This window comes from Erythrolamprus reginae, chromosome 11, assembly GCF_031021105.1.
Source record: "Erythrolamprus reginae isolate rEryReg1 chromosome 11, rEryReg1.hap1, whole genome shotgun sequence".
In the NCBI taxonomy this organism is placed as follows: domain Eukaryota; kingdom Metazoa; phylum Chordata; class Lepidosauria; order Squamata; family Dipsadidae; genus Erythrolamprus; species Erythrolamprus reginae.
Window position 1 is genome coordinate 19,501,043 of NC_091960.1, and position 288,358 is coordinate 19,789,400.

The 288,358-nt window shown below is 42.2% G+C and overlaps 1 protein-coding gene across 1 annotated transcript; it reads right to left on the minus strand.

The window, feature by feature from the left end:
* Positions 1-35,318: 35,318 nt before the first annotated feature.
* LOC139174261 (tubulointerstitial nephritis antigen-like) lies at positions 35,319-234,645 on the minus strand. The gene is made up of 12 exons (XM_070764525.1): positions 234,543-234,645; positions 226,903-227,235; positions 177,518-177,581; positions 143,202-143,294; positions 138,445-138,559; positions 123,990-124,113; positions 119,743-119,893; positions 95,140-95,329; positions 93,530-93,575; positions 79,758-79,881; positions 48,633-48,678; positions 35,319-38,806 (listed from the first exon to the last, which is right to left on the minus strand). Exons 2-12 carry the CDS (start codon positions 227,201-227,203, stop codon positions 38,663-38,665), a joined length of 1,398 nt encoding a protein of 465 aa, XP_070620626.1. The 5' UTR covers positions 227,204-227,235; positions 234,543-234,645; the 3' UTR covers positions 35,319-38,662.
* Between the last annotated feature and the right edge of the window lie 53,713 nt (positions 234,646-288,358).

A 288,358-nucleotide genomic window follows, 5' to 3' on the forward strand; every position in this document is an offset into this window, starting at 1 on the left:
CTCCCTGAGAAGTTAACCCAAGCTGTATGAGTGATTTTGCATCTGCGATTCAACCAAACAGGAAGTGGTACTACAGAAATCAAATGAACAGCTATAGATAACTCTGGATGGAGGGCTCAGAAACGAAAAGTGGTGACACTTTTGTTTTCTACAGGGGTGGGGCCAGTCGTAATCCGACTGTTCTTTGTGATCCGATTGGTCCCTGAGGAGTTAACCCGATCCGTATAGGAGAATTTGCCTCTGGGACTCCATGTAAGAGGAAAAGCTAAAACGAACGGCGACAGCTAACTTAGGGTGGAGGGCTCAGAAACGAAAAGCGGTGACACCTTTGCGTTCTACAGTGGTGCGGCCGGTTGTAATCGGACCACCCTTTCCGATCCGAGTGCTCCCCGAGGAGTTAACACAATCTGTATGAGAGATTTTGCCTCTGGGATTTAACATAACAGGAATAGCTACCATAGCAATCAAACGGCGACAGCTAACTCTGGATGGCGGGCTCAGAAACAAAAAGCGGTGATGCTTTTGGGTTCTACAGTGGTGGGGACAGTGGGATTTGGACCGCACCTTGAGATCCGCGCGCTCCCCAGGAGTTTACCCAAACCGTATAAGAGATTTTGCCTCTGGAATTCAACATAACAGGAAAAGCTACTACAGCAACTAAACGAACGGGGACAGCTAACTCTCTATGGAGGGCTCAGAAACGAAAATCGGTTTCCTTTGGATTCTACAGTGGTGGGGCCAGTCATAATCCAGACGTCCCACTGCAATCTGACTGCTACCCAAGGAGTTAAACTAAGCCGTATAAGAGATTTTGCCTCTGGGATTTAATGTACCAGGAAAATCTACAACAGCAATGAAATGAACGGAGACAGCTAACTCTGGAAGAAGGGCTCAGAAACAAAAAGTGGTGATACCTTTGTGTTCCTCAGGGGTGCGGCCAGTCATAATCAGACATTCCTATGTGACCCGAGCGCTCCCCGAGGAGTTAACCCAAGCCGTATAGGACAATTTGCCTCTGGGACTCCACGTAACAGGAAAAGATAAAACGAACGGCGACAGCTAACTCAGGATGGAAGGCTCAGAAACAAAAAGCGGTGACACCCTTGTATTCTACAGGGGTGCGGCTAGTCATAATCGGACATCCCTTTGCGACCCAAGCACTCCCTGAGGAGTTAACCCAAACCATATAGGAGAATTTGCCTCTGGGACTCCACGTACCAGGAAAAGCTAAAAAGAACGGCGACAGTTAACTCAGGACGGAGGGCTAAGAAACGAAAAGCGGTGACACCTTTGCGTTTTACAGTGGTGCAGCCAATCGTATTCGGATGTCCCTATTCGACTCGAGCACTCCCTGAGGAGTTAACCCAAGCCATATAGGATAATTTGCCTCTGGGTTTACCCAAGTCATATAAGAGATTTTCTCTCTGGGACTCAATGTAAGAGGAAAAGCTACCATAGCAGCCAAACAAACGGGGACAGCTCACGATGGACGGGGGGCTCAGAAATGAAAAGCAGAGACACTTAGGTACCTATGTAATAAATGTATAATAATGTATAATAAATGTGAATAGGAAGATTTTCCTTTGCAAATTAGACATAAGCTGCATACAAATTACACTATTCTTTGAGTAGTCTCAATTGTAAATAATGATACCAAATATGTTATATATAAAGTAGAATGCTTTATTTTTTCTTTCATTTTCTTATTCTCTTTCTTTCTCTCTTTTTTCCTCTTTTTTCATTTTATGTGTATATATTGTTGTCTTTTGTTGTGTAATTTTAATGTAAATACTTAATAATTTTTTTTCAAAAAAAAAAGAAAAGCAGTGACACTTTTGGGTTCTACAGGGGAGGGGCCAGATGTAATCAGACCCCCCTATGTGATCCGAGCGCACTCCCCGAGGAGTTAACCCAAGCCGCATAAGAGAATTTGCCTCTGGGAATCAACATAACAGGAAAAGCTAAAACAGCAATTAAACAAACGGCGAGAGCTAACTCTGGATGGAGGTCTCAGAAATGAAAAGCGGTGACAACTTTGGGTTCTACAGGGGTGGGGCCAGTCATAATTGGACCACCCTTTGCGATCCGAGTGCTCCCCGCAGAGTTAACCCAAACCATATCTGAGATTTTCTCTGTGGGATTCAACCTAACAGGAAAAGCTACCACAGCAACCATACGAACAGAGACAGCTAACTCTAGACGGAGGGCTCAGAAATGAAAAGCGGTGACATTTTTGTGTTCTACAGGGGTAGGGCCAGTCACAATCGGACTGCCCTTTGTGATCCAAGCACTCCCCTAGGAGTTAACCCAAGCCGAATAAGAGATTTTGCCTCTGGAATTCAACGTAACAGGAAAATCTACCACAGCAATCAAACGGCGACAGCTAACTCTGCACAGAGGGCTCAGAGACGAAAAGTGGTGAAACCTTTAGGTTTTATAGGGGTGGGGCCATTATAATTGGATGGCCCTTTGTGATCTGAGCACTTCCCCAGGAGTTAACTCAAGCCATATAAGAGATTTTGCCTCTAGGACTCAACGTAACAGAAAAAGCTAAAACAGCAATCAAATGAACGGCGACAGCTAAATCTGGAAGGAGCGCTGAGAAACGAAAATCGGTGACACCTTTCGGTTCTACAGGGGTGGGGCCTGTCATAATCGGACTGCCGTTTGCGATCCGAGAGCTCCCCGAGGAGTTAACCCAATCTGAATGAAAGATTTTGCCTCTGGGATTCAATGTAACAGGAAAAGCTACCACAGCAATCAAACGAACTGAGACAGCTAACTCTGGAAGGAGGGTTCAGAAACAAAAAGCGGTGACACCTTTGGGTTCTTCAGGGGTGGGGCCAGTTATACTCGGACGCCCTTTGAGATCCGAGCACTCCCCGGGAAGTTAACCCAAGCCGTATAAAAGATTTTGCCTTGGGGATTCAAAGTAACAGGAAAAGCTAAAACAGCGATCAAACAAACGGTGACAGCTAACTCTGGATGGAGGACTCAGAAATGAAAAGCTGTGACACCTTTGGGTTCTACAGGGGTCAGGTCAGTGATCATCAGACGCCCTTTGAGATCCGAGCGGTCCCGAGAAGTTAACCCAAGCCGTATAAGAGATTTTGCCTCTGGGAGTCAACCCAACAGGAAAAACTACTACAGCAATCAAACAAACGGCGACAGATAATTCTGGACGGGGGACTTAGAATTGAAAAGCGGCAACACGTTTGGGTTCTACTGGGGTGGGGCCAGTTGTAATCGCACCGTCCTTTGCGATCCAATAACTCCCCGAAGAGTTAACCCAAGCCGAATAAGATATTTTGCCACTGGGATTTAATGTAACAGGAAAATTAACACACCAATCAAACGAACGGCGACAGCTAACTCTGGACGGAAGGCTCAGAAACGAAAAGCGGTAACACCTTTGGGTTCTATAGGGGTGGGGCCAATCATAATCGGACTGCCCTTTGCGATCCGAGCACTCCCTGAGGAGTTAACCCAAGCCGTATCAGAGAATCCGGGACTCAACCTAACAGTAAAAGCTAAAACAGCGATCAAATGAACGGCAACAACTAACTCTGGATTGAGGTTTCAGAAATGAAAAGCGTTGACCCTTTTGGGTTCTACAGGGGTTGGGCCAGTCATAATCGGATTGCCCTATACTATCCGAGTGCTCCCCAAGTGTTGTGGTTAGCTCTGGCCCAGCTCCTACCCCAAGGAATGTGGAGGTGGATGTCGGGGAGACATCGACAACCTGCAGGCCTGTTTTGCTTCCAGTGGAATCTGCCGACGAAGTCTCCTCTAACCAAGGTGGCATGAGGAGGGAAGTTTGGCAGACAGCCCAGGAGAAGATCAATCATCTGTAACATCCTTGGATTCTGAACAAGAATTAATGACACATCCAAGCATGCGTAGAAGAAGCATGGGAAGCAGCAACTGAAGGATTATTACAAGAGAAAATGAGGCCACCTGTGGTTGGGTGGGGCTCCAGTAATTAGTGCTGCTGCTATAAGTAGAAGTGTATGGGTTTGTCCTTTTTGGAAGATTATCTGATCGTTGTGTTTCAGGACTGCCTTGCTGACTCCGGACTTTGTTTGTTGATTTTTCATGCCTTTGAAACCAAAGCAGAGCAAAGTGTGTGTGTTTTTCAGTTCATGGAAGAGGAAGAAGCGCTGTGACTTATCTTCACAGCTACAAGCTAACTATTTAATGACTGATTAAGGTTGTTTTGAGATGAGTGCTCTGCAATACAAAAAGAGTGATTAGTTTATTTTGAATTTTGTGATAAAGAACATTGTTTTGAATTTTCAAACGTGTGTGTTTCTGAAATATGTACCTTTGAATTTTCGGGAGGCTCATAACAGAGAGCTCAGCAGAAAACCGAGGAGTTAACCAAAGCCATATAAGAGATTTTGCCTCTGGGATTCAACCAACAGGAAAAGCTACCACAGCAATGAAATCCCAGAGGCAAAATCTCTTATTTGGTTTGGGTTAACTCCTAGGGGAGTGCTCGGAGCACAAAGGCAATCAAACGAACGGCGACAGCTAACTCTGGACGGAGGGCAGATACCTTTGAGTTCTAGAGGGGTGGGGCCAGTTGTAATCAGACCACACTTTGCGATCCGAGCGCTCCCCGAGGAGTTAACCCAAGCCGTATCAGAGATTTTGCCTCTGGGATTCAACGTAACAGGAAAAGCTACCACAGCAATCAAATGAACGGCGACAGATAACTCTGGACAGAGGGCTCAGAAACGAAAAGCGGTGAAACCTTTGGGTTCTACAGGGGGTGGAGTTTGAAAGGCATACTCTCACATATGCCTGTGGCTAGCTCCTCATGGAGAGCTCAGGTCCCCAAATGCTGCAAGTTTCCGTCTTCCCCACCCCCTGTGGAATGTAATGAGGCTACTCTTTTCCGTGTCTGAGTTCTCCGTCCAAAGCTAGCTGTCCCCATTCGGTTGAGTTATAAAGTAGCTTTTCCAGCTCAATGGAGTTTGTAAGGCAAAGTCTCAAATCTGAATGGGGCTACCTCCTCAGGGAAAGCTCTGATCCCGAAATGCTTCCAGATTCCATCTTTCCCACTGTCCGTGGAATGTAATGAGGGTTCTCTTTTCCATGTCTGAGCTCTCAATCCAAAGTTAGCTGTCCCCGTTTGGTTGAGGTGTAAAGAAACTTTTCCAGCTCAATGGAGTTTGTAAGGCAAACTCTCATGCGTGGAGCGAGCTTCTCAGAGAAAACTCAGATCCCCAAATGATGCCAGATTCTGTCTTCCCCACCACCCATGGAAAATAATGAGGCTACTCTTTTCAATGTCTGAGCTCTCTGTGCAAAGCTAGCTGTCCCCGTTCGGTTCATTTGTAATGTAGCTTTTTGGGCTTAATGGAGTTTGTAAGGAAAACTCTGACCTATGTCTGGGGCTAGCTCCTCAGGGAAAGCTCAGATCTAGAAATGCAGCCAGGTTCCATCTTCCTCACCCCCCCCCCGTGGAACGTAATGAGGCTACCTTTTTCTGTGTCTGAGCTCTCCATCGAAAGCTAGCTGTCCACATTCCGATTGAGTTGTAAGGTAGCATTTTGGCTCAATGGAGTTTGTAAGGCAAAGTCTCAATTTTGTCTGGGGCTAGCTCCTCAGGGAAAGCTCAGGTCCCCAAATAATAATAATAATAATAATAATAATAATAATAATAATAATAATAATAATAAATTGGACTTGTATGCCGCCCCTCTCCATAGACTTGGGGCTGCCAGATTCCATCTTCCCCATCCCCCGTGGAATGTAACGAGGCTTCTCTTTTCCATGTATGAGCTCTCCGTCCAAAGCTAGCCGTTCCCATTCGGTTGAGTTGTAAGGTAGTTTTTCTGGATCAATGGAGTTTGTAAGGCAAAGCCTCACATCTGCCTGGGTCTAGCTCCTCAGGGAAAGCTCAGGTCCCCAAATGCTGATAGATACCGTCTTCCCCACCCCCCGTGGAACGTAATGAGGCTTCTCTTTTCCGTGTATGAGCTCTCCGTCCAAAGCTAGCTGTCCCCATTCGGTTGAGTTGTAAGGTAGCTTTTCCGGCTCAATGGAGTTTGTAAGGTGAAGTCTCACCTAGGCCTGGGGCTAGATCCTCAGGGAAAGCTGAGATCCCCAAATGCTGCCAGATTCTGCCTACCCCACCCTCCGTGGAACGTAATGAGTCTAATCTTTTCCGTGTCTTAGCTCTTTGTCCAAAGGTAGCTGTCCTCGTTCGGTTGAGTTGTAAGTTAGCTCTTCTGACTCAATGGAGTTTGTAAGGCAAAGTCTCAACTATGCCTGGGGCCAGCTCCTCAGGGAAAGATCAGATTCTCAATTGCTGCCAGATTCCGTTCCCCCACCCATGGAATGTAATGACGCTACTCTTTTCCATGTCTGAGCTCTCCGTTCAAAGCTAGCTGTCCCCGTTTGGTTGAGTTGTAAGGTAGCTTTTCCGGCTCAATGGAGTTTGTAAGGTGAAGTCTCACCTATGCCTGGGGCTAGCTCCTCAGGGAAAGCTCAGATCCCCAAATGCTGCCAGATTCCGTCTCTCCCCCCACTGTGGAACGTAATGAGGCTACTTTTTTCCCTGTCTGAGCTCTCCGTCCAAAGCTAGCTGTCCCCGTTCGGTTTAGGTGTAAGGAGGCTTTTCCAGTTCAATGGAGTTTGTAAGGCTATATCCTCAGGGAAAGCTCAAATCCCCAAATGCTGCCAGATTCCGTCTTCCCCACCCCCCCATGGAACGTAATGATTCTACTCTTTTCTGTGTGAGCTCTCCATCCAAAGCTAGCTGTCCCCATTCAGTTGAGTTGTAAGTTAGCTTTTCTGACTGAATTGAGTTTGTAAGGCAAACTCTCACCTATGCCTGGGGCTAGATCATCAGGGAAAGCTCAGATCTACAAATGCAGACAGATTCCGTCTTCCCCACCCCCCGTGGAACATAATGAGGCTACTTTTTTCTGTTTCTGAGCTCTCCGTCCAAAGCCAGCTGTTGCCGTTCGGTTGAGTTGTAATTTAGCTTTTCCAGCTCAATGGAATTTGTAAGGCAAAGTCTCGCCTCTGCCTTGGTCTAGCTCCTTAGGGAAAGCTCAGATCTCCAAATGCTGCCAGATTCCATTCTCCCCACCCCCCATGGAATGTAATGAGGCTACTATTTTCCATGTATGTGCTCTCCATTCAAAGCTAGCTGTCCCTGTTAAATTGAGTGGTAAGGTAGCTTTTCTGGCTCAATGGAATTTGTAAGGCAAAGTCTTGCCTCTGCCTGGGTCCTGCTCCTTAGGGAAAGCTCAGATCCCCAAAGGCTGCCAGATTCTGTCTTCCCCACCCTCCTTGGAATGTAATGAGGCTACTCTTTTAAGTGTCTGAGCTCTCCATCGAAAACTAGCTGTCCCCATCCAGTTGAGTTGTAAGGTAGCTTTTCTGGTTCAATGGAGTTTGTAAGGCAAACTCTCACCTATGCCTGGGGCTAGATCCTCAGGGAAAGCTCAGATCTCCAAATGCTGCCAGATTCCATTCTCCCCACCCCCCATGGAATGTAATGAGGCTACTATTTTCCATGTATGTGCTCTCCATTCAAAGCTAGCTGTCCCTGTTAAATTGAGTGGTAAGGTAGCTTTTCTGGCTCAATGGAATTTGTAAGGCAAAGTCTTGCCTCTGCCTGGGTCCTGCTCCTTAGGGAAAGCTCAGATCCCCAAAGGCTGCCAGATTCTGTCTTCCCCACCCTCCTTGGAATGTAATGAGGCTACTCTTTTAAGTGTCTGAGCTCTCCATCGAAAACTAGCTGTCCCCATCCAGTTGAGTTGTAAGGTAGCTTTTCTGGTTCAATGGAGTTTGTAAGGCAAACTCTCACCTATGCCTGGGGCTAGATCCTCAGGGAAAGCTGAGATCCCCAAATGCTGCCAGATTCCATCATCCCCACCCGCTGTGGAACGTAATGAGGCTACTCTTTTCGGTGTCTGAGCTCTCCGTCCAAAGCTAGCTGTTCCCATTCGGTTGAGTTGTAAGGTAGCTTTTCTGGCTCAATGGAGTTTGTAAGGTGAAGTCTCACCTATGCCTGGGGCTAGCTCCTCAGGGAAAGCTCAGATCCCCAAATGCTCCCCCCCACCGTGGAACGTAATGAGGCTACTTTTTTCCCTGTCTGAGCTCTCCATCCAAAGCTAGCTGTCCCCGTTCGGTTTAGGTGTAAGGAGGCTTTTCCAGCTCAATGGAGTTTGTAAGGCTATATCCTCAGGGAAAGCTCAGGTCCCCAAATGCTGCCAGATTCCGTCTTCCCCACCTCTCGTGGAATGTAATGAGGCTCCTTTTTTCCATGTCTGAGCTCTCCGTCCAAAGCCAACTGTACCCGTTCGGTTGAGTTGCAATTTAGCTTTTCCAGCTCAATGGAATTTGTAAGGCAAAGTCTCACCTCTGCCTTGGTCTAGCTCCTTAGGGAAAGCTCAGATCCCCAAATGCTGCCAGATTCCATTCTCCCCACCACCCATGGAAAGTAATGGGGCTACTATTTTCCATGTATGTGCTCTCCATTCAAAGCTAGCTGTCCCTGTTAAATTGAGTTGTAAGGTAGCTTTTCTGGCTCAATGGAATTTGTAAGGCAAAGTCTTGCCTCTGCCTGGGTCTAGCTCCTTAGGGAAAGGTGAGATCCCCAAATGCTGCCAGATTCTGTCTTCCCCACCCTCCTTAGAATGTAATGAGGCTACTCTTTTCAGTGTCTGAGCTCTCTGTCCAAAGCTAGCGGTCCCCGTCCAGTTGAGTTGTAAGGTAGCTTTTCTGTCTCAATGGAGTTTGTAAGGCAAAGTCTCACCTCTGCCTGGGGCTAGCTCTTCAGGGAAAGCTCAGATCCCTAAATGTTGCCAGATTCCATCCTCCCCACCCCACATGGAATGTAATGAGCAGACTCTTTTCCATTTCAGAGCTCTCCGTCCAAAGCTGGCTGTCCCCGTTCGGTTGAGTTGTAAGGTAGCTTTTCCGGCTCAATGGAGTTTGTAAGGCAAGCTCTGCCTGGGGCTAGCTCCTCAGGGAAACCTCAGATCTCCAAATGCTGCCAGATTCCATCCTCCTCACCCCTCATGGAATGTAATGAGCAAACTCTTTTCCGTTTCAGAGCTCTCCGTCCAAAGCTATCTGTCCCCATTCGGTTGAGTTATAAGGTAGTTTTTCCGGTTCAATGGAGTTTGTAAGGCAAACTCTCACCTATGCCTGGGGCTAGCTCCTCAGGGAAAATTTAGATCCTCAATTGCTGCCAGAGGAGGTAGAAGGTTTTGGAAGCAGTACTGCCCTGATGCTTTACTATATTGTTCCAGGAGATGGGGGTTTGGGGAAGAGGTCCGCCTGTCAGGCCACCTGACATAGTAACAGCGATAGGGATATGGGAGGAGTGAGAGCGAGCGAGAGAGAGAGAGAGAGAGAGAGAGAGTGGCACCATGGCACATTCCTTGTGCAGAGCCCTAGATCGACTGAAAAAGGAAAGAAGCCCGCATTCCCGTCCCCAGATTGGTACATGTGATGCACTTGTGGTTGTGGTGTTCTGAAAATGAACTTTAACCTCAATAATTACGGAAGTGAATTCCAGTGTTGGTATTCACGGCGACGAATCAAGACATCGCTGTGAAAATAAATGAATCTTTCTTTGTTTACACAGCAGTGGATTGGGATTTATTTCTCAGATGCTAGTTGGTTCATTGACCCTGAATACAAGGAGTTGAGAGAGAGAGAGAGAGAGTGAGAGAGATTTATACCCTCTCTTGGCCTTTGCCCATGTCCTTTCTTTTCCTTGCAAGAAATGTATTTTTGGCTGCTGTCAGACTCCCAGGGGGCTATGCAGAGGTCATAGCTAACATTTTAGGGTGTCTGAATTAAGTTACATTGAAGCCTGGTGTCAGGCCAAAGTCTTCATGTGGAGTTATAGAATTCAGCCGGACATAACACAAGCGGGGATGGTAGAGATAGTGAGTAGTCAAAGGGGAAAGTTACTAGATACAACCAAAGATTCCTTTCTTCAAGCCAAGGTCACCATTTGTTCTGCCACAACTGAAGAGGAGAGGAAGTTGATAAGCCTCTGCACATGGACTGGCTCTCGTGATGAACTTGTGGGTGTGGGGGATGTAAGATGAATCTTAACCTAGATGGGATTCTGGGAACTATTCAGAATCAGAAGGACAATGGCGTAGCCAACATGGTTCTGTTAATAAATCGAGCTCTGATTGAGAGAATTGGACTGGGATTGATATATTTCTCAGGTGCTATTTGGAACGCTGACAGCAAATTCCGATTCCCATCTTCTTCAGGGGGCCTGAGCTCCCCTCCCTCTGCTACCAGCTACCAGCATAGGAGTAAACTCAGGAGAAATGCAAAAGAAGGAGTTAACCGAAGTCCCTAAGGAAGGAGGGCTTGGAATTTCCAGAACCTCTCCTCCAGATGTAACAAAAAGAGACTAAGGCACGGGAGGGGCAAGGCAGAAGAGAGCTGCTGCTGATATTACCCCCCCCTCAGGATTTGTCTCTTCTTGGAGCCGTGGGAGGCCAGGACCCTCTGACCAAGAGAATTGAGACACAATTCAGTGCCAACTGGTCGCCCCCCGCAGATTGGAGATAGTTGAGAAGCCAAGATGTCGACCAGCCTGAATTTGAGAGCCTGCAATTGGTGTCCAGGAGCCAGTATTTAGTCGATCTCCCTGACTATTTTGGACGTCTGACTGTAAGTGGAACAACCCCTAAACAGAGCCCCCAGTCCCACAGATGGGTCTTGAAAGCCCCAGGGGATTATAATGCTGGGTTAGGGAAGGAGACCCGGTGAAGTGAAGAAACCCTTTATTTCCACATGGCTGTGAGTGAAACCCCTAAAGGTGCTCCAGCAGAATTAAAACGACCTTGGTGACCCTTCCTTCTGAGCCCAGGCTGGCACCCAGATCTGATGTGGGAGGCCCCAAGCAGGGGAGACAAGAGCTTGGGCAATGCCTTGAGATGAAGACGCTTCGGGCTGTGTATATTCCGGGGATAGGATGGGCCCAGTGCTAGTGGGGCCCTTACCTCCCCCCTGCTCAGAAATTCCAGCAGCCAAGCCTTTTTCAGTGAAACTTTGAGAACAACTGCCATTTCTTTTCCTCCCCCTGTGCCTCCCCCTGCCAGCGGAATGAGACTGAGACAGGAGCCCCCTCCTCAGTGCGGGTGGGGGGTAAACCAGTGAGGGGGATGTGATGAACTTGTGGGTGTCGGGGATGTAAGATGAATCTTAACCTAGGTGGGATTCTGGGAACTATTCAGAATTGGAAAGACAATGGCCTAGCCAACATGGTTCTGTTAATAAATCAAGCTCTGATTGAGAGAATTGGAATCAGGTGCTATTTGGAATGCTGACACCTGGACCGTTATGTATGTATGTATGTTGGACATATTTGCATAGCCACCACTGATTTTTTAGCACAGCGATGGGAAATTTAAATGACTGTCAGTGGCCGGCCGACTTCAGGGAAGCCTTTAAAATTGACTTCCCTGAAGTCTTCGTGCAGTTGCATAGTACATACAGCTAGGAGAATTAAAGTGCTGAATTGTTGCTGTGACTCGTTTCCTCATTTACAGGCAAATCTAACATGTTCTATCTTGATGTAATGAGGAGGCTTGTGTTCTAAAAGGATGTCTTACTGGCTTTCCTTATTTGGATATTGACTGAGGGCTGATCCTACCATTCTCTCTTTGTTCAAAATATCTTGTCTTGAATGGATTTTCAAATCTACATTTCTAAAAGCTGACCTCAGCTTAGTATCTGACTGAAAGCAGGGAACGGTGGCTCTGAATTTCTGTTTCCATTAATATTTCTATTTCTTTTAGGGGAAAAACAATATTCTGCCTTTTTAAATGTTTCTCAGAGTAATTCATTCTTTTAAGAAAGGGTTGGGTGCTAACTTTCTACAGGAGTTTAGGTTATTAGAAAGGGACGACAAAATTTTGGAAGAATATATTGCAAAAACATCATTGGGTAAAAGGTCTTTTGTAGTCCTTCAGAATTTTAAAAAATGAGGAGTTCTGAGAGCAAAACCTTTAAGAAGCACCATTTTTAAAAAGTAGAAGTAGATGATAGCAGAATAGGGAAGAACAAAAAATACACTGCACAGAGTGAATACAGTGTTGTCAGGGGTGGGCTACGGCCTGGACGGGGGGAGGGGATGCAGTGGGGTAGCGAAAATGGAACTCCACCCAAGAGCAGATGTTGAAAGAAAATGCAGGGCATTCTGCATAAGCCATGGCCACCGTGTTGTAGTAAAAATTTTGGTAGCCCTTCACTGAGTGTTGTGCATGTCAACTGGAGAAAGGTTTTCTTTAAATGGCTTTAGGCAGGGTGGAAAACACCAACCCTTGGAATGTCATGCATAAAAACTATAGGTACAATCCAGTGAGGGGCCACACTTACCTCCGTTTACCAGGACACCTCCAGGCGGGCGGTGGTTGTGGTTGCGCAGGCAGGGATCAGGCGCGCGCATCAGTGCGAGATTTGCTTCCAGTGCATGTGCGGAAGCAAAAAAATCACCAAAAATTGCTGAAATCTCATGGTCGCACATGTCCTTGTGCAAGATTTCACTTCCTGCACATGCGCGGGAAGCGAATCTCATACCCGGTATACACGCTCGACCACCGTTCAGCTGAAGCTGTGCGCACAGCTCCATTTCCGTTACAACTGGAATGACATCCCCCGTCTGGGGAGCAGCCACCCCTGGTACAATCCCTTTCCAAGCAGGCAGAGTCAGCCAGGACAATGGTATATCAGAATGACCCTGTGGGGTGATGGAAGAAGAAAATAAGTTGCCTAGGTTGCCCACCCCAAGATTTAAGCTGGATGATAGCAGTGTTACAATATTTGAGGGGCTGCCAGTAGTTCTGAGAGATTTAAAGTCCACAAGTCTTAAAGTTGTCAAGTTGCCAAGTTTGAAGACCTCTGCCCTAGGACATTGTAAAAATCATAAATATATGCTGTTTCTCAAATGATCCAATTTTTATAATGTGATCATGGGATGCTGTAATTGTTATAAGTGTGAGAACCAATCATAAGTCATTTGTTTTCCAGTGCTGATGTCACTTTGAATGGTTCTTAAACAAATGGTTTGTAAATCAAGATTGTAAAGAAATGGGAAATAGTGTCCGCCTAAGAAAAATATGAAGTTTCTCTTTGAAATATGGTTTAATGCTAGAGTATGGGAATGCGGCCAACTTTGAAAAAGAGAACTATTTTAAAAAAAAGTTGGCCTGGAGTAAACTAAATTGCTCCTAGATGGGAGTACAGATAGTTCTCGACTTGTGACAATTCATTTAGTCACCATTCAAAGCAGGGGTGGTGGATTCCATTTACCTTTCGCTCCTGGTGTGCATCATGACGCATGATTCTACTTCTGTGCATGCACAGAAGGACATTTCAAGCCAAAATACAACTGAGAAGCCATCTGAACTAGGAAAAAAGCACCAATTTTTTTTTTTGTAAAGATGGTTGTGCACATGGACTGGGAAAGACAGCACCAGAGCCATCATGCCTACATTGTGTAGCAATGCGCTTGCTACCAGAGTGCCCATACTGCACTGCACCGGTAGGAACCCACCTGTGGTTCAAAGTTACATCATTGCTGAAATATGTGACTTATGAACATTTTTCATGTTTATGACCATTGGAGCATTCCCGATGGTCACACGATCAAAATTCAGAGGCATGGCATCTGATGGGGTAGTCCTGGGGCTTTGTGACTTTCTGACAAACCAAATCAAATAGGGAAGGCAGAGTCACTTAAGAAGCATGTTACTAATTACTGCATGTTACTAATGTAAACATGCAGTAATTCCCTTCACAAGTGTGGCAAGAAAAGTCGTAAAATGGGCCAAATTTCACTTAACAAATGTCCCACTTAACAACAGCAATTCTGGGCTCATTTGTGGCCATAAGCCAAGGACTACTGGCAAAAGAATGGGAATTTTCTGAAAGTTTAAGTGCTTCTTCATTTTTGAGAATATTTATTTATTATGTATAACACACATTATTTATTTATTTATTTATTATTTATTATTTATTATTTGTTTATTTATTTATTTGATTGATTGATTGATTGATTGATTTTTATGCCGCCCTTCTCCTTTGACTCAGGGCGGCTTACAACATGTTAGCAATAGCACTTTTTAACAGAGCTAGCATATTGCCTCCACCTCGGAAGGATGGAAGGCTGAGTTAACCTTGAGCCGGTGATGAGATTTGAACCGCTGACCGCTGACCTTCAGATCTACAGTCTTTATTATATAAAGATTATATTATATAAACTTTATTATATAAAGTTTACTATAGGTATGTTATGATAATGTAAAGTTGCATTACATATAATGTGATAGCAATAGTTTGTTTAGTTCCAAATTCCAACTTAACTTCCGTTTGTTTAGTGGCCACTGAAAGTTGCCATGGCACAGGAAACTGATTTACAACCAGTCCTCATGCAACTGTCACAGCATTTGTTAGAATATTCATGAACTGGGAGAGCCCATGGTAACAAGGTCAGCCAATGACAGGTATAGCAACTGAGTCAGTCAATGGGAGATAAACATTTCTGAGTCTGTGCAGAGAATTGAAACTGAACTTAGGAAGGCTGGGCATAGCTCTGTCCACTCTGCTCTCAGATCCACTCTGTACTCTCTGTGCTTGTCTGCTCTGTTAAATGAAACTAACTTTCCTGCTTGTGTTTACTTTAGCTACATTGAAGAACTCTGCTAATGGTATTTTAAATTCATCTGTTAAATTCATCATAAATTCAGTTAATCTGTTAAATTCATCATAAATTCAGTTAATGAATCCAGCTGAATCAGTCATCGGTGTGTGCTTCTGGTTTTGTTTTTTGGAACAAACGCTGACAGCATTCCCATAGTTGCATGGTCAAAATTTGGTCCTGGCAGGTGTGGCCGAGACACTTGTAGCATCAGGTGACCACTATTTGTCATCTTCTCAGCCAGTTTCTGACCCATGAAGTCAAAAGGAAAAGCCAGGGCCACTTAAAAAGGCCAGTGATCCTCTTAACAACCAGCGATCAGGGATGACTCGCTTAGCAACCATCTTGCTTAGCAACTAAAATTCAGCTCCCAATTGTAGTTTAAAGTCCAGGACTACGTGTGTTTGTATGTGTATATGTGATTGTGATAGAGTGGTGGAACAAACAGAATGTAACTCCTTGCCTATTTGTGTTGGCTTCGTGTGCCCTGATGAAGTGGTGAGCATTCAAAACAATGCTCAAGGACAAAACAGATCCTTCTTTGTAGCTTGAAAGAGCCAAACAAAGTGGACAGGAAGAAGAGGCCTCTGAGCAAACCAGTACACATGTAGACACATGTTCACACACAGAGAAACATGCACACACACACACACACACACACACACACACACACCTGGATGTGTATTTGCACACACACACATACAGAGATACACACTGCCCCTACAGCCAATGCTCTGGGTTGCCCTCTTTTATGGCATTAAGGACTGCACAGGAGGATTTCCAAGGTGACAACATCCCAGCACAACAGGAAGCAAGACAAAGGCAGGAGACCTTATCTCAACTTCCCAGGCTTGGCCTTTCCATCCATGAAAGTATTCCAATGGAGAGGAAGGGAGCCAAGTTTGCAAGTCTCCTTCCTAAGTGAGGAGTTTTGCAGGGGACACAGGAGACAAAGATGCTGTTTCTGAGCCTTCCTTGTCAGTAATCCTTCCAATATGGCTTTATTTTACGGTGCTTAATGTGCAATTTGGAGGTCCCCCTAAGACATTGAGATATACTCTAATTCAGATGTAACAGTGGCATTTTCAGCTATTTCATTTGTATTCCCCCCCCAAGCCAAACAATTTCAATCTGGATAAAAACAGATATATATTTAGATTTTCAGGTTTTCTTTCCACTCGCAGCCAAAGAAAATGTACCCTTACAGCAGCAGTCCCCAAACTATGGCCTGCGGGATGGATGCGGCCCACTGAGGCCATTTATCCAGCCCGCGCGTGACTTCCAGCGCCATTAACCGTCTATTGCTGGGGGGCGGGGACCACGGCGGTCAGGAGATTGCTGTCGGGGCAGCAGGGGCCCGCTGACATCAAGCTCTGCTCCTGCCAGCAAAGCCAGTCGCCCAGGGAAGCAGCGCGCTTTTCAAATGCACGCTTTTCAAACATGCTGCTTTCCCGGGCAGCTAGCTTTGCTCAGCGTCGCCAGGCTTGACATCAGCGGGCCCCTGCTGCCACGACAGCAATCCCCTGACCGTTGGGGCCGCTTCTAGGCTGGTCCTTCCTGTTAATTAAAACAAAGCAAGCTGGCGGGGGGAGGGGACGGACGCCGGGGAAGCCTTTCCTCCCCTCCTCCTTCATGCCTTTACGGCTGGGGAGATGGGCAAAAGATGGACAAAGCCAACGAGCTGCCAGGGCAGCGCCGCCTGCGGAGGGAGCCCCCTGGTGGTCAGCCACAACCACAACCACAGCAGCCCCCCTTGCGAGCCTGAGGCAAGAGAGACGTGCCTTTTCCCCTTCTGTGTCCAGAAAGGAAGGGAGAGAGGGAGGATGAGAGAGAGAAAGAGAGGGGGGGAAGAAAGAGGGAGAGAGAAAGGAAGGCAGGGAGGGAAGGAAGGAAGGAAGGGAAAGAGAGAGAGAGAAGTGACTCTTGATTTAAAGATATGGTAAAAAGCACCCAAGTAATAACAGGAAAAAACCCCCAGCCCTCACCTGTTTTTGTAAATGGTTCAAGAGTTCACAGACACACACACACACATGAGGGAAGGAGACAGGGATGGAAAAAGAGAGAAGTGAGAGAGGGAGAAATGAGAAACAAATGAGAGAGAAAAGGGGAAGAGACAGGAGAGGTACCCAGAAATGAGAACAGTGGTAGAAATTTGAGGAGGGATGATTGATTATTAAATATGGATTGACTATGGAATATTGGTAAAAGATATATTTAAGTGTTGTTTAATATTAGGAAGATACATATGATAAACAAGAATGCAGCTGCGAGAGCAATCATGGGCTTCCCCAAATATGCCCATGTTACTCCAACACTCCGCAGTCTGCATTGGTTGCCGATCAGTTTCCGGTCACAATTCAAAGTGTTGGTCATCACCTATAAAGCCATTCATGGCACCGGACCAGGGTATCTGCGAGACCGCCTTCTGCCGCATGAATCCCAGCGACCGGTTAGGTCCCACAGAGATGGTCTCCTCCGGGTCCCATCAACTAAACAATTTCACTTGGCGGGACCCAGGGAAAGAGCCTTCTCTGTGGCGGCTCCGACCCTCTGAAATCAGCTCCCTCCAGAGATTAGAACTGCCCCCACCCTGCTGTCAAGCTTGGGGGAACTGAAACATCTCCCCCTATGTAGTTATTTGTGTATGATATGACTGTATGTATGTTTTTATATATTGGGGTTTCTTGTTTTTTAGACTTTTTAAATGTATTATTTTTATTTTAGATTCTAACTATTAGATTTGTTATTATATATTGTTTTTATCATTGCTGTAAGCTGCCCCGAGTCTACGGAGAGGGGCGGCATACAAATCTAAATAATAATAATAATAATAATAATAATAATAATAATAATAATAATAATGTACTGTATGATTTTATGAGTTTGCATTATGCATTTAAAATATACATGGAAATGTAGAAGATTGATGAAAGTTAATAATAGTAAATGCTAAGTGCCTGAAAATTAATTGAGCTTGGAAATATTGAATGAAATTATAGAAAAGTATAATTTATGGAAATATATTAATTGATGCATTATTGTTCTATTGGTATTTTACTTTTTCATAGGTATTTTTTTATACTCCGGCCCTCCAACAGTCTGATGGACAGTAAACTGGCCCCCTGTGTAAAAGGTTTGGGGACCCCTGCCTTACAGTTTGCTGCTGTTTGCTGTAAGGAGCCCTTACGTGATGGGAAAACTAGAAATTAGGTATCCTCATCGCACATTTATTGCACCCCTGGGGGACAAGCAAAATATGAACAAAATGTCAATTTTCTTACCAGCAAAGCTCTCTTTAAGTCTCCCCTTTTCAATCCCTTCATACTTTTTATTTACAGCAGGTGGCAGCATTAAGTCAAAGCAGACTGAGGTCTAAGCAGGGAAACCTGTACCATGCAGTTTCTTATACAAACTGTACAAAAAATTGAAAAGCATCTTAAAAAGAGGCCCCAGCAAAGCATATCAAAGAGCCGAGGTGGCACAGTGGGTAGAATGCAGTACTGCAGGCCACTAAAGATGACTGCTAGATCTACAGGTCAGCGGTTCAAATCTCATCACCGGCTCAAGGTTGACTCAGCCTTCCATCTTTCCGAAGTGGGTAAAATGAGGACCTGGATTGTGGGGGCAATATGCTGGCTCTGTTAAAAAGTGCTATTGCTAACATGTTTTAAGCTGCCCTGAGTCTAAGGAGAAAGGCAGCATATAAAAAATGAATAAATAAAATAAAATAAATAAATATCTGAATTATCAAGATATTTAACCAGAAACCAGCCCATTTCATAGAGGCTTTATCTTTCATTGTGTCCATGATCTATCTCTATTTATCTGTCATCTTTGCCTCTCATTGTCTCTCTCTCCCTCCTATCTATCTATCTATCTATCTATCTATCTATCTATCTATCTATCTATCTATCTATCTATCTATCTATCTATCTATCTATCTATCTATCTGTTGTGGTTAGCTCTGGCCCAGCTCCTGCCCCAAGGACTGTGGATGTGGGGGAGACATCCACATGCTGCAGGCCTGTTTTGCCCCTGGTGGAATCTGATCATGAAGGCTCCTCTGACCAAGAAGACATGAGTGACAGGAAGGAGGAGAGTGTGGCAGACAGCTCAGGAGATCAATTATCTAGCTCCTCCTTGGATTCAGAACAAGAGTTAATGATACAGCCAGGCATGCGGAGAGCGATGCATAGGCAAAAACAACTGAGAGATTATTATCAAAGAAAATGAGGCCACCTGTGGTTGGGTGGGGCTGTGGTAATTAGTGAGGCTGCTATAAATAGCAGCCTGTGGGTTTGGCCATTGTGGAGGATTATCTGATCGTTGTGTTTCATGACTGCTTTACTGACTTTGACCTTTTGTGTGCTGATTTTTCCCCGCTTTGAAACTAAACCAGGGCAAAGTGTGTTTCACTTTGTGAAAAAAGGACTGTGAATTGTCTCACAGCTGCAAGCTAAGTATCACAGAACTGATAAGGGACTTGTACAAATTACCAGTTTGTTTGGAGACGAGTGCTCTTTGCTATCCCAAAACAGGGCTTAGGTTAAGTGAATTTTCATTATAAAGAACATTGTTTTGACTTTTCAAATGTGTGTGTGTCTGAAATTGCATTTTTGGGAGGATTCTACCAGAGAGCTCGACAGAACACTATCTATCTATCAAACTTATCTTTAATATCTCTCTCACTTTCTTTCATTTAATATTTCTATTTCCAGTACCTATTGTTAATCTATATCCATCACATATTCAGGCTTTGATGCCTTTTTGAAAATTCTGCAGTTCTTCATTGAGAAAAGGGAGAAAAAGGGGGGAAACCCTCTCTGCAGCTCATCAACTACTAATTCTACAAGCTTTAACATTTTAACCTATCCATCACATTTAATTCAGGAAGGGACCTAAATAAAACTTAGCTGGGAATCTAGGACAAGGCTGATAAATTTATTTTATTTATTGATTTATTGATTTTGTCCAATACACAAAGAGGGTTTTAGTGGGTATACACATAGTAAAATACATGATGAAGGTTATAGAGGATATACTCATAGTAAAATATATCTAAGAAAGAATAGAAGAGAAGATATAGAAACATATCAATGAAAGAATAGAAGAAGAGATATAGGAATAGAAGAAAGGTATAGGAGATATAGGAGAGCAATAGGACAGGGGACGGAAGGCACTCTAGTGCACTTGTACTTGCCCCTTACTGACCTCTTAGAAATCTGGATAGGTCAACCATGGATAAACTAAGGGTAAAGTGTTGGGGGTTTGGGGATGACACTATGGAGCCCGGTAATGAGTTCCACGCTTTGACAACTCGGTTACTGAAGTCATATTTTTTACAGTCATGTTTGGAGTGGTTAATATTAAGTGTAAATCTGTTGTGTGCTCTTGTGTTGTTGTGGTTGAAGCTGAAGTAGTCACCGACAGGCAGGACGTTGCAGCATATGATCTTGTGGGCAATACTTAGATCTTGTTTAAGGCGTCTTAGTTGTAAACTTTCTACGCCCAGGATTGAAAGTCTAGTCTCATAGGGTATTCTATTTCGAGTGGAGGAGTGAAGGGCTCTTCTGGTGAAGTATCTTTGGACATTTTCAAGGTTGTTAATGTCTGAGATGCGATATGGGTTCCAAACAGATGAGCTGTATTCGAGGATGGGTCTGGCGAAGGTTTTGTAAGCTCTGGTAAGTAGTGTGAGATTGCCAGAGCAGAAGCTACGTAGGGTTAGGTTTACAACTGTTGAAGCCTTCTTGGCTATGTTGTTGCAGTGGGATTTGGCACTTAAATCTTTTATTAGTGTACTGAGGTCTTTAACTGAGTGGGGGTTGTCTGTGATAATTTGATTATTCAGTTCATATTTGGAGTTCAGATTCTTTTTCCCAATGTGTAGAACAGAGCATTTGCTAGTTGAGATTTGGAGTTGCCATGTGTTAGACCAGTGTTTCCCAACCTTTTTTGAGTCGCGGCACATTATTGATATTTTCAAAATCCTGGGGAACATTGAAAGGGGGGGGGGCTAAAGAAAAGTTTGGACAAAAAACCCCTCTCTCTTCCTCCCTTTCGCTCTATTTCTCCCTCTTTGTCTCTTTCCCTTCCTTCCCTTCCCTTCTTTCTCTCTCTCCATCCCTCTTTCTTTCTTTCTTTCTTTCTTTCTTTCTTCCTCTCTTTTTTGCTCTCTTTCTCTCTCCCTCCTTCCCTTCCTCTATGTCTTTCTCTCTTTCTTGCTCTCTCTCTCTCTTTCACTGTCTCTTGCTATATTTCTTTTTCTTTCTCTTTGCCTCTCTTGCTATCTCTCTTTCTTTCTTTCTCTTTCTTTCTCTTTCTCTCTCTCTCTCTTTCTTTCTCTCTCTCTCTGCCTCTCTTGCTATGTCTCTCTTTCTCTCTTCCTATGTCTCTCTTTCTTTCTCTCTCTCTCTCTGCCTCTCTTGCTATGTCTCTCTTTCTCTGCCTCTCTTGCTATGTCTCTCTTTCTCTCTCTCTCTCTGCCTCTCTTATATGTCTCTCTTTCTTTCTCTCTCTCTCAGCTGACTGCAAGCGGTAGCCCTGACGGCGGCAGCTGGACGTGCTGCTGGACGCCGTATATGCCAGGCCCGCAGCGCCCCGCTCCCACCGCCAGTGCCCTCCCGCCGGGCCCCAAAGGACACTTGCCGCCGACGCCAGGGAAGCTCCAGGTGGGCGGGGCGCTGCCAGTGCCTCCGACCTCCTGGTTCCTGCTCGATGCCGCGGTTTCTGGTGCTCTCCTGCTGGGCCCCAAAGAAGGAAGGCGGGAAAAAGGCGCAAAGAATGAAGCTCTCCTTCTTCCTGCCTTCCTTCTTTGGGGCCCAGCAGGAGAGCGCCAGAAACTGTGGCATCGGGCAGGAGCCGGGAGGTCGGAGGCACCGGCAGCGCCCCGCCCAGCTGGAGCTTCCCTAGCTTCGCGGCACACTTGGCCGTGTCTCGCGGCACACTAGTGTGCCGCGGCACACCGGTTGGGAAACGCTGTGTTAGACCACTCAGAAACAGACTTCAGGTCTTTTTGGAGAGTAGATCTGTTATTGGTGGTGTTGAAGAGTTTTACATCGTCTGCGAAGAGGACACAGTTGCTTGTGATGTAATTGCAAAGGTCATTGAGAATGAAGAGCGTTGGTCCCAGTACACTACCTTGGGGAACACCGCTTTTAACTGGGACAGGGGTGGATATGGTGCTTCCTATTTTGACCACTTCTTGTCTATTTGATAGGAATGCTGTAATCCAGCTGTGGAGGGATCCTGAGATGCCATAGGATTTGAGTTTTAGGAGTACTTTGTCATGGACCACTGAATCAAAAGCTTTGCAGAAGTCGATATAAATTGCATCTATAGATTTTCCTTGATCTAGATGAGTTGTCAATATATTTTTGCAGTGGAGGAGCTGCAGGTTGCAGGATAGTTTTTTTCTGAATCCAAATTGTTTGTTAGAGAGCAAATTATTAGTTTCTAGATGGAGAGTAATTGATTTGTTTATAATTGATTCCATGACTTTGCATGGGATGCAGCATAATGATATTGGTCTGTAGTTATCAACAAGAGAGGGGCCTCCGTTTTTGAAGATGGGGATGACCATTGCTTTTGATCATAGCTTAGGAAGTGTGCTGGTTCTGAAGGATTTTTCGAAAATTATGCTTAGTGGTTCAGCTATGGCAGAAGAGAGCTTTTTTAGGAAGTAAGCACATAAGACCATCTAGTCCGACTGATAGAGAAGGTTTAAGGTCACGTAATGCTTTTTCAACTCAGTCTTCAGTGAAGTCTACTTGGGTTAGGTCGTTGAGGGAGTTTGAGGTGCAATTGATGAAATTGGGGGATGAGCCCTTGCTGTTAACAAAGACAGAGCCAAGGAAAGAGTTGAGGGGGTTAGCTTTGGATGAATTATCATGATATTCTTTGTTGTTGGGTCCTTTGAGAGGTGGGATAGGTCTAGAGTCTTTGAGTTTATTGTTGACAAAGTTGTAGAAAGCTCTATTAGATTTGGTGCGGAGGAGATTTTCCTCTTGTTTGCTGTAGTAATTAAGGCATTCTGCTTTTATTTGATTGCAAATGCTTTTATATCGGCTTTTGAAGTTGGAAACTTGCCCTTTTTTGTTTTTCCTCCAGAGTGATTTTTTTATTGTTTGTAATTTTCTTATTGAAATGGGGGTTGTTGTTTTTTTTTTTGTGGTACATGTTAGAGGTACATGAAGTCTGATAATAATTTTCATTTCAATTAGGAATGTGTTGTAGAGGTCATCAGGAGTGTAGCATTCAGAGAATAGAGTTTTCCAGTTTAATGTTGAGAGGTGGGCTTCAATGAGTTCATAGTTCGCTTTTTTGAAATTGAATTTTGGTGTTGTATTATTTTGGTGGATCATAGTGTGGCTTAGGTTGAGACTGAAGTTTATCATGCTGTGGTTACTGTTGGAAAATGGTTCTGTTATTTGTAAGCGATATATTGCACTTTTGCTATTGCAGAAGATGAGATTCAGACAATTATCAAGTCTGGTATTGTTAGGTACTAATTGGTCGAGTCCCAGATAGGTGACAGTATTATATATAGTAGAATGGATGGGTTCCGTGCTGCTTTCATTTAAGGACCAGTTAATGTGTGGTAGGTTGGGGTCTCCGAGGAAGATAATGGGGTATGGGCAGTTGGTTGCCCATGTTAGTAATGTGGATAATTTGTTTGCATGTTTGATGTCGTAGTCCGGGGCTCTGTAGCAGAGTAAGAAGCGAATTGTGGTATTTAGGGATAAATCACAGACAATAGTTTCAGGTACCAATAAATCCTGTGCAACTTTGAGGATTTTTAGGTTCAGCGATTTTTTGTAGAATATAGCTACTCCGCCTCCTATGCGGGATTCACGGTCTGAGCGGAAAACATGGTAGTTTTTTGATGTGATAATGGAGTCTGGGTAGGAAGCATTAGGTCATGTTTCGCATATAAGAATTATATCGAAGTTGGAGGTTTCAAGTAGAAGGAGGCATTCAGATGTCAGCGTTCTAAATAGCATCTGATAAATAAACCAAGTCCCAGTCCAATTCTCTCAATCAGAGCTTGATTTATTAACAGAACCATGTTAGCTACGCCATTGTCATTCCGATTCTGAATCCTTCCCAGAATCCCACCTAGGTTAAGGTTCATCTTACATCCCCCACACCCACAAGTTCATCATGAGATCCAGTCTGTGTGCAGGGGCTTATCAACTTCCTCTTCTCTTCAGTTGAGGCAGAACAAACGGTGACCTTGGCTTGGAGAAAGGAATCTTTGGTTGTGTCTAGTAACTTTCCCCTTTGACTACTCACTACCCCTCCCATCCCCCCTTGTGTTATGTCAGGCTAACCTCTAACTCCATATGAAGATTTTGGCCTGACAGGCGGCCCTCCTTCGCAAAAAACTATCTCCTGAAAAATTTGAATAAACACATAGGGGTTAATATCAGTTAAATCAATTAAGACATTTCAGTTTAGTTGCGTAAGTTTCATGAAATCATTTAATTAATCTATCAGCTTTGACATCCCCGCTCTTAACCCAGGTTGCTTCCGACTGGGGGTACCTTTTCCAATGAATCAGGTACTGCAGTTTGCCTCGGAAAATGCGGGAATCTATTTTTTTTTTTTACTTCATAGTGAGTCTCCCCCTGAATCACTTGGGGGGAGGAGGTGGCTGTGCACATGGCCTAATGTTGGACCCGATCACAGGCTTTAGCAGGCTGCAGTGAAATACGGGGTGAATCCTCCCTAGGATTCTAGGCAACGTGAACTGCATTGTGACCGGGTTGATTACTTTCACAATTGGGAAAGGGCTTAAAAATTTTGGACCTAGTTTTTTGCTAGGCAGCTTTAGCCGGATGTATTTTGTTGACAGGAAAACTTTATCTCCCACTTTAAAAGGGGGTTGAGGAGATTGGTGTTTGTCTGCTTGATTCTTGTAAGCTTTTGCGGCCTCTGTTAGCACCTTCTTGGTGTCCTCCCATTATCTCTTCAGTTTCTCCATCCACTCCGCCAACATGATGGACGAAGGAGGTTCAATAGGTAATGCCGGCATGGGAATGAAATCTTGTCCACTGGTGACCTGGAAAGGAGTTAGTCCCGTACTACTGTGTACAGAGTTGTTGTACGCTACTTCCACAAAGGGCAGTAGTTCAGCCCAATTGGTTCGTTGGTAACTCACATAACATCTAAGGTACTGTTCCACTAGAGCGTTAGCTCTTTCTGCTGCTCCATTTGTGGAAGGGTGGAATGCAGAACTGAGTCCTTGGGTGGAACCAATGGTATGGACGTATTCTCTCCAGAACTTGGTGGTGAATTGGATCTGATATAATCCTACAGGGAACTCCATGCAATCTGTAAATGTGTTTTAAGAATAACTTAGCCAGATGTCTGGCTGTGGGCAGTCCTGAACAAGCGATGAAATGAGCTTGTTTGGAGAACAAATTGACAACAGTCCAAATAACAGTGTTTCCCTTGCTCTCAGGGAGTTCCACAATAAAATCCATTGCTATCTCTTCCCAGGGCCTGCTAGGGTTAGCGACTTGCTGCAACAACCCTGAGGTTTTACCAAGCCTGTTTCCTGGTGGCGCAGATGGCACAACTTTTCACATAATCTTCAACATCCTAGGCCACCAGAATTGTCTCCGCATTAGGTGCAATGTTTTCAGGAACTTGAAGTGACCCCCAAGTCTGGAGTCATGACTCCGTTGGAGAACTTCTTTTCGCAGGCTGACAGGCACATATAATTTGGCTCCCTTCCAAGCTCAAGTGTGTCAGGATTTCCTTGTGGTTGTTGAACCACTGGTCAGTCGTTAAGACAGACTTCAATTTGGTTTCCCACTCCTTGTCTTTGGGTAATGATTGGCTCCTCATCTGGCCTCAAGTGTGGACAGGAGCAGCTTTCTCCTTAGGTTCCGAAGATGAAGGGGAACATGGGATGATTGGGAGGATTTCTTCTTCTCTTCGGCTGTTATACTGGGGTTTACGCGATAAGGCGTCCACAAGAAGATTCTTCCCGGCCAAGATGTGCTTCAGTGTGAAGTCGCATCATTTGAAGTATTGAGTCTATCATACTTCCTTAGGAGAAAGCTTTTGGTTTTTTTTTAATGCCTCAAGGTTTTTATGATCAATCCACACCTCAAAAGGAATTGGTCCACCCTCTAAGAAATGTCGCCACACCTCCAATGCCACTCGAATAGCAAAAGTTTCCTTTCCCCATATGGCCCATCTCCTTTTGGTGGGGTTCAGCTTTTTGGACAGGTATGCACATGGCAACAGCTGTCCTTCACCATTCTCTTGTAGCAACAGAGCCGCTACTGTTACATCACTGGCATTTGACTGAATCACAAACTTTCATGTTGGGTCCGGATGTTGCAGGATTGGTTCCTTTGCAAAAAGTCTTTTTAGGCCTTCAAAAGCCTTTTGGCATTCCCTTGTCCACCTAATTGGCTGAGAAGGTTTGGGCTTAGTAGAAGTGGAACCGGTTTTTAGGAGTTCAGTTAAAGGCAAAGCAATTTCATCGAAAGCTGGAATGATCTGTCAATAGAGGTTTGCGAATCCTAAGAAACTCTGCAGTTGCTTGCACGTGTGGGGAGCTTGCCAGTCAAGCACAGCCTTCACCTTGGCTGGGTCCATCTCTATGCCTTTGTTTGAGATGCGATATCCCACATAGTCTACTGAAGTTTTGTGAAATTCGCATTTGGAAAGTTTCACATAGAGCTTAGCAGCCAAAAGGATTTTTCAAGACTTGCCTCACCAATTTGACATGGTCAGGCAGGTTCTGACTATAGATAAGAACATCATCTAGATACACAAGGATACCCTCGTAAAGGTGGGCATGTAATACTTCATTGATGTACTGCATGAATACCGCGTGGGCTCCTTTTAGGCCAAATGGCATGACACGGAATTGGAAACTCCCCAATGGGCAGTTAAATGCTGTCTGCCACTCGTCCCCTTCCTTTATTCTGATGCAATAATAAGCCTCTCTTAAATCCAGCTTGGTGAATATTTTCCCCTTTGCTAGATGATTGAGTAGATCCTTCATAAGGGGGAGGAGATAAGTGTTCTGTATGCACACTGCATTTAGATTGCGAAAATCTGCTACCAGGCGAATGCTGCCATCTTTTTTCTCCTTAAAGAGCTCTGGGGCTGCTATCTTGGAATTTGCAGGCTGAATGAATCCCCTTCTCAGGTTGGTGTCTATGTACTTTCTCAGCTCTTCCATCTCCCTTGGTGACATTGCATACATTCTAGGTCTTGGGAAAGCTGCCCCTGGCTCAAGTTCTGTTGCACAGTCTGTGGGTTTGTGAGGTGGCAATTCATTGCAATCTTCCTCACTGAAAACTCTCTCCAAGTCTCTGTATTCAAGGGGTACGTTTTGGAGACCTGGCAGTGTCCTTTCCTTCATCATTGCTGCTACTGAGGGCCCATCTGCTCTCTCTTGGGGGAAAGGACTTTTCCTGACAATTTCTGTGGGAGGAGTAGGCCCAATGCAGAGGAAAAGCTTGCAATGTCCATCCTTCCACTTTATAGTAGAACAAACGGTGAACTTGGCTTGGAGAAAGGAATCTTTGGTTGTGTCTAGTAACTTTCCCCTCTGACTATTCACTACCCCTCCCATCCCTCCTTGTGTTGTGTCAGGCTGAACTCTAACTCCACATGAAGACTTCGACCTGACTTCAGATATCTTATGGACTAAACTTCTAGCATTTAATAGTTTACATTTGAGATTGGTCTTATGTTGGGGATTGGTTTTGGCGTGGTTAGAGGAAGTAAGGGGAACGCTTTCCTATTCTTTGTTTGAGGTGGTAGGGATGTCCATTTGTTGTGGGATGGTGGTCTGGCAGGTGTCAGTTTGATGTTGTGAGATGGTAGGTTGGAAGAAGTTAGACTGGAAGATGTAGGGAGGATTATGGGTTTTGGGTTTGATGCATTCTGTGCGGTAATCTATGTAAAGGTTTGTTTCACCAAGTTCATAGCGTCTCTTGAGTTCTGCCCGTAGTTCGCGAGAGCAAATACGTTGGAGGAAAGAAAGATCTGGTCTGGATCTGAGTTTGTTGAAAGACTTGTTATTTCTGGCAATGTGGTTAATGGTCTTGATAATTGCTGTTTTATCTGTTCATTTTTGCATACCACTCTGCAGAAGCGGGGGGCTATTGAGCCATCGTTATACCTGTGCTCAGATCCATTTCTGGTAACTTCCAAAATGTCTTTTGGGGCGATTGTTTGTGCATGTGAGTGATGGAAGTGGATGATGTTTCTTATTTTTGTTATATCTGATTCATGGCTTTCTTCAAGACCAAAGAGGATAGTATTCTGGCGTTTTTGTTCACGTTCCATGGCATCCTTGACTAGGGTAGAGATATAAGTGGTAGATTTAGTGGGTTTTGGGAGTATTGGAAGTGGTTGAGTTTGGGGTGGTCCTGATAGAGTGTAAACAGGTGGTGGTGAAGTGGTGAGTGGTATTTTGTTGGGTGGATTTGGATTAATATGTGTTTGGATATTTTTCTCCATGGATGAAAGTCTTGATTCAATACTTTCTATGAATGCTTGTTGGGTTTTGATGGCTTCTTTTAAGGTGTTAATCTCATCAGACAAACAGCTGAGTATATTTACACACACAATTCCTGCTGGCATCTTTGATGCATTTTATGCATAAGAAAAAATAAACAAAAGCAAAATGATAAATACTGAAATTGAACTGCAAATGTTTCAAGCTTAAAATGACATTTATGACCTGGGGAATTATATTGGATTTTTGCTTATTCATTCAGGTGTAATCTTTGATTAAGGAAGAGGAAATTTCAGAAGTTAAGTGTAGTTAGTCCTGGGAGATGGGAGACTTCTAAAACATCCCAGGGTTGCAGACCTAGACTGGGGAGTTTAAAAGAAATCTGAAAAAGGTCAATTGTCAACTACTTCCATAGCATAGCCAAAGAAATTGCCCAAGTATATCTTAAAGGTCAGATCAGATCAAAGCTCAACTGAAAGATTTTACCCTTTGGACAACTTTCTTAATCTTAACTTCTAGAGCACAGGCCCTAAACAATGGATAGAATAGAGTCCAGGGGTCCCCAAACTTGGCAACTTTAAGATTTGTGGACTTTTAACTCCCAGAATTCAACAGACAGCATAGCTGGCTGGAAAATTCTGGGAGTTGAAGTCATCAAGTCTTAAAGTTGCCAAGTTTGAAGACCTCTAGAATAGACAGATAGACTAGCATTCAGTCCTTGCCAAACTGAGTGGCTGCAAAACCTACCCAAAATGGAATTACGGCTACCTGTGGATGGTGGTTGCATGTCTACAGCCCTGTTTTAATTAATTTGAAGGAAATATATCTTTGTTTGGCCTGGGTTTTCAAGTTTAAATAGTCATAAAAATGCCCCTCACTGGACTTTCAGGTTTGATAACAAGCAGCCAATGAGCAGCTCTCTCATGCTGCTTCAGATCTTTTTTTTTTTTTTACCCGTGGCTGTTTTTGGCAAGGTCCTTTCAAGGAAGAAGGACCAGTGGTGAGGGGAAGTTGTTGGGCATCGGAGGGAGAAAGGCGATCTCCCACAGGACGCCCAGAACATCCTCAGATTGGGTTGGAAAGAAATCGGTCTTTCAATGGCAATCAGCGTTTTCATTTGGAAGTGAAAACAAGTGCGGTTTTTAGATCAAACCTAATGAAGATACTGTCAATCCACTTTGTGGAAAAAAAAATCAAGTTTTAAAATTTAAAATCAAACCTGATAGCGGTGACTATTTTTAGGAGTTTATTGATTGGAGCTAGAAAGGGACGTGGCTGTCAAAATCTAACAGATCGGAGGCGAGCGTCCTTAAGTGTGTATGAAAGAAAGGAGACATTTTGTTTTCCCTTTCTTTCCTCCTTCCTGAAGAGGACTTCTTGCGAACCAGCGTTAAAATGATTAAAATATTAAAGAACTTTTTAAACTTCCCAAACAATGGAACTTTTGACAGGACTGTTTCAATCTTTTTGAGGGAATTGGATTGAATGGGACCAAATAAAACAAATTTAAAGTATTTAAGTAACTTTTTTGGTGAGGGTAAAGCTTCAGTTGTGAACATTTGAATTTGGATTGCAATCTTCAGACTTTGAACTTTTGAACATAAGACTTTGGACATTTTGATTCCGGACTTTGGACTCTGTTTCAAGTGTGTTTGCTTGACTTCTTTTGCCTGCTGGAGGTTTTTTGTGTGTGTGTGCGCTGTGGCACTGGAAAAACACTGATGTAATTATTTAAACTACTACCTTCGGTTCCTGCCTCCTCCAGATGACAAAAGGGAAGAAAGAAAATATTTGATCTGGACTTTTGATTGTGTCATTTACTTAAAACTGTCTCTTCAGGTGTTTGTTTTCTTAAATTAAAAGTCTGATAGGCAACATATTTTTGGATGAATTAACTCTAGTGATCGTTAAATTAGATTGTCCTAGATACTGATCAATTTAATTAGTTGATTATTTGATTTATTAATTGACATTAATACATTAATAATAATAATAATAATAATAATAATAATAATAATAATTTATTAGATTTGTATGCCGCCCCTTTCCGAAGACTCGGGGCGGCTCACAACAACGATAAAAACAATATTATACTGGCACAAATCTAATATTAAAAAAAAACTAAAAAACTAAAAACCCTATCATAATTAAAAACCAAACAGCACATACATACCAAACATAAATTATAATAAGCCTGGGGGAAAGGTGTCTCAAATCCCCCATGCCTGGCGGTATAGGTGGGTCTTAAGTAGTTTACGGAAGACAAGGAGGGTGGGAGCAGTTCTAATCTCCGGGGGGAGTTGATTCCAGAGGGCCGGGGCCACCACAGAGAAGGCTCTTCCCCTGGGGCCCGCCAGACGACATTGTTTAGTCGACGGGACCCGGAGAAGGCCAACTCTATGGGACCTTATCGGCCGCTGGGATTCGTGCGGTAGCAGGCGGTTCCGGAGGTACTCTGGTCCAATGCCATGTAGGGCTTTAAAGGTCATGACCAACACTTAATATATATCTTTAAATAATTAGGTAATTAATTTAGAGTATTTATTAATTATTTATAGTATTAATTATTCATAGTATTTATATTAAAGTGTTTATATTATTAATAACACATAAAGTATTTATTGTACTAACAAACATACACAGTATTTAAAGTATATAAAGTATTTAAGTATCTATAGGATCGGGTAGCTTTATAAGATCAATTTCTCAATATATTTTTCTGGAAAATAAAATTTAGTTATTAGTTTAAATAATAAGCATTAGTAACCTATATTAAAACACAGAGTTCTAAAGTAACATTTCCATTAGGCTAGATAATTGTGTAACAATGGCCTCCAGAACCTTTACCCAAAACAAAGGAATGAAAAAACAAACTCTGCTACTTACTATCCCTACAAGACAAAATTTAAAGACGAAAATCTCCCAGATCTTATGTCAGAAATTTTGGGTCTAGTATTGTTGTGATTCAGCCAGCTGTGTCTCTGCTGGCTCCATGCCCAGAGGAGGATGACAGCGCAGAGGAGGGGGCTGAACAGTCGGACGGGGGAGAGGAGAGTCAGGAATGGGATGAAGGAGAACAGCATGAGAGCCCCGGGGGGGGGGGGCTCTCCCCAGCCAGTAGCTTGGAGTCATTAGGTGATGACGCACAAGCTGTCATTGACATGAGACAGAGACGTTCAGAGCAACGAAAGGAGCAGTTAAAGAAATATTTCACCATTGAATTAGAAACAGCTGGGTTTGGGTGTGGTCCTCATTAGCAGGGTTTAAAAGGCAGGCAAGGCCTTGAAGCCATGTGGAGTGTTATCAATTGGAGTTGCGGTGACCTGCTTTGATTCTCAGCGTCTCTGATCTTGGCTTGGGGCTTCGCAGTCTGGAACACTCGTGGGAGGCGTCTGTTTGCTATCTACAGCTTCGTCTTGGCAGCAAGAATCTGGTATTGCTTCATGGACTATTCCTTTCATATATATATTTGCAGTTCCAGCGTTTTTCCTGTTTGGAAGGACATTTTCTGTTACCTGTGTTTTCCTTGAATTATATAAACTGGCTTTGCCTTTTACCAGTGTGTCTGGCTTCTCTTTTTGGGTTGGTATTGGCTTCTGGAGTGACCCAGACAGAACAAGTGTTAGATAGACCCAAAGAAGAAATGATGAAAGAAATTGATGAAGTATATCGAATTAACGCAAGCTACTCAAGACGATTCCACTATCCTAGAGAAATCCATGTTAGACTCCTGAAGAGACAATTAAGAGATGAGATCTTGAACACCATCAGAGGAGAATCCCTGAGCTATAAAGGAACCGAGATTCTGATTTTAAAACAAATTCCCTGCAGAATCAGAGACAAAAGAAGAAGAAGGAAATACCAATTTCTATCCACACAATTAAATAGAAATAATATTCCCTTCAGGTGGCTTCTCCCGAAGGGAATGTTTATGTTCTGCCAGGCTTCTCAACACGAGCTCCCAATTAAGTTCAAAAGTAGGAATTCAGACACACACAGTTGTAAAGTCTAAAGTAAAGTCAATAGCACTGTTTTATTGAAAGGAAAATACGAGCCAAACACACTTTTAGTCAGTCAAAGTGCTCACCTTCAAAGCGACAGCCTTGAAGGCTGTGAAGAACAATAAACAAACAAACACAAAGCAGATAAAAGGCAGCTGTAAAGATGTCACAGCCACCCTCCTTCAAGAGTTCTCAAGTCACAAACTTAACTATGAAGTAATCCAAACGTCCTGGAAACAGTTCAAAGAGTCCTTGTAAAATCCTGATGCAAAGTATACTTCTCTCCTTCACTGAATGGATAAACTTCCATGCCCAGAGGCAAGAACCCTGACAATTTAACAGCAGCCCCATTAGCCTAATTACCCCCAGCCACAGGTGATCTCCCTTATTTCCTGTAGTATTTACGCAGTTACTTTTTCAGTTACATTGCCCTGCATCTGCACACATCAATGAATGTCTCCTCTTCTGAATCCTGTGATGGTAATGATGATGAATCACTCATGGGCTGCCTGCAATTACCTCCTCTGAGGATCCCACTTCACTTTCACTATCTTCTACAGACACTTCGCTGTTGGAAGCAGTCGGAAGCAAAACTGGCCTCTGACAATGGGAGGATTCACCCACATCAACCCCCACAGTCCTTGAAGCAAGAGCTGGCCCAGAGCCAACCACAACAGTTTATTACCTGGAAGGAGAAGAAATTTAAGATGGGATTCTCTCGAAAAAGCACAAGAAGTCTATGAGATGTTGCTAGCAGAAAATGAACCCTTTAATAAAGAAGAAATTGGAAGCCAAAATATAGAAGGGATCACAATAGAACCTAGAATGGAGGAAGGGGAGGTCAGAGAGTCCGGGGAGATTATGAGAAATGAAAGAGAAGGAGCAAGGGCTAGGATACCAATTGAGACAATGTTTAGAGGTGCCCTCAAATCAAATATCCAGTAACTATGCCAAAAGTTGTGAAATAAAAATTTTGTCCATTAAAATTAATGTTTTAAATTATTTGATTAAAATAAAACGTGTATTATTAGATTTAAGTAAACAGAAATTAGATGTTGTAGGTATGCAAGAAACCCATATAAAAGAGAATTACAATAAACTGTTGGAATGTCCAAAACTGGGAAAAATGTTTTGTGCTTCAGCACAAGTAAGAAAAAAAGGAATTGTCATGTACATTAGAAAGTATTTAAATCCCAGAATAGTTTACAAAGATAAAGAAGGAAGAATATTAATGGTGGAAATTTCGATGGAAAAAGGTAAAGTTTTGCTAGTAGGAATCTGAAACAAAAGGAAATCTATTTAAAATTGCATAAAAATAAATGAAATTGAATGGCAAAATATCTGTATATTACGGGATTTCAACACAATTGCTGACTTAAATTTGGATTATAAAGGGAAAAGCAAAAATCATATTAGATGAAAATTACCAAATTGCTATGATTAAAGAATTTGACTTATATGATGTTTGGAGAAAATTGTACCCTAAAAGTCAGCAATTCACATTACTCACACCCACATAGATCATGGTCCTGCATAGATATGGCATGGTCTAATCTAGCTCTCCTCTTACAGACAACCAAGGTTGAGATACAAAATAATGGGTGGACAGACCACTACTCAATTCTAATGAATATTAAATATAGGTCATACAATCGATTTGGATAAGTGGGAAAATCTCTGGAGTTATAACTTGAAAGTAACTATCTCTGCTGCCTATAAAGAAAACCTTTATAAAATTTTCTATCGATGGTACCTAACTCCTATAAGATTAGCGAAAATCTATCTGGATTTCTTTCCAAGCTGCTGGAAATGTAAAAGGGAGCCAGGTACTTTTTTCCACATGTGGTGGACATGTGTAAGGGCCAGAAACTATTGGAGAAAAATTTGGAAGTGGATAAAAGAAATTTTACTAATTGAGATTAAATCTGAACCAGAATTATTATTATTGGGAATGGTCAATATAAACATGAAAAAGGATGACAAATATTTAATTATACATTTATACATTTATACATTTAATTACGTCTGGTAGAATTTGTCATGCACAAAACTGGAAAAAAGACTCCACACTTACCAACGTACACATCAAGAACAAAATAATGGAATTGGCAAAATGAATAGATTAACGATGCTGTTAAAGGAAAAGAAGACTCTATCTTCTATAAAACCTGGGATAAATGATATAATTGGTTACAAAAAAGAACAAGAAAAGGGAACAATGAATTTACTTATGCCACAAAGAGGAAATATGATAAAAACCTATTTGGAGAGCTTTACCATTTTTCATTGATGTCAGACTTGCAAAAATATGCATAATTTATAATCAGATAAATTCCAAGACTTTTTAAAGATCTGGCAAACTTTTAAAAATTGATTAGGATATTAAATTGTTGATTACATTTTCTTTATATTTTCTCTTCCTTCCTTTTCTTAATATAAATCATGTATTTGGTTTTTATTTGATTTTGTCCTTTTGGAAGCTTAGTATATGGTACAAGTCCAGGTTGTGGGATTTCCACCAATTGTTCCAATCCATAAAATGGGTGTTTTCAGTAACCAAGTTGAAAGCATCAAGAGAAGTTCCACTTCTTTCAAATTCACACACCTAAGCAACCCATTAGACTTCTAATTGCATCCTGAAGGCTAACCTTGATTTGTCCCTGTCCATCCCACCCAGGGCCGCCGATAGGGCAGTACTACTGGTAGTGGCGTCAGGGGCCCGGCCAAATTGACAAATAGGGGGGGGCCCGGATGGTTTTGCTGGCCCCCTGGCGCCCGCAGTAATTTGTGCCCAGTGAGCAGCGCCGACGCCAAGCTCCAGCTCCTCGCAGTACCGGCCCTCTCTTGGAGCGCACGGCGAAGGTAGGAGCCCCTTCGGGGTGGCGGCGTTGGGGAACGAGGCTTGGGCGGCTGGGGCGTTCCCTGTAGCTGTAGGCTGCGCATGCCTTAGCCAGCGCACCCCAAAACGCCCTCCCCGGCCCCGCACACCCTTTTCCAAGGGCGTGCACGCCACGGCCGCCCCCAGCCCCTCTGCTCCTCTAGCCCCCTCGCGCCCCTGGCTACTCGCCGCTGCCCCCCGCATGCCCGCCCGCCCACCCGATCCACCTCTCTTTCTCCTCCGCCGGCCAAGGTTTTTCTTGCCGAAAAAAAAAGAAAGAAAACCTTTGCCGGCTTTCCCCCCCCTTAATTTGAATGTTCCGGGCGGGCTGGCAGGGACATTGAAAATCACTTTCGCCAGCGTCTGGAGAACAAGAGAGAGTGAGAGCGATAGAGCAAGATAGAGAGAAAGTGAGAAAGAGAGAGAGAGAGAAAGAGGGGGGGAGAGAAAGAGATAGCAAGAGAGAGAGAACGAGAGAGAGAAAGGGAGAGAAAGAAAACAAGAGAGAGAAAGTGAGAAAAAGAGAGAGAGAGCAAGAGGGGAGAGATAGAAAAAGAGGGGGAAGAGAGAGAAAGAGAAAGAAAGAAAAAGAGAGAGAGATGAGAGAGGAAGAAAGAGAGTGAGAGAGAGGAAGAAAGCAAGATAGAGAAAGAGAAAGAAAGAAAGAGATGAGAGGGGAAGGAAGAGAGTGAGAGAGAGGAAGAAAGCAAGATAGAGAAAGAGGAAGAGAGAAAGAAAGAAAGAGATGAGAGAGGAAGGAAGAGAGTGAGAGAGGGCTGTGTTTGACCTCAGAGGGCTGGGGGGAGGGCTTGCCCAGGGTGTGTGGCCATGGTGGGCATGGCACGGGATTTGGGGGCAGTAGTTTTAAAATGGCGGGGGGGCAGACACTTAGGCTGTATGGGGCCCCAAAATTCTTGATGGTGGCCCTGATCCCACCTCTCCACCAGGACAACTAGGCTGAGATTCCCCTTAATCTCTGCTTTGATCGGGTATTAGAAGAGGAAGCTCTACTTTCTCCCTTCATCCTCACATAAAAGGGTTTTCCGGCTCCATGGAAGGACTGCTAACACAGGCACTTCTTTCAAAGTTCCCTGCCTCAGTCATGTGTGAAGATGTGCCTTTTAATGTGCTTTTTTCCGCTTCTTTCACACCAATGGCAGCTGCTCAGTGTTTACATTGGCGCTTGCAAATCTTGCAGAATGTAACAAAACCAACCTGCCTAGCTGACTGAAGGCCTCCCCTTTCAACAGCCTTAAGTTCTCAACAAAGGGAGGCTTAGCCATGAGACACTCTCACGCCAGCACAGAAGGTGCAGAGACAGCCATCAAAAGCCAAAATGATTTTTAAAAAGAAAGAAAAAAAGAGGAAAGGTAAAGGGGTAAACTAAGAGTGGCTTCAGGCAGGAGGATCAACGTTTTCACTAGGGCTCAGAGCCAGGATAGTACACCAAGTTGTCAGACTGAGCAAAAGCTGGTGTTTGGCTATGCGGCAGGGAAATGAAAAAAAAAATCCATGGGAGTTGAAACCAGGCAGAGGAGACAGGAGAATTTCCTCCTATTTTTCAATTTAGATGGACCTAAAACAGATGGCCTGGGGCTGATTTTAGCTTGGCTTTGAAAGTCAACCGAAGGATTTTGGCAAAACATTCAGCTGCTGAAGCTGTGATGGAATTGTATTGTCTTTGGAGCAGCAATACCTCGTGGTGGGCTGAACAAGGAAGCTTAAGAACAGAGGAAGTCCTCCTTCCATTGTAGTAGATACACAAGGTAGTTTGACCACATCCTGGTGCTCTCCAGAGATTTGGGCCTTGATGACCATAGATGGCCATGTTAGAGGTTGTGGGGCTTGGAAGTCCAACATAGCTGAGAAGGACTGTTTGAGAAAGGTTAATGTTGTTTAAAGCAGCAGTCACCAACCTTTCGGATCTCAGGGACCGCTAAAGTCATAATTTTAAATCCTGCGGATATGATCTACCTAATGACCAGTTAGATTGGTATGGCTAGATGGTCATGTGATTGGCTGGGTGTGGCCAATTCAATGTCATTCACATTGAGGGGCGCCTTACCAGTCTCTACTCACCCCTCCCTTCTTAGCTCTTCCTCGCATGCTGGCCCAGGCCCCTTAATGCCCCAAAAGGAAGCAGTTGTTGGAGCTAAGCAATTAACATAAGAAAGAGTTGGAAAAACAACTCAGTTTAAATTGGATTTGACCAAGAAGGAGGCTCAATAGAAGCACCTCAGTGAGGACTACAAGCATAGGCTTTCCAAGCAGATGGAAGACCTGCAGGAGTGCAAGGCCAGGTGCCAGTGCCTGGAAGCTCAGCAGGTTGAGATGGTCAACCAGGTTCAGGCCATGATACAGTCCTACTGGAACAATGCCCTCAGCGGCACTTCCCCCCAGCCTTTGCCCAAAGTTCCACACTAGGAGACTAAAGCAGACCCCAAGTTATAATTTCTGCCCCCCTCCAACCTACACAAAAAGACCATGAAGGGGGAGACTCTCTGAAGCAACACAAATGCTCATTGCACACATCTGTCCCAAGGACCATAGTTTGGGAAGCCCTGATTTAGTGCAATATAAAAACTAGATTTTCTGTGGACTGCCAAAATTTTCTCATGGCTCACCAGTGGTCCATAGATCACCAGTTGGTGACTGCTGGTCTAAAGGGTATTACTTATTTCACTTTTATTATTTTGATTACTGCCATGAGTAGGGGTTAAATTAGGGGACCTCTGAGGTCTCTTCCAGTCCTGCGATTCCATGTTGTAAGATAGGATGGGCAGGAAAGCACCACTGCTGCTACCGGTTCATTCGAACTGGTAGCAACCTATCACCTATATAGCTATTCTTGAAAATCTTAGGATATGTTGCAGGTACATAAAATGAGGCAGTTTTTTTCATCTAGTTCATCTGCCATTGATGCAAATATGTCTGCTAGGACTAAAACTCCACTCATCTGTAGATGTACTACCTGAAATGCTTGAAAATTTGGCCCAAGAGGATGACAACTTTTTATTTTACCATGGTTGCCTCTGGGGAAAGTCAAGCCAGAGATGTCATCGCTTCCAAAAAGGTTCTGTAAGGTACATCACAGAAAGGACTAAAAGAAAAAAAAGAGAGAGATGCCGGTTGGTCTCCCAGTCAGCAGGTTTCTTCAGATTATTTATAACTTTCCATCCTTAGGGAATCCTGTCAAGGTTTGCTTCTGATATCTCTAGGTCCCTTTGGTTGTGAATATGTGAGCTATACATAACAAAATGTCAGATTGGATATCTTCTCTTGGTCCTTTTCAAGAAACTGTAGCACTTGGGTAGCCATTTCAGAGGTTTTCAGGTTCCCCCACCCCATCCCAACATCTGAGGAAGAATACTCCAAAGACTTTCCAGGTCCAAAAAATTCACATGATGGTTCTAGGCTTTCCCCAGAACAGAGACAAAGGCTGCTATCTTTGGAGGCCAAACCCATATTAGTTATGTCCTGTGACTGTTCTAGATACTGGATGCTTTGAGGAGAAGAAAACATAGGGCCAACAGGAGGAAAGAAGTTCTTTCTGTTATCACAATGCAAGGCTGAAGAGTCCAATCTCTTCATTTCTTGTAGCGCATATCTTCCATTTCAATCCGGCCCCAGACACCCACTACAAAAGATTCAATCTCACACTCATTGGTTCCTCTGGCAATGCGGAAGTAGCCATGTTCACCCCATGCCTTGCCCCAGGAGTTGGCTGCAATCTGAAGACAAAGATAGAATAGGCTATGAAATGGGTATTGATGAAATGAAAATAGGATTTTGGATGTTTTTTATTAATCACTTATATAAGAAGATTACACAAGCAAATTGTTAGGCATTGATGATATACCATTATTTTGGTGTATAACACGGGAGTGGGACTTTTTGTCTCCGCCAGTTGGATGAAGCTGTTTCCTCCGCAGCAGCTCCTCGGCCGCTGCCTTCACTCCCTCACCCAAAGGCCCCTAGCTCTTGGCCCCAGCCCTTTGGCCACTAAAATCCAAATTCAGCCACAGCCTTTTGGCCACATGGGACACTTCGCCACTATCCAATCAGAACGGTTGTTACAAAATGCTACTTTTGGAAGGAAAGAATGGGACAGTTTGCTCTTTCATACACAAACACATTGAATGATAGAGAGGGAAGGGACCTCGGTGGCCATCTAGTCTGGCCCCTTCTCATTCAGGAGACTTACAGAATGATAGAGAGGGAAGGGACCTTGGTGGCCATCTAATCTGACCTGACCCACCTTCTCATTCAGGAGACTTACAGAATGATAGAGAGGAAAGGGAACTCAGTGGCCATCTAGTCTGACCCACTTTCTCATTCAGGAGACTTACAGAATGATAGAGAGGAAAGGGAACTCAGTGGCCATCTAGTCTGACCCCACATTCTCATTCAGGAGACTTGCAGAGTGATAGAGAGGGAAGGGACCTTGGTGGCCATCTAGTCTGACTTGACCCACCTTCTCATTCAGGAGACTTACAGAATGATAGAGAGGAAAGGGAATTCAGTGGCCATCTAGTCTGACCCCACATTCTCATTCAGGAGACTTGCAGAGTGATAGAGAGGGAAGGGACCTTGGTGGCCATCTAGTCTGACTTGACCCACCTTCTCATTCAGGAGACTTACAGAATGATAGAGAGGAAAGGGAACTCAGTGGCCATCTAGTCTGACCCACCTTCTCATTCAGGAGACTTAAAGAATGATGGAGAGGAAAGGGAACTCAGTGGCCATCTAGTCTGACCCCACATTCTCATTCAGGAGACTTGCAGAGTGATAGAGAGGGAAGGGACCTTGGTGGCCATCTAGTCTGACTTGACCCACCTTCTCATTCAGGAGACTTACAGAATGATAGAGAGGAAAGGGAATTCAGTGGCCATCTAGTCTGACCCCACATTCTCATTCAGGAGACTTACAGAATGATAGAGAGGAAAGGGAACTCAGTGGCCATCTAGTCTGACCCACTTTCTCATTCAGGAGACTTACAGAATGATAGAGAGGAAAGGGAACTCAGTGGCCATCTAGTCTGACCCCACATTCTCATTCAGGAGACTTGCAGAGTGATAGAGAGGGAAGGGACCTTGGTGGCCATCTAGTCTGACTTGACCCACCTTCTCATTCAGGAGACTTACAGAATGATAGAGAGGAAAGGGAATTCAGTGGCCATCTAGTCTGACCCCACATTCTCATTCAGGAGACTTGCAGAGTGATAGAGAGGGAAGGGACCTTGGTGGCCATCTAGTCTGACTTGACCCACCTTCTCATTCAGGAGACTTACAGAATGATAGAGAGGAAAGGGAACTCAGTGGCCATCTAGTCTGACCCCCCCTTCTCATTCAGGAGACTTAAAGAATGATGGAGAGGAAAGGGAACTCAGTGGCCATCTAGTCTGACCCCACATTCTCATTCAGGAGACTTGCAGAGTGATAGAGAGGGAAGGGACCTTGGTGGCCATCTAGTCTGACTTGACCCACCTTCTCATTCAGGAGACTTACAGAATGATAGAGAGGAAAGGGAATTCAGTGGCCATCTAGTCTGACCCCACATTCTCATTCAGGAGACTTGCAGAGTGATAGAGAGGGAAGGGACCTTGGTGGCCATCTAGTCTGACTTGACCCACCTTCTCATTCAGGAGACTTACAGAATGATAGAGAGGAAAGGGAACTCAGTGGCCATCTAATCTGACCCCCCTTCTCATTCAGGAGACTTAAAGAATGATGGAGAGGAAAGGGAACTCAGTGGCCATCTAGTCTGACCCCCTTCTCATTCAGGAGACTTGCAGAGTGATAGAGAGGCTATGGTGGCCATCTACTCTGACCTCACCCACCTTCTCATTCAGGAGACTTACAGAATGATAGAGAGGGAAGGGACCTTGGTTGCCATCTAGTCTGACCTGACCCCCCTTCTCATTCAGGAGACTTAAAGAATGATGGAGAGGAAAGGGAACTCAGTGGCCATCTAGTCTGACCCCCTTCTCATTCAGGAGACTTACAGAATGATAGAGAGGGAAGGGACCTCAGTGGCCATCTAGTCTGACTTGACCCACCTTCTCAGTCAGGAGACTTACAGAATGATAGAGAGGGAAGGGACCTTGGTGGCCATCTCATCTGACCCCTCTTCTCATTCAGGAGACTTACAGAATGATAGAGAGGGAAGGGACCTTGGTGGCCATCTAGTCTGACCCCCTTCTCATTCAGGAGACTTACAGAATGATAGAGAGGGAAGGGACCTTGGTGGCCATCTAGTCTGACCTGACCCCCCTTCTCATTCAGGAGACTTACAGAATGATAGAGAGGGAAGGGACCTTGGTGGCCATCTAGTCTGACTTGACCCACCTTCTCATTCAGAAGACTTACAGAATGATAGAAAGGGAAGGGACCTTGGTGGCCATCTAGTCTGACCCCACATTCTCATTCAGGAGACTTGCAGAGTGATAGAGAGGCAAGGGACCTTGGTGGCCATCTAGTCTGACCCCCTTCTCATTCAGGAGACGTACAGAGTGATAGAGAGGGAAGGGACCTCAGTGGCCATCTCATCTGACCCTCCTTCTCATTCAGGAGACTTACAGAATGATAGAGAGGGAAGGGACCTTGGTGGCCATCTAGTCTGACCCCCTTTCTCATTCAGGAGACTTACAGAATGATAGAGAGGGAAGGGACCTTGGTGGCCATCTAGTCTGACCTGACCCCCCTTCTCATTCAGGAGACTTACACAATGATAGAGAGGGAAGGGACCTCGGTAGCCATCTAGTCTGACCCCCAGCTCAAGCAGGAGAATGAAATGGAATGACAGAGATGGAGGGGACCTTAGAGACCATCTAGTCCAACCCTCTTCGCAAGTAGGAGAATTGGTCTTCCGGTCAAATTCTGGGGCTGCTAAATTGGCTGGTGGAACTCCTTGCCTCACAACAAGCTAATCCTTTAAAAACTAATTTGGGAACCCAATCAGAGCAGTCCTCTCAAAAGAGGTTTGGGAGAGACTGCTAGGTAGCAAAGACAGAAGTGAAGGCTGGTTGCTGTCTGGGGCCCCTTTATGACCTGCTCCTCCTGCTAATCTTTGGAATTTTTACGATGCGTGGAGCATTTGTGATAAAAGAAAGTGTCAAGAGAGGCAAAAAATTGGGGCCCCGAGATGTGGGGGTAGGGTCCACCCCCACTCTTCACCCATACACATTTAACAAGAGTTGGAAGGGACCTTGGTGGTCATCCAGTCCCACCCTCTCCTTCCACCCATACACATTTGACAAATTCTGACCTGCTAAATTGGCAGGGGTAACATACTGCTCCCAATGCCCCCTCCCTCTCCCACTTCTGGGGACCCTCAATACGAATGAAGGAGGGGTGAAAAGAGGCATGGGTCCCCAAAGGGGGGGCAGTGGGCTTTGTGGGGAAAAATTGGGAAGGCTAATGATCCTTTCCTTTTTGCAGAGAGAGAGAGAGGTCTGTTCATACTCTGGGCATCTAGACGATCCCATGCCTTCTTCTCCGTTCATGTGTGGAGTCCCCAAAGTGTGTGGGGGGCTTTGGGAGCTCTTTCACACACACACACACACACACACACACACACACACACACGATCAGCAGCAATGAACTTTTGTTTTCAACAAAGCTAAACTCCAATGGTTATCCCATCAATAGATATGGAATCAAAATCACCAAGTACAGAATTTAGTTATAAAAAAAGGAGCATGTGGTAAGCTGTTCCTATATCTCCTTGAAATGCTAATTGTTTTAGGAAACTCCTGTTTCTTTGGTGTGATATACACACCCACACCCACACATACCAATTCTACTCAGGACCTCTCTTCAAGCAGGAAACTGACACAGAGTCATAGAGATGGATGGTACCTCAGAGGCCATCTAGTCCAGCCCTCTTCACAAGCAGGAGAATTGGTCTCCCGGTCAAATTTCTGGGGTGCTAAATTGGCTGGTGGAACTCCCTGCCTCACAACAAGCTAATTTGGGAAGCCAATCAGATTGATCCTCACAAAAGACTGGTGGGTGGGAGAGGTAGGTAGGATTCTATTAGCAAACGACAGAAGTGAAGGCTGGTTGCTGTCTGGGGCCCCTTTATGACCTGCTTGTCATGATTATCTGTGGAATGTTTACGATGCCTCGAGGCAGATGTAAAAGGAACATTGGCTGGGGGAACACACAACTACATGCTCCTCTATAAAACTCCCTTTGCATTTCTCTCTCTCTCTCTTTTTCTTCAGGGTCCCTTCCAACACTCTCCCCCCCCCACACTTTGTGGACTGTCCACATGGACAGAGGAGGGGGTGAAAAGGGCATGGGATCGTCTAGATGCCCACAGCATGAATGGACCTCTTTCTCTCTCTGCAAACAGGGGGGGATCATTAGCACTCCAATCTTTCCCCCCCACACATACACATTTTGTGGACTGTCCACATGGAGAGAGGAGGGGGTGAAAAGGGCATGGGATCATCTAGATGCCCACAGCATGAACGGACCTCTCTCTCTGCAAACAGGGAGGGATCTTCGGAGAGGGGCGGCATACAAATCGAATAAATAAAATCATTAGCCGAGAAGGGAGTCAGACTAGATGGCCACCGAGGTCCCTTTCCTCGCTATTCTTCTGTGAGTCTCCTGAATGAGAAAGTGGGTCAGACTAGATGGCCACTGAGTTCCCTTCCCTCTCTATCATTCTGTAAGTCTCCTGAATGAGAAGGTGGGTCAGGTCAGACTAGATGGCCACCGACTTCCCTTCCCTCTCTATCATTCTGTAAGTCTCCTGAATGAGAAGGTGGGTCAGGTCAGACTAGATGGCCAACAAGGTCCCTTCCCTCTCTATCATTCTGCAAGTCTCCTGAATGAGAAGGGGGGTCAGAATAGATGGCCACCGAGGTCCCTTCCATCTCTATCATTCTGCAAGTCTCCTTACTGAGAAGAGGGGTCAGACTAGATGGCCACTGAGGTCCCTTCCATCTCTATCATTCTGTAAGTCTCCTGACTGAGAAGAGGGGTCATACTAGATGGCCACCCGAGGTCCCTTCCATCTCTATCATTCTGTAAGTCTCCTGACTGAGAAGAGGGGTCAGACTAGATGCCCACCGAGGTACCTTCCCTCTCTATCCTTCTGTAAGTCTCCTGACTGAGAAGAGGGGTCAGTCTAGATGGCCACCGAGGTCCCTTCCATCTCTATCATTCTGTAAGTCTCCTGACTGAGAAGAGGGGTCATACTAGATGGCCACCCGAGGTCCCTTCCATCTCTATCATTCTGTAAGTCTCCTGACTGAGAAGAGGGGTCAGACTAGATCGCCACCGAGGTCCCTTCCCTCTCTATCATTCTGTAAGTCTCCTGACTGAGAAGAGGGGTTAGACTAGATGGCCACCGAGGTCCCTTCCATCTCTATCATTCTGTAAGTCTCCTGACTGAGAAGAGGGGTCATACTAGATGGCCACCGAGGTCCCATCTCTATCATTCTTTAAGTCTCCTGAATGAGAAGAAAGGTCATACTAGATGGCCACCAAGGTCCCTTCCATCTCTATCATTCTGTAAGTCTCCTGACTGAGAAGAGGGGTCATACTAGATGGCCACTGAGGTCCCTTCCCTCTCTATCCTTCTGTGAGTCTCCTGAATGAGAAAGTGGGTCAGACTAGATGGCCACTGAGTTCCCTTTCTTCTCTATCATTCTGTAAGTCTCCTGAATGAGAAGGTGGGTCAGGTCAGACTAGATGGACACCAAGGTCCCTTCCCTCTCTTATCATTCTGTAAGTCTCCTGAATGAGAATGTGGGGTCAGACTAGATGGCCACTGAATTCCCTTTCCTCTCTATCATTCTGTAAGTCTCCTGAATGAGAAGGTGGGTCAGGTCAGACTAGATGGACACCAAGGTCCCTTCCCTCTCTTATCATTCTGTAAGTCTCCCGAATGAGAAGGGGATCAGACTAGATGGCCACCGATGTCCCTTCCATCTCTATCATTCAATGTGTTTGTGTATGAAAGAGCAAACTGTCCCATTCTTTCCTTCCAAAAGTAGCATTTTGTAACAACCGTTCTGATTGGATGGTGACGAAGTGTCCCATGTGGCCAAAAGGCTGTGGCTGAATTTGGATTTTTGTGGCCAAAGGGCTGGGGCCAAGAGCTAGGCGCCTTTGGGCGAGGGAGTGAAGGCAGCGGCCGATCAGCTGCTGCGGAGGAAAGAGCTTCATCCAACTGGTACTGGTGGATGTCCTAAACCCATAAGACACACCTTTTTCCCCCCTAAAAGAGGCTGATAATTTGGATGCATGTTATATACTCTGAATGTAGCTTTTAACGATTTCCCCAGCTATTACCTTGCAGGTTCTTGTTTCTCTCTGCGAAGAATGTTTTCCAAGCCCTAAGTCTTTGGGTTTTTTTCCCCATTGCTCTACACTTTCCAGGTGTTAATGATGTTCCTAGCTCTTTACTGGCTTGCAAGCTCTTTCTTTGTTACTCTCTCTGAATAAGGTTTTTTTGAAACCTTAACCAGGGGATAAAATAATGTGCTGCAGCTCACCAGGCTAAGGACACTAGCCAGAGGAAAACCTGGTAAGCAGATTCTTTCCCCTATTTTCTTTCCCAGAATCTAAGGTGCGTCTTATACTCCGGTGCATCTTATACTCTGAAAAATATGGTATGTGTTTTCGTGTATGTATGTTTTTTATGCTGGAGAAAAAAATAAAATTATACCCAGAAAGGGGTTTCCAACAGAAAAGCATTGGTGTTTGTCTAATACTTGAGTTTTACATTTGTATACTTTAAAAAAATGCTTATAACAACCCTCAAGCATAGGTCAATAGGGAACCATCGATCAATAGTGAGAGACAGTTTGATAACTAATCATCTGAACTGGTCTCTCCACACGTCATCCTTAGTGAAGCATGCAAACCAGTCTGCATTTCTGTGTCGGATGAGGAGAGCACATCTTTCTCCATCTCTCCTGGCCACTTTCTACAGAGACACAATTGGAGAGCATGTTAACAAACTGTTAAATGACTGTTTGTTTTGGTGGCAGCAGTGCCTTGGAGAGAAAGTCAATACAGTGGACTGCATGGTGGTGAGTGGTAGCCAAGAAGAGTATAGGAAGCTTGTTTCCCATTATTCAGGATACTCTTATAAGCACCATTTGTTTAGTCTTCAAAGCATTGTTAGAAAACCCACTCGCCCATTTTAGGGTCTGTTTCTGTTGCTTCCCTCTGGGAGGAGGTTTTGAAACATTTCAATTTTATAACTCCTTTGTTCCCTATGCCATCCATCTGGTAAACTCACAAGATTTTTTTTCTCTTGCCATGCACATGTATACATCCGAACTAGACTGTGTTGTTTTTCTGTGTCACGTAATGTAATGTGCAGTCAGGCTGTAGGGAAAGCAAGTAGAATGCTTGGCTGCATAGCTAGAGGTATAACAAGCAGGAAGAGGGAGATTGTGATCCCGCTGTATAGAGCACTGGTGAGACCACATTTGGAATACTATGTTCAGTTCTGGAGACCTCACCTACAAAAAGATATTGATAAAATTGAACGGGTCCTAAGCAGGCTATAAAAATGGTGGAAGATCTTAAGCATAAAATATCAGGAAAGACTTAATGAGCTCAATATGTATAGTCTGGAGGACAGAAGGGAAAGGGGGGACATGATTGAAACATTTAAATACGTTAGAGGGTTAGATAAGGTTCAGGAGGGAAATGTTTTTAATATGAAAGTGAACACAAGAACAAGGGGGCACAATCTGAGGTTAGTTGTGGGAAAGATCAGAAGCAATGTGAAAAAATATTATTTTACTGAAAGAGTAGTAGATGCTTGGAACAAACTTCCAGCAGACGTGGTTGGTAAATCCACAGTAACTGAATTTAAACATGCCTGGGATAAAAATCCATCCTAAGATAAAATACAGGAAATAGTATAAGGGCAGACTAGATGGACCATGAGGTTCTTTTCTGCCATCAATCTTCTATGTTTCTATGTGAGTACATGCAGATTGACTGACTCATGTTTATGTAGTGTATATTGGTGGTGGTGAAGCTTTGAGAGCTGTATGCAATTAAATTTCATTTTAATGTATGCCAATTAATGTGCATTCAAAGTGACAATAAAGTTACTCTAAGTCTAAATCTAGTGTTTAAGGAAGCAGGATAGAAAATGGTGTCTGTGAGTTCTAAGCCCACTTTAGCTATGGAGTTCAGTTGAGTGTCTTCCCCTCTCTCTTAGCTCAATAATATCTTGAGTTATTTGTAAAAGCAATACAGTAAAGGCAATACATAAATAAAATTAATAAATACATTAGTGTAGCCCTGTGTTTATGAGCATGAATTTGGGCAACTCCAGGAGACAGGGAAGCCTGACATGTTATGGTCTACGGGATCACAAAGAGTTGAACATGCCTTACTTGATTGAACAACAAGAATTAGGTCAAAGGCATTGGCAGTCATCTCAAATGGGGGATCTTGAGTAAGAGGAGAGGGGGGAAAAACAATAATAGCATCAGAATGATAATATCATCATGACATTACTTTGATTTGTAGACCCTGGGACCAATAGTGACATTTCATGATGATATCACTACACACCTGAATTGTTTTGACAATACTGTAGAGGCTGAAAACATGAGTGCATCTTATACATCTTATACACTGAATGTAGCCCCACAAATCCACCCCCACACTTTGGCCTCTGCCTCCCAGCAATTTACCTCCTTGCAGCAAACAGAACAGAGCCTGTTAAGCCAAGCAACTGATTATCAGTTTCCCATCTCTCAGCTGATTTGAGACCACCTGCTAAACTGAAAGTGAAACTAGCTGCAAGGAGGCAAATTGCTGGGAGAGAGACATAGATTTTTATTTTCTGCTGAACTGGATGCAAGGGGGTGAATCAATAACTATAAATGTTTGTAGAATGTTAAAATTATTAGACTTATTTTTTTAAAGATTGCTTTATTATTGTTCTAGACAAAATGAAGAAGCTTTTTAAAATAAATGCTTGATCTGAGAGTCCCAGTGCTATTGTATCTTCTTTTAAATAGCAGAGAATAACGATACTTCCAGAAACCCACATCAATTTTAACAGCATCTGTACAATTATAATCTGAAATGTAACAGTGTCCTGTTTATTATTAAGATAAGGCAGCTGAGTTAAACACTGATATAGTCACGTTTGGAGTAGATCTATTTAAATAATTGGGAGGAGTTAGTGTAACTACATTTAAGAAAACTTTCTGGCTTTAATATACAGTACTGTACTGCCATATTTTCTCCAATTCTTTGCTATTTCTACGGGTCAGACACACATGCACAGAAATACACAGCAAGCAGGATAATAGACCAATTTTTTTCAAAAGTGTAGTAATTTCCAGAGGTATGTCCCCCAACTCCTAGAATTATTAGCACTGCCTGTGCTGGCTAAGGATTCTGGGAGTTGAAGTCCACATGGCTTAAACCAAGATTGAAAAATACTGATCTAGATGGAAATTCTGGTTGACCTGGTTAAGTGAATTGTGTTGAATCATGCTATTGTGAAATTGACAGAAAGAATATATTTACTATCGTCCTTGCTGGTGACACTCACCCAATATTTCCATTTTGATCCATCCAGCTTCCATTCTTCTCCCCATCTGTGGTTAAAAAAATAAGAGTTTGTTCAACAGCTAACATATCTGTAATGTTGCAAGATGGAGAAGACAACCATGGAAAAAAAGGAAATAGGCAATCTAATATTTTCAAGATAGATATTAGGATTTTTCAAAACTATACATGAAATCATGGAAAAGAAACTGGAATGAACATGGAATAGAAAAATTAAAAATAAATGCTGACTGAATGGACGATATTGATAATGTGCCATCATTACAGCTTCAAATTTTAGCAGCTACATGGATTTTCTTCATGACAATCTGTCCCTAATCTGGTCTTTAGATCTTGTACCCATCAGGCCTATAATAAAGTCCATCCAACTTGCTGCCGACCATCAATTTTCTCCTCTTTCCTTCTGCCTTGAATAACTGACTCCACCAGAGAGCTAGAACTATTCACACAATGTGTTCAAACAAGGAAAATTTGAGCCTAGACACTTGAGCTTCAAGTGAGAATTCTGCAATAATTTTACTATATCCCCTTAAAATGTAGTTATTTCCAGCAAGTTCAGCTACATATACCATATTTTTCAGAGTATAAGACACACCGGAGTATAAGACAAACCTTAATTTTGGGTGAGGAAAATAGGGAAAAATAATCTGCCTACCAGGTATTCATGTCTAGTTTTTAGGCTGGTCAGCTTCAGCACATTAGTTTACTGGTTTTGAACCCACATGCTTGCTTTTTATCCCCTAGTTATCCCCTAGTTCAGAGAGAAATTCAGGCAAAGGGACAATTGGTTTGCTAGCAAAGCACAGAAGATTGTTTCATTGCTAGCACTCGTTAGGGCTGAAAAAAGGCTCAGCTGATTGTTGGAGAGAGCAGCAAGGAGAGAACTAGAAAAATATAGCTTAGCTAGTAAAACACGGAAGGTCACATTAGCACCATGTTAGGGCTTTAAAAAAGCTTAGTAAAGCTACATTCAGAGTATAAGATGCACCCAAATTTTCAGCCTCTTTTGGGGTGGAAAAAAGTGTGTCTTATACTCTGAAAAATATGGTAAATTCTAGTAATAAGCACAGGTAATCCTTAGTTTATGATGGATGGTTAAGAAATAGGAAAAATAAATACATAAATAAAACTATTGGTCATTTAGCAATCATTCAAAGTTTTGACAGATCCACTGGGTGGGGGGGTACAACAGTCAGCCTCAACTCCCCCTTACCCATAGTCATGTGATTGCACTTTGAGGTGTCTAGTAACCGGACTGCATTTATGGCCATTTGCAACGTCCCAGGGTCATGGGGTCACATTTTACAATTGTTTTGCTAAAAACTAACATTTACTTCCAGTTTTTGGCCAAACTGTGCCCATAAGCAAACCCTGGGCTTTCACTTCATGAGTGCAGTCATTTGCTTAACAACCACAGTGAGTCACTTCATGACTATCACATAAAGATTATAAAATCGGGCGGGTCACGTGACATGCCTGCTTTACAACTGCCATGAGTTACAATCGTGATTGGCAAGCTCCATTACGGTAATAACTCAAGAACTACCTGTAAACCCTAAATCAGAGGTCTTCAAACTTAGTGTTCTGTCGGGCTCTCTGCAAGACTTCTCCCAAAAATTCACAGGTAGAAATTTCAGACACACACACGTTTGAAAATTCAAAACAATGTTCTTTATAATGAAAATTCACTTAACCTAAGCCCTGTTTTGGGATAGCAAAGAGCACTCGTCTCCAAACAAACTGGTAATTTGTACAAGTCCCTTATCAGTTCTGTGATACTTAGCTTGCAGGTGTGGGGCAATTCACAGTCCTTCTTCTTTCACAAAGTGAAACACACTTTACTCTGGTTTAGTTTCAAAGTGGGGAAAAATCAGCACACAAAAGGTCAAACTCAGTAAAGCAGTCACGAAACACAACGATCAGATAATCCTCCACAATGGCCAAACCCACAGGCTGCTCTTTATAGCAGCCTCACTAATTACCACAGCCCCACCCAACCACAGGTGGCCTCATTTTCTTTGATAATAATTTCTCAGTTGTTGTTGCCTATGCATCGCTCTCCGCATGCCTGGCTGTATCATTAACTCTTGTTCTGAATCCAAGGAGGAGCTAGATAATTGATCTCCTTCTGAGCTGTCTGCCACACTCTCCTCCTCCCTGTCACTCATGTCTTCTTGGTCAGAGGAGGCTTCATCAGCAGATTCCACCGGGGCAAAACAGGCTTGCAGCATGTGGATGTCTCCCCCACATCCACAGTCCTTGGGGCAGGAGCTGGGCCAGAGCTAACCACAACACTTAGTAACTTTAAGACTTGTGGACCTCAACTCTCAGCTATGCTGGCTGGAGAATTCTGGGAATTGAAGTCCACAAATCTTCAAATTGCCAAGTTTGGTGACGCATGCCTATGATTATCACAGGTAGTGTTGTGGTTTACTCACATCCTGCACAAATAATCATGGTGCCAGGCCAAAAGCTGTCTTGTGGGGTTAGAGGCTTTGGCCTGCCACAATACCACAATATTAGGGGAATTGAGAGGGGTAGTTGAATGAGAGGAAAGTTACTAGCCACAACAAATTCATTTCTTAGAGTCCAAGGACATTTTTTTTGTTCTGCATCAACTGAAGAAAAGAAGAATTCAATGGAATCCCTACACTTGGACTGGTTCTTGTGATGAACTTGTGGGTGTGGGGATGTGGGCTGAACCTTAACCTAGGTGGGATACTGGAAGGAAGTTAATATCAACATGGCTCTGATAATAAATTGAACCTTATGAGAGAGAATTGGACTGGAATCTGACTTATTTCTCAGATGCTATTTGGGGCGTTGATACATGGACAGAGGATGAAGAGACTGTGGAGGTGTGGCACAGGCATCCTATGTTCTTGGCATCTGAGATTCATAGTGAAGAAGATGTGGGGTCAGGGTCAAAATAACAGCCAGGGTCTGCTGCACTTCCTGGGATGAGTGTATCAGCACTTTCTGTGGGGAATGATGTTGAAGTTCCTGTGCTGAGGGACTCAGGAGAAGAGAAGGAGCCTTTTCTGGATGCCAGAGTGCGAAGGGCATCTAAGAGACATGAATGGTTGGCTAAGAGGAGATTCACTCAGGAGTAGGACTGCTGATTATTGGGTCATGCCCTCAGGGTATTTAAGAGTGAGCAGAGCCATGCTTTATTGCAGAGAACAACATGCTCCATTCTGGCTTCTAGTTTCATGATCATCCATCTTACATTTGAAAAAACATTCTTGGCTTTCAGAAAAACTCTGAGCTTCAAGATTATTCCTGTGCATCTCTGTTTCTATTTACAGTTGGGTAAATTATTATTGTGCTTATCTCTCTTTCTGGGACTCTTACCAGCTGATAATACTCGCCCTGCTCATTCCAGCAAAGACATTTAGACACTTTTACTTCGTTCAAAAAACTTTACTTGTAAATATTATTATTATTATTATTATTTTTTATTATTATTAATTCATTTTGTATGACACCCCTTTCCGAGGTCTCGGGGCAGCTCACAACAACATATATAATTCTTGTACAAAGTAAACCCTGGTGGTCTGCATTTGATTCCTGAGTGGCTCAGTACTAGAACATAACAGGTAGGCTCCTCCTCTATAATTCACATTGACTTCCCACTGTGCAAATGGTCTGCTGCAAATCAGAGTTGATCAAGAACCTTTGGGGAAAATACATAATCCTCACACACACAACTTATTTCTTCACTTCAGAAATGAATAAAAGCCAAAGTGAAGTCTTGGCACTTGATTGAGGGATTTCCCATTTCATTGCTGTCTGATAAGCTTAAAGAATAGCCTGATTTTTTTCCTTTAGCAATCAGCATGAGACAATAAAGTTAAATGGAAAATACAGCACTGACTTTCTGACCGAGGGCCACAACTCTCCCTGTGCTTCATTGTAGCAGCAAATGAGCAGCACAGCAGGATTTTGATATTCTTGCTAAAATTAGTAACTGGGACAAACCGGTGATTACTCCAACTCAGAAATCAGGATAAAATGAAGCACATGGGGTGCCCGAAGCTAAGGTTTCCCTGGAGCACTCCATTTCAAACATGACTGGGGAATTCTAGAAGTTGAAGTCCACCAACTTCAAGTAGCTAAGTTTGGGAAACGCTGCCCTAAACTCATCCAGGTAGCGTGGTGGTACAAGTGGCTCAGTTCTCCAGATTAGAACATAGAATCATAGAGTTGGAAGGGACTTCAGAAGTCTTCTATTCCAATCCTGTGTTCAATCAACACCACCCCAGTCAAATGGTTCTGTAGTACAGCATATATTTTTTGAGAACTCCAGTGACGGAGCACCCACAATTCTAAGATGTAAACTGTTCCACTTATTAATTGTTGTCCTGGTCAGGAAATTTCTTCTTACTTCAAAGTTGGATCTCCCTTTAACAAGCCTCCATCCATTACATTTGTGCAAATGCTGAGTGTTTTCCTGGATGGCCTCTGTGATCACCAATGGAGACAATGTAGCTCTGTTTGGGATATTCAGGGAATTGAAATCCACACATCTTAAAAGTTTCCAGATTTGGGGTAAAAACCCTCTGGCTTACCACTTTGCAGCTTTCCTGATCTGCTGCAATTCAGTTCTTGCCCAAATGGTTCTGAAGCTGAGATGCAAAGATTGCCTTTAAAAGACAACTTGGTGTGTGTGTGTGTGTAGCAGGCATCACTGGAGGAAATTTGGCTGACTTGTGAGGAATCCAGCTGCCAAGAATGTACTCTTGGCAGAGATCCAGAAGGTTTAATCATCTGCACTTCACAGCACAAAAGATTCAAAAAAATTTCCACCACACAGATAAAAACAAAGCCAACTCTTCCATCCATGCCCAGCACCAAAACAGAGCTAATACCAGCTTTGGGTAATCCTGCCTGCTTCATTTTCATGACCCACATTTGATCTAGTTCTAGCCAGAGAAATTCTCATTTGTGTGGGTTTTTCCCCCTAATGCTCCTCGAAGACCGATTTCAATCAATTAATAATATTTATTCAGAAAATGACCAGCAAAATTTAAAAGAATCAAACAAACAAAATCAAAGTGAAGCAAATAAATATAATAAATCAGCAGCTAGCAAAGACCAATTATATATTGCTTGCACTGAGGCAATAGAACATTTAGCTATTCCACACATAAAAATTGTTTTAGATCCTAAAGGAGAAAGTTCATCTAAAATTGATCTGGCCACCCAGATTATTTATCTATGATGGGTACAATGTAGATTGATCTAATGTCTCTGTAAAAAGTACAATGTTGTAATATATACGAGGTGGTTTCAATCTCCTTATCATCACATGGGCTAATAGGATCAGCCACAGGAATTGTACTATATCTGTTCTGATCAGTGGTGGGTTGCTCCCGGTTCGGACCAGTTCTTAGAACTGGTAGTGCCAGTGGCAGGAGACTCTGCCCACCCACCTGGGACGCTTCTGTGCATGCAAGTGAGCACATTAACTGGTAGCAAAATCATTTACAATCCACCACTGGTTTTGATGAAGTGCAGAGGGAAGAATGTTAAAGCTGACTTTAAAGAATGTGATTCTCAGCTTAGGGAAGGTTAGTTTTACCAAGTAATTTTCTGCTTTTCATGAGCTCCTGTTGATCATATTGAGGGAACCTATTAACTTCAATCTGAAATTCCACATCACTTCTTTTTTAAATAATTAATGCCTTAGCTTGGGGTGTTCCAGGGGCGGGCTACTACCCGGATGGGGTAGCAAAAATGGAGCTCTACCCCAGAGCACCCAATTTGCACTGAAATCTGTTGAAAGAAAATGCATAAGCCAGTGTGGCAGTAAGAATTTTGGTAGCCCTTCACTGGTTGTAACCTAAATGATTTTAAGAATTCTGGAAAAAGCCCAGATGAAGCCAGGCTATGCTCTACTGCCTGCTTACAGGATGAGGTAAAATTATGTTAGAACTAGACAGGGTCAAATGAAATGGCAAAAATGCATTTTCAACCCTTGAAGAAGAAACCTGCAAGCTTGGTGATAGCCTTTGTTTCTTACATGTACCAGCCACATGCCTCTAAAGCCCTTACACATATTTTCTGGTTATTGATGCTTTGCAAATAGGTTTTGGAGACTTCTGTCCCTGAACCAGAGGTGACTTTGAGTCTTCAAGAGTGTTAGTTAGTTAGTTAGTTAGTTAGTTAGTTAGTTGGTTGGTTGGTTGGTTGGTTGGTTGGTTGGTTGGTTGGTTGGTTGGTTGGCTAGTTAGTTATAGTTAGTTAGTTAAAATAAGAGAAGAGCCGGGATGGCACAGCAGGTAGAATGCTGTAATGCAGGCCATTGAAGCTGACTGTAGATCTGCAGGTCAGCGGTTCAAATCTCATCACCGACTCAAAGTTGACTCAGCCTTCCATCCTTCTGAGGTGGGTAAAATGAGGACCCAAATTATGGGGGCAATAGGCTGGCTCTTTTCAAAAGTGCTATTGCTAACATGTTGTAAGCCGCCCTGAGTTTAAGGAGAAGGGCTGCATAAAAATTGAATAAATAAAAATAAATAAAGAAATAAGCAAACAAAAATATTAAGAGAACACCTCTCTGATCTTGATGAATACAAATCACCAGGACCAGATGGATTTGTTTGTTTGTTTGTTTGTTTATTAGAGTTAAAAGGGACCTTACAGGTCATCAAGTCCAACCCTCTGCTCAAGCAGGAACCCCTACACCTCCCCAGCCAGATGGCAGTCCAATCTCCTCTTGAAAATATCCAGAGTTGGGGTATTCACAACCTCCGCTGGCAGGCTGTTCCACTGGTTGATAGCTCTGACAGTCAGAATGTTCTTCTTATCTCCAGGTTGAATCTCTACTTGGTCAGCTTCCATCCGTTGTTCCTCGTCTGGCCCTCTGGTGCCCTGGAAAATAGTGTGACCTCCCTCCTCTGTGTGGCAGCCTATCGAGTACCTGTATACTGCTATCATGTCCCCCCTGGCCCTTCTTTTCACTAGGCTATCCATGCCCAGTTTCAGCAACTTCTCTTTGTATGGCTTGGTCTCTAGTCCCCTTATTATTTTAGTTGCTCTTTTCTGCAACCTTTCCAGAGTCTCTATGTCTCTTTTGAAGTGTGGTGACCAGAACTGGATGCAATACTCCGGCTGCGGTCTGACCAGGGCATTATAGAGTGGGATTATTACCTCTCTAGTCTTGGAGTATATCCCTCTGTTCATGCAGTTTAGGATTGTGTTGGCTTTTTTACTGCTGCTGCACATTGCTGGCTCATGTTTAGTTGGTTATCCACCAGGACTCCAAGATCCCTTTCACAGTCACTTGTGGTGACTGTAGTTTTGCCCAGTTTGTATGTATGTTTTGGGGTTTTTTTTACCTAGGTGCAGGATTTTACTTTTCTATAAATTGAACTTCATTTTGTTTGTTTGGGCCCACTGTACAAGTCTGTCTAGATATTTGTGTATCCCAAGTCTATCATCTGGGGTGTTGGCCACTTCCGCCAGCTTGGTGTCATCTGCGAATTTAATTAATTCCCCCTCTATCCACTCATCTAGGTTGTTGATAACTATGTTAAAAAGTACCGGGCCTAGGACTGATCCCTGTGGTACCTCACTGCCTACCTCTCTCCATGTTGACATAGACCCATTGAGGACTACTCGTTGGGTGCGATTCATCAGCCAGTTTCCAATCCATCTTGTGTTACTGTCAATCCCACTTTTCTTTACTTTGCAGAGTAGTAGGTTGTGGTCCACCTTGTTGAATGCTTTGCTGAATTCTAGGTATATTAAGTCCACTGCGCTTCTCTGGTCATTTGATTTGGTCACAGTGTCAAAGAATGAGATGAGGTTGGTTTGGCATGATTTGTTTCTGACAAATCTATGTTGGCTGGTGGTTATTACATTATTTGACTTAAGATGGTGACAGATCTGTTTCTTGATTATTTTTTCTAATATTTTCCCAGGAATAGATGTTAGGCTGATCACTCTGTAGTTTCCTGGGTCTGGTTTTTTTGGTCTTTTTTGTAAATAGGGACCATGTCAGCTCATTTCCAATCATTTGGTAGTTTTCCTGTGATCCAGGATTTTTGAAAGATGTGGTACGGAGGTTCTATGATGACATCAGCTAGTTCCTTTTGGACTCTGGGATGCAGTCCATCTGGTCCTGGTGATTTGTACTCATTGACTTCCAATAGGTGGTCTCTTACTGTATTTTTATTAAAGTAGAGTTTTGTTCCAGTTTTGATTTCTGCAGCTGTGATACAAACTCGTTGTTTTGTTGTTTCTTTGTTTCTTTGTGAGTGAAAACAGATGCAAAGAAAGAGTTGAGCAGTTCTGCTTTCCCTTTGTTGTCCATTACTTCTTTGCCATCTTCTCTTTTTAGTGGACCGACTGTTTCCTTGGGGGTTTTTTTGGTTGTTTAAGTTTGGAAGAAGCTTTTTTTATTGTCTTGTACTTTTGTCACTAGGCTTTGTTCGTACTGGGCTTTTGCTGTCCTGATTTTTTCTTTGCAGATTCTGGCTGTTTGTTGGAAATCTGCCTGGGTTATGTGTCCTTCTTTCCATTTTTTGTATCTGTCTTTTTTCCCCATTCAATTTGTTTGTTAGGTGTTTGTGTAGCCAAGCTGGTTTCTTTTTGGATTTCGTGTGTTTATTTTTCATTGGGATAGCATTTCACCGGGATTACATCCCAGAATTCTAAAGGAACTGGCAGATGTCATCTTTGAACCACTGTACTACATCTTTAAAAATCCTGGAACACTGGGGAACTACCAGAAGACAGGAAAAGAGCTGATGTGGTTCCTATCTTCAAAAAAGGAACAAAAACTGATCCAGGAAACTACAGACTAATCACCCCGACATCAATGCCCAGGAAGATACTGGAAAAGATAATTTAAAAACATCTGCCAACACCTAGAAACAAGTAAATTAATAACTAGCAGCCAACATGAATTTATTAAAAACAAATCATGTCAAACCAATTTCCTTTCATTCTTCAACACAATCACTAAATTAGTAGACCAGAGTGCCTTCAGCAAGGCACTCGACTAAGTAGACGACAACCTATTTCTTTGTAAGATAGAAAAAGTGGGATAGACAGCTTCATCGCCAGATGGAGTCACAACTGGCTGACAAACCATACTCAATGAGACTAAGTCTACATGGAGAGAAATAAGCAGCGGGGTACTACAAGGTTCCGTCTTAGGCTCAGTACTTTTCAATATCTTCATAAATGATTTATATGAGGGAATAGAAGGTGAACATACCAAATTTGCAGATGACACTAAGCTGGCAGGGATAGCTAATACTTAGAAGATAAGCTCAAGATCCAAATGGATCTTGACAGATTTGAACACTGGGTCCCATCTAACAAAATGAAATTCAATGTAGAGAAAAGTAAAGTTGTACATTTACATAAGAATAGCTCAAAAGATAAAACCAGCAAGACAAAATCAATTTGAACATGCGAATAAGCCAGGAAGATGGTTGTCATATATATTAAAAAAGGAAAATGAAAAGAAATATATCCAGCAATTAGAGGACGAAATGGGAGAGAAACAAGTGGAAATAGAGGCGGGGGGGGGGGAAAGATAATTAAAAATTATTTTCAAGGTCTATACAAAAAAGACAAGATAGGAGAAGAAGATATAGAACTATATTTAAACGAGTCTGAACTACCACAGATGTCTGAAATTAATATAGACAGAATGGAAAAAGATATTTCAATGATAGAGCTTGAGAGAGCAATTAAAAAACAAAATAGTATCAAAACACCTGGAACAGATGGGATCCCATCGGAACTATACAAACAAATGCAAGAACCCACAAAAAACTGATGTTAGTAATGTTAAATGAGGTGTTAAATAAAGGGAAAATCCCTCAATCATGGAAGGACAGCTTAATTACTCTAATACCTAAAGACATAAATCAAAGACATTTGATAAAACAATACAGACCAATAGCACTATTGAATTCGGATTATAAAATTTTCGCAACGATTTTAGCAGAAAGATTCAAAATAATTACAAATGAAATAATACACCCAGACCAAAACGGCTTCCTGCCAAATAGAAATATTAAAGATAATCTAAGAAATATAATAAATATATTAGAATATGAGATAAACCCTGGGAAAACCATGGCTTTGATATTTTTGGATGCAGAAAAAGCATTTAATAATTTAAATTGAATTTTTTAAATAAATCAATTAGTAAAGATGAAATGGGGATCTACGCATGCGTCGCCTGGACTGACGCACCAAGGGAAAGCTCTCCCACATGAAGAAAAAGAAATAAAGTTTAACCCTTAACTACCCTCTCTAGCTTACTAAAAGTGGACTGAGAGGAGAGTGAACTGAATAAACTGTCGAAAAACTTTACCAGAAGGAGTTAAAAGTTGAAGTGAATAACTCTTTTTGACGCGGTTGGGTGAAGAAGTAAGAACAAAGCGAAGATGGCGTCTGCTGTGGAGCTGGAGGAGAAGATGGACTCGCTGCTTAAAGGTTTTGCTGATATGGGCAAATTGCTCCAAGAGATGAAAAAAGATTTATCGGCACTGGGAACTGGAATGGCGGAACTGAAACAACAAACAAAAACTCAAGACCAAAGGATTGGAAAGCTGGAAGCGGGGAAATCTCGCCAGGAAATTCGCATAATAAATCTTGAAGATAGACAGCGTCGTGCTAACATACACTTGAGAGGCTTTCCCAAAGATTTCGGGGGGGGGGGGCAAACAACTTATTCAAGAAATCCTCCAGTGGTTTATCGAGAACAAAGTTACATGTGAGTTGCAAGAATTTGAAAGAGCGCATTGGGCTTTTGGACCTCGTAAGGGTGAGTCAAAAGACATTGTTATTAGATTTGCTTCAGAAAGAAGAGCTGCAGAGATTTTTAAAGAACTGAAACAGATTTTAAATTTACGTTACAAAGCTTTTCCAATACATGTTTTAAAAGATTTATCTGCCGAGACTCTCAAGATGAGAAATCAGATGAGAGAGGTCTCTTCTCAGCTGTATGAAAATGGAATCAAATTTTCTTGGAGATACCCTGCCACCATTATTGTGTTTAAAGATACCAAGTTTTTTCAGGCAAGATCATTAGAAGAAGGAAGAAAGCTGCTTTTTCAATTGGGATTAAATCCAGAGGGAGCAATTCAGAGCAAGGCATCGATCGACCGGCCAGATGCAGCAGAACCGTTTCGCAAGCCAGAACAGAGCAAAGAGGAGAAAATTGCCGAGCTTCAAAGAGAGTTAGCTTCACTTCAATCGGAGAAGCGAGATGAGCCCAGAATCACCCGACAAAAGAAAAAAATAATAAACTGAACTGAGTTGACATGCTAATATGGTATTAAGTTTTTCAATTAATTAACCTTTTTTCTGTACTTTTGTACTTTTTGTTGGGAGTTCATGCTAGTTAACAAGGGGAGAGGAGGGAGGGGGGAATCTTTTATTGTCTTGTAAAATGGGGAAGAAGGGAGGGCTTTCAGAGGGAACGTAGATCTAAGAGTGCCTCTCAGTAACGGAAGGTTTTTTTCGTTGCCTTCCCCTGGGGGGGGGGTCAAGTTAGAGGCACCAGGGTGTGGATTCATTGGGAAAATAAACAATTCTCCGGCAGGCTCTGTTTTGTTGAAAGAGGAAATGCATTTAGTTTATGTAAATGGGTGATTTAGGCCTTCTATCTCTCAATGTAAACGGGCTTTCATCACAGAAAAAGCGATGTAGAATCATGAAGCTGGCTAAAGACTGTAAGGCAGATATTTTATTCCTTTCAGAGACTCATAAGGGAAGGGAAAAAACAGACAAATTAGTATCAAATATAGAATGGGAAAAAGTTTATGAGTCCAAAGGAACGAACAAAGCAAGAGGAGTAGCTATTTTGATTCACAGAAGAGTGGATTTTCAGTTAAGCAATATTAAGAGGGACAAGGATGGTAGAATGTTATTTATTAAGGGGAAAATAAGAAATAATTTAGTAACTCTAGCGGTTATTTATGCCCCTAACGTAAATGCAAAACAATTCATAATAAATGTAAAACGGAAATTAGATAACTTTGCGGAAGGCATAGTGATTTTAGCAGGTGATTTTAATTTGGAATTAACAACAGGGAAGGGGGAAAAGAAAAAGTTACATCTAAATAAAATTAATATGATGGACCTTCATCAAAACGTAGTTAATAGAGAGACTTTCTACTCTGCAAGACATAACAAATTTAGCTGTATAGATTATATGTTAATTAATAAAACACATAAGGTAAAGTTGAAGAAAGCAGAAGTGAAAGCTATCTGGCTATCAGATCATGCTCCTTTGTCAGCTGTGTTAGAAATAGAGGCTTGTAATAAACAAAGAATTTGGAGGTATAACCCCATTGTCTCAGCAAATGAGGAGAGTAGAATTAAATTACAAAAGGAACTCAATGGATTCTTTAGTATTAATGCAACAGGCGAGATTAAAGAAACAATAGTTTGGGATACACATAAAGCAGTGATGAGGGGCAATTGCATTAGTACCGAAGCTTTCCTTAGGAAATCCTGGAATGTTAAGAGAAATAATTTATTAAAAGAGATAGATTTAATCCAAGAAACCTTAAAAATTACAAGAAACAGAGAATGGAATTTATTATTATCATTTAAGAAAAAGCAATTATAATTACTTGATGAGGAAAATTGGAATAAAATGAAGATGATTATGAAACATAGAATTAGAAGTTGGAACAATAAATCTATGAAGCAAATGGCACACTATTTAAAAAAAGAAAAGAAAAATCTTATATCTCTGCTTTAAAAGATAAGGATGGTTTAATAAAATGCAATACTGTAGAAATGGAAAAAATAATGAGAGATTTTTATGGGGAATTATATAAAAAAGAGTATGTTGTTTCACAAACTTCAGAGGTTAAAAAGCAATTAAAGGAATAGGACAGTCAAATGTTAAATGCAAAAATTACAAGTGAGGAGATATCTAGAGTTATTAAGGGATTGAAACCTGCTAAAGCTCCAGGTCCAGATGGTTTTACAGCTGAATATTATAAAGTGTATATGAATGAATTACTACCGCATATGGAAAAATTGTTTAATAATGTAATGGAGACCTTTGAAACTCCACAGACGTGGAAAATGTCAGAAATTATAACGGTCCCAAAACCAGATCGTGATTTAATGGATCCTAGTTCCTATCGCCCCATTAGCCTGTTAAATCAGGACTACAAGATATTCATGAAAATATTGGCAAATAGGGTGGAGAATATATTACCAAAAATAATTGGAGAAGATCAATATGGATTTGTGAAAGGAAGGAAAATCTTTGAACCAATAAGAAACGTGATCAATGTTTTACATCATGCTACCAGTACCAAAAGGAAATTAAGCATTTTAAAATTAGATGTTTATAAGGCTTTCGACAAAGTTAATCATGAATACCTATTCCAACTATGTAAAGATTTAAATATGGGAAATAAATTTTGTAAAGTTATAGAAACAATATATAAGGATAATGTAGTTCAAATTAGAGTAAATGGCAATAGAACAGAAATGATTAAAATTCAAAATGGAACTAAACAGGGTTGCCCATTATCCCCAATGCTATTTGCATTAGCAATTGAGACCTTAGCAAATAAAATTAGAAACGATAAGGAATGGAGAGGCTATCAAATAGGGGAACTTGAACTGAAATTAAATTTATTTGCAGATGATGCTATAGTAATGTCTGAAACCCCAATTGAAATGATGAAAAAAATAATGATATTACTTCAGCAATTTAAAGATCAATCTGGGCTTAAGGTTAATATAGAAAAATCAGAGATAATATGTTTAAATACTGGCCCTAAAGAGCAAATTGAGATTCAAAAAATCTCAGGATTGAAATTAGGTTGTAAAAAAATGAAATATTTGAGAATTTGGTTATTTAAAAATCCATCAAAAATAACAACGGCCAATTACAACTTAATATGGAAAAAAATCCAGAAGCAGATCAAAAATTGGAAGGGTAAAAATTTAGGAAGAATGGCTAAGATTAGGGCCCTTAAGATGATGATAATACCAAAGATGATGTATTTGTTTCAAGTTTTACCGGGGCGCTTTCCTGAGGCAAAATTAAGAGAATGGGATAATAGACTAAACTTTTGGATTGAAGGAGAGAAAAAATCCAGAATAAGGAAGCATTGGCAGTTTGCACAAGAAAAAGAAGGAGGTTGGGGAAGCCCATGCCTAGTATTATATAGAAATGCATTTCAAATCGAAAGGTTAATTGAACTACAGTTATGGGGGGAAAAGAAATGGGTAGAATTAGAAAGAGAAATTAATAATATAAATAACAAAGAACTATTATTTAAAAATTGGAGTAGAATTGAAACCAGTACCCTAAGCGATCCTTTTAAAGCATGTTTAGAAATATGGCTTAAATGGCAGAGGACAAGGGGAATAAAGATATCCAAGCTAGCAACGTTACATGTATTGAATATAGGGGACGATGCTAATTTAACTAGAATTATTAAAATATTAAATAGTAAAGGGATAATGAGAATTGAACAGTTATATGAGAAAGATGGAAGAGTTAGTAGAACTAGATTGGAATGGTGGATCGGTAAACAGAAATGGTTGCAGATTAATGCAATATGTACATATTTAAATAAAAGTGAGAATAAAGAAGCCTTTTTATGAGAAGATAAATGAAAGTAAAGCACAAGCCAGTAATATATATAGAATGCTATTGCAGAGGGAAGAAGAAGTAGTTAAAAGCTTAACAAGATGTTGGCAAGACGATTTAGAAATAGACGAAAGAGAAATGGAAGAAATAATAGAAAATATATACAAGATTAAAAATACGAGAGTTAAAGAGATGAGAAGAAAAATCTTACATAAGTGGTACTATACACCTGTACAAATTGCACACTTCCAGGGGAAAGAGAAGAGTAAATGTTGGCATGGGTGCCAGAAAAAAGGAATTTTTATGCATATGATCTGGGAATGTGCAGAAATACAGAAATTCTGGAAAGTAGTCCAGAATGAAATTAACAAAATGTTAAACATCAACTGGATAATTACAAAAGAAACAGCAATTTTAATTAAATATAGGGCACTAGGAGAATCTAAAGAAATTATAACTGTAGCATTGGAAAGCGCTCAAGCGGTGATAGTATTAGGATGGAAAGACTCTACAAAATGGACACTACAGAATTGGTACTGGTACATGGTGGATCACATACATTTTGAAATTATGGAAATAAGATTAAATAATTTTGATGAGAATAAACTAGAGAAGCTGATGGTGCGATGGAACAAGGTAAAAGATTATATGTTAAGTAGAATCTGTGATGTAAATACGAAAAATAAATTACAATCACTCTTTTAGTAAAAATCGTTCAAGATAGAGCCAAGGATCAATAGATAGATAAATAACTTAAAATTCTTTGAATCCTTCTATAGGGGTGATGGGGGTGACGGTGTGTGTGTGTTGTTTGGTGATGGGCACATGCACTGTGCACTGTTATATGTTTGTTTTTTGTAAACCTATAAAATTAATAAAAAAATTAGTAAAAAAAAATTAGTAAAGATGAAATTTAAAGAAAAATTTATTAGGGCTATCCAAACAATGTACATTCAACAAACAGCCAAAGTGATTATTAACGGCAAATTAACAGACAATATAAATATAGAAAAAGGTGTATGACAAGGATGTCCTCTCTTTCCATTGATATTTATACTGGCTATAGAGATTTTACTAATACAGATTCGAACTAATAAGGATATTAAAGGACTGAAAATAAAAGATCAAGAATATATGAGTCTGCAGAGAGGGGCAGCAAACAAATCCAATAAATAATAATAATAATAATAATAATAATAATAATAATAATAATAACAATAATAATAATAATAATTTTCCGATGACCTAGTTTTTAACATAGAAGATCCCATTGAATGCGGCAGGAAATTATTAGATGAAATTATTAAATTTGGGGAAATAGCAGGATCAAAAATTAACGAACAAAAGACTAAAATAATAACAAAAAGTTTAATAAACAAAGAAAAGAAAATATTAGAAAACAAATTAGAACTACAAATTGTAAAAAAAAGTTAAATACTTGTGTATAAATCTGTCCTCAAAGGCAATTACAATCAAGGAAGATAACTATACAGTACTGATCAAAGAGATTAGTAAAAAATTAGAAAAATGGAACAAACTACAGATCTCTCTTATGGGAAGAATCTCTGTAATCAAAATGACTATTCTCCTTAAAATACTATATTTATTTAGAACAATTCCAGTTACCTTAAAAAAAACCTTCTTTCAAAAGCTTAACAAAATTATAACAAAATTTATTTGGGCAGGAAAAAAAATCAAGGATCAAAATACAGTATCTACAGGATAATAAAAAGCAGGGAGGTTTCGGGTTACCGGACTTTGAGCTATATTATACAGCATCAATTATGGATTAGCTAAAAGACTGGATCAAATTAGAGAATAAACGATTACTATTTCTAGAATGCCATGACCTGATGGTAGGGTGGCACGCCTTTCTATGGGACAGGAAAGATAGAACCCATAAATACTTTAGACAACACATTATTAGAAATTCAATCCTCGAAGTATGGACCAAGATTAAAAGATCACACTATTCACAAACCCCACAATGGTTCTCCAGTATGGAGGCCATAATGCATCCCAATACAAAAGATTTAAATAACATGGTTAATTATTATAAATTACTAGATGGAAGAGGTGAACTGAAAACAAGGGAGCAATTAGAAAAAAATGGAATAAGAATAGACTGGTGGCCATACAATATAATAATTTTTTTTTTAAAAAAATATAATTTTATTGATTTTTTAAATTTTTTTACAAAAGACAAAACATAAAGCATAAAATGTGCCATCACCAAAAAGAAAAAGAAAAATTCCCTTCACCAAGGAAGATTCAATTTTGTATCCTTCATTTGCTTCATCTCTGGGTTACAATGTTCATTCTTTATAAAGTGATTGAATTTTATTTCTTACATTTGCATCGCTTACTGATGTTGTTAATATATAATTTTTGACCTTCTCCCACTGTCTCATTGTTGCTGCTAATTTCTCTTCATTATAATTATGTAGTCTGATTTCCATAATTTCATAGTGAATGTGGTCCGCCATGTATCTGCACCAATTTTTTATCGTCCATTTATTATCATCTTTCCACCCAAGCACTATGGTTGCCTGGGCACTTTCTATCGCTGCAGTTTTGATTTCTTCATATTCTTTTACCTCAGTATTTTTTATCAATAATGCTGCTTCCTTGGTTATTTTCCAATTACCATTCGTAACTTTATTCACTTCTGTTTGTATTTGTTTCCAAAATTTTTGAACTTTATCACATTCCCAAAACATATGCATAAATACTCCTTTTTCCTTACACCTATGCCAACAATTTCCTTTCTTCGTTGTTTGAAAACATGCTAATTGTACTGGTGTATAATACCATTTATGTAATATTTTTCTTCTCATCTCTCTTATTCTTGTATTTTTAATTCTTTTAATATTTTCAATTATACCTTCCATATCCCATTCATCGATTTCTAATTCATCCTGCCAATATCTCGTCAATCCTTTTACTACTTGTTCTTCTGCTTTTAATAATTCTCTCTATATATTACCTGTTTGTGCTTTTATATTCTTACTCTTTTCCCTTAATATCTTCTCTAAATTTGTTTCTTGTCTAATGAATATTTCTTTATTTTCCCTTTTACTTAAGTATGTCCTTATTGCATTAATTTGTAACCAATTTTGTTGTCCTAGGCACCTCTCTATTTCATTTCTATTAGCTCTTCCGTCCTTTTCGTATAACTGTTCTATTCTATGTATACCTTTCCTCCTTAATTCTCATATTATCTTTGTGAGGTTACTTTCTTTCTTTATATTTATCACATGCAGCGTTGCTAATTTAGAGTTTGTCATTTTCAATTTATCTTGCCATTTCATCCAACTCTATTATCGCTTTAGTAGGGTCTAATAATCTATTTATTTCTACCTTATTCCATTTCCTAAATAATAATTCCCTATTCTTAATATCATTAATTTAATATAATAAAATCGAGATATCAAGAGGATAAAAAAAACAAATGGGATACAAAAAGGAGAAATAGAACTTGACAAAATAATATTAGGTCCAGACGAGAAAATGATTTCGAAATTCTATAAGTACCTATTAAACTATAAAATGGAAGATTATATAGTCAAAAACAATATTCATAGTTGGGGTAGGAATTTTGGATATAGTGTAAGCCTAAACAAATGGGATACGATATGGTCCAGAAATTACAAATTAACGAAATCAGCAGCATATAGGGAAAATTTGTACAAAATGTATTACAGATGGCATCTCCCTCCAGCCAGACTTGCGCAAATGTACAAAGGGATAAATCCACAATGTTGGAGGTGCAAAGAACATATGGTGACCTATTACCACTTCTGGTGGACCTGCCCAAAAATAAAGAAACTTTGGATTAAAATACAAGATTGGCTAACAGATATACTCCAAATCAAAATAAATAGAAGACCGGAAGCGTTCCTGCTAGGAATAATAAATCAAAAATTAGACAAAAATAAATATTATCTGCTGATACACATACTGACTGCAACTAGAATGGCAATAGCCCAATGCTAGAAAAAACCTAACCCTCCGGAAGACTCATTAATACTAAAGAAAATTCTTGACTGTGCAGAACTAGATGCCTTAACATTAAAATTAAAAAACAAAGAGGACTCCGATTATTATAAAACATGGAACATATTTTATGATTGATTTAAGAGGAGAAATAGAAGTTCAAATTGAATTACGATAATAACGATGCTTTAAGATATGTATTTATTGACAGAAAGATGAAATATGATTCAATTACAATGATTTTTTGTGAAAACAAATCTTTATGTAACTAAATTAATTAATAAAAAAGGGTATGGAAGGCAGTTTAATAATAATAATAATAATAACAGAGAAGACATTGATAACCAAAAAGAACAACAGTGAATGCCGATGACTTCTATTCACCAGAAAATAATTTGATATGCAACAAGACTGTAACTCTCCTTCTCTCAAGAGGAAATTGATATTTTATGTTATTTGTAATTTTGTAATTGTCCAGGTGTTTTTTGTTTGTTTAGAAGTGTATGTATGTTTTTCTATTTTCTTTTTTGTGTATGGCAAATATTGCAGATATGTCAATGTATATATTTTCTTGATTATGCTTTTTAAAACAAATTAATAAAAATTACTTTAAAAAAAAAGAAAAACCAAAAATACATATATAAACTGGGTGAAACCATGACTATGAGAGGGATCAGCTAAACATGAGCCAGCAGAGTGCAATGGCAGTCAAAAATGCCAATGCAATGCTAAGTTGCATTAACAGAGGGATACAATCAAAATCAAGGGAGGTACTAATACCACTCTATAAAGCCTTAGTAAGACCATACCTACAGTACTGCATCCAGTTTTGGTCACCATACTGTAAAAAAGATGTTGACACTCTTTTGGACATGGCTGGTCTAGTGAAGAGAAGAACCAAGAGACATGATAGCAGTTTTCCAATATTTGAGAGACTGTCACAGAGAGGAGGGGGTCAAGCTATTTTCCGAAGCCCCCAAAGGACAGGCAAGGAATAACAAATGGAAACTGATCATGGAGTGATTCAACCTAGAAATAAGGAAGAACTTTCTGACAGTGAGAACAATCAATCAATGGAACAAAAGTTGCCTTTGGAAGTTGTGAGAGTTCTAACACTTGAGACTTTCAAGAAGAAATTGGACTGTCAATTGTCAGAAATGGTGTAGGGTCTCCTGCTTGAGCAGGGTTTTTTTTTTATTTTTTTATTTATTTATTCTTTGTCCAATATACAATACATATGAGAGAGAATATACATTAGGAATATATATATAAAGATAGGAAGTAAAAAGAAGGGAAGTGGATAGGAAGAGAATATGTATAGAGGAGAGAATATATAAGATAAAAGAGGTAAGAAAAGAGAATTGGACAGGGGACGATAGGCACATCAGTGCACTTATATACACCCCTTAGTTGGACTAAATGACCTACAAGGTCCCTTCCAACTCTGTTAATCTGTTAAATCTAGACCTTGAAAATGCTGTTCGTCATGAACTGGACCTTTGTTATCTTCTCTCTTAACTTCTTCCCACAAGCTGGAAGAGATGGCATGCTCTGAGTATTATAAATTATATAGTGTCAGCTGATGAGATTCAAGAAGTGGTCCTTCTCAGCTGTAGGATCTCCCTCTTGGAATGATATCAACTTGCTCTTATTCAAATGAGCCATTAAAACTTGCATCTTTCCCCAAATTTACACCAAACCAATTTGGTGTAGTGGTGAAATAAATGGCCTAGAAACCAGGAGATGGTGAGTTCTATTTCCATCTTAAATATGAAAGTTGGCTGGGTGATATTGACCAATCACCAATAGCAATAACATTTAGATTTATATATTGCTTCACAGTGCTTTACAGCCCTCTCTAAGTGGTTTATAGAGAATAAGCATATTGCCCCCAACAATCTGGGTCCTCATTTTACCGATCTTGGAAGGATGGAAGGCTGAGTCAACCTTGAGCCTACTGAGATTTGATCTGCCAAACTGCTGGCAGCCAGTGATCAGCGCCAAGAAAGGTGGACTTTGGATCACTCACCAAAATTATAGTGAGTTCTAGTCCCAGTTTAGGTACAAAAATTGGCTGTAAGACTTCAGGCTAATTAGCAGGAGATGGTGAGTTCCAGTTCCCCCTTAGTCATGAAAGCCAGCTACGTGTCTTTTGGCCAATCTCTATCTCTCTCTGAGCCCAAGCTACCTCACAGTGGGGAAAATAGGAGGAAGAAGAAATATTAGGTATATTTGATGCAGAATATTTTTTTAAAAAGATAAATAAACTAGAGTCAATAGCAGATTTTTACAGGGGGATTGTAATAATTTTGTATTTTAAAAAAATATTTTTATTAATTTTTCTTTATGACAAACAAGACAAACAACATTCAACATTTAAAGGAGCTACCATTGCTCCACTAAGCATAGAAGTCTTACTAATACAGAAAAAAAACTAATTATGATTTAGATCAATACAGAAAAATAATTCATAACATACTACTACAGTGTCACATCTACTTCGATATTTCCATTTTAATGTTGTAATTAAAATAATTGGAATAATATAGTTATGTAATTTAAAATCTACTTCTATATTTCTATTTTAACAATATAATTAAGATAATTAAAGTCAATTAATCAAACAAAGAACCTTATTCTTTAAATTTCTTGATATACTACTATACTATAACATCTACAACATTTTCGTTATGGTTAAGATAATTGAGAACCATTAATAAGGTTAATAACTTATCCTTAAAATTTCAATATATCATTTATTCAATTTAATAAATTCAAATTTTCTAAAATTTATTTGTATGTTTTTAATAATCTTTTTTAATATTCCACCAATTATACACTTTCTCCCAAGTTTTATCCATCTCATCATCATATCTAATTCACATTCCATAATTTTCTTAAATACATCTTCGTCTTTTGGTATTTCCTTTTCTTTCCATTTTTGCGCAAATGTGATTCTTGCCGCTACTAAAATATGAATTATTAAATAGTATCTTTCTTTTTTGTATTTGGTATCACTAATGCCTAGTAGGAAGAATTCTGGGGTCTTTTTAATCTCCTTATTCGTTATTTCCTTTACCCATTTTTCTACCTTGTTCCAGTAGATCTTAGCTTTAGGGCAGGTCCACCATGTGTGAAAATATGTAGCAATTTCTTTTTTACATTTGCAACAAATAGGAGAAGTATTTGGGAACATCTTTGAAATCCTATATGGTGGAAGGTGCCATCTGCAAAACATCTTAATTTGGTTTTCTTTAAAAGAAATTGATTTTGTTATTTTCCAATTATATTTTTCCCATGTTTTCAAATGTATTTCTTTTCCAAAAATTTTTACACCAGCTAATCATGTTATCTTTCAATATACAGTCTATCGTTTTGTAATTTATTAAGTATTTAAATAACTTCCCAAACAATTTCCCTTGGTTTTGAATTAATAATTTCCCAAGTATGTTATTATCTTTTTTAAAAATAAAAGTTCTGACATCTTTTTGGTATCTAGAGTTAATCTATGCATACTGCCACCGGTCTATGTCAACGCCTATCTCATGTAATTCTTGTTTAATTCTTAATTTTAATTGATTGTCCAATAGGTCTCTATATTTCCATATCTTACCATCTTTTAAAAGATTTGGGTGTGAAATAGCTTCTATTGGTGAAATCCATTCTGGCATTACTAAGAAGTGATTTTTCCTTATCTCATTCCAAACGTCTATTAATGCTTTCCTAATAATGTTACTTTTAAAGTATGAGTGAGTTTTAAACTTTTCATAGCATATAAAGGCATGCCAGCCTAGCATTAAATCTTGGCCCTCTAGGTTAAGTAATATTTGATTTTCAAGAGTTAACCATTCTTTTATTTACGTTAAAGCCGTGGCTTGGTAGTATAACTTCCTGTTAGGGAGACCAAGTCCTCCTCTCTCTTTACGGTCTTCTAATGAACTTTGTTTTATTCTTGGTTTCTTACCCTGCTATATAATTTGTTTTGTAATTCTCTTTAATTGTTAAAAAAAATTGGTCCAGGATCGATTGGGATAACTTGGAAAAGAAATAGTACTTTAGGGAGGATATTCATTTTAATTGTGGAGATTCTTCACTCATGCCCTCATCACCTCGAGGCTCGACTACTGTAATGCTCTCTACATGGGGCTACCTTTGAAAAGTGTTCGGAAACTTCAGATCGTGCAGAATGCAGCTGCGAGAGCAATCATGGGCTTCCCTAAATATGCCCATGTTACACCAACACTCTGCAGTCTGCATTGGTTGCCGATCAGTTTCCGGTCACAATTCAAAGTGTTGGTTATGACCTATAAAGCCCTTCATGGCACCGGACCAGATTATCTCTGGGACCGCCTTCTGCCACACAGTCTTCGTAGAGGGGCGGCATACAAATCCAAATAATAAATAAATAAATAAATAAACAAACAAACAAACAAACAAACAAACAAACAAACAAACAAACAAATAATAATAAAAAAAAATCCCAGTGACCAGTTAGGTCCCACAGAGTGAGCCTTCTCCGGGTCCTGTCAACTAAACAATGTCATTTGGCGGGACCCATGGGAAGAGCCTTCTCTGTGGCGGCCCCGGCCCTCTGGAACCAACTCCCCCAGAGATTAGAATAGCCCCCACCCTTCTTGCCTTTCGTAAGCTCCTTAAAACCCACCTCTGTCATCAGGCATGGGGGAACTGAGATATTCTTTCCCCCTAGGCTTCTACAATTTATGTATGGTATGTTTGTATGTATGATTGATTTTTAAAATAAGGGATTTTAGCTGTTTTAGTATTGGATTGTGGCATGTTGTTTTTACCACTGTTGTTAGCTGCCCCGAGTCTATGGAGAGGGGCAGCATACAAATCAAATCAAATCAATCAATCAATCAACCAATCAATCAATAGAGATAGCTGTAAATTATTTCATATTTCTAAATCCTTTTTAATTTGTCCTAACAATTTTATATAATTATCATTTTTTAAAGATATAGCTTTGGAAGTGATCCATATATCCAGGTATTTCACCTTTTTTGTTGTTTTCATATTTGTTACATTTTCGAGATATTTTGTCTGTAACCCTGTCATACTTTTTGTGAGTATTTGCATCTTTTCCTTGTTGATTTTCAAACCCGCAACTTTCCCATATTCTTCTATTTAAATCTATTAACTTTAAAATTGATGTTAAGGAATCTTCTATTATAAAAACTACATCATCCGTGAAAACTTGAACTTTGTATGTTTCTTTTTTAATCTTCAACCCTTTTATTTCCTTTTCTGCTCTTATTTTTATTAGTAATACCTCTAATGTTAAGATAAATAATAATGGTGATATTGGACATCCTTGTCTCACTCCATTCTATTTCTAATTTTCCTGATTGCTCATTATTTATCATAATTCTAGCTGATTGATTAGAATATATGGCACCAATTATATTGAAAAATTTAGTTCCCACATTCATCTTATTTAATTGTATTTTCATAAAGGTCCAATCTACATTATCAAATGCTTTTTTGGCATCTAAGAATATAAGTGACATTTGTTTTTCAGGATGTTGTTCATAATATTCTAAGGTATTTATTGTTGTTCTTAGATTATTTTTAATTTGTCTACCTGGTAAAAACCCATTCTGGTCTTCATGTATTATTCCATTTATAATGTTTTTAAACCTAGTGGCAAATATCGATATAAAAATTAAGAGAAGAAACAAAACTCAAATTGAAATACAAGAATAACAATACTTTATATCCTTTTTATTGCATATGGAAAATTATAAAAGATTTATATACAATATTTTTTTAAAAGAAAGATTTGTATGAATTTAAAGAAATTAAACATGAATGAAAGAAGGCGGATAGAAAAAAAAATGATTTAAAAAATAGAGATAACCTAAAGGAGAAAACGGTAGATACTGAGGTTATGACACACTTCACCAGAAAATAATTTAAAAATACAAAAATGATTTATAACTTACCCCCTAAAGGGAATTTAAGTACAAACACTATATATTATGCTATATGTTAATTGGTTTTGCTATTATTGTTTAGTGTACTTAAATAAGTAACTATATTATAAGAATTTTTTTAGTTTGTTCTTTTTTGTTTGTTTGTTTTGTTTGTCGATATGTGTTGACTTGGCATTGTTTCAATCTAGGATGTATACCATTTATTTTGTTTGTGTAAATGTGTATATATGTAATAAAAAAAATTTCTAAAAAAAAATAATTTTTTTAAATTATATTTAATAGTGATATCAGTCTATAATTTTAAATTTTTTCCTTCTCAGTTCCCACTTTATGTATTAATGTCATTAAAGTTTCTGTCGATGTTTTTGGTAATTTACCATCTACTATTATTTGATTAAATATCTCTAACATATTTGAGAAAAGTATTTCAATATTTAACTTATAGAATTCTGTTGGTATCACATCTGGACCAGTAGCTTTGTTATTTTTCTGATTTTTAATGGATTGCTGTAATTCTGTTTCTGTAAAAGGTTTGTTTAATTTTTGTTGTTGGTCTTCCGTTAATGCCGGTAGATCTATAGAGCTTAAATAATAAAAAATTAAGTCTTATTTTATTTTTTATTTTTCATATAGTTTCCTATAAAATTCTAATGCTATTTCCTTTTTTTCATCTATTCTACGTCTTATTATACCTTTACTATCTATTAATTTTTAAATAATTTTATTTTCTCTTTCTTTCCTAAGTTTATATGCCAACCATCTTCTTGGTTTATTTGCATGTTCAAAATATTCTTGTTTTGCTCTTTTTATTTGTTCTACCATTGATTCTTGTTCTATCAACCTTATTTTATGTTTTAATACATTTCTCTGATTTTTAACTTTATCATCATGTTTATTTATTTATTATTATTTATTACTTAGATTTGTATGCCGCCCCTCTCCGAAGACTCGGGGCGGCTCACAACATGTAAAAACAAATCATAAGCAATCAGACAAATTTAAAATATTTAAATATTTAAAAACCCCATATGCTAGCAGACACACACACAGACATACCATGCATAAATTAAACGTGCCCAGGGGGAGATGTTCAGTTCCCCCATGCCTGACGGCAAAGGTGGGTTTTAAGGAGTTTACGGAAGGCAGGAAGAGTAGGGGCAGTTCTAATCTCTGGGGGGAGTTGGTTCCAGAGGGCCGGTGCCGCCACAGAGAAGGCTCTTCCCCTGGGGCCCGCCAACCGACACTGTTTAGTTGACGGGACCCGGAGAAGGCCCACTCTGTGGGACCTAATCGGTCGCTGGGATTCGTGCGGCAGGAGGCGGTCTCGGAGATATTCTGGTCCGATGCCATGAAGGGCTTTAAAGGTCATAACCAACACTTTGAATTGTGACCGGAAATTGATCGGCAGCCAATGCAGACTGCGGAGTGATGGTGAAACATGGGCATACCTAGGTAGGCCCATGACTGCTCTCGCAGCTGCATTTTGCACGATCTGAAGTTTCCGAACACTTTTCAAAGGTAGCCCCATGTAGAGAGCATTACAGTAGTCGAACCTCGAGGTGATGAGGGCATGAGTGACTGTGAGCAATGAGTCCCGGTCCAGATAGGGCCGCAACTGGTGCACCAGGCGAACCTGGGCAAACGCCCCCCTCGCCACAGCTGAAAGGTGTTGTTCTAATGTGAGCTGTGGATCGAGGAGGACGCCCAAGTTGCGGACCCTCTCTGAGGGGGTCAATAATTCCCCCCCCAGGGTAATGGACGGACAGATGGAATTGTCCTTGGGAGACAAAACCCACAGCCACTCCGTCTTATCTGGGTTGAGCTTGAGTCTGTTGACACCCATCCAGGCCCCAACAGCCTCCAGGCACTGGCACATCACTTCCACCGCTTCATTGACTGGGCATGTTCATCTTTTTGCATTTCTGATTCTAGTTTTTTCAATTCATCCTCTAACCCTTTGTATTGCAACTTCTTCTCTTTATTCTTTTTTGCCATATAAGAGATTGTTAGCCCTATATATGCCACGTATATATATATATGTTGTGTCCCAAAGATTTTGTGCGGCAGTATCATTGTTTTTATTTATTTTAAAAAGGCCTCCAATTCTTTCTCTATCCATTCTTTATATTTACGGTCACGTAATATGTTTCTATTCATTGACCAGTTATTTACTTTTCTCTTAACTTTCCAATATATAACTAACGGGTTATGGTCTGCCCAGCTATTAGTTTCTATCTCAATATCTCTGATCTTTTCCATCGTGTGTGCTGGCACCCAGGCCATATCAATCATAGACCAAGTTTTATGAGTATTATAATAGAAAGTATATTCTTTATTTTGTGGGTGGCATTCACGCCATACATCTTTTAATAATAATTCTGTGCTCATTTTCCAAAATGTTGTAGGTAAAATTACCTTTTTTTCTTTTCTTTCTTTTTCTGTGTATAATCCATTTGACTATCTGAGATCGCATTAAAGTCGCCTATTATTATCATGTTTTCTGTTGATAGCTCAATTATTTTATCATGCAATTCTTTATAAAATTGTTTTTGGTTGGTGCATATATTGAAATAATTATGAGAGGTTCCATTTCTAGATCTAATTGTACCATTAAAATTCTGCCTTCGCTGTCACTGTATATTTGTTTCGATTCAATTGTTTCGTCAATGTACATTGCAATGCCTCTTTTTTTTAATTTGCTAAACTAGTATAAAGTTTCCCCAATTTTGAATTATTAAGTAAACTCCTCTTTGATTTTTTAATATGGACTTCCTGTAAAATATTTATTTGTGCTTTTTGTTTCTTAAGTTTAGACAATATTTGATTTCTTTTCCTGGGGTTGTTCAGGCCATTAACGTTGACTAAAAAGATTTTCAAGTCGTGGGACATTTCTATTTGTAGTATTTTTTTATTTCTTTCGGTTCACACAATCTACTGTCTAACACCAATTCTTGTTGAGTTTGTGATTGCTTCTTTTTAACATCTTGCATTTCTCCCCTCTCTTTACTGGTGGTCCCCCTTTCTTCTTCTTTTTCTTTAGGTTCTATCTGTAGTTGGTCAGTCTTACTCAATCCACTTTGTGCGAAAAATGCTCTTGCCTCATCCACACTCTCTATCTTGATTTTTATTGCTTGCCAGGTCAGAGAAAGCCCTTCTGGTACTAACCATCGAAAAATTATGTTCTTTTTGATTAAAACACTTGTAAGAAAATAATACTCTCTTCTGCTTTCTCTTACCCTCTTTGGGACTTGTTTCAGAATTATAATATCTTTTCCTTTGTGTTTCCAAGTCTGATTTCTCTCCTGTTTTAAGATGTCATCTTTAATTACTCTTCTTGAAAACTTGATGTGGACTTCTCTTGGTAAGTTATGTTGCCTTACATAGCCAGTTTGAACTCTATAAATTTCATCTATCTCCCTTATAAGTTCTTGTGGGTCCGCTTGTAAAATTTCTCCTATTATCTCTGCCATCTTTGCGGATAGATCTTCATCCTTCTCTTCTTCAATATTTTGAAATCTCAAGCCATGTGATGCGGATTGAAGTTCAAGGTTAGCTATTGCTTCGTCGAAGCTTCTGTTGGTTGCGTAATTATGTTCTTCATATTCTTCCACCTTTTGTCCTATATCATGGGCTTTATCTTCCATTGATTTTATTCTTTTTTCATTTTCTTGTAGGTTCTGTTGTATTACTTTCATGTTTCCATCCAACTCATTCATGCTCCCTTTGACTTCACCAATTTCAGTTTTAAGTTCACCAATCTCCTTCTTGAGCTCAGTTTTCAGGGTACTCGTTTCATTTTTCATCTCTTCTTTCATTTCTTCAAAGTATTTTTTCACTTCTTCTTTATTTGTATCCATTTGAATTTGTGTTTGTGTCTTCTGCATAAAGTCTTGAATAACCGCTAGGGTATCTTGAATAGTCTGGAGGTTTGATTCTGCTAGCATCTTTTCTTTTTCTTTTTCCTTGGCTAAGATTGTTGTTATTGTTCTTTGTTGTAAAGGAAATGATATTGGAGATACCTTTGGAGTTGGAGTGGATGTTTGTTTTCGAGTTGTTGTTGTTAGATTAGATTAGATTTATTGGATTTATATGCCGCCCCTCTCCGCAAACTCGGGGCGGCTCACAACAACAATAAACAGTACATAATAACAAATCCAATGCCCACCAATCTAATTACAGTTTAAAATTAATAAATTCATAAAACAATCCCAATGTATATAAAAACAGACACACAGTCAATCAATCAATGGCAAAACAACATGGGCAAGGGGGAGATGTTTAGTTCCCCCATGCCTGACGGCAGAGGTGGGTCTTAAGGAGTTTACGAAAGGCAGGGAGGGTGGGGGCAATCCTAATCTCAGGGGGGAGCTGGTTCCAGAGGGTCGTGGCCCCCACAGAAAAGGCTCTTCCCCTGGGTCCCGCCAGACAGCATTGTTTGGTTGACGGGACCCGGAGAAGGCCGACTCTGTGGGACCTAACCGGTCGCTGGGATTCGTGCAGCAGGAGGCGGTCCCGAAGGTATTCTGGTCCAGTGCCATGAAGGGCTTTATAGGTCATAACCAACACTTTGAATTGTGACCGGAAACTGATCGGCAACCAATGCAGACTGCGGAGTGTTGGAGTGATATGGGCATACTTAGAGACGCCCATAATTGCTCTCGCAGCTGCATTCTGCACGATCTGAAGTTTCCGAACACTTTTCAAAGGTAGCCCCATGTAAAGAGCGTTACAGTAGTCGAGCCTCGAGGTGATGAGGGCATGAGTGACTGTGAGCAATGACTCCCGGTCCAAATAGGGCCGCAACTGGCACACCAGGCGAACCTGGGCAAACGCCCCCCTCGCCACAGCTGAAAGGTGTTTCTCTAATGTGAGCTGTGGATCGAGGAGGACGCCCAAGTTGCGGACCCTCTCTGAGGGGGTCAATAATTCCCCCCCCAGGGTAATGGACGGACAGATAGAATTGTCCTTGGGAGGCAAAACCCACAGCCACTCCGTCTTGTCTGGGTTGAGTTTGAGTTTGTTGACACCCATCCAGGCCTCAACAGCCTCCAGGCACCGGCACATCACTTCCACTGCTTCGTTGACTGGACATGGGGTGGAGATATACAACTGGGTATCATCGGAGTATTGATGATACCTCACCCCATGCCCTTGGATGATCTCACCCAGCGGTTTCATGTAGATATTAAATAGCAGGGGGGAGAGGACCGACCCCTGAGGCACCCCACAAGGGAGAAACCTAGAGGTCGACCTCTGACCCCCCACTAACACCGACTGTTGTCACAGAGGTCACACTTTGAGCCCTATACGAACCTTTCATGTTTCAGAAGTTTTACAATATATTATGCACTCCCCCACCTAAAATTTGGATGTGTCTTATACACTGATTATAGCCCACCGGCCAAAAATGGGATGCACAGAAGCAGAAACAGGAGCCGGGGTGGCACAGCAGGTAGAGTGCTGTACTGCAGGCCACTGAAGCTGACTGTAGATCTGAAGGTCAGCGGTTCAAATCTCATCACCGGCTCAAGGTTGACTCAGCCTTCCATCCTTCCGAGGTGGGTAAAATGAGGACCCGGATTGTGGGGGCAATAGGCTGGCTCTGTTAAAAAGTGCTATTGCTAACATGTTGTAAGCCGCCCTGAGTCTAAGGAGAAGGGCGGCATAAAAATTGAATAAATAAATAATAAATAAATAAATTGGCTATGGCATTCCTTGCAACCTGAAACAGCTGATCGTTGGGAGGCCGATCTAATCAGGTTGTGCTGTGACTGAAAACAGATTGTTTTCTGTTTGCTGTAATTAGGCAAATTGCTGTTAGGCAGAGGCAGATTGCTTTCCCCTTGTGCTAATCAGGCTGTGCTTAAACTGAAAGTGAAACTGAAAAAGGCTGTTTCTTGTTTGCTAGGAGGCAATTTGCTGGGAGACAGAGGCAGATATTTTGTGTGTGTACTAATTAGGCTGTGCTGAAGCTGAAACAGGCTCTTTTCTTTTTACTGCAAGGAGGCAAATTACTGGGAGGAAGAGGCTCCCTTCTTGTTTTCCTCCTTTAAAAAGGAGATAAAAATTTACTTCTCTAGAAAACAGGAAAATAATTAATTCCAGGGCCAATAAATAATGGCTAGAATGATTCTGGAAGTCCGAGATACATATTGCTACAAACTTTCAGAGAAGGCCCATAATTTCATATTTCCAGGTAATACTCAACTTACAATGGTAATAGAGCCTGCCCATGTGTCTGATCTTATTTTATGACTTTTTTTGTTGTGGTCATTAAGCAAACACCATGATTGTTAATGCTATGGTCATTAAGCAAATTCATTGTCACTACAAGGCATTTTTGCTCAAAACTGGAAATAAAATGCTGATTTTAAGCAAAAACACCATAAATCAACTCAAAAACTAACTGTAGTTTTCCTGACACCATTGTCTACTGCTGGAGCCACAGTGCCAAAGCAAACACAATTTTGACATTTCATATTAGACAAAGTATTCATTCATAAAGGGATACCTTGGATTTCTGGGTTTCTCATTGACTTCTAGTGATCTCACTCACCCGGTAATTTTGACGGAATGGGTACCATGTCGTCGGTTCTGTTCTGGCTTCCCAGTTGCTATAGGAGTATGCTGATAAATCCCACTTTTATACATAAAGAAGTCTTCATGCACTTCCATGAGGGCTGCAGAGGAATGGAAAGGAGGTAAATTATGGATCATAAAGCCAAAACTCCCCAAAAGTTCTCTTTGATCTAATCTCTAATTAACATGACTCACTCTGAGTTGGCAGGAAGCCCAGACATCAAGATTTCACCTTCTTAGTTTGTAATTCATATAAATAATCCAAGAGTCAAATCCAAATATTCATTGCTCACATGAGCCGCCCCGAGTCTTCGGAGAGGGGCGGCATACAAATCTAATAAATAATAATAATAATAATAATAATAATAATAATAATTATTATTATTATTATTATTAAAAAGTTGACTTCTGCACTCACTCATCACAAGATTAACCCTTAAATGCTCAAAAAGCATGGCCAAGTGTTCTAGAGATCTATTCATGCAGAGACTTCCTCCTGCTCAGCCATTCATGTCTTCTGACACTTCTACATACTCTGGCATCAAGAAGAGGCTCTTTCTTCAGGAAAAGTCCTGAGTCACTCATGGGCACCTGTGGAGGTGCAACAGCCCTGGTTGGCTTTCAGCCTCTGACCCCACATCCTCTGCTAGCAGACTTGGGTGCCAGGTACACTGGCCTAGGATACCAGGCCACATCCATGTTGCTATCCTCAGAGTTTGTGATCAGCTGCGCAGGATGCAGACGGGAGATTAAGAAATAGGGCCATCACATATAATAATAATAATAATAATTATTATTATTATTATTATTTATTAGATTTGTATGCCGCCCCTCTTCGAAGACTCAGGGTGGCTCACAACAACAATAATAACAATGTTACAATGGAAACAAATGTTAATATTCCATATGGAAGACTCTGTTACTTGCATAGATGGTGGAATCAGGAAAGACCTTGTTATTGTTGTGTATACTCCTGTTCAGTTTGGGGATTTTTCAGATTCTGATTCAGAACGTGGTTATGAATTAGTGGTAGGACCTGATTTAGAGGCAGAAGAAGTAGGAGACCAACCACAGGACGTTTCTATGAGTTCAGATTCAAGTGAAGGAGAAGCAGATGCTAGATGGGTAAATCCTTATTTCAGATGCTTGCAGAGGTGAAGAGAGCAAGTGTCAGGGAAGAAATATTAAGGAGAGGAATGGGTTAATTAATTAAGTAATTAATTCGTCACGTCCGGGTATCAGTGGAAGAGTTGAGTCGTCAATCTGCAGTTAAGAAATATGGAGGTTTTTTCAAGCAGCTCCAAATGTAAGCTATGCCTTGTGTGCTTTTAATTGCAGTTTTTATGACTCTGGGCTAACTCTGACTAGCCATAAATCTTAGAATGACTTGTGGAACGTTTTAATGATTTTGATGTTGCCTTACATACCGAAGTTTAAGATAAGAGATTAGCGCTGCGTGCCGAGATGATTCAGTGTGGAACAAAGGAAAGAAAATTAAAGATGATGTGGTGTTTTACAAATAAATGCATTTAGCAATCCTTTATTCCAATTACCAGTGGCCTTAGCTGGAGATCAGAACAGTGTTGATGACTCCATCATAAAGAAAATCAGCCAGCCAGCTCAGGATGGCCAATTTAGCAAATAACATGCAGGCCTTAACACAAACCGTGGCTGCGTTGCAGGCACAGCTCTTGGCATTACAGAATTAACCTGCAGCCCCTGTACAACCACAGGTCATCATTCAACCAAGGCCAAATATTTATATAGCTAAGCCATCAGTTTTTATAGGGGCAAGAGATTGTCACCTCATTTCTTCATCAATGTCCAAAAATTTTCAATTCCTCTCCAGAGGATTTTGCTAGAGATGCCATGAAAGTTTCTTTCATTATAAGCTTGTGCAAAGGTGCTGCACTTGAGTGGCCAATGCCTTTCTTACTACGTCAGGACCCAATCCTGCAAAATTATGCTGCTTTTCGCCAGAGGTTTGAACAAGAATCTGAAGATCCCATGTGCATACAAAACGCTATTGTTCAGTTGCGCCAATTACACATGGGCAACAAGACCATCTCTGAGTATATCTCTGACTTCTGGAAACTAGTCACACCCCTAAATTGGAATGAGGAAGCCCTTATGGAACAGTTCCAAGATGGCCTGAAACCCAAATTTGTGAATGAGATGACACGCCATCCAACTCCCAACACGTTAAATGAACTCTATCAGACCTGTTTGACCATCAAGACTAATTTGTCATCTGCCCAGAACCATGTCATCAGATACGAAAGCCAGTGCCAGCTCCATGCCAAAGATATCAAAACAACGGTTTCAACTCCATGCCAAGATGCCCCTTCCAGATGCCAACAGACACGGGAAACCGACCAGCTGTCATCGCTCGAGAAGAACCAATAGATCTAGGTATGCCCAGACCTCGCCTGAGTGAAGCCGAGAAAGCTAGACGTTGAGTGGAAGGCCTATTCATGTATTGTGGAGAGGCTGGACACCTTCTATCTACTTGCCCTCAGAGAAGACGTGTCACTCCCACTTCTACTCCAGTCTCTAACAGCGGGCCTGCGTTTCAGGTCCAGGCTACCTTGCCAGGAAATGACCAGAGCCCGGCCTAAAACAAACCTTCTGCCGGGCAGGCACCAAACTGAATTTCAATGCTAGATGAACCGAGACCTTCAAGACACTTGACCTTAGCCACTGAGGTTTACTTTAAAAACCCACCCAAAACCCACCCTGCTACTGCCTTAGTAGATTTCGGAGCCACCACCAACTTTATGGATGAGACCTTTGCTCGTTTTCATGCCATACCATTGTGCTCAGTCACACCTCCTATGATTGTTGAAACTATTGACGGCCATGTTCTCTTGTCTGGACCAATCAAATTTCAGACCCAACCACTTACCTTAAACATCGCACACCACAAAGAACCTATTCAATTTTATGTCACTAAAGGCCTCCACTTTCCTATGGTCCTTGGCTTAGCATGGCTCAGAACCCATGATCCCCACATCGTGTGGTCCTTTCCTAGTCGACAATGTGTCGACCACATCCGTCCATCGTTTACTACTCAACTTCCTGCCCAGCTTGCCAGCACCCTCCCAAAGATATATCCGAGTTTGCTGATGTTTTCGATGAGAGAGAAGCAGACCAATTACCCCCCCCACCTTATGACTGTGCCATTGATCTTTTACCCAATGCCAAACTTCCTAGCAGACGCCTCTATTCAATGTCTCAACCCGAATCGGCCACCTTAAAAGACTTTATTGACAAGAACCACAGGTTTCATGCAACCTTCATCTTCACCACTTTCTGCTTCAGTACTTTTTGTCAAAAAGAAAACTGGAGACCTCAGAATCTGCTGTGAATATTGTAAACTCAATTCCATTACCATTTGTAACTGCTACCCTCTACCTTTGATCTCTGAACTCATGGACTGCCTCCGTACAACACCATTTTCACCAAAAATGACTTCCGAGGCGCTTACAACCTCATTCGCATTTGTGAAGGCGATGAATGGAAGACTGCCTTCGGCACCCGCTACGGCCATTTTGAACTCACCGTCATGCCTTTTGGACTTACCAATGCGCCAACAGTATTCCAACATTTTATGAATGATATTTTTAAGCACTTTGACCACTTCATGGTTGTCTACCTTGATGACATTTTGATATACTCTCCTTCTAAAGAAACCCACCTACACCACTTACGACAAGTACTCCAGCGCATCTGACAACATCCCCTTTATGCCAACTTAGAAAAATGCCAATTTTTCCAAACTTCCATCGACTTCTTAGGACATGTCATTTTCTCCCAAAGCATTGCCATGGACACTGGAAAACTTGATCGCGTTGCAAACTTGGCAACCTCCAGCTCGAGCCAAAGATGTCCAATGATTTTGGGGATTTGTCAACTACTACCGAACCTTCATTCCCAATTTTGCCACCTCACCCGCCTTCTCCAGAAAGGAGTTCCATTTCAATGGGGCGCCACAGAGCAACAAGCTTTTCTCAACATCAAAAAAGCTTTCATGCAAGAACCTATTTTCCAATACCCTGATCCTGTTGGAGTGGGGGCTGTACTTCTCCAACAATGCCAAGACGGCGGACCTTTATTTCCCTGTGCTTATTATTCTAGGAAATTAAAACCTGCTGAACGTAACTATACCATTTGAGAAAAAGAACTTTTGGCCATCAAGACTGCTTTTGAGACCTGGTGACATCACCTGGAAGGACCCCGTCACCAAGTACAGGTCAGAGCTGCCCACAAAAACTTGGAAATTATGCAAACTGCCAGGACGTTGAGCCAGAGACAAATCCATTGGTCCTTTTTCTTCGCCAGATTCGATTTCCGCATTACCTACATTTTCAAGTGGGACAACAAACAAGCCAATGCATTGTCTCGCAAACCTGAATACACCCAAACCCAAGAACCTGTGCCGCTTCATGCCATTCTACCTCTCGCGTTGATTGAAGTTGCCCACGATGCAGCAGATCTTTGAGAACAAATTCGGGAAGCACAGTGCCAGGACCCCTTTGTCAACCAAAGAAAGCGAGACCTAGAACCTGGACCATCACTGACGACTTGCTCCACTACGATTGACCTGCTCTATGTTCCCACAGGTCCACTCCGAGGTCTCATCCTCAACCAGTGCCACGATAATCCAGCAGCCAGCCACTTTGGCCTCTTCAAAATCCTACGCCTTGCCTCTCGCACCTTTTGGTAGCCCAGACTATGCCATGATGTAAGTGCCTACGTTAATTCCTGCATCCCTTTTTGCCAAGCGAAGGCCGCCACCGGACCCCCTTTGGGATTATTGCAACCTTTGCCTACACCTGAAAGAATCTTGGATACCATTTCCATGGACTTCCTCACCTGTTTACCTGTTTCTCAAGGATTCACTGCTATATTTGTAGAGGTGGACATGTTAACCAAGATGGCTCATTTCATCTCTTGGCGCCAAATACCTACGGCCAAGATCACAGCTCAACTATTTATCAAGCACATCTTCCACCTCCATGGCTTACCCGATGCCATCGTCTCCGATCACGGTCCCCAATTCACTGCCCAGTTTTGGAAAGAACTCATGACCACTCTCCAAGTCAAAATTTCCTTGGCGTCCACCCATCACCCCCAAACCGACGGGGGCACCAAAAAAGTTATTGGCATCTTGCAGCAATACCTCCGTTGTTTTGTTCATGATAGACAAAACAATTGGGCCAAATATATTCCCGTAGCTGAGTTCGCCTTTAATTACTCTGAACATACTTCCACGCAGACCACACCGTTCTGCGCTAATTATGGGTTCCATCCCCGATTGCTTCTGCTCGTGCCTTCTGATTCTCCAGTTCCACTTGCTGGAGATTTTCTTAACGAGTTACGTGCTGTTCATCAACTTCTACAATGTTTCTTAACTCAAGCCAAAGAAGACTAGAAACGTTTTGCGGACCGTTCCCGCAAAGACACTCCCCCATTGACTGTTGGTGACCAAGTTTGGCTTTCTACCAAATACCTTTCTTCTGAACCTTACCGCAAGCTTGATCAACGTTTCATTGGCCCTTTTCCTGTGGAAACCGTCATTAATCCAGTCACATACCATTTGATTTTGCCTCCTTCACTGCATGTCCATTCTGTCTTTCATTGCTCGCTATTGCTTCCAGTCTCCCTTGACTCTCCACTTCGTCCCCCAGTTCCAGCTCCTGCTGTTCCTGCTCCTCTATGTCCTGTGCCTAGACTTTGACTTCCCCTATGCTGCCTAGACATTATTGGCATCCAAAATTCTCGTTGGCTCAACGACCAGTTCCAGTACTTGGTGGAATAGTTGGGAGGCAGGCCAGATAACACTGTCTGGATGGATGCTAGGACCTGATTTAGAGGCAGAAGAAGTAGGAGACCAACCACAGGACATTTCTATGGGTTCAGATTCAAGTGTAGGAGAAGCAGATGCTAGATCAGGGGTGGGAAATTAATTTTGCCATAGGGCCGCATGAGAAATTGGGATGGTTTTAGAGGGCCGGACTAATATAATTAACTCATTTCTACCCAAAACTGTATATTATTGGGTAGAACAGAGTTAATTATATTATAATTATAAATTATAATTATATATTATATAATATATATAATTATCTATCAAGGAACTTGTTTGCTTTCCATAAAAGGAGAGAGAGATTCATATTTAATAGTTTTATATTTCCAGAGTAATACCATTTCTCCTTCCTTCCTCCCTCCATTTCTCTTTCCTTCCTTCCTTCCTTCCTTCCCTTCCTTCCCTCCATTCTCAATCTTCCAATTCTCTCCCTGCTCCCCAACCTTATTTCTGCCCACTGGGGGTGGGAGAGGCTCCGCCACAAATTCTTAAAGAAGGTTAAGTCAACTTACGGGAAAGGTGGAGAATGCGAGTCGAGAGCCCTGGTGTAGGCAGTGCCGTCAGCCAAGAAACAGGCACGACGTAACTGCTGCTTTTTCGCTTTTTCCTTTTGCGTGCATGTGGCTAGGCCATCCGATTCCACTGTGCGGCTTTTGGAAACGCTGCACGGCTTTTGGAAATGCTGCACGGTTTTTGGAAATGCTGCATGGCTTTTGGTTTTTGCCTGCATGCGCATGTGTGTGTGCACAGGTTGGACTGACCTCTGTAGGCTGGTTACAGACAGCGGGCAGGCCGTATCCAGCCCCCGGCCTGCATCTTGCCCAGGTCTGTGCTAGATGAATAAATCCTTATTTCAGATGCTTGAAGAGGCGAAGAGGGCAAGTGTCAGGGAAGAAATATTAAGGAGAGGAACAGGTTAATTAATTAAGTAATTAATTTGTCACGTCCAGGTGTCAGAGGAAGAGAAGAGTTGAGTCGTCAATCTGCATTAAGAAAGAAGCGGGGGAAATATACCCCCACTTTATGTTTATTGTTTGTATGTATTTGTTTGTTTTTATGAAAAAATAATAAAAAAATTAAAAAAAAAAGAAAGAAATATGGAGGTTTCTTTCAAGCAGCTCTGAATGTAAGCTATGCCTGGTGTGCTTTTAATTGCAGTTTTTATGACTCTGGGCTAACTCTGACCAGCCATAAATCTTAGAATGACTTGTGGAATGTTTTAATGATTTTGATGTTGCCTTGCATACCGAAATTTAAGATAAGAGATTAGTGCTGCGTGCCGAGATAATTCAGTGTGGAACAAAGGGAAAGAAAAATAAAGATGATGTGGTGTTTTACAAATACAGTGATCCCCCAATCATTGCGAGGGTTCCGTTCCAGGACCCCTAGCAATGATCGGGTTTTCGCGAAGTAGCGCTGCGGAAGTAAAAACACCATCTGCGCATGCGCAGATGGTGTTTTTACTTCCGCAGCGCTAGCGAGGAGCCGAAGATTGGGGTTCCTGGGAAGGGGACTCAGCTTGTCTGCCGCCCGCTCGCGCATCGCCCGCCCACGCCGTTCATTCTTGCCGCTTCCCAGCTGAGTTCTGAAGCAATTTCGCTTCAGGACTCAGCTGGGAAGCGGCAAGAATGAACGGCGTGGGCGGGCGATGCGCGATCGGGCGGCGGACAAGCCGTTCGCTCGCGCGCGCTCGCGCCGGTTCCCAGCTAAGTCCTGAAGCGAATTCGCTTCAGGACTCAGCTGGGAAGCGGCAAGAATGAACGGCGTGGGCGGGCGATGCGCGATCGGGCGGCGGACAAGCCGTTCGTTCGCGCGCGCTCGCGCCGGTTCCCAGCTAAGTCCTGAAGCGAATTCGCTTCAGGACTCAGCTAGGAAGCGGCGAGAATGAACGGCGTGGGCGGGCGATGCGTGAGTGGGCGGCGGACAAGCCGTTCGCTCGCGCTCGCTCGCGCCGGTTTCCAGCTGAGTCCTGAAGCGAATTCGCTTCAGGACTCAGCTGGGAAGCGGCGAGAATGAACGGCGTGGGCGGGCGAAGGGCGGGCGGGCGGCAGCGAGGAGTTTGCGTGGGCGGTGGGGAAACTCCTCGCTGATGCCCGCCGCTCGCCCTCCCGCCAGCAAGAGGGGGAAGATCTAGGGAAGCCGCCCAGCAGCTGATCTGCCCGGTGCCATCTACGCATGCGTGCCCATAGAAAAAAAAGGGCGCGCATGCGCAGATGGTGTTTTTACTTCCGGGTTGCAAAATCGCCATATAGCCATTTCGCAATGATCGGGGTCGCAATACCCGGGGGATCACTGTATATGCATTTAGCAATCCTTTATTCCAATTACCAGTGGCTTTAGCTGGAGATCGGAACAGTTATGGTGAAAAAATTTGACCTTTTGGTGGCAGTTGTGGTATCTTGCCTTCCCCTTCAAGCTACTCAAGCTTAATGACACTTGACCAGACATAACATTTTACACCCTTTGTTCATGCAGTGGTAGAAAGCTGAAGAGCAGAGTTTAGCCCTCTTAAGATGAATCACAAATAAGCTTCTAAAGATCACCCATAACTGAACCTTAGGGTATCTTCTATCCCAATTTCCAAGATGGCTGGTTTTCCCCAGTTTTTTATTTATTTATTGTTAGAGTTGAAAGGGACCATGAAGGCCATCGAGTTCAATCCCCTGCCCAAGCAGGAACCCTATAGTACACCAGTCAAATGGCAGTTCAATCTTCTCTTTAAAATGTTGGAGTTCACAATGTCTGCTGGAAGGTTGTTCCATTGGTTGATCGCTCTGACCGTCATGTTGAATCTCATGTTGAATCTCTCCTTGGTCAGCTTCCAGCTGTTGTTCCTCGTCCGGCCCTCTGGTGCCCTGAAGAATAAAATGATCCCCTCCTCTCGGTGACATCCCCTCGTATACTTGTAGACTGCTATCATGTCCGCTCTGGCCCTTCTTTTCTCTAGGCTATCCATGCCCAGTTCCCTCAGTCGCTCTTCGTAAGTCTTGGTTTCCAATCCCTTAATCATCTTGGTTGCTCTTTTTTGCACCTTCTCAAGAGTTTCAATGTCTCTTTTGAAGTGTGGTGACCAGAACTGAATACAGTACTACAGGAGTGGTCGGACCACGGCGTAGTAGAGTGGTATTAAGACTTCCCTGGTCTTGGAGTGTATTCCCCTGTTGATGCAGCTTAGGATTGTGTTGGCTTTTTTAGCTGCTGCTGCACATTGTTGGCTCATGTTTAGTTGATTGTCCACCAAGACTCCGAGGTCTTTTTCGCAATCGCTACTGCTAAGAGGGGTTTCTCCCAGGTTGTATGTGTGTCCAGGGTTTTTTCTGCCTAGGTGAAGGACTTTGCTCTTGTCGATGTTAAACATCATTTTGTTGGTGTGACCCCACTGTGTTAGTCTGTCTAGCAGTGTTCCCTCTAATTTTTTGGGGGGATGGACGGAAAAGTATAGCGTCTGAGCGGCAGTCCCTTCGGGACTGGGCGGCACAGAAATAATAAATAAATAAATAAATAAATAAACGAACAAACGAATGAACGAACAAACAAACAAACAAATGAATGAACAAACAAACAAACAAACAAACAAAAAACCCACCCTGTTTTGCCTCAGAGAATTTCAAAATAAAATACTGTACTGTGTGTCTATAACAGTGAGCTCATAATAGGGCAACTCTATCAATATCAAAATGCCACTTAAATAGTTGAGCTAGTTTCAAACTAGATTTTGATTTTATTAATTTATTAATTAATTAATTAATTAATTTATTTATTTATTTATTTATTTATTATTTGGATTTGTATGTCACCCCTCTCCGAAGACTCGGGGCGGCTCACAGCAAAGTACAAATCATAAATAATCATAAATCATTACAAATCAGTACAAATCATAAATAATCCAATCAGTTAAAATATTTAAAGCTTTAAAAAAAACCATATACTAATTAACAGACACACACACAAGCATACCATGTATAAATTAAACATGCCCAGGGGGAGATGTTTCAATTCCCCCATGCCTGACGGCAAAGGTGGGTTTTGAGGAGTTTACGGAAGGCAGGAAGAGTAGGGGCAGTTCTAATCTCCGGGGGGAGTTGGTTCCAGAGAGCCGGTGCCGCCACAGAGAAGGCTCTTCCCCTGGGGCCCGCCAACTGACATTGTTTAGTTGACGGGACCCGGAGAAGGCCCACTCTGTGGGACCTAATCGGTCGCTGGGATTCGTGCGGCAGGAGGCGGTCTCGCAGATATTCTGGCCCAATGCCATGAAGGGCTTTAAAGGTCATAACCAACACTTTGAATTGTGACCGGAAATTGATCGGCAGCCAATGCAGACTGCGGAGTGATGGTGAAACATAGGTAAGCCCATGACTGCTCTCGCAGCTGCGTTCTGCATGATCTGAAGTTTCCGAACACTTTTCAAAGGTAGCCCCATGTAGAGAGCATTACAGTAGTCGAACCTCGAGGTGATGAGGGCATAAGTGACTGTGAGCAATGAGTCCCGGTCCAGATAGGGCCGCAACTGGTGCACCAGGCGAACCTGGGCAAACGCCCCCCTTGCCACAGCTGAGAGATGGTTTTCTAATGTGAGCTGTGGATCGAGGAGGACGCCCAAGTTGCGGACCCTCTCTGAGGGGGTCAATAATTCCCCCCCCCCAGGGTAATGGACGGACAGATGGGATTGTCCTTGGGAGGCAAAACCCACAGCCACTCCGTCTTATCCGGGTTGAGTTTGAGTCTGTTGACACCCATCCAGGCCCCAACAGCCTCCAGGCACCGGCACATCACTTCCACCGCTTCGTTGACTGGGCATGGGGTGGAGATGTAGAGCTGGGTATCATCAGCATATTGATGATACCTCACCCCATGTCTTTGGATGATCTCACCCAGCGGTTTCATGTAGATGTTAAATAGCAGGGGGGAGAGGACCGACCCCTGAGGCACCCCACAAGGGAGAGACCTCGGAGCCGACCTCTGACCCCCCACTAACACCGACTGTGATTTTCTTTCTCTCTTCCTTACTCCCATTCTTTTTCTTTTCCTTCCTCTCTTTTTTCTATCTTTTTCTCTCTCTTCCTCTCTTCCTCTTTCTCTCCTTCCCTCTCACTCTTTCCCTCTCGGCTTCTGGGCAGGTTTGGAAAACTCTGAGTTGATGATGATTTTTAAGTGAACGATTGCTCACTGCTCAGCTTAGAGGGAACTATGCTGTCTAGGCCTTTCTGTAATTTGAGCCTGTCTTCTAGGGTATTGGCTACCCCCGCCAGCTTGGTGTTGTCTGCGAATTTGATCAGTTGCCCTTCTATTCCCTCGTCCAAGTCGTTGATGAAAATGTTGAAGAGCACAGGGCCCAGGACTGAACCTCATGGAAGAACGTAGGCAGTGAGGTACCACAGGGTTCAGTCCTGGGCCCTGTGCTCTTCAACATTCAACAGTTCAACTCATAAGAACTCAATCTTGGAAAGTTAAGGATGGCCACTTAAGGAAGAGGCACAGAGGGGAGGATCACAGAAATATTGGGACTGTTCCAACCTGAAAGTATTAAAATAGCATGCAAGAAACAGCTTTGGGCATCCAGCAGGTTTGAAAGTGTTATGACCTGAGAAGCCGGGAAGTTTTCACTCCCTATTTAAACCCCTGCCAAAAGCAGCCAGGGGCTGATGTTTGCTCACTATAACCAATCAAGAGCTGTAGTCTCACTGCCAGTCTCCTGCCTCTTCAGTATCTGAACCCAACATTAAGTTTGTTTCCCCAATTTCCTTTTGAGTTGCCATAATGCTAGTGGTATTTAACCTTGAGAGATTTTGGAAGCATGTCTGGACTGTTTCCTGATTCATTGTTGGTCCTGATTACTAAGGCTGCAAATTACTGTCCAGACATAGTGTTGCTCTTTTTCCTTTTCTGGCGACCTCCTGTGCAAGTCCATACAAGTTTTTAATAACAGTACAGAAATGTTTTCTTATTCCTTTCTTCCTGGAGTTTTTGTTCTTTTGGCTTCCTTGGCATTTCCTTGGTAGACTGCTCTGGTATTTACCATTTCCTACTGAAATGATAAGCAGTTAAATCCTGGTTAATTTTGAGCCCAACCGAGCCTTGCTAGGTGCCACCACTTTCTTTCCCAGCCTGCTTAAAAGTGGTGTGGAAGAAGCTTTGTGGTTTAAAGGGAAACATTCATAAAGGCTATATTCACATAAATTGCTAAGCTGGACCAAGCTAAAAAAGATGTAAGCTTTCCACACTTGAATGAAACTTAAATTAAATAATCTGGTTAAATGTGGACAGGCCAGCACCACCAGTTCTTGCCAGTTTTTGTAATAATTGTGCTTGTGAAAACTAGAGTGGGAACTTTACTGTGTTTCCGACCCTCCTTATGGCTTCCAGCAAAGTCATGTTTGACTCTTCAGCCAAAATAATTTATTCTTTCATATCGGAAAAAAAATTACAGCTAGACCAGGTGAAAGGTTTGTTATTGAATGAATTTTGAGAAGCAACCTTGCATTTCAACTTGCTGTATGAATCAGATCCACATGATTCATTTTCTTTGTTCACTACATAGTCTGTGAACACAGCTACTGTTCACAGTCCAACAACCCTACCTTTGTTCAGCCAGGTTCAGGCTTCAGCATGTTGTGGGAATCCAATGATAGCCTGTGATGAGAATGGCTCCATTAAAAGAATGGAATGGCTAAGAATGGCTCCATTAAAAAAAAGAGATATCTTTTGACTCCTTCATTTATTTTATATTATGTTGTCTTTTTGGTTTGCTGTTATAGACCAATTCAAGGATATTTCCTTTTGCCTTCTGGAGAACAGAAAAGTGGATTGTTGCTTTCTAAGAAGCTTAAGATTTGAGAGGCCGCTGTGTAAATAGCTAGCTGCAAACTTTTCCATTATAAGTGAGCATAAGTTCACCAAATCATAAGCAGGCTGTTACAAAGAAAATTAGAATGTCTGTATGGAAATAAATAGGTTAAATAAATAAAAAATTATTAGATTCTTTCCATGCACAATTCTCACGGAGTTCTCTTTAGCAAGATTTATTGAGATGAAGCCAATAGATTCCAGCAACTGGATTATTTCCAATTTAAAACCATTATGTTCTAGTGAACATTAGGGCAGAGACCTTCTGATTTTCTTTCTGGCAACCTTCCTAAGTTTTTGTGAGGGAGATTATTTATTTATTTATTTATTTATTTATTTATTTATTTATTCATTCATTCATTCATTCATTCATTCATTCATTCATTCATTCATTCAATTTTTATACCACCCTTCTCCTCAGACTCGGGGCAGCTTACAACATGTTAGCAATAGCCCTTTTTAACAGAGCCAGCATATTGTCCCCACAATCCGGGTCCTCATTTTACCTACCTCAGAAGGATGGAAGGCTGAGTCAACCTTGAGCCGGTGATGAGATTTGAACCACTGATCTACAGTCAGCTTCAGTGGCCTGCAGTACAGCACTCTACCTGCTGTGCCACCCTGGCTCATCATGATAATGATAATGATAATGATAATTTATTAGACTTGTATGCCACCCTTCTCCGAGGACTCTATTAACATATTTTTCTATATTGATGCTTACCAATGGCCATCATTCTCATCATCAGCCCCTATGATTAGAGTCAGAAGATCGATGCGTGCTATAATACTCCAAATTTAGGGAGTGCTTGGTTGAACTGAAAATCGATATGTAATCATGCTCACTGGCATTGCAAGATTATTTATATAGCAATATCTGGATTCTTAGTACTCTTGAAATAAATCATTTTTAAAAAAATAGTAGCAGATATTGGCCACTAGTAAAGGGGCAATTCAGCCACTGTCTTTCAACACAAATCATTTCTCCCTTATGTGACTTTCCACCCTGCTGGGTGATTTCAGAGAGCCCGCCTCACCTTGCACAGGTCCATTTTCCATTAACTCCTTCATGATCTCCTTCTCCTACAAACAAACAACAGACGTTAGATCACCAGAGAATCAAAAGCAATTACGGTATTTATTTCTCATGACTTCTCTCTACATGAAGACCTTATGTTCTGGCCAGGTTGACCCTATTAACATATTTTTCTTGATGCTTCCCAGTGGCCATCATCCTCATCAGCAGCCCCTATGATTAGAGTCAGAAGATTGATGCGTGCTATAATACTCCAAATTTAGGGAGTGCTTGGTTAAACTGAAAATCAATATGTAATAATGCTGATATTATTTAATAAAGGAGATTACCAAGGACTCCCTTAACCTTCACTTTTCTCCCAAAAATTTCATCACAGATTTTCAGATATACAAAAAGTTAGTTAAGGGGCATTGCAGAGTCCCTTGCTTTGCTGGGTTTAAGTAGCTAATTGTCCTACCAAAATAGAGCCTGGTGCATCCCAATCTTAATGGAGTTAAGCTACTGACTACAGGTAGCCCTCAACATAGGACCATAAATGGAACCTGCCCATCACAGTCGAAATTTGTGATGGTCATAAAGCATGTGACTTACCCAGTGAAGGGCTACCAAAAATTTTACTACCACACTGTAGGTGTGGCTTATGCAGGATGCCCTGATTTTCTTTCAACATCTTTTAGTGCAAATTGGGTACTCTGGGGTGGAGCTCCATTTTCGTTACCCCACTGTGTCCCCCCCCCCCGTCTGAGTTTACTATCTTTTTTGAGGCAGTCATTAAGTGAACACCATGGTTGTAAAGTGATTATTGTGTTTTTTAAGCAATAGCGGTGGTTGTTAAATAACTATCACAGTTGTTAAGCTAACACTGTCATTGTTAAGATAACCTATTCACTATGGTCCAGTTTCGCTAAAAACTAAGAATAAACACTGCTGTTGGCAAAACCTTTAATTAGAGATGTTGTTTTATTCCTATTAATTTTTCTTTCTCCATTAGCAAATTGTTGGTGTAAACTAGTTCACATTTTGTCTTTATCACATCTTTTGCTTTCCATATATCACAATAGTGTCTTAAGCAGATCTACAGCCTTTTACCTACATTACTTTTGTACTGATACATTTTGTACATTAACTTACAATATTTTCTAATTACAACTGCAACTAGGATTGCTTATGCACAATGTTGGCAAAATTCAAACACACCCACTGAGAGTTTGATAATTAAAAAAAAATGAATGCCCGGAGATGGACAAATTAACAATAGAACTTAACGACAAAAAGATTGAGATTATTATGTATAATATGAGAAAAGTGGTATGATTGGATTGCCGACAGAAGGATGAAGAGAAAGTGTACGAAGAAGATGTAAAATTAGTTCGCTTTTTTATGATACTCTTCTTATTGTAAAGATTGGTCAAAGATTATAATAAAGGCATTTGATTGGCTGACCACTGCTCTACTTAAATTGAATAGCAATATATGATCTTATTTCCATTTCCCTGACCCCTCTCCCCCAAATTTTACCAGCATGTTATTTTATTTATTTATTAATTAGATTTGTATGCCACCCCTCTCCATAGACTCCGTAGATTTAATAAGAAGAAAGGCACGACTTACATCTGAAGAGAGACGATATGCAGGTGTGGATTGGTAGATCTCATTGGAGTCAGTGTGTGAGTTGGGGCAACGTGCTATGGCTTGCCTCTTCCCCCTGCCAGTGGATCGGGTGTGCATCATGCAAGATGGACTGGCAAGGGAGCCCTCCTTTTCCTGGCTGGTAAAGGGATAGCATTCATCAGTCACCACCCTAGAAGACCCAAGGGAGAAAAGAGAATGGTTTGGAGCTGTTTTGGAGTGCAGACTCGTTTCCTTTTTTTTTTTTTAATTGGATGTAATCTTTAAAAAGAATACGAAAAAGTAAAAGTATAAACAAACATTATACAAAAAACACAACCCCCCACCACAAACTAAACATACAGTTTATACATACATTTATACATACATTTATACATACATTAATACATTTTACGATACATATATCGACTCTTATTTTATGCTTATTTACGATACTATTTCTTTTGATATTATAGCTTTTATATCTCTATAAAAGCTTTTATAGCTTTTATATTTCTAAGAAACTTAATTATAACATCTAACATCTAAGTCTACAGAGAGGGGTGGCATAAAAATCTAATAAATAAATAAAATATATTATGCAGTAATACCTCATGATACGAACTTAATTGGTGCAAGGAGGAGGTTCGTAAGACGAAAGGTTCGTAAGACGGAACATTGTTTCCCATAGGAAACAATGTAAAGTCAATTAATCCGTGCAACAACAAAAAACCCCTGCAAAAAACCGCTGCCGCCCGGCTGTCACCTTTTAAAACAGCCTGGGGGCTTCGGCGTTGGGAGGCTGCTGAGAAGCCCCCCGGCTGTTTTAAAAGGTGACAGCCGGGCGGCGGGGCTTCTCAGAGAAAGTTCGGGTTTGGGAGGCTGCTTTGAGGAGGTGGGGAAGCCTCTTGCAGCAGCTGCCACAGCCGCCGGCGTACCCGCCGCTCGCCCGCTGAGGATGCTGACCTGCTGCCTCGCGGGGAAGCCGGGCAAGAGCGATCTTCTGCCGGCCATGGGCGAGCGGCGGGGAGTCGCCCATGGCTGGCAGAAGATCGCTCTTGCCCGGCTTCCCCGCGAGGCAGCAGGTCAGCAAGAGCGATCTTCTGCCGGCCATGGGCGACTCCCTGCCGCTCGCCCATGGCCGGCAGAAGATCGCTCTTGCCCGGCTTCCCCACGAGGCTTCCCCCATCCTCGCCAGCCGCCCGCCTGCCCAGAATGCTGACCTGATGCCTCGCAGGGAAGCCGGGCAAGAGCGATCTTCTGCCAGCCATGGGCGAGCGGCGGGGAGTCGCCCATGGCCGGCAGAAGATCGCTCTTGCCCGGCTTCACCGAGAGGCATCAGGTCAGCAAGAGCGATCTTCTGCCGGCCATGGGTGACTCCCCGCCGCTCGCATTGGAGTGGGGGGGCTGTCAGGACACCCCCCCCACCCCAGCACTTTGCATCCCGCCGGCTAAGAGCAATCGGGCAGCAGCTTCTGCCGGACACGGGTAATGAGCGGGACAGAGAAGCAGGGAGAATCAGGAGGCTCCTTTGGCGGCTGGAGGCTGCCTGGCTTTGTGTTTTTGGCTGGGGGAGGAAGCAGTAGGACCTTCCTAACTCCCTCCCCCCCAGCCAAAAGCCCAAAGCCTGTTTGCTGCCACACGATTTAGCCAGGACAGGAGCGAAGTGACGTGGAGGAATGGGGAGCTGAAACCGGGTGGTTTCAGCTTTCCATCCCTTCACGTCACTTCGCCGCTAAATCGTGTGGCAGCAAACGTGCTTTGGGGGTTTGACTGGGGGGGAGGGAGTTAGGAAGGTCCTACTTCTTCTCCCCCCCAGCCAAATCCCCAAAGCATGTTTGCTGCCACACGATTTAGCGGCGAAGGGACGTGAAGGGATGGAAAGCTGAAACAGCCCGGTTTCAGCTTTCCATCCATCCACGTCACTTCACCGCTAAATCGTGTGGCAGCAAACATGCTTTGGGGGTTTGGCTGGGGGGGAGGGAGTTAGGAAGGTCCTACTTCTTCTCCCCCCCAGCCAAATCCCCAAAGCATGTTTGCTGCCACACGATTTAGTGGCGAAGGGATGTGAAGGGATGGAAAGCTGAAACAGCCCGGTTTCAGCTTTCCATCCATCCACGTCACTTCGCCGCTAAATCGTGTGGCAGCAAACATACTTTGGGGGTTTGGCTGGGGGGGAGGGAGTTAGGAAGGTCCTACTTCTCCCCCCCAGCCAAAACCCCAAAGCATGTTTGCTGCCACACGATTTAGCGGCGAAGTGACGTGAAGGGATAGAAAGCTGAAACCGCCCGGTTTCAGCTCCCCATTCCTCCACGTCACTTCGCTCCTGTCCTGGCTAAATCGTGTGGCAGCAAACAGGCTTTGGGGTTTTGGCTGGGGGGGAGAAGTAGGACTTTCCAGCAGCCTCCGAACGCCGAACGCGGAAGTTCGGGTTTTTTTCGGCTTCGGGAGGCTGCTGGAAAGCCGCCCGGCTGTTTTAAAAGGTGACCGCCGGGCTGGGGGGCTTCCCAGCAACCTCCCGAACCCTGAACCCGGGTTCGGGGGGGTGCTGGCAAGCCCCCCAGACCGGCTGCGACCTTTTAAAACAGCCGCGCCGCTTCCCATCTGTCTCCTGAAGCCGAACGCGGAAGTTTGGCTTTGCCGTTCGGCTTCAGGAGACAGATGGGAAGCGGCGCGGCTCTTTTAAAAGGTTGCAGCCGGCCTGGGGGGCTTCCCAGCACCCCCCTAACCCCGGTTCGGGGGGGGGTGCTGGGAAGCCCCCCAGGCCAGCTGCGACCTTTTAAAAGAGCCGCGCCGCTTCCCATCTGTCTCCTGAAGCCGAACGCGGAAGTTCGGCTTTGCCGTTCGGCTTCAGGAGACAGATGGGAAGCGGCACGGCTGTTTAAAAAGGTCGCAGCCGGCCTGGGGGGCTTCCCAGCACCCCCCCGAACCCTGAACTTGTGCCGAACCTCCAGGTTTGGGGTTCGGGGGGGTGCTGGGAAGCCCCGCCGCCCGGTTGTCACCTTTCAAAACAGCCGCGCGGCTTCCCAGCAGTCTCCGAACACCGATTCGTAACTCGAAAAAAGTTCGTAAGAAGAGGCAAAAATTTTCTGAACCCCGGGTTCGTATCACGAGTTGTTCGTAAGACGAGGGGTTCGTATCTTGAGGTATCACTGTACTTGTTTCTACAGTATTATTGATATAATACAGTATTACATTCATTTGTCCTTACTATCCTAATATTAATAATAATGCTAGTGTTTAACATATTAATTTCATTTCCTTTATTTCCTTCATACAATAGGTCCCATGTTTTATAGTATTCCAAATCTTCTTTTCCCTTCAATTCAATAGTCAATTTATCTAGCTCTGCACAATCAAGAATCTTTTTTATAATTGTATTTTGGGTAGGTGCCCATCCTTGTTTCCAATGCTTGTTGGTTGAATGTGACATTTTGGGGTTCTTAACTATTTATTTTATTACTGTCTGTTATATTGTTTACTGTTTTGCATTTTATATTGTATTGTTTTATTATGACTGTACGCTGCCCAGAGTCTGCAAGGAGTTGGGCAGCTTAAAAGTTAAACAAACAAACAAACAATTTATTTATTTATTTATTTATTCATTCATTCATTCATTCATTCATTCATTCATTCATTCATTCATTGTATTTATATGCCGCTCATTCCAAAATGGACTCAGAGCAGCTAACAAATAGTAAATAGAATACATAAATATCAGTAATATAATAAAATAATATCGTAAAAGAACCATACACACACTACAGTCAATATAATTCCAGGCCTGCCAGAAAAGCCAGGTCTTAATGGCTTTCTGGAAGATCGGTAGGGCAGTTGATTCCATAGGATCAGAGCCGCCACAGAGAAGGCTCTTTCCTGAGGTCTTGCCAACCAACATTGCTTGGCGGATGGGACCTGGAGAAGGCCAACTCTGTGGGCTCTTACTGTCCGCATAGAGCACAAAAAGAGGAAGGTGTGGGGGATTGATCAGAGTAGGGTGGGGGGAAATAGAAGGTATTGGACACATAGAGCACAGAAAGAGGGAGAAGGTGGATTGATCAGAGTGGGGTGGGGTGGTGGAACCAACTCCCCCCAGAGATTAGAACAGCCCCCACCCTCCTTGTCTTTCGCAAGTTACTCAAGACCCACCTATATCACCAGGCATGGGGGAACTAAGACATCTCCCCCAGGCTCTCTTATATTTTATGTTTGGTATGTATGTGTTGTATGGTTTTTTAACAGCTGGTTTTTTTTATATAATTCTTATTATTAGATTTGTTCCATTGTCTATACTGTTTTTTTTATTATTGTTGTGAGCCGCCCCGAGTCTTTGGAGAGGTGTGGCATACAAATCTAATTAATAATAATAATAATAATAATAATAATAATAATAATAATAATAATAATAATAAATAATACATAGAGCACAAAAAGATGGAGAAGGTGTGTGGGGATTAATCAGAGTGGGGTGGGGAAAAATGGAAGGTAGTGGACACATAGAGCACAGAAAGATGGAGAAGGTGTGGGGGGAAATGGAAGATAGTAGACACATAGAACACAAAAGGTGGGGTACCCCTTCCCATTCCTTTTCCTATAAAGCACAATAAATGAAGAACGGGGTGAGAATCTTAAGGAGGGGATATAATTTTGTTTTGGAATCACTGAACCAGAAAAGATTCTATGAAGTAGATATGAGGGCAGCTCACAACAACAATGCAGCTCACAACAACAATGCATAACATACAAATCCAATATTAAAAACAATTTAAAAACCCTTATAAAAAACAATCATACAACCAGACAAACCATACATAAATTGGAACAGCTAGGGGTATATCAATTTCCCCATGCCTGGTGACATAGGTGGGTTTTCAGGAGTTTGCGAAAGGCAAGGAGGGTGAGGGCAGTCCTAATCTCCAGGGGGAGTTGATTCCAGAGGGCCGGGGCCACCACAGAGAAGGCTCTTCCCCTGGGTACTGCCAGATGACATTGTTTTGCTGACGGGACCCAGAGAAGGCCAACTCTGTGGGACCTAATCAGTCACTGGGATTCGTACGGCAGAAGGTGGTCCTGATGGTATTCTGGTCCGATACCATGTAGGGCTTTATAGGTCATAACCAACACTTTGAATTGTGACCAGAAACTGATCGACAGCCAGTGCAGGCCGTGGAGTGTTGACGAAACATGGGCATTTCTAGGAAAGCCCATGATTGCTCTTGCAGCTGCATTCTGCACGATCTGAAGTTTCCGAACACTTTTCAAAGGTAGCCCCATGTAGAAAGCATTGCAGTAATTGAACCTCAAGGTGATGAGGGCATGAGTGACTGTGAGCAGTGACTCCCTGTCTAGATAGGGCCACAACTGGTGCACCAGGCGAACCTGGACAAATGCCCTCCTCGCCACAGTTGAAAGATGTTGCTCTAATGTTAGCTATGGATCAAGGAGGATGCCCAAGTTGTGGACCCTCTCTGAGGGGGTCAATAACTCCTCCTCCCAGGGTAATGGATGGACAGATGGAATTGTCCTTGGGAGGCAAAACCCACAGCCACTCCATTTTGTCAGGGTTGAGTTTGAGCCTGTTGACACCCATTCAGGCCCTAACAGCCTTCAGGCACTGACACATCACTTCCACTGCTTCACTGACTGGACATAGGGTGGAGATGTACAACTGGGTATCATCAGCATACTGATGATACCTCACCCCATGCCCTTGTATGATCTCACCCAGTGGTTTTGTGTAGATATTAAATAGCAGGGGTGAGAGGACCAACCCCTGAGGCACCCCACTAGGGAGAGACCTAGAGGTCGATCTCTGCCCCCCCACTAATACCAACTGCAACCAACCAGAGAGGTAGGAGGAGAACCACTGAAGAACAGTGCCTCCCACTCCCAAACCCTCCAGCTGGCGCAGAAGGATACCATGGTCGATGGTATTGAAAGTCGCCGAGAGGTCAAGAAGCACCAGGGCAGAGGACAAGCCCCTATTCCGGGCCCGCCAGAGATCATCCATCAGTGTGACCCAAGCAGTTTCCATGCTGTAGCTGGGCCTGAATCCTGACTGTTGAGGGCCTAGATAATTGGCTTCTTCCAAGGACCGCTGGAGCTGGAGCAACACCACCTTCTCAACAACCTTCCCTATAAAGGGAAGGTTGGAGATTGGAAGATAGTTGTTAAGCATGGCTTGGGCCAGGGAAGGCTTCTTGAGGAGGGGGTGCACAAGAGCCTCCTTGTACGGAGCCAGGAAGGAACCCCCCTCAAAGGAGTGTTAACAATCTCCTGGACCCAGCTCTGTTTCACCTCTCTGCTGGCCTATATCAGCCAAGAGGGACATGGATCCAGTCAGCAGGTGGCGGAATTCAAAGCTCCAATGGCCTTGTCCACTTCATCAGGTGTCACCAGGCCAAACTGCTCCCAGACAGGTGGACAAGGATGGGACCCAGTTACCTTGACTGACTCGTCAAAGGATGGGACCCAGTTACCTTGGCTGACTCGTCAGCCGACACTGCAATCCAATCGGAGTCAAGGCTCGTCCGAATCTGAGCGACGTTATCAGTGAAAAAGGAGTTAAATTCCTTGGCACTACTCTGCAAGGGCTCCCCAACCCCCCCCCCAATTAAGGAGGGAGCGGTCACCCAAAGCAGAGCGGCCGGGTGGGATTCCACTGATGCACATGATACACGCATCTTGCCACCTTGAGCGCCACTTTGTAAGTCTTAATGTGAGCTCTTACAAGTGTTCAATCAGACTCAGATTTGATTTCCCTCCACCACTTCTCCAGATTCTCTTCTGGCATTTCAACTCCCAGAGTTCCTTGGTAAACCAAGGAGCTCTCTGGGGTCTAGTGCCACAGAGAGGTTGCAATGGCGCAATCCGGTCAAGAGCCTCTGTCTCAGCCTTGTTCCAGGCCATGGCAAGGGACTCTGCTAAACTGTGTACGAGTGAATCTGGTAAAACCCCAAGTGCTGTCTGAAAGCTCTCAGGTTCCATCAGGTGTCTGGGGCAGAACCACCTAGTTGGTTCCGCCTCCCTGCGGGGGAGGATTGGAGTCTTCAAGTCAAGCCGTAGTAGAAAATGGTCTGACCATGACAAAGGTAGAATATCTAAGCCCCTTAGTCTCAGACCATTGCTCAATTGCTCTGAGAGAAATATCATGTCGGGTGTGTGCCCCCCCCTCATGAGTCGGACCCTGTACTACTTTGTGCATGCGTCGAGAGTAGACGCTCCCACGGAACGCTCTCCAGATGTGATTAGAGAAAACAAATCTTAATCCTTAACAGCCCTCTCAAACTAGGTGAAAAGTGGACTGAGAGGTAGAGAATTTAAAAGAGACTTGGAAAACCTGCTGGGATCAGCTAAAAAGAGGAGTTACAGACCAGAACTTCACTGTTAAAAAAGTGAGTAAAAACGACAAAGGGAAATGGCGACTATTCCAGATCTGGGGGGGGAAATGGATACACTCCTTCAGGCATTTGCAAATGTAGGACAACAACTCAAAGACATGCAATTAGCCGTGACAAAAGGTATGAATGAATTAAAAGTCCAATCTAAAGATCAGGAGGCAAGGATCTCGAGACTTGAAGCAGATAGAAAAAAAACAAGAGCAGCGTATAAACAATTTAGAAGACCGGCAAAGAAGATCAAACTTACGTTTGAGCGAATTTAAGCAGGATTTTGCTGAAAATAAGAATTTAATTCAACTGATTTACCAATGGCTCCTAGAAAACAAAATTAAAGTGGATCTGAATGAATTTGAAAGAGCTCATTGGGTCTACGGTCCTCGGAACTTAGGCAATCAAAGAGACATTGTTGTAAGATTTGCCTTGGAGCAGAGGGTTGCAGAAGTTTTTAGAGAGCTTAAACAAACTCCTAATCTCCATTACAAAGGCTCTCCTGTCCATGTCTTGAAAGACCTGTCTGCTCAAACGCTGCTGGCAAGAAATCAGATGAGACCTGTTGCGAACCTGCTTTTTCAGAACAATGTTCGTTTTACTTGGAAACACCCAGCTACGATTCTGGTCTTCAAAGGTACCAAAACTTATCTGGCAAGTTCTCTGGAGGAGGGAATGGAAATGCTTCAACAGTTGGGAATAAATCCGAATATAAATCAGCAGGCAACGTCAACAAAGGAGATAACTGGAGCTGATGTGGGAGAAGGAACAGGAGATGTGACTCGTGATTTATCTACAGGAGATCCTACCAGCCAAGAGTCTGCGAAGGAGGAGAGAATTTTTGCACTAGAAAAGGAACTAGCTTTACTCCGAGAGAAGGGAAAGAAGGAGGAGGGGTGAGCTACACGTCAAAGAAAGAAATAAGCACTGGATTGTATAATTGGCATTGTTGTTCCCAGCTGATTAGCTTTTTGGGTACTCTCTTTCCTTTCAATACTTAATAAGGGGAAAGGAAGGAATAGAGGGGGGGTTGAGGATCACTATTTGTTACTTAAATGGGTGATTTTTTAGAGCGTACTTGAGGGATAGCAAAGCCATGGGTGCCTCTCGGAGCCAATGGAGTTTTTTTCCATTGATTCCCCCTCGGGTGAATGTTGAGGGAGGGGCACCTGGGTAGGGGTTTAAAACTACAAATGAAGAATCTTCCAATTTGCTTCACTTTACAGAGGAGAGAAATGTATCTGAAAGGAATGGGTGAAAGGATTTTGATGTCATTAAATGTGAATGGAATGTCATCACAGAATAAACATTATAGAATTATGAAACTGGCTAGGGACAAAAAAGTAGATTTCTTATTTTTATCAGAAACACATAAAGGGAGGAAAAGAGAAGGTAAATTAATTAATTGTAATGACTGGGGAGGGATATATGAATCTAGGGGGAATACTAAAAGCAGAGGAGTAGCGATATTAATACACCAAAGAGTTCCCTTTGAACCAATTCAGATTAAAAGGGACAAGGAGGGAAGGATGTTGTTTATTAAAGGAAAAATGAATAATAAGGTAATAACATTAGTAGTAATGTATGCCCCAAATGCAAATACAAAGCGATTTATATTAAATACAAAGCGCAAATTGAATAACTTTGCAGAAGGCATAGTGATTCTGGCAGGTGATTTTAATATTGAATTGACAGCAGGGAAACAGGGGAAAAATAATTTGCCTTTAAATAAATTAGGTATGTTGGATCTTCATGCCGAAGCGACAAATAGAGCTACATTTTATTCAGCTAGGCACAATAAGTTTAGCTGCATTGATTATATATTAATGAATAAAACTGGGAATACATATTTTAAAAGAGCTGAAACTGAAAGCATTTGGTTATCAGACCAAATTACTAGCAGTGATTGTATTTAAATAATAAACAAAAAATATGGAGATATAATCCTCTTGTGTCGGTAAGAGAAGAAGATAAATTGAAACTCCAAAAAGAATTGACTGAATATTTTAAAATAAATGATACGGGAAATATGAAGCAATCAATAATTTGGGATGCACATAAGGCCTTTATGAGAGGGAATTGTATTAGTACCGAAATCTATATTTTAAAAAAAGGGAGGTAGAAAGGAAAAAGCTAATTAAAGAAATAGAGTTAACTCAAGAAAGATTGAGAATCACAAGAAATAGGGAGTGGAATAATTTATTAAAAATTAAAAAGAAGCAACTGAGACTTATGGATGAACAACAATGGAATAAAATGAGATTGATTGTAAAGCAGAAAATTATGGGATGGGGGAAGAAATCAATGAAACAAATGGCAAATTATTTTTAAAAAAGAAAAGAAAAATGTTGCATCGCTGCATTAAAGGATAAAAAGGTGTAATAAAACGTAGTAATGACGAATTGCAAAAAATAATGAAAGAGTTTTATGAAAAGTTATATAAAAAAGATAAAGTCATTCTGCAAAATATAGAGGTTAAGGAGAAACTAACCGGAGAAGACAAACAAATATTAAATGGGAAAATAACAAATGATGAAATTATTAGAGTTATTAATGGGTTGAAACCTGCTAAAGCTCCAGGCCCAGATGGATTTACAGGAGACTATTACAAGACTTATGTGATTTAATTATTACCGTATTTGGAGAAATTATTTAATAACATACTTCAAACCTTTAATATTCCACAGTCATGGAAGACATCCGAGATTATTACTATCCCAAAACCAGATCGGGATTTGTTAGATCCGAGATCCTATCGCCCCATCAGTTTATTAAATCAGGATTATAAAATATTTATGAAAATTATAGCAAATAGGATAGAGAGTATCTTACCAAAAATAATTGGTGAAGACCAATATGGATTTGTTAAAGGAAGGAAAATTTATGAACCAATTAGAAATGTTGTTGATGTGTTACAGCATGCTACCACTACCAAAAAGAAATTATGTGTCTTAAAGTTAGATGTGTATAAAGCATTGGATAAAGTTAATCATAATTACCTGTTTCAACTTTGTAAGGAATTAAATATGGGAGAAAATTTCTGTCAAATTATAAGATAAATTTATAAGGATAATATGGCTTACATTAGGGTAAATGGAAATAGAACAGATAGAAAGTTAATATTCAAAATGGAACTAAGCAGGGATGCCCACTTTCCCCCATGTTGTTCCCAATGGCAATTGAGGTTCTAGCAAATAAAATTAGAAATTATAAGGATTGGAAAGGTTACCGAATTGGAAAACTTGAATTGAAATTAAATCTTTTTGCAGATAATGCCATAATATTGTCTGAAACCCCCATTGAAATGATGAAAAAAATAATGGTTTTACTTCAAGAATTTAAAGACCAATCAGGTCTTTCAATTAATATTGAGAAATCAGAAATAATTTGTTTAAATACAGGTCCCAAAGAGCAAATCGAGATACGAAAAATTTCAGGATTGAAATTAGGATGTAAAAAAATGAAATATTTAGGAATTTGGTTATTCAAAAACCCAAATAAAATTGCTGAGGTAAATCACAATTTAATATGGAAAAAAATGCAAAAGCAAATTAAAAAGTGGAAAGATAAGAGTTTGAGAAAAATGGCCAAAATAAGAGCTCTTAAAATGATGATTATTCAAAAAAATGATGTATTTATTCCAAGTTTTACCAGGTACCTTCCCAGGAGTAAAATTAAGGGAATGGAATAACAAAATGAATTTTTGGATTGAAGGAAACAAAAAACCTAGAACAAGGAAATGATGTCTGATTGCCAGAGAAAAAGATGAAGGATGGGGGTGTCGGAGTCTAGAATTATATAGAGAAGCATTTCAAATAGAAAGATTAATGGAATTACAATTATTGACAGAAAAGAAGTGGGTAAAACATGAAAGGGAGATTAATAATATTAAAAATAAAGAGATTTTATTTAAAAAATTGAGTAAAGTAGAAATCAATAGATTAGCCGATCGCTTGAAAGCAGCCTTAGATATTTGGTCAAAATGGCAAGGGAAATTAGCAAATAGGAATTCAAAATTATCAACGTTGCATGTTTTGAATATAAATAATTATGTTAACCTAGGTAGAGTTATAAAGGAATTAAATGATAAAGGTATAATGAGAATAGAACAATTATATGAGACAGATGGAAGAGTTAATAGAACTCGCTTCGAATGGTGGTTGGGACAACAAAAATGGTTGCAGATTAATGCAATATGTAAATATTTGAATAAAAGTGAGAATAAAGAAGCATTTTTGAGAGAAGAAAACAGTCTAGAGAAAATATTGAAAGAAAAGATTAATGATTCAAAGGACAGGCTAGTAATATTTATAGCATGTTATTACAAGTGGAAGAGGAAGTGATTAAAGGCATAACAAGATATTGGCAAAATGAATTACGGATTAATGAAAGCGAGATGGAAGTAGTAGAAAATATACATAAGATAAAGAATACAAGAATAAGAGATATGAGAAGGAGAATTTTACATAAATGGTATTTCACGCCGGTAAAACTAGCACACTTCCAGAGGAAAGGGAAAGAAATTGCTGGCATGGTTGCCAAATAAAAGGAGTTTTTATGCATATGCTCTGGGAATGTGTTGAAGTTCAAAAATTTTGGAAGGAAGTACAGAATGAAATAAATAATATGCTAAACATTAATTGGATAATTACAAAAGAATTAGCAATACTAGTTAAATATGGGGAATTACGAGAATTTAAAGAAATCAAAACCGCAGCTTTGGAAAGCGCTCAAGCAGTAGTGGTATTAGGGTGGAAGGATAGCAATAAATGGACAATCCAGAATTGGTACTGGTACATGATGGACCACATCCACTTTGAAATTATGGAAATAAGATTAAATAACTTTGATGAAAATAAATTGGAGAAGCTGATGGCACGATGGAATAAGGTGAAAAATTAAATTTTAAGTAGAATTTATAACGACAATGCGAAAAATAAATTCCAATCACTTTTTGTATGTAAAGAAATGTAAACTGGAGCTAAGGAAGAAATTGAAACTTATTGTAAATAATTTAACCCCCTAAATGGTGGTGGGGTTTTTATTGGTGTTGGGCACGTTTTCTTTTAAGTATTTTTTGTTTATTGTTAATTTAGTAAATAAACCAATAAAAAAAATTATTTAAAAAAAAGTCAAGCCGTAGTAGAAAATGGTCTGACCATGACAAAGGTAGAATATCTAAGCCCCTTAGTCTCAGACCATTGCTCAATTGCTCTGAGAGAAATATCATGTCAGGTGTGTGCCCCCACCTCATGAGTCGGACCCTGTACTACTTGAGTCAGGTCCATGGCTGTCATTTATTTATTTATTTATTTTATTTGTCATACAAATATAGTATTGTATTGTAATATGTTTAACATAATATAAGTATAAAGTAGAGATAGAAAAGATTAAAAGACATTAGGACAGGAACGGTAGGCACAAAGGTGCACTTATGCATGCACCTTCTGGTGCGTGGGGCCTCCCATTCCAGAACTGCCCTCACTTTCTTCGGATTCATCTCTACCCCTTGGTGTGAGATGCAATAGCCCAAATAGTCAATTTTGCTCTGATGAAACTCACACTTAGATAGTTTTGCGTACAGTTCTGCGGCTTTCAGTTTCTTTAACACCTGACGAGGGCCACATGTTCTTCTAAAGTCTCTGAAAACACTAAAACGTCATCTAAGTAGATCAAAACTCCTTTATATAGGTGTTCATGTAGCACCTCATTGATTAATTGCATGAACACCCTGGTGCCCCTTTTAGGCCGAATGGGAACACTTGGAACTGAAAACAACCCAAGGGAATGTTGAAAGCTGTTTTCCATTCATCCCCTTCTTTGATATGAACTCTATAGTAGGCCTCATGCAAATCCAGCTTTGTGAAAATTTTTCCCTTGGCTAAATAAGCCAACATGTCCTTCATAAGGGGACAATATTGTACACACAAATTGTGCTCAGATTTCAGTAGCCGACTACCATTCTTAGTGACCCATCTTTCTTTTCCCAAAAGAGAATGGGGGCTGCCATTTGTGGTCTGGCAGGTTGAATAAAACCCCTCATTAAGTTTTTGTCAATAAACCTGCACAGCTCTCCCAGTTCTTCAGGGGTCAAGGAGTACATCTTTGGTTTTGACAATTTAACCCCTGGCAGTATCTCAAAGCTGCAGTCAGTGGCCCGATGGGGTGGTAATTTATCTGCCTCCTTTTCGCTGAATACCCCTTTGAGGTCCCAATATTCCCTAGGGATTTTTTCCTCTTCTTCAATTTTCTCCACGGCAGGAGAATTCTTCTGGCCCAATTCTGCCAAAACAAACCCCAGTTGCCTTTCCCCTCTGTAAGTGACAGTCACAGCTCCAGTGTGCCAGTTGACATCGGGGTTGCATTTTTGCAACCATGGTAATCCCAAAATAATTGCATTGTCCATCAGGGGTCCCACAATATTTTGTATAGTCTCCTGATGGGACCCCATAGCCATTATTAAGATCTCAGTCTCATGTGTGGCTGGTTTTCCCCCAGCCATTGTCCCATTCAGCTGAGTAAAAAGAGATGGGATTCCTCATGAGACGTAACTTAAGGCCCATAGTCTCTGCTACTTCTGGGGACATAAGATTCCTGGTACAGCCCGAATCCAAAAGGGCTGACATGGTTCCCCTTGTCCCCCCCCATTGGGTCCCGCAGTGTAATGGGAATGTATACACATTTGGGGGGGGGGGCTTACCGAAACAGTTTCCTCAGGCTCACTGTCCTCGACAAGCAGGCTGGCCGGAGGTCCCAGCTCCTCCCCTTTGGGGGGGGCACATCTGTGGTCTCCTTTCTCAGTTGCCTGGCATCTGGGGTTTTCTTGAAGTGCTGTTCTGTTTTCTTTCCATCAGTAGCAGTCACCCTCAGCATAGGTTTTGCAAGACACTCTGCTGCACGATGACCTTCTTTCCCACATCGGAAACAGGCTGTAGGTTTCTCTAGCCCTGACCTGCCGCTTCTCCTTGGGCCTCTTCCCCCCCCCCCGAAGGGGAACTTTTCTCATGCTGACCTCCACCTCCGCTGCCAGCTGAAACCATCTGCTGAGATTTCTAGGGGTTGCTCTCGCTTTGCAGTGTTGGTAGATCTCATCATTTAGGCCATCCATATAGTATTACATAAGGATCCCTATTGGGTATGTACCCACATAGGCCATCAGCTCACGGAACTTTTGAGTGGAGTCACTCACTGATCTCCTGTCCTGCTTCAGGGTTTTTATCTTGGTTCTGGCTTTCCTCTCCACTAGAGGATCTAGTGGGCTCTGAGGGCTGTCATAAATTCCTCAAAATTGCTCAAGGAGGGGTCCCTCTGTTCGTGAAGTGATATCATCCAGTCAGCTTCTTTTCCCCCGAGAGCTCGGGTCACCACCCTCAACCAGGCCAGGTCATTAGGGAATTCCCCTTCATAATCCTCCATGTACTGGTTCACTTGGGCTAAGAAATGCCTTAGGCCCCCTGGTGAGCCATCGTATCTCTGCGCTAGGTGGGCCGCATCCGGAATTCTTCGCCTGCGAGCTTCCCCTCCCCCCATTGTGTTTGCACTGGGGGGTTCTGCGCCTGCACCAGGGGGGTTGGGCTGCTGCTGTCTGCTGCCCCCTCTGTCTCAAAGACCCTGCTGAGGCCTCGTCCTCTCCCTCCTCCTCACTTTGTGGGTCTGCTAGGAATCAGTAACTCTTCCTTTCCACTAATTGTAGGGTTTCTCTGATGCCTGTCACCAACTCAGCTAGCAGGAGCCCCTCATGGCTGACCTCTCCCCGTTCTTTCATTTCTTACGGTGGGTCACATTTGCATCAGAAAAAAGAGGTTCACCTTCAGATATGTGACTTACTCCGACACCCATGGACCATCTGGGGGCTCTCCGTGGCTGCTCGGTTTGAAGCTGGTTGTCTCCACTCTGACCTGAGTCTTCCTCTTTTTGGAGTATGGGAGGGGGAGGGCTCCTTAAGCTGGTATCTTCTTCTGAGTGCTCCTCTCCACTCTCCTGATGGGACATTTCTGCTCAGTCCCCGGTAGAAAACAATTCTCCGGGAATGACTGTTCACTGCAGTCTTTGCTTAATGCCAGCTGCTTCAATCGGAATTTAAGAAAAATAAGGCTCAGAGTCCATTTTGAACTTCAAAAGTGAATTTATCAAAAATCAGAACTGAAAGCAACGAAAGTGAAGCAAAGACTGAGAAAAAGGCGTGACACAAGCACATATCAAAGTAGCCCACTTGACCCCCCTTTGGAGAATAGCAAATCCCTAATATCCATATCTGTGAGGTAGATGCATCTTCACAACATGTCAGGCTTATGGAATGCAACTTTTAATGGTCTCCTCCTGGTCACCTGCTTTCAAGGAAAATGAAACTTAACAGAGCCTCCTGAAATCTTCCCCTCCCAAAACCCCAAACCCCCCATTTCTCATGGCAACCGAAGTGTAGTAGGAGTGTAGAAACATAGCATGTAGAACCACAGCGAGGTTGACACCCCCTGGCCCAGGATATCTTGAGGGGCTTGGCTCATTGTCTTCAGAATCAGGCATGACCTGAGGTGGACAAGGATCACTCACACCAGGGTGGAGATATACAGCTGAGTATCGTCAGCGTATTGCTGGTAACTCATCCTATGTCACTGAATGATCTCACCCAGTGGTTTCATGTAGATATTGAATAGGAGAGGAGAGAGGAGAGAGGACTGACCCTGAGGAATGTCTGGATTGTGCATGTGCCGATTGGAATTTTAGGGGCTTCACCGCTAGCTCCGAACTAATATATTATGTAAAGGGAATTCTTTCCCCTTAAAAATATTATAAATCCTTCTTGAACGAGAATAGGAGGAAAAGGAATCTATGGACATCAAAGAGAAATTAAAGATTTATGGTTTTAAGCAAAGACGGAGATTCTTTCACTATAACGAGGGAGTGATAAGTGAGTACAATAAATCTTAAAATGGCGGAGGGAGGGAAAAAAAGGAAAAGAAGTTTCCAGCTTAGCGAACATTGAAAAAAAACTGGATAAATTGCTGGACATTTGTTCTGGATTTGAGCAGAGATTTATTAAAGTGGAAACAACAATTGGAGATCTGGCTTCAGAAGTTAAATTGATTAAAAAGGAGGAGGAATCTTCTGCTGGAAAGATACATAAAGTTGAAAAACAAGCGAAGGATCATGATGAATTAATTAAACAAATGAATTATAGAATTGCTAATCTGGAGAAGAAGAGAAGAAGAAATTTGCGTCTGCATGGGTTCAGATTCGACTTTGCTTCTGATTCAAACTTAATGGAAGCAGTCTTTGCTTGGATTAATAAGCAAGCAGGTGTTCAAGTCAGCTTGGAAGATATATTGCGAGTGCACTGGGTTGCATCACGAAGAGACAAAAAGGCAAAGAGACATTGTTATGGCCTTCGTCAGTGAAAAAAAAGCAGAGATTGTTTACAAGTCTTTGAAGACTTCTACTTGCCTTAAACACGATGGAAATGAGATAAGTGATCTGAGGGATCTCTTTTGGGAAACTCTGAGAGCGAGAGCCGCCTTAAGACCAATTTCAAGCCATTTATATCAAAGTGGAAAAAAGTTCACTTGGGGGTTTCCAGCTGCTATTTTGGTGTTCCAAGAAAATAAAATGTACAGGGCATGTACATTGGAGGAGGGAAAGGCTTTATTGGATCAACTGGGGATTAAGTTTGAAGAAGCTGGAGCACAAGCTGGAGCACAAGAAGGAGAGGATTTCTTTTGACAGTTGTAGTACCCCAGACGAGGAGGAAAGACAAAGGGAAGAGCAGCTGAAGTAGTTAACTGGGCAGGTGGAGGCCATTAGAAGAGAGCAGAGAAAAACACGATCTCAGCGTGAGAAGAAAGCTAGAAAGTGATATTGTTTGGCGCTCCTTGTCTTTTTGTACTTTTTTTTCTTGGAGATGTTTCTGGGATCCTTGTATATTTGTTATTCTGTGGGGGAAGTTTAAAAGGGGGGAAAAGAGGAGGGTTAAAGAAGTTAAAGTTAAAGAAGGAATTAGCTAAAGGAGAAAGGAGGTTGGGAGGGAAATATTCCTCTTTTATTTTAATAAAAGGGGTTGAAAGAGGAGCTAGTTGGGTAGGAACACAATCAAGAGAATGTGCCTCATGAATCGACAAGGGGTTTTCTTGTCCTCACCCACTTGGTGGGGGGAGCATGGGGGGAGGCACGTTGGGGGGAATTACAGGGGTAGGAAAAGGGGAAAAATTAATCCAAGGGCAATAGAAGGGGGGGAAAGGGTTATTTTGGTATATTATGATTGAGTATAAGATAATGGTTTTAAATGTGAATGGTTTGGGATCGGATTTGAAACGTTTTAGGATATTAAGGATGGCTAAGCAACATAAGGTGGATATTATGATTTTGACAGAAACACATAAAAGACGGGGAGGAAGGGATAAATTGATTAATGATAGAAATTGGAAATTTATTTATTTATTTATTTATTTATTATTTGGATTTGTATGCCGCCCCTCTCCGAAGACTCGTGGGTGTTTGAATCTAGAGTAATGCAAAATAGTAGAGATATAGCGATTCTTATTCATCAGAGGGTTAATTTTGAAGAGGTTGGAATTCAGAAAGATAGAGAAGGAAGGTGGATATTTGTTAAAGGGAAAATAAATCAAAAGAAGCTGACATTAGCAGCAATTTATGCCCCAAATATGAAAACAAAACAATTTATAATAAATACTAAGAGGAAGTTAGACAATTTTATGGAGGGCTCAACTTTTTTGGCAGGAGATTTTAATATGCAATTAACAAATGGGATTGGAAACAGTAGGATGTTACATTTAAACAGACTTAATATGGTGGATCTCCATGTAGATATTTCAAACAGAAGTACATATTATTCAGCAAGATATTATACATTTAGCTGCATAGACTATATATTAATGAATGGGGGGGGGCAATATACAAGTTAAAAAAGTAGATATTAAAAGTATTTGGTTATCAGATCATGCCCCACTATTGGCAGAATTGGAAATAGGTCAGGAATGCAATCAAAGAATTTGGAGATATAATGCAGTGGTAACTGCTAGTGAACAAGATAAAGAGAAACTGCAAACAGAGTTATCTGAATATTTTAGAATTAATGATGTGGGTGGTATTAAACAATCAATTGTGTGGGACTATATGTATGGAAGCAGATGTTAGGAAGAGGTGGGGTAGAGAGAGGGAAAGGAAAAATAGGGAAATAGATTTGATACAAGAGCAGTTGAGATTAACTAAAAGTAGAGATTGGAATAGTTTATTGAAATTGAAAAAGAAACAATTGATGGTGTATGATGAGATCAAATGAAACAAGATGAGAATGTCGATGCAACAAAAACCAAATCAATGCAGCAAATGGCAAGATATCTGAAGAAGAGGAAAGAAAAATAATGTATTTTAGCATTGAGAGACTCTAGTGGAGTGGTTAGATATAGTACTGAGCAGTTAGAGAACATAATGGGGAAATGTTATGAAGATTTCTATAAAGAGGAGCAAGTGAAGATAGGAGTCCTCAAGGTTGGGAAAATAGTAAGTGAAGAAGATAAACAAATTTTGAATGCAGAAATTACACAAGATGAAATTACTAGAGTAATTAGAGGGTTAAAACAAGCCAAAGCACCGGGCCCGGATGGGTTTACAGGGGATTTTTATAAAACTTATGTGAATGTATTGTTGCCACATTTGGGGAAACTGTTCAATAATATATTGTTAAATCGTGATATCCCGCAGACATGGAAGCTTTCAGAAATTGTTACTATTCCGAAGATGGGTCGAGATTTAAGGGAGCCTGGGTCCTACCGTCCGATCAGTTTGGCAAATCAAGATTATAAAATATTTATGAAAATATTGGCAAATAGATTAGAAAATATTTTACCAAAAATAATTGAAGAGGATCAATACGGATTCGTGAAGGGAAGGAAAATAAGTGAACCAATTAGAAATGTAATAAATGTGATGCACCATGCTACCGTTACTAAAAGGAAATTGGGAATTTTGAAATTAGATGTGTATAAAGCATTCGATAATGTTAACCATAGCTATTTATATAAATTATGTAAGAAATTAAATATGGGGGGGAAATTTTGTGAAATTATAAAAGAGATTTATAAAGGGAATGAAGCGTATATAAGAGTGAATGGACAAAGAACGCAGAGTATTAAAATATTAAACGGCACCAAGCAGGGATGTCCTTTATCTCCAAAATTATTTGTAATAGCAATAGAGATTTTAGCTAATAAGATAAGACAAGATTACACCTGGGCAGGATATAGAATAGGGGAATTAGAAATGAAAATAAATTTATTTGCAGATGAGGCAATTATATTGACCCAGACCTCGATGGAGATGATTAAAGGTATAACAAATATTTTACAAGAGTTTAAACAGGAATGGGGACTGTTGGTTAATATGGAAAAATCAGAGATTATGTGTTTAAATACAGGTCCGAGAGAGCAGATAGAAATCAGGAAAGAATCAGGGTTGAAATTAGGACTTAAAAAAATTAAATATTTCGGAATTTGGTTATTGAAAAACCCAGTGAAAATTGAGGAGGTGAATTATAGATTAATATGGAGGAAAATGTTGAAACAGATGAGGAGCTGAAAAGAGAAAAAGCTAAGGAGACTCTCTAAAATAAGAGCTTTAAAAATGATGATAGCTCCCAAAATGATGTACCTATTTCAGGTGCTGTCGGGGGGGGGGGGGGCTATCAGCATGTAAGTTTAAAGAGTGGGACAAAAAACTTAATTATTGGATTGAAAAGATAAGAGACCAAGAATAAGGAAAAAGTGATCAATTGCGAATGAAAAAGACGGGGGATGGAGAGTTCCTTGTTTGGAGCTGTATAGGGAAGCTTTTCAAATGGAAAGGTTAATGGAGTTGCAATTAGGTGAAAACAAATGGGTGAAATTGGAAAAACAGATAAATGGGATGAAGAATAGAGAATTAATCTTTACAAAGTGGAACAGGAGCAACTTAGGTAAGTTAATAGGTCCCATGAAAGGGACTATGGAAATTTGGAAAAAATGGCAGGGGAAAATAGGATTATATAAATCTAAACTGTCATCGCTTTATGTAATAAATAGAGATAATGAAATGAATTTAAATAGGGTTATAGGAGAGTTGAAGGGAAGAGGGATAACTAAGATAGAACAGTTATATGAGAAGGATGGCAGGCCAAGTAGAAACTGTATAGAATGGTGGTTAGGTAAGGGAAGGTGGCTACAAATAATAATATGTAAATATCTTAATGGAAGGGAGAATAAAGAAGTACTATTGAGGGAGGAGACAGGGTTAGAGAAAATAATAAGAGAAAAAAGTGAGGGTATAAAGGCACAAGCAACCGATATATATAAATTGCTAGTGCAGTCAGACGGGGACACGATTGAAGGATTGACTAAATGGTGGCAAAATGAGATACAAGTAGAGGTACAAGAGATGGAAAATATAGTAGAAAATATAAGGAAAATTAAAAATACATGAATCAGGGAAATGAGAAGGAAAATATTACATAAGTGGTATTTCACTCCCGTTCAACTCGCACACTTTCAGCAGAATGTCAGGGGTATTTGTTGGCATGAGTGTCAAGATAAAGGAGTGTTTATGCATATGTTTTGGGAATGCTCGATAGTGCAGGAATTTTGGCAAAAAGTGCAAGAGGACATCAATAAAATGCTAAATATACAATGGACAATCACTAAGGAAATGGCAGTACTAGTTAAAAGCAATGCAATGGGAAAATTCAGAGAAATAAAAGAAGCAGCAATAGAAAGCGCTCAGGCGGTAATAGTTTTGGGTTGGTAGGATGCAACAAAATAGACAATGCAAAATTGGTATAGGTACATGGTGGACCATATTCAATTTGAAATTATGGATAAAAGGATAAATTTGGATAATGAAACTGAATTGAGACAACTGATGGGACGGTGGGACAAGGTAAGACGATATATGATGAGTAGAATCCGAGACCAAGCTATAAGAAATAAATTGGAATCACTCTATAATATGTAAATAGATATATTGCTCTTGGGTCAAAGTGTATTATATCAGAAACACCCTCAATTGGTGGTGGTGTATGTGTCTGTGTCGGGGTGGTGGGCACATTTCATTATTCACTGTTTTATGTTGTGTATATATTAAACTTGTTAAAAAGTAATAAAAAATATTATTTTAAAAAAAAGGACTGACCCTGAGGAACCCCACAAACACTGACCGTGATCAGCCAGAGAGGTAGGAGAACCACTGTAAAATGGTGCCCCCCACTCCAACCTCTCCAGCTGTCACAGAAGAATACCATGGTTGATGGCATCAAAAGCTGCTGAGAGGTCAATAAGCACCAGGATAGAGGAGTGCCCCATATTCTGGGCCCACCAGAGATCATCCATCAATGCGACCAAAGCTGTTTCTGTGCTGTAATTGGGTCTGAAACCAGATTGAAATGGGTCTAGATCAGTGTTTCCCAACCAGTGTGCTGCGGCACACTAGTGTGCCGCGGGACCTAGTCAGGTGTGCCGCGAGCCCGGCCTGGCTGGAGCTTCCCTTGCGGTGACGGCAAGTGAGCTTTTGGGGCCCGGTGGGAGGGCGCCGGCCACCGTTGCTTCTAAGCTGCACCGTGGGTGTGCGCCCACACAGCCATTAGAAATTTTTGAAGTGGCGCAAAGCCACGCAGTCTCTGAATTGCTCCCTTCTCCGGCCAGCAAAGTTGGCTGCCCAGGAAAGCGCCGCGTTTGAAAAGCGCACCGCTTTTCCAGGCAGCCGGCTTACTGGCCAGAGAAGCAAGCAATCCGGGACTACGTGGCTTTGCACCGTGATGACAACAATGGCGCCGTGGTGGCCTTCAAGCGCCGCCCTTCATGGCGCCCCACCACCCATTCCTGCAAGTAGAAGTCGGGCGGGGTACTGGGAGGCGGAGGCGGCGTGTGGCCGAATGCTGAGCGCCATGGACACCTGGGAGGCCGAAGGGGTGAATGTGGTTGCTGCCTCTTAGGGAGAGGCGAAGACAAAGGTAGAGTCCGTGCTGGGGCCATGTGGGGCCGCTGATCCAGGGGGCAGCGGACCGGCAAGCCACCCTCCACTCTCTCTCCGCACTCTCTCTCTCTCTTTCTCTCTCTGTTGCCAGCGTGGTGCATGAGACAGAAAGAGAGAGAGAAAAAGGAGGAGAGAGAGAAAGCAAGAGAGAAAGAGAGAGAAGGAAAGCAAGAGAGAAATCAAGAGAGAGAGAGAAAGCAAGGGAGAGAGAGAAAGCAAGGGAGAGAGAGAAAGCAAGGGAGAGAGAGAAAGCAAGGGAGAGAGAGAAAGCAAGGGAGAGAGAGAAAGCAAGGGAGAGAGAGAGAAAGAGTGTGTGTGTGAGAGAAAGCAAGAGAGAGAGAAAGCAAGAAAGAGAGAAAGAGAAAGGAAGAGAGAAAGAAAGAGAAAGAAAGCAAGAGAGAAAGAGAAAGAGAGAAGGAAAGCAAGAGAGAGAGAGAAAGAAAGCAAGCGAGAGAGAGAAAGCAAGGGAGAGAGAAAGAGAGAGAGTGTGTGTTAGAGAGAAAGCAAGAGAGAAAGAAAGCTAGAAATAGAGAAAGAGAGAGAGAGGAAGAGAAGAGAGAGAGAAAGAAAGAAAGAAAGAAAGAGAGAAAGCAAGCAAAAGAGAAGGAGAAACAGAGAAGGAAAGCAAGAGAGAAAGAGAGAGAGAAAGCAAAGGAGAGAGAAAGAGAGAGAATAAAAGAGAGAGAGAAAGAGAGAGAGAAAGAATGCAAGAGAGAGAGAGAAAGCAAGAAAGAAAAAGAGGGAGGGAAGGAGGGAGAGAGAAAGAGCAAAAAAGAGAGGAAGGAAGATAGAAAGAGGGATGGAGAGAGAGAGGGAAAGAAAGAGGGAGGGAGAAAGAAATAGGGCAAAAGGGAGGAAGAGAGGGGGGTTTTGTCCAAACTTTTTAAGCCCCCCCCCCTGCTCAATGTTCCCCAGGATTTTGTAAATGTGAATAATGTGCCGCGGCTCAAAAAAGGTTGGGAAACACTGGTCTAGATAATCCGCTTCTTCCAAGTTCTGCAGGAGTTGAAGTGAACTAACTAACTAATGAACTAACTAACTAACTAACTAACTTAGCTAACTAACTAACTAACTAACTACATACATACATACAAACATACATACATACATACATAAATATTGTGCGAATACAATTCCCGAGTTCTCGGAGAGGCGCAGCATAGAAATCCAATTATTAAATTCTTACAGTGGTTAAGATGTATTTATAACAGGCTCACTTCTAAAGATCAAACTGTTCATGAGCTAGCTTAACAGTACTTGAAGATCGTGGTGAAAAATAGCAACTGTTCAAAGCTATTGAACCATAGAGTCATATGCTGGCTACCCTCTACCCCAGTGATTTTCAACCTTTTTTGAGCCCCAGCACATTTTTTACATTTACAAAATCCTGGGGCAACACCACCAACCAAAATGACACAAAATGACACTCTAACACAGTACATATTATACATATAGTTAATAATATAGTTTCTAAATGTATTAATACTCACTTAGTGTGAAACCTGGGCTGAGGCTTCATCTAGTGGTGGCAATATTTACCTCCAGTCCCGACCAGGATTAGAAATCGGGACCATGGGGAGGAGTAGCAGCTTCAACTACTCGCTGTGGCCACACAATGACAAGTGCGTGGCAGCCCGAGCGGGGACAAATCTTAGAAGGGGATTGGTCAGTAAGTGTTCCCTGTGCCTCCACTCTTCCTGTCACTGATAGCTGGAGGGATTGTGAGAGGAATGTTTATGTTCGGACGGAGGCAGCTGGGGGTGGGCCGGATGAATGGCCTCTGCGGGCTGTATCCGGCACGTGGGCCATAGTTTGGGGACCCATATTTAATTTCCCCACAGCACACCTGACCATGTCTCACGGCACACTAGTGTGCCACGCCACACTGATTGAAAAACACTGCTCTACCCTATGTTCTCCAAAAATCTTTCTTCTAAATGTCTGCAGGAAACCAAGGATTGTTATACAGAATACAGAACAACAATGTGGAATGGACATTATAGATCTTCTAGTCCAACCTTTTGTCCAAAGAGACCTTACACCACCCTGGACAAATGACTGTTTAATCTTTTTTGAAGACCTCCAATGATGGAGCATCCCAAAGTCCCAAATGCATGTCCCTTTCACTATTTCCCTGTTGCTGGTCTCATGGAAAAGTCAAAATTGTCCCAAGCTCATTTACAGAAAAGGACCATTGGCCACTCACCCCCTCCTGCGCAGGTACCACCAGGCTCCATCCACACGGCCTCCATTGCAACCTTGTTGGTGGCGAGTGTTGCAAGACAGCAGGTTCTGGGGGGACAAAGTGGGTGTCATGTGTCCCATGGAGTGGATTGAGATCCGGTCAGAGGCCACTGCTAGAAAGAAAAAATAAACTTGTTGTTAGGAACCTGTTGTGTTTCTGGTATCCAACTCTTCAGCTACAGATTATTATTATTATTATTATTATTATTATTATTATTATCATCATTATCATTATCATTATCATTATCATCATCATCATCATCATCATCATCATTATTATTATTATTAATTAGATTTGTATGCCGCCCCTCTCCGGAGACTCGGAGTGGAGACTCGGTTCCAGGACTGAAGAACAGGAAAAGGGCCAGTAAAGAGAGGGACAAAAACATTGAAATGCAGGCCCAAAAGCATGAGAAAATGGAATCAGATTGTGCTTGAGAATGCTGAGGCAAAATATATCCATTTTGTATCTCCTAAATCCATGCTAGAGAACCTATGGAACATGTGCCATAGGTGGCATGTGGAGCCATATCAGAGGGCACGTGAGGTATTGCCTTAGGTCAGCTGCAGCATGCATGCACACACTAGCCATCTGATTTTTGATCTTGGGGAAAGGCTGTTTTGTCCTCAGGTAAGCTTCTCTGAAGCTTCCAGAGTGCAAAAAACCACCCAAAGAGCAAATCAGAAGTTCAGAAAAATGGACTTCCAGTTTACCGTTGTGCTGTTTTTTTGCACTCCAGAGGTTTCAGAGAAGCTTCCTGAAGCCCCAGAGTGTGAAAAACAACCCAATGGGCAAAACAGAAATCAATTTTTGGGAACTTCTGGTTTGCTCATTTGGCCATTTTTTTCACTGTCCCAGGCTTCAGTGAGGCCTGTGCACATGCGTGGGGATGGGGGGGGGGCTGTGAGCATGCACAAGACAGCACAGGGGCATATGCATGGAGGGGAGGGAATGGGTGTGGGCATTTTCACATGTGCTAGCACAAGCACACACACACTTTTGGCATGAGAACCAAAAAAGGTTCACCATCACTGCTCTAGACCCTGCAGATGCTTAAGAGATTTTCAGAAGCCAATCGAGGCTAAGTAGAAAGATGAAGTGTCCACTCAGTGAAGCAGTGGAAGTAATGTGCCGGTGTTTGGAGGCTGTAAAGGTTTGGATGGATATTAACAGGCTGAGACTCAACCCTGACAAGATGGAGTGGCTGTAGGCTTTGCCTTCTAAGGACAACCCTATCTATCCATCCATCACTTTTTTTGGAGGGGGGGGGGACTTTTGACTCCCTCAGAGAGGATCTGAAAGTTGGGTGTCCTCCTCGATCCACAACTGACCTTAGGACACCATCTTTCAGTTGTGGCGACGGGGACTTTCGCCAAGTTCACCTGGTGCACCAGTTGCAGCCCTACCTGGACAGGGAGTCTCTACTCACAGTCACTCATGCCCTTATTGAGGTTCAACTACTGCAATGCTCTCTACATGGGGCTATCTTTGAGGAGTGTTTGGAGACTGCAGGTAGTACAGAATGCAGCCTTGTGAGCAATCATGAGCTTCCTGAGATATGCGCATATCAGTGCAGCACTTCACAGGCTGCACTGGCTACCAATTAATCTTCAAACACAATTCAAAATGTTGGTTATGACCGATAGAGCCCTATGTTGCATGGGACCAGATTACTTACGGGATCATCTTCTGCTTCATACATCCCGGTGGCTAGTCAGGTCCCACAGAGTTAGCCTTCTTCAGGTCCCATCAGCCAGACAATGTCATCTGGTGAGACCTAGGAGAAGAGCCTTATCTGTGGTGACCCTGGGCCTAATGGAATGAGCTGCCCCCAGAGGTCCATACTGCCCCCACTCTCCCTGCCTTCCATAAAGTTTAAAAGACCCATCACTGCCAGCAGGCCTCTGGCCATTGAAATTTTAATACCTTGCCCCGCCCAATGAATAAATGTCTGATGCATGATGTTTGAATTTGTTTGTTTGGTTGGTTTTTAACTATGGGGATTTTTAGTTGAAATTTTACATAGATTTCTACCATGTTTATATTACTTGTAACAAGCCACCCCGAGTCACAGGAGAAGGGCGGCATAGAAATCAATCAATCAATCAATCTATCTATCTATCTATCTATCTATCTATCTATCTATCTATCTATCTATCTATCTATCTATCTAACAAACAAACAAACAAATAAACAAACAAACAAACAAAATCAAGTGTCAGGCCAAAAGCCATCATGTTGAGTTAAAGGCTTTGGTCTGCCACAGTAGCACAGTATTAGGGGAATTGGGAGGGGTAGTTGAATGAGAGAATAGTTACTAGCCACAACAAATTCCTTTCTCAGAGTTCAAGGTCATCTTTTATTCTGCATCAACTGAACAAAAGAGGAAGTCGGTGGAATCCCTGCACTCAGACTGGTCCTCGTGATGAACTGTGGGTGTGGGGATGTGGGATGAACTTTAACCTGGGTGGAGTACTGGAAAGAAGTTACTATCAGAATGGCAATGGCATGACCAACATGGCTCTGATAATAAATTGAACCTTCTGTGAGAGAATTGGACTGGAATCTGATTTATTTCTCAGATGCTATTTGGGGCATTGACAACAAATTCCAATACTCCTTTTTCCTCGGGGACCTGAACTCCCATCCCTCTGCTCCCAGCCACGGGCAGAGACTAAACTCAGGAGAAATGGAAAAGAAAGGGTTAACCAAGAAGCCTGAGGTAGAAGGGCTTGGAGTTTTTGACTCCCCTCTCCTGGAGGAACCAACCAGAATTGAAGGTTCAGGGGAAAGCCCCCAGCAAGGGAGATGAGAGCTTGGGGGGGGGGGGCATGGAGGTGAAGAGATTGATATGGGGGGGGAGGCATGGAGATGAAGGGTTGATATTCCTGGAGGCGTCTGTAATATGGCAAATGATTTAGCTTTACTAGATAAGTGGTCAAAGCAATTGAAACTGCAGTTTAATGTTTCCAAACGTAAATTAATGCACTTGGAGAAAAGGAATCCTCAATCTAGTTGGGGGAAAGATCAAAAGCAACATGAGAAAATATTATTTTACTGAAAGAGTAGTAGATCCTTGGAACAAACTTCCAGCAGACGTTGTAGATAAATCCATAGTAACTGAATTTAAACATGCCTGGGATAAACATATATCCATCCTAAGATAAAATACAGAAAATAGTATAAGGGCAGACTAGATGGACCAGGAGGTCTTTTTCTGCCATCAGACTTCTATGTTTCTATGTTTCTATCTGAGTATTGTATTGACAGTTCTGTGTTAGCAAAAACTTCAGAAGAGAAGGTTTTAGGGGTAGTGATTTCTGACAGTCTCAAAATGGGTGAACAGTGTGGTCAGGCAGTAGGAAAAGCAAGTAGAATGCTTGGCTGCATAGCTAGAGGTATAACAAGCAGAAAGAGGGAGATTGTGATCCCACTGTAAAAAACGCTGGTGAAACCACGTTTGGAATACTGTGTTCAGTTCTGGAGACCTCACCTACACAAAGGTATTGATAAAATTGAACGGATCCAAAGACGGGCTACAAAAATGATAAGCATAAAACTTATCAGGAAAGACTTCATGAACTCAATCTGTATAGTCTGGAGGACAGAAGGAAAAGGGAGAACATGATTGAAACATTTAAATACATTAAAGGATTAAATAAGATTCAGAAGGGAAGTATTTTAAATAGGAAAGTGAGCACAAGAACAAGGGGGCACAATCTGAGGTTAGTTGGGGGGAAAGATCAGAAGCAACATGAGAAAATATTATTTTACTGAAAGAGTATTAGATCCTTGGAACAAACGTCCAGCAGACGTGGTTGGTAAATCCACAGTAACTGAAATTAAACATGCCTGGGATAAACATATATCCATCCTAATATAAAATACAGGAAATAGTATAAGGGCAGACTAGATAGACCATGAGGTCTTTTTCTGCCGTCAGTCTTCTATGTTTCTGTTTCCCATGACTAATGAATGTTTCTTAGTATGATTGTTGAATGAATTGTTAATGGAAGTTTTTTTTAAAATTAGAATGTAAGGATTGTTTTTTATGTATATTAATTGGATTGTTTATTACTGTTTCTTTTATATGCTGTGAGGCGCCCCGAGTCCTTGAAGAGGGGCGGCATACAAATCCAATTAAACTTAAACTTCCAGTCCTGGGAATCTATGCGCTGGCTGTCACATATGAATCCAAGAGTTTCTACCTGCTGTGGAAAAGGCCCATGATCCTGCACAGTTGCCTTGATCGAGAGGCTCATGAATCAACGCAGACCACTTATCAGCAGCATTGAAATGGGAAGGGAGCACTTCATTAGTGGCCATGTTGATCTGGAGAAAACAAAGGAAAAGAGAAAAAGAATGATGATGAACTAATAGAAGAAAATTATGGTATGCACCTAAATGGACAAATTAACAATGGAATTGAAAGACAAAGATGAGACAAATTCTTATAAAATTTGGAGGAGATTTTATCAATGGCTAGAAAACAAAACAAATAAAAAACAGTCAAATAAACTAAACTAATAGAGAAAGAAAGAGAAAGAAGATAATGAAAATGTAAATAATAATACCAATAGTGTGTAATATGGAAATGTCCAATGTTTTTAAATGTTTTGTTTATGTATGTCTATGTTTAAATAAAGAAACTTTTTATTTAAAGAAAGAAAGAGAATGAATTACTCAATAAACACAACAATTTCCCCAGGAGCCCTAGGAAAAGCATGCCTGGGGAAGAAGGGCTGTGAACATTCTGAGATCCCAGCCAGATCCCCCAGAGTAAGAACTGTTATTCCACAAACCTTTCCACAAAATGGTTGTCTTCAGTAATGGGCAGCTAAAATTTTTACTGCCACACTGTGGGTGTGGCTTATTTTGTGGGTGTGGCTTGAGGGACATGTGACTGGGTAGGAGCGGCTTGCTGGCCATGTGACCAGGTGGGAGTGGCTTGAATGATCATCACCATTCAAGTGAACTGTTAAGTCCTCGACTTACAGCCTCACCAGTGTTGCTCGTTGGGGTGACAATTTGCTTCGTGTTTCCCATGCTCTACTTCCTGGGTCGTCCCCTGCCTCAGGCTGGATAGCTTGGTGAACACATGTCAATCAGCTGTTGAGAAAAGATGAGGGAGGAAAAGGACTTCCCACAACTTCTGCCGATGCTGGTCTCCCTGCAGCTTTCCGAGGAGGAGGATGGGAGGGGGGGATTTAAAAATATTGGAAAACCAAGGGAGAGTCACAAGGTTATTATTGCTGCACGATGACTTTTTATCTCAGCTGTGGACGGAGTGAGGGTTTCGCAAAGGAAAAAGACTGCAGCCCAGACTGCTTTGGCATGGCACAGCTCAACTTTTTTCCCTGCTGCTGCTGCGGTGCGCTCCCCACTTTTTTCCTCTTTCCTCCTTCCTGGCTTCAAGAGGTGGCTGCATGAGGCTGGAGGGGAGTCGGGCAGGAGAGAGGGAAGCTTGTCTGAGGCCAGGACGGAGGAAAGAGGAAAGAGGAAAAAAGCAAGGCGTGCACAGCAGCAGCAAGAGGGAAGAAAAAGAGAGCCGAGCCGAAACTGGTAATCCAGGAAGTGACTGCCACCAGTCAGCTGGACCTGAGCACGCAGCTTCATTTCCACTGGTGAAACTGTGTTCCACCCTGTCTGCCTGCTGCCCACCCCTAATTCTTCCCCTTTGTGGCAACTAGGAATTATTTTATCCAGACAGGGCAACAATCAAAAATAAAGAGCTACACACACTGTTCAAAATGTGATCATAGACAAAAATCTATTATTAAAACAAGTCATGCAATCCACTGGTTAATTCTAAGGAATTTCATGCTGGCAGTGTTTCTCTCTAATGGGCTGGAGATAAGAAAGCCCAGGCTGTGAGCCAGAGAGCTATAAATCTTAGTCCTTGAAGTGTTTCTGGAAGCATGGACAAAACTTTTGCAAAACTTTGCAAAACATGATACAGGCATGAAGGAAAAGGATTTGAACTCAGAAAGTCCTCTCGGCTTTGATTCTCCAGCAGTCATGATGAGGAATGTTGTTCATCATGCCTACTTTCACTTTGGCTTTCCCTTATATACTTTCAAGGTGTGGCCAAGTGTCTCATAGATATACTAATGACAAGAACCCCTTTTTTTCAGATATTCATGCCTAGACCATGTTCTCCTGACTCTTACATCTAACAGGGGGTCCTCCTCCTCTAATTCCCCATCGTCCTTTGATTTACTCAATCCCATAACTGGGGTTTTTGCAATCTATGGTTGACCCTCAGTCCCTTACTCTTCCTCAGTCTCCCTCTTAGACTTGGGTGACAAGAACACTGGCCTGCGATGCTAGTGGATTTTGAGGATTTTGATCCTCAAAATCCATGACCAGCTGAGCCGGACATGGACCACTCACAACAGGAATGGAGATTCAACCTTTGTCAATAATGGGGAAAAGAGCAGTGGTACAAGGAGGGTAAAAAGTTAAAGATGAGCAGTCACAACAGTATGATTGAGGCTCCACATTTTTAGATATGTTGTGGAAAAACACATTAAAAAAAGAGGTTGACGTTACATTGCATGAACATTTTTCTACCATCTACCATTTTTCTATTTTGAACCCTACCCTGCAGAGCATCTACTCCAACTTTAATCTGTGAGAACTTTAACTCCCAGAATTCCCCAATTGGCATGCCAGTTCCGGAATTCTGGGAGTTGAAGTCCAGACAGCTTAAAATTGCAAAGGTTGAGAAATACTGATCTGTTCAACCAACAATGTTGTTTTCTCTTGTCCATTTCCCAATGAAACAACAATTTTCAGAATAGATTTAGGACAGTGATGCCGAACCTATAGCAAGGGTGCCACAGGTGGCACGCAGAGCCACATATGCTGGCATGTGAGCTGTTACCCTAGCTCTGCTCCAATGTGCATATGCATGCCGGCCAGCTGATTTTTGGCTCATCCTGTGGCTCTGGGAGGGCGTTTTTAGCTTCCAGAGAGCCTCAGGGGGTGGGGTTATTTTTACCTCTGGAGTCTGGGGAGGGTGAAAAACAGGCCTACTGGCCCACCAGAAATGGGCTGTTTTACGCCTCCAGAGGGCCTCTGGGGGGTGAGGCCATTTTCACCATTCTCAGGCATTGAATTATGGGTGTGGGCACTTGCACATGCACGTTAGGACACACACATGAATTTTGGCTCCTGAGGAAAAAAAGTTTTGCCATCACTGATTTAGGATTTAGCAGGAACTTGAGCAAGTTTTGCAATCTTTTTATTGGTGAGAAAGCAGGTTGCAATGTGACAAAGTGAATTACAAGTAGATATGCAAGAGATGAAGAGTACCGTGGAGAATATAAGGAAAATTAAGAATACAAGGGTCAGGGAAATGAGAAGGAAAATACTACATGAGTGGTATCACACACCCACTCAACTTGCATACTTTCAGCAGAATGTTAAGAATACTTGTTGGCATGGATGTCAAGATAAGGGGATGTTTATGCATATGTTTTGGGAATGCCCAGTAGTGCAGAACTTTTGAAAAGAAATGCAAGAGGACACTAATAGGATGCTAAACATATGATGGAAAATTACAAAGGAAATGGCAGTATTAGTCAAAAGGAATGAGATGGGAGAATTTAGAGAAATAAAATAAGCAGTGATAGAAAGTGCTCAGGTGGTAATAGTCCTAGGCTGAAAGGATGTGACAAAATGGACAATACAAAATTGGTATCGGTACATGGTGGATCATATCCAGTTTGAGATTATGAATTCGGCCAATGAAACTGATCTGCAGGAACTGATGGGACAATGTAAGAGGATACATGGTCAGTAGAATTCGAGACCAAGCTATAAAGAATAAATTGGAATCACTTTATAATATGTAAATAGATATATTGCTCTTGAGTTAAAACAAGATATACAAAATATGTGCCCATTTTGGTGGAGGGGTAATGAATGTTGTTGGGTGGTGGGCACTTAGAACACTGGGCATATTGTTATATGTTGTGTGTATGTTTTATTGTTATTGGTAAAAATCAATAAAAATATTTACAAAAAAACCAAACCCTAGGGTGCAAGGGGACAAGCGGTGGAACCTACACACATTACCATACCCCTAGGCAGCAGGAGAGGTGGTTGCAGATCCCCAAGGCTGTATTTTATAAAACATCTCAAAGTTCAAACCATTTTTCTCTTTCATGGGACAGATTCCAAAACATGATATTTTTGTTCCAGATCTTCTTGACATTCCTGTTATTGATTCAAGAGATTACAACCAGTATTCCAAGTTTTGTGGAGATGCCAAAGCTGAGGGGTATGTTTGTGTGTGTGTTCCCTTCAATTTGTACAGTGCAACAGTCTGGGCATTCTACTGTGTTAAATGCCAGAAGTCAATATAATGGAACAACACACGTCTTAGTCCTTGGATATCACTGCTACAAACATAGTGTGAAATATTTACTATACAGTAATACCTCATGATACGAACTTAATTGGTGCAAGGAGGAGGTTCGTAAGACGAAAGGTTCGTAAGACGAAACATTGTTTCCCATAGGAAACAATGTAAAGTCAATTAATCCGTGCAACAACAAAAAAAACCCGCAAAAAACCGCTGCCGCCCGGCTGTCACCTTTTAAAACAGCCTGGGGGCTTCGGCGTTGGGAGGCTGCTGAGAAGCCCCCCGGCTGTTTTAAAAGGTGACAGCCGGGCAGCGTGGCTTCTCAGCGAAAGTTCGGGTTTGGGAGGCTGCTTTGAGGAGGCGGGGAAGCCTCTTGCAGCAGCTGCCACAGCCGCCGGCTTCCCCGCCGCTCGCCCGCTGAGGATGCTGACCTGCTGCCTTGCGGGGAAGCCGGGCAGCGGGGAGTCGCCCATGGCCGGCAGAAGATCGCTCTTGCCTGGCTTCCCCGCGAGGCAGCAGGTCAGCAAGAGCGATCTTCTGCCGGCCATGGCCGACTCCCCGCCACTCGCCCATGGCCGGCAGAAGATCGCTCTTCCCCGCGAGGCTTCCCCCCTCCTCGCCCGCCGCCCGCCCGTCCAGAATGCTGACCTGATGCCTCGCGGGGAAGCTGGGCAAGAGCGATCTTCTGCCGGCCATGGGCGAGCGGCGGGGAGTCGCCCATGGCCAGCAGAAGATCGCTCTTGCCCGGCTTCCCCGCGAGGCATCAGGTCAGCAAGAGCGATCTTCTGCCGGCCATGGGTGACTCCCCGCCGCTCGCATTGGGGTGGGGGGGCTGTCAGGACACCCCCCCACCCCAGCACTTTGCATCCCGCCGGCTAAGAGCAATCGGGCAGCAGCTTCTGCCGGACACGGGTAATGAGCAGGACAGAGAAGCGGGGAGAATCAGGAGGCTCCTTTGGCGGCTGGAGGCTGCCTGGCTTTGTGTTTTTGGCTGGGGGAGGAAGCAGTAGGACCTTCCTAACTCCCTCCCCCCCAGCCAAAACCCCAAAGCCTGTTTGCTGCCACACGATTTAGCCAGGACAGGAGCGAAGTGACGTGGAGGAATGGGGAGCTGAAACAGCCCGGTTTCAGCTTTCCATCCATCCACGTCACTTCGCCGCTAAATCCTGTGGCAGCAAACATGCTTTGGGGGTTTGGCTGGGGGGGGAGTGAGTTAGGAAGGTCCTACTTCTTCTCCCCCCCAGCCAAACCCCCAAAGCATGTTTGCTGCCACACGATTTAGCGGCGAAGGGACGTGAAGGAATGGAAAGCTGAAACAGCCCGGTTTCAGCTTTCCATCCATCCACGTCACTTCGCCGCTAAATCGTGTGGCAGCAAACATGCTTTGGGGGTTTGGCTGGGGGGGAGTGAGTTAGGAAGGTCCTACTTCTTCTCCCCCCCAGCCAAACCCCCAAAGCATGTTTGCTGCCACAGGATTTAGCGGCGAAGGGACGTGAAGGAATGGAAAGCTGAAACAGCCCGATTTCAGCTTTCCATCCATCCACGTCACTTCGCCGCTAAATCCTGTGGCAGCAAACATGCTTTGGGGGTTTGGCTGGGGGGGAGGGAGTTAGGAAGGTCCTACTTCTTCTCCCCCCCCAGCCAAACCCCCAAAGCATGTTTGCTGCCACACGATTTAGCGGCGAAGTGACGTGAAGGGATGGAAAGCTGAAACAGCCCGGTTTCAGCTCCCCATTCCTCCACGTCACTTCGCTCCTGTCCTGGCTAAATCGTGTGGCAGCAAACAGGCTTTGGGGTTTTGGCTGGGGGGAGAAGTAGGACTTTCCAGCAGCCTCCGAAAGCCGAACGCGGAAGTTCGGGTGTGTTCGGCTTCGGGAGCCTGCTGGAAAGCCGCCCGGCTGTTTTAAAAGGTGACCGCCGGGCTGGGGGGCTTCCCAGCAACCTCCCGAACCCCGAACCCGGGTTCGGGGGGGTGCTGGCAAGCCCCCCAGGTCGGCTGCGACCTTTTAAAACAGCCGCACCGCTTCCCATCTGTCTCCTGAAGCCGAACGCGGAAGTTCGGCTTTGCCGTTCGGCTTCAGGAGACAGATGGGAAGCGGCACGGCTCTTTTAAAAGATCGCAGCCGGCCTGGGGGGCTTCCCAGCACTCCCCCGAACCCCGAACTTGTGCCGAACTTCCGGGTTCGGGGTTGGGGGGGTGCTGGGAAGCCCCGCCGCCCGGCTGTCACCTTTTAAAACAGCCGCGCAGCTTCCCAGCAGTCTCTGAACACCGGTTCGTAACTCGAAAAAAGTTCGTAAGAAGAGGCAAAAATTTTCTGAACCCCGGGTTCGTATCACAAGTTGTTCGTAAGACGAGGGGTTCGTATCTTGAGGTATCACTGTATTCTGCACAGATTTGACTTTTCCTCCAAGGATTTTAAAACATTGAAGAGCTATCTTGGTACAACACAGCAAACTGAACCTGGATTTAATTAATGGACCAAGTTCCTTCAATTCCCACAAAACCCACAGTCCTAAAGCATTTGCCCCTCAAGTGCTATGTGAACCAATCAATGTGTCAGGCCCAAAGTCATAATGTGAAGTCCAAGGTGGGCCTGACACAGCTTGGGAGTGAGAGAGAGCGACATATGCCACCACTCCTTTCTCCAGATGCCATAGTAACAAACACAGGAAAGAATCAGGAATCCTGCATAGGATTGGCCCTCATGTGTTTTATACAAATATTTTATACAACGCTTAGAATTTAAGCACAACAACTATATAATGGTCATGCTCTGAAATGATATAAGATGTAAAATAACATATATCTGCTCTTTTTTCTTTTAATCTTTGTATCATAATAAAAATTATTTTTTTTAAAAAAAGGATTGGCCCTCATGACTGCACTTGTGGGTGTGGGGATGTGAGATGGGGTTTTGACCCAGATGTAATCTAAGGGACTCAGACTTGGAAGGATTTCAGTTGAATCCAGACATGGCCATTAATAAATCCTACCCAGTGAAAAGCACAGGCGTGGAATTGTTTTATTTCTTGGAATGCCATTTTGGTTTGCTAACATCAACTCCAACTCTCCTCCATTCCGAAGAATGGAACGGAGGGAGTTAACCAAGAATCTGAAGATGGAAGGGATTGGAATTTCCTACACACACACACACACCCTGTCTGCAGTAGAAGCCAGACAGAGGTCAACATTGCAAGGTAAAGAGGGGAGGAACAAGCTTGGAGCGGTATGAACAAGCCAGAAACAATCTATCTTCCTGAGTGGGAGTGACTGAGATGCCCATGGGTTTCTGAAGATCCCCATGGGCCCCTGAAGTTGCCTCTCTACACCGCAAAAATGAATAATGTAGACTTCCCTCCCAACCCCATCGCTGACTCCCTAAGTGAATTGCGAGATAGAGGCCAGCCGCATGCATATAGAAACATAGAAACATAGAAGACTGACAGCAGAAAAAGACCTCATGATCCATCTAGTCTGCCCTTATACTATTTTCTGTATTTTATGAAAGAGATTCCTTTCTGGGGGAATTTCAAAACCTGCTCGGCCCCCCTTATCCTGCTCCTCTGATTGCAAACGGCAGACTGCTTCCTAAATTGCATAAGGAGAGGGCTTATGAGCCAATTAGTGCAAAAATGAGACCAGAATTTTCCAATTGAAACAGGCGGGCAAGCCTGTGAAGAATTTTATAGAAGAATTTCAAACGATTTCCTATAGCCTGGAAGGGTGGCCATCAGACTGTTTGGTCCACATTTTCAAAAGTGCCCTTGATCCAAAGTTGAGAGAGGCATGTGAACTGCAGGTGGGAGACAGCTGGGCCATTCAAGACTGGTAGGCCACCACAGTTGCTTTGGGTGATGTAATTCTTGCCAAGAAGGGACCTCCCATGCCCCATGCAACAAAGGATTTTTCAAGAAGCCTCTTGACAGACTGTTTAATGCCCCTCTCTCCCCCAAAACTCAAGCCATGCCCGGTAGCAGAAAGAGGCTCTGAAGAAGCCCCTCTGCAGAGTCTCTGGGCCTTTCAATCTACGGAGCTGTGCCCTCCTGAGGATTTTGCTAAAGCTGAAAACCCTATTCCTTCAGGAACCAGTCCCAATTGGAATGAGAAGCCCAGTAAAAAGGACGACCCAATGGTGAGTAGGCCCATCCATCCATTTATCATCAAAGCAAGGATTAAAGCAATGACCACAGGGGAAGAGGAAGAAATACGGGCTCTGATAGATACAGGGTACTCAAGATGCCTTATTAGCAAAACCTTAGTGGAGAAGTTAAAAATCCAGACCACGCCTTTAGCAAAACCTATCCGGTTCGAGCAGGTGGACGGCTCTCTAGTGGGTGGAGTTCCGGCTACGCTCCTGACTGAGTTAGTGGAGCTGCAAACAATGTTCCCTCTAATTTTTTTCCGGTGTGGGCAGAAAAGTATAGTGTGTGAGCGGCAGTCCCTTTGGGACTGAGCGGCATAGAAGTATGTATGTATGTATGTATGTATGTATGTATGTATGTATGTATGTATAAATAAATAAATAAATAAATAAATTTTCATGCCTGAGCGCCTGATTTTTTTTCACAGATGTCACCCAAGACACCTTATTGTGTAATTATTTGGGGCTCAGTCCTGGGGCACAATAAGGTCGCTTCCCACTATGTTATTCTGTTATTTTATATTTCAATTAATATCATTATCCTCTTATAAATCCAGATAGGCCATCATGCCTACTCCTCCCTTTTATACATTCTTCTTAAAAGAAACAAAAAACCCTTATACAACTTTTTCCTAATTAGGAAAAAAAATTCCCTTCTTTTTTATTAAAAGAAATTAATAATATAACAAAACCAAAATCTATTACTATTAAAACTAAAACAATCAAAAAAACCAAAAACACAACTATTAATAAATCCATGCTTTAAAATCTTCATTTATTAAATATTTATCATAGTATTATAGTAATCTAATAATACTATGAAAATCTATCTGAACACCAATGCATCAATTAATATATTTCCATATTTACTTTTCTATAATTTCATTCAATATTTCCAGGCTCAATTACTTTTCAGGCACTTAGCATTTACTATTATTAACTTTCATCAATCCTCTACATTTCCAAGTATATTTTAAATTCATAATGCAAACTCATAAAACCATACAGTACATATCATGAACCCCTTATTTATCCTATGTATCTTCCATTAATTTTACCTATGTAATTCTATATAGTTCTAAAATTCTAATCCAATTTTACAAATTAATACATCCTAATATTAAACAACAAAACTAAATTAAAAACAAAACATAAACATATATGAATTTCAGACTTCTTCCCCCCTCTAAATAGTACATTCCTGTTTTGTTTTTTACTTTAAAATAAGGTATGTGCAGTGTGCATAAGGATTTGTTCATAGTTTTTTTTAATAGTCCGGCCCTCCAGCAGTCTGAGGGACAGTGAACTGGCCCCTGTGTAAAAGGTTTGGGGACCCCTGCCTAAATATATCTTTTACCATCAAGAAACCATGTTAACCATGATAAAACCTTGTTTTTATCTTCTTTGTTAATCAAACTAATTTATGAGTGGAAATACAAAGGTATATTTGCTCCCAACTAGTATATTATGCTCACTACTGATGCATTTCTCCCAGCCTTCTCTGTTTACCAAGATTTATGTACTCCCAGCAAAAACAGCAGAAATGACTGTAAAATAACACAGAATGAATTCGCTCGCTTGGGAGTTGAACGGGAATACCTTTCATTTTAGCACTACAACATTGAAACTCCACCCTTCTTCCCCACTGGCCCCCTGACGTACCAAATATATCACTCCGGTATTTAACCCATTCCTCCACTTAATATCTTCTTCCAAACACCTGTTCCTTACGTTTTTGGACCCTTCTGAATTTAGGATTGACCCAGAGAACGTCTGTTTCTTCCTCGCTAGATTCTGGACTCATAGCAACATCCTGTGGCTGGCCTCCCACCTGTTCTACTACCTGTAACCCCGGGCCTACCACTAATTCATAAATACTATCTGTATTATCTGTATCCGAGTCCTCATGTTCTTTATCATCCTCCAACTGACCAGGAGTATGTACAACACCCCTCATGAATGTTGTGGTTCCGTCTGAGGCCCCTCAGGGAACGGCTGATCTTCTGTCGGTTTCCAGCTCAGAGGGAGAGGCTGAGGAACAGGAGGTGCAGACAGACGAGGAGGAGGAATCCCAGGCTGAAGAAGAGGGAGGACAGCCAGAGTCCCACCAGGGGGAGCTCTCCCCAGCAAGCAGCCTGGATTCCTTAGAGGAAAATGCACAAGCCATAATTGATCTGCGACAAAGAAGAGCTACTCAGAGAAGAAATCAATTGGCTAAGTACTTTCAGCATTAAAGAGGCAACAGCTGGGTTTGGGTGTGGTGCTCTTGGGAAAGGCTAAAAGGCAGACCCACCCTTCCTGGCTTGTGGAGTTTTATCTTTGAGAGTCGTGGGACCTGGCTGTGAACTTTGGCGTTTTGGAATCCTGGTTTGTGCCTTTGACTATTGAAACCTTGGGGGGGTGGGGTGCCAGCAAGAAGCTTGCTGTATTGTCTGGACATCAGGACTCTGCTGTAACGTATTATAGCCTGTCTGTTGGGAAGAACAGGTTTTCCTCTGTGTTTATTTTTTCCAGCTATAAAATACTTTTGGCTTTTACCAGAGTGTCTGGCTGTTTTTTCCAGTTGGTGTTGAGGTCTGGGGGAACCCAGACAGAACAATGAAGGACTTACTAAATCATCTAGTCAAGGGGAAATACTTCACCAAGTTGGACTTAAGGGAGGCTTATTACCGCATCAGAATAAAGGAAGGGGATGAGTGGAAAACTGCTTTCAACTGCCCATTAGGGAGTTTCCAATTTCGGGTGATGCCATTTGGCCTGAAAGGGGCCCCTGCCATGTTCATGCAGTACATAAATGAAGTTCTACACACCCACCTCTACAACGGTGTTCTTGTGTACTTAGATGACATCCTTATCTACAACCAGAACTTATCTGACTACGTCAAGTTGGTGAGGCAAGTCTTGAAGAAGCTTTTGTCTGCTAAGCTCTATGTGAAACTTTCCAAGTGTGAATTTCACCAGACATCAGTAGACTATTTGGGATACCGCATATCTAGAAAAGGCATGGACCCAACCAAGGTGAAGGCAGTGCTTGATTGGCAAGCTCCCCCCACACACAGAGTTTCTTAGGATTTGCAGATTTCTACTGGCAATTCATTCCAGAGTTTGCAGAAGTTGCCTTGCCCTTAACCGAATTACTAAAGACTGGGTCAGCCACTACTAAGCCCAGACCATCTCAGACAATCAAGTGGACGATGGAATGCCAAAAGGCTTTCGAAAGGCTCAAAAGACTTTTTGCAAAGGAGCCCATCCTGCAATATCCTGACCCTGAGCGGAAGTTTGCGATCCAGTCCAATGCTAGCAATGTGGCAATAGCTGCGGTGCTATTACAAGACAATGGAAGGGGACAGTTGCTGTTTTGTGCATACATTTCCAAAAAGCTGACCCCCACCGAGAGGAGGTAGGCTATTTGGGAGAAGGAAGCATTTGCTGTACATGTAGCACTGGGAACATGGAGGCATTTTCTGGAAGGTGGAGCCATTCCTTTCGAAGTGTGGACTGACCATAAGAACCTGGAAGCATTAAAGAACCCCTCGGAGGCTTTCCCCTAAGCAAGTACGATGGGCCCAATATTTCAGACGGTTCAATTTTACACTGAAACATATCCCAGCTGGGAAGAACCTCATTGCTGATGCTCTGTCACGAAAACCACTGTACAATAGCAAGAGAGAGGAAGAAGTACATCCAATCATCCCATGTATTTCCCCCCCTGCTGAAAGTACGGAGAAAGCTGCACCTGTCCTCACCCGAGACCAGACCAGGAGACAGGTTCCACTAGGGAAGGGGGAATGGGAAAACAAATTGAATTCAGCTTTGCCCACTGACCCATGGTTCAACGACCATAAGGAAATCCTAACACTGAGGGAAGGGTTGGCTTGGAAGAGAACCAAGCTGTATGTGCCTGCCAGCCTGCGACTAGATATTTTCCAACGGAGTCATGACTCCAGACTAGGGGCCCACTTTGGGTTCCTGAAAACATTGCATCTGGCATGGAGACAGTTCTGGTGGCCCAGAATGAGAGCAGAAGTTGAAGATTATGTGAAAAGTTGTGCTACCTGTGCCACCAGAAAGCATCGGCCTGGAAAACCCCCTGGATTGCTGCAGCAAGTAGCCAGCCCTAATAGGCCCTGGGAAGAAATAGTGATGGATTTCATAGTGGAGCTCCCCCGTGAGCAAGGGAAACACTGTTATTTGGACTATCATCGATTTGTTCTCCAAACAAGCCCATTTCATGGCAAGTTCGGGGCTACCCACAGCCATACACTTCGCTAAATTATTCTTAAAACACATTTACAGATTGCATGGAGTCCCCTGCAGAATCATATCAGATCGGGGGATCCAATGCACAGCCAGATTCTGGAGAGAATCCGTCCGCACCATTGGTTCCACCCAAGGACTCCGTTCTGTGTTTCACCCTTCCACAAATGGAGCAGCAGAAAGAGCTAATGCCCTAGTGAAAAAGTATGTTAGATGTTATGTGAGTTACCAGCAGAAAAAATGGGCTGAATTGCTGCCTTTTGCAGAAGTAGCATACAATAATTCTATACACGGCAGCACGGGACTAACCCCTTTCCAGGTTGCTAGTGGTCAAGATTTTGTTCCCATGCTGGAACTACCTACAGAACCTCCCTCATCTATCACGTTGGTGGAGTGGATGGAGAAGCTGAAGAGAGGGTGGGAGAATACCAAGAAGTCGCTGATAGAGGCAGCGCAAGCCTACAAAAAACAAGCAGATAAGCACCGATCTCCCCAACTCCCTTTTCAAGTGGGAGATAAAGTTTTCCTGTCTACAAAATACATTCGGTTAAGGCTGCCTAGCAAAAAGCTAGGCCCAAAATTCCTGGGCCCTTTCCCAATAGTGAAAATAATCAACCCGGTCACGGTGCAGCTTGCGCTGCCTAGAATCCTAGGGAGGATCCAACCTGTATTTCACTGCAGCCTGCTTAAGCCGGTGATCAGGTCCAACATAAGGTTACATGCACAGTTGCCCCCTTTCCCGTAGTGATTCAGGAGGAACCCTACTATGAAGTGAAAAATTTTTTGGACTCCCGCATTTTCTGGGGGAATTTGCAGTACCTAATAATTGGAAGGGGTGCCCTCTGTTGGAGGCTACCTGGGTAAAGAGTCAGGATGTCAGTGCCGATAGGTTAGTCAAGCAGTTCCATAAGAATTGTCCGAACAAGCCAAAGGGTCCCGGAGGGGGAAGGTAGGATGGTTTGGAACGGTACTAACCTCTATACTTATTCATTGTTCCAGGAGATGGGTTTTGTGGGAAGGGAGGCCGCCTGTCAGGCCCAAAGTCATTATGTGAAGTCCAAGGTTGGCCTGACACAGCTTTGGAGTGTGAGAGAGAGAGATATGCCACCACACATCCTTTCTCCAGATGCAGGAAGGAATCAGGAATCCTGCATAGGATTGGCCCTCATGACTGCACTTGTGGGTGTGGGGATATGAGATGGGGTTTTGACCTGGATGTAATCTAAGGGACTCAGACTTGGAAGGATTCCAGTCGAATCCAGACATGGCCGTTAATAAATCCTACCCGGTGAGAAGCACAGGCGTGGAGTTGTTTTATTTCTCGGAATGCCGTTTTGATTTGCTAACACAATGTCCCTCTCCTCTCCTTGTTTTATTTGGGTAATTTCAAGGCAGGTTCTTATATTTCCACACAATTCACTTACCAATATTATTTAAGTAACCCAGTTTCTGGACTAATGTACTACACTGAATCTTTACATAACCAAAATCAAAGCAAAGTCATACTTCACTCATAGGCCTCATAGACCATATCAACCAATCTAAAAACATAACATGGTAGACTAAACATGCAGCTTGGTTCTCATAACACAGAAGATCTAATTATGAATTATCCCATTTTCTGAATTTGTATAATACCTAAACCACAAACTAACCTAACAAACACCCATCTACTCTCCCTTCCAAAAACCTTAACTAAAGTTCAAAAGAACCAATGAATTGCCTGAATGAAACTACTAGATCTTCAAGGAATATGTTGTGTAAACACATCATCCCAGCCTACTTGAATGTTATAGCTGTAGAGATGAAACTAGAGGATGGATACTGCACCCCAGGTGAAGTTCCTTCTAGAAAAGCAGAATAAATCTAACAAATAAATTAGAAACCACTTACATGAAGCTCATTCATATTCATGACAGATGTGGGAGGCTTGATGGTACCAAGTCGATACTGAATGCCCTCCTCCAGTGTCATTCCCCAGAACTGGCTGTAGTTGGAAGCTCTCCAGCTAAAAAAAGACAGAATACAATCTGCTATATACTCAGAATTTATTTATTTTATTTATTTATTTATTGGATTTGTATGCCGCCCCTCTCCAGAGACTCGGGGCGGCTAACAGCGACAATAAAACAGTGTACAATAGTAATTTGGTATTGATGATTAAAAATCAATTAATATAAAAACCAAACATACATACATACATACCATGCATAGAATTGTAAAGGCCTAGGGGGAAAGAGGATCTCAATTCCCCCATGCCTGGCGGCAGAGGTGGGTTTTAAGTTGTTTACGAAAGGCAAGGAGGGTGGGGGCAGTTCTAATCTCTGGGGGGAGTTGGTTCCAGAGGGCCGGGGCCGCCACAGAGAAGGCTCTTCCCCTGGGTCCCGCCAGGCGACATTGCTTAGTTGACGGGACCCGGAGAAGATCCACTCTGTGGGACCTAACTGGTCGCTGGGATTCGTGCAGCAGAAGGCGGTCCCTGAGGTAATCTGGTCCGGTGCCATGAAGGGCTTTATAGGTCATAACCAACACTTTGAATTGTGACCGGAAACTGATCGGCAACCAATGCAGATTGCGGAGTGTTGGTGTAACATGGGCATATTTGGGGAAGCCCATGATTGCTGTCGCAGCTGCATTCTGCACGATCTGAAGTTTCCGAACATTTTTCAAAGGTAGCCCCATGTAGAGAGCGTTACAGTAGTCAAGCCTCGAGGTGATGAGGGCATGAGTGACCGTGAGCAGTGACTCCCGGTCCAAGTAAGGTCGCAACTGGTGCACCAGGCGAACCTGGGCAAACGTCCCCCTCGCCACAGCTGAAAGATGTTTCTCTAATGTGAGCTGTGGATCGAGGAGGATGCCCAAGTTGCGAACCTTCTCTGAGGGGGCCAGTGATTCTCCCCCCAGGGTAATGGACGGACAGATGGAGTTGTCCTTGGGAGGTAAGATCCACAGCCACTCCGTCTTGTCTGGGTTGAGTTTGAGCTTGTTGACACTCATCCAGGCCCTAACATCCTCCAGGCACCGGCCCATCACTTCCACTGCTTCGTTGGCTGGACATGGGGTGGAGATGTATAACTGGGTATCATCGGCGTATTGATGATACCTCACCCCATGCCCTTGGATGATCTCACCTAGCGGTTTCATGTAGATATTAAATAGCAGGGGGGAGAGGACCGACCCCTGAGGCACCCCACAAGGGAGAGACCTAGAGGTCGACCTCTGATCCCCTACTAACACCGACTGCGACCGACCAGAGAGGTATGAAGAGAACCACTGAAGAACAGTGCCTCCCACTCCCAACCCCTCTAGTTGGTGCAGAAGGATACCATGGTCGATGGTATCGAAAGCCGCTGAGAGGTCAAGAAGCACCAGGACAGAGGACAAGCCCCTGTCCTGGGCCCGCCAGAGATCATCAATCAACGCGACCAAAGCAGTTTCCGTGCTGTAGCCGGGCCTGAATCCAGACTGTTGAGGACCTAGATAATCGGCTTCTTCCAAGGACCGCTGGAGCTGAAGTGCCACCACTTTCTCAACAACCTTCCCCATAAAGGGAAGGTTGGAGACTGGACGGTAGTTATTGAGTATGGCTGGGTCCAGGGAAGGCTTCTTGAGGAGGGGGCGCACAAGTGCCTCCTTATAAGGAGCCGGAAAGGACCCACTCCCCAAGGAGGCGTTGACAATCTCCCGGACCCAGCTCCGTGTCACCTCTCGACTGACCGAAACCAACCAAGAGGGACACGGATCCAGTAGACAGGTGGCGGAACACACAGCTCCAATGGCCTTGTCCACTTCCTTAGGTGTCACTAAGTCAAACTTCTCCCAGACAGATGGACAAAGACGTATAGCCCCAGTCACCTCGACTGACTCGTTGTCAGTTGACTCTGTTTTACAATTGGAGTCGAGATCCGCTCGAATCCGAGCAATTTTATCAGCGAAAAACGTGTTAAAATCCTCGGCACTACTCTGCAAGGGCTCCCTAACTCCCCCCTGGTTAAGAAGGGAGCGGGTTACCCCAAACAGAGCGGCCGGGTGGGATTCCGCTGATGCAATCAAGGTGGCATGATACGCGCATCTTGCTGCCTTGAGTGCCACTTTGTAAGTCATAATATGAGCTCTTACAAGTGTTCGATCGGATTCGGACTTACTCTTCCTCCATCGCTTCTCTAGACGTCTCTTCTGGCGTTTCAACTCCCGGAGCTCCTCATTGAACCATGGAGCTCTACGGGGTCTAGTGCCGCGGAGAGGTCGCAGCGGTGCAATTCGGTCAAGGGCCTCCGCTGCAGCCTTGTTCCAGGCCTCCGCAAGAGACTCTGCCGAATTGTGGACGAGTGCATCTGGAAGATCCCCAAGCGCCTTCTGAAAGCCTTCTGGATCCATCAGGCGCCTGGGGCGGAACAACTTAATCGGTTCCGCCTCCCTGCGAGGGAGGATTGGAGCCAGGAAGTCAAGCCGCAGTAGAAAATGGTCTGACCATGACAAAGGCAATACTTCTAAGCCCCTTAATCTCAGACCATTACTCAGTTGCTCAGAGAGGAATACCATGTCAGGTGCGTGCCCTCCCTTATGAGTTGGACCCTGCACTACTTGAGTCAGGTCCATGGCTGACATGGTGGCCATGAACTCCTGTGCCAGCCCAGAGGATCCGCCGAGCGACGGCAGGTTGAGGTCCCCCAAGACCATAAGCCTAGGGAACCTCACCGCCAGCCCGGCCACCTCCTCCAGCAGCACAGGCAGGGCTGTTGACACACAGCTGGGAGGCAGGTACGTGAGTAACAAGCCCACCTGAACCCCTAGGTCCAACTTCACCAGGAGGGACTCGCAACCCGCAATCTCTGGAGCAGTGAGTCTACGCAGGCACAGGCTCTCTCTGGCTATAATAGCCACTCCTCCCCCCCTTCCCTGGAGTCGAGGCTGATGCCATATCCGAAACCCGGCTGGGCAGATTTCAGAGAGAGCAACTCCTCCCTCCGGGCCCAGCCAGGTTTCGGTCACACAAGCCAGGTCGGCCTCCTCATCCAGGATCAAATCCCGGATGAGGAGAGCTTTATTTACTACCGATCTGGCATTGAGTAGCAACAGCTTGAGCCCAGGGCCAGAGTTACACTCATCAGCAGTATCCAGGGTTGAGCTCATGGAGCCAGAACAAGGAATTGTTATTAAACAACGATCTCTTGTTCTCCTTGAACGGCTAACTCCGCGGCTCCCGCCATATCTGCCTCTCCCCAGCAACACCGGGATATTCCGACCCTCTGCCACCCCAGAGATCGATGCCCCCCCTCCTCCTGCCCTTCCAACGTCAGGTGGGCCAAATATATCATTCATACTATTTCCAATCATCTCATCCATGTCATAACTCCACTCATCCCATCCATCCCACTCATACAAATCATTTATCCCATATATATTATTGCACTCACCCCAGTTATCCATTAGTTTAAAAAATAATAATAATAATAATTAAAAATGAATTAATTCACAGTAATTAAAATACTAATTAATTAAGAAATTAAGAAACTCCCCAATAATTTAGTTAAAAAATAAGTTAATTATTAAAACACAAATTGGGGAGTATAAAATCTAATAATTTAAGATAGTATATATAAATATAGAATGGAATATAGGAAATTGGTCAATGGCAAAGCAATGTTGAGATCTTAGATTATTAAGTTCTGGATTATTTAAAATTAATTAGGGTGTTCAAAAAAACCCGGGGGATTTGGCTTGGCAGAAAAAAGTCTCCTCTTGATGCCAACTACCCTTCTTCCAGTTCCTTGTTGTTGGCCTTTGCCACCAGTCGACATTCCCAGGTCTCCTCTCTCTGTTCTCTGTCCGGCAAATGATATTGTTCGGTGTCCAAACGCTCAGGCTGTAACATTTAGATCCTTTGTAGGATGAATTTAGTTTCCTCTTTCCTGGTTGCTAATTAGCTCAGAATGAAAAGCAAAAAGTCCGACTCTTCCGGGAACCTGAACTAGTGAATGGGTTAAATAGCATTAGCATTTAGACTTAAACACTGCTTCAGTATTTTACAGCCCTCTCTAAGCAGTTTACAGAGAGTAAGCATATTGCCCCCAACAATCGGGCTCCTCATTTTACCAACCTCGGAAGGATGGAAGGCTGAGTCAACCTTGAGACTACTGAGATTCGATCTGCCAAACTGCTGGCAGCCGAGGATCAGCAGAAATAGCTTGCAGTACTGCACTCTGACCACTGTGCCACCGAGGCTCTTAAGCATCTAAGGCAGGAGTTCCCAACCACTGGTGGGCTCTGAGATATTTGTAACTGAGTCAGAGAAATGGTGGGAGAGCACATGCACATACATGTGCATCCCCACTTGTGTGAGCAGTGGGCAAGCACACATATGCACATTCCATTCACCGGGGCCACTCTGCTGGTCCACAAAGCCAGAAAGGTTGGAGAACCTTCCGTCCCCTGTCCTAATGTCTCTCCTTAATTCTCTCTCTATATCTCTCCTATTCCAATATCTTTTCTTCTATTCTTTCATTAATATATCTTATACATATATCTTTTCTTCTACTCTTTCATTGATATATTTAACTACGAGCATATCCTCTGTAACCTTCATTATGTTTTGGACAAAATAAATAAATAAATAAATAAAATTCAAAGAATACAATTTTTGTTCTTACCCATAATTCCCTCTGTTGATGGCATCGATCATGTCCCCATTGATAAGACAAACATGGTTTTCAGAGTCCCATTCGCCATGCCCATTGCAAGTACTGTGGAGAACAGATGCAGAAATGATCATTAAGGACTCAAAACGGAGATGGAGTTTATCACAAATCCAAATCTGAGATCTGCAATTATAGGTAATCCTCAACTTATGACAAAAACTGGGACCATTATTTCCATTGGTAAGTAAGACAGCTGTTAAATCTCCGGGGAGGGGAGGGAAAGGGAAAGAAAAGGCAGGGCTGATCAAGAGATAGCCAAGACTTTGTGCCAAACTACATGTTACACAGAACAGATTTTTGATTTTTTTTTCATCAGCGGCATTCACACTCTCAATCTGTGCCATTCTCTGGCTTTGCACATACTATATTGAGAAGAAGGACGATTGGAGTAAAAGCCACTTTATCATAATGAACTGTTCAAGATGAAAACCAACCAACCAAATCTAGCATATTGTGCCAAGCAGCTGCATGGGTTGACACCAATCTTCTTCAGAGGTTTGAGAAAAACCATACATCATACCCAGGGTGGATTGCTAGCACTGGCTGCTACCAGTGTGCTGTGCATGCAGCTTTGGTTGTCCTGTGTTTGTGTGTGTGGTATGCAAGTGCATACATGTACACCCCAGTGTGTTTTTGCTTTTGCGCATATGCAGGAAGCAAAAATGCACTAAAATCTCAAAGGGGGACACATGCGCATGGAAGCAAAAAACTGCAAAAATCTCACATGCACAGATGTCCCCTTGCAAGATTTTGCTTCTGTGCATGTGCACAAAGCAAAACTACAAAAAAAGATGGTAGCACCAATAGGATTGGCACTGATAGCAGTCACACACAAATTGTGCAATCTGGCAGCTGTGACCAGTGCACCATCCCCTAGTGCACCGTAGCAACCCACTACTTAACATATGACAAAAATGAGTGGAAAAGAAGCACCTTTTGGACTTCTTAAACAAATGTTCCTCAAACCCAGGACCTTAAAGACACATGGACCTCAGCTCCCAGATTCCACATGTTGAGGAAACATTGATTTAAACTAATAAATACAAAAAGTAACAGTTTAGGGACCATGTGTGATATTGCAAATATTCAGTATGCCTCAACATTCGTAGGCTTCAGAAATTCCTGCACCATTTAGTGACGCCATCTAACAAGATGAAATAATATCCTGCTATGTGTTTCCAGGAAATGGAAGCAGGATGCATGAAAGAGGAGTGGAGAGTGTGAGGAGGGCTCTGCAATAATTAATTGTTTTTGACCTTTGGTGGAGGAAATACACTTTAAAAATAAAGGGATATTTTTAAATCCCCCTTTCCACTTGGATCTCAGCTCCATCCCTTTTTTAAGAGCAGACCGTGGCTTGCTGCACAAGAGGTAAAGTCCTAATTATGAATTGCCCTAAAAACTCATTTGTTTTGTTTGTTTTTTGACTGACTCTGTCCCAAATGCTTAGCTGGCAAAGATACTGCAGAAAAGCTAGAAAGGGAGTACAAAGGTTTAACAGCAGGATAAGTAATTATTATTCCCTACTAATATTAAATATAGAGATAAATAAGAAGCCCCTTGTCATCATATCTATTTATGCCCCTAATGAAAATCAAAAGTGTATGAAAGAGTATAGAAGAGCTTGGAGCAATTTTTTTTATCAAACCACAGATGTCCTCAAACACAGTTACAAAGACAATAAGAAAATTTGCATCAGGGACAGCCCCTCCACTACCAGGTGGGCAAAATAAAAAACAACCCACAGATATGACGGCAATCGAAAAAGGACAGAACACTCTATCCCTACAATCAATGCAAGCATCTTTAGATAAAATAAAGTTTATGATTAAATCACAGGAAGCTTTAGCTTAAAACCCCAGAAATAATGGAAAAGCATCATGAAGAAATAAAAGGAAAATTTGAGGAATTAAAAGGAGAGATTAAAATATTAGAAAAGAAAATAGACAATACCCAAGAAACAGTAAATGTGCATGACTATAAAATTAAAGAAATAGAAGGAAAAATGGAGAAGATTGAGAAGAGACAAGGAACAACAGAAGAAAGATTGAAAGAGGTGAACAGAGAGTTAGAAGGTGCCAGAGCCCAATTAGAGCTTGAAAAAGCATCTTATTACTTAAGATTTCAAAATGTAATTGAAGAAAAAGGAGAAAACATTTTGGGCTTAATGACTGAATTTATTGCAGAAATCTTAGAACTGGAAAAAGAAGAAGTTAGAAATAATATAGACGAAGTCTACAGAGTTTCAACGAATTACATACGGAAACATCGACTATCAAGAGAGGTGCACATCAAATTTATAAGGAAATCAATAAGAGATGAGGTGTACAAGGTCACAAGAAAAGGAAGAATATCATATAAAGGAAAAGAAGTTATAATTCTAAAACAAACTCCAAGAAGAATCAGGGAAAAGAGAACAGACTTCGAGTCCCTAACAAGAAAGCTTTTAAGAAGAGACATACATTTTAGGTGGTTAGCACCAGAAGGACTACTCGTGATATGAAAAGAAAAAAAGATTAAAATAGACACCATAGAAAAGGCAAACAAATTTATAGACCAAGAACTGGAAACGGAAGGTGACAGTAGTATAGAGACTGAATCCCGGAGCCAAGAAGAATTAAGTAAGGAAGGAAGACAGAAACCAGAAGCGCAAAAGTGAAGGAGTTAATAGTCCAATAATTTAAAATGGGAAAAGCAATCCAAATTATTTCAGTTAACATCAATGGACTTAATATACCAATCAAAAGAAGACAAACATTTAGTAAATTAAAGCAACAAAATGTAGATGTAACAATAGTGTAGATGACACAAAAGAGAGGGGGGCGGGGTCTCGTGACTGCAGCACCGGGATATTTCCCTCTCTCCTGGGAAATGTCCCCAAGTCCCATTGTCCAGGGGTTTTGGTCCTTTTGGACAAGATCGGATCTCTCCTGTAGGGAGAGTGACGCTTGGGATGCTGCCAGAGGCTTGGCAGGGGCCAGCATGCCCCGCTGGGCGAACTGGCTTGTCTCACACCAGCTGTGGTGAAGTCGGACAGGCAGCCATGCCTGTTCTGACACAGCTGCAGAGACTACCCATTGCTGGGAGGATAGCCAAATGATTCCATCTGGAAAGAGAATCAAAAGACTTACTTGCAGAGAGAGGCCAGAGTTTTTCTGTCTATGATGGTAAGTGGGGAGTGCCTGAATGGGATATTAGACCTTTGTTTCTCGTTTGGTTGCTGGACGGGGTTAAAATGGCCTGAGATTGAAGAAGGCAGCTAACTTTGCAACGTGGCATTTCAGCAAAAGCTTTTAAAATAGCGAAATTGCCCATCATTTGGATTATTTTCAACTACCTAATTGGATCTCTTTGAAATTCGCCTTTTGGAATTTGAAATTTTTAACTTTTGTTTTGGAATCCTTACCTTTCCTTTCCCCTATAAACAAAGAACATTGTAAGACATGAAGTACGAAACAGGAAGCTACAGTCAAAGATTCATTTAAAGCTATTCAGAGAAAAGCTACATAAAGACTTGGAGAATTGATCATCTAGCATCATCGTGTGTCCGGAAGAAATATAGCAGTTTGCTACTGGTTTTAAATACAATATGCTACAGAAGAATGACCAGCCAATGCATTAAGGAAATCAACATTCAAGATGAAATTATTTGAACTGAATTAAATTATTTGAATTGATTCGATTTAATTGGACTGACTGATTGGACTGAAATTACATTTGTCATAGGTTCAAAGACTATTCTTGCTGTGGAAAGACTGATCAGCTAAACCCATGGAAGGAAGATAATGTTTAAGATGAAATTACTTGAACTGAATTAAACTTATTTGAATAGATTTGATCTAATTGGACTGATTGATTTGACTGAAATTACATTGAATAATATAAATTTAAATTAAATACTTTAAAGAATTAAATGTTTTAAAGAAAATTAAAATTAAAATACATGTAAGAATATTTAAGTTACTAGAAGATATTAGCACCTTTTTTCTCTTTTCTCTGTTCTTACAAAGTTATAAATTACAAAAAGAATTGAGTATATTTAATGAATTGGATTTTTTAAATATTTTAATCTTATGGGAGCTTATATATATATATACAAATATACAAGCAAGTGATATAAAGTGTAAAATGGAAGAATTATATAAGAGGAGAAAATTTAAGGGTTATAAATGAAAAAATTGAAAATAGCTTTGATTATTGCACATAATATGGATGAGATATTTGGTAATGATTATGATGATTATGATTATCTTTGAATGACCTTTTTTTCTATTTTCTTCTTTGGTTTTCTTTTTCTCTTTTTCTTTTTCTCTTTTTTATTTTATTATTCTGATTGAATTATAAATTGCTTATTTGATTTATGGTGATAAAGTGTGACAAGGGGAAAAGATAAGGGAGGAGAGTTACAATAACAGGAGTAGGATTAATATGGGATAATAACAAGCACTAATTTTGTTAGGTACTATATAGGAAAGATAGATGAAACAACAAAGTGTTAAAATCAATAGATTAGGGAAGGAGTTCGATAGTGGAAGACATTTAGAATTAGGGATAATATATAGATTAGGGAAATATATAGATTAGGAAAGATTATGACATTGCATTTAGCAGTGAAAACAATTAGAATAGGGAAGATTATTGCACTGATATGACCTTGACACATAGATTAGGGAAGTTTATTACGCTGGGATTGACAGTGGGGTTTATAGATTAGGGAAGATTATCACACTAAGAACGGCAGTGGAAAATATCTAGATTAGGGTAGAATACTAATATTTTAGGGTTTTTTTAAATGGAGGATACTTTTTGTATAAAATAATGGAATAATAATGTTTTATATTTATTTTGATTTGTTAAAGTAGAAATGACATACTGATATAATGAAAAAAGTGAAATAAATTAATTGAGTAGGAAATGTATTTTAAAATTTCTAATAATAACCCTTCCTCCTATGTATAGATTAAGATACGATATGAATAATGTTTTTCTTTTTCTTAGTCTTTTCTGTTCTTCCTTTTCCTTTCCTTTTTTCTTTTATTCTTTTTCTTTCTTTCTTTCCTGGGCTTTTAAAGAGGCGTAAATTTGGATATTTTCTATTGTTAAGGGCAGTTATGATAAAATGAGAGTTTTTTAAAAATGAAAGTAGGAATGTGTTTTCTAAGAACTCTAGAAAGGGACTGAAGCATGATGGCATAGTTAGGAAAACCGGCAAATAGCCAAGAGAAATTTAGATAGCTATAGCACTTTAAATATAAATGAAAGCGAAGAACATTACCTAAAATCCAGATGATAGCATTTGGAAAGGATGTAGCACAGGATGAATGATATCTACCAGAAATAATTGGTGATGATATGTAAGGGTGACAAATGACAAAATGATTGGAAAATGAACCTTAACATATTGAGTGAGAACCAATATAGGGAATGGATAGAAAAGGAAATGGAATTTGTTTTAAAAATAAATAAAAACATGGAAACTTCATCACAAAACCTATGGGACACAGCAAAGGCTTATATTCGTGGTTTAACAATCTCCTATATAGCAAAAAGGAATAAAGAGAAAAAGGCACAAGATCTAGAAATAGAACAAAAACTAGGGAGCTTCAAAATGATCCGATTAATGATAAAATTAAAGGGAAAATAAATCTGCTAAAACACAAAATTAGTTTAATTGAACAAGAAGAAACAGTGCGAAAATTAAAAAGGGCAAAACAGGACTATTTTGAAAATGTAAACAATCCTGGACGTTGGTTGGCCAATAAATTAACCCTGCTGTTCTGTTTAAAAAAAAGTTAAATATCTTCTGTTCCCGGGTCACCCTGACCCGGACCGAAAACTCTTCATTTGCAGTGCTTATGTTTGGTCAATTTGAATACTTTTTTCACTTGGAAAGTAGTCTGAACATTTCTGCACACAATGATATGAAAATTGAACTGAAGAAATTAATCCTTATTGGTTTATTTTGCACATAAATATGCCTCCCCCCCGTTTTTGTGAATTTTTTTTAGGTTTATTGATAATTATGCCTGCAAAATACATTCTATTTTACTAAAGTTGGTGTGGGATTGGTAGCTTGAACATTTCTGAACATAATGATATGAAAATTGAACTGGAAAAATTGATGCATATTGGTTTATTTTGTGGATGAAATGCACGCCCCCCCATTTTTTTTAAATAGTCTTCATTTTATGGATAGTTTTGCTAGCAAAATACATTCTATTTTACTAAAGTTGGTGTGGGATTGGTAGCTTGAACATTTCTGAACATAATGATATGAAAATTGAACTGGAAAAATTGATACATATTGGTTTATTTTGCACATAAATGTATGCCTCCCCCCGTGTTCAATTATTTCAATTTATATAAAAATTATGCTGTTAATTTCAAACTTACATACTTTTTTTTAGTAAAATGGATTTGTTTTATAAAATTAGTTCTCTGGCTACAATGTGGTTGATTTTCAAAAGGATATTCCAAATATTTCTAGCCAAATATGTATAAAAAGTGACAATAATGGCACACAGCAAGGCCGAGGGGTGGGGTGGCCCTTTTGTGGCAAAAATAAACCAATAAGAACCATTTTTTCCAGTTCATTTATATTTTTCTTATATTCAGAAATGTTCAATTTAGTATATCAAACCTTTTGGGGGAAAATTCCTTAGGGATTTGTAGCCTTAAAAAATAGAAATTGACACGAAATTTAAAAAGGATGGGGGGAGGGGCTTTTTGATCAAAATAAAAATATAAGTCTCAATTTTTCCAGTTCAATTTTCATATCATTATGTTCATAAATGTTCAAACTAGTTTTCCAGTTGAAAAGGTTTTCAAAAAGATCAAATTCAAGTACCTAAAAAAATATTTTTGGTCCGGTCATATACGAACAGAAACAGATTCGAAGTTATGATTTTTTCCCCCCCAGAAAACAATTAGCCACCACCCCAAAAATATTTTTTGATGATCAGCATTGTTAAATTGAGTAAATGAATGCCTAATATTTTAAAGAATATTTCGGATTTGGAGCATAAAAAAATAAAAAGTGAAAATGGTTGCAAGCAGCCAAGGGGGCGGGGGAGGCCTTATTTCTGATGTTAAAAAACCAGTAAGAATCATTTTTTTCAGTTCCTTTATATTTTTCTTATATTCAGAAATGTTCAAGCTACCAATCCCACACCAACTTCAGTAAAATAGAATGCATTTTGCAAGCAAAACTATCCATAACTTGAAAAACATTTCACAAAAATGGGGGGAGGCACATTTATGTGCAAAATAAACCAATAAGGATTAATTTTTTCAGTTCAATTTTCATTCCATTGTGTGCAGAAATGTTCAGACTACTTTCCAAGTGAAAAAAGCTTTCAAAAAGACCAAACATAAGCACTGCAAATGAAGAGTTTTCGGTCTGGGTCAGGGTGACCCGGGAACAGAAGATTTGTAACTTTTTTTGCCCAGCAAAAACTAAGCCCCCCACCCCCCAAAAAAAATTCTCATAGAGAGAACCCCTGAAATGATGAATAGTCATGAAATTTCAAGTTTCAGATATGCAGGGAAATTTTTTTACAGGGACTCAAACTTGGCTTCGGGTCACATACGAATAATTAATAAATTATAAGATAAAGAGGGAATGATAAGATATAGTATGGAGGAAAAGATGGTAATAGCATTTGAATTTTACAAACAGCTATGTTTGAAGAGGTTAATGAAACAGAAGTTAAAAAATTTCTAAACTCCCTAAAACTACCTACCTTAACAGATGAACAATCGGAAAAACTGAATTCCCAAATCACAATGGCAGAATTTCAACAAACAAGTAGACAAAATAACAAAGCGACTGGCCCGGATGCAATCCCAGCAGAATTCTATAAATTCTACTGTAATTCCATCATGGTGAATATGCTTGAGAATTTTAATAAAATAATCTCCGAAGTAAAAATTCCAATATCCTGGTCTGAAGCCCTGGTTACTCTAATTCCAAAAACAGGAATGGCAAAATAAAAAATAGAAAATTATACACCAATATCCCTCCTTAATGTCAATTATAAAATATTTGTTTCCATAATCTCAACCAGACTTTAAAAAATATTAAATATTATAATTCACAATGACCAAAATGGGTTTCTTCCAGGCAGACAGATAAAATATAATATTAGGACAATTATAAATACATTAGAGTACTACGAACAACACCCTGAAAAACAAATGTCCTTAATTTTTTTTAGATGCTAAAAAAGTTTTTGATAATGTTAATTGGAGATTTCTAAAAGCACAATTAGCAAGGATGAAATTCAGTAAATTGATAGATTCCATATATGCTAAACAAACTGCAAAAATTATAATGGGGGAAAATAGAAAAATTCGAAATACTGAAAGGAGTTAGACAGAGTTGCCCCCTCTCCCCTCTTCTATTTATACTAATACTTGAAACGATGCTAATTAAAATAAGAGAGAATAGTGAAATTAAAGGTCTAAAGGCCAGAAAGGAAACTTACAAAGTTCAAGCCTTCACTGATGATGTTGTTTGTATCACAGAAGAACCCCTGACCACGATCCCTAAACTAATGGAAGTAATACATGGATTTGCTAATGTAGCGGGGTTCAAAATTAACAAATCTAAAACACATATGATAACAAAAAACATGACAATGGAACAGATAAATAATTTAGAAATCCTATCTAAAATGAAGGTGGCAAAGAAAATAAAATACTTGGGGATCTGGATAACATCTAAAGCCTCCTCTTTAAAAGATGACAATTATACTAAAATTTTAGCTAAAATCAAAAAGACTTAGAAATTTGGAACAATCTTCAACTTTCCCTCCTAGGTAGAATATCAACAGTAAAAATGCACATTCTACCAAAGATACTCTTTCTATTTCGGTAATTCCAGTTAACCCAGGTAAGAACGTTTTTACAGAACTCACTAAAATTACCAAAAAAATTATATGGTGAGGTAAAAAACCAAGAATTAAATTAAAAGTATTAGATGATTTAAAAGAAAGAGGTGGGTTTGGATTACTGAATTGGAAACTGCATTATCAAGCTGCAGCCATGATATGGATAAGAGATTGGCTTACCCTAGAAAATAACAGAGTTTTAAGTTTGGAAGGCCACAAATTAATGTTGGGTTGGCATGCTTTCGCATGGTATGAGAAATATAAAGTGCATAAGTATTTTAAAAACCACATAACTAGAAATTCCTTATTACAAGTTTGGCTAGAAATTAAGAAAGATCATGTTCAAACCGTCCCAGATTGGATCTCACCAATGGATGTAATAAGACTTCCAAACTTTTAAAAAAGTACCGAAGTATTAAGATATGAAGATCTTTTAGATTCCCATTTAGAGTTAAAAACCAGGCAAGCTTTAAATGATGAGGGTAGGTGTTCTGCCTGACTGGGCTCAGGCGATAATTAACGGTCCAGAAAGAAGGTCAAACACACATGTGCACTGCTAATCAGCAAACTTGTATTAAACAGAAAAAAGGCTAAAGAAAACTGTCCTTATGTTCAGGAGTAAAACACAGTTCGAGGCGAAAATTCAGCTAGATACAAACCCCTGACCACGATCCCTAAACTAATGGAAGTAATACATGGATTTGGTAATGTAGCAAACAAAAAGCAAACAAATACAAAAGTCACGTAGCAGAAACGTTCCAGGAGTCCTCTGAATTCTCAAGGCACGAGAGCAGCAGCTAGTCCCAGAGTTTTCAACTCCCACTTGCCTGACAATGCTGAGTTGAAATCCAAAGGTACAGAGTAGAGGCTTCAAAGCCGGAACCACAAAGCCACACAAACCACACAGATAAACATCCACGGTTTGCCTCTGCCTCTGTTCCCTTTTGTAACTGTAGCCCTCATTATGGGAACCATACCTCCAGCCCTCATTCTGTGGACCACATTCTGGTCTCATTCTGTGGACCACACCCAAACACAGGTGACACCATAATCACAGTTGATAATCCCTATTATAATGACTATTATAAAATTTGGTATAAGTTCTATGAGCGGCTGGATAAAAGAATGCTACTGTAAATATTGTAACATACATCAGATGGTTCAAAATTACGTGAACTTATGTAAATAATAATTAGTGATAGTTTATACTTTTTTCTTCCTTTCATTATTTCTTTTTATTACATTTTCTTAATGTGATCTATAAGACTTGTATTTAAATTTCTTAGACTGAAAAGTATGGAGCAGCTTGAGTTCCTTTTTTATGTTGTGTGTTTTTGTATGTGTCTTTGTCCTGTCTTGGAATTTAAAAAATCAATAAAAATTTTTTTTTTAAAAAAAAAGAAGTCTCCCATCCCCAGTGAGTAACTGTCAAAGGCTGCAGCAGGCAGAGATTGCCGCTCCCACCGCTACCAGTGTGCTCCACATGCAACTCTGTGTCTCCAGCATGCCTGTGCACACATTCCAGTGAGATTTTGCTTCTGCACATGCACAGAAAGTAAAATCTTGCGAGGGGACACATGTGCATGACATTTCAGTGGGTCTTTTTGCTTCCACACATGCACAGAACAAAATCTTGCTTAGACGCATGTGCATGCACGCTGGAAATGTGGAGCTGCGTGTGCAGCTCAATTTTCACTACTGGTACGATGGTGTTAACCCTACCAGTAGGAACCTGCTACTACTGGTCTGTGTGGATGTGGGAGGAAGGAAACAGAGGATAGCCTGGCAACTTCACATGGTGGTTAAAATGCCACTTGTTCTTGGCCAGCATCTTCTGAAGGCTGCAGGGACAGGGTGTGGGGGACAGAGAGAAGCCTAGCAATTTTGCAGAGTGATTAGAAGCCTTCTGCTCTCAGCCATCATCTCCCAAAGGCTACAGGGATGGGAGGAGAGGCAGCTAGGAAACATTTGTGCAGTGGAAGCTTTCCGGTCCGGCATCTCCCTCCTGCCCCTGGCCAGCATCCCCCAAAGCACTCCCCCTGCCACTGCTGCCCTCTTCTGCATTGGGGTGGGTCAGACATGGCACAGCGGCTGGGCCACACAGTTCTTTGCTTGTTGGCCCAGCATCAGCAGCATCATCTACAGCCTCAAGGTCCTTTGCTCCGAGACAGAGTGCACTGAGCCAGGCAGGGCAGGCAGCAAGTGTGCTGCTTGGGAAGCAGAGAGACCTCCGGAAAAGCACACTCATTCTCAGGCTTTGACTGTGATCCCTTGGTGCAGTGTGAGCAAAGGGCTGGGTGGGTCCTGGTGTGCTTTGGCACATGCCTCTCCATGCAATGGTGCAGAAAGAGTTCTGGTTCCTCAGCTGCCCCTTCCCGCACCCCAGCCACCACTCACTGGCAATGCAGGGCCTTGCTGCCTGACCTGCACAGCTCAGTGCCCTCTGACTTGGAGCGAATGGCCGTGCAATCTATCACCCTTTACTTAGAATCTAATAACCTACTCTCTAACAAACAATTTGGATTCAGAAAGAAATTATCCTGCAACCTACAACTACTTCATTGCAAAAACATATGGACTATCCAGCTAGATCAAGGAAAATCCATTGATGCAATTTATATTGACTTTTGCAAAGCCTTCGACTCAGTGGTCCACAACAAACTACTCCTAAAATTCAAATCCTATGGCATCACAGATTCCTCCACAGCTGGATTACTGCATTCCTGTCAAACAGGCAACAAGTTGTCAAAATTGGAAGCGCTATTTCCACCCCCGTCCCTGTCAAAAGTGGCGTTCCTCGGGGCAGCGTACTAGGCTTTACCCTCTTCATTCTCTACATCAATGACCTCTGCGATCACATCACAACCAACTGTGTTCTTTTCGCCAACGATGTAAAACTTTTCAAAACCATGGACAACACATCTACTCTTCAAAAAGACCTCGACTTTGTCTCAGATTGGTCTGACACCTGGCAACTTCAAATATCAACCAACAAATGCTCTATCCCCCACATCGGCAAAAAGAACATGAACCTCATATATAAACTGAATAAACAAAATCTCACAGCCAACCCCCACTCAGTAAAAGACCTTGGAATACTAATATCAAATTTATTTATTTATTTATTCATTAGATTTGTATGCTGCCTCTCTCCGTAGACTCAGGGCGGCTCACAACATACAATAGAACAATTCACAACAAATCTAATAAATTTAAAAAACATTTTAAAAACCCATTATTAAACCAGACATACACAAAGACATACCAAACATAAATTGTATAGGCCCGGGGGAGGGGGGAATGCCTCAATTCCCCCATGCCTGACGGCAGAGGTGAGTTTTAAGGAGTTTATGGAAGGCAAGGAGGATGGGGGCAGTTCTAATCTCCGGGGGGAGCTGGTTCCAGAGAGTCGGGGCCACCACAGAGAAGGCTCTTCCCCTGGGACCCCTCAGACAACATTGTTTAGTCACCGGGACCCGGAGAAGGCCAACTCTGTGGGACCTAATCAGTCGCTGGGATTTGTGCGGCAGAAGTCAGTCCCAGAGATATTCTGGTCCGACGCCATGAAGGGCTTTATAGGTCATAACCAACACTTTGAATTGTGACCAGAAATTGATCGGCAACCAATGCAGACTGCGGAGTGTTGGTGCAACATGGGCATACCTGGGGAAGCCCATGATTGCTCTCACAGCTGCATTCTGCACGATCTGAAGTTTCCGAACACTTTTCAAAGGTAGCCCCATGTAGAGAGCATTAAAGTAGTCGAATATCGAGGTGATGAGGGCATGAGTGACTGTGAGCAGTGAGTCTCGGTCCAAATAGGGCTGCAACTGGTGTACCAGGCGAACCTGGGCAAACGTCCCCCTCGCCACAGCTGAAAGATGGTTCTCTAATGTGAGCTGTGGATCGAGGAGGACGCCCAAGTTGCGGACCCTCTCCGAGGGTGTCAATAATTCCTTGAACCAGGGTTATGGACGGACAGATGGAATTTATTTATTTATTTATTTATTTATTTATTTATTTATTTATTTATTAGATTTGTACGCCGCCCCTTTCCGTAGACACGGGGCGGCTCACAACACAATAAACAGTTCATAACAAATCTAATAATTTACAATTTAAAAATATTAAAAACCCCATTATTTAAGCAAACATACATACAAGCATACCATACATAAATTGAATTGAATAGGTCCGGGGGAGATGTCTCAGTTCCCCCATGCCTGACGACAAAGGTGGGTTTTAAGGAGTTTACGAAAGGCAAGGAGGGTAGGGGCAGTTCTAATCTCTGGGGGGAGCTGCTTCCAGAGAGGCGGGGCCGCCACAGAGAAGGCTCTTCCCCTGGGGCCCGCCAACCGACATTGTTTAGTGATGGGACCCGGAGAATGTCCACTCTGTGGAACCTAATCGGTCGCTGGGATTCGTGCGGCAGAAGGCAGTCTCGGAGATATTCTGGTCCGATGCCATGAAGGGCTTTAAAGGTCATAACCAACACTTTGAATTGTGACCGGAAATTGATCGGCAGCCAATGCAGACTGCGGAGTGTTGGTGTAACATGGGCATATATCGGGAAGCCCATGATTGCTCTCGCAGCTGCATTCTGCACGATCTGAAGTTTCTGAACACTTTTCAAAAGTAGCACCATGTAGAGAGCATTAATGTAGTCGAACCTTGAGGTGATGAGGGCATGAGTGACTGTGAGCAGTGAGTCCCCGTCCAAATAGGGTGGCAACTGGTGCACCAGGCGAACCTGGGCAAATGCCCCCCTTGCCACAGCTGAAAGATGGTTCTCTAATGTGAGCTGTGGATCGAGGAGGACGCCCAAGTTGTGGACCCTCTCCGAGGGGGTCAATAATTCCCCCCCCCAGGGTGATGGACGGACAGATGGAATTGTCCTTGGGAGGCAAAATCCACAGCCACTCCGTCTTATCTGAGTTGAGTTTGAGTCTGTTGGCACCCATCCAGGCCCCAACAGCCTCCAGACACCAGCACATCACTTCCACTGCTTCGTTGATTGGACATGGGGTGGAGATGTAAAGCTGGGTATCATCAGCATACTGATGATACCTCACCCCATACCCTTGGATGATCTCACCCAGCGTTTTCATGTAGATATTAAATAGCAGGGGGGAGAGGACCGACTCCTGAGGCACCCCACAAGGGAGAGATCTCGGGGTCGACCTCTGGCCCCCCACTAACCCCGACTGCGACCGACCGGAGAGGTAGGGGGAGAACCACTGAAGAACAGTGCCTCCCACTCCCAACCCCTCCAGCTGGCGCAGAAGGATACCATGGTCGATGGTATCGAAAGCCGCTGAAAGGTCAAGAAGCACCAGGACAGAGGATAAACCCCTGTCCCGGGCCCGCCAGAGATCATCCATCAACGCGACCAAAGCAGTTCCCGTGCTGTAACCGGGCCTGAAACCCGACTGCTGGGGACCTAGATAACCGGCTTCTTCCAAGGACCGCTGGAGCTGGAGTGCCACCACCTTCTCAACAACCTTCCCCATAAAGGGAAGGTTGGAGACTGGACGATAGTTATTAAGTACGGCTGGGTCCAGGGAAGGATTCTTGAGGAGGGGGCGCACCAGCGCCTCTTTATAGGGTGTTGGAAAGGATCCCCTCCGCAAGGAAGCGTTGACAATCTCCTGGACCCAGCTCCATGTCACCTCCCTGCTGGCCGAAACCAGCCAGGAGGGACACGGATCCAGTAAGCAGGTGGCGGAACGCACAGCTCCAATGGCCTTGTCCACTTCATCAGGTGTCACTAGATCAAACTCTTCCCAGAAAGGTGGACAAGTATGGGCCCCAGTCACCTCGACTGACTCGTTGTCAGTTGACTCTGCTTTCCAATTGGAGTTGAGGTCCACCCGGATCTGAGCGATTTTATCAGCGAAAAACGTGTTAAAATCCTCGGCACTACTCTGTAAGGGCTCCCCAACTCCCCCCTGGTTAAGAAGGGAGCGGGTCACCCTAAACAGAGCGGCCGGGTAGGATTCCGCTGATGCAATCAAGGCGGCATGATACGTGCATCTTGCCACCTTGAGCGCCACTTTGTAAGTCTTAATAAAAGCTCTTACAAGTGTTCGATTGGATTCAGACTTACTCTTCCTCCATCGCTTCTCTAGACATCTTTTCTCTTCTGTCTGGGTCCCCCCAGACACCAACACCAACTAAAAAGAGTAGCCAGACACACTGGTAAAAAGCAAAGGCAGTTTATATATTTGAAAGCAAACACAGGTAACAAAAACTGTTCTTACAGACAGGAACGTTATGAAGCTTCACAGAGGTTTCACAACGACCAGGCAATAAAACAGGATTCTTGCTGGTAAAAACAACACTGGAGGTAATAAAACCCTCGCCTCCCCCAAGTCTTCAGCCTTCGAAGCCACAAGCCAGGATCAGAGACGCCAAGAATCGAAGCAAGGTCACAGGACTCCCAATTGATAACTCTCCACAATACAGTAAGGGCGGGCCTGCCTTTTCAACCCTGCTGAGGAGAACCACACCCAAACCCAGCTGTTACCAATTCAGGGATGGAAATACCTTGCTAATTGGCCCCTCCTTTGGGCTGCCCGTCTCTGCCTCATATCTATGATAGCCTGGGCGTCTTCACCTAATAAATCCAGGCTACTCGCTGGGGAGAGCCCCCCCGGGGGTCTCAGGCTGCTCTCCCTCCTCCTCTTCCTCTTCTGCCTGGTCCTCCCCCTCCTGTTCATCATCCTCCCCCTCTGAGCATGGATCCAGCAGAGTTCCAGCCATTCCCTGAGGAGCCTCAGGCTGAATCACAACACCATCCCCCCTCGGAAGGCCCGTCCCCACCTGCCAGCAGAGAGGACGTGGTTTCTGTGGAAACCGGGCGTGAAAATCCCGAATAAGGTCGGGAGCGTCCAACAACGCCGCTTCCACCCAAGAGCAATCATCAGGGTCCCCCTCCACCCATTGCATGTACCATAGCCTCAGGGAGGTGGTCACGAACACACGGGGCAGGAAACATGGGAACATTGGGACGGAGCGGACAATCGGGAGGGACAGGGACTAACAGCGAACGGTGAAACACAAGGTGGACCCGCAAGTTGGCCGGCAAGGTGAGCCAGTAGGCCACCGGATTGATCACCCTTTCAATGGGAAAAGGGCCCAGGAACCGGGGATCTAATTTGTGTCTGGGTAATTCAGAGGCTATGTATTTCGTGGACAGCCACACCTGATCCCCCACCACCAAGGGGGGCACATCCCATCTGGAGCGGTCAGCCACTCTCTAATAGTCCTCCTTGGCCTTATTCAAGTACCTCTTCATCATCTTGTGGACCGCCTGCAGCTCCAAGAGGAAGTCCTCGGCAGCAGGCACCGGGGAATCTAGGAGGGACAAGGGAAAGAAGCGAGGATGGAAGCCATAATTGGCGAAAAAGGGCGTGAGTCGGGTCGAGGTGTGGCGGGAGTTGTTAAACGCAAACTCCGCTATAGGGAGGAACCTGGACCAATCAGTCCAGGATACGCCACTACACACCTCAGGTATTGCTCCAGTATCCCTATGACCTTTTCTGTGCCTCCATCGGTCTGGGGCTGCTGCGTCGATGCGAGGCACACGGACACATTCAGGGCCGACATCAATTCCCGCCAGAACCGGGCTGTGAATTGTGTTCCCCTGTCAGAGACCACCCGATCCGGAAGCCCATGTAACCTAAACACATGGCTGATAAACATTTGGGCCGTGAGTTGGGCAGTGGGCACCCTAGTGCAAGGTACAAAATGAACCATCTTGGTGAGCATGTCCATCACCACCATGACTACCGTGAAGCGAGCTGAGGAAGGCAAATGGGTCACAAAGTCAATGGACACGGCACCCCAGGGTCTCTCAGGCGTGGGCAAAGGTTGCAGTAATCCTGGCAGGGCTCCAGTCACCCCCTTGGCCGTACAACACCGGACACAGGTGGCCACATAGGAACGCACATCATCTTGGATGCGGGGCCACCAGAATGTCCGAGTGACCAGCTCTAATGTTTTGAACAGGCCAAAATGCCCCGCCACTGGACAGTCATGACACTGGGCCATAATCAGGCCCCTCACTGGGCCTGCGGGAACATACAGCTGCCCCCGGTACCAGAGCAGACTGTCTTGGAATGTCCAAGGGGAATTGGGTGTTAACTCCCGCACCCTCTGCGCTACAAACCCATCCTCCCGCTGCGCCTCCCATAAACGGCGACGCAAGTCCACTGGGTCCTGGGTCGCAGCCAAAGCTGCAGGGGGTAGAACCGTCTGCAGAGGAGCTGGCTCCTTCGGGTGCGTGTACTCCGGCTTGTGAGACAAGGCGTCCACTCGAGGGTTCTGGGCGCTGGGAGTGTACCTGATGCGGAAATTGAACCGCGCGAAAAAGAAGGGCCAGCGGATCTGTTTCTGGTTCAATTTCTGAGCCATCTGAAGATACTCGAGGTTCCGGTGGTCCGTCCATACTTCAATCTGGTGACGGGCCCCCTCCAGGTAATGCCACCAATGCTCAAAGGCGGCCTTAACCACTAAGAGTTCCTTCTCCCAAATAGTATAATTTCTCTCCGAGGGAGACAATTTGCGGGAGAAGTAGGCACACTGAAACAGCATGTCACCGGGACGATGGGCTTGGAGTAGCACTGCGCCAACCGCTACATCTGAGGCATCTGTTTCCAACACAAACGGCCGAGCGGGATCAGGATGGCGCAGAAGCGGTTCCGCCATGAACGCCGCTTTCAGGGCATCAAAAGCCAGCTGTTCCACCTCCCCCCAACCAAACGGGACTTGTTTTTGTAACAACCGAGTCAAGGGCGTGGTTAACGTGGCATACCCCGGAATAAAGCCCGATAGTAGTTCGCAAACCCCAAAAGACGTACGTCTTTCACCCGTCGTGGAGGTTGCCAAGACTGAAGTGCGGCCACTTTGCCCAGGTCCATGGAAAGGCCACCTGGAGACAAAATGTGCCCGAGGAATTCGACGGTAGTCTGGAAGAATTGGCACTTCTCCAGCTTGGCATACAAATGCTGCTCCCGCAACCGGAGCAGGACCCGGCGCAAATGGCCCAAGTGCACGGCATGGTTCGGGGAATACACTAAAATGTCATCAAGGTAAATCACAACGAAACGGTCCAACATGTCCCGGAACACGTCATTCATCAGATGTTGAAACACGGCCGGGGCGTTGGTGAGGCCAAATGGCATCACGGTGTATTCAAAGTGGCCGTAACACGTGCCAAACGCTGTCTTCCACTCATCCCCGGCCCGCATCCGGATCAAATTGTACCCACTACGTAAATCGATTTTGGTGAACACCGTTGCCGTCCGCAACCGGTCCATGAGTTCAGGGATCAAGGGCAAGGGGTACCTATTCCGCACCGTGATGGCGTTAAGGCGCCGATAGTCACAGCAGAGGCGAAGATCGCCCGTTTTCTTTTTCACGAACAAAACAGGGGCAGACAAAGGGGACTTGGATGGCCGAATAAATCCCTTGGCCAAATTCTTCTCAATAAACTCCTTGAGAGCCACAAGCTCCGGCTCTGACATGGAGTACAAACGACCAGCCGGGAGCTTGGCGTCAGGGATCAGGTCTATGGCACAGTCGTACGTCCGATGCGGTGGTAGCCGATCCACCTCCTTCTCGTTAAAAACATCAGCGAACTCCTCGAGGCAACGGGGTAACTGGATCGCGGGAACCACTGGGCCGTGGGCTGCGCACACATGTCGGTGGTGGTCCACACACTGCAAACTGGAGAATGTGACCAGGTTCTGGGACCACACCACATGCGGGTCATGCGCGCGCAGCCACGACAACCCCAGCACGAGGGGAAAATGAAGCCCCTTGGTGACATAAAACTGCAGGGCCTCCTCATGAGTTCCGATGCACATCTGCACCGGCAGGGTCTGGAAACGGATGGGACCAGCCAGCAACACCCGCCCATCGATGGTCTCCACAGTTAACGGCGGGATGACAGGACAAAGGGGCAAGGAATGGCGTTGGGCAAAGGCTTCGTCCAAGAAATTCGTCATCGCCCCCGAATCCACAAGGGCCAACGCTGGATAAGTCCGAGTCCGTTGCGCAATATGCAGAGTCACAGCAAGCGTCAGGTGTCGAAACAGTCCGGAGTTGGTAGCCGTGGAGTCAGGAGAAAGTGGGATCCCCGCCCGACCTAGTGTTGCCACCAAGCCGGGCCTCCCTCGTTTCCCGACCGTTCCGGCGACTGAGGATGTCCAGACGAAGGCCCCGCCATCAGAGAGTTCATGACAGGGACAGGGACACAAGAGGTTGTCTCCTGGAACTGCACGGGGGATGCCATGGGAAGCATGGGAGAGCTGGAGGGTACTGGAACGGCGGCAGCCACCATGCTCCGCCTCTTGAGGGGACAAACCACAGCAAAATGTCCCGGGGCCCCGCAATAAAAACACAACCCGCCCGCCTGCCGATGCCCCCGTTCTGTCGGGGTCGTGCGTAACTCACGTCCATCGGCTCCCCAGCGGCAACATGATCCATCAAGCGTGGAGGCAGCGCTGGTGGAAAACGTCGGGGCGCAGGAGCCGGGGTGCCTACGGTCGACAACCCCCGGCGCGGAACAGGTGTCAGCGGGACGCCTGACGCACGGGGGTTGGACCGTCTTGCTCGATGGACTTCCCTGGCCAACAGCCTGTTGGATCTAGAAGGACCGTGACCTTAGCAAGGTGCTCAGCCCGCTGGGACTGAGCCAGGACCTTCCAGAGGTGATGATTATTAAAGTACAGACAGAGCATGTTCGAATGAACTAAACTTTTATTAGAAAAAGTAGAAAAATAAAGATTGTCTGAAGAGACATAAAATGGCACATCTACATGGTTAATGAAGATGATGCGTAATGGAGATTCTCTAAAACCTAGAGATCTTCTTCTTCCTGCAAGGAGGAGGATGTGAGCAAACAGGTTACATCACAAAGGAGGAGCTACATTAATAAACAGAGTTAACTATCTAACTACTGGATGTTTCTCAATGTCTTTGGAGGCTGTCAATCACAGCGTGACACCCCTTCTTTGTCAGTCATCAGAGACATAAGGGACATCAGGACATCAAGGCATCAGTTCACTTAAGGCACATCTTGTTGGTGAGGTATTCATGTTGATCAGCTGGCAACGGCTTATTCAGCAAGTCAGCGATCTGCTCAGTAGTAGGTACATACTGAAGTTTTACGAATCCTTCTTTCACCTTCTCTCTGGTATTTTGATACCGGATGTCAATGTGCCATGAACGAGCTCCAACAAATTCAGCTTCAGCAATATATGTGACTGAAATGTTATCCTCCATAATAACAATTGGTTTCTTTGGACTTTCCCAAATACTATCAATGAGGTTAAAAAGAGAGGTTAACTCATTACAGCAATCAGAAACACATGCATATTCAGACTCAGTTGAAGAGCAAGAAATAAACTTCTGCTGCCTAACTTTCCAGAAGAAAGGACAACCATTTAAAAACAGTACATAACCAGAAGTACTTTTTCGTGTTTCTGTGTCACTTGCCCAGTCAGCATCTGCATAACAAATCACTTCAGGGTACTCAACATGATTCGTCTCGAGGTACAACTTCTTGTCCTTTGTGAGCTTCATGTATCTCAACAGTCTCTTTATGCAAGACCAGTGAAACGTGGTTGCGTTGCCAACGTATCTGGACAGTAGATTCACACTCAGCGAAAAGTCAGGTCTTGTCCAACTGCTGATGTACAATAGCGATCCAATCACTGACCGGTACAGTGTTTTGTTGTCAAAAGCAGGATACTCTTCTCGGGTTAACCTGTAAAAATCAGTCTGCATAGGAGAACGACAAGTTTTCGCATCAGACACATTACAATTCTGCAAGAGCTGGTCAACCTTACTTTCTTGTGAAAGAGAGAACCCCTTCTCAGTTTTCTCAAACTGAACACCTAGATAATCATTAATATGCCCTAGGCTTTTTAAGGTGAAATGTTTCTCAAGACCCTTAGCAAAAGTTTTACTGGTGCTTTCATTTGGACCTATGTAAACAATATCATCAACATAAACAAGAACAATTTCATAAGTCTTACCTTGCCCTTTTGTGAACACGCATTCATCAGGGATGGACTTAATAAAGCCCATTGAATTTAGCTTTTGGGATAACAACTTGTACCACATAAGGGCACTCTGTTTGAGGTCGTATAAAGACTTGCTCAGAGACCAGACTTCACCTTCTCGGTCCTGGAACCTGGGAGCACCCTTGACGTAGATCTCTTCATTCAGATCAGCGTTCAAATAGGCAGTCTCTACATCAAACTGAAAAACCTCTAAGTCCAAAGCAATAGCAGTGATTAGGGCAATCTTGACACTCTCATTTTTGACTGTGGGTGAATATGTGTCAGTGTAGTCATCCGGATAAACTTGAGAGAATCCTTGAGCTACAAGTCTAGCTTTATACAGTTTTCCTTCATTAGGTTTCTGTTTGAGCTTATACACCCAGTGTGTGCCAATGACTTTCTTCTTGTTGGGAGGCTCCACCTGTTGGAACACCTTAAGTTTCTTTAGGCAGTCCAGTTCGCGTTCCATAGCCTCATACCATTTTTCTTGTTCAGATTCAGGTAAAAGTTTGATCTGGTGAAAATGATCAGGTGGAAGTGTAAGATTATTACACATGAAAAGAAAAGGAGATTCAGATACTTGCTGTGCAAATCTCTTTGGAGGAGTTCCTTTAGTGGTTCTCTTTGAACGTCTTGGAACGCTGGTCCATCCTTCATCATCATCTCCGCCTTCAAGTTCATCGCCAGGGATTTCCTCTGCGACTGTCGAAGGCTGTTCATCATCTGGAACATTCAGAATATCTGGCACAGCTCCCTGGGTATCAGGTATCGCCACACCTTCCTTAGGAAAATAAACTGAAGTATCATTACTATGTATACTGGACCAATTTGTGTCTTCCTCAAATTTGGCTGAATTAGAAATATAAACTCTGTGATGAGAGTCAGCAAATTTGTGGTACTTGGAGACTTCATCAAAGCCGATGAATCTCATTCTTTCTGACACAGGACCTCCTTTCCTTCTTTGTTCAAGTGGAATGTTAACAGTGGCATAACAACCAAAAATGTAGATGCTTTGAACATCAGGCTTCTTGGCATGAAGCAAGTGATAAGGAGTGTCTTGTATGACGCTACTCCATGTTCTGTTAACAATGTAATTAGCATACCTTACTGCTTCGCCCCAGTATGAAAAGTCCAAGCCTTCATCCTCAAGGAGACAACGAAACATCGTCTGCAAGATCCCGTTCCTCCGTTCACAAATACCATTGTGAGCCGGCGTCGCAGGTGCTGAGGTCTGCTGGCGGATTCCATTCCTGGCCATCCATCCTTGGAATTGTTGCGACATGAATTCGCCTCCACGGTCACTTTGAATTCGCTTGATCCAGACGTCGTGTTGGGTGAGTATCTCTGCAGCAAAGTCTTTAAAGACCTCAAACGCCTCTGATTTTTGTTTTAAAAGAAAAACATAGCCAAATCGTGAGTAACTGTCAACTACAGTTAAGAAATACTTACGTTTACCAACAGTAGGCCAAAATGGACCGACAACGTCGGTGTGGACCAATTCAAAAATGCGTGAACACAATCGGACAGCAACCTTAGGTATCGGTGAATTTTTGGACTTGGCTGAGTTACAAATTTTGCAATCTAAGTAAACTTGGCAAGTCCCATCAATTTTAAAACCATCAACATATTCAGACATCTTTGCTAAGACGGGGTAAGAAGCATGCCCCAAGCGACGATGCCATCTGTGGACACACCTGGAATGAAAAGATTTGTTTGTTAATATATGTTTAACATTTGTAACAGTATTAGGAACCTCAGGGATTTCATTGGCTTTAGAAGCCTCTGAACTAGGAGTTGCACCAGGTTTTCTCTCTGGACCTGTGCTTTCGCCCATTGGAACGCTTATACTTACACCACCTTTCATTGGAGGTTTAGGTTTTAAATAAAAAACACCTTTAATGGGAATGGCAGTAGCAAGAAGTTTGCCATCCTTGATGATGTTAGTGTCTGTGAGTTCAAAGTTTATTACAACCTTCAATTCTTCTCTCAGGCAATATCCACTAAGGATGTTGTTCTTGGCAGTTGGAACGTAGAAAACATTTGAGACAAGGGAGTCCAGTTCTTTGACGAAGACTTTTCCTTTCACCTTGGAGTGTAGATCCCCAAATCCAATCAATTCCTTGACATCTGTCTGGTGTAGCTCAGTGAAGGATTCCTTCCGGTACACGACGTGCACCGCTGCTCCGCTGTCTAGGGTCCATAACTCACGTATGTCATAGAGTGGACTCTTCTCAGGAACAGTGTTGAGGAGGATGGTACTAACGTAAGTAGCTTTCTCATCTTTGGAGTCTTTGGGAGTTGTCTTTGCAGTCCCAGAACTCTTTCCTCGGGATCCTTTCTTCTGTGCGCCCTTTGGTTGAGTTGGATAAGGTGGAGGGTCATGTGTGCCAGAGTGGACACTTTGCAAATCAGCCGACTTGTGAGTGTCATCCTTCTTAGGTTGCTTCTGGCGTGGGTACTTTGGAGTACTAGTTTTCTGTTGACCGCTCTTTGCCAAGTTAGGTTTGAATGCTGCTGACATAGGTCTAAGGCTAGTACGCAGCAACTCTTCTTCTTCAGTTAGCATGTTACAGAGTCTCTGTGTGGTCTTTTGGGCCAATGGAAGTATACTGAACTTGTAAATGACTTCCCTCCATTCAGGACCAAGGGAAGTTATGATAGCAGCATTGACTTGATTGTCGTCATAGCGGTATCCTCTGTCCTCTAAATCTCTGTGCATGGTTAGCATCTTAGATAAGTGTGGAGCAAGTTCACTCCCAGTTGGAAGTTTAGTATTGGTAAACTTGGATATCAGGATGTAGTTGCCTTCATCTGATACTGGCCTAAACATGCCGTCTAGTGACTCTAATATCTCAGCAGAAGTGATGTCATGAGTGTACCTCACTGACAATTGTGAGTCTATGCTCATAAGAATGAGTAGCTTGGCTTTTATGTCAGCTTCTCTTTCTTCTTCAGTCCAGCGCCTTACTGGGGGATTGTGAGCAATCCCATCTATGTCGTGAGCCAGTAGGTGCAAATTAATCATGTGAAGCCACTTCCTGTAGTTGTGTCCATTTGGCAACAGCACGAACTCACCTTTCAATGCAGAAGAGGTGATGGTTTGCCTTGTAGATGCAGTTGTCTGAACTGCTTGCAGCGGTTGGAGTTGGGCCCCAACCCCTGCTGGCAAACCTGGTGACTGAGCCATCTGGGGAAGCTGCGTTGGCATCTGTGGAGTAAGGACTGGTGGCCTCTGTGGTGAAACAGAAATGCCTGGAATTTGAGGGATTGGGTCCCTTTGCATCTGTGCGGCGAGAGAAGCTCTAGAGACATTAGACTTCACATCATACACATTGGCTTCAGGAAAAGTTTGTGCCTTTCGGGCATTCCATCCACTAGTGGCCGCTGCTGCGTAAGTTGCTGCAGTGGGTGAATTGACCCCCCCCCCCCCGCGGCTCCCGGCTGCAAAAGGCAAATGTTCCATTTTTTTTTCTGTGGGCAATCTTGCCCTCCCTTCTCCCTCTGGAAGGGCCTCTATGTTAGATAAGGTGGCAGGGTAGAAGTGAGTGATCACCGAAGTGTGTCCTTTTTGCGCATGTGTGTCTTCGGCTGGATAGGAGGAGTACATTCCTACACTATCTGCTTTCTGAGACTGGGCATACGTGGCTTCTTCCAAGGACACTGACTCCATCTTTTCTGTAATTAATTTAAGTTGGAGTTTCTTCAATGATCTTAATTCAGTTCTTGCTTCATTAGCTTTTTCTAAGTAACTGAAGTAAATTTCTCTCTGCGCATTATTTTTCATAGTAGGTAAATTATCAAAGTGAAGACAGAATGACTCTAACTGATGAATTTCTCTCTCATGTTTTTCAATGATTCCCTCAATTTTCTCCAGATTCAGGGGTGTCCTCTTTATTCTAGCAGAAGTGAGAGAAGTCAAATCATCGAGATGCTTTGTCTTGGCAGAAACCTTTGCAGTCAAAGCTGATGATTGAAATTCTTGAGATGGAAAAAGTGTTAACGTTTCGTCCTCTGCTTCTTCGTCACTAGGCTGATTTGAAATACTGCCTGAGGGGCACCCTTGGGCAGATTTACTTTCTTCCTCCCGAATCCCAACTTGATCATCAATCATGTAAGAGAGACTTACGGTTTGATGAATGTCGCCAGCCTCAGAGGGTTCCGTCTCAGGTTGCAAAGACATGATCGTTTTCCTTTTATTATCCGTGGCACGGATAATCTCTTTAAGCTCAGCAAGCTGCTGGCTTGAGATGGAATCGATGTAGGATTGCGTGAGAGGATTTATCTTCTTCTTGGCTGGCATCTGGAGGACAGCTAGTGAGCTTACGGAGTGTAAGCAGCGTCTGTTTCTTTAATAATAACCGTCCATCTGCTTACCATGTTGGATCTAGAAGGACCGTGACCTTAGCAAGGTGCTCAGCCCGCTGGGACTGAGCCAGGACCTTCCGGAGGTGATGGTTATTAAAGTACAGACAGAGCATGTTCGAATGAACTAAACTTTTATTAGAAAAAGTAGAAAAATAAAGATTGTCTGAAGAGACATAAAATGGCACATCTACATGGTTAATGAAGATGATGCGTAATGGAGATTCTCTAAAACCTAGAGATCTTCTTCTTCCTGCAAGGAGGAGGATGTGAGCAAACAGGTTACATCACAAAGGAGGAGCTACATTAATAAACAGAGTTAACTATCTAACTACTGGATGTTTCTCAATGTCTTTGGAGGCTGTCAATCACAGCGTGACACAGCCTGGCCTCTATTGCCAAGCAATGCCGCTCCAAAGCATCCAGAGTGCCGGGCAGCACCTCATGCACCAGTTCATCCAACATAGTGTCCGATAGTCCATCCTGAAAGGCCTCGATCAGGGCAGCCTCATTCCATTGGACTTGCCCGGCCAGAGACCGAAAGTCAGCCATGTAGTCCACCAGGGGGCGCGAACCCTGGCGCAGTTGCTTCAGCGCCCACGTGGCCGTCTGCTCCTGCACCGGGTCCGCAAATTGGTGACGCAGCTGGTCACAGAAAGCAGCAAAGTTCTGAAGTAGCGGGTCATCCCGAGCCAGGTAAGGTGCCACCCACGACGCTGCAGGGCCAGCCAACAAGCTACAAAGAAATGCCACCTTGTGGTCATCTCCCAGGAAGTGCATCATCTGGGCGTTTATAAACAGCTGCACTTGGCTCTGGAACGCACAAAACAGCCGCCGGTCCCCCCAGAACTTTTCCGGCATCGCCACGAAACATTTCCTCCTGGGCAAAGGCGCTGGAGGATGTACCACAGGGGGCGCCTGGGGTGGGGCCGGCTGGGACAAATCCCCCACCTGGCGTTGTAAAACCAGGACCGTCTGGGTCAACTGTGCAATGTCCCTTCGCAACTCATCAAACACAGCCTGCATGTCAGCTGCAGCAACGGCCATGGTGAAAGGCAAAAACAGGAACCCAAAAAGCAACAAATGCCAAACAAGGAACCAGCAGCAGAGAGCAGGAAGAATAAACAAACAAACCACCCCTCCAAACTGTGAACCAGGTGTCTGGTGGTTGGTGGAGAGTTATGCTGTTCTTTCTGGGTCCCCCCAGACGCCAACAACAACTAAAAAGAGTATCCAGACACACTGGTAAAAAGCAAAGGCAGTTTATATATTTGAAAGCAAACACAGGTAACAAAAACTGTTCTTACAGACAGGAACGTTATGAAGCTTCACAGAGGTTTCACGACGGCCAGGCAATAAAACAGGATTCTTGCTGGCAAAAACAACACTGGAGGTAATAAAACCCTCGCCTCCCCCAAGTCTTCAGCCTTCGAAGCCACAAGCCAGGATCAGAGACGCCAAGAATCGAAGCAAGGTCACAGGACTCCCAATTGATAACTCTCCACAATACAGTAAGGGCGGGCCTGCCTTTTCAACCCTGCTGAGGAGAACCACACCCAAACCCAGCTGTTACCAATTCAGGGATGGAAATACCTTGCTAATTGGCCCCTCCTTTGGGCTGCCCGTCTCTGCCTCATATCTATGATAGCCTGGGTGTCTTCATCTAATGAATCCAGGCTACTCGCTGGGGAGAGCCCCCCGGGGGTCTCAGGCTGCTCTCTCCCCTCCTCTTCCTCTTCTGCCTGGTCCTCCCCCTCCTGTTCATCGTCCTCCCCCTCTGAGCATGGATCCAGCAGAGTTCCAGCCATTCCCTGAGGAGCCTCAGGCTGAATCACAACATTTTCTGGCGTTTCAACTCCCGGAGCTCCTCGTTGAACCATGGAGCTCTACGGGGTCTAGCGCCACGGAGAGGTCGCAAAGGCACAATCCATTCAAGAGCCTCCACTGCAGCCTTGTTCAAGGCCTCCGCAAGAGACTCCGCCGAACTGTGGACGAGTGCATCTGGAATAACCCCAAGTGCCGTCTGAAAGCCCTCTGGGTCCATCAGGCGTCTGGGGCGGAACATCTTAATCGGTTCCGCCTCCCTGCGGGGAAGGATTGGAGCCAGGAAGTCAAGCCGTAGTAGAAAATGGTCCGACCATGACAAAGGCAATGCTTCTAAGCCCCTTAGTCTCAGACCATTACTCAATTGCTCGGAGAGGAATACCATGTCGGGTGCGTGTCCTCCCTCGTGAGTCGGACCCTGCACTACTTGAGTCAGGTCCATGGCTGTCATGGTGGCCATGAAGTCCTGTGCCAATCCACAGGTTCCGCCGAGCGATGGCAGGTTAAAATCCCCCAAGACAATGAGATTGGGGTATCCTACTGCCAGCCCGGCCACCTCCTCGAGCAGCACAGGCAGGGATGTTAACACACAGCTGGGAGGCAGTTACGTGAGCAACAAGCCCATCTGAACCCCTAAGTCCAACTTCACTAGGAGGGACTCACAACCCGCAATCTCTGGAGCAATGAGTCTATGCAGGCAAAGGCTCTCCCTGGTTATAATAGCCACTCCTCCTACCCTTTCCTGAGGTCGAGGCTGATGCCATAGCTGAAACCTGGCTGGGCAAATTTCAGAGAGAGGAACTCCTCCCTCTGGGCCCAGCCAGGTTTCAGTCACACATGCCAGGTCGGCCTCCTCATCCAGGATCAAATCCCGGAGGAGGAGAGCTTTATTTACCACCAACCTGGCATTGAGTAGTAGCAGCAGCCTGAGCCTAGGGCCAGAGTTACACTCATCACCAGTACCCTGGGTTGAGCTCACAGAGCCGGAACAAGGGATTGCTATTAAGCAGCGATCTCTCGTTCCCCTGGAATGGCTAGTTATGTGGCTCCCGCCATATCTGCCTCTCCCCAGCAACACTGGAATGTTCTGACTGGAACTGGAATCCCTGGCTCTTCAAATCTCCTCCGACGCCCTCTGACGCCAATAGCAGGCCGCTCCCAATGTTCTGCATCCTCGGTGTCCTTGGCTCCACTCAAGTAATAGATTTGTCCCAACCACCACTCTATTCTCCACTCCATCACCTCGACCCCTGTCACTCCCACTCCTTGGTGCTGCGTGCGGTTTGTGGCAAGATCTTTCTGCCTTAGTTCTTTCTTAGTTCTTAATACTTTCCCTCGGCATCAGGGGCAGCATCAAAGAGTGGCATCAAGGAGCGGCCGCCATCTTCTGCAGCCCAGCCGATATTCTTGGCTGGCCTCTCAGCACTGTTGTTCCGGCGCCCCCAGAGCAAATAGCAGCATTTATTTTCTGAGCCCCCAAACGGAGGGCCCAGCAGCAAAAAAGACATGGGCAGCAACCGGCCCAGAATGAGTCATTGTTCGGGGTCCTCAATAGGATCTCAGAGGAATGGCAGATCCACCATCTTCTCGCCACTGAGACCGTAATCAGGGGCATGTATAGCGGCCGCCATTTCTGCTGTTACCATGTCAGCTGCAAGATCAAAAAACCAGCACTTTTGCAGGGCTTTTCACTTGGTAGACACACGGATGAAATCCTCTGGCATTAAGGAACCCAGTGATGTAAGTAGAAAACCCTGGAACAAACCCGACTAAACTGAAAAATGTTCTACCGTTGTTCTCGATGGCGGAGCTCTCATCTTTTCCTCCTCTTGGCTCCCCACTGTTACCGGAAATATTCTTGCTATGACCTAAATGCCAAAGCCCACTGCAACTATATCGCCAAAAAGGCTTCTAGAGTTGTTAACCTGACCCTACGTAGCTTCTGCTCCAGCAATCTCACACTACTCACCAGAGCCTACAAAACTTTTGCCAGACCCATCCTTGAATACAGCTCATCTGTCTGGAACCCATACCGCATCTTGGAAATCAACACTCTCGAAAATGTCCAAAGATACTTCACCAGAAGAGCTCTTCACTCCTACACTTGAAACAGAATACCCTACGAAAATAGACTAATAATACTGGGTCTAGAAAGCTTAGAACTACGACGCCTAAAACACGATCTACGTATTGCCCACAAGATCATATGCTGCAATGTCCTGCCTGTCAATGACTACTTCAGGTTCAATCGCAACAACACAAGAGCACACAACAGATTCAAACTTAATATTAACCGCTCCAAACTTGACTGTAAAAAATATGACTTTAGCAATTGAGTTGTCGAAGCGTGGAACTCATTACCGGACTCAGTAGTGTCAACCCCTAACCCCCAACATTTTTCCCTTAGACTATCCATGATTGACCTGTCCAGGTTCCTAAGAGGTCAGTAAGGGACGTACATAAGTGCACCAGTGTGCCTTTCGTCCCCTGTCCAATTGTCTCTCCTTTATCTCATATATCTTTTCTTCCTTTCATATATCTTCTCCTCTATTTTTACATCTTTTCTTCTATCCTTTTCTTTATATATATTACTACATGTCTATTCTCTTCAATTTGTATTGTGTACTGGACAAATAAATAAATAAAATAAAAATAAATAAATAAATAAGTGCCAGACTCTGCCATTGCCATTGCCCCTGGTCTGCCCAGCTCAGCCCTGGATGACACCACACTCCTGCAGGGTAGCCTGAGCATGGTTTTCCAGGAGCTTGGCAACAATGCTCACCTGCCCCACTCTCTCACACTGGAGGGCAGCATTTCAAGCCATGGGCTCAGCTGCAGAGGAGCAGGTCCAGATGAGGCCGTGTCCCCCAAAGCTGTGCTCATCTGGAGCTTTTTTGGAAAGGAGAAAGGAAATGAAAGAAGGAAAGGAAGACGTGAAGAGAAAAGAAAGAAGGAAACAAAGAGAAAAAGAAAAAGAAAGGAAGGAAGAACGAAAGAAAGAAAGAAAGACTTAAGAAGTCTTTGAGCTCAAAATTTTGATTGCTAAGCCAGAGCGTTTTACAAGTTGGCCATGCCTACCTAGTCATCTGACCACCAAGTCACGCCCACCTGAAGCCATGCCCACCTGACCTCCAATCCACGACCACAAAATAAGACATGGCTACATAAGCAGTCAGGGAGCCAAGTAGATTTTTTTGGAGGGGAGAAATAACTTTGTCAGATGAATTGCATCAGCAAGGCTGTCACCTAACGTTTTGGAAAAACAGCTTTCCTGCAAATTTCACCTGATTAAATATAGTTCTACCTATTTAACTTTATTATGGGTCAGAGACACAGAGTACATAAAAGGAAATACAATATTTAATATGCAATATGGCATACATAACAAAAGGCTGGTAGTTATGCTTTGTTTTCTGTCAATAACATACAAATTCTACAAGCTGCAAATATAAACTTGATAAATGAAGAGAACTTCTTGTATTTTTCCCAATCACACGCATTGTTTGCTTTTTACATTGATTCCTAAGGGAAAATTGCTTCTTCTTACAAACTTTTCTACTTAAGAACCTGGTCATGAAACGAATTAAGTTCGTAAGTAGAGGTACCACTGCATTTTTATGGATGAACTAATTTTCAGTTTTGAAGCCTCATTAAGCTCTTTTGGACTTACACAGTCCTAATAGACCGAACAAAGGAAGGTGTTAGCTTGGGAGTAGAACTGAAAAAGATCCAGTCTAGTGGTTAAGACACCAGAATAGAGACTGTGAGTTCTAGTCCTGCCTTAACCATGAAAGCCAGCTGAATGACCTCTGTCCCACTCTCTCCCCTGTTGGAAGAAGGCAATGGCATACAACTTCCAAAACCTTTCCCAGAAAACTGCATGGATCTGTCCAGGCAGTTCCAGGAATCAACACTGACTCAAAGGTGCATGTACACACACACACACACACACACACACACACACACGGATCTTGGTCTCTGGTTTTCAAGAGCTGAGGTTATCAGGAAAATAAAAGAAGTTTTGCTAAAGCAAACTAAGGTATTTACTTAGAAGTTGATCCCTGTGGCAACCAGGTACCTGTTGAGGATGGTAATATTGAGGAAAGGTGCCCCCAGCCCAGAAATACCATTGAAACATTAAAACCTTTAATAGATCTTTGCCTTCATAAATTTAGCCAAACCAGTAGCATTTCAACCCTGGTTCTTGGTGCCTCTGAGCTTGATTGTTTTCTTACAAGACATGTCATTACCCAACTAGGTAACAGCCTTAGTGCTACCAAAAGCAGTGCTAGTTTGGGTAATGAAATGTCTGCAAGAAAACATCCAACTTCAGAAAGCACCAAGGAACTCTCACTTCAAGCTACAAATATTCTCCTTTATTGGTGCAGAAATGAATTTTGCAGAATAATGGCATGGAAATTCTGATGTGATAAAAATATCATCTCCTACGTCTGCCTTCTTTTGAATGGCACTGTCTAAATTTGGCTTTGCTGAATGGCTGGCTGGGAAAGAGAGTCATGGTCCAACACATCTGGCAAGGCCCAGATTGGGGGTGACAACCGTGGCATCTGGGGGATGGAGCTGTATTTAAATAGCAACCTTGGCCATGTGGAATACAACCCTCCCTTTCATAGAAGATTAAGAAACACTGAATAAAAAGTTTGTGCCTCTTTGACAGGGAGCCACAAGCAGTATTTGTGCAATGCTTGGCATTTTTGTTTGGTCCAAAAATCCAAACCCTCCCCCGCTTCCCTCCCCCTAACCCTCTAGTGACAGCAAGTGCTTCTCCTTTTATGGTTAGGGTTAGCAAAAGCAGCTCATATGTTTCTGAGGGATGGTCCTGAGAGAGGCCAGTTTCTGGCAGCATCCCAAGGTGGGAAGTCCTTTAAGGAAATGCCAGCTGGAAATCAGATTTTCTGAAGGTATTTCTTATGTCAAGAGAGGTCCAGCTTGATCAGTTGGTGGCTGCAATTCTGTCTTGCAGATGAGAACTCTCCTAATTTGATACCTGCTTCCACGAACAGCCTCGGATTCAACAGGAAAGAATTTCTTATCCTTCATTCTGAAAGAATAATCCCACCTTTTCTACTGGTCTTCTGTAAAGCCGTGAAGACCTGGTTCTTCCGGCAGGCCTGAAACTGCTGAGTGAGAATGAATGTATGTATGTTCAGGTGGGGTTCTTATTAATGTTTTTATGTTGTTTTATACATTGTTCCTATTTATTAGAAGCCACCCAGAGTCCTTCAGGAGTGGGCAGCATATAAGCTTAATAAATAAATAATAAATTAATAAATAAGTTATTGTTGACAAAATAAGATTGTTGTTTCCGTTTCAACCACTTTAGTCTGTGCTGTATTCACACCAGCCTCTGTTGGTTTTCACTTAGATTTTCTTTTTTAAACGCAACTGAATGGTGGTATGAATCGAGGCTGTTCCTTGATTTAACACAGAAATTAGTTCCTCAAGGAACTGTATTGAGCAGGTTGTATAAAAGGCATTCTCAGTGGGAATGAGAAGGATGGCAGCTGAAACTCCGGTTTCAAGGCTTATATACCCAGTTCTGTTCAGTGTATCTGTGTGGCTTAGAGTGGTCAGGAGGTCCAGGCATATACACATAATTCAAATTCCTCTTCATTCCAAAGTTTCTTGCCTTTGCTCCCAACCATAAACAGACCCACACGCCCTACTTGGAAGAATGCCCCACTCTAGACCATTAAGGCAATCATTGGCATCTTGGCCTTCATTCCTTTTATAGAAATTCTAAGCTCATTTTGGATGACGAAGGCAGTGCAAACTAGGGTGGGCAAGAGATGGAGAAATGGGAGAATGGAAAGAATGTAAAAAGAGACAAGATGTGCCTTGCCTTCATTTTGTCTTTTTTAAATACCATGGAACTACAACACCTGGAGTCCCCATTCTTAAGTGTTGGCAGGCAATTCTCAAAACACAACTTCCAGATTTGCAGTTTTGCAGCCCTTCAAACTCATGGTCATTACACTGATTTTAGGAGGACTGTCCCTTCTACACACAGTACTTGCCAGGTGTATTACGTTACAGCTCTCATTATTCTTCGGCCAGCAGAGTCACTGAGTGGGTGTTATAGTCCAATACCTCTGGAAGGGATTCCAATTAGAAAAGGCTGCTTCAAACTGCACATTGACTCATCAACCCACAACAAGCTCAAGGTTAGAATCTGGTCTCTCTAAACAGATATTTGGTTGAGTAAAGTCCTTGGACAAACCAGGTTTGTTGCTTCTCTTCAACTCCCTATTTGACTGCGAGGTGGGAAGTTACCATGTTAAATACCCCAGAGCATGCAGTTGTCAGGCCACTAGTAGTTTCTTAAGCACTTACTGCATGAGTTTTATGTGCTTTTCAAGGTTCTCGCTGAATATGATAATATCATCTAGGTAAACTAGGATCCCCTTATATAAGTGATAAAGACTGTGGAGGGTTTCTTTCATTGGGGGTGTTATTTGGAACCCTGACATTAGCATCACATAACTCCAAGGCATGATAGGAAATTAAGAATGGAAACATTTCAATTAGAGGTGTCCAATCTTGGCAACTTTAAGACATATGGACTTCAGCCCCCAGAATTCTATCCTGGCTGCAGAATTCTGGGAGTTGAAGTCCACAAATCATAAAGTTGCCAGGGCTGAACACCCCTGATTTAAGTGACAACTTTCTAATCACTTTGCCATTTCCTCTGAACATCCAGTAACATGGGGTGCCACAACCACCTCCAGAGCTGGCCCTGATCCAGAGTGTTTGAATTTTTAACCCCAAGAAGTCCCTTTCTATTTTTTCAAGGAAGTGCTGGAAAATTTCTTCTGGTTGTGTTATGGGATTCTGGCTCTCTCTCTCTTTTGGCTCTTTTGGAAATACAGTTAGTCCATGACTTAGTAACATTTCTTTAACAGCCATCCACAGTTACTATAGCATTGGAAAAAGTGAGTTATAACCAATCCTCATGCTTACAGCTATCATAGCATCCCTGCAATCGCTGATCAAAATCCAGCACTTGGCAACTAGTGTGTATTCACAACAGGTGCAGCATCCTGTCTGACAGAGCAAAAAAGAGAAACAGACTGAGCTTTCCAAACCCAAGACTTACCAGAGATTGCAATTATCATGATAAGTTGCTCCAGCATGGAACTTGACACTATTGTGAATGCAGCCTGGGGAAAAAATACAATAGAACAAAGAAGGTTAGTCTTTATAGCTCTATATATCGTAAGATGGCTCAGCATTTAGACTAGAACTGTCCAACCTTTGCAAATTTAAGACTTATGGACAATGTTCCCTCTAATTTTTTTTCGGTGTGGGCAGAAAAGTATAGTGTCTGAGCGGCAGTCCCCTTAGGACTGGGCGGCATAGAAGTATAAATAGATAGATAGATAGATAGATAGATAGATAGATAGATAGATAGATAATAGATAAATAGATAAATAAATAGATAAATAGATAAATGGATCCCTTGTTTTTTATTAAAAGAAATTAATAAAACAAAACCAAAATCTATTACTATTAAAACTAAAACAACCAGCAAAATCAAAAACATAACTATTAATAAAAACAGGCGAGGGCTGGGGTTTTTTCTTTCTGTTATTATTTAAGTGCTTTTACCATATGCTTTAAATCAAGAGTCACTTCTCTCTGTGTTTCTCTCTCTTTCCTGTCATTCACTGCCTCAATCATTTTCTCATTTCTTTTTTCTCTCTCCTTTTTTCTATCATTTCTCTCTCTCTCTCTTCTTTCCACTCTTCTCGCTCTCTTTTGCTTTCTCCCTCTCTCTCAGTCTCTTCCTTCCTCTCTCCTCTCTCTCTCTTGCTTTCTTGCTCTCTCTCTCTCTTCCTTCCTCTCTTCTCTCTGGCTTTCTCTCTCTTTCTCTCCCTCTCTCTCCCCTCTTGCTCTCTCTCTCTTTTTCTCCCTTTCTGTCTCCCTCTCTCCTTTCTATCTCGCTCTGTCTGTTGCTCTCTCTCTCTCTTGTTCTCTTTCTTTCTCTGGTTTTCTTTCTCTCTCTCTTGCTTTCTCTCTCACTCTTTCTCTTGCTTTCTTTCTCTCTCAAACATCATCTTTCTATCTCGCTCTGTCTGTTGCTCTCTCTCTCTCTTGTTCTCTTTCTTTCTCTTGTTTTCTTTCTCTCTCTCTTGCTTTCTCTCTCACTCTTTCTCTTGCTTTCTTTCTCTCTCAAACATTTTCTCTCGTTCTCTCTCTCTTACTATTTCTCTTTCTCCCCCCTCTTTCTCTCTCTCTCTTTCTCATTTTCTCTCTATCTTGCTCTTCTGTTGTTCTCTCTCTCTCTCTCCTTCTCTCTTTCTCTCTCTTTCTTTCTTCTCTTCGGAGGTTTTTCTTAGGTTTTTTTTATAAAATATTTTATTGATTTTTTTAAATAAAATATTGTTATTGATTTTTCAAAGACAAACATTACAAACATAACATAAAACATAAATAGGAGCTACTATCGCTCTGCTCAGAGTAGAAGTTTTCATATACAGAAAAAAGGATAACTTTGTTATTTGGTCAAACCAGAGAATATCTAAAAAAATCTATAACTATACTCTGTTATAAAAAAGAGTAAAGTAGAAAGAATAATAAAAAAGTAAAGAATGACATGAAAAAAAACATGTCTAGGAAAATATATATTTAAAAAGGAGATTTATACTAGATTTCAATCTAAAAAAGATAAAGTATCTATAGTAACTCACTATTATAAAAACACATCTAATCATATGTAAAAAATATATAATTTTACCAATACTATGACAGCTTTATAAATTTTTTGTTCTATCCCACCAAATATATACCATCTGCCATATGTTATAAAATTCTGATTCTTCCTGATTATTTAACCTCCTCGTCATCATATCGAGCTCAGCACAATCCAGGATTTTCTTAAGTATTTCATCTTCCTTCGGTGTCTCCATTTCTTTCCATCTTTGTGCGAAAACAATCCTAGCAGCTACCAATATATGGACTATTAAAAAGTGTATGTCTTTTTTGTATTTATAAATCGAGATTCCTAACAAAAAAAATTCTGGGGTTTTCTTAATTTCTTGCTGAGTTATTTCTCTTAGCCATTTTTCTATCATATTCCAATATTTTTTTTTGCTTTATGGCAAGTCCACCATGTATGGTAATAAGTACCTATTTCTGTTTTATATTTCAAACATAGAGGGGATTTATTTTGAAACATTTTTGAAATTCTATTGGGTGGTAAATGCCATCTATAAAACATTTTAATTTGGTTTTCTTTGAAAGACGTTGACTTAGTTATTTTCCAATTATAGGTCCACACCCTTTCCCATATATCTAAGTCTATTTCTTTGCCAAAATTTCTGCACCAACTAATCATGTTGTCTTTTAAGATCCAACCTATAGTTTTAAAATTAATTAAAAATTTATATGTTTTCCCTATCAATTTTACTTGATTTGTGGTCAATAGTTTGCCTAAAATATTATTGTCCTTTCTAAATGTGTAAGTTTTTATGTCTTTGTGGAATCTTGACTTAATTTGTGTGTATTGCCACCAATGTACCGCAACACCTGTTTCAAATAATTCCTGTCTTGTTTTCAAATTCCACTGATTATCTAGTAGGTCTCTATATTTCCATATTTTTTGTTCTTGTATTAAATTTGGGGGGCATATGGCTTCAATCGGGGATATCTTTTTTAATATCAATCCAGACCTCTAAGAGCGCCTTTCTAATTGTGTGGTTCTTAAAATACGAATGTGTTTTATATTTTTCATACCATATAAAAGCATGCCAACCTAACATCAAATCATGGCCTTCCAAATTTAATAACCTTCTATTTTGTAATCCAAGATAAGGCAGCTGCTTGATAATATAGCTTCCAATTTGGGAGGGCAAGGCCTCCTTTTCCTTCATGTCTTCTAATGCGCATTGTTTTATTCTGGGTTTTTTTCCTTGCCATATTTTTTTTTTGTTATTTTCGTTAACTCTTTAAAAAAAACCTTTCCTGGATTTATTGGGATTACTTGAAATAAAAACAAAACCTTAGGTAAAATATTCATCTTTATTGTAGATATTCTACCTAAAAATAATTGGAGATTATTCCAGGTTTCTAGGTCCTTTTTAATTTGCTTTAAAATCTTCAAATAATTATCTTCTTTCAAAGACATAGACTTAGCTGATATCCAAATATCTAAATATTTTACTTTTTTGTTATCTTCATTTTTGATATTTTTTTCTAGCAGTTTCGTCTGTGGTTCTGTCATATTTTTGATTATTAATTGAGTCTTATTTTTATTAATTTTTAGGCCTGCTACTCTACCATATTCTTCTATTACTTCTATTAGTTTTGGTGTTGAAGTTAATGGATCTTCTATTATAAAGGCTATATCGTCAGCAAATGCCTGAAGTTTGTAGGATTCTTTTTTAATTTCTAAGCCTTTAATACTTTTATTTGTTCTTACCTTTATTAATAAAGTTTCTAACATTAATATAAATAACAATGGTGAAATAGAACAGCCCTGTCTAACTCCTCTTTGTATTTCAAACGTTTCTGTTTTGTGATTATTTAAAATAATTTTTGCCGTTTGGTTTGAGTATATTGCGTCAATTATATTAAAGAATTTAGTTCCAAAGTTCATTTTATTTATTTGTGGTTTCATAAAGGACCAATCTATATAATAAAATTCTTAATTTGAATGTTCTGGGCGGGCTGGCAGGGGGATGGGGAGCGCGCGTGCATGCACGCCCAACATTCAAACCAACCTTCGTCGGCCTCCGCTGTGAGAAGAATGCCTGCTCCGCCTCTCCTGCAGCCCCTTCACTGACACCCGGAACAAAAGCGCTCTTGGCGAAGGGACTGCAAGAGGGGTGGGGCAGGCGTTCCAAAAGCACTCGGAGAGGCTAGCGGCCGGATCTGGAGGACTAGAAGCCACAGCCGCCAGCGGTGCTGCAGCCACCACTGCAGAAGGAGCCACACCCCAAGGCAGGAAGTGGAGGAGGAGAAAGAGGGGTGGATCGGGTGGGCAGGTGGGGGGAAGCAGTGAGAATCCAGGGGCGCGAGGGGGCCGAAGGCATTGGGGGGGGGGGCGGCCGGGGCTCCTTGCATGGCCTTGGAAATGGGTGAGGGGGGGGTTGGATGTGCGCTCGCCCGGCTGTGCACCTCTCAAATCACCTCTCAAATCACTCAGCCAGTTATGCTGGCTAGGGTATTCTGGGGGTTGAAGTGCACAAGTTTTAAAATTGTCACAGATGGACATTCTGATTTAGACTGAATTTTTGAAGAGGCAGCAAAGTCTGGTCTATTATTAGCCAAAATCATGGGTATGTGCAAAGAGGAAAAGCCCATGGCATCGCATGCATCATGCAATGACACAAGTGGCATGAATTGTGTTGTTGACATCAGCTACAAGGCAAATTATTTATGATTTGTTCCACTTGTTGTGAGCCGCCCCGAGTCTTTGGAGAGGGGCGGCATACAAATCCAAATAATAAAATAAATAAATAATAATAATAAATTACACCATCTGGATGACTTTTGCAATGGTATCACAATGCGAGTGAGGCCACCACAGTTAGTCCCAAATGCTTATGATACAATGGCTTGCAGAAAACTTGGTTTATTGGTGATCTTTCGTTGAGGGGAACTAGAGATTGGAGACTTCTCCCTTTGGTGGTGAATCTCTCCCCTCCTGCATGTGGAATGCACTGTTCCTAAGAACAGTATTTGTGCAGGTGGTAGCCTCCAACCCCTCTTTGGGCTATCACTTCCAGAATACCCAATCACAGGCCTTGGACATTCCAGAGGTTGCAATCCCACACATCTGGATTGGAAAATTCAGAAAAAGGTGAAAGATGAAATGAAGCAGCACCAAAACCTTTAGAATTACAGTGATCCCCCGGTTATTGCGTCCCCGACCATTGCGAATGGGCTACATCGCGATTTTTCAACCCGGAAGTAAAAACACCATCTGCGCATGTGCGCCCTTTTTTCCTATGGCCACACATGCGTAGATGGTGTTCCCCGCCGGGCAGATCAGCTGCTGGGCGGCTTCCCTGGGTCTTTCCCCTCTTGCTGGCGGGAGGGCGAGAAGCCCCCCCCAGCACCCGCTCGCCCTCCGTTCGCCCGCCCTTCGCCCGGCCACCCGCCATTTGCTCGCTGCTCGCCCGGCCACCCGGGTTCGTTTGGCTTCGGGACTCAGTTGGGAAGCGGCACGGGTGTTTTAAAAGGTCTCCACTGGCATGGGGGGCTTCTTAGCACCCCCCCAAACCCGGGTTGCGGGTTCGGGGGGGGTAGGAAGCCCCCCATGCTGGCGGAGACCTTTTAAAACACCCGTGCCGCTTCCCAGCTGAGTCCTCAAGCCAAGCGCAGAAGTTAGCCTTGAATCCCTTTGAATCCCACCGCTTCTGCTGGATACGGGCGATGGGGGGGCGAGCTGCCACACCCCTGGCTTCCGCACCGCTCATCCCACCCACCGCCCGTATCCAGCAGAAGCTGCTGGATTCAAAGTGCTGGGGTGGGGGGCTGTCGGGACACCCCCCCACCCCAGCACTTTGAATCCCGCCGCTTCTGTTGGATACGGGCGATGGGGGGGCGAGCTGCCACAGCCCCTGGCTTCCTCACCGCTCGTCCCACCCACCGCCCGTATCCAGCAGAAGCTGCTGGATTCAAAGTGATTCAGGGAACAGAATGGAGCCTTCCGCGGCGGGGCTGGTAGGAGGGGAGCCGAGGGGATAACCGAGCTCAGCCCCGTGGCATTCGCCTTCCTCCCGCCTGCAGCCGAGTGATCGTGGGCTCCTTCGCAACCTCAGAGAGCTTCCTGGTTTTCGTGAGCTTTCATGCCCAGGAAGCTCTCCGAGGTTGCGAAGGAGCCCAGGATCACTCGGCTGCGGGTGGCAGGAAAGCGAATGTCACGGGGCTGGGCTCGGCTCCCCCCCCCTTAGCAGCCCCGCCGCGGAACGCTCCATTCTGTTCCCTGCCGGCCCGATTGAGCGGCCGGCGGTCTCCATTCAGGGAACAGAATGGAGCCTTCCGCGGCGGGGCTGGTAGGAGGGGAGCCGAGGGGATAACCGAGCCCAGCCCCGTGGCATTCGCCTTCCTCCCGCCTGCAGCCGAGTGATCGTGGGCTCCTTCGCAACCTCAGAGAGCTTCCTGGTTTTCGTGAGCTTTCATGCCCAGGAAGCTCTCCGAGGTTGCGAAGGAGCCCAGGATCACTCGGCTGCGGGTGGCAGGAAAGCAAATGTCACGGGGCTGGGCTCGGCTCCCCCCCCTTAGCAGCCCCGCCGCGGAACGCTCCATTCTGTTCCCTGCCGGCCCGATTGAGCGGCCGGCGGTCTCCATTCAGGGAACAGAATGGAGCCTTCCGCGGCGGGGCTGGTAGGAGGGGAGCCGAGGGGATAACCGAGCCCAGCCCCGTGGCATTCGCCTTCCTCCCGCCTGCAGCCGAGTGATCGTGGGCTCCTTCGCAACCTCAGAGAGCTTCCTGGTTTTCGTGAGCTTTCATGCCCAGGAAGCTCTCCGAGGTTGCGAAGGAGCCCAGGATCACTCGGCTGCGGGTGGCAGGAAAGCGAATGTCACGGGGCTGGGCTCGGCTCCCCCAGCCCCGCCGCGGAACGCTCCATTCTGTTCCCTGCCGGCCCGATTGAGCGGCCGGCGGTCTCCATTCAGGGAACAGAATGGAGCCTTCCACGGCGGGGCTGGTAGGAGGGGAGCCGAGGACGGAACCGAGCCCAGCCCCGTGGCATTCGCCTTCCTCCCGCCTGCAGCCGAGTGATCGTGGGCTCCTTCGCAACCTCAGAGAGCTTCCTGGTTTTCGTGAGCTTTCATGCCCAGGAAGCTCTCCGAGGTTGCGAAGGAGCCCAGGATCACTCGGCTGCGGGCGGCAGGAAAGCGAATGTCACGGGGCTGGGCGCTAGCTCTCGCCGCTTTCGAGCTGAGTCCTGAAGCGAATTCGCTTCAGGACTCATCTCGAAAGCCCGCTAGCGAGGAGCCGAAGATTGGGGGCGGCGCGGCTGTTTTATTTTTTTTTTTTAAAATAATTTTTATTGATTTACAAAAGAGATTATGTACAAAGGGAGAAAGATACATCGATTAACAACATTGTGATAACCTAACATACTTGCAGTTATACCATAATTGCTCCATTCAATTATTTACATATCATAACTTATTGTGGTTAACATAATACCTCTCTATAGTTCGTTATTTTTTGGATCTTTGGATCTTCCTCCCAACCCCTCCCCCCCATTGAACTGTAATAGTTCTAAAAGGTCTAGATTGTTTATTTGGGCGGCATATGGAAGCCGCGGTTTCGTTAGTGTAGTATTTATATCAATATGTATTTACATTTGAGAAGAAATCGTGCTGGATTGATCAAGATGTTCTTAGTAGTCCGATATTATCCTTCAGAATTCTAGAATTTTTCTACAGTCATTTCTACGCTTTCCACTTATATTTTAATATTTTAGCATTTTAATATATCTACTTTTTGTAGTATTTCGTTATATTTTCCCCTTTTCTTCATTTATTTCTTTTCTTACTTTTTACCCAATTGTAAAATTTTTCCCAATTTTTGTAAAATTTCGAATCTTCTTTATTTTTGAGTTTTTGAGTAAGCCTGTCCATTTCTGCACAGTCATAGATTTTTTTGATGATTTCTCTTTCAGTTGGTATAGTATCTCTTTTCCAGTTTTGTGCTATTGTTATTCTAGTAGCTGTAATTATATGGTGTATCAGGTACGTGTCTTCTTTCTTGTTTTTCAAATCAATTATGCTCAAAAGGAATATTTCTGGTGTGAGTTTTAAGGAAACTGTTGTGATTTGTTGTATCCATGTTTGGATTTTTTTCCATAGCTTTTTGATAAGGGGGCAAGTCCACCATAAATGAAAAAATGTTCCAATTTTGCTATTGCACCTCCAACAGTTTGGTTTTATGGTGGGATAGATCTTGGCCAGTCTCGTTGGTGATAGGTGCCATCTATAAAACATTTTTTGTAGGTTCTCTTTGTATGGAATTGATTTAGTAATTTTCAGGTTTCTCCACATTTGTTCCCATTGTTCAATGTAAATGGGATGCCCTATGTTTTTAGCCCAGGTAATCATATTCTCTTTTACTAATTCAGTTTCCATAGAGTACCCCATTATATAATTATACATTTTGGTTATAAATTTTTTCGGATATCCTAATAGTATTTTATCAATTATGCTTTCTTTTTCTTGGATCCCTTCTTTTTTTTTGTCTCTATTCCATTTCGTCAAAATTTGAGCGTAGGACCACCAGTCAATATCGATATTTTGGTTTCTTAGTTGTTGTCTGGATTTTATATCTCCTTTCTCATCTAATATGTGATTGTAGTTCAATATTTTTGGTGATTGAAATAAGTTTGGGTGTCTGAGCGCTTCAAGACTGGAGTACCATTTTGGAATTCTGTGGTAATGTTCTTTTTTAGTTTTTAACCACACATTTATTAAGGAGTCCCTAATCATGTGACATCTAAAGTATACTGGCGTTTTCCCTTTTTCGCTCCATAGGAAACTGTGCCATCCTTGGAGGATGTTATGGCCCTCCAAGGCCAAAAGTCTTTGATCTTGGAGCGTTATCCACTCTTTAAGCCATAGAAGGACCGATGCTTCGTAATAGGCTTGGAAGTTTGGTAATCCAAATCCGCCTTGTGTTACTCTATCTTGTAAAGCTTTAAATCTCACCCTTGGTTTTTTCCCCGCCCAGATAAATTTTGAAATGGTTGTATTTATTTTGCTGAAAAATTTTTGGTTTAATTTTATTGGGATCGTCTGGAATAAATATAAAAATTTCGGTAGTATAGACATTTTAATTGTGGCTATCCTCCCTGATAATGAGATATGAATTTTGTTCCACCTTATTAACTGTTGTTCTGTTTTTTTAATGAGGGGTTCGTAATTATCTTTTTGTATTGTACCACATCTATTCGTTAGTGTTATGCCCAGGTATTTAACTTTTTTAACAGTTTGGATTCCTAATAATGTCTCTAATTCATGTTCTTGTTTAGTGTCCATATTTTTGGTTATAATTTTAGTTTTTTGTTTATTGATTTTTAGGCCGGCCACTTCTCCATACCGTTGTATCTCTCTCAGCAGGTGTTCCCCTGTTTCTATTGGATCCTCCAAAATGAATGCTAGGTCATCTGCATAAGCCTGAACTTTAAATTCGTGTTTTTTTGTTCTAAGACCTATAATTTCCATGTTGGATCTTATTTGATTAAGAAGTGTTTCTACTGCCAGGATGTATAGAAGTGGGGATAGAGGACATCCTTGTCTAACACCTTTTGCAATTTGAAAAGATCTTGTTAATTCCCCATTAAATATAATTTGAGCCGATTGCATATTGTATATAGATTGGAACATGTTTATTATTTTTGGGCCGAATTGCATTTTTTTAATTAATTCAAGAATAAACTCCCACCTTAAATTGTCGAAAGCTTTTTGGGCGTCCAAGAATATTAATGCTAATTGTTTTCCGGAGTGTGTCTCATAGTATTCTAGAGTGTTAAGAATTATTCTTGTATTATTCCTTATGTATCTGCCTGGGAGAAACCCATTTTGATCTTCCTTTATTGTTTTGTTTAAAATTGGTTTAAATCTTTCCGCTATTATTGTCATGAATATTTTATAATCAACGTTGAGGAGGGATATGGGCCGATAGTTTTGTATATGTTTTCTTTTTTCCGGGTCTTTCGGGATTAGACTTATCAAGGCTTGTGTCCAGGATATTGGTAGCAAGCCTTTTTCCAATACTTCATTAAATATTATTACTAGGATTTCTAATAAATAGTCTTTTAGTTCTTTGTAGAATTCGGCCGGTATCCCGTCTGTACCTGGGGTTTTACTGTTCTTTTGTTTGGTTATTGCATATTCCACTTCTAGTTTGGTTATTTCTTTGTTTAGTATGATTTCATCTGATTCTGATATCTTTTGTATTTCCGCTTCCTCAAGATATTTATTTAATTGGGATTGGTTTGTTTCTTCCTTTTGGTATAAATGAGCATAATATTCAGTTACTATATTCTTTTTTCCCCCCAGTGTATGTTGTAATTCCCCATTTTTATCTTCTAATGTTTGTATGTATCGTTCTTCTTCTTGCTTTTTTAATTTATAAGCAAGCCATCTGCCTATTTTATTCGCATTTTCAAATTGATATTGATTGGTCTTCCTTAGTTTTGTGACAATTTCATCTTGTATCATTAAATTGATATTGTGCTTTATTACATCTATCTCTTCTCTTATTTTTCCGTTTTGGAGGTCTTTTTGGGCTTCTAATTCTGCGTGTTTTAATTTGGTCTTGAGTTCGTTTAGTTTCCTATCTTTCTGTTTCTTTTTTTTTGCTAAATAAGCTATTGTTATGCCTCTCATAAATGCTTTTGTTGTGTCCCAAATATTCTGAATAGTGGTATCAGTATTCCAATTATCTCTTAAAAATAATTTTAATTCTTGTTTGATATGTTTGATATAATCCTGATCTTGAAATAACAGTTGATTTATGGACCACCGGTGTTGACCTGGGGTCGGTATTTTAATTTTCATCAATATTGGTTGGTGGTCTGCCCAAATATTTGGACCTATTTCAATTTCATAGATTAACTTCCCAAAATTTTGGTCTGCCCAAATCATATCAATTCGTGACCATGACTTTTGCGGTGATGAGTAAAAGGTGTATTCCCGTGCAGATGGGTGCCTTTCTCTCCAGATATCTGCCAGTCTATATTCCCTTGCTATTTCCTGGAATTCTGGTGGTAGTATTTTCCTGTCTTTTAGTTTTTTCTTTGCAGATTTAAAATCTTTTTTGGGATCACTCACTGCATTATAGTCTCCAATAATACAGATGTCCCCTTTTTGTACCTGTGCTAATTGTTCAGCTAGTTTTTGATAGAATTGTTTCTGTTTTGTGTTTGTGGCGTAGATCGCCACTATCGCTATTTCTCTATAACCTATTTTAATTTTTACAATTAGAATTCTGCCATCTTCATCTGAGTAAATTTTTTCCGGTTGGTAAAAGTCCTTAATGTACAAAGCAATCCCTCTCTTTTTTGAGTCTGATAGGGCTGTGAATAATTTACCTAATTTTTTATTTTCTAAAAGTTTACAATCTTGCTTCCTAATATGTACTTCCTGAAGACATGATATATCTGAATTTTGTTTTAATAATTTTGTCATTATCTGTTTTCTTTTTATCGGAGAATTCAATCCGTTGATGTTTACAGAGATCAACTCAAGTATCTTTCGCGTCATTTTCCTCCCTCTTCTCTCCGGTTACCTTCTCTTCCTTTATTGACGTTTAGCCGCCGCTCTCGTTGTTACCCTTTGTTCTTTTTGTTGTCTTTCCTCACCTTGTTCTTCCTCTCCTCCATCCTCCCTCCGTCTCTCCTCCTGCGATAATTCCTCTATGGTCTGGCGAATCTCTGTGTCTTGCTCTAAATTGTTTTGAATAAAATAGTCCGCTTTCTCGAACGAGTCTATTTTAATTTTTTTTCCGTTCCATGTTACTAGAAGACCGTCCGGAATTAGCCATCGGTATGGGATTCCCCTTCTCAGTAGTTTTGCCGTAAGAAAGTGGAATTCTCTTCTTTTCTCCCTTATTCTTTTCGGAATTTGTTTGAGTATTATAATTTCTTTTTCTTGGTACATAATTTTCCCGCTTCTTGTTGATTTGTATATTTCATCCCTGATGGACTTTTTCGTAAATTTTACGTGGACCTCTCTGGGTAATCTATGGTTCTTGGCATAGTTTGTTTGTATTCTATAAATTTCGTCAATGTGGTCCTTGACCTCCTCTAGTTCGATCTGTGTGTTGTCAGTAATCAGCTGGGCTAATTTGTTAAATAAATCTTCGTCTGTATTTTCCGGAATGTTTTGGAAGCGAAGGAAATAAGCTGCTTTTTCCATCTCCAGGATTGCTATTGAATTTCCGAGCTCATTATTGGCCGCAATTAATCTTCTTTCTGATTCAATTCTTCTTTCATCGATTCTTTTGGTGTCTGTTTCAATATTTTTTATCCTCTGTTCATGGTTTGTTATAATTTCTTGTATACCTTCGAGTTGATTTTCCAGGCCTTCCATCTTTCCAGACATCTTTTCAAAGTTTTGTTTTGTTTCCTCGTGGTTTTGCCTAATGGTTTCTTGGGTAACTGTAGCTACCTCTTGGCTGCGGACCATAAACTCTTGAATCAAACTTAGTGAAGCCTGAATTGATTGCAGAGAAGTTTTGTCGGTGGTTGCCATTTCTGTGTTTGGTTTTACAGTTTGCATTGTCGGAGTTCCTGGTGTAGCTTTTTTTTGGTATTTAGAGAAATTAGTTGTCATACTCCCTAACCAGACGAGGATAGTTGACAGATTGTCTAAATTGTCCAAATTATCCCAAAGTAGTGACCTTTCCACGTGTTCAATTGCGTCGTAAAGATAGGGATGTTATTTAAGTCACAGTTCAAAAATAGTCTTGTTTGGGAGGTTGAAATAATTAGGCTCGTTCTAACACAGCTGAATTCTCCAATATTAGTAGAAAGAAGTTAAATACAGAGTGCAAAATTTCTGATTTCTACTTTCTAATTAATTATATCTATGTCTATCACTTAATTGTTCACTTATTGGCAGTTAGTCAATTACAACAGTGTTCAATCAGAATATGAGTAGAATTTAGATAGAAATAAGGTTTAAATACAGTTTAAGATAAATAGTTACTCCTTCATAAAAACTATACTCTAATATTAATGTTAATAGTAATCAAGATTGTGTGAATTGATTTAGTAATAAAAGATAATAAATAGTATAGATATTATAAATATAAATATTATAAATATTATAAATAGTATAGATCTATCTTAAGTTAATTCAAGCTTAGTCTTAAAAAACCTTACAACGTTCTATAAGTACTGTTATAAACACTATATATAATAATTATTAATTAATCCTTCGTAGTATTGTTTAATATCAACTATCAAGTATCAATTAATTTAAGGTTCTTGGTATAACCCCTAAGCCAATAATCAGTTAATCACAATTAATCACAGTTAATCATTTTGGACTGTTAAACCGAGGGAAATCAAGACAGAGACAAGATTTCTTAATCTTAGTTAGAGGAGGAGGAGGGGAGGAGGGGGAGAGATTAAATTAGGGAAAGCACATGGGCATAAGGAAGGGCAAGAAAAAAAAATGTAAAACGAGAGGGAAGATAGGCAAGGATGAATCAGCAAAAAGGAAAAAAAGAAAAAAAAAACGAAAGAAAGAAAGAGTGGGGAAAGAAAACAACACAAAACTAACAGTTACAATGGTCAATATTGATAATAGTAAGAGTGGTAGTAATAATGTTAATAAAATATACTAATGTATTAAGAAAATAGATGACTAATATAAGTAGTTAACATAAGTAACATAAGTGATTATAAATACGACACGTTTCACTCGGCTCCAAATTTGCAGCGTTGGTTTCAATTAGGCGTCAGCAGTTCAGTCAGTAACTTTCAGCGGCGCACGATGTCGACAACGATTTCAATTCTCCCACTAGGCAAACAGAAGAGAGGGACGTCTTCTCTTCTCTCTGTTCTTCTCCTTCTTTCAGACAGCTTGAGTTTTACAACCCCCCACAGACCATACCGAAGCAACAAGCTTTTTGCTTTTAGCTTTTAGCTTTTAGCCCTCCTTCACCCTCTTCCGCCTCTTCTCTGTTGCCTCACAGCCGAGTTTCTTTGATGGTGGCTGATTCTCTGGACTCGCTGGAGGGGAGGAGGGGCAAGTAGCGCAAACGGCGGTTGTCTCAGCTCTCAAACCTCTTGCAACTCACGCAACTCCTCTCGCCGTTCTTGCTTGTCTCTTGCTTGTTTCCTTCGGGGTGATAGATGGCTGTAGAGGAGTCCTCTTAATCCAGCAGCACAGCGTCCCCAACACTCCAAATCTCCCTTCTTGTTAACCGTTCCCGAATCTCACTCCAACTCGTTGCAGCGCTTTCCCACCACGCCACGCCAGCCTTACAGCTCCGGTCCTTCTAGGCTCTCCGTCCCGTTCTCCGCTCCCGAGCCTTCAATATAAGCTCTCCAGCCAGCTGCAACTACTTCCGCCCACCATCAACGACTTACTTTTCCCTCAAACAATAACGCGCTCCACTCTCTTCAATCGCCGCTTCTTGATTATAGGAGGCTATATCATTGTTTTCCACCTCTGAATCTTCCTGGGTAGGTATTATTAATATTGTTGTAGATATATATAAAAAGAATTTTTTTTTTTTTCCCCAAACCGCTGGTGCCGCCGCCGCTCAGTTTTTTTTGCTTCCTGATGACAGTTTAGCAAGCCAGGCCTTCGGGCTGAGGACAAAACCCCAGCTTTTTTCCCCGCCAAAACACGGGAGTTTCCCACCCGCTAGGGGGGGGAGTTGCGGACCCCCCAATAGCTGGATGCTTCCCCTCACTGTAATTCTTCCCACCAAGAAGAATTAACACCATTAATTGGTTTTTTAACGGGAAATCTCGAGTACAAACCAGGAGCTTCTGACTTGCACGTCGCTTCAGCCTGGCTCCACCCCGGAAGATCGGCGCGGCTGTTTTAAAACGTCGTCGCCGGCATGGGGGGCTTGCCAGCACCCCCCGGACCCCCAACCCGGGTTTGGGGGGCTGCTAGGAAGCCCCCCATGCCGGCGGCGACGTTTTAAAACAGCCGCGCCGCCCCCAATCTTCGGCTCCTCGCTAGCGCTGCGGAAGTTAAAAACACCATCTGCACATGCGCAGATGGTGTTTTTACTTCCGCAGCGCTACTTTGCGAAAACCCGCTCGTTGCGGGGGGTCCTGGAACGGAACCCTTGCAACGAGCGGGGGATCACTGTACAACCATGCAAGCTTGAATTTTTAAGAATACACTACCGGAAAGAGAGAAGAGAGAAGAAGGAAGAGAGAGGAGTACTGAGGTTGAGAGGACTGAGCTGCAATTGCTCTTTTGAGGAGTGCAAAAAGAAAGGTGCAATTGCTTTAACTGAACTATTTACCCTTAATCAAATTTTATATATGCTTATGATACAATGGAAAGTGATTCTGGGCAGTGCACAACCTTATTATGCTTCATATTTTTTTCAATAAATCAGATGGTACAAACCTAGCAACATGATCCCTGGAAATTATTATTATTATTATATTATTATTTATTAGATTTGTATGCCGCCCCTCTCCGAAGACCCGGGGTGGCTCACAACAATAATAGAAACAATATAACAGTGAAACAAATCTAATATTAAAAGTAAAACATATATCAAACCCCAGCAATTAAAACCATACAACACATACATACCAAACATAAAATATAAAAGCCTGGGGGGGGTGTGTGTTTTGTTGTTCCATTTGCAGGCAGTTAAAGGATCATTATGTTTTTATATGTGCAAGATAACACAATGCATTCACAAATATGCCCCCTGGAGATTTTCTCCCACTCCCTTTTTCCTCTGAACAATTACTTATAGTTTCAGGACCCCACTCCCTTATAAATATACATGGATCAGAAAAATGCCTGACTTTTAACCTATCCAAAGGGTGGTGGAAGCTTGTAAAAGTTAAACTGTATTAAATCCACCACCATTATTCAACCAAGGTTGGGTGGAAATGAATCCAAAGAGATCAAAGTTTGATTTTATCCAGATGTCCAGCCAGAACACATGTTGGTAAAATGAAGACCCAGATTGTTGGACTAAAATGCTGACTCTGAAAACCCCTTAGAGAGGACTATGAAGTGGTATATAAGCAGTGATGGACCACCATTCCTGGTGCACATGCACAGAAGCCGAATCTCACCTGAGGAAGGATGATTTCTGGCTGAAAATCAATGAAAATCAGGTAAGTTACCACCACCACTCCACCGCCCACCCTGCTCATTTGCCCACTTGCTACCCACCACCTGCTCTGCTGCCTGCTCTGCTGTGAGTGGTGTCTCCACCACGAGCAGTCTGTTTGCCCAAGCGTTCTGCCATCCGCCACCTGCCTTGCCTTTCATTCCGGTGGTTACGCGATGGCTTCTCCCTCACCATGCCAAGGAGATGGCATGTGGCGTGGGGATCATGCCAAGTGATCCCGAGCTCAGGCCGCACAGCCTGCTCTCTGCTTTCCCATGCCACAGGCTTCTCTCATCACCAATGTTCCCTCTAATTTTTTTTCGGTGTGGGCGGAAAAGTATAGTGTCTGAGCGACAGTCCCTTTGGGACTGGGCGGCATAGAGGTATAAATAAATAAATAAATAAATAAATAAATAAACAAACAAACAAATAAGTAAATACATACATACATACATACATACATACATACATACATACATACATACATACATACATAAATAACCCCCTCATATATACAATCCCATGTAACATCCCCTTATAAATACAGTCAATCATCAATCATCCCTCCTGAAATTTATACCACTGTCTCATTTCTGGGTACTTCTCCTGTCTTTCCCCCTTTTCTCTCTCATGTTTCTCATTTCTCTCTCTTCCTCCCTTTTCCCCTCATTCCTTCTCCCTCTCACTTCTCCTCTTTTTCCATCCTTGTCTCTCCCCCCCCCTTATGTGTGTGTATGTAACCATTTCCAAAACCAGTTGTGGGCTGGGGTTTTTTTTTCTTTTATTCTTTTCAAAAACAGGTGTGGGCTGGGGGGGGTTTCTTATTATTTGGATGCTTTTTACCATATGTTTCAAGAATCACCTCTCTCTCTCTCTTGTTTCTCTCTCCTCTCATTCTCTGCCTCAATCATTTTCTCATTTCTCCTTTTTTCTCCCCTTTTTGTTCTCATTTCTCTCGCTCTCCTTTCCTCTCCCTATCTGTCTTGCTTTCTCTCTCTCTTGCTATCTTTTTTTCTCTCTTGCTTTCCTTCTCTCTCTCTCGTTCTCTTATTTTCTTTCTCTCTCTCTCTTGTTCTTTCTCTCTCTTGTTCTTTCTCTCTTGTTCTTTCTCTGTTGCTCTCTCTCTCGTTCTCTCTTATTTTCTCTCTCTCTCTCTCTCTTTCCTTTCTCTCATTCCCTCTTTCTCTCTATCCTTTCTATCTCTCACTCTTTCCTTCTCTCCCTTCCTTTCTCTCTCTTTCCTTTCTCTCATTCCCTTTCTCTCTATCCTTTCTATCTCTCACTTTTTCTTTCTCTCCCTCCCTTTCTGTCTCTTTCCTTTCTCTCATTCTCTCTTTGTCTCCTGGGGCTGACTGTGCCTGCCCTGCACCCCCCCACCACGGAGGGAAAGCATTTGGCATTGGCACCGCCAACCCACCCTCCACGAGCAGCAAAAGCCTAAGCGTCGGAGCCGAAAGGCAAACAGCGCACCCCGCCGCTTAGGCTTTTGCTGCTCCTGGAGGGGGGGATTTTCTCCTCCCCGCCCCCCGGCAGCCAAACGGCGCTGAGGCTTTCGGCATCGGCGCCCATCCCTCCAGAAGCAGCAAAAGCCTAAGCGACTGGGCACGCTGTTTGCCTTCCGGCTCCGTCGTTGAGGCTTTTGCTGCTCATGGAGGGGAAGGCGCCGATGCCGAAAGGCAAACGACGCGCCCCGTCGCTTAGGTTTTTGCTGCTCCTGGAGGGGGGGAGGATTTTCTCCTCCCCGCCCCCCCCGGCAGCCAAACGGCGCTGAGGCTTTCGGCATCAGCGCCCACCCCTCCAGAAGCAGCAAAAGCCTAAGCAGCAGGGCACGCCGTTTGCCTTTTGGCGGAAGAGGAGAGGGAGCGGATCGGGCGGACGGGGGCAGCGCCTTCTACTGCCGGCGCCTCCCCACCCCCGCCCCCCGCGGGCTGGCAGGGGGATGGGGACTGCGCGCCCATGGAAAAGGGCACGCGGGGGGGTATTTTGGGGTGCGCAGGCACGTGGGCGCGCAACCTATGGGGAACAGTGCTCATCACTGCTCCCAAAGGCTACGACTTGCTTGGGGTGCTATCACCGCATATGCTGAGGAATGCCTGCAGCGCGGGAGAGCAGAGAGCAGGCCGGATGGCCAGAGCTCAGGCCTGCTGCTGTTGCTCCTGGCCTCAGCTGCCACTCTAGGCGCCACAGTGAGATTTAGATGCTGCGCATGTGCAGCAGCTGAAATCTTGCACAAACATCCTTCTGGCAGCGAGTTTTTTGCAAAAATCCCCAATTTCTTTGTTTCTGTGCATACTGGAATTGCATTGGTTGCATGTGCGTGGTTGCACATGCTCTCAGATTGCCTTGATGTTTCCCTGACTCCTACCCTGCCTCCACATCTGATTTGGCTGCTGCAGGGGCTAGCAGTCAATGACCACAACGTGAAGAAAAGAGCAAGAAAGAACAAGAATTGGTCAGCAAGGAGAGGGGTGGGGTCAACGGTCGTGGCACCACGGGGCTCCCTCGCTCTCATGAGGGAAGCCCTGAATCCCCACCGCCCGAGGGTCCCAGAACTTTTGAACTGGGCCCAATCCTCCCTGCAGGAGAGGTGATGTAGGGGACGCTACTGGAGGCTTGGTTTGGGGCTGGCATGCCCCACCAGGCGAACCGGCTTTGTCTCATGCCGGCGGCGGTTTCATGGAAGCGGAAATGTCTGGAATTCATGTGGAAGGAGCTGATCGGCTATGGGGTGATTAGCAGAAAGCTTTAAAGATATAGCAAACTGCCCAAAGTTATTGTTCTTTTTTTTTTTTGAAGGATTTCGAAGGAATTTAAAGATTTGGAGCTTGAATTGAGATTTTTTTAAAAATTTATTGAAGTATTTTTTTTTCTGCTTGATGATGTCACTTCCCTTTATAACAACTACCAAGAATGATTAATTGTGATTTTTTACTGCCACCCTCAGGTCAGAGGAGGAGTGTTATGATGCAATTAGTACCAGATGGCTCTTTTTTTTTTTTTTTGAAAGATGAAGCAGTTTGATATCTATGTATACTGCTGAAAAAAGACTGTCCATGGGTTTGTTTTGGAACATGGCTAATTGGAAGAATCGGTTTTTTAATGTAACTGGAAGGAGACATTGGACACAATCTAAAGGACATATTGGACACATCTGGGCAAGTATGGAGCAAGAACATAAAATGGAAATATAAAGGCTGACTGGATTTTCAAAGAAGAAGATTTATACTAAAGGACATAAATGGACTTAATATTTTTTAATTGGACTATTAATTTAAACTAGATTCTAATTGGACTTTAAATGGACTCTACTATATGGAAAGCTTAATGAAATTGCAAGGAAGAATCTGTTGTGATGGAGGAGGGACTAATTTAAGACTATGATTTTTAATTGATTTAATTAATTATAATTGAGTGGCATACGCATTATTGTTTAATTAAGATATTTGAGACATATAAAATTATTCTGGTGGGAAAAATTTTGGAATAATGAAATAATATTATTAAAAGTAAAGGATTTAAATGAGGTTTTTAAACTTTTAAGTGGATTTTTAAAAGGAAATTGACTTTAAATTGATTTTAAATTAGACTTTATTATAAGAGTGTGCAATAAATGTAATGAATTTTTAAAGAATAAATTGTTTTAATGGAGGAGGATCTAATTAAAGATTTAGATTTTAATTGAGCTGAATTGAATGTTTAACTAAGATATCTGAGATTTTAAAAAAATATTTCTTGCTTTTTTCTTTTATTTTCTTTTATTTATTTATTTTAAAAATTTTATTATTAAAACAGGGTACAGAAAAGCAAAAGGGATATATACAATATACATTCTAACATTTACAATTTACTTATATAGTACACGTAGGAGAGGGAGAAAAGAAGAAAGGTAGGGGGTTGGGGAAGAAGGGAAAGAGATATAAGGGGAAGGGGGATAGGAAATTGGAGGGGAGTGGTAAGAAGAGAAGGCCAGCTTTAGAGCTGGGGCTTTCATGCTTTGCGGCCTGTGGTTTGAGCACATAGGTGGTGTAAATTTCCCTAAAGTTTTATCCATATGTTTTTGATGTAATTATTAGTGCCAATACGTATCAGTGGTTTAAGGGTTTGTTTTCTTGGTAATTTAAAATTCGTGTCAATCGATGTTTACAGTTTGTCGTTTCAATTTGATGTTATGATTTGTGATGTAGGTTGCTAGTTTTTCAAGTTGTTTTTGTTGGATACTTTTCTTGATGAATAATTTTTAAGTAATTCCTTTTTTTTAACCAGAGGTACCATTTGTCCCATGCTTTGTAGAAATCTGTCTCATCCGTGTTTTGCAGTTCCATTGTTAGCTTGGACATTTCTGCACATTCCATTATTTTAATCAAAAGTGATAGAACGGTTGGGTTTTTTTCTTGTTTCCAGAGTTGTGCATATAAAATCCTTGCGGCTGTAGTAATATGAATTATAATATATCTGTTTTCTTTACTAAAGTTTTGTCTTATGATTCCTAATAAGAATAGTTCGGTTTTGCATGGATGATCTGGGAAGTAATTTGTTCTAGCATAGTTTTGATTTTATACCAATATTTTTGGGTGGCTTCACATGTCCACCAGATGTGGTAGTATGTACCTGGTTTTTCCCTGCACTTCCAACATAGTGGTGATAGGTTTGGATACATTTTCGCAAGTCTAGCAGGTGGCAAGTGCCATCTGTAGAACATTTTGTAATGATTTTCCTTATATGAAGTTGCCATCGTTAGTTTATAGTTAACAGTCCAAATTTTTTCCCATTCGTTTAAATAAATTGTGTACCCAAAATTTTGTGACCACGCTATTATAGTTCCTTTAACTATTTCTTCTACAGTATCGTGTTGAAGGAGGATATTGTATATGTTTGATATTTGTTTTTTTTGTGGACCAAAAATTATCTTGTCAAGAAGATTGTTTTTTTTGAAAGCCTAATTTGTTCTTATCTTCATTATATTTTGATTTAATTTGTAGGTAGTGTAACCAATCCACTTTAATACCTTTTTCCATGAGCTTTTGTTTAGGGATTAGATCATTATTTTCGTTTAACAGTTGGTCGTATGTTATAATTTTGTCAGGGGTTAATGCATTCGGGTATATAATTGCTTCTGTTGGGGATATCCATTTTGGGATACAGAGGTAATGGTTTTTTTTAATAAAGTGCCAGGTGTTAATTAAGGTTTTTCGAATGTAGTGTGATCTGAAGTATGTTGGTATTTTACCTATGTCTGCCATCAGAAACTTGTGCCACCCGGATTGAAGGTCATAGCCTTCGAGTGTTAATATTCCAGAATTTTTAAGTGTTATCCATTCTTTCAGTAAATTTGCAATTGAGGCATGGTAATATAGTTCCATGTTTGGTAACCCAAATCCACCTCTTGACCTACAAGCTTTTTTCTTTTATTTTAAAGGGCATTATTATAAAAGAGGGTTTAAAGTATATATGAAAATTGATATAGAGGAGATTTTTGAGAAAATTGAAACATTTTGATCTAATTAATTCAATGTGATTAAGAATAGTAATAGCCTAAAATGTATACAGTCTTTTTTTTACTTTTTTTTACCATATGAAGAATTGGAATAATTATTTTTTGGTCCAGAAGTTAAATTGTAAGGCGGTGGCATTGGTTAATCTGTGTATACCGAATTTGCAAAAATGATGTATTGTAAATTAATTTGAAATTAATGGGGTTTTTTGTATACGTGATGGGATAAGAAAAATAAAAAAAATTCACACACACACCCCAAAAAAAGAATTGGTCAGCACTAGGTAAAGAGGAACTGTGCGGCTTTGGGGTTGAAACATGTGATTGGTCTACACAAACTCATTGCTGAACAGTTTGATAAGTGAATCACTGTAGTTGTGAAGTTTGTAACATGGTTGTTAAGTGAATCTGGATTCACCCATTGACTTTGCTTGTCAGAAGTTTGCAAAATAACAGCAACCATCATAAATACATGTCAGTTGCCAATTTTAACACAGGACCAGGGAGATGCTGCAACAGTTATGAATGTGAAAATGGCCATAAAAACAACCCTGAAGGAGGCATAAAGCAGATTATAAATAAAGCTCTCCTCATCCAGGATTTACACCTGGAGGAGGAAGCCAACCTGGTATGTGTGACAGACCAGGCTGGGCCCAGATGGAAGAGTTCAAAATACAATACAGTCACATTCCTCTCTCTTTATCTTTAGCAATTAGATCACACAAACTTTCCTCCATGCCTCCTCCCTTATCTTAAGATTTATGTCTATACAGTGAAGTTCAAAAGCAACAGGAATAGCTGTGAAATAATAAGGAATAAGCTAACTTACTCTGGAGCCAAAACGACCCACGCCCATGATGGATGACAACATTGAAAAACTTCTTCCCCGCTGGCACCCTGACGTGACGAATACATCACTCCAGTCATTAACCCCTTCCTCCCCGTAATATCTTTTTCCTAACACTTGCTCCCTGCGCCTTTGAACTCTTCTGAAGTGAGGGTTTAACCAGCGATTGTCTGTCTCTTCTTCACTGGAGTCTGGACTCATAGCAACATCCTGTGGCTGGCCTCCCATAGCAACATCCTGTTCTGATACCTGTAACCCAGGGCCTGCCACTAATTCATAAACACTATCTGTATCAGAGTCATCAACCTCTTCAATATCCTCCAACTGACCAGGAGTATGTACAACAATGGTCAGACCATTTTCTGCTACAACTTGATTTTAAGGCTCCAATCCTCCCCTACAGGGAGGCAGAACTGATTAGATGGTTTCGCCTCAGATGCCTAATGGACCCAGAGGGCTTTCAGAGGGCGCTTGAGGTTTTGCCGGATTCTCTTGTACACAATTCGGCAGAGTTCCTCGTTGCAGCCTGGAATACTGCAGCAGCAGAGGCTCTTGACTGAATTTCACCATTGCGACCTCTTTGTGGCAACAGACCCCAGAGATCTCCTTGGTTTACTGAGGAACTCCAGAGAATGAAATGCCAGAAGAGAAATCTGGAGAAGCATTGGAGGAAAAGTAAATCTGAATCTGATTGAACACTTTTAAGAGCTTATATTAAGACTTATAAAGTGGCACTCATGGCTGCAAGATGCACGTACCATGTTCCCTTGATTGCATAAGTGGAATCCTGCCCGGCCGTCCTGTTTAGGGTGACTCGCTCCTTCAGGGGTGGGGGTGGTTGATGAACCCTTGCAAGGTAGTGCCAAAACAAGATTTTTGCTCAGGTTCGGACAGATCTTGACTCCAACTGGAATGCAGTGTCGGCTGACAATGAGTCAGTCGAGATGACAGGGGTCCATCCTAGCTCACCTGTGTGGGGTAAGTTTGATCTGGTGACACCTGATGAAGTGGACAAGGCCATTGGAGCTGTGAGTTCCGCCACCTGTATGTTGCACCTATATCCCTCCTGGTCTCGGCCAGCAGGGAGGTGACATGGAGCTGGGTCCAGGAGATTGTCAATGCTTCTTTTTACTCCTAGGTTCCTCCCTTGTGGAGTTCCTCAGGGATCAGTTCTCTCCCCCTTGCTGTTTAATATCTACATGAAACTGCTGGGTGAGATCATCCAGTTGTACATCTCCACTCCGTGCCCACTTGGTAAAGCAATGGAAGTGATATGCCAGTGCTTGGAGGCTGTTAGGGTCTGAATGGGTGCAACAGACTCAAACCTGACCCCAACAAGACAGAGTGGCTTTGGGTTTTGCCTCCCAAAGACAATCCCATATGTCTGTCCATTACCCAGGAGAGGGAATTATTGACCCCTTCAGAGAGGGCCCGCAACTTGGGTGTCCTCCTCGACCCACAGCTTATGTTAGAACACCATCTTTTGGCTGTGGCGAGGGGGGCATTTGCCCAGGTTCGCCTGAGGCACCAGTTGTGGCCCTATCTGGACAGGGAGTCTCTGCTCACAGTCACTCATGCCCTTATCATCTCAAGGTTCGACTACTGCAATGCTCACTACATGGGGCTACCTCTGAAGAGTGTTCAGAAACTTAAAATCGTGCAGAATGCAGCCGTGTGAGTGGTCATGGGTCTTCCCAGATATACCCATGTTTCACCAACACTCCACGGACTGCATTGGTTGCCGATTGGTTTCTGGACACAATCCAAAGTGTTGGTGATGACCTATAAAGCCCTACATGGCATTGGACCAGATTACTTATGGGATCGCCTTCTGCCGCATGAATCCCAGCGACCGCTTAGATCCCATAGAGTTGGCCTTCTCTGGGTCCCATTGGCCAGACAATGTCATCTGGCGGGGCCTAGGGGAAGAGCCTTCTCTTTGGTGGCTCTGGCCCTCTGGAATCAGCTCCCTACAGAGATTTGTGCTGCCCCTCCTCCTCACCTTTTACAAGAGTCTTAAGACTCATTTTTGTCGCCAGGCATGGGGCAATTAAATCAGGAGAGGGAGAGAGAAAGGGAGGGAGGGAAGGAAAAGAGAGAGAAAGAAACCGGGGGAAAGAGAGGAAGAGAGAAAAGTGGGAGACAGGGAAGGAGAGGGAAGGAGAGAGAGAGAGCGATAGGAGGAGGGAAGGAGGGGAGAGAGAGAGAGAAAGAAAGAGGGAAGAAGGGAGAGAGAGAAAGAGAGAAAAGAGAGAGAAAGAAACAGAAAGAAAGAGAGGAAGGAAGAGAGAGAAAGGAGGAAGAGAGGAAGGGAGGAAAGAAGAGAGAAATTAAAGGGAGGAAGAGAGAAAGAAAAAGAGAGATGGAGGGAAGGAGGGAAGGGAAAGAGGGAGAAATAGAGGGAGGGAGGAAGAAGGAAGAGAGAGAGAAAGAGTGAAAAAGTGGAAGGAAGAGAGAAGAAAGGGAGGAAGGAAGAGAGAGAAAGAGAAAAAAGAGGAATGAAGAGAGAAAGAGGGAGAGAGAGAGAAAGAGAGAGGGAGGAACAAAGAGAGGGGGAGAGAAAGAAAATCACAATCTAGTTTGAAACTAGCTTAACTATTTAAATGGCATTTTGATACTTAGCAGAGTTGCCCCATTCCGAGGTCACTGTTAAACTCACCATAGACTAATTTGGAGGGAATAAGCAGTCTACAGCAATAAAACAGTCAGATTACCCTGTACTGTTACTCCTTTTTTTTTACTCTCCTCTTTTTCTTTGTGTCTTTGCATTCATTTGCCACTGTTTTCCATCATCTATCTATTGTTCAAACTTCGATCCCTTCGATTTTTCCTTCACTAACTTTTGGATTTTCCCCCGCTCCTTTTGCTTTCTTTTTCTCTACATTGGAACCCTCGGAATACTTACGATCAGAATATTTAACTTTCAACTTCCTACTTTCTACCCGGAACTCGGACCTCAGATTAATTACATTAACATTCTATACTATCTACAAACTATTATCTATCAAGATCAATTTGGAATACTTCGATCTACACAACACTGACTTTGATTGTCTTTGCCTAAGACACTCTATTTAATATCTTATACAACAACTGAAAAAATACTAAAAAACTATTGGAAACTATTAGGACTCATTTGAAATTGGTATAACATATTTTGAACTGTGCTATGAACTAACCTTTATATACAAATGGAGCATCTGATCATCTTTTTTTTTAAATAAATTTTTATTAATTTTAAAAAGGTAGTTACATACAACAAACATATAACAGTGCACAGTGCATGTGCCCATCACCTCACAACAAAACACTCCCCATCACCCCCACCACCCATACAAGAGGATTCAAAGATTTTGATTTGTTTATCTATAATTCCCTGGCTCTATCTTGCATTAAGTATTACTGAAAGAGTGATCGCAGTTTATTTTCCACATTTGCATCACAGATTCTACTCAACATATATTCTTTCACCTTATTCCATCGTACCATCAGCTTCTCCAATTTGTTCTCGTCAAAATTATTTAATTTTATTTCCATAATTTCGAAGTATATGTGGTCCACCATGTACCAGTACCATTTTTGTAATGTCCATTTCGTGGAATCTTTCCAACCCAATACCACCACCACTTGAGCACTTTCCAATGCCGCAGATTTAATTTCCTTGAATTCACCTAATTTCCTTTGTTTGATTAAAATTGCTATTTCTTTTGTAATTGTCCAGTTGATATTTAACATTTTGTTAATCTCATTCTGTACTTCATTCCAGAATTTCTGAATTTCTGCACACTCCCAGAACATATGCATAAAGATTCCCTTTTCTTGGCACCCATGCCAACAATTACCCTTCTCTCTCCCCTGGAACTGTGCAAGTTGTACTGGTGTATAGTACCATTTATGTAAAATTTTCCTTCTCATCTCTTTAATTCTCGTGTTTGTAATCTTATATATATTTTCTACTATTTCTTTCATTTCACTTTCATCTATTTGTAAGTCATTTTGCCAGCATCTTGTCAAACTTTTGGTTACTTCCTCTTCCACCTGCAATAGCATTCTATATATGTTACCGGCTTGTGCTTTACTCTCATTAATCTTTTCTCTTATTATTTTTTCTAGACAATTTTCTTCTCGTAAAAGAGCTTCTTTATTCTCACTTTTATTTAAATATGTGCTTATTGCATTAATCTGCAGCCATTTCTGTTGACCAATCCACCATTCCAATCTGGCTCTGCTAACTCTTCCATCTTTCTCATATAATTGTTCAATTCTCGTTATCCCTTTGCTATTTAATACTTTAATAATTCTGCTTAAGTTGATATCTTCCGCTGTATTCAATACGTATAACGTTGATAGCTTGGAGTTCCTAGTTCCACATTTCCTCTGCCATTTGGACCATATTTCTAAGCATGCTTTGAGAGGGTCAATTAAATTACTGATTTCTGTTCTGTTCTACTCCAACTTTTAAATAATAATTCTTTATTATTTATATTATTAATTTCCTTTTCTAAATTTACCCATTTCTTTTCCCCCCATAACTGTAATTCCATTAATCTTTCTATTTGAAATGCTTCTCTATATAATACTAGGCACAGGCTCCCCCACCCCCCCTCTTTCTCTTGTGCAAACTGCCAATGTTTTCTTATTCTAGGCTTTTTGTTTCCTTCAATCCAAAAATTTAATTTACTATCCCATTCTCTTAACTTTGCCCCAGGGAAGATACCCGGTAGAACCTGAAATAAATACAGTACATCATTTTTGGTATTATCATCATTTTAAGGGCCCTAATCTTGGCAATTCTTCCCAACTTTTTCCCCTTCCAATTTTTTATCTGCTTTTGAATTTTTTTCCATATTAAATTATAGTTGCCCGTCACTGTTTTTATTGGATTCTTAAACAACCAAATTCCTAAATATTTCATCTTTTTGCAACCTAATTTCAGTCCTGATATTTTTTGTATCTCAATCTGCTCTTTGGGGCCGGTGTTTAAACAGATTATCTCAGATTTCTCTATATTGACCATAAGCCCCGATTGATCATCTGAATACATGATTGTACATGATATTCTGACTTATTGATTTATGAATTTATTGAACTAAATTCCTGACTTATATATATTGCTAATTAAAATTATAATCAAATAGAAATTGTAGAAATTAAATATTTGAATAATTAAGTAATTAAGTGTTCCGTCTGGGTCACTCCGGAAGCTAAGACCAACCCAAAAAGATAAGCCAGACACACCAGTAAAAGGCAAAGGCAGTTTATAGAATTCAAAGAAAACACAGGTAACAGAAAATGTCCTTACAAACAGGAAAATGCTGGAACTTCAAAGATATACAGGATTCTTGCTGCCAAGTCGAACCTGTAGATAGCAAACATACGCCTCCCATGAGTCTTCCAGACTGCTAGGCCATTTGATTGGGGGGAGGCGGAACAACGGGCTTTTGATGCCCTGAAAGTAGCGTTCATGGCTGAACCGCTCCTGCGCCATCCTGATCCCGCTCAGCCGTTTGTAATGGAAACAGACGCATTGGACGTAGCGCAGTGCTACTCCAAGCCCATCCTCCCAGTGACATTCTGTTTCCGTGTGCCTACTTCTCCCGCAAATTGTCACCCTCGGAGAGAAATTATACAATTTGGGAGAAGGAACTCTTAGTGGTTAAGGCCGCCTTTGAGCATTGGTGGCATTACCTGGAGGGGGCCCGTCACCAGATTGAAGTACGGACGGACCACCGGAACCTCCAGTATCTTCAGATGGCTCAGAAATTGAACCAGAGACAGATCCGCTGGCCCTTCTTTTTCGCGCGGTTCAATTTCCGCATCAGGTACACTCCCAGCGCCCAGAACCCTCGAGCGGACGCGTTGTCTCGCAAGCCGGAGTACACTCACCTGAAGGAGCCGGCTCCTCTGCAGACGGTCCTTCCCCCTGCAGCTTTGGCTGCGACCCAGGACCCAGTGGACTTGCGTCGCTGTTTACGGGAGGCGCAGCGGGGGGATGGGTTCGTAGCGCAGAGGGTGCGGGAGTTAACACCCAATTCCCCATGGACGTTCCAAGACAGTCTGCTCTGGTAACGGGGGCAGCTGTATGTTCCCGCAGGCCCAGTGAGGGGCCTGATTATGGCCCAGTGTCATGACTGTCCAGTGGCGGGGCATTTTGGCCTTTTCAAAACATTAGAGTTGGTCACTCAGACATTCTGGTGGCCACACATCCGGTGTCGTACGACCAAGGGGGTGACTGGAGCCCCACCAGGACTACTGCAACCCTTGCCCATGCCCGAGAGACTCTGGGGTGCCGTGTCCATTGACTTCGTGACCCATTTGCCTTCCACTGCTCGCTTCACGGCAGTCATGGTGGTGATGGATATGCTCACCAAGATGGTTCATTTTATCACTTGCACTAGGGTGCCCACTGCCCAAGTCACGGCCCAAATGTTTATCAGCCATGTTTTCAGGTTGCATGGGCTCCCGGATCGGGTGGTCTCTGACAGGGGAACCCAATTCACAGCCCGTTTCTGGCGAGAATTGATGTTGGCCCTGAATGTGTCCGTGTGCCTCGCATCGACGCAGCACCTCCAGACCGATGGAGGCACAGAAAAGGTCATAGGGATACTGGAGCAATACCTGCGGTGTGTAGTGGTGGATCGCCAGTCTGATTGGTCCCGGTTCCTCCCTGTAGCGGAGTTTGCTTTTAACAAGTCCCGCCACTCCTCGACCCGACTCACGCCCTTTTTTGCAAATTATGGCTTCCATCCTTGCTTCTTTCCCTTGACCCTCTTAGATTCCCCGGTGCCTGCTGCAGAGGACTTCCTCTCGGAGCTGCAGGCAGTCCACGAGATGGTGAAAAGGTACCTCAATAAGGCCAAGGAGGACTATAAGAGGGTGGCTGACTGCTCCAGACAGGATGTGCCCCCCTTGGTGGTGGGGGATCAAGTGTGGCTGTCCACGAAATACATAGCTGCCGAATTACCTAGGCACAAGTTAGATCCCCGGTTCCTGGGCCCTTTTCCCGTCGAAAAGGTTATCAACCCGGTGGCCTACCGGCTCACCTTGCCGGCCAACTTGCGGGTCCACCCTGTGTTTCACCGTTCCCTGTTAGTCCCTGTCCCTCCCGATTGTCCGCTCCGTCCCAACGTTCCTGTGTTTCCTGCCCCGTGTGTTCGTGACCACCTCCCTGATGTCATGGTGCATGCCATTCTGGATTCCCAAGGTGCAATGGGTGGAGGGGGACCCTGATGATTGCTCCTGGGTGGAAGCAGCGTTTCTGGACGCTCCCGAGCTCATTCGGGACTATCACGCCCAATTTCCCCAGAAACCACGTCCTCTCCACTGGCTGGTGGGGAGGGGCCTTCCGAGGGGGATGGTGTTGTGATTCAGCCTGAGGCTGCTCAGGGACCAGCCGCGTCTCTGCTGGCTCCATGCCCGGAGGAGCAGGACAGCGAAGAGGAGGGGGCTGAGCAGTCAGACGGGGGAGAGGAAAGTCAGGAATGGGACGAAGGAGAACAGCATGAGAGCCCCGGGGGGGGCCTCTCCCCAGCCAGTAGCTTGGAATCATTAGGCGATGATGCACAAGCTGTCATTGACATGCGACAGAGATGGTCAGAGCAAAGAAAGCAGCAGTTAAAGAAATATTATCACCATTGAATGAGAAACAGCTGGGCTGGGGTGTGGTCCTCATCAGCAGGGTTTAAAAGGCAGGCAAGCCCTTGAAGCCATGTGGAGTGTTATCAATTGGAGTTGCGGTGACCTGCTTTGATTCTCGGCGTCTCTGATCTTGGCTTGTGGCCTAGCAGTCTGGAAGACTCATGGGAGGCGTATGTTTGCTATCTACAGGTTCGTCTTGGCAGCAAGACTCCTGTATATCTTTGAAGTTCCAGCGTTTTCCTGTTTGTAAGGACATTTTCTGTTACCTGTGTTTTCTTTGAATTCTATAAACTGCCTTTGCCTTTTACCGGTGTGTCTGGCTTATCTTTTTGGGTTGGTTTTAGCTTCCGGAGTGACCCAGACAGAACAGTATAACACTCCACCAACCACCAGACACACCTGGTTCACAGTTTGGGGGTGGGTTGTTTGTTTTTTCTTCCTGCTACCTGCTGCTTGTTCCTTGTTTGGCATTTTTGCTTTTTGGGTTCCTGTTTTTGCCTTACACCATGGCAGTTTCTGCAGCTGACATGCAGGCTGTGTTTGATGAGTTGCGCAGGGACATTGTGCAGTTGACCCAGACGGTCCTGGTGTTACAACGCCAGGTGGAGGATTTGTCCCACCAGCCGGCCCCACCCCAGGCAGCACCCGTGGTACCTCCTCCAGCATCTTTGCTGAGGTGGAAATGTTTCGTGGTGATGCCAGAAAAGTTCTGGGGGGACCGGTGGCTGTTTTCTGCATTCCTGAGCCAAGTGCAGCTGTTTATAAATGTCCAGATGGTGCACTTTCCTGGAGATGACCACAAGGTGGCATTTCTTTGTAGCTTTTTGGCTGGCCCTGCAGCGTCATGGGTGGCACCTTACCTGGCTAGAGATGACCCTGTACTTCAGAACTTTACTGCTTTCTGTGACCAGCTGCGTCATCAATTCGTGGACCCGTTGCAAGAGCAGACGGCCATGGAATGTGGCTGCCCTGCTTGAGGCCTTTCAGGATGGATTATCGGACACTATGTTGGATGAGATGGTGCATGAGGTGCTGCCCAGCACTCTGGACGCTTTGGAGCGGCATTGCCTGGCAATCGAGGCCAGGCTGTTGGCCAGGGAAGTCCGTCGAGTGGGACAGTCCAACCCCCATGCTTCAGGCGTCCTGCCGACACCTGTTCCACAGCGGGGGTTGTCAACCGTAGGAACCCCGACTCCGGCCCCTGTGCCCTGACGTTTTCAACCAGCGCCGGGGAGCCGATGGACGTGAGTTACGCCTGACCCTGCCAGACCCCGGAGGAATGGGGGCGTCGGCGGGCGTCCGGGTTGTGTTTCTATTTCGGGGCCCCAGGACATTTTGCTGTGCCATTCCAGTACCCTCCAGCTTTCCTGTACTTCCAGTGGCTTCCCCCGTTCAGTTCCAGGAGACAACCCCTTGTGCCACTGTCCCTGTCATGGACTCTGATGGCGGGTCCTTCGTCTGGCCGTCCTCAGTCGCCGGAGTGGTCGGGAAACGAGGGGGGCCCGGCTTGGTGGCAACACTAGGTTGGGCGGGGATCCCACTTTCTCCCAACTCCGCGGCTACAGACTCCGGACCGTTTCGACACCTGACGCTCTCTGTGACCCTGCATATTGCCCAACGGACTTGGACCTATCCTGTGTTGGCCCTCGTGAATTCGGGGGCAACGACGAACTTCCTGGACGAAGCCTTTGCCCAACGTCATTCATTGCCCCTTTGTCCTGTCATCCCGCCGTTAACTGTTGAGACCATTGATGGGCGGGTGTTGCTGGCTGGTCCCATCCGTTTCCAGACCCTGCCAGTGCAGATGTGCATCGGAACTCATGAGGAGGCCCTGCAGTTCTATGTCATCAAGGGGCTTCATTTTCCCCTCGTGCTGGGGTTGTCGTGGCTGCGCGTGCATGACCCGCATTTGGTGTGGTCCCAGAACCTTGTAACTTTCTCCAGTTTGCAGTGTGTGGACCACCACCGACATGTGCGCAGCCCACGGCCCAGTAGTTCCTGTGATCCAGTTACCCCGTTGCCTCGCGGAGTTCGCCGATGTTTTCAACGAGAAGGAGGCGGATCGGCTACCACCGCATAGGTCATACGACTGTGCCATAGACCTGATCCCTGATGCCAAGCTCCTGGCTGGCAGTTTGTACTCCATGTCAGAGCCGGAGCTTGTGGCTCTCAAGGAGTTTATTGAGAAGAATTTGGCCAAGGGATTTATTCGGCCATCCAAGTCCCCTTTGTCTGCCCCTGTTTTGTTCATAAAGAAGAAAACGGGCAATCTTTGCCTATGCTGTGACTATCGGCGCCTTAACGCCATCACGGTGCATAATAGGTACCCCTTGCCCTTGATCCCTGAACTCATGGACCAGTTGCGGACGGCAACGGTGTTCACCAAAATTGATTTGCACAGTGCGTACAATTTGGTCCGGATGCGGGCCGGGGATGAGTGGAAGACAGCGTTCGGCACTCGTTACAGCCACTTTGAGTACACCAGGATGCCCTTTGGCCTCACCAACGCCCCGGCCATATTTCAACATCTGATGAACGATGTGTTCCGGGACATGTTGGACCCTTTTGTTGTGATTTATCAGGATGACATTTTGGTATATTCCCCGAACCATGCCATGCACTTGGGCCATTTGCGCCGGGTCCTGCTCCGGTTACGAGAGCAGCATTTGTATGCCAAGCTGGAGAAGTGCCAATTCTTCCAGACTACCGTCGAATTCCTCGGGCACATTTTATCTCCAGGTGGCATTTCCATGGACCTGGGCAAAGTGGCCGCACTTCAGTCTTGGCAACCTCCACGCCAGGTGAAAGACGTACAACGTCTCTTGGGGTTTGCGAACTACTATCGAACTTTTATTCCGGGGTATGCCACGTTAACCACACCCTTGACTTGGTTGTTACAGAAACAAGTCCCGTTTGATTGGTAAATTACATTAAGTAATTTATGTGATATTGTGATAAATTAAGTAATTTATGTGATATTGTGATATTCTATCAACAAACATTGACCTACCTTAGATAAAATATAGACATTGCTACTTTCAATTAAGTTAAAGATAGAGATAATAGACATTAACTATTTAAATATCTAAACATTTTGAAATAATAGATAATTTATTGAACTAAATTTTTGACTTATATATATTACTAATTTGATTTATAATCAAATAGAAACTATAGAAATTAAATAGTGAATAATTAAATAATTTATGTGATATTGTATCAACAAATATTGACCTACCTTAGATAAAATATAGATACAGTGATCCCTCAATTATCGCGAGGGTTCCGTTCCAAGACCCCTCGCGATAATCGATTTTTCGCGATATAGCGGTGCGGAAGTAAAAACACCATCTGCGCATGCGCGCCCTTTTTTCCATGGCCGCGCATGCGCAGATGGTGGAGCGACGACAGTTCGGAGGCTGGCAATGGTTGTTTTTCATGCCGGCCACCCCCCCCAGTGCCTCCGGGCTCCTCGCCGCTATCCCCCGCCCGCCCGATTCGCCCCTCTCACCGGCTTTCTTGGGGCACGAGTCCTCCTTCAGCAGCACTTGTGGCAACGGCTTCTCGGCTTTTTCCTTCCTTCCCTCCTTCCTTCCCTCCTTCCCTCCCTCCCTCCCTCCTTCCTTCCTTTCGTAAAAAGCACTTAAACAATGACAGAATAAAAAACCCCAGCCCTCACCTGTGTTTGAATTTCATTCACTCAGTCATTCATTCATTCTTCTGTATGCCACTCAGTCCCAACACTTTCAACCCACAAATTACCATTTCCCATCCCCTTAATGTACTGTACTGTACCTCTACCTGTACCTGTACTGTACACATTGAATAACACACTTAGTCATCCTGATAGAAACAATAACGATATTTATTTACATTTTTACATTTTTTGGGGGGGGTTAGCATAACTAGGATAAATCGGGATCTTCTTCTATCACCATGTCTACAATGGACGCTGCAGGTGATGGTGTGACAGACCTCGTGGTTTTTGTGACAAACATAGTTATGGGCAGTTGTTGGCGCATTTTCTTTTTCTTGGCTAACATGGCTCTGTATGGTGCAAAGGTGTTGTCAAGGGAGGCCTTAAATTGTATAGAGCGAGTCATGTTGGGATCCTAAAGTTCCACCATGCGTTGTACATTTGCAGCAGCTCTGTTCAGTTCTGCAAGCCGCTCAAGCGTTAGGCCAACATCTTCTTCTTCCTCAGCTTCTTCACTCGCTGACCTGGTCTGCTCCTCCAGATCTCTGTCTGTCAGCGGTAGGCCATGCTCATCAAGCAAACCATTGACTTCCTCTGGTGTCATGTCAACGAAGCCTTCTCCACCCAGTGCCTGTGCCAGCTTCACAGAGTTCTGGACTGCAGCATCTTGAATTTCTTCGGGAGCAAATCCCCTGTAATCATGCACCACTTCTGGCCACAATTTCCTCCAGCAGGCATTCATTGTCTGTGACTTCATATCCATTAAGGCATTCTGAATGTTCTTCAGACAAGATGCAATTGTGTACTGACGCCAGTAGCCCTTCAATGTGAAGTTTTCATCAGCATCCATTGCTTCCACGATGCTTCCAAGAGAATTGCGCGTGTACAGTGCCTTAAATGCGCGGATAACACCTTGATCCATCGGCTGGATAAGCGATGTGGTGTTTGGTGGCAAGAATTCGACTTGCACCCCATCATGTTCATGTGCCAGGTCATCATGGCCTCCAGCATTGTCCATTAGGAGAAGCACTTTGAAATTGAGTCCTTTGGCAGCCAAATAATCCTTCACCTGTGGGATGAAGCACTGATGAAACCAGTCCCGCGTGAGGGGTTTTGTAATCCATGCTTTAGGATTATGCATCCAGTACACTGGCAATGCATTCTTATTTCTGTTCTTGAGGGCTCTTGGATTTCGTGACTTATAAATTAGCCCTGGCTTCATCAAAAAGCCTGCTGCATTCCCACACATGATCAAAGTCACTCGATCTTTCATGGGCTTAAAGCCAGGGGCTTTGGCTTCATCTTGCATCAAGAAAGTCCGTGAGGGCATCGTCTTCCAGAACAGGCCTGTTTCGTCCATGTTGAACACCTGTTCTGGAAGGTAGCCCCCTTCTGCAATTAGGTCTTTAAACGTGCGCTGGACAAAGTTTTCGGCTGCACCTGTATCTACTGAGGCAGCTTCTCCATGCAATGACACACTCTTCAGGCCATAACACCATTGAAATTTCTCGAACCACCCTTTGCTTGCTGTGAATATGGCTGGGGCTGAAGAAGCAGAAGATGTTGATGGCTGGGGGTCTTCAGAGAAACCAGCACCTTCATCTACAGAGAATGACAGGAAAGGGAGAGAGAAGTGACTTGAATGAAAGTATACAGTCCTTCCTTCCCTCCTTCCCTCCCTCCTACCTTCCTTCCTTCCCTCCCTCCTTCCATCCCTCCCTCCCTCCTTCCTTCCATCCCTCCCTTCTTCCATCCCTCCTTCCTTCCTTTCCTCCTTCCTTCCATCCCTCCCTCCCTCCTTCCTTCCATCCCTCCTTCCATCCCTCCTTCCCTCCCTCCTTCCTTCCCTCCCTCCCTCCTTCCATCCCTCCATCCCTCCTTCCTTCCTTCCTTCCATCCCTCCCTCCTTCCATCCCTCCCTCCTTCCTTAAAAAACACTTAAATTGTAATGACAGAATAAAAAAATCCAGCCCTCACCTGGGTTTCCCTCATCTGCATCGCCTCCTTCTGTGTCTGCAAGACGGTTGTACAGTTGCTGCACCTTGGTTCGTATGGTGTTCGTATCCAAAGCAATGCTCTTTTTGCGGCAGTCTTGTACCCACACGGACAAAGCAGCTTCCATCTTCATAAGGCGTTTGTTTCTAGGCGTCACCATTCTTTTTGCAGCCTTGTTGAATGTTATCAGAGAAGTTTGCCTTATCTTCTTTTCGTCTTTCCGAATGTATCGCACAGTCGATTCGTTGATCCCATAATGCCGACCAACATCTACATTAGAACGTCCTGCTTTCAGCATGTCCAAAAGTTCAATCTTCTCCTTAATTGTCAGCATCTTCCTGCTCTTTTTAGCGTTGCCGCCTCCACTCAGCATGCAACGTTTAGGAGCCATCTACCAAGAAGTCTTCACAAGTTCCAACAGCTCCAACAAACAGCTCCAACAAACAGCTCCAACAAACAGCTCCAAAAACAGCTCCAACAAACAGCTCCAACAAACAGCTCCAACAAACAGCTCCAACAGACAGCTCCAACAAACAGCTCCAACAAACAGCTCCAACAAACAGCTCCAACAAACAGCTCCAACCAACAGCTCCAAAAGTTCCAAAAGTTTCAAAGCAAAGCACGCTGAGCAAACAACACTGATTGGCCGAAATTTCTGTTCATCAGCATTGTCGGGCGAAATGTTTGCAATGACAACGCTGATTGGCTGAAATTTTGCTGTATCACCGTTGCCGGGCAAACTTATTGCAATGGCAAAGCTGATTGGCTGAAATTTCGGCCAACCAGCAATGGTAGACGTCAGTTTGGTGATGATGCGTGACGTCATCGGGCGGGAAAAACCACGCACGCGCACGTATTTTTAATTTATTATTTTTTGAAAAATTGCGATATAGCGTTTTGCAATAATCGAGATCGCGAAACTCGAGGGATCACTGTATTGTTACTTTCAATTAAGTTAAAAATAGAGATAATAGAAATTAACTATTTAAATATCTACGCATTTTGAATAACCCTGAATAATAGATACATATACATATTATATATATTCTCAAACATTTAGCAAACTATTGTAATATTGATTAATTGACTTTGTCTTAATTATAACTATTTTCATATTTTATATACATTATATTATTATAGCAACTTTGAGTATGATTAATTGATATTTAATGAATTAGTAATATGGTGATTTAAGTTCTTTAAATGTTTATATTCTTATACTAACAACTCTTTATATTACCACTTTATACATCTTTATAACCCACATATTTTACATATTACACATATTTATATATTTCATACATTTGATTTATAATCGATTCTTAAATTTTAGATGAATCTTTACCACTGAATTTTTCAGTCAGCTCTAATATTATCTAATTATACCCTTATTTCTTACACGTACATCTCTTTCAATTGCTGACCACCCACACATAATTTAAATATCTCATACTTTCACGTCGGATTTTTCTTGAAATCCTATCAAGATATCTACGCCAAATCAGTCAACCTTAATAAAATCATGGAAGAAAAATACTAACCAGCCAACAACTCCAGCTCAACAACGTTCTGCAGAGACCGCCCCATCTGAAAAAACAACTGTTGCACAATCTTCCCAGCCAACCCCGATAATCACATTAAACTCCCTCTTTGAAATGATGATCAAAATGCAAGACTCAATAGACAGAAACTTTGAATCCTTGAGAGGAACAATAGGAGTAATAAAGGAAGATATTAAAAAAATTCAAGATCATGCGGGTCATCTCGACGAACACATGGAAAAGTTAGACGACTGGATGGAAGGTGTTCAAGAAACCATAATGCAAAATTCCCAAAGAATAACAAACATGGAAGAAACTACCGATAGAATTTATTTATTTATTTATTTATTTATTTATTTATTTATTTATTTATTTATTTATTTATTGGATTTGTATGCCGCCCCTCTCCGTGGACACTAGACTACAATTTTCTGAAGCGAGAGCGGAGTACATTAACAAAACCTCAGAAGAATCGGTGATAAATCTCGAATTAGAAAAATCAGCCTTCTTTCTCCACTTTCAGAATATCACTGAATCAAAACACCAGGATCTTCCCAATAGAATGGCTGAAATACTGGCAAACATCACTGGTAAAACCCCACAAAAAATGATAAATCAGATGGACGAAGTACACCGAATTTCTACTTCTTATGCAAAACAACATAGGCTTCTGAGAGAAGTACATATTCAATTTCTCAAAAAACCAATTAGGGATGAAGTTTACAACATGTCCAAAGAAAACTCAACAACGTACAAAGGTAGAAACATTGTGGTCTTACACCAAATCCCAAGACGAGTGAGAGAAAAATGGAAGCCATATCAAACATTAGCAAATAAATTGAATAAAAACAATATACAATTTAGATGGCTCATAGCTGAAGGCATGATGGTCTCCCTTATTGACAAGAAATATAAAATCATCTCACTGGAAGAAGTGAAAGAATTTCATGATCATATTCTAAAAACATCTGAACAGACCAAACCGAAGGAAACCGACACCGGAGAGATACTTTCAACAGAAGAACTAAGCTCTGATGACAATCTATTGGGAAAAGACAGAGAAACAAAAAAATTAGATGATGAATACTTTGGACAAGGACCAATTACCCGAGCAAAGACTGAAGCTCGAAGAGAGAAATCAAAGGAATCCATACTCCAACAATAGACAAAATAAAATCACATTATTCTCTACTAACATAAAAGGTTTAAACTCGCATAGAAAGAGGGTAAAAATCTTCCACAAACTGTCTAATTTTAATTATGATATAATATCCCTACAAGAAACTCACATCAAAAAAGATGAGACTACCTTATTACATTTCCCAAAATTTGAACTCTTCTGTTCATCTGCATCTGAAAAAAAAGAGGTATAGCTCTATATGTAAAAAAACCCTTCTCCCCTAAATTAATGTATGCCAATGGAAATGGCCAGTTATTGATAGTTCAATTAAAACTAGGAAATAAAAAAATAACCATAATAACAATATACACTCCATCTACCAAACAATCTACTTTCTTTAATAACCTACATAAGAAAATATTAGAATTGAATTTGACTAATTTTTTAATAATTGGAGATTTCAACAGCATAGTCGATAAAATCAAAGATCATAAGGGCAATACTAAACACCACTCGCGCAATACTTTACCCTCCACTTTTAACCAAATAATATATGAATTCGCCTTAAAGGACATATGGAGGTATTATCCAGATACTATACAATATACCTTTTTCTCTCCCCCTCATAAAACCTGTTCCCGCATTGACATGGCTTGATCTAATCTTGAAATTATAAATGAAATTACAAATATACAAATATTAAATGCAACCTGGGCAGATCATAACCCCTTATTGTTAACAATCAAAGATACTAATAATAAAACCTTCCATAGATGGTCTATGTACCAAACAATTATCAACCAACAAGAATTTCAAAATAAAATACAAAATGATCTCCCCACATTTCTTAAAATTAATTTAAATGGCGAGACAACTAATCAAACAGTATGGGATGCTACTAAAGCTTATATCCACGGCATCTATATTTCCTATTCTGTAAAAAAAAACAAAAGAAAAATATGCTCAACTACAAAAATTAAACGCATCACTACAACTTGCTGAAAAAATACTACATAATGATCCCCAAAACAACGCAATTTTAGTTGAAATAAAAACAATTAAACATGAAATAAACTTAATAACACAACAACAAATCTCACAAAAAATAAAAACCACAAAACAAACTCATTTTGAATCTGCTAACAAACCAGGCCGATGGCTAGCTCTCAGACTGACCCATCAAAAGCTTGACAGGAATATTTATGCCCTAATTCAGAGGTCCCCAACCGCGGGTCCGCGGACCGGGACCGGGCTGTTGGGGCTTTTCAGCCGGTCCGCGGCGCCAGGGCCCCCTCGGCCTTTCCGCACCACCAGCGGCGCTCCCCCCGCCAGCCAGCCAAGCCCCGCGCCCGCCGGAACCGGCTCCTCGCTCTCCCCCCGCCGCCCGCCGCGTTTGCAGGAGGTGGGGAGGGTTGGGTGGCCCGCCAAGGCCAGGAGGGACGCCGCTGCCCCCCCTTCCCTCTCTCCGCCCGCCGCTGCGCCTCCTTGACGCCGAGAGGAAATGCCGGCAAAGGCTTTCCTCAGCGGAGGCCGGCGAAGGTGATATTGAATGTCGGGGGAGAACGGGCGGTTGCGCGCGCTCCCTATCTCCCTGCTAGCCCACTCGGAATATTCAAAATAAGAAAAACCTTTGCCGGCGAAGGCTTTTCTTATTTTGAATATTCCGAGTGGGCTAGCAGGGGGATAGGGAGCGCGCGCAACCTCCTGTTCTCCCCCGACATTCAATATCACCTTCGCCGGCCCCGCCTCTCCTGCAAACCCCCTTGCTGAGAGCCCGGGGCGAAAGTGCTCTCGCAAAGGTGAGGCGGGCAGGGCGTGCGCGCGTCATCGCTGAGAAGAACGGAGAGAGAACGAGAGTGAGTGAGAGCAACAGACAGCAAGATAGAGAGAAAGTGAGAAAGAGAGAGTGAGAAAGGGGGGGAGAGAAAGAGATAGCAAGAGAGAGAACAAGAGAGAGAAAGAGCGTGAGAAAGAAAACAAGAAAGAGTGAGAGAGAGAGAAAGCAAAAGAGACAGAAAGAAAACAAGAGAGAGAAAGTGAGAAGAAGAGAGAGAAAGAGGGGGAGAGAGAGAGAAAGAGAGAGGGGGGAGAGAGAGAAAGAGAGGGAGAGGGAGAAAGAGAGAGGGAGAGGGGGAGAGATAGCAAGAGAGGGAGAGGGAAAGGGGGAGAGAGGGGGGAGAGAAAGAGAGAGGGAGAGAGAGAGGAGATAAAGGAAGAGGAGAGAGAGAAAGGAAGAGAAAGAAAGAAAGAGGGATAGAAAGAGAGAGAGAGTGAGAGATGCTCAGTGAGCCTTTCTTTGAAGTTGCCTTTCTTTCTTTCTCTTTCTTGCTTTCTTTCTTGCTCTTTTTCTTTCTCTCTTTTACCTTCCCTTCCTCTATTTCTTCTTTTCTTTCTCCTTCCTACCTTCTTCCCTTACTCTCCCCTTTCATAAGTTTCCTTGCTTCCTTCCTCTGTTCCTGTCCCTTCCCCCTTTCTTTCTTTCTTTCCTTCCTTTCCTCCCTCCATTTCTTGCTTTCCTTTTCCTTCCTCCCTTCTTTCCTCCCTCATTCCCTTCTTTCACTCCTTCCTCTCTTACTCTCCCCTTTCACACCTTTCCTTGCTTCCTTTGCACCCTTCTTTTGTTCCTGTCCCTTCCCTCTTTCCTTCCTTCCTTCCCACCCTCCGTCCATTCATTCACCCATTCCTCTCTTGATCGCCCCTTTTACGGCGCCGCTGACAGCTAGCTCCCCCCCCCCCACCGGGCCATGGAAAACTGGTCTAGCTTAAAGCCGGTCCCTGGTGCAAAAAAGGTTGGGGACCTCTGCCCTAATTGATGCTTCTGGACACTTAAAAACAACCAATCTTGGAAAAAAACAAATAATTCAAGATTTCTCTCAACATCTTTATAAAACTTCAACAATAGACGGCGATCTATTGTTGAAATATCTACAACAAAATGAAAAAAAAACATTAATAAATGATTATCAAAGATCTTCCTTAAACAACCCAATTACCATTACAGAAATTGAGTTTGCAATAGCAAAGCAAAAATAATAATAAAACCCCAGGTCCTGATGGAATTCCATCTGAATTTTACAAACAACATTTAGACATAATTTCACCCACACTGTTAGACATTTACAATGATGCACTTATTTATGCAAAGTTTCCTACTTCATGGTCCGAAGAATATATAACGCTCATCCCCAAAGATAATCAAAGTAAGCAACATCTAGAAAATTACAGACCTATAGCACTACTTAATACAGACTACAAAATATTTACTTCAATCATTGCAGACCAATTAAAGAAAATATTAAACAACATTATTCACTCCGATCAAAATGGATTTCTTCCACTAAGAAACATAGCAACAAATACTAGAATAATACTAAACACTATTGAATACTACGACAAATATTACGACAAACCAGTCGCACTAATATTTATGGATTTTAAAAAGGCATTCGATAGTCTTCAGTGGCATTATTTCATAAATCAAATTGAATACATGAACTTTGGTCCAAAATTTCTTAATTTAATTAAAGCTATTTACACAAATCAATCTGCTAAAATTCTTTTTAACGACATCACGGAAAAAATACCCATAATAAAAGGTGTTCGTCAGGGATGCCCACTAGCTCCTCTTATTTTTATCCTAGCGATAGAAACATTTTTGAAAAGCATAAGAAACAACACTTTAATTCAAGGCATTACTATTAAAAATGAACAATATAAGCTGCAGGCCTTTGCAGACGATGTTGTATTTATAGCCCAAGACCCAATACAAACTGCTCCCATTTTACTGAATGAAATAGACAAATTTGGAGAAATATCCGGTCTGAAAATTAACAAGACAAAAACTCTAATTAAAAACATGACAACAAAACAAACTGCCCTTCTTGAAAATTTAACCCTGCTGTTCTGTTCGAAAAAAGTTCCTAATGTTATGTTCCCGGGTCACCCTGACCCGGACCGAAAACTCTTCATTTGCAGTGCTTATGTTTGGTCTTTTTGAAAGCTTTTTTCACCTGGAAACATGTTTGAACATTTCTGCACACAATGGAATGAAAATTGAACTGAAAAAATTAATCCTTATTGGTTTATTTTGCACATAAATGTGCCTCCCCCCCCGTTTTTGTGAAAGTTTTTTCAATTTATGGATAGTTTTGCTTGCAAAATCCATTCTATTTTACTAAAGTTGGTGTGGGATTGGTAGCTTGAACATTTCTGCACACAATGATATGAAAATTGAACTGAGAAAATTAATCCTTATTGGTTTATTTTGCTCATAAATGGGCCCCCATGCTTATACTCAAATAGGCTTATACTCGAGTAGGCTTATACTCGAGTATAAAATGATATGGTCTTATATTCAAAAATAAACCAATAAGAATCATTTTTTTCAGTTCATTTCTATTTTTCTTATGTTTAGGATTGTTCAATTTAGTATATCAAAACTTTTGAGTTTATTGATAATTTTGCCTGCAAAATGCATTCTATTTTACTATTCTATTTTGGTGTGGGATTGGTAGCTTGAACCTTTCTGAACATAATGATATGAAAATTAAACTGAAAAAATGATCCTTATTGGTTTATTTTGCTCATAAATGGGCCCCCATGCTTATACTCAAATAGGCTTATACTCGAGTAGGCTTATACTCGAGTATAAAACAATAAACCAATAAGAGTCATTTTTTTCAGTTCATTTATATTTTTCTTATGTTCAGGATTGTTCAATTTAGTATATCAAACCTTTTGGGGGAAAATTCCTTAGGGATTTGTAGCCTTAAAAAATATAAATTGACACGAAATTCAAAAAGGATGGGGGGAGGGGCTTTTTGATCAAAATAAAAATATAAGTCTCAATTTTTCCAGTTCAATTTTCATATAATTATGTTCATAAATGTTCAAACTAGTTTTCCAGTGGAAAAAGTTTTCAAAAAGACCAAATTCAAGTACCTAAAAAAAATCATTTTGATCCGGGTCTATATGACCCGAACAGAGTAAATGTGACTTTTTTTTTGCCAAGAAAAAATTTTTTCCCCCACCCCCACAAATATTTTTTTGATGATCAGCATTGTTAAATTGAGTAAATGAATGCGTAAGATTTTAAAGAATATTTCGGATTTGGAGCATAAAAAAATAAAAAGTGAAAATTGTTGCAAGCAGCCGGGGGGGGGGGGGGGTTATTTCTGATGTTAAAAAAACAGTAAGAATCATTTTTTTCAGTTCCTTTATATTTTTCTTATATTCAGAAATGTTCAAGGTACCATTCCCACACCAACTCCAGTAAAATAGACTGCATTTTGCAAGCAAAACTATCCATAAATTGAAAAAACTTTCACAAAAACGGGGGGGGAGGCACATTTATGGGCAAAATAAACCAATAAGGATTAATTTTTTCAGTTCAATTTTCATTCCATTGTGTGAAGAAATGTTCAGACTACTTTCCAAGTGAAAAAAGCTTTCAAAAAGACCAAACATAAGCACTGCAAATGAAGAGTTTTCGGTCCGGGTCAGGGTGACCCAGGAACATAACATTAGGGAGTTTTTTTTTTCAGCAAGAAAGAAACCTCCCACCCCCCAAAAAAAATTCTCATAGAGAGAACCCCTGAAATGATGAAAAGTCATGAAATTTCAAGTTTCACATATGCAGGGAAAATTTTTTACAGGGTCTCAAACCTTGATTTCGGGTCTCACAGACCCGAACAGAACAGCAGGGTTAATTAATATAAAAGTTGCCAAAAAAATCAAATATTTGGGCATATGGATGACCTCAAATTATAGCACCATAAAAAAAGACAATTATGATCACCTGCTCAAAGATATTCAAAAAGATTTGTCCAGATGGTCTAAATTGAAATTATCTCTTATGGGGAAAATAACAACTGTGACGAACAAGTTAAAGGATGTATGATAGCCTGGGCCCAAAATTTCGGACACACGATTAATCTAATAGAGTGGGAAAAAACCTGGACAATAAATTACAAGATGGCCACAGCAATGTCCCACAAAGAAAATCAATTAAAAATGTTTCACCGATGGCACTTGCCCCCAGCAAGATTATCTAAAATGTTCCCCAATTTCCCCCCCCAACTGCTGGAAATGCAAAATAAAACCAGGAACATACTATCATGCATGGTGGACCTGCATATATGCTAAAAATATTGGACAAACAAAATTAATAGACCAAGTCATGTCAATTAATTTATTATTTAAACCGGAAACACACCTTCTTGGTACATTTAGGCAAAACCTTACACAAACACAAAAATATCTTATCTTATAAATTCTGACTGCAGCAAGAATTTCATATGCCCTCTTTTGGAAACAAGAAAAAGCCCCATCAATATTGGTAGTCATTACTAAAATTATGGAGTGCATGGAGATGTCCAAAATAGCAATGGAAATGCAAAATAAAAAAGACGCAGACTACTATAAAAAATGGGATAATTGGTACAAATGGGTCATAGCAAAAAAATATCAAATTTTCATATCATGAAAGTAATAAGCCTATCTCATCTTTGACCGTTCTAAACCGAAACAAAACCAACCTTCAAAATAATTCCAAAACCAACTAAACTGAAATCCAATTTGAAAAAGATTTTATATCATATCTCTCTTTATTCGTCTTTAAACCAAATATAAATTTTTACACACCACATAATATATCAATGCAAATACTCATCAATTCCTATATCAATTCTTACACTTTTTTCTCATACAAAAATACATTTATTACACCTTACGTATACACCCCCTATTATTTTACTATACCATGTCGTACCACCTAAAAACGTCTGCGTCACACGCAGATTTACCCCCCTCAATACTTCTTAATCTTTTCTCGTTTTCACAAATCACTTTCTATTAACCAATATATATATATATATATATATATATATATACGCATTGGAAATTAAAGGTATGAATTACAAATATAACATAAGATACAAATGGTAATAACAAGGATATTGTCAACTTGCGCTGCCTGCTGCTGCATTCTTTGCTTGGCTGTCATAGAGATGGGGAGGGGTAGATAATAAGGGGGTTGGGAAGTGTGCAGGAGTAGAAAACTTTTGTTAAGTTTCGATTTCCCAGGGGTCGGCGAGACCGTTAGACGGGCAAATTCCTGAGAAGCCCGGGAGGAGCATCTTGGACCACCTGATGTGTCTGGACAATGGAGATTGGGTGCATGCCCAACAGGGGGGTGGAAAAGGGGGTTTGAGTATGGGGGTTACACGCCATTTCCTTCAGACTTTGCTTTGCTTTTGATGCTTCAAGTTCTGGGTATGGGTTTACCAAATTGGAAGATATATTACCAAGCGACTAAGGCCTTATGGTTAAAAGACTGGGTAACTTTGGAAAATAAAAGACTCTTAACTATTGAAGGCCACGACCTGCAATATGGGTGGCACAAATATTGGTGGAACAACAAAGAAAAAATACATAGATATTTTTAAAATCACTATATTAGAGGCATATTGATACAAAATTGGCTAGAATTTTTTTTAAAAAAATTTAATATTCCAAAATGGCTTTCCTCCTTGGAGGCAATAATATATCCAAATTTAATTGAGATAAACAATACTATTATCAAAAACTGCTATTAGATCAAAATGAAATTAAATCAAGGTCAGAGTTAGCAGAAGAAGGCATAATTATAGATTGGTGGTTACAGAATAAACATAAATTAGATCTCGAAAAATTTGGTTTTCAACCCAGAGAGCAGGAAATTGATTAAAAAAAATTAAGCCAAGAGGGAAAAGCAATTTCAAAGTTTTATAAATGTTTGTTAAACAAGGAAATGGGGGAGGAGAGAGTCAAATAAGTGATGATAAAATGGGCACAGAATATAGGCCATGTGATAAACTTGGAGAAATGGGAATCCCTTTGGAGCTATAATCTGAAACTGACTATTTCGGCTGCTTATAAAGAAAATCTTTATAATTTTTTTTACCGTTGGCATCTTACACCAGTTAAATTAGCAAAAATCTATCAAGGAAAATCTCCAAACTGCTGGAAGTGTAAAGATGAGATAGGAACATACTACCATATGTGGTGGACTTGTGGGAAGGCTAGACATTTCTGGAGGAAAATATGGAAATGGGTAAAAGAAATTACTTTAGTTGAGAAAAAATTTGAACCAGAAATTTTTATATTGGGAATGATTGATAGCAACATTAAAAAAGTGGATAAATACCTTATTATACACTTGATTACTGCCGCTAAAATATGCTACGCCCAAAATTGGAAAAAGGACCACATACCCACAAATGTACATATTATGAATAAAATAATGGAATTGGCTGAAATGAATACGTTAACTATGCAGATTAAAAGACAGAGAAGATACAGTCTCCTACAAAATTTGGGACAAATGGTATAATTTGCTACAAAAAATGAGAAGAACTGAGAACAACAAGCTTTTGCCCACATCGCAAAAAGGAATTTTACCAAAATTAAAATTAAGACCTTTTTTTCTTAACCCAGTCATTCCATAATCTTTATAAGCTAGAATTGTTTTTTAGTCCTTTATCTTTTGGTAAATTAGCAGAGTTAATAAACCGTTTATCTATAAGAGATGAAAAAAACCCCACATTTCTAAAATAAGTTTAAAATTTTATACTACTCTCCTTTTTTATTAAGATTATTATTGTTTCTATACTTTCAAAGTTTTTATGATATGTTTTTATTGTAACTTTAAAATAGGAAGAGATATTAAAAATTTTCTGTTAGTTTTTAAAAAATATAGTTAATTTAGGAAAGCGTGAAAAATATAGATATGGCATTCCGCAAGTTAAATATTATATTGTAAATTTACAAAATATAATAAGGAAAGAAGGAGAGAGAAAAATATCTCTCCAATTGTTACTTTATTTTACTTTTGATATTCTAAATTTCTTCTTGCTTTTCACTTTTTGTATTTTCTTTTCTTTTTTTTCTTCAAATGTGTTCATATCTGTTTTTTATTTCAGTTCTGTTTTGTACATTAAAAAAAGTATAAGTATTTTATCTATTGAAATAATATAATATCAGTACAATATGTCCAAATATATAAAATGTGAGGTAACTCAAAAAAAGAAGATGCAATGATGTAACAATGCAGAATCACTTATTATATTTATTGTATTATTGTATTATTGTATTATGGTTTTTACAAAGGAGACTGAAAAAAGTTAATAAACTGTATTCATTATTTTAAAAAAATCTCATGAGGGTATGTGCGCACATGCAAGCTTTTGGTGATTTTTTTTGCTTCAGTGCATGCACAGAACCAAAAAACTGCTGAAATCTTGCGCGCATGCATGTCCCCTCATGAGATTCGGTTTCCTGCACAGGCACAGAAGCAAAAATACACTGGGAGGTGTGTGTGCATGCAGGAGAATAGAAGCTGCATGTACAGTGCAACTTTCACTATTGGTGCTCCGTCCTCAGCCATACCAGCAGGGCCGCCATCAGGAATTTTGGGGGCCCATACAGCCTAAGTGTCTGGGCCTCCCCCCGCCATTTTAAAACTACTGCCCCCCAAATCCCATGCCATGCCCACCATGGCCACACACTCTAGGCAAGCCTTCCCCCGGCCCTCTGAGGTCAAACACAGCCCTGATGTGGCCCACAATTAAATTGAGTTTGACACCCCTGGCCTAGAGGCTAAATCCTATGAACAAGGGCTAAGAGAACGAATATGTTTAGCTCAACAAATAGAAAACTGAGGGGGGATATAATAGTAGTTTCCCAATCTTTAAGGGGCTGCCACAGAGCAGACGGCATTTATTTATTCTCCATGCCACCTGAAGGTAGTACAAGAAGCAATGGGCGGAACCTCACCAAGAGGAAATGCAATCTGGAAATAAGGAAAAACATGGGACTGGGCGGCATAGAAATAAATAAATAAATAAATAAATAAATAAATAAATAAATAAATAAATAAATAAATAAATAAATAAATAAAAATTAAATAAACAAAGAAAGAAAGAAAGAAACAAACAAACAAACCCCTTCTTTTTTATTAAAAGAAATTAATAATTTAGAAAAACCAAAATCCATTACTATTAAAACTAAAACAACCAGCAAAACTATTAATAAAAACAGGTGAGGGCTGGGTTTTTTTTTATTTAAGTGCTTTTACCATATGCTTTAAATCAAGAATCACTTCTCTCTCTGTTTCTCTCTCTTTCCTATCATTCTCTGCCTCAATCATTTTCTCATTTCTCTTTTTTCTCCCCTTTTTTCTATCATCTCTCTCTATCTTCCTTCCACTCTTCTCTCTCTCTCTTTCTTCCTCTCTCTCACTCTCTTCCTTCCTCTCTCCTCTCTCTCTTTCTTTATTTCTCTTTCTTTTTCTTTCTTTCTTTGTCTCTCTCTCTTTCTCTCTCTTGCTTTCTTCCTCTCTCTCACTCTTCCTCTCTCATCTCTTTCTTTCTTTCTTTCTTTAACTCTCCCCCTCTTGCTCTCTCTCTCTCTTTCTCTTTCCCTCTCTTGTTTTCTTTCTCTCTCTCTCTTGCTTTCTCTCTCACACTCTTTCTCTCTTGTTTTCTTTCTCTCACTCTTTCTCTCTCTTGTTCTCTCTCTCTTGCTATCTCTTTCTCTCCCCCCTCTCTCTTTCTCACTTTCTCTCTATCTTGCTCTGTCGCTCTCACTCTCTCTCGTTCTCCGGAGGCTGGCGAAAGTGATTTTCAATGTCGGGCGCACGAGCTGGCGCGCGCTCTCCCCATCCCCCTGCCAGCCCACCCGGAACATTCAAAGTAGGAAAAACCTTCGCTGGCTTACTTTGAATATTCTGGGCAGGCTGGCAGGGGGATGGGGAGAGCGCACACCGGCCCGCACGCCTGACATTGAAAATCACCTTCGCCGGCCCCCGCTGTGAGAACACCTGCCCCACCTCTCCTGCAGCCCCCTTGCTGAGAGCCCGGGACAAAAGCGCTCTCGGCGAAGGTGGGAAGCGGAGGAGAAAGAGAGGCGGATCGGGCGGGCGAGGGGCCGCGGCGAGTAGCCAGGGGCTCGAGGGGGCTAGAGGCGTGGGGGAGGGGCAGCTGCAGCTCTGTGTGCGCCCTTGGAAAAGGGTGCTCGGGGGGCGTTTTGGGGTGCGCTGGTGCAGGCGTGCGCAGCCTACAGCAGGGAACGGTGCTGGGCACAATGACTGCTACGGGCGCCAGGGGGCCGGCACACGGTGGCGGGCCAAAACTGCCCCCCCCCCCATTTTTCAATTTGGCCGGGGCCCTGATGCCAATGCCAGTAATACTGGCCTATCGGCGGCCCTGCGTACCGGTAGCAACCAGCTACTGCATCAGTTGGTCATAATCCATCCCTTATTCTGATTCAGCAGGAAATTCCTGCAGTAGCTTCAAATCAGATGTAAGTTCAGATCCACAGCTTACCTTTCTGCACTGGATATGGTGGGTCAATGCCCAAACAGTATTCCCAAAAATCAGGGCAACAGTCAGAGATGGTTCGATTGCAGAAGAGGTCACAGTAGCAAAGGGTATCAAAGTAGGGGACGGTGCAGGCATCATCCCTGCCGTAACAACAAGCATCTTGTCGGCCACAGTATGAGCCTTCTGCATCCCGTATCCCTTGTTCATGCAATCCAGGTACCAGTTCCCTCCGTGTACGATGCATCTGAGCAGGAAGAGTCTCACCCATCAACAGCAAGGTGCACAGAAGAATCCAGCTTTCCATGGCATCTTCTGATTTACTGAATCCCAGATGTCCTGGAGAGAGAAGACCAATGAATCAGGAAGCACATAGCACAACGTCTGCCTAGCCCAGTCTGCTAAGAACAGATATGAATTGCCCACAGGTGAACTACAATGTCTTGGTAGCTATTTTTCCCCATGTCCCTCAAGACCATTTCCTCTTTCCTCTACCCCTGGCTTTCACCTGGATTAGAAATTCCAGGACAAAATATGGTTGCCTGGGCCCAAAATTTGGTTATCTGATAAATCTATCAGAATGGGATAAAATCTGAGCCCAGAATTACAAATTAACTATAGCCTAACTTTAGAGAGAACATCTACAGGATGTTCTACCGCTGGCACCTTCCTCCAGCCCCACTATCTAAAATGTTTCCAAGTACAACTCCTTTCTGTTAGAAACGTAAACAAAAAATAGGGACCTATTACCATCTCATTTTTGCCCAGAAACCTGGACATTTGGGGACCTGGACTATCAATCAGGGTCTCATACTAGACTTTTTTGGAACTTAATAATGATTAAGATCTGATTTTATATTATCAATATCAATATTAGCTTAATATAAATTTTTCTATTTTTATTTCATATTTATATATTGTGATATATTTTATTAGTGCTTTTAATTACTACTAATTTAATCTATTTTTAATATTATTGGGGGGATTCTTAATTAATGGATGACTGGGATGGATGTAATATTGTGCATGAGACGAATGATTGGTATGATTGGGATGGTTGGGGTGGGGTTACGGTATGGATGAGATGAATGGTAACAGTATGAATGATAGATTTGGCCCACCTGACGCTCGAGAGGCGGGAGGGGAAGGGGCACCGATCTCTGGGGTGGCAGAGGGTCGGAATATTCCGGCATTGCTGGGGAGAGGCAGCTATGGCAGGGGCCACGGAGTTAGCCGTTCCAGGGGACCGAGGGACCGTTGCTTAATAATGATCCCTTGTTCTGGCTCCGTGAGCCCAACCTTGGGCACTGGTGATGAGAGTAACTCTGGCCCTGGGCTCAGGTTGCTGCTGCTCAATGCCAGGTTGGTGGTAAATAAAGCTCTCCTCATCCGGGATCTGATCCTGGATGAGGAGGCTGACCTGGCATGTATTACTGAAACCTGGCTGGGCCCAGAGGAAGGAGTTCCTCTCTCTGAAATTTGCCCAGCCGGGTTTCAGATATGGCATCAACCTCGACCCCAGGGAAGGGGGGGAGGAGTGGCTATTATAGCCAGGGAGAGCCTTTGCCTACGTGGACTCATTGCTCCAGAAATTGCGGGTTGCGAGTCTCTCTTGGTGAAGTTGGACTTAGGGGTTCAGGTGGGCTTATTTCTCACGTATCTGCCTCCCAGCTGCGTGTCAAAAGCCCTGCCTGTGCTACTCAAGGAGGTAGCCAGGTTGGCGGTGGAGTTCCCCGGACTTATTGTCTTGGGGGACTTCAACCTGCCGTCACTCGGCGAAACCTCTGGGTTGGCATAGGAGTTCATGGCCACCATGACAGCCATGGACCTGACTCAAGTAGTACAGGGTCCAACTCACGAGGGAGGACACGCACCTGACATGGTATTCCTCTCCGAGCAATTGAGTAATGGTCTGAGACTAAGGGGCTTAGAAGCATTGCCTTTGTCATGGTCAGACCATTTTCTACTACGGCTTGACTTCCTGGCTCCAATCCTTCCCCGCAGGGAGGCGGAACCAATCAAGATGTTCCGCCCCAGACGCCTGATGGACCCTGAGGGCTTTCAGACGGCGTTTGGGGTTATTCCAGAGGCACTCATCCACAGTTTGGCAGAGTCTCTTGCGGAGGCCTGGAACAAGGCTGCAGTGGAGGCTCTTGAATGGATTGCGCCTTTGCGACCTCTCCGTGGCGCTAGACCCCATAGAGCTCCATGGTTCAACGAGGAGCTCCGGGAGTTGAAACGCCAGAAGAGATGTCTAGAGAAGCGATGGAGGAAGAGTTCCCTTCTTAATCAGGGGGGAGTTGGGGAGCCCTTGCAGAGCACTGCCGAGGATTTTAACACGTTTTTCGCTGATAAAATCGCTCAGATCCGGGCCGACCTCGACTCCAATTGGAAAACAGAGTCAACTGACAACGAGTCAGTCAAGGTGACTGGGCCCATACTTGTCCACCTGTCTGGGAAGAGTTTGATCTGGTGACACCTAATGAAGTGGACAAGGCCATTGGAGCTGTGAGTTCCGCCACCTGTTTACTTGATCCGTGTCCCTCCTGGCTGGTTTCGGCCAGCAGGGAGGTGACATGGAGCTGGGTCCAGGAGATTGTCAACGCTTCCTTGCGGAGGGGATCCTTTCCAACACCCTATAAAGAGGTGCTGGTGCGCCCCCTCCTCAAGAAGCCTTCCCTGGACCCAGCTGTACTTAATAACTATCGTCCAGTCTCCAACCTTCACTTTATGGGGAAGGTTGTTGAGAAGGTGGTGGCACTCCAGCTCCAACGGTCCTTGGAAGAAGCCGACCATGGTATCCTTCTGCACCGGCTGGAGGGGTTGGGGGTGGGAGGCACTGTTCTCCAGTGGTTCTACTCCTACCTTTCCGGTCGGTCGCAGTCGGTGTTAGTGAGGGGTCAGAGGTCAACTCCGAGGTCTCTCCCTTGTGGGGTGCCTCAGGGGTCGGTCCTCTCCCCCCTGCTATTTAATATCTACATGAAACCGCTGGGTGAGATCATCCAAGGGCATGGGGTGAGGTATCATCAGTACGCTGATGATACCCAGCTTTACATCTCCACCCCAAGTCCAGTCAACGCAGCAGTGGAAGTGATGTGCCGGTGTCTGGAGGCTGTTGGGTCCTGGATGGGTGTCAACAGACTCAAACTCAACCCGGATAAGACGGAGTGGCTGTGAGTTTTGCCTCCCAAGGACAATCCCATCTGTCCGTCCATCACCCTGGGGGGGAATTATTGACCCCCTCGGAGAGGGTCCGCAACTTGGGCGTCCTCCTCGATCCACAGCTCACATTAGAGAACCATCTTTCAACTGTGGCGAGGGGGACGTTTGCCCAGGTTCGCCTGGTGCACCAGTTGCGGCCCTATCTGGACCAGGACTCATTGCTCACAGTCACTCATGCCCTCATCACCTCGAGGTTCGACTACTGTAATGCTCTCTACATGGGGCTACCTTTGAAAAGTGTTCGGAAACTTCAGATCGTGCAGAATGCAGCTGCAAGAGCAGTCTTACCTAGGTATGCCCATGTTTCACCAACACTCCGCAGTCTGCATTGGCTGCCGATCAATTTCCGGTCACAATTCAAAGTGTTGGTTATGACCTTTAAAGCCCTTCATGGCACTGGACCAGAATATCTCCGAGACCGCCTTCTGCCGCACGAATCCCAGTGACCGATTAGGTCCCACAGAGTGGGCCTTCTCCGGGTCCCGTCAACTAAACAATGTCGGTTGGCGGGCCCCAGGGGAAGAGCCTTCTCTGTGGCGGCCCAGACTCTCTGGAACCAACTCCCCCCGGAGATTAGAACTGCCCTTACTCTTCCTGCCTTTCGTAAACTCCTTAAAACCCACCTTTGTCGTCAGGCATGGGGGAACTGAATCACCTCCCCCGGGCATGTACAATTTATGCATGGTATGTTTGTGTGTATGTTTGTTTAGTAAATGGTTTTTTAAAAATATTTTAAATTATATTTAGATTTGTCATGAATTGTTTTATCCTGCTGTGAGCTGCCCCGAGTCTGCAGAGAGGGGCGGCATACAAATCTAAATAATTAATAATAAATAAATAAATAAATAAATAAATAAATAAATAAATAAATAAATAAATAAATAAATAAATAAATAAATAAATAAATAAATAAATAAATAAATAAATAAATAAATAAATAAATAAATAAATAAATAAATAAATAAATAAATAAATAAATAAATAAATAAATAAATAAATAAATAAATCTCTGGCTGGATGTGCCCCAAAGCTAGAACCTTTTGGCTAAAGATTAAAAAATACCCTGATCAAATTACCAATCCCCAATCAAAGAACCAATCCCCTTAAAACTGGAATTATTGCTCCTAGGAATAATTAGACAGTGATTAAATAAAGGTGACAGGCTGGTAAACATTCTAACTACTGCAAGAATAATATTCGCCCAAACTTGGAAACTGGATCACACCCCATCTACCTTAAATTTTATTAACAAAACTCACAAATGTGCTGAGCTGATGAAAATGACTCTTGAACTACAAGACAAAGAGGAATCAGAGTTCTACAAAGTGTGGAATAAATGGTACATTTGGCTGGAGAAAAGACAACATACAACTCCATCATGATCCTCTTAACCTTCACCCAAACAACTATCCCATGAACCCATAAAATAACACTACGAATCATTGATAAAAGGATGAAAAAATTCAAAACAATAAAAATTTAAACTCTAACACAAGTTTAGAAACTTAAAATTTTTATTTATACGGATAATAAAGATCTTAAATGCTGTGGAGTAATCGGGTCCACAGATAAATTGACATTATTTACGACATCTGATAAATTTATAGATATGAATTCACCTCTTCTTTTCTTTCTTCTTTCACTTCTCTTTTATTTCTCCCTTCTTTTACTTTCTTTCTCTTTCCTCTTCCTTTTTCTTGCCTTCTCTTCCTTTTCCTTTAGTTTTTCCCCATATATATATGTGTGTGTGTTTATACTTTGACTTATAATGTATACTCAAATTCATATATATTTGTACCAATATTTGCATAGTGCTTTTGCTTTATATATCCCCTCCCCTATTTATCTTCAATAAGGATTATATTTTCTTTTTAAAAAAGAAAAGAAATTCCAGGACAACAGGCGAACCAATTATCTGAAAGGCCAGAGACAGGTTCCTGCCAGTTTGGACCGGTTCTATAGAATCGATAGTGGGAATTTCACCCTGCTCACTGAACTGGCAGCCATGGTCGGCTGGACATGCCCCTGAACTGGCTCTCTTGGCAGTGTTGTAGAAGCCACCATCTGGGTTTTTAATACTGCACATGCATGCATGCGCAAAGTGTGAGTGCAATAAATATTGTAAAGCCAATAGAAACCCGCCACTGGTGTCAACTAATCCAAAAGGAGAAAACTACAAACATAGACTGCCCAAATAAACCTGCTTTGGGGAAAGGTGCTCCTACAGAAGAAAATCTGGGCTTTAAGCCCTGTATCCCCTGTTTTAGTAGCCTTTTGCCAGGTAATCACCATCTCCACCCCTTTCAAAGGGAAACCCCTCCTGCCCTGCAAACTTCCCCAAACCTTCCCCTCCTAAGGAATGAAAACCTTCTGGATGATCTCAGCCTGCAGCAATGCAAGTAAGGTCACCATTTCCAAAAGCAGAGGCATTTCCTCTGCCTTTCCCGTCCACCTTTTACTTGGTCTTCCGGGAGGCGGGGGCCATCCCACCCATGGAGCTTCAAGTTTCATTTTGATTATCTTTACTCCCTGACCTCATTCAGCAAAGTCCAAGGTAACTGAACTTTTGCTTTTATACACATGTGCCTTATCTGCCCCGAACAGCAGTGTGAACTGTGGGATCTCTTGTTTCAGAGGTATGTTCCAGCTCAGAAAGGATTCATTTCTTTCTTTTGTTTCATTTCAGAAGCATTTTGACAGAGGCAGCAGGAATCTGCAAGGATCCCAGAAGACATTCCCGATCTTCTATAGACCTCCAAAGTCCCTCTGGTGAAGGACCTGGGAAGTTTCTACTAGAGGAAGGTTCATAGAGTTGTGAAAATCTGCCCTGGTGGCATCTAGTCAAAAGGTCTGTTGCTGCCCCACCCAGCTACACCAGAGGAAGGAAATCTATGCCTGGCCAGCCACTCAAATGCAAACATCAGTAGCATGTTTTAATCTGAATATATGTGAATCTGTCTAAGTGCTCAGAGTCCACCTCTACTTGAATGCTTAACTAATATGTATTTAAAAAAACAATTCTGAAGTTTTAAAATAGCACTGGAAAAAATTGCTTACAAAATAGGGAAATGCCCTTCTAAAATGCTTTGCATGCCACTTCGGTCGCCTTGGGTCAGAAGGTACACATATTCTTTCCAAAATGATTTTCTTAACCTTAAAAAAAAAACACCTTGATGAGCTTCCTCTGGCAGAAAAGGGATAAAAATCAAGGACATCATCATTTAGGGTTGATGAGTGGAATGATTGATCAATCCATTATTTTATTTCAGTACTTCCTGAGTCTTAAAGAAATGCATGGGGTATTTTTATTCAGTAAAGGAGAATATTTGTAGCTCAAGGTTGAAATGAGCTTGGTCCTTGGTGCTCCCTGAGCTTGGCTGTCTTCTTGGAGAAGTTTCATTACCCAAACTAGGTAACAACACTCACTGCTGATATTACTTAGGTTGGGTAATGAAACATCTGCAAGAAAACAGCCAAGCTCAGGGACCACTAAGTACCCCTTGTTTTAGAAATGCCTTTTTTCCAGTATTGTACTGGCAAATAGCATTGCATTCTTTCTTGCTTATTCTGCATTTTAATCACCTGCTGTGTCCATTTAAGCCAGTTCCGCTTTCACACACTGCCCTTTACCTCCTTTCAGAATTAACCCATTTTTCTGGAAGGAGAATCACCCAATGCACTAATCCTGAAATGATCCAAAGTGTCACACAAAGCTATCTCAGAATACTAACCCTTCACATTCAACAAGTTTGGCATACAGCAGAAAAAGCAAATGTAGGGTGTTTGTTTGCTTTTTAAAAAAGTGTTGTGGTTAGGCATGTTTGACTCCAGCCAAGACCACACCTTCAAAGCTCCAGAAGGATTTCCGCTTTGGGGGTCCAGATCAAAAAACCTTTGCAATGGAAAAATCAGGCCAATTTTTTTTTTAATTTATGAAAAGGCACCAGCTCTCCCTCACTTCATCAGATGCCTCTGTGAGGGGCAGCTCCTAAAAGTTTGTGCCACTGAATAAAATTTGCCTTGCAGAAAACGGTGCTACTAGACATCCTCAGATGTTTCTTGCTAGGTAAATTAAGAGTGATCTCCTGGCTAAGGAGTTCTCTTTTCATATTCGTAAGTGGATAAGAAGATGTAGACCCAAAGGGCGACTTAGCATCTCCCGGAGGGGGGGCGGGGCGTTTCCTTCTCATCTTTCAAAGCATGGGTAGACGCAACCCCATTCTAGCCCACGTCCAAATCTCGGTCGCCCTACATTCCTCTTTCTCCCGACTCCTGAGCCTGCAATCCTCATTATTCCGCTCCCTCCCCAGCCCTAACCTGCCTGTAAGCATCAGAGGAAGCAAGGTGGAGATGGCGAAAGAAAGGAAAGTGAAGTGGGAAGAGGGAGGGAGAGAGAGAATTTTGCCCAGCCAAAACGCTTGTACCTGGCACGTCTCTGCGCAAACGGAGCAGTCGGTCTCTCCGCCTCTGCCTGAGCGCGCCGGGCCAAAGTCAGACGTCGCAGGCGCGCGTCTCTCTCCCCTGGCCGTCCGGGCCCTCGCCCTTATATGGAGTCGGGGACTCCCAGCCCAACTTCCCTCCTCCGGGCCCTCCCTTCCTGCCCACTCCGGAGCCCCGAGAGAGGGAGCCAGGTAGGGCTGGCTGTTGGGCTGACTGATTGGAATCGCTCCTGAGATCCAGTGGAAGAATCTGAGGCTCACTCCGGGGCGCGGCTCAGTGCCAGCCTCGCCCGCTGGTCTCGAAGCAGCCGCTCTCTAACTTCGGCTTCTCCTAGAAACCGCTGCGACTGCGATAAAGCTACTGAGGATATGGTCAAAAAAGTCAGGATGGCGACCGCAACGGTTTTTCTATGCATAGCATCTTACAATAGGAAAGAACATCGCGTGAGCCTTCGCAATGAGTCGTTGTAGACCACTAGGCGTATCCAAAGCACCCAAGGACAGGACAAGAAATAGTGGTGCTATTTATTTATTTTGTCAAACATGTACAAGATAGTAGGTATTGATATAAACATAAACATTAGCAAAATAGGTACAGATAAATTAGACAATAGGACAGTAAGACAGGGACAGTAGGCACGATGGTGTGCTTACGCATGAGGGCGACTGTAAATAATCTAAGGTTAAAGTTTTGGGGGTTTGGGGAAGAAACCAGAGTTAGGTAGTACATCCTAGGCATTGATCACTCTGTTGCTGAAGTAATATTTTCTGCAGTTAAGTTTGGAGTGGTTTAAATTAAGTTTGAATCTACTGTGTGCTCATATATTGTTGAAGTTGAAGAAATTATTGACAGGTAGGACATTGTGATAGATGAATTTATGAACTACGTTTAGGTCAGATCGTAAGCAATGAAATTCTAGGCTATCTAAGCCCAAAATTTCAAGTCTGGTAGAATAAGGTATTTTGTTGCAAGCAGAGGAGGACTCTTCTTGTGAAATACTGTATCTGTGGACTCTTTCAATTGTATTAATTTCTGATATGCAGTGCGGGTTCCAGACAGGTGAGCTGCATTCAAGAATTGGTCTAGCAAATGTTTTCTATGCTCTGGTTAGAAGTGTAATATTGCCAGAAAAGAAGCTATGCACGATTAGATTAATCAAAGAGAGAAGCAACCTGGAATTAAGGAGAAACTTCCAGAGGAACAGAAGTTGCCTTCAGAAACCATGGACGCTCCATCCCTGGATTGTTTTTAAGAAGAGACGGGACAGTCACTTGTCCAGTCTATTCTATTCTTCTTTGGAGACCCACTTAATAAGGAAGTGCAGAATGAAATAAATAAAATGTTAAATATTGTGGATAATTACAAAAGAAATAGCGATATTAATTAAACAAAGAGAATTAAGAGATTTTAAAGAAATAAAAACTGCAGCACTAGAAAGCGCTCAAGCGGTAGTGGTATTGGGTTGGAAAGAGTCTATAAAATGGACATTACAGAACTGGTACTGGTACATGGTGGATCACATTCACTTTGAAATTATGGAAATAAGATTTAAAAACTTTGATGAAAATAAATTGGAGAAGCTGATGGTACGATGGAATAAGGTGAAAGGTTATATGCTGAGTAGAATCTGTGATGGAAATGTGAAAAATAAACTCCAATCACTCTTTTAATAATAACAAATGCAAAGTAGAGCTAAGGAAATATATATATTTTATATATATCAACTAGTAAATATTTGAACCTCCCGCAATTGGTGGTGGTGATGGTGGTATTGTCAGTCGGGTGATGGGCACATGCACTGTGCATTGTTTTATGTTTGTCTATGTGATTTTATGTGCAAAACCAATAAAAATATATTTAAAAAAGAGACCCACTTAATTACACTGCTAATGAGCCCCCTCCTTCATAATTGCATTATGACGGCTCCTTTCTCTGAGTTTACTTCACAACAACCACCCTGTGAGGTCACTTGGACTGAGGATGAGTAGCCCAAAAATCATCTAGCTGACTTTTTACCTAAGGGGGATGGGACTTTTTGCCTCTGCCAGTTGGATGAAGTTCTTTCTTCCGCAGCAGCTGATAGGCCACTGCATTATCTCCCTCACCCAAAGGCCCCTAGCTCTTCACCCCACCCCTTTCATCACAAAAATCCACATTCAGCCACAGCCTTTTGGCCACATGGGACACTTCACCACCATCCAATCAGAATGCTCCTAACAAAACGCTACTTTGGGAAGAAAAGAATGGGACAGTTTGCTCTTTCATACACACACACAAGTTGAATGATAGAAATGGAAGGGGCATCAGAGGCCATCTAGTCTGACCCCCTTCTCATTCAGGAGACTTACAGAATGATAGAGAGGGAAGTGACCACAGTGGCCATCTACTCTGACCCCCCTTCTCATTCAGGAGACTTACAGAATGATAGAGAGAGAAGGGACCTCAGTGGCCATCTAGTCTGACTCCCATTCTCATTCAGGAGACTTACAGAATGATAGAGAGGGAAGGGACCTCAATGACCATCTAGTCTGACCCCCATTCTCATTCAGGAGACTTACAGAATGATAGAGAGGGAAGGAACCACAGTGGCCATCTACTCTGACCCCCCTTCTCATTCAGGAGACTTACAGAATGATAGAGAGGGAAGGGACCTCAGTGGCCATCTAGTCTGACCCCCCTTCTCATTCAGGAGACCTAGAGAATGATAGAGAGGGTCTCCTGTTTCTCAGATGTAGCCTCGTTTTCAAATGTCGAATTCTCTTGCGATGGTGTTCTCCGACGCCCCGATCTACCACCACGCTGTGTTGTTCTTTCTCCAATTCTCCTGCTCCCTTTAATCATTACCACCACTCCATCTCACCGTCTCGTACTGTTTGGCGCGCCACAGGTCACACCACAGGAATCACAGGAAAACGCAGGGGATCGCAAGGAGTTGACACCCCACTTTCTTATGGCTCATCTCGGCCTTCCAGTTTCTGCTCTCCACTCTCTCCTCTCATGTCTTATTTCTCACAGGCCGCCCGTCATTTACTTCCGCTCACCATCAACTTCCGCCTTCTTCTTCTTCTCTTCTCTCATGCACTTGCTCCACACACAACAATCGCCACCTTTCACAATCAGGAGACTCACGATTTTCCAAATGTCACCAATAATCACACGTTTGTTCGTTTCAGGTAAGTGGATTTCAGTTGTTTTAGTAGAGTTTGCTGTTGGTACCGTTTACCCTCCTTTGCTTCCCAGTTGTCACGCTCGGCGTGCTGGGCCTATGGGCTGAGAGTAAACCTCAGCTCTTTTCCTCGCCTCTCACAATGGGGGCTTGCACCTCCACCCACTGCTCAAGACTTCCCCTTAAATTAGCTCTCCCCTGTGGAGGACTGTCACTGTTTAAATGGCTTCAAACAAAGAATTTCGGGTACAGATCAGGAGCCCCTAATCTGCACGTTGCAACGGCTTTGCCCCACCCCTGGAAGTCCCTCCTTGTATTTCTTAGCTGGATAGGAGATGGTAAGTCCTCTAATACAGTGTTTTTCAACCAGTGTGCCATGGTACACTAGTGTGCCATGAGACATGGTCAGGTGTGCCGTGGGGAAATTAAACATGGGTCCCCCGAACTACAGCCTGCATGCCAGATACGGTCCATGGAGGCTATTCATCCACCCCGCTGCCAGCCGCCTCCATCCCCTCACATTCCCTCCAGCTATCAGTGACAGGAAGAGTGGAGGCACAGGGAACGCTCACTGAACAATCACCTTCTAGGATTCATCCTGACCACTAGCAATGAACCAATAGCAGGCCGCCTCTCATCCACACCCAGGAAGGTCCTCGCTCGGGCTGCCGCGCACTTGTCATTGTGTGACCATGGTGAGTGAGTATAAATACAATTAGAAACTATATTATTAACTATATGTATAATATGTATTGTGTTAGTGTCATTTTGTGTCATTTTGGTTGTTGACATGAGCCCCTAATTAAATGCAAAGATAGAAAAAGCAGACACACACACGTGAAAAATAGAAGCAAAACACCCTTTTGGTAGTCAAAGGGCTCACCTTCAAAGCAAACAGACTTGAATGCAGTGAAAAAACAAACAAAACAAACTCAAAGCAATTAACAAGTAACTATGAAGTCGTCACAGCTACTCTCCTTCAAACGTTTTCCAACTCACACATTTGACTATGGTTTAAGTTTAGAGTCCTGATATCAAAGCACAGGGTCCTTGAAGAATCTGGAGAGTAAAGCCACATCCACTATCACAAACAAATAATCTTCCACACTGAGAGGCCGGCACGCTGCCCATTTAACAGCAGCCCTAATTAGTTGAACCACACCCAACCACAGGTGAACTCTCTTATCTCTTGTAATACCTACATAGCTGCTCTTTTCTATTCATGGCCCTGTGCCTGCGTACGTCAATAAATGCTTCTTCATCAGAGTCCAGCGAAGATAAGGATGATGATGAATTGCTTCCTAATGGGCTGTCTGCCATGACCCATTTCACAGTCACTCCCTGCTTCTGACGATACTTCGCTGTCTGAAGCAGTCGCCAGTAAAACAGACCTCTGACACTGGGTGGAGTCCTTGGGGCAGGAGCTGGCCCAGAGCCAACCACAACAGTGGTGTGCCCCAGGATTTTGTAAATATAAAATATGTGCCACAGCTCAAAAAAGGTTGAAAATCACTGCTCTAATATATGATTTGAGAGTATCCCAAAGTATCTGTGTAGTGGTAGGTTGCCTTTTATTCTCTTTTAAGAATAGTTCTATTTTCTTATTAATCATTCTTTCATAATTTTCATCTGAAAGTAGTTTTGTGTTGAAAGTCCATCTCCTGAAATCTCCCCCCTCTGCCATTTAATTAAAATAGGGTTGTGGTCTGCCCAGAGATTTGGTTCAATCTCTATAGAGTTTAATTTGTTATTTATTTCTTTATTAATCCAGGCCATGTCAATTCTTGAAAAAGAAGTACCGTATGTGGTTTAGAGTGAAAAATAAATTGTTTTTGGGTTGGGTGTCTAGATCTCCAGGCATCTATTCAATCTAGTTCCTCTACCATTAGATCAAAAGTCGTGGGTAAAACAGATCTTTTCATATTGTTTCTTCTTTCAGCTTTATAGTCCATAATGGGATTTATAATTCCATTGTAAACTCCAACAATACAATAATTTTTACAATTTAAATCTGCCAGTATCTCATGTAATTTCCTGAAAAAACATTTTTGTTTTTTGTTTGGGGCATAGATATTTAGGAGAATCATTTTCTCACCCAAAAGCTCTATCTTGGTAATAGTGAATTTTCCTTTTGGATCTATAGATATTACTTGGGGTTTTAATTCTTTTTTAACATATGTGGCAACTCCTCTTTTTTTCTTGTTTCATCCAGTGATGCACATAATTTGCCTAATTTGGCGTATACTAAATATTTTCTATGAGTTTGTTTTATATGGACATCTTGCAAACTATTTGAGCTTTTTGCTGGAGTAGTTTTGTGGTTTTTCTTCGTTTGATGGGGTTATTAAGTCTGTTAATGTTAATCAAAATTAATTTCCATTCTTGTTGCATTTTGTCCTGAGACGTTTCTTTTTAATTCCTCGCTGCTGCCGCTGTCTCTGATCTGGTCCTGGTTCCCTCCTTCTTTTCCTTCTCACTTGCCCTCTCCAAATTCGATGTTAGCCCACTAAGTTCTTGTCTGGTTTCTTTCTCTTCCTTTTTACTTGCTTCTCCTCGGTCTCCATCTTCTGATTCCAGGTCTAGGTCTAGATTAGTAAACTGATCATAAACTTCTTGTACGGGTTCCTGCGTATCAACTCTGAATCTTCTACCTTCTAAACCTATTAACATACTGTCTGGAATCAACCATCTAAAAGTAATTTCTTTCTTACTTAGTAGAGAGGCTAGCTTTTGTAATTCATTCTCCTTTCACGCACTCTTCTTGGAATTTGTTTTAAAATAATTAATTCCTGGTAGAAGCCTCACGAAAATTCAAGGGTACAAATTTCAGACACACACATGTTTGAAAATTCAAAACAATGTTCTTTATCACAAAATTCAAAAGAAACAAAGCACCTTTTTGTATTGCAAAGAGCACTCTTCCTCAAAACAACCTTGTAGGCTGTACAAATCCCTTAATCAGTCCTTAAGTACTTAGCTAGTAGCTGTGAAGAAACGTCACAGCCCTCCTTCTTCCAATGAAGTGAAACACACACACACTTTACTCTGCTTTGGTGTCAAAGGCGTGAAAAATCCACAAACAAAGTTCAGACACAGCGAGGCACGATCCTGAAGAACTGCGATCAGATAATCTTCCACAATGGCCAAACTAGCACGCTGCTATTTATATCAGCAGCTCTAATTACTGGAGCCCCACCCAAACACAGGTGGCCTCTCTTATCTCCTGTACTATTTCCTCAATTGGTCTCTTTGATGCATAATTCTGTGCCTGCGTGGGTCTAACACTTCGTCATCCAAATCGACTGAAGATAATGGAGATTGGCTTCCTGGGCTGTGTGCCAAGCCCCCCTCTTCGTCGTCCGAGGAAACTGCACTCCCTGACTCTTCCGGCAACAAAACAGGCCTAGGACATGTTGATGTTTCCCCTGCCTCCACCTCCACATTCCCTGGGGCAGGAGCTGGGCCAGAGCCAACCACAACAGAAGTAGACTTTTTTTTTCCTTCTGAAATGATCTAATCAACAAAAGTTTTTCTTTTCTTACCATGGAGACTTCTATTCTGAGTGAAGCGATTGTAGCTCCTTTTTTATTATGTGTTTTGTTTTGTATTTTTATGCATGTATGTTGTGTCTTGTTTTTTAAAAATAATAATAATTTTTTAAAAAGAAATAGTTACATAGCTGGCTGAAGAATTAATAATAGTAACAACAACAACAACAACAACAATAATAATAATAAAAAATAAATTTTATATATTTATATAAATTTATTAGATTTGTATGCCGCCCCTCTCTGAAAACTTGGGGCGGCTCACAACAACAACAACAATACAATACAATGCAAATCTAATATTAAAAAGAACAAGTTAAAACCCATTATTACTAAAAATAATCAATGCTACACAATCACACCACACTCAAATGCTACAAGTCAGAAGGGGGGGATTAGTCCCCCCATGCCTGGTGACATAAATGGGTCTTCAACATCTTGTAGAAGGCAAGGAGGGTGGGGGCAGTTCGAATCTCTAGGGGGAGTTGATTCCAAAGGGCCGGGGCCGCCACAGAGAAGGCTCTTCCCCTAGGTCCCACCAGACAAAATTGTTTAATCAATGGGACCTGGAGAAGGCCAACCCTGTGGGACCTAATTGGCCGCTGGGATTTGTGCAGCAAAAGACGGTCCCATAGGTATTCTGGTCTGATGCCATGAAGGGCTTTATAGGTCATTACCAACACCTTGAATTGTGTCTGGAAACTAATCGGCAGCCAGTGCAAGCTGCGGGGTGTTGACGAAACATGAGCGTATCTTGGAAGGCCCATGATTGCTCGCGCAGCCACATTTTGCATGATTTGAAGTTTCCGAACACTGTTCAGATAGGGCCGCAACTGGTGCACCAGGCGAACCTGGACAAATGTCCTCCTCACCACAGCTGTTCTAATGCTAGCTGTGGATCAAGGAGGACGCTCATGTTGCAGACCCTCTCCGAGGAGGCCAAGAATTCTGGGAGTTGAAGTCCACAAGAGTTGTTTCAGAGGAAAAAATAAAACAGGATTCATGCATATAACATACTCAATCTAATCCTATTTCTTTAATGTCCACATAACATTAAAGCATAAATTGATCCAGTTGGTTAGTTCTTATAGTGCTCTAAACCACAAAAACACAGTTAAAATGAAGAACATAACCTAACAAAATTTGAGATCCAAGTAATCCTCGATTTAGAACTGGTTGCTTAGTGACCATTTGAAGTTACCATGGACACCCTCCCCCCCAACTTACAAGCCAGTTCCAAACTTCCAATGGCTGCCCCTTCCTGTCCATGGTAATGTTATTGCATGTTGGGTACTCAGCAACTGGACTGCATCTATAGCCATTGCAGCATCCCACATTACATGGCCACATTTTATGACATTTTACTGAAAACCACAATTTACTTCTGGTTTTCAGCACAAACAACATATAGCAAACAATGGGTCAACTTTACAAGCATAGTGTTTGCTTTATGACCACCACAGAAACATATTGGATTTGGCAACACAACAGAGTTGGTCTTCTCTGGGTCCCGCCGACTAAGCAATGCTGGTTGGTAGGGCCTTCTCTACAGCAGGCCTGACTCTATGGAACCAACTCCCCCCACCCCAATGTCTGTACTTCCCACACCGTTGGCATTCCCACACTGTTGGCCTTCCGTAAGGCTACAAAGACCTAGCTTTACCAGCAGGCCTGGGGGTCATGAATTTACATCTTTCATGGCCAAATCATATTGATTAGATTGCCAAGTTGTGAGTTTTTGGACTTCTTTTTATTGTTAACTTTTTATATTTTGTTGTAAGCTGCCCTGAGTCCTTTGGGATTGGATGGCATAGAGGTCTAATAAAAATAAATAACTAGACAAATAAATAAATAAATAAATAAATAAATAAATAAATAAATAAGTAAATATTCTAAAATTGGTTGGTCACATAGGGGATCTCCTTTACAACTGTCATGAACTATGACCATAATGGGCAGGCTCTACTATGGTTGTAAGTTGAGTTTGTCCTACTGTTCATCTACCCGACTCACTCTTGTCCAGGGTTGCCCAACCTTAGCAGCTTTATGACTTGAGGACCTCAACTCTCAGAATTCCCAGCATGGTTGACTGGTGAATTCTGTAAATTGAAGACCACATGTCTTAAAGTTGCCAAGGTTAGACATTCTTGTTCTAATTTCTTTGGAAGATAACAGTGTTTTCTTCTGCATGACTTGGAATAGATCTGCCAATACCCCATTGTGCAATTGCAAATGTAAAGTTCCTATTGCAGCAATGTTTCCCTTGCACAACAGCACAACTTTCACTTTTGCGTTTACGAAGTAGAAATTAAGGAGAACTGAAAGCCAGCTTTCATAAAGAGCTGGAGGAACTATTTTCTAAGAAGAGGGCAAAGGAAGCCACCCATTCTGATTAAATCATGATGGCCCAGCCTTAACCAGGCCGGAGAGTCTGAAAAAAAATGCAAAACAGCATCCCCGAGTCAACCCTTGAGGTCAGTTCTAAACAAATGCAAGACTTGCCTGTCCCCTTCCGCTTCCATAGCATCACTTCCCTTCTTCTCTCTCTCTTTTGCCAGACAAAGAAAGAAAATGCAGAACACAAAAGTCAGAAATGGCTGAAAAAGGCAGTCAGGTGAACCTTTCAAATTTTTCCATTTACTGAGTGTGCAACATGCTGAATTTGCTTACTAAACTAACCCACTTTACAATACGTGGGATGGTAGTCATCAATCATGCTGACTCCATACCCTGAGGCCACAATGATCCCAAACTGATGAAACTGTTTAAAATTCACACTAAACTATAATTTAAAAGGAAATGTTTATAAATGTTTATTGTATTAAACACTGGATATGTTATCTAGAATATACTATATAAAGGAATTTCAAATGAATGTTGGAAATATAAATGCCTTTTATCATTTATGGTGGACATGGTGATAAAATAAAAGAACTTTTGAAGCAAGGTTCATATTTTAACACAGAAAATTCTTAGATCTGAAGATAAGATGAAAGAATATAAATACTTTTGTTGTTATACAGAGACCGCTTCTGGACTTTATGGTTAAGGTAGAAAAAAAATTGGACTTTGCGTTTTACTGATTAGATAGATTTGTTGTTATAGAAATAGTTATTTTAAATTATTGATTTTTTTATTTGATTTTTATGCTGCCCACTCTCTAGGGACTCTGGACGGTTAGTTTATACTATTATGGAAAAGTAAAAAATTGGGGTTAGATGTTAATGTTTTAGTCTACTGTAACAGAGGGAGTCAGAAATCAACACATTTTCCCTCTTTCCCCCTTCCCTCCTCATTTTTCTTTCCCCTTCTGTCCTACTATTCCCCACTCTGTCCTACTGCTTGCTTTTGTAGTTTTTGCATTTTATTCTATAATACAATAAAATGTTATTTAAAAATTTTTGTAAAGAAGAAAATGGATGTAGTGACATTGCACTTGCATGGATCATCACAGTTTGCCCGCCATGTACATTTGGTCATCTGCTGTTCAATTCTATCCTATGTCCTCCAACACATCTTTCTCTTGGGCTTCTACAGGAATACAGCATAGCAAAGTGGAAAAGACATTCAAAGTTTTTAGTTCAACCGTCTGCCCATGCAGAAGATCCTATGCAATTCCAGACCAGTGATGGAGCACTCACAACTTCCGAAAGTAAATCGTTCTACGGATTAATTTTTCTTACTATCAGGAAATTTATCTTTGGTTTTAGATTGGAGCTCTTTTAAATGATCTTCGATTCATTACTTATTGTCCTGAGGTGTTTTGGAGAATTGGTTGAACCTCTCTTTTTTGTGACAGTCCCTTAGATATTGGAAGACTGCTATCACATCACCCCTTGTCATTCTCATTGCTAGGCTAGATATTCCCAGTTCCTACAATCGTTCTTCATATGTTTTAATCTCTAGACACTTAATCATCTTTGTTGCTTTGTGCAAGATTGTGTGAATGTATTCCTTATAGTGCCCAAGGGCAGAACTAGATAACATCATCAGTGTTACAAGGAAACAACCAAGCTCCAAGGATCCCACAAAAAAAATTCCAACATTCCCATTGATAAGTTAGGCTTCTGTCCCTTGTCTGAGAGAGATTTTCCTGGGATCTGTACATTGCAAAGAGCCGTTAGTTGCACATATGAATTGTGTAGGGCACTAGCTTTCATTTTTGACCATCATTTTAACGGACCGTCAGTATGGATCTCTTCCAAGCTTAATTTGCCTTCATCTTTTTGTTTCTGTTTATTTAACCAGCTACACTCTTTGCTGGAGTCCTGACTGCCTTTCACGCTACAGGGAAGATGCTTAACAAAACATTTTGAGAGCGCCTAAATGAAAGCTTCTAAAGGAGCAGAAAACTGGCTTTGTTGCTTTGTCAGCAAGATGGCATGGCATGGGTGGTATCTTTATTTTATTTTCTTGCCAGGCAAACACCACCCACCACCCACATTCCTTCTTCATTATTTCAGACCCGGCTCAATTTCTAATAGCCAAATAATTTATTATTTATTTATTTATTGGATTTGTATGCCGCCCCTCTTGACCAGAAGGCAATATATGTTCTATGGTTTTCTCCACCTTGAACCTATTTATTAATTGCTTGATATTTTTATTTTATACTCATATTCTTCAATTTAAAAAACCAGACATCTCCTGATTCCAAAAGAGTTTATTTATTGGGTAGTTTAGAAAGATTATTCTTTCTAAATAGAAAAAAATAGAAAGGTATTCTGTCAGTGTTGCACAAACTTACTTTTGAAATGTTAAAAATTTTCTCTAGCATAAAGCAGAAATTTAATGTAGGATATCCGACCTGTGCACTGCAAGCTAACATATTTTTTAGATGCACCTGAGTATAAGATGCACCTTAGTTTGGGGGGAGGAAAATAGGGGGGAAATCTACCTACCAGGTATTCAATTGGCTAACATCCTTAGTCTGGTCAGCTTCAGCATATCAGTTTATCCCCTGGCTAGGGCTGGGGAAAAATCATCTTCAAAGGGAATAGGAATGAAAACAAGCCTGCAAAGACTTAGGGCCAGCGTTCCCCGTAAGCTGCGCGCATGCGCACACGCATGCCCCAAAATACCCCCCTGTGCACCCTTTTCCACGGGCACGTGCTCCCCATCCCGCTGCCAGCCCGCGGGGGGGGGAGGCGCCGGCAGTAGAAGGGAAGGGAGCAGCGGCCGCCTATGCCTTCCCCTGGTGCCTCCAGCCCCCTCACACCCCTGGCCTCTCTGTCCTGGCCCCCGCCCACCCGATCCGCCCCCTCTGTTCCTCCGCTGCCTCCTGCCTTGGGGCACGACTTCTCCTGCGGTGGGGGCTGCGGCTTCTCCTTCTCCACTTCTGCGCTCCCAGCCAGGGAGCTGCGAGAGAGGGTTTTCTCCACGCGCTTCGGGAATGCCCGCCCCGCCCCTCTCGTAGCCCCTTCGCTGGGAGCGCTTTCATCCCGAGCTTTCAGCAAGGGGGCTGCAGTAGAGGCAGGGCAGGTGTTCCCGAAGTGCTCAGAGAAAGTGCTCTCGCAGCCCCCTCGCTGACAGAGAGAGGGGGGGGGAGAGAGAAAGTAAGTGAAAAAGAGAGAGAGAGAGAAAGGGGGAGAGATAGCAAGAGAGAGAAGAGAAAGAAAGCAAGAGAGATAGAAAGAAAGAAAGAGTGAGAGAGAAAGAAAACAAGAGAGAGAGAGAGCAAGAGGGGGAGAGATAGAAAGAGAGGGAGAAAGTGAGAAAAAGAGAGAGAGCAAGAGGGGGAGAGAGAAAGAGAGAGAAAGAGAGAGAAATGACTCTTGATTAAAGCATATGGTAAAAAGCACCCAAATAATAACAGAGGAAAAAAAACCCAGCCGTTTGTGTGTGTGTGTATGTGTGTGTTGGTGTGAACTCTTGAACCATTTCCAATAGCTCACCTGTTAATGGAAATGGTTCAAGAGTTCACACACACACACATACACACACACACAAGGGGGGAAGAGACAGGGATGGAAAAAGAGGAGAAGATAGTAATAATAGTAATAGATTTTGGTTTTGCTTTATTATTAATTTCTTTTAATAAAAAAGAAGGGAATTTTTTTCTTATTTATTTATTTATTTATTTATTTATTTATTTATTTATTTATTTATTTATTTATTTATTTATTTATTTATTTATTTATTTATTTATTTATTTATTTATTTATTTATACTTCTATGCCGCCCAGTCCCAAAGGGACTGCCCCTCAGACACTATACTTTTCCGCCCACACCGAAAAAAAATTAGAGGGAACATTGCTTAGGGCTAGAAAAATGGAGGGAGTAGGAATGAAGAAATCCTGCAAGCCGGGAAGATCATTACCATCTCATTAGGCTGGGGAAAAAAGCTTCAAAAAAGCTACATTCTGAATATAAGACGCACACAAATTTTCAGTCTCTTAGCAAGGGGTGTGTGTGTGTGGGGAGGTGTGTTTTATACTCTGAAAAATACAGTAACAGCTTCCTTTGCTCTACCTGGCTTATTTGTTTAGAAGATGCTTTTAAAAGCAAAAGAAAGTATTAAAACTTCAGCTTTTAGCCCTATTTTTATTTACATAGATTTTCTCCAGTGGCTCCCTGGACATCTTAGGAAATGTAACAGCTGGATGATGGGAACCAAGAGAGGGGCGGCATATAAATCCAATAAATAAACTGTTGGTATATAGAACGTAACCTACTTGGGTGTTAACATACAGTAGCTATCTATGCTAGTTTATAAATATTTGTAAAAATGTAAAGACTTTACCTTTAAGAAAATATTACTGGTTGGCCATAAGAGGGAGCCAACACCGTTCCCTTTGGAGGGAGTTGCTTTATTAGAGATATATTTTGCCATGACCTGTATGGTTCTTTTAAAACCATACACATACAATAGTCAACACAGAAAGCCAGGTCTTTCTGGAAGATCAGTAGGGAGGAGAATCTCTGGGGGCAGTTGATTCCATAGGGACGGAGCTGCCACAGAGAAGGCTCTTCCCCCGAGGCCCCACCAACTAACACTGTTTGGCAGATGGGACCTGGAAAAGGCCGACTCTGTAGGTCCTTCATGGCCGCAATGAGGTATGAGGGAGGAGGCAGTCCCGTAAATAGTCTGTCCCTGAACCATTTGGGGCTTTAAAGGTGATAACCAACACCCTGAATTGGGTTCGGAGACTGACTGGTAACCAATGCAGCTCGCATAGTGATGGAGTAACATGGGCACTCCGAACACTCTTCAAGGGTAGTCTCATGTAGAGTGCATTGCAATTGACAGGCCTGGCGCCCTTAGCTCTCAGCTGACATTTGCGTCGGTGCCGGATTACCGACTTCCTAGTTAGCTGGAGGTCTCGTGCAGCAGCATGAGACCTCCCAGCATCCTCCATGTGGCTCCATGTGGCTGGAAGGGAAGTGGGGGGAGCGATCAGCCTTTTTAAAGGCCTGCAAGCTACTCAGCTCTCCCCTTCTTGCTGCCTGGCTGCAAGCAAGTGCAGCCTTCAAGAGCAGCAATCCGAGGCTCCCCCCAACACCTCCTCCTTGCATGGAATCCAGAAGCTCCACCAGGAGCAAGCCTTCTCATTGCCCCACACTTGCTTTGGTTCCCGTCAGCTGATGCTGCCATTGCTGCTACTGAGCGGACAGGAACGAAGCTCATGGGGTCACCCCCCTTTTCCTCTTGGATGGCACCAAAGAAGAAGGAGATGTGAGCGCCAGAGCCCCTGGGATTGAAGCAATCTCTAGGGCCCACACAGGCTTGCTGGAAGGAAAGGGCAGGCGGATGGAGGGCAGCAAGGTGATTTCCCTGGTAATGGAGCCTCCAAGGATCCAGGAAGATGGACAGCTTCCCCTTCCCCTTGGCGATGGAGTCACAAAAGGCCCCTGGGATCATAGTGATTGCCAGGGTCTGTCTGTCTGTCTGTCTGTCTGTCTGTCTATCTATCTATCTATCTATCTATCTATCTATCATCTATCTATTTATTTATTTATTGTTAGAGTTGAAAGGGACCATGAAGGACATCGAGTTCAACCCCCTGCCCAAACAGGAACCCTATAGTACACCAGTCAAGTGGCAGTTCAATCTTCTCTTAAAAATGTCCAGAGTGTTGGAGTTCACAACGTCCGCTGGTAGGTTGTTCCATTGGTTGATCACTCTGACTGTCAGGAAGTTCCTCCTTATCTCCATGTTGAATCTCTCCTTGGTCAGCTTCCAGCCGTTGTTCCTCATCCGGCCCTCTGGTGCCCTGGAGAATAAAGTGATCCCCTCCTCTCTGTGACATCCCCTCGTATACTTGTAGACTGCTATCATGTCCGCTCTGGCCTCCTTCTCTCTAGGCTATCCATGCCCAGTTCCCTCAGTCTCTCTTTGTAAGTCTTGGTTTCCAATCCCTTAATCATCTTTTTTTAAAAAAAAATATTTTTTTTTTATTGATTTTTATAAATGTGGTTACATAAAGACAAACATAAAACAGTGCACAGTGCATGTGCCCATCACCTAACCGACAAAAAAAAACCCCCATCACCACCACCACCCATTACAAGGGGTTCAGAATTTACTAGTTTATATATATATATATATTTCCTTGGCTCTACTTTGCATTTGTGCAAATCACTAAAAGAGTGATTGCAGTTTATTTTTCACATTCCCTTAATCATCTTGATTGCTCTTTTTTGCACCTTCTCCAGAGTTTCAATGTCTCTTTTGAAGTGTGGTGACCAGAACTGAATACAGTACTCCAGTTGTGGTCAGACCAGGGCGTAGTAGAGTGGTATTAAGACTTCCCTGGTCTTGGAGTGTATTCCCCTGTTGATGCAGCTTAGGATTGTGTTGGCTTTTTTAGCTGCCGCTGCACATTGTTTAGTTGATTGTCCACCAAGACTCCGAGGTCTCTTTCGCAGTCGGTACTGCTAAGAGGGGTTTCTCCCAGGTTGTCTGTGTGTACAGGGTTTTTTCTGCCTAGGTGAAGGACTTTGCTCTTGTCGATGTTAAACATCATTTTGTTGGTGTGGCCCCACTGTGTTAGTCTGTCTAGGTCTTTCTGTAATTTGAGCCTGTCTTCTAGGGTGTCGTCTGTGAATTTGATCATTTGCCCTTCTATTCCCTCGTCCAAGTCGTTGATGAAAATGTTGAAGAACACAGGGCCCAGGACTGAACCCTGTTCCCCACTGCCTAGGTTCTTCCATGTGGATTTGGAACCGCTGAGGACAACTCATTGGGTGCAGTTGGTCAGCCAGCTATTGATCTATCTGCATGTGTTGTAGTCTACTCCGCTTTTTTCTAATTTGTTGACTGGGAGATGGTGGTTGACTTTGTCGAAAGCTTTGCTGAAATCAAAGTATATGAGGTCCACCGTGTTGCGCTGGTCTACTGATTTGGTTATGTTGTTGAAAAAGGATATGAGATTGGTTTGGCATGATTTGTTTCTGACAAACCCGTGTTGGCTGTTGAATATTATCTTGTTTGTTTCCAGGTAGAGGCACAGCTGTTTTTTTATTATTTTCTCCAGTATTTTTCCAGGTATTAAAGTCAGGCTAATAGGTCTGTAGTTGCTTGGATCCGTCTTTTTCCCCTTTTTGTGGATGGGAACTACATCCGCTCGTTTCCAGTCTTCCGGTAGGTCTCCAGTGGCCCAAGATTTTTGGTAGATGAGGAGAAGAGGTTCCGCTATGGTGTCTGCCAGTTCTTTTAGGACTCTGGGGTGGAGTCCGTCAGGTCCCGGTGATTTGTACTCATTAAGCTCCCTCAAGTATTCCCTAATGGTAGCTTTGTCTGTGTTGAGTTCGGTTCTGGGGCTGTTATTTGCAGTTAAGTTGTAGGTTGGTTGGTTGGTAGTTCCTTTATGTGTGAAGACTGATGTAAAGTATGTATTGAGCAGCTGTGCTTTGTCTCTGTTGTCGGTGATTTCGTTACTATCTTTGTTTTTTAGTATGGTGACTGTTTCCTTGATTTTTTTCTTGTTTATGTGGTGGAAGAAGCTTTTTTTTTTGTCGTTAATTTTTGTTGAGAGGTGCTGTTTGTGTTGAGCTTTTGCTGTTCTTATGTTTTCCTTGCAGGTTCTGGCTGTTTGCTGATATTCCATCTTGGTTATGAGTCGTTCTTTCCATTTGTTGTATTTGGCTTTTTTTTCTTTTACGTTGTCTGCAAGGTCCTTGTTTAGCCATGCTGGTTTCATGTTAGTTTTTCTGCTTTTCTTTTTTGTGGGGATTGAATTGTTTTGGGCTTCAATGATAGTGTTTTTTAGGGCTTCCCAGGCATCCTGTGTGGATTTACTCTTAAGAAGTTCCTTCCAGGGTTTATTTTTCAGGTTCGCTCTGAGCTTGTTAAAGTCCGCTTTTCTGAAGTCTGGGACTGTAGTCAAGTTGGATGTTGTAGTTAGTGATTGCACAATGTTGAATTTTAGGATGGTATGGTCACTCTCACCTAGCGTCCCTTCTCCTTCTATTCCCTCAACCATTTCTTCCCTGTTTGTTAAAATTAGGTCTAGTATTGCAGTCCCTCTGGTTGCTGTTTCCACTTTTTGAGTTAGAAAGTTATTGGCGAGGCTGGTGAGAAATCTGTCAGACTTTCCACTTGGTGCTGAGTTTGTTTTCCAGTTAATGTCGGGATAGTTAAAGTCCCCCATTATTATTGTGCTGTGCTTGTTGCATATTGCTGATAGTTGGGTTGTAAAGAGGTTGTCCATTGTATCTGTTTGGTTTGAGGGCCTGTAGTAAACTCCAATTGTAATGTTGTCCTTTTTTTCTTTTATGTTAACCCATATGGTTTCAAGGGGGTTATCTTTGGATTGATATAGCTCAGTGGCGGTGTAGTGGTCTTTTATGTATAGTGCAACTCCACCTCCTTTCTTGTTTGACCTGTTTTTCTTGAAGAGATTGTAGCCATTTATCTGTGTGTTCCAGTCATGTGATTCATCCCACCATGTTTCTGTAATACCAATTAGATTGTATTGGCCCTCGTGCATTAGTATTTCTAGTTCATCTTGTTTGTTCCCAAGGCTTTGTGCATTAGTGTACAGGCATTTTAGGTGTTTGTGTCTGATTCTAGGTAGGCATTTTTTATCCTCTGAAATGTTAGTGGGCTTAATTTGCACCCCTTTGTTATTTGGTTCGTCGTTCAGTCTCTTACTTTGCTCACCCGCCACTCTCAGATCTAGTTTAAAGCCCTCCTGATAAGTTGGGCTAGTCGGTTTCCAAGGAGGTTCTTTCCAGCTCTGGTAAGGTGTAGTCCATCTGTTGCTAGGAGCCCTTCTTGAAGGTATTGTAGACCGTGGTTGAGGAACTCAAAGTTGTTTTGGCGACACCATCTCTTTAGCCAGTGGTTTATTTGTGGGATTTTGCATTCTCTGTCAGGAGGCTGTCCTCTTGTGGGTAGAACAGAGGAGAAGACGACCTGTGCCCCTATCTTTTTGACTGTATTGCCCAAGTGGTCGTAGTCTTTGGTGATTTGGTTCATGTTTGTTCCTGGATGGATCACTAGTAGAGGATAGTAGTCAGTGGGTTTTAGGATTTTAGTGAGGTTTAGCGCTATGTCCGAGATTTTGGCTCCAGGGAGGCAGCTCACCTCTCTGGACTAATTGTCTGATCTGCAGATGGCAGGTTCAGTTCCCCTGAGAATTGAGTCACCAATTACCACCTCTCCTTTTCTTTTTGGTTCGTTTGGGGAGAGGGTCGAGAGGAAGGGGTGGCTGGGATGGCTAACTCCAGAGGCGAGGCGGGGTGTGGTGGTGGGAGAACCTACTGTATCTCGTTGATTTAAACCTGCAGCCATGAGGGTATTTTGAAGCTCCTCAGGCGCTTGGTACAGGGAGATTTGGGAGCCGCAGCATCAACAGGGAGCAACCACAGGCGAGGAGGGCCTCTTTTCATGCACCTGCAGCAATATTATGGCCACCTCACCACATTGTAACCTTACTTACTAAGGTTTTTTCTTCAAATCAATGTGGTTGGATGCAATAATTTCAAGATTAAAGCCAAAGTCTGAATCTTTATTTTTGTAGCTTCCAAATATGGTTGGGGTTAATATTAGGCAAAAAGACAAGAGCCAACAAGGTCACTTTTTAGCTTTCTTCTCACGCTGAGCTTGTGTTTTTCTCTGCTCTGTTCTAATGGCCTCCACCTGTCTGGTTAACTCCTTCAGCTGCTCTTCCCTTTGTCTTTCCTCCTTGTCTGGGGTACTACGACTGTGAAAGAAATCTTCTCCTTCTTCTGCTTCTTTTGTGTCACCCATAGTTCCTTGTGCTCCAGCTTCTTCAAACCTGATCCCCAGTTGATCCAATAATGCCTTTCCCTCCTCCAATGTATGTGCCTTGTACATTTTATTTTCTTGGAACACCAAAATAGCAGCTGGAAACCCCCAATAAACCTTTTTCCACTTTGATATAAACAGCTTGAAATTGAGCGCAAGGCAGTTCTCACTCTCAAGGTTTCCCAAGAGAGATCCCTCAGAATTCTTATCTCGTTTCCATCTTGTTTAAGGCAGCCAGAACTTTTCAAAGACTTGTAAACAATCTCCGTTTTTTTTTCACTGACCAAAGCCATAAAAATGTCTCTTTGCCTCTCCCTATTTCTGCTTGGGGCAGCCCAATGTATCCGTAATATATCATCAGATATATTACGCTTGCTTATTTATCCAAGCCATTACTGCTTCATTTAAGTGTGAGCCTGAAGCAAAATCTGATCTGAACCCATGCAGATGTAAATTTCTTCTCCTTTAACGGTCCTCCAAATTAGTGATTCTATAATTAATTTGTTTAATTAATTCATCATGATCCTTCGCTTGTTTTTCAACTTCTGAATCTTTCCAGCAAAAAACTCTGCCTCTTTTTTAATCAATTTAACATACGAAGCCAGATTTCCAATTGTTGACTCCACTCTAATAAATCTCTGCTCAAATCCTGAACAGATGTCCAACAATCTATCCAGCTTTTTTTCAATGTTCGCTAAGCTTGAGTCTGCTCCTCCCTCTGCCATTTTAAAATTTATTGTACTCACTTATCACTCCCTTGTTATAGCTAAATAATCTCCGTCTTTGCTTAAAACCATAAATCTTTAGATTCTCTTTGATGTCTGTGGATTCTTTTTCCTTCTGTTCTTCTTCAAGAAGGATTTATAATATTTTTAAGGGAGAGATTTCCCTTTACATAATAAATTACTCCGGAACTTGAGGTGGAACACCTAGAATTCACTTCGGCACATGCACAATCCGAGGCCGGGCACCCTTAGCTCCTGACCAACATTTGCTTCGGTGCTGGATTAGCATGGCACTGACTTCCAGTTGCTTGGCTGGATGCATGCACAGGAAGCAAAATCTCATGAGGGGATGCCCACACATGTGAGATTTTGGTGCATGCACAAAAGCAAAAAAAAAAAACACACACAGAAATCTCACACATGTGCATGTCCCCTCAAGAGATTTTGCTTCATGCTGGGACATGTGCACATGCAGTAGAAGCAAAGCTGTGCACGCAGCACACTGGTAACAGCGGGAATTGGAATCCACCCCTGGCGGGGTGGAGTGGGCAGGACTAGCCAGGAGTGGGATTTGGGGTTTTTCCAAACTTCACAGAATCTTAGCTAGAGGTTCTCCTGAACCCCTGCAAACCCCCCAGCAGCCCACCTCTGCCTGTAAAAGATTCCTCTGGAAGTGGTCCATTTTGAAAGAAAAATAATTCCAATAATAATAATAATAATAATAATAATAATAATAATAATAATAATAAGTAGTAGTAGTAGTAGTATTTATTAGATTTGTATGCCGCCCCTCTCCGCAGCCCCATGCCCCACTTCCCCAGCTTTGAAATAATTTCAGTCACTGTTTCCTGAAAACAGGAAAGTTATACAGGAAAACCATTCTTTTAAGACAGAAAGTGCTGAGCCAAACAAGGGAATCTTCCCTGAGCTTAAGTGTCAGGACCAATTGGAAATTTCTGACAATTGGGGTACAAGACTTAGATCAGGTTTCACTGTTTGCGTTTGCTATCAAAGAACTTTTGATCTTATTTTCCAACTGAGAATTCCAGGAGCGTTAAATATTCACCAGAATGACTGGTTGTTAGAGCAAAAAATAAAATAAAATGTACAGAATGCCAGGAAATATGACTCATCGGTGAAGGGTAAGTGCTTCTTAGACATGCTTATCTGCAAGACCACTCAGAATGGGGTGGGGTGGGGTGAAAAAGGGCCTTGGTTTCTTCCTCCCATGTTCTCTGTGCCAAGTGTGTGCCACATGAACTCAATCATAATTTTTAGTTGTTGGTCCTTCAAAACCTTCTCAGGCATCTTTCTAGTTGTTTAAACAATTTAAAAAATCCTGGTTTCTGGATTATTTTGACGTCTCTTCTCCTCCATATTTACTCTATTAAAGAAGCACTTTTTATATTCATTTTTGACCTATGAACCTGGGGTAGCTGGGCCCAGAGTTCCTGGAAAATTTGAATAGTCAGCCACAGATTCATGTGAGCCATCTCAAACTATTTAAAAAGACAATGTGGTACAATCCTGCCTTCCTATCACTTATATGTGAGCGTCAAATATGGTATCAAAAGGGAGGTGTGTGATCTTTAAGAATTAAGCACATGTTGAGATTTGACAAAGTTCAGAGGAATTTCTTTTTTCAAAATAATATTTTTATTGTTTTTCTTTAAACAGACAAGACAGACAACATTTAACATTTAAAGGAGCTGCCATTGCTCCGTTCGTCATAGAAGTCTAACTAAAACAAAAAGAAAAATCTAACTATAATCAGATCAATACAGAAATACAATTTATAATATTTTATGTTCTTATTAAATTTACCTCTATATTTCCATTTTTATGTTATAATTCATATAACTCAAGTCAGTTCTCATATCTATAAATTTTTTCTATTTATTTCTAAAATATCATTTTGATAATATAATTAAAATAGTTAGAGTCAATTAATTAAACAAATAAGAAAAATTGCATTTAAAATTTCTAAAAATACGAAAATACTCTATGATTATCCAATTTATAATCTACTTTATATCTATTTTAACAATATTATAAAATAATTAAAATCACTTATTCAATCTAAAAACCTTATCCTTTTAATTTCTTAATATTCTACTATATATGTATTTAATTTAATAAATTCAGATACTTTTAAATTTATTCATATATAATTTTAAAACTATTTTTTAAGATTCCACCATTTATACACTTTGTCCCATATTTTGTAAAATTCTGTTTCCGTTTGATTGTTTAAACGTCTTGTCATCATATCTAATTCTGCACATTCCATGATTTTTTAAAATACTTCTTCATCTTTTGGTATTTCCTTTTCTTTCCATTTTTGCGCAAATGTAATTCTTGCCGCAACTAGAAGGTGAATTATTAAATAATATATTTCTTTTTTATATTTCATATCTGAGATACCTAGTAGGAAGAATTCTGGAGTCTTTCTAATCTTCTTGTTCCTTATTTCCTTTAACCATTTTTCTACCTTATTCCAATAATTCTTGGCTTCAAGACAAGTCCACCATGTATGAAAGTATGTGCCAATTTCTTTTTTACATTTCCAGCAGGTGGGAGAGATATTAGGAAACATTTTTGAAATCCTATATGGTGGGAGATGCCATCTATAAAACATCTTAATTTGATTTTCTTTAAAAGAAATTGATTTTGCTATTTTCCAATTATATACCCATACCTTTTCCCACATTTCCAGATTTATTTCTTTTCCAAAATGTTTGCACCAACTGATCATATTGTCTTTCAATATCCAACCTATCGTTCTATAGTTTATTAAATTTTTATATACCTTTCCAATTAGTTTCCCTTGATTTTGAGTCAACAATTTACCCAATATATTATTTTCTTTTTAAAAAATATAAGTTTTGATATCCTTTTGATATCTAGAACTAATCTGTGCATACTGCCACCAATCCAAATCAATACCTATCTCTTGTAATTCTTGTTTCGTTCTTAATTTTAATTGGTTATCCAAGAAGTCCCTATATTTCCATATCTTCCCATCTTTTAAAAAGTTTGGGTGCGAAATGGCCTCAGTTGGTGAAATCCATTCTGGCAATACTAAGAAATGATTTTTCTTTATTTCATTCCAAATGTCTATCAGTGCTTTTCTGATAATATTACTTTTAAAATATGAATGGGTTTTCAACTTTTCATACCATATAAAGGCGTGCCAGCCTAACATTAAATCATGGCCTTCTTTGGTAATCTTTGGTTTTCAAGAGTTAACCATTCTTTTATCCATGTTAGGGCAGTAGCTTGGTAATATAATTTCCAATTTGGGAGGCCTATGCCTCCTCTTTCTTTATGGTCTTCTATTTTCTGTGTCTCTGTCATATTTTTTGTTAGTATCTGTGTCTTTTCTGTATTTATTTTCAAACCTGCGACTTTCCCGTATTCTTCTATTAAATTTATTAACCTTAAGATTGATGTTGAAGCATCTTCTATAATGAAAACTACATCATCAGCGAAAGCTTGTACTTTATAAATTTCTTTTTTAATCTTCAACCCTTTTATTTCCCCTTCTGCTCTTATTTTTATCAATAAAACTTCTAATGGTGTTATTGGGCAACCTTGTCTCACTCCTCTTTGTATTGCTAATTTTTCTGTTTGCTCACTATTTATTATAATTCTAGCTGATTGTTCAGAATATATAGTGTCTATTATATTGAAAAATTTGGTTCCTACCTCCATCTTATTCAATTGTATTTTCATAAAATTCCAGTCTACATTGTCAAATGCTTTTTTAGCGTCTAAAAATATAAGTGACATTTGTTTATCTGGATGTTGCTCATAATATTCTTTTTTTTTAAAATAAAATTTATTTATTTTTTCAAATATAACAAAAAAGACATAAACAAAACATATACATACAACATTTGGGAAACAAAAGCTTCCCCACTTCTTTTTTGAATGTTCGATCAGAGAATTTTCCTTCTTTCACATAGTATTAAATCTTTTATTTGACATGTTGCTTTGCTTGAATTTTAATTATTTCTTTGTTGTTCTTTCCTTTAACCAGTCGTAAAATTTCCCCCATATTTTATAATAATCTGAATCTTCCTTTCCCTCTAATTTTTTGGACAACCTGCCTATCTCCGCACAGTCCAATATTTTTTTAATTACTATATTTTCTTCTGGTGTTTTGTCTATTTTCCATTGTTGGGCTGTTGTTAATATATGTATAACTAAGTATCTTACTTCTTTTTTCATTTTTTAAATTAAAAATACCCAATAAATATAATTCTGGTTTTTTTCTTCAAATTCTTCTTTTATTATTTCTTTTAGCCAATCTGTTATTTTATTCCAAAAATTTTTTTGCTTGTACACATGTCCACCATTGATGATAGAATGTGCCTCTTTCTTTTTTGCACTTCCAACATAATGGGGAGGTTTTTGGGAACATTTTTGAGAGTCTTTCTGGTGGTAGGTGCCACCTGTAAAACATTTTTAGTTGGTTTTCCTTGAATGCAGCTGATTTTGTCATCTGCCAATGATTAGTCCATAATTTTTCCCATTTTTCTAGTTCAATTGTGTAGCCAAAATTCATTCCCCAGCTTATCATATTTTCTTTTACAATTTCCACTTCTGTCTCATAAAGGGCTTCCGGTGGTGATGCAACTGTGCTAGGAAGTGTCAGAGCGGGACTCCGCTGGCACACTTTCCTTTTTGTCATTTGAAGTAACGCTTTTTCAGTGTGATCAGGCTTGGAGGGTCCAGATAGTTGAAGGGGAGTATCTGAAGCTCACAGGGCAACCCGCCATTGCCCGGGCGGGTGAGGAATATACCCCAAAAACTTCATTTGAAAAGAAACGGCGCTTCGGCGGCCAGCCAAAGCAGCAGCGCCCACAAAGCAGGAAGACGAAGAGTGACAGAAAGTAGATCAGAGAAAACAAGATACATAGAAAATAATCAAGATTCCACAGAGATCGAGCAACCCCAGGTACTGTTTAAACTTTAATACTAAAGGCAAAAAAGAATAGCGAGATCGAAGTGACCGCAATTGTTAAAATCCCGAAAAAGACAAAAGAGCTTTAAATCGCATGCTGAGAAACTGTCAACAAGCCAATCATTTAGCTTTCCATTTTATTTTTCTTGTTCCTTTTGCTATTACTTTTCCCATCTCTCCCTTGGTGGATTATAAGTAAAGAAAGAAGATTTATTGATTTATTTATTCATTTATTGTTATAGTTGAAAGGGACCATGAAGGCTATCGAGTTCAACCCCCTGGCCAAGCAGGAACCCTATAGTACACCAGTCAAGTGGCAGTTCAATCTTCTCTTTAAAATGTCCAGAGTGTTGGAGTTCACACCGTCCGCTGGTAGGTTGTTCCATTGGTTGATCTCTCTGACCGTCAGGAAGTTCCTCCTTATCTCCCTGTTGAATCTCTCCTTGGTCAGCTTCCAGCCGTTGTTCCTCGTCCTGCCCAAATTTAATAATTTATAGATTTATTTTGGGAGAGACTGAATATTCACAGCAAGAAGCGGAGACTGGAAAGAAGAAAGGGAAAGCTGCTGATTGCGGACGCCATTGCAACATAATTACAGCAAGAGAGTGACTGAGCAGAAAACGAAAGTTATTGGTATAAGTAGAAGAAAGTGAGATCGAGTTTCAGAAAAATGCAAAAAATATAGAAATTTTTTGACAGAAGAAGATATTAAGAATTTCATTTTTTTTCTTTTTTCACTTTTTCTCTGGATTAGATAACCTTTTTTTCAATTAATCCTCCATCTCCTTTTATCTCTCAGTTGAAGCTTTTTTGAAATTCTATTGGACTAATTAAACAAAGACTGAAATATATTTAAAATCCCCCCCCCTTTTTTTCCCTTTTCTTTTTTTTCTTTTTTCCTTCTTTCGCCTTTTTGGATTTTTTCATTTTGATTCTTATTTTTGACATTTTTTGAATTGGACTTTACTTAGTTTACTCAGATATTAGTTAATTTTTGGACATCATAATATTTGCCCTTCATTTTTAAATTTTATATTGTTTTATATCTTTCCTTTTTATTCCTTTTTTCCACCTTTCCTTCCACTTTCCTATCTTCCCATTCCCACTTTTCTATTCAATCTTATTTTTCTTTTGGCTTCTTCACCTTTTCTTTCTCCTTTTCTTCTTCCTTCTTTCCATTTTCTCTTTGAATATTTATTCTTTGTATTTCTGATATGAATAATAATTAAAGATCTCCTTCCTCCTCCCAGCTTGAATTTTTTTTTTTACATTAACTTTGCCTTGAAATTCCTTATGAACTGTCCTTTTTTTTGATAACTATTGCCTTTAGGAAAATATTATATACTATATTCATTATATTATATTTAGTAAAAAGTTACATTAGTTTAAACTAGTTAGTATTTCAATAAGTAAATAGTGAAATAAATTAAGATTGTTTATTGTATACTGATTACTTATTAATATTAATTAATTATATGCAAATGTATTAAATATCTTCTTATCTACTAGAAAACTTATAAATTCAATATTGTAATTAATACTTCCCTCACTATCCCTTTTTATCTGTTCTCTTTCCCCTTTCTCTTTTCTTTATTGCAAGTATTTTGAAGTTGTATGTAATGTTTATAAGATAAAATTTTGACTATAAGTATATGATATTGTGGAAAAACTTAAGAAGCTTGTTAAGTATGACTAGTATAACTACAACAATGAAGACTACCAAAAAGCAAAACATAGATTCACCAATACACCAAAAGACACTAGATACTATGTTAACAAAAGATAAATCAGGTTCTGCAACTAGCCTATAATCAATACAAGATATGATAATACAACTACAAGATACAATGACAAAAGCACTAGAAGGCAATAGAGAAGAAGCTAAAAAACAACACAAAGAATTAAAGACAGAGATGGGAGAAGTTAAAGAAAAGATTAAGGGAATGGATGAAAGAATAGTAGACATACAACGAACACTAAAGGAAAATATACAAAAAATAAAGGTAATAGAAGAGAAGGTAGAAAAGGTAGAAACGAAGGTAGAGAGGAAAGAAGAGAAAAGAAAAGTGAGATGACAACTAAAAATATGGAATTGCACAACTGGAATTAGACCACTCTTGGTACAGTTTACGATTTCAAAATATAATAGAAGAGAAAGATGAGAATCTAGGCAAAAATATGATAGAAATTTTAGCAAAACTTTTACATAAATATCAACAAGAGATGGCACGGGAAATAGACGAATTATATCATGCACATATGAATTATGCAAGAAGGCACCATCTACCGCAGGAAGTACATATTAAATTTACCAGATGGATAGTTAGAGATGAAATATATAAATGGTTCTGCAGCCAATCGATAGCTTACAGAGGGAAAGAAATAATAATTCTGAAACAAGTGCCACGTAGGATTCGTGAAATTAGAAAACAATATCAATTTCTAATATCGATCAATGTAAATGGACTTAATAACCCCAATAAAAGAAGATTAATATTTACAAAACTAAAAAAATTAAAAATGGACGTGATTGCTTTGCAAGAATTGCACATACGTAAACAAAATGTGGACCTATTAGAGAATAAGAAATTAGGAACACTTTATGCTTCCCTAGCGGACAAAAAAAAGGGGGGGGTAGCAATATATGTGAAAAAATGATTAATTCGAAAGAAATATATAAAGATAAGGAAGGTAGAATTTTAATAATAGAATTAGAAAAAAATCAGAAACCCCTAACATTAATAGTAATATATGCACCGAATGAGAATCAATTTGAATTTTATAAAAAAAATACATGAAAAAATTATTGAATTAGATTTAGAAAATATAATTTTGCTAGATTTCAATGTGGTATCAGATAAGAAATTAGACTACAAAGGGAATAGAAATATTTTAAAAAAGAAAAATCTCCCCAAAACCTTTTGGGATATAGTTAAAGAGCTAAATTTGAAAGACTCTTGGAAAGAAAAACATGATAAAGACAAACAATATACACATTACTCAAAGTCCACATCAGAGTAGGTCGCGTATAGACATGGTTTGGGCAACACCACAGATAAATAATGAAATTATAAAAATAGAAATAGAATCAAATACTTGGGCGGATCACAATCCAATATCACTAATTTGGAGAAAGGGAAATAACAAAAAATAAATAAAATGGATTATGGATAGAAAAATAATAAAGGAAAAGCAGTACATTGAAATGTTAGAGAAAGAATTACAAATATTTTTTGAAATAAACAAAATGGATGACATTACACCACAAACATTTTGGGATACGAAAAAAGCTTATATTAGAGGTCTAACAACATCATATATGGCAATGAAACATAAACAAAAAAAACTAAGCAGGAAAAATTGGAACAAGAATTAAAACAAATAGAAACAGAATTACAACTAAATCCAAAAAGTAAAAAAACTAAGGAGAAAAAAGACCAAATTAGGCATGCAATTAATCTTTTACACCAGGAAGAAATAGAAGAAAAAAATAGAACAGCCAAACAACTATACTTTGACCAAGCAAACAAAACAGGTACATTTTGTATTTTTTGAATTCAAGGAGGTGGGGCAGATATTACTGGCTGTAAGGGACAATTTTATTGGTAGTTTGTGTTCAAGCACAGATCACTCACAGATTAGACTGGGGCAGGACTAGACTGGGAAGGATAAAAACGAGTGGAAAGCCATTTTAAATTGCACTTTCAGATCACTGAGAAGGAGAGAGAAAGGTACTGCTTGTTACATTTTGTATTTTTTGAATTCAAGGAGGTGGGGCAGATATTACTGACTGTAAGGGACAATTTTATTGGCAGTTTGAGTTCAAGCTGTAGGGGACAATTTTATTGGCAGTTTGTGTTCAAGCACAGACCACTCACAGATTAGGCTGGGGCAGGACTAGACTGGGAAGGATAAAAACGAGTGGAAAGCCATTTTAAATTGCACTTTCAGATCACAGAGAAGGAGAGAGAAAGGTTTATATATAACTATAAATCAAAATCAGCAAAGTTTGGTAGCAATAGGGGTTGTTGATTTTCTTGCTAAGTACTTGTATTTCAATACATTGTTAAGATGACTGGCTTGGTGCAGTGTAACAGTTGTTTGGCTGTTGTGTTCCATAGTACCTTGTGGAACTTGGGGTGCTGCCCTCTTTGCATAAGGACATCTAGTTTATATGGCGAGATCTCTAAATTGCAGTGCTTAGTTTGTAGCTTGCAGTCAGAAGTGGAAAGATTGTCCCAGCCACATGCTGTAATGCAGCCATGTGTGCAGCCTCCACTTCCACAGCACCCCCCAAGGAGGAGGGCTGTGTGAACAACTGTCGGTTCAGGAAGATTACGTGCAGTCGAGCAAAAACATAGCAATTTTGGTCTCTCTGTATCAAATTCCTATAATGTTCTTGCAGATTTAAATAGTAAGGATGTTTTAAGTATTAGCAAGGCCCCTTAGGCAGAGAATGAGGGGATGTTCAAAGGAGAAGTTGTTGTAAATGAGGTGCATAGTGTCACCAAACCATCAAGTGTAGTTAGTAGAAATAAAAAGAGGACACATTTTCTTGTGGGTGACTCGACTGTTAGAGGTGTTGATTTGGGACAGAGTAAGGATGTGGTGAAGGTGATGAGGTGTCTCCCAGGGGCCACTGCCAGCAGGGACAGGAGGCGGATTACAAACATTGTCAAGGCTGTGAGTAAAGGTAATAACGTTGATGTGGTGGTGCAACTTGGCACAAATGATTTGTCCCAGAGAAATGTTAATGTAGTAAAAAGAGATTTTCAATGTCTAAGTGTAGAGCTGGGTAAAATAACTGATTCAGTGACTTTCTCAGAGGTGTTACCAGTTTGTGGCCAGGAGGATAAAACAACTTGTATCACAGAATTTAATGTGTGGTTAAGGCAGTGGTGTAAAGCTGAAGGTTTTGGCTATGTAAGTCATGATGTCAGTAGGTGGTCTAATAGGGAGTTGTTTAAGAGGGATGGTTTGCATCCATCATACAGAAGTACCCAGGTGCTCGGTGAGGAGTTCAGAACTTTTTTGGACAGGCATTTAAACTAGGTAAAGGGGACAGAGATGTGGATGATTTCTGTCCCCGACCAATGAGGATGAATCAGTTTCTGGAAGCTTATGAAAAGGGAGCTGTAAATAAAATAGATGTAGTTGTTGATGATAAGGGGCAAACTAATAATGAAAATAATGTTCTTCGGGTAATGTGCACGAATGCTCGAAGCTTGAGCAACAAGCTCTCTGAGGTAATGGCCATAATATCTAGAGATAATTTGGATCTGGTTGCCATAACTGAGACATGGTTTAAGGATTCTAATGAATGGGAAATATCTATACCAGGATATACACTGTATAGGAAGGATAGAATAGAGAGAAGGGGAGGTGGAGTAGCCATTTATGTTAAAGAAAGTCTAAAAACAACACTAATTCAAAATACATGTAAAGATTTGGAGACTCCCTGGATTGCATGCAAAATAAAGAAGGTTCTGTCATTAGAATTGGGGTGATCTATAGGTCTCCAGGACAATCTGAGGAATATGACAACAAGATGGATGAAATTACGCAAATGTCAGTGAAGGGAGATATTGTGGTTATGGGTGATTTCAACATGCCTGATGTTGACTGGAATATCCCCAGTGCCCTTACATGCAAAAGTAAGAATATAGTAGAGGCCTTTACAGGAGTAGCTCTGGCACAGCTGGTTAAGACACCAACTAGAGAGGAGAATATTCTAGATTTAGTTTTTAAGAACGGGAATTGGGTTTCAGAGGTCAAGGTGGGAGAAAATTTAGGTTGCAGTGACCATCTATGTTTGTGGTTTGATGTAAAAACTGATTGTGAGCAATCCTATACTGCAACCAAAGTATTGGATTTCAGAAAAACAAATTTTTATGCAATGGGGGAATATTTAAATAATGAATTAAAGGGGAGGGATAAAATGGCAGGAGCGAGCACCCAGTGGACTGTATTAAAAAAGGCCATCTTAAAAGCCACTGGACTATATGTAAGACAAATAACTAAAGGTAAAAGGAAGAGGAAACCGCTATGGTTTAGCAATGATGTAAGGGCTATAATCAATGAAAAAAAGGCTGCCTATAGGACATATAAAGAGTCTGGAAGTATAGCTGATAGAGAGGTGTATAAAATGAGACAGAAGGAGGCGAAACAGATAATATATGCTGCTAAAGCCTCAAAAGAGGAAGAAATTGCCAAATCTGTAAAGAAGGGGGATAAAACCTTCTTCAGATATATTAGTGATAGGAAGAAGAAAAACTGCAGCATCACAAAGCTTAGTACCGGGAATAATACATGCATTAATGGGAATAAGGTGATCACTGACCATGTCAATAGCTACTTCTGTTCAGTTTTCTCAAAAGACACCTTACAAAATAATACTATAGAGGGATATAGCATTGCTTCCAGCTGTACGGATTCAGCTCCAGTGATCTTAGAAGCCGATGTCTTAGAAGAACTTGAACGATTAAAGATAAATAAGGCAATGGGTCCAGATGGCATCACCCCAGAGTTCTTAAAGAACTCAGATCTGTCATTACTATCCCCCTGACTGATTTGTTTAACCAATCCCTGTTAACAGGAGATGTTCCTGAGGATTGGAGAATGGCCAGTGTTGTGCCTATCCACAAGAAGGGCAGTAGAGAAGAAGCTGGTAACTACAGGCCAGTTAGCTTGACATCAGTTGTAGTTAAAATGATGGAGACTCTACTCAAAAAGAGGATAAATCAGCACCTAAAAAACAATAACTTATTGGACCAAAATCAGCATGGCTTTACTGAAGGCAAATCATGTCAGACTAATCTCATTGATTTCTTTGACTATGTCACAAAGGTGTTGGATCAAGGTGGTGCCGTGGATATTGCCTATCTGGACTTCAGCAAAGCCTTTGATATGGTTCCACATAAAGAGCTGATAGATAAATTAGTGAAGATTGGACTTAATCCCTGGATAGTTCAATGGATTTGCAGCTGGCTGAAGCGTAGACATCAGAGAGTTATTGTTAATGGCAAGTATTCTGAGCAGAGACAGGTTACAAGCGGTGTGCCACAAGGGTCTGTTCTGAGTCCTATTCTTTTTAATACATTTGTGAGTGACATAGGGGAAGGTTTGGGAGGGAAGGTTTGCCTATTTGCCGATGACTCTAAAGTATGCAATAGGGTTGATATTCCTGGAGGCGTCTGTAATATGGTAAATGATTTAGCTTTACTAGATAAATGGTCAAAGCAATGGTCAAAGCAATGGAAACTGCAGTTTAATGTTTCCAAATGTAAAATAATGCACTTGGGGAAAAGGAATCCTCAATCTGAGTATTGTATTGGCAGTTCTGTGTTAGCAAAAACTTCAGAAGAAAAGGATTTAGGGATAGTGATTTCTGACAGTCTCAAAATGGGTGAACAGTGCAGTCAGGCGGTAGGGAAAGCAAGTAGGATGCTTGGCTGCATAGCTAGAGGTATAACAAGCAGGAAGAGGGAGATTATGATCCCACTATATAGAGTGCTGGTGAGACCACATTTGGAATACTGTGTTCAGTTCTGGAGACCTCACCTACAAAAAGATATTAACAAAATTGAACGGGTCCAAAGATGGGCTACAAGAATGGTGGAAGGTCTTAAGCATAAAACATATCAGGAAAGACTTAATGAACTCAATCTGTATAGTCTGGAGGACAGAAGGAAAAGGGGGGACATGATCGAAACATTTAAATATGTTAAAGGGTTAAATAAGGTCCAGGAGGGAAGTGTTTTCAATAGGAAAGTGAACGCAAGAACAAGGGGACACAATCTGAAGTTAGTTGGGGGAAAGATCAAAAGCAACATGAGAAAATATTATTTTACTGAAAGAGTAGCAGATCCTTGGAACAAACTTCCTGCAGACGTGGTATTATCCACAGTAACTGAATTTAAACATGCCTGGAATAAACATATATCCATCCTAAGATAAAATACAGAAAATAGTATAAGGGCAGACTAGATGGACCATGAGGTCTTTTTCTGCCATCAGACATCTATATTTCTATGTTTCTATGGCTAGCACATAAATTAAGAAAACAAAAAGAAAGAAAAATTATAGACAGACTAGAAGATGAACAAGGTAATATAAAATAAGATAAGGAAGAAAAGAAAAGAATAGCAGTACAATTCTATAAGAAATTATATACACATGAAGAAGTAAAAAAGGAAGAAATAGAAAAGTATATTGAACTGTCAAACATGAAAACATTAACATAAGAGCAAGAACAAGAATTAAATAGACCAATTACCTTAGTAGAATTGCAGGCAGCAATAAAACAACAACAAAAAAACAATAAAGCAACAGGCATACCAGTAGAACTATACAAACAAGAAATAAAAATACTAGAAAATAATATATTGGAAATCTATAATCAAATAGCCCAAGATGCAAAGATACCCCAAACATGGTCAGAAGCATTAATATCACTCATACCCAAAATAGAAACAGAAAAAGAAAAAAATCATAATTACAGACCCATATCGCTATTAAACACAGGCTATAAGATACTTATTACAATTTATGCAACAAGGTTAAAAAAAATTCTGAACCAATTAATACATCAAGACCAAAATGGTTTTCTCTCCAAGAGGCAAATAAGAGACAATTTGAGGATAATAACAAATGTATTAGAATACTATGAGGAACATCCTGAAAAACAGATGGCATTGGTTTTCCTTGATGCACAAAAAGCTTTCGATAATGTAAACTGGAAATTTATGACAACACAATTAGAAATGATGAAATTTGGCCAAAATTTAATAAATTTAATAAACACAATATATTCTAAACAAAATGCTAAAATTATAATTAATGGAGAGCAAACAGAAAAATTTGCAATTGAGAAAGGAGTAAGACAAGGATGTCCTATTTCTCCAGTTCTGTTTGTATTAACAATGGAAACATTATTAGTTAAAATAAGAAAAAATGAAGATATAAAAGGCCTAAAAATAAGAAAAGAAATCTACAAAGTCCAAGTCTTTGCAGATGATTTGGTATTTATAATTGAAGAATCACTGACGACTGCACCAAAATTGATCAAACAAATTGAAGACTTTGGCAAAGTAGCAGGACTTAAAATAAACAAAAAACAAAAATTATAACTAAAAATTGTACAAAAAAACAAATAAAGCATTTGGAACAAATTACTAACATGCAAGCAGTCAAAAAAGTTAAATATTTGGGAATTTGGCTTACAGCTAAAAAGTCAACATTAAAAAAAGACAATTACACAAGTTTAATGAATCAAATTAAAGTAGATCTAAAAAATTGGTAAAATTTACAACTCTCATTAATAGGTAGAATTAATTCGATTAAAATGAGTGTCCTGCCCAAGCTCCTCTTCTTCTTTCAAACAATCCCAATAAATCCAGGTAAAAATTTCTTCAAAGAATTGGATAAAATAATATTAAAGTATATATGGTTAGGGAAAAAATCAAGAATTAAATTAAAGGCACTACAAGATGTGAAAGAAAGAGGGAGTTTGGGATTACCAAATTTTAAATTATACTACTATGCAACATCATTAACATGGATTAAAGAGTGGCTCATGCTAGAAAATAAACGCATACTGACAATAGAAGGTTGGCACGCCTATCTCTGGTACGAAAGAGACAAAACACAAAAATATTTTTAAAAGCATATACTAAGAAATTCTTTTATCCAAACATGGAAGATAATAAAAAAACAACAATATACTAAGGTACCAGAATGGGTTTCGCTAATAGAATTAACATATCATCCAAGTTTAATCAGGCACCAAAATACAATTAGATATAAAGAATTATTAGATCAACAAACAAATATAAAAACAAAGGAAGAATTGGAACAAAACGGTAAGTTAATAGATTGGTGGACATATTTACAATTAAAAGATGCGTACCAAAAAGATAAAAGGGAACATGGTTTCCAGGTGGGGAGGGGTGACTTGGACAGGACACTCTTAAAAGATGATGCAAAACTAATTGGCAAAATATATAAATTCTTGATTTGTTGCTCATAATATTCTAATGTGTTTATTATTGTACTTAGATTATTTTTTATTTGTCTTCCTGGTAAAAATCCCTTTTGGTCTCCATGTATTATTCCATTCATAATATTTTTAAACCTAATAGCAAAAATTGATATAAAAATTTTATAATCCACATTTAACAGTGATATTGGTCTGTAATTTTCAATTTTTTCCTTCTCAGTTCCCGCTTTATGTATTAAAGTTATTAAAGTTTCTGACCATGTTTTTGGTAGTTTACCTTCTGCTATTATTTGATTATATATTTCTAAGATATTTGAAAAAAGTATTTCAATGTCCAACTTATAGAATTCTCCTGGTATCGCATCTGGACCAGTTGCTTTGTTATTTTTCTGGTTTTTAAAAATTGTCGTAATTCTGTTTCTGTGATAGGTTTGTTTAGTCTTTGTTGTTGAACTTCCATTAATACTGGGAAATCTATAGTCCTTAAATAATCAAAAATTGAGTCTTCCTTTATTTCTTCTTTCTCATATAGTTTCCTGTAAAATTCTAATGCTATTTCCTTTTTCCCCTCGGTTCTATGTCTTATTACACTGTTGCTGTCTGTTAATTTTTTAATAATTTTATTTTCCTTCTCTTTCCTAAGTTTATTTATTTATTTATTTATTAGATTTGTATGCCTCCCCTCTCCGAAGACTCGGGGCGGCTAACAACAATGAAAAGACAATGTAAAACAAATCTAATATTAAAAATAATCTAAAAAACCCCAATTTAAAGAACCACTCATACATACAAGCATACCATGTATAAATTCTATAAGCCTAGGGGGAAGTGAAATTTCAATTCCCCCATGCCTGATGACAGAGGTGGGTTTTAAGGAGCTTGCAAAAGGCAAGGAGAGTGGCGGCAACTCTGATATCTGGGGGGAGCTGGTTCCAGAGGGTCGGGGCCACCACAGAGAAGGCTCTTCTCCTGGGTCCTGCCAAACGACATTGCTTAGTCGATGGGACCCGGAGAAGGCCAACTCTGTGGGACCTAACTGGTCGCTGGGATTCGTGAGGTAGAAGGCGGTCCCAGAGATATTCTGGTCTGATGCCATGAAGGGCCTTATAGGTCATAACCAACACTTTGAATTGTGACCGGAAATTGATCGGCAACCAATGCAGACTGCAGAGTGTTGCTGTAACATGGGCATATCTTGGGAAGCCCATGATTGCTCTCACAGCTGCATTCTGCATGATCTGAAGTTTCCGAACACTTTTCAAAGGTAGACCCATGTAGAGAGCATTACAGTAGTCGAACCTCAAGGTGATGAGGGCATGAGTGACTGTGAGCAGTGAGTCCCGTTCCAGATAGGGCCGCAACTGGTGCACCAGGCGAACCTGGGCAAACGCTCCCCTCGCCACAGCTGAAAGATGTTTCTCTAATGTGAGCTGTGGATCAAGGAGGACGCCCAAGTTGCGGACCCTCTCTGAGAGGTTCAATAATTCCCCCCCCCGGGTTATGGATGGACAGATGGAATTGTCCTTGGGAGGCAAAACCCACAGTCACTCAGTCTTATCCGGGTTGAGTTTGAGTCTGTTGACACCCATCCAGACCACAACAGCCTCCAGGCACTGGCACATCACTTTCACTGCTTCGTTGATGGACATGGGGTGGAGATGTATAACTAGGTATCATCCGCATACTGATGATACCTCACCCTATGCCCCTGGATGATCTCACCCAATGGTTTCATGTAGATATTGAACAGCAGGGTGGAGAGGACTGACCCCTGAGGCACCCCTCAAGGGAGTAACCTCGAGGTCAACCTCTGACCCCCCACTAACACCGACTGTGACTGACCAGATAGGTAGGAGGAGAACCACTGGAGAACAGTGCCTCCCACTCCCAACCCCTCCAGCCGGCGCAGAAGGATACCATGGTCGATGGTATCGAAAGCCGCTGAGAGGTCAAGAAGCACCAGGACAGAGGACAAGCCCCTGTCCCAGGCCCGCTAGAGATCATCCATCAACGTGACCAAAGCAGTTTCCGTGCTGTAGCCGGGCCTGAATTCAGACTGCTGGGGACCTAGACAATCAGCTTCTTCCAAGGACCGCTGGAGTTGGAGCGCCACCACCTTCTCGACAACCTTTCCCATAAAGGGAATGTTGGAGACTGGACAGTAGTTATTAAGCACGGCTGGGTCCAGGGAAGGCTTCTTGAGGAGGGGGCCACAAGTGCCTCCTTATAAGGAGCCGGAAAGGGCCCCCTCCCCAAGGAGGCATTGACAATCTCCTGGACCCTGCTCCGTGTCAACTCCCTGCTGGCCGAAACCAGCCAGGAAGGACACGGATCCAGTAAGCAGGTGGCGGAACTCACAGCTCCAATGGCCTTGTCCACTTCATCAGGTGTCACCAGATCAAACTCTTCCCAGACAGGTGGACAAGTACGTGCCCCAGTCACCTCGACTGACTCGTTGTCAGTCGACTCTGTTATCCAATTGAAGTCGAGGTCCACCCGGATCTGAGCGTTTTTATCAGCGAAAAACATGTTAAAATCCTCGGCACTACTCTGCAAGGGCTCCCCAACTCCCCCCTGGTTAAGAAGCGAGCGGATCACTCTAAACAGAGTGGCCGGGCGGGATTCCGCTGATGCAATCAAGGCGGCATGATACGTGCATCTTGCCGCCTTGAGTGCCACTTTGTAAGTCTTAATAAAAGTTCTTACAAGTGTTTGACCGGATTCGAACTCACTCTTTCTCCATCGCTTCTCTAGACGTCTCTTCTGGCGTTTCAACTCCCGGAGCTCCTTGTTGAACCATGGAGCTCTACAGGGTCTAGTGCCACGGAGAGGTCGCAATGGCGCAATTCGGTCAAGAGCCTCCACTGCAGCCTTGTTTCAGGCCTCAGCCAGAGACTCTGCCAAGCTGTGGACGAGTGTATCTGGAATAACCCCAAGCGCCTCCTGAAATCTTCTGGATCCATCAGGCGCCTGCGGCGGGACAACCTAATTGGTTCCGCCTCCCTGCAGGGAAGAATTGGAGCCAAGAAGTCAAGCCGCAGTAGAAAATGGTCTGACCATGACAAAGGCAACACTTCTAAGCCCCTTAGTCTCAGACCATTACTCAATTGCTCAGAGAGGAATACCATGTCGGGTGCATGCCCTCCCTCGTGAATCGAACTCTGTACTACTTGGGTCAGGTCCATGGCAGTCATGGTGGCCATGAACTCCAGTGCCAGTCCAGAGGTTTCGCCGAGTGATGGCAGGTTGAAGTCCCCCAAGACAATAAGTCTGGGGAACTCCACTGCCAACCCGGCTACCTCCTCGAGCACAGGCAGGGCCTGTGACATGCAGCTGGGAGGCAGGTACATGAGAAACAGGCCCACCTGAACCCCTAAGTCCAACTTCACAAGAAGGGACTCGCAGCCCGCAATCTCTGGAGCAATGAGTCCACGCAGACAAAGGCTCTCCCTGGCTATAATCGCCACTCCTCCCCCACTTCCCTGGGGTCGAGGCTGATGCCATATCTGAAACCCAGCTGGGCAGATTTCAGAGAGAGGAACTCCTCCCTCTGGGCCCAGCCAGGTTTCAGTTACACAAGCCAGGTCGGCCTCCTCATCCAGGATTAAATCCCGGATGAGGAGAGCTTTATTTACCACCGACCTGGCATTGAGTAGCAGAGCCTGAGCCCAGGGCCAGAGTTACACTCATTACCAGTATTCAGGGTTGGGTTCACAGAGCTGGAACAAGGGATCGTTATTAAGCAACGATCCCTCGTTCCCCTGGAATGGCTAGCTCTGTGGCCCCCGCCATATCTGTCTCTCCCCAGCAAGACCGGAATATTCTGACCCTCCGCCACCCCAGACATCGGTGCCCCATCTCCTCCTGCCCTTCCAGTGTCAGGTAGACTAATTAAATCATTCACACCATTTCCATTCATTTCATCCATACCAAAATCCCACCTAGCCCACCCATAACAGTGGCTCATTTCATACGTATTCCATCTAATTTAAATCCTCCTTCAATAAATTAGTTAAAATGTTAAAATGTTAATAATTAATTTAAAAAACTCCATATAAATTCCTATTAATAATTAATATAAACATCAAATTATTCTAAACTAGAATACCAAATTATATTAAGTTACTCTTAAGATCTTAAAAAGAATAACATATTAATTATTAAAAATTGGTGAAGTGCAAATTTATAAAGTGCTAAAAATATATAGGAAATAATTAACAAATCAATTATCCATCAAGTCAGCAATACAACATCAGTTCTAAAAGGTGCGTTTTGGGGGAAAAGATGTTCAGGGAGAAGTCCTAGCAAATTGTTCTTCAGGGTTTTTTTGGTGCCAGCCACTGCCACTGGCTGGCACTCTCAGGTCTTTCACTGAGTTCTCAGTCACTTTCACTCCTTTGCTCTTACAATGTTTCCAGGTCTCCAGTCCCTCTGCAGTCTTATAAGATTTTAGTAGAAACTCCATGTGATCTCAGTAGGGCGAACTTCAGTCACTGTCTCAAACTCAGTTCCTCCTTCCTCCTTCATCTTTCTTCTCCTGCCTCTCGCTGGTTTATTCCTCCACAGGTCCCCCCCCCCGGGCACCGGGTGCTCCCATCACACAGCTCCTCAGGATCTCGGGTCCACGCAGTGGGGACAGGACAATTTCAGGCGTCGCCCCTCTCTCTCCCCTCTCTCCTCTCCTCTCGGCACACGCCCTCAACACACGCTCTCTCCTCCTGTCATCCGTCTTTCCTCGCACACTCGAGACCCCTCCAGGGGACCCCCAACTCCAGGAGACCTCTTTATATGCCAACTGTCTTCCTGGTTTATTTGCATGTTCAAAATATTCCTGTTTTGCTCTTTTTATTTTTTCTACCATTGATTCTTGTTCTATCAACCTTAGTTTGTGTTTTATTACTTCTCTCTGATTTTTAACTTTATCATTGTATTCTTTTTGCATTTCAGATTCTAATTTTTTCAATTCTTCCTCAAATTCTTGATGTTGTATTTTCTTCTCTTTATGTTTTGCCATATAGGAAATTGTTAACCCACGTATGTATGCCTTTGTTGTATCCCAAAGATTTTATGGGGGGGGGGGGATCATTATTTTTATTTATTTAAAAAAACCCTCTAATTCTTTCTCTATCCACTTTTTATACTCGGGATCCTTTACTATATTTCTATTCATCGACCAGTTATTTACTTTTCTTTTACCCTTTCAGTATATAACTAAGGGATTATGATCGGCCCAGCTATTAGTTTCAATCTTTATATCTCTAATCTTTTCCATTGTATGTGCTGGGGCCCTGGCCATATCAACCCTACACCAGGTTTTATGCAGATTGGAATAAAAAGTATATTGTTTATTATATGGGTGATATTCACGCCATATATCTTTTAATAATAATTCTGTACGCATTTTCCAAAATGTCGCGGGTAAGATTACCTTTTTTTTCTTCTCTTTTTCCCCCCTGTGTAATTCATTTGATTATCTGAGATTGCATTAAAATCTCATATTATTATCATATTTTCTATTGATAATTCATTTATTTTGTCATGCAGGTCTTTATAAAATTGTTTTTGGTTGTCATTTGGTGCATAAATTGAAACAATTACGAGAGGTTGTGTTTCTAAATCCAATTGTACCATTCACCTTCACTATCACTATATATTTGTTTAGATTCAATTATTTCATCAATATACATTGCCACTCCTCTTTTCTTTTGATTTGCCAAACTAGTACCTGTATATAATTTCCCCAATTTTAAATTGTTAAGGAGATTTCTCTTTGATTTTTTAATATGAACTTCTTGTAAGATGTTTATTTGTGCCTTTTGTTTCTTGAGTTTACCCAATATTTGATTTCTTTTCTACTTTTCCACCCTTCCACCTCTCACAATACTAGACAACACAGTATCAACAGTAGAGACCTTCAAATTTCTAGGTTCTATCATATCGCAAGACCTAAAATGGTCACCTAACATCAAAAACATCATCAAAAAAGCACAACAAAGAATGTTCTTTCTGCGCCAGCTCAGGAAGCTCAAACTGCCCAAGGAGCTGCTGATACAGTTCTACAGAGGAATCATTGAGTCTGTTATCTGCACCTTTATAACTGTCTGGTTTGGTGCTGCAACTCAACAGGATCAACACAGACTTCAGAGGATAATCAGAACTGCAGAAAAAACAATTGCTGCCAACCTGCCTTCCATTGAGGACCTGTATACTGTGCGAGTCAAAAAGAGGGCGGGGAAAATATTTACTGACCCCTCACATCCTGGACACAAATTATTTCAACTCCTACCCTCAAAACATCGCTACAGAGCACTGCACACCAAGACAACTAGACACAAGAACAGTTTTTTTCTGAACGCCATCACTCTACTAAACAAATAATTCCCTCAGCACTGTCAGACTTTCTACTAAATCTGCACTTCTATTCTATTAGTTTTACTCAGCATTCCTTTCACCCATTTATTTATTTATTTATTTATTTATTATTTATTTATTTATTTATTGGATTTGTATGCCGCCCCTCTCCAGAGACTCGGGGCGGCTAACAGCGACAATAAAACAGTGTACAATAGTATTTTGGTATTGATGATTAAAAATCAATTAATATAAAAACCAAACATACATACATACATACCATGCATAGAATTGTAAAGGCCTAGGGGGAAAGAGGATCTCAATTCCCCCATGCCTGGCGGCAGAGGTGGGTTTTAAGTTGTTTATGAAAGGCAAGGAGGGTGGGGGCAGTTCTAATCTCTGGGGGGAGTTGGTTCCAGAGGGCTGGGGCCGCCACAGAGAAGGCTCTTCCCCTGGGTCCCGCTAGGCGACATTGCTTAGTTGACGGGACCCGGAGAAGATCCACTCTGTGGGACCTAACTGGTCGCTGGGATTCATGCAGCAGAAGGCGGTCCCTGAGGTAATCTGGTCCAGTGCCATGAAGGGCTTTATAGGTCATAACCAACACTTTGAATTGTGACCGGAAACTGATCGGCAACCAATGCAGACTGCGGAGTGTTGGTGTAACATGGGCATATTTGGGAAAGCCCATGATTGCTCTCGCAGCTGCATTCTGCACGATCTGAAGTTTCCGAACATTTTTCAAAGGTAGCCCCATGTAGAGAGCGTTACAGTAGTCAAGCCTCGAGGTGATGAGGGCATGAGTGACTGTGAGCAGTGACTCCCGGTCCAAGTAGGGTCGCAACTGGTGCACAAGGCGAACCTGGGCAAACGTCCCCCTCGCCACAGCTGAAAGATGTTTCCCTAATGTCAGCTGTGGATCGAGGAGGACGCGCAAGTTGCGAACCTTCTCTGAGGGGGCCAGTGATTCTCCCTCCAGGGTAATGGATGGACAGATGGAGTTATCCTTGGGAGGTAAGATCCACAGCCACTCTGTCTTGTCTGGGTTGAGTTTGAGCTTGTTGACACTCATCCAGGCCCTAACATTATCCAGGCACCGGCCCATCACTTCCACTGCTTCCATTTCTTCCCATGTTGACTGTATGACTTTAACTTGTTGCTTATATCCTAAGATTTTTATTAATATTGCTTCTTCATTGCTTTTTTGACCCCTATGACAATCATTAAGTGTTGTACCACATGATTCTTGACAAATGTATATTTTATTTTATGTACGCTGAGAGCATATGCACCAAGACAAATTCCTTGTGTGTCCAATCACACTTGGCCAATAAAAAATCTATTCTATTCTATTCTTCTATGGATTATTCAAACCATTAACATTGACTGAAAAGATTTTCAAGTGTGTGACATATTTATTTATAATATTTTTTGGTTTATTTCGGTTCACGCAGTCTAGTATCTAAGACCAGTTCTTGTTGGACCTGTGGTTGTTTCTTTTTAACTTCTTGTGTTTCTCCCCTCTCTTTACTGGTGGCCCCCCTTTCTTCTTCTTTACCCTTGAGTTCTATCTGAAGTTGGTCAATCTTGTCCAGTCCACTTTGTGCAAAAAAAAGCTCTTGCTTGGTCCACACTCTCTATCTTGATTTTCATTGCTTGCCAAGTCAAGGTGAGACTTTCTGGTACCAGCCATCGAAAGACAATGTTCTTTTTAATTAATACACTTGTGAGGAAGTAGTATTCTCTTCTGCTTTCTTTTACTCTCTTAGGAACTTGTTTCAAAATTGTAATATCTTTCCCTTGTGTTTCCAAGTCTGATTTCTTGCCTGTTTTAAGATATCATCTTTGATTATTCTTCTTGCAAACTTAATGTGTACTTCTCTTGGTAAGTTGTGCCGTCTTACATATCCTGTTTGGACTCTGTAAACTTCATCTATTTCTCTTATCAGTTCTCCTGGATCAGCTTGTAAAATTTCGCCTATTATTTCTGCCATTTTTGCCGATAAATCTTCATCTCTTTCTTCCTTTATATTTTGAAATCTCAAGCCATGTGATGCGGATTGGAGTTCAAGATTGGTTATTGCTTCATCAAAGCTTCTGCAGGCTGCATAATTATGTTCTTCATATTCTTCTACCTTCTGTCCCATGTCTTGGACTTTTTCTTCTGTTGCTTTTATTCTTTTTTCGTTCTCTGGTAAATTTTGTTGTATTACTTTCATATTTCCGTCCATTTCACTCATACTCCCTTTGACTTCGCCAATTTCAGTTTTAAGTTCACCAATCTCTTTTTTAATCTCTGTTTTCAGAGTGCCCATCTCGTTTTTCATCTCTTGTTTCATTTCTTCAAAATATTTTTTCACTTCCTCTTTATTTGTTTCTAGTTGGGTTTTTGTCTGGGTTTGTGTTTTCTGCATGAAATCTTGAATACCTGCTAGTGTGTCTTGAATAGACTGGAGATTTAATTCTGCAGGTGGCTTTGCTTTCTCTTTTTCTTTTTCCTTGGCTAACATTGTTATTATTGTCCTTTGTTGTAGTGGAGATCATGTTGGAGATACTTTAGGTGTGGGAATTGGGGTTGGAATTGGCATGGATGTTTGTTTTCGAGTTGTTGTTGTTGTCACCGAAGTCACACTTTGTGCCCTGTAAGAACCTTTCATATCTCAAGAGTTTAAGCCTTATTATACAATTTCTTAAAACAATCTCTTATAATTATAGTTGAAGTAATTATTTTAAACAATTAAAAAAATTGCGCAATTGTAGTACAGATATGAAAAATGTGAAGTAAGAGGGAGGGGGGAAATATGTGGAAAATATATTGTAATAGAAGGGGTTAAGTTCAATTTAAATTTAGTAAAAATGTACAAGAAAGATTTAAGAAAAAAAATAATAAAAGAAGGGATTTTAATAATAAGAAAAAAAGAAAAGAAAAATCAATCACTTAGGTATAAAATGGGTAATATACTGTATTTGTTAAGGTGGGTGGGCACCAGGTATAGGAAGGGGAGAAACAAAGTTTCTAGCACATTTTATATATCTAATTTAATTTGATAGAAAAGAAAAAATAAGAAAAATATTAAAGTTATTTAATCCAAAGGGATATATATTAAAAAAAGAAAGAAAAAATGTAAAAAATAAAAGGGAATTTAAAATTTAAAGATTTATTATATCAAAAAAATAAAAATATCAAAAGGAGTAAAAATTTATAAAAATGTAAAAATGTTTTCTTAATAAAAAAGAAAATAGAGAAAAAGCAAGAGAAGGTTGGATTTAAATTTTTTCCAAAATATTAATTCCCAGAGTAAGGCCAAAGTCCAATTTCCAAAAAAGGGGAAAAAATAGTAAAGATCCAAGCAAGGAAAATTATTTAAAACAGTTATATTGCAATATGAAAATCCAACAATAAAGAGTCCAAAGCAAAAATCAGGTGAAAAACTTATTAAGTCCAAAATAAAGTTCAGGTGAAAATAAAGCTAATCCTTCTTTCTTTCTTTTTTATGATCCTGTAGGGAAAGCCCCACAGCTGTGACATAGAGAACCACGTCCCGGCGGCTGCTGGGACGCGGCCATAGCGGTCGATCCATGAACAGAGGAATTTCTAAATGGGGTTCCCATTAGGTATAGTCCTAGGGCAGTGATGGAGAACATTTTTGGGTTTGGTGCCAAAAGGGTGTGCTAGCATGCGTGCATGTGCCCATGCCCCTTCCCTCCCCCACACATGTACACATACACACACGCACTGCACCTCGTGCATGCGCCTTTCTGAAGTCTGGTAGGCAGTGCTGGGTTCATACTGGTGGGGTCCAGAGTGCCATACCAGTAGGAACTCACTGATGCAATTTTCGGCTATTTTTTTCCTGGCATTTCCATGTCAGAAGAAGCCCTCTGGCCTGCCCTCATCTTAATGTCTTTGTCCAAAGCACAGCTAAGAAGCTCCTTCTTAGGAGACGCCAGGGAAAAAATATAGCTGAAAATTGCATCAGTCGGTTCCTACTGGTGTGGCCAGTTGTGTTGGCCACTTCCACCCAGGTTTTGTGGTTCCCTGTATTTTTTTTTCTGTGGTAAATAGGTCCAAATGGCTCTTTGAATGTTTAAGTTTGCTGAGGGGACACAATAGCAGTATACAGATATTTGAGGGATTGCCACAGAGAGGAGGGGGTCACACGATTTGGCAGGTCACTAGAGGGTCAGACCAGACCAACAGGATGGAAACTGATGAAGGAGAGTTAGTTAGTTAGTTAGTTAGAGTTGAAAGGGACCATGTAGGTCATCAAGTCCAACCCCCTGCCTGAGCAGGAATCCTAAAGCACCCCAGCCAAGTGGCAGTCCAATCTCCTCTTGAATGTGTCCAGAGTTGGGGAGTTCACAACCTCCGCAGGCAGGTTGTTCCACTGGTTGATCGCTCTGACCATCAGGAAGTTCTTCCTTACTTCTAGGTTGAATCTCTCCTTGGTCAGCTTCCAGCCATTGTTCCTCGTCCGGCCCTCTGGTGCTCTGGAGAATAGAGTGGCCCCCTCCTCTCTGTGGCAACCCATCATATACCTATATACAGCTATCATGTCCCCTCTGGCCCTCCTTTCCTCTAGGCTATCCACGCCCAGTTCCCACAATCTCTCTTCGTAAGTCTTGGTTTCAAGTCCTCTAATCATTTTGGTTGCTCTTTTCTGCACCTTCTTTATTTTTTTATTTTATTTTATTAATAGAGTTGAAAGGGACCGTTAGGTCATCGAGTCCAACCCCCTGCCTGAGCAGGAAACCCTACAGCACCCCAGCCAAATGGAAGTCCAATCTCCTCTTGAAGGTGTCCAGAGTTGGGGAGTTCACCACCTCCACTGGCAGGCAGTTCCATTGGTTGATCGCTCTGACCGTCAGGAAGTTCTTCCTTATTTCCAGGTTGAATCTCTCCTTGGTCAGCTTCCAACCATTGTTCCTCGTCCGGCCCTCTGGTGCCCTGGGGAATAAAGAGACCCCCTCCTCACCGTGGCAACCCCTCAAGTATCTGTAAACTGCTATCATGTCCCCTCTAGACCTTCTTTTTTCTAGGCTGCCCATGCCCAGTTCTCTCAATCTCTCTTCGTAAGTCTTGGTTTCGAGTCCCCTAATCATTTTGGTTGCTCTTTTTTGCACCTTCTCCAGAGTTTCGATGTCTTTTTTGTAGTGAGGTGACCAAAATTGGATGCAGTACTCCAGGTGGGGACTGACCAGGGCATAGTAGAGTGGTATTAGTACTTCCCTGGTCTTGGAGCGTATTCCTCTGTTGATGCAGCTTAGGATTGAGTTGGCTTTTTTGGCTGCTGCTGCACATTGCTGACTCATGTTTAGTTGATTGTCCACCAAGACTCCAAGATCTCTTTCGCAGTCACTACTGCTGAGTGGGGTATCTCCCAGGCTGTATGTATGTCTAGGGTTCTTTTTGCCGAGGTGGAGGACTCTGCATTTGTCGGTGTTGAACCTCATTTTGTTGGTATGGGCCCACTGTGATAGTCTGTCTAGGTCTTCTTGTACTCTGAGCCTGTCCTCAAGGGTGTTGGCTACCCCCGCCAGCTTGGTGTCATCTGCAAATTTTATTAGTTCCCCTTTTATTCCCTCGTCCAGGTCATTGATGAAGATGTTAAAGAGTACAGGACCCAGGACAGAGCCCTGTGGTACTCCACTGTCTACTTTTTTCCATGTGGATTTGGTGCCGTTGAGGACAACTCGTTGGGTGCGGTTGGTCAGCCAACTGTTTATCCACCTACATGTGTAGTAATCTACCCCATTTTTTCTAGTTTGTGGATTAGGACAAGATCGTAGCGCGCGTTGGCTGCAGCGGCGATCTTCCGGGCGAGCCAGGCTCAGTGACGGAAGGCAGCCCCTTGGCCCGGGATGCTGGGCCGAAAGAAGCCGGGCTTGATCCGCTGAGCCTGGCTGGCCCGGAAGATGGCAGCGCATGTTGCCTGCGCTGGCGAGGGAAGCCAAGCCGGCCAGGCTCAGCGGATCAAGCCCGGCTCCTTTCGGCCCAGCATCCCGGGCCAAGCGGCTGCCTTCCTTCACTGAGCCTGGCTCGCCCGGAAGATCGTAGCGCGCGTTGGCTGCGGCGGCGAGGGAAGCCAAGCTGGCAGCAACGTCGCCGCCGCCGCAGCCAACACACGCTACGATCTTCCGGGCGAGCCAGGCTCAGTGACGGAAGGCAGCTGCTTGGCCCGGGATGCTGGGCCGAAAAGAGCCGGGCTTGAAGATCGCAGCGCACGTTGGCTGCGGTGGCGAGGGCTTGCGATGGAGGGTGGAGGAAGCGGCCATGGGAGGGCGAGCTGCCTCATGGAGGAGGATCGGGCGGGACCAGGTGGGGGCTGGAATTTCTCCGCTGGGAAGAAGCGGCGATGGATCATCCGTCTACCTCTGTCAGCTGCTCTGGGCCACAGGGGCGAGGGGCGCTGCTTCTCCGGTCGCCCGGTCCTCTCCTGCCTCCCGCACCGATCAAAAGGGGCTGGAGCGGCAGAGCCGAGCATGCCTCCTGCCCTTTCATCCTCGCCCCCGTGACCTGGAGCAGCCGACAGAGGTAGACAGAGGATCCATCGCCGCTTCTTCCCAGCGGAGAAATTCCAGCCCCCACCTGGTCCCGCCCGATCCTCCTCCTCCCTGAGGCAGCTCGCCCTCCCATGGCCGCTTCCGGGAGCGGCCCAGAACAGCCGACAATGTTGCCCGCTGCGTCGGGCGCCACCAGCCCCGAGTCGGACACAGCATCACCGCCACCGCTGCCGCCCCCAGTCGCTGCCCGCCCCGTCTCGCTGCCGGCCCCGTCTCGCTGCCGGCCCCTTCTCGCTGCCGGCCCCATCTCGCTCGGCCGCGCCTCCTCGCCCGCCGCCCGCCCAGGATGCAGACCTGCTGCCTCGCCTCATGCCCGCCGCCGGCCCGATCCTACACCTCCTGCTCCCCCCCAGCCAAAAATACAAAGGCGGTCTGCCGCCACCAGCGGAGCAATGGGAAGCTGAAGCCGCCGGCGGTTTCAGACTCCCTTTGCTCCAGGCTGCTCCGCCCTGCCTGTCATGCGGCAGCAGACCGTCTTTGTGGTTTTTCGCTGGGGGAGGAGCAGGAGGACCTTCCTGCCTCCCTCCCCCAGCGCCGGACCTCCTGCCCTCCCTCCCAGACAAAAACCCAAAGTGGCCTCCTGAACCCGAATGTTTTCCGTCTTACCAACCTGCCGCCAAGAAGCCCCGCCGCCCGGCTGTCACCTTTTAAAACAGCCGGGGGGCTTCCCAGAAGCCTCCCGAAGCCGAACGCCAAACTCAAACATCCGGGTTCGGCTTCGGGAGGCTGCTGGGAAGCCCCCCTGCTGTTTTAAAAGGTGACAGCCGGGCGAACGCCGAACCCGGAAGTTCGGGTTTGGGGTTCGTAACATGAAAAAAGTTCGTAAGAAGAGGCGAAAATTTTAAGAACCCCGGGTTCGTATCTCGGGTTGTTCGTAAGACGAGGGGTTCGTATCTTGAGGTACCACTGTATACTCGAGTATAAGTCGACCCAATTATAAGCTGAGGCACCTACTTTTGCCACAAAAACTGGGAAAACTTATTGACTCGAATATAAGTCCAGGGTGGAAAATTCAGTAGCTACTGGTAACTTATAAAAATGGAATATTCTTCTATTGTAGCTTCTTAAAATTGTTTTTGTAGGAGAATTAAAAAAAAACATATGAAGAATGGTTGCAGGAACTGGGTATATCTAGTTTAATGAAAAAAAGGACCGGGGAGACATGATAGCATTCTTCCAATATCTCAGGATTTGCCACAAAGAGAGTCAACCTATTCTCCAAAGCACCTGAGGGCAGAACAAGAAGCAATGGGTGGAAACTAAACAAAGAGAGAAGCAACTTAGAACAATGCCGTTTGGTGGGACCCAGGGGAAGAGCCTTCTCTGTGGCAGCCCCGGCCCTCTGGAATCAACTCCCCCCGGAGATTCAAATTGCCCCCACTCATCCCATCTTCCTGACAGTTGGAACAATGAATCTGTGGAACAGCCTGCCACCAGAAGTTGTGAATGCTCCAACACTGGAAGTTTTAAAGAAGATGTTGGATACCCATTTGTCTGAAGTAGTGTAGGGTTTCCTGGCTAGGCATGGGGTTGGACTAGAAGACCTCCAAGGTCCCTTCCAACCCTGTTGTTATTATTATATTATGAAACTTTTTTCCTTCCAAAATGTTTTTTATTTCTTGCGTTTTTCTTCCTTCCCTTCCAAAATCTTTCTTTTTTTTAAATTCCAAAAACCTCTTAAAATATCTTTAGGAATGTTATCTTAATCTTAAAACCTGTTATCTTAATCTTCATTACAATATCATTATAATTTTCTTAATAATTGGGATTTCATATATTCTTTCAAAACAATTGCTTAAATCAAACTTCCATATGATAAATATTCAGATTTTCCATTTAAAACGTATTTCATAAGTTAAAATCAATACTATCTCAATAGATCAGTAAATAACAATTCGGGGTTACTCAATCATTAATTGTAAAATCTTTCTTCTACATGATATTTATCTTGCATAAGGAGAAACCATACTCTTAAAAAAAGGAAGATCTATTCATATTAATTATGTAGAACAAATGATTAACACCAAAATTCATACTATCATATTATCCTATATTATCAGCATTAATAATCCTCTTGTGTATGATAAGTATAGTTGGAAGAAAAAGTTTAATTACAAAGTTATTTGGAGCAACATTTTATTAAAAAATTACCTCTTCTGTTACTATAAATTAATCAAATTTAAATGGGTAACTTACATTTTACTTTCTGATCAAGAAAGAAGGCCATGGTTCCTTCTTCTGAAAGTCAATTCAACCTTCCTGCCCTTTCCCCCAATGCTTCCTGTAGAGGAGGAGCTATGATTGGTTCAGCCTGCTACCAGTCAGGCAGCTCTCTCAGAGCCTCCTTTCTGTGTAGAGGAGGAACTGTGATTGGTTCAGCCTGCTGCCAATCAGGCAGCTGAGGGGTGTTGCCGGCTGGGCTGTAGCAGAAGCAGCCATGCAAAGAAAAAAGCCTCGTGTTGCCAGAGCCATTGGGTTTCCTTCCTCCCTGCGCAGCTTTGGAAAATGCTGCATGGGAGTTTTCAGGTCAATGCAGGTCAGTGACTCAAATATAAGTCGAGGCTGGATTTTTCAGCACATTTTTTGTGCTGGAAATCTCGGCTTATATTTGAGTATATACGGTACATAAATACATAATACATAAATACATAAATATTTAATATTATTTGGGTGTTGTCTTCTGATTATTCCTAGCAAGAGAAATTCTGTGGTATATTCTATTGTACTTGCCACTCATGTATTTTTCTCCAATACCTTTTTGCTTCAGGACATGTCCACCACATGTGAAAGAAGGTGCCTAAGTCTTTTTTATACTTCCAACAGGCCTGATTTGAATTGTATGTATTTTAGCCAATCTTGTCACAGCCAAATGCCACTGATAAAACATTTTATAATAATTTTGTTATTTATAATAATTTTGCTAATAATTGTTATTTTATCATTCCTGTTCCAGATTTGCTCCCAGACAGCCAAGTGAATATAATGACTGATGTTTCTTGCCCAAGCTATCATCGGTTCCTTTACTATTTCTTCCTTTTTTTTCAAATTCTAATAGGTAGTTGTACAATTTGGAGATAATTTTGTCTTCTGGTCGGCAGCAAGTGCAGGCCGCGGAGTGTTGCAGAAACATGGGCGAATCTAGGAAGCCCCACGATGGCTCTCGCAGCCACATGCTGCACGATCTGAAGTTTCCAAACACTTTTCAAAGGTAGCCCCATGTAGAGAGCGTTGCAGTAATCGAAACTCGAGGTGATGAGGGCATGAGCGACTGTGAGCAATGACTCCCTGTCCAAATAGGGCCGCAACTGGTGCACCAGGCGAACCTGGGCAAACGCTCTCCTGGCCACAGCCAAAAGATGATGTTCCAATGTCAGCTGTGGATTGAGGAGGATGCCCAAGTTGCGGACCCTCTCTGAGGGGGTCAATAGTTCTCCCCCCAGGGTAATGGACGGACAGATGGAATTGTCCTTCTTGGGAGGCAAGACCCACAGCCACTCCATCTTGTCTGGGTTGAGTTTGAGTTTGTTGACACCCATCCAGGCCCCAAAAGCCTCCAGGCACTGGCACATCACTTCCACTGCTTTGTTGACTGGATATGGGGTGGAGATGTATAGCTGGGCATGCCATCTCTTCTCCAGGTCGTGACCTTCTAATAATAATAGTCTATTTATTTTTTATTTATTTATTTGACTTGTTAACACCTGATTAAGTGGACAAGGCAATGGGAGCTGTGAGTTCTTCCACATGCTTATTGGACCCGTGTCCCTCCTGGCTGGTTTCATCAAGCAGAGAAGTGACACATGGTTGGATCCAGGCATTGATTAATGCTTCCTTGAGTGAGGGGTCCTTTCCTCAACCACTGAAAGAAACCATCCCTGGATCCAGTCTAGTTGAAAAACTTTAGACCAGTCTCCAACCTACCCTTCTTGGGTAAGGTTGTATAGAAAGTGGTGGCTCTCCAACTCCAGCGGTTCTTGGATGAAGCCAATTATCTTGACCGTTTTCAGTCTGATTTCAGGACCGTTCATGTCAGGAAGATATAATTGAAAAAATCACAATGTATGCAGAAATGGATAGTTTAACGAAAGAAATTAAAAAATATAGATGAGCAAAAGTATACTAACTGTTGGAGTAGGTTTTATCACTGGATGGAAAAAAAGTAAAAAAGTAAAATCAGAGAGTTAACAAATATTAGATAATATGGGAAGTAAATGTCTGAGAATCAGTCACAAAGGGAAAACCAAAAGATATACTAGAATAAGATCTTTTCCAAAACTCGATGTACAGTGATACAAACCCCTTGTCATACAAACTTTTTGAGATACAAACCCGGGGTTTAAGATTTTTTTGCCTCTTCTTCCAAACTATTTTCACCTTACAAGCCCAACCACTGTGATGCCCCACCTCCGGACTTCTGTTGCCAGTGAAGCGCCTGTTTTTGCACTGCTGGGATTCCCCTGAGGCTCCCCTCCATTGGAAACACCACCTCCAGACTTCCATGTTTTGTGATGCTGCAGGGGAATCCCAGCAGCACAAAAATGGGCGCTTCACTGGCAACGGAAGTCCAGAGGTGGGGTTTCCCAGTGCGGGGAGCCTCAGCGAAATTGCAGCATCACAAAAACACGGAAGTCCGGAGGTGGGGTTTCCCAGGGAGGGGAGCCTCAGGGAAATCCAAGCAGCGCAAAAACGGGCGCTTCGGCTGGCTAAAGGGGTGAGTTTTGGGCTTGCACGCATTAATCGCTTTTCCATTGATTCCTATGGGAAACATTGTTTCGTCTTACAAACCTTTCACCTTACAAACCTCGTCCCAGAACCAATTAAGTTCGTAAGACGAGGTATCACTGTATATATGTAAATACAATCCATATAATAGTAAATAAGCACCATTAGACTTGTACGAAAGGCATGTCACAAATTGTCCAACTTTTATTTTAATGGTTTCTTTTTCTTTTAATGTATGAGCTTTGTTATATGTATTTTGTGTGTTTAAATAAAGTTTATTTAATTTTTTTTAAAAAAGAGTGTTCGGAGACTACAGATAGTCCAGAAGGCAGCCACACAATCTGTCATGGATGTTCCTCGATACACTCAAATAATACTAACACTCTGTGCACTGCACTGGCTACCAGTTGGTCTCCAGTCACAATTCAAGGTGCTGGTTATTACCTATAAATTACCTACATGGCTCAGGACCAGCCTATCTACAAGACCATCTCCTGCTATATACCTCACAGAGACCAATTAGATCACAGGGAGTTGGCCTCCTCTAGGTCCACAGAACAAAAGATGATCGTAAACACTGAATGAAGGAATTTGTTGTGGCTATAACTTCTCTTCTACCCCTCCCAATTCCCTTGTGCTATGTTACTGTGGCAGGCCAAAGCCTCTGACTCCACATGATGGCTTTTGGCCTGACATCTTGTGTTGCTCCTAATTTTCTGCATTAGTAAAAATCCATTTTTACATATATGATTTTGTTTAAAATTCTTTTAATTCTTTCTGCCATAATTGTCATGAAAATTTTATAATCAGTGTTCAGCAATGAAATTGGCCTATAATTTTGTATTTGATTTGTCTCAGCACTTTCTTTCGCCAACTCTTTGTTGTGGTGGCTGCTTAGCTCCAATAACTGCTTCCTATTGCGGCCCTAAGGAGCCTGGGTGGGGAGGCGAGGGGTGGTTGGGAAGGGAGGGGTGAGTAAAGGCCACTGAAGCAACCCTCGATGTGAGTGACCTCAAGTTGGCCATGCTCATCCAATCACATGACCACCTGGTCATGCCCACCCAGCCAGCCGTTAGCAGATCGTGTTAATGGTCTACGTGATTTAAAATTATGAATTTAATGGTCCCTGGGGTCCAAAAAGTTGACGACCCCTAATCTAAAGAATCATCACAGAGGAGACCAGTCTGATTCATCTCTAGAATAAGATACCAATTCAAATACTCAGACCATTTTAGGTGGGTCAATTCCAGTTGGAGTCAGTCATCTCACAAGGATCTGTTATGCCAGGTTGAGCTGGCTTTATAAATCAAAATCATTTGAATTGCACTTAGACATTTACTGGTAGTGAGTGCAAGTTCTGAAAGATAGGTGTAGTGTGCTCATAATGATTAAAAAGTGGGCCACCACATTTTGAACTAACTCAAAATGTGAGTACTAAAGTCTTCAAAAGCAGACCCATGTAGAGTTCCCTGTAGTGGTCAAATAGCATGGGGACAAAGAAATGAGCCAGTGTAACTTGGTCCTAGGAAACAAATATTGCTTCA

What these genes read in the sequence shown, in the direction of transcription:
- LOC139174261 (XM_070764525.1), bottom strand. Translation starts at nt 227,203, where the DNA reads ATGGAAAGCTGGATTCTTCTGTGCACCTTGCTGTTGATGGGTGAGACT. An exon ending in CATTCCGTCAAAATTACCGG is followed by an intron (nt 48,679 to 79,757) that starts GTGAGTGAGATC and finishes TTTTAACCACAG; the next exon opens with ATGGGGAGAAGAATGGAAGC. An exon ending in GATCAAAATGGAAATATTGG is followed by an intron (nt 38,807 to 48,632) that starts GTGAGTGTCACC and finishes CTTTGTCTTCAG; the next exon opens with ATTGCAGCCAACTCCTGGGG.